This window comes from Corvus hawaiiensis, chromosome 26, assembly GCF_020740725.1.
Source record: "Corvus hawaiiensis isolate bCorHaw1 chromosome 26, bCorHaw1.pri.cur, whole genome shotgun sequence".
Lineage (NCBI taxonomy): Eukaryota > Metazoa > Chordata > Aves > Passeriformes > Corvidae > Corvus > Corvus hawaiiensis.
Window position 1 is genome coordinate 8,360,147 of NC_063238.1, and position 288,358 is coordinate 8,648,504.

General features: G+C 39.1%; 3 protein-coding genes and 3 long non-coding RNA genes across 10 annotated transcripts in view; 3 read left to right on the forward strand and 3 right to left on the reverse strand.

Annotated features, from left to right (window-relative positions):
* LOC125317405 overlaps window positions 1-2,121 on the forward strand; it is a 5,043-nt gene extending 2,922 nt beyond the window's left edge. The window contains exon 3 of the long non-coding RNA XR_007200060.1: window positions 1,118-2,121. This is a non-coding gene — a long non-coding RNA (uncharacterized LOC125317405). The remainder of the gene's footprint in view (window positions 1-1,117) is intronic.
* An 18,066-nt stretch (window positions 2,122-20,187) lies between these two features.
* On the reverse strand, window positions 20,188-35,149 carry GGH (gamma-glutamyl hydrolase). The gene is made up of 9 exons (XM_048286472.1): window positions 34,919-35,149; window positions 33,996-34,110; window positions 32,554-32,604; window positions 29,306-29,390; window positions 26,771-26,909; window positions 25,801-25,907; window positions 25,603-25,693; window positions 24,252-24,389; window positions 20,188-22,195 (listed from the first exon to the last, which is right to left on the reverse strand). Exons 1-9 carry the CDS (start codon window positions 35,046-35,048, stop codon window positions 22,074-22,076), a joined length of 978 nt encoding a protein of 325 aa, XP_048142429.1. The 5' UTR covers window positions 35,049-35,149; the 3' UTR covers window positions 20,188-22,073.
* A 1,763-nt stretch (window positions 35,150-36,912) lies between these two features.
* Window positions 36,913-58,426, reverse strand: TTPA (alpha tocopherol transfer protein). Of its 3 annotated transcripts, none has more exons than XM_048286476.1 (5): window positions 58,314-58,426; window positions 46,909-47,062; window positions 45,488-45,681; window positions 39,557-39,667; window positions 36,913-38,120 (listed from the first exon to the last, which is right to left on the reverse strand). In XM_048286476.1, the coding sequence occupies exons 1-5, from the start codon at window positions 58,344-58,346 to the stop codon at window positions 37,941-37,943; spliced, it is 672 nt and encodes a 223-aa protein (XP_048142433.1). In that variant the 5' UTR covers window positions 58,347-58,426; the 3' UTR covers window positions 36,913-37,940. The 3 variants fall into 3 exon arrangements, with proteins under 3 accessions (XP_048142433.1, XP_048142432.1, XP_048142431.1); XM_048286475.1 differs by lacking the exon at window positions 58,314-58,426 and adding an exon at window positions 55,014-55,277 and having other exon boundaries at window positions 36,913-38,064; XM_048286474.1 differs by lacking the exon at window positions 58,314-58,426 and adding an exon at window positions 55,014-55,277.
* A 20,053-nt stretch (window positions 58,427-78,479) lies between these two features.
* YTHDF3 (YTH N6-methyladenosine RNA binding protein 3) lies at window positions 78,480-101,926 on the forward strand. The gene is made up of 5 exons (XM_048286571.1): window positions 78,480-78,781; window positions 80,860-80,884; window positions 86,049-86,134; window positions 87,440-89,032; window positions 100,953-101,926. Exons 1-5 carry the CDS (start codon window positions 78,758-78,760, stop codon window positions 100,974-100,976), a joined length of 1,752 nt encoding a protein of 583 aa, XP_048142528.1. The 5' UTR covers window positions 78,480-78,757; the 3' UTR covers window positions 100,977-101,926.
* Window positions 101,927-114,425: 12,499 nt separating this feature from the next.
* Window positions 114,426-237,904, forward strand: LOC125317412. 3 transcript variants are annotated; one of them, XR_007200067.1, is made up of 6 exons: window positions 114,426-114,980; window positions 179,292-179,461; window positions 202,944-203,107; window positions 232,307-232,381; window positions 233,885-233,998; window positions 236,866-237,904. It is a non-coding gene; the product is annotated as an uncharacterized LOC125317412 (long non-coding RNA). The 3 variants fall into 3 exon arrangements; XR_007200069.1 differs by lacking the exon at window positions 114,426-114,980 and adding an exon at window positions 124,297-124,566; XR_007200068.1 differs by lacking the exon at window positions 232,307-232,381 and having other exon boundaries at window positions 114,428-114,980.
* Window positions 192,452-212,538, reverse strand: LOC125317413. Its single transcript, XR_007200070.1, has 3 exons — window positions 212,447-212,538; window positions 194,463-194,632; window positions 192,452-193,006 (listed from the first exon to the last, which is right to left on the reverse strand). It is a non-coding gene; the product is annotated as an uncharacterized LOC125317413 (long non-coding RNA).
* Window positions 237,905-288,358: the final 50,454 nt, after the last annotated feature.

The window sequence follows — 288,358 nt, forward strand, 5'->3', positions numbered from 1 at the left end:
CAAAGCGGACAATCTAGCTGTTCATCAACACATTGATGATATCCTTGTGGGAGGAGATGAAATAGAAGAAGTGAGAGATACCCAACAGAAAATAACCTCCCACTTAGAAAGCCTTGATTTGCAAATTCCCTCAGAAAAAACCCAAAACCCTTCACACGAAGTGAAATTTTTGGGAATTTGGGGGAAAGGAGGTATGACACGTATCCCACCTGATACCCTAACCTCTTTAGATCAGATTAAAATGCCTGAATCCAAAAAAGATCTCCAACATGCTTTAGGATTATTAGTGTTCTGGAGAAAACACATCCCAGATTTTCCATAATTGCCAGACCTCTTTATAACTTGTTAAGAAAAGGGACAAAATGGGAATGGAGTGCTTCTCAAGAAGAAGCACTGCAATTGTTGGTTTTTGAAGCAACAGCCTCCCCAAGCCCTGGGCCTTATTCATCCTACAGATGCTTTTCAGGTGGAATGGGGATTTGTCTCCTCAGGGTTGTCAGTACACATATGGCAGCGGGGTCCTGAGGGTCCAACGAAACCTGCTGGTTTTTACTCCCGTGGCTTTAAAGATGCTGAAAAAAGGTACACTACCTGGGAGAAAGGATTGTTTGCGGTTAGCTTGGCTCTCCTAGAAGTGGAGAAGATTGCACAACAACAACCAGAGAGTCATGTGAGAACACACAGATTCAGCAGGTGTGTCACTATGGTGGGGACTATAAATAGTGTAAGTCCAGCTCAGATGCTCATGTTTGTAATCAGATCACGTCAGGATTTTTTAACTGAGTGAAAATATGTCTTGCACTGTTGAATTATATTATACTAAAATGAATCTATAGTTGTGTGAGCTTCAGATATGTTTTACCAGATATGGGACTTCTCCCAAAAGTTTTTTGCTTTTCGTGGTATGCATAGCACAAAGCTACTGCTTTGTACCCAGCCATTCATTCTTGACTATATAGATGAGCCTTACAGCAGAGGAAATTAGTGATCACATGAGATTTATCTACTTGTTTATTAGTTACTAACCTGTCAGCTGGTATGAATTTACAGGTTACAAATTAGAAGATAAACAAAACAGGTTTTCATTTGTAAGTAATTCATATATCCTGCTTTTTAGGTCGAAGTAAGTAATGAACATGGACTCAAGACTTCTGCTGCTGTAGCTGAAGAAACAGATTTTAGAAGAAAAGACCAACCTTGTGACTCATCGTTCTGGAAGAAGCCCACCACATCCGTTCCTCACGGCATGTGGATTGTTCTTCCCACAGGCTCAGTGTCATTATCAGAGTTGTTATTTCGTAGATCCTTGTAGATGATATTGAATTTTTAAATAATTTACTTATATGGACACTTGTAAATTGTAAATTCTTTTCTTTTTTAATTTCAATATTTTTACAATGTTTAGTGTTGAGGCATGAAAAGAAAACAACCTGCGAAAACTAGAAGGAGGGTGAGTCTTTCTCAAAAAACCAGTATTTTTTGACTGAGAGGATCATACTGTGCCTGGACAAGATTGTGTCAGTAAACAGTAATTTTGACTCCAAAATATGCAGCAGGAGTCAAACCCTAGCAGTGTACAAGTGATCATTTCAATGTTGTATTTAGAATTCACAATGTCCACTCCTTGCATTGTTTGAACTGCTGAATGCAGTAGGGACTGATCTATGACTCTTCTTACCCAGATGTGCAAACACTAATGTACTCACCTAATTATTGCAATTCATATATGACTTCTCCTTTCCTAATCTCCTTTGCCCCAAGTCCATCACAAGTAGCTGTCTGTGATTTGAAGAGAAGTAGGAAAACTGCTCAATGGATGTCGGTCTCTAGGAACCTAGGGCTGTTTAGATGTCTGTGATTTGCACATTTTTAAACTCCTTTCCTCCCTTCTCCCAGGAAGAAGCCAAGCATGAATGTACAGTACAAGGCACCAACTGAAGCCTTAGAAGCCTCTGGGGACTAATTTTTCTCTTAATTTAAAAGTAAACAAGCAAAACTGAAAAATGTGTGTAAAAATTTGTAAAGTTATTTGTAAATACTTCTAGACAAAGAACATGTATGTAACTGTGGTATTTTGTTTTCTATTGTGTCACCACTAGCATAAAGTGATACACAAAGCTATTTTCTCTGGAGAGCTGGGAGTCTTTTTTAACAGAACACTTTGTTTCTTTCATCTTAGTTACCATATAAAGTGCTGTGTAGATTTGTATGCCCCAGAGAGTCACGTCTCTCCGCAGAGCCTATGTGCCTCAACATTGAGCAGAAACATCATGAGGGTTTTGAGGCTGCTTGTGGTTTCGCACTTTTCTTGCTTTATCATTTAATTGGTGGGACAGCCAGGAAGGCTGTTCCTTCTGGTATGTGTTTCTCTACCTCCACACCAGAGGCTGAACAGATGCCCATGAAGTTCCTCCACAGATACCCTAAGAAGTCTTCAGCTGATCTAAACAACATGTAGGTCCTAAATTTACAGTCTTCTCTTGTATCGTGTGTTTTCAAGTCTGAGCAGATGAGAGCTAGAAGAAATCTTGTCTTGATTCTTTCCCTCCTAAAATCTGTGCTATTTACCAATATGAACCTATTGGGGATGCTAATAAGTACAATGGAAGTAGAGTATATAGTTTTCAGGTGACAAGGGTCTTGTGGTACATGCACCTGCTTTCCAGCTGGTTAACTTAAAGACCTCACCAACTTTGGAGAAAACACAACCTGAACTTCAGTTAACCTTCCCTGAAACTGAGCGTGAAGTAAGTATTAAGACAAAGTCAACAAGAAGTGGCAACTGAAAAAAAACCCCCCTCTTTAGTGTTTCTGGGGCTGGATATACCTCAAATAAAAGCCTTCAGCTGAACCCAGTGCTGCTCTCAGGACCAGGTGGGAAGAACAGGAATGAGTGCTACACCCCCCTTGATGACAGTTCTGCACAGTTCTGGTAGGGGTTTGGAAGTGTGTGTTTGATTTTCTGCTGGACCATGTTTTACAAAATTGTCTGAATGTGTCTAAAACCTGTCTTTCCATAGGTTCTTCAGAACTGTGTACATGTCACAAAACTTCTGCAAAAGACGAACCTGAGTTCTCTTCCATTTGAAATATTGTTCACTTTTTAGCTGGGGAACACAAACCAGTATATCCCAGATGCACTTAAAATCTCAGAGTCATTACCAATACAGTGAGTGTGCCATCTGTCTCACTTAACGAACAGAACAATCCTGACTGAGAGGAATTTGTCTTCATTAGAACCAGCCAAAATGCAGACTGAAATGCCAAAGGAAACTGTCATTCTTTTCTAAACTGAGACACCCAAAATAGTATCAATCAACTTGTACATGTTGGGGTAAAAAAATCTTGAGAATAATAAATGCATTTGACTGTTAATTGCTGTGTCCTGCAATATAGTAGGACTTACTGGCAAACATTTTTGTAGGAAGCCTTGAGTAGCAGTTCTTTTATTCTGGCAAAACATACTCTCAGTAAGGTTCTAGGTGAGTCCCAGATCAGCCAGCTGCACAGGAAATAAATGTTGACTCTTGAAATAAACTTGGATAGTTTTCTTAAGCTTAACTGAACCATGCAATTTCAGGAAATAGCTAGGTTTGTACTGCAAAACAGAATTTGCTGACAATCTTAAACCTCAGAGATTATCAGTTGCTACAAACTGTTCTGGTGGCATTAATAAGTCATACTGTTACAATTTAGGCCAGCTGAAGATATGTCCTTCAAACTTTTAGACTTTTTTTGCCTGAGTTTCTTCTTAATTCCAGTTTTTTAGAGAAACAGATTTGCCATAGTACTTTAACAGACAGTAAAACTGGGGATGTGACCGCAGAAATATGGCACTACATGTTCACTAAGGACTGAGCCAGGTACCACCAGTTTCCTAAAAGACCAGCTGATGTCTTGAGGATCTGAAAACAAAAACTGTAGCAAGAAATTAACAGATTTTTGCCTGGTGCAGTGACATACAGTGACTATATATTACAATTTCTGTAATTATTGGTTGTACTCTTCCACATCCATAGAGATTTTTAACATAAAATTTGAAGTAAATTTTTTGAAATTCAGTTTTGATCTGAAGGTACTCTCTAAAATGAAAGAGTTTACAGCCTGGATTACTGTGGTTTTTTAGTGCTAAGATATGTCATTATTATAGTTAATATTCAACAGAGCTCTACCAGTTAAACCTATGGGAATTGATGCCTGATTTTATCCAATAACTGCTTGTTTTCAGTAGTGCAGAGGATGACATTGTCCAGAGAAGGGTAACAAAACTGGTGAAGTTTCTGGAGCACAAGTCTTATGAGGAGTAGCTGAGAGAGCTGTGGCTGTTTAGGCTGAAGAAAAGGAGTCTCAGGGATGACCTTATCACTCTCTACAACTCCCTGGAAGAAGCTTGTAGCCAAGTGGGGTTCAGTATCTTCTTCCAGGCAGCTGGTGATAGGATGAGAGGACAGTCTTAAACTGCATCAGGGGAGTTTAGGTTGGACATCAGGAACAATTTCTTCACAGAAAGGGAGATTAGACATTGGAATGGGCTGCCCAGGGAGGTGGTGCAGTCACCATCCCTGGAGGTGTTTAAGGAAAGACTGGACATGGAACTCAGTGCCATGGTCTAGTTGAGGTGGTGGTGTTCGGTCACAGGTTGGACTCAATGACCTCAGAGGTCTGTTCCGACATAATTGATTCTGTGACTCTTTGATTAAGAAGATGGTATTTACCATATATTATTAATTGGAGTTTGAAGCTAGGGGTATGGTTGCTGGTTAGCATGCAACAATACTAACTTTTCCTGTTTAAAACCTGAGAACACATAGTTGGGCCACTAAAAAGCCTGTAGTTTTGCACCAAAAAATGGCAGATTTTGGCCCAAACAACTTCAAGTGCAGGCTTTCTTCATTCACATGCAAGCCTATTCTTCATGTTTGGATCCTGAGTTTCACCTCATCCTCCAGCTGCCCACAGCTCAGGCGTTGCAACACCATTGTCTCCTCTGAGCACCACGTTGGCAGGTGCAGCCTTTGCTCAACACTGACTGCAGTGTGCTTCTCTGCACCCAGCTGCCTGCTGGTCTTTCACATGCGGATTATCGAGTTGAAAAAGCCAACCCAGCAATCTATCAAGGTCCTTTAACAGACTTTGACAGTGGAAAACAAAAACTGACATCCCAAACTAATTGGCTTGCCTCCTTCCAGTATCAGCCTCATCTAGTTTAATTATAGCAAATTACAACCTGGCAGGTCTTTTAGACAATAAAAAAATTTCATGTTGGGAGAATGTTCCTTCTGTGTAAGGCTTCAATGTCAGCAGGATGTTTTTCACAAATGAGTTCATCTCTTACCTGCTATTCTGGGCATTTTGACAGAAACCTGCTCCTAAGTGCCCAACACAGTGATGGGGTCATGTTGTGTCCTGCCAGGATAGCACTTTTCCAGCAGGGTGGCTGGGCTGCAGGTCATGTCAGGTGGGTTAGAGTTACATGAGGTGGAGGGTGCCCTTATCAATGCAGCCCTAAAGAAGTGGTCTCTCTCCTGACTCTGTACAGGGAACTGACTACCCCTGCAATTGTAACTGGGGATCAGCCTGAAAGATTCATTAGTTTGCAGAGGCTTCATGAGCAAACTAATACGTGTGTTATAGATAATCAGGGAACTCAGGTCTGTGAAAATGGGCCCAGAAAGAAGGTATTTCATATTAAGATTACTGCTGCAGTGTTTGCCCCTTAGAGCTGTGTCTGCATTACCTGCTGGTAGTGTGTTCCCAGCATGTCAACTCTGATCACCCAGCATTACCAGCAGCACTCTGCTTCACTGTAAGGGGACACAAGGCTGTTCAGGACCCTAAATAATTATTTAGCAGCTGAGGATGCAGACCTAGCCTGTACTGCTTGCTGTTTGACAACTACATATAAGTTGTGCTGTTTTCCCCAGACTGGCAAACCATCTTTATCTACTGATAAATGACTGTTTCTTGACATAATTTCCACTTCCTTCACAGAAGTCATAGTTTGAATGATTCTCTTTGATTTTAAACAGATTAAACATCTGGATTTAATTCCTGCTTCCACATGAGTACCTGCTCATCACTCACAGAACAGAGTCCTGGATGTGACAGCTTTGTGGAATAGCTGCCCTTGCATGGTCTGTTGCCTCTCAAAACCAGCAACAGACTCTGGAGGTAGTCTCACTAAGCAGCAGCCATGCATAAATAATACCAGGAATGCAAAAAAGATTCTCCTTGTTTTGCTTATTCCCCTAGGACCCAATATCACTTCTTCAAGTTTTCTGTCCCAGTTTCCTATTTATTTCACACCATCCAAATGCAACCATGCTTTCCAAACACTTCTGTAAGTCAGTGCCAAGCAGACTTGCTGAAGCTTGAATTTTAAGTTTGGCTGAATGTGATTCCAAGGGTAATCTAATTTCTCATTTTCCACAACATTGCGTACCTGCCCAATTAGTAGAGCATCATATACAAGGAGGGGTTACAGCATCCCCTAGCACGTGATGTATTTGGAATGAGAACTGTGCTACACACGAGCAAAGAAATCGGCTTCTCATGTTGGCCCCTACTATTCAATAAAATGTCACTGGTGTGTTCTTATGCTGCTTTATCTGCATAGCCAGAACTGGGGTGGCAAGCAGGTAGAGTCCCAAGTGCTGGGGTAAATGCAAGCCAACAGCTTGTTTAAACAACCTTGATCTCATATTTATAATCCACATTGCAATTTCTGGGTTTTTTTCTTGGCAAGTAAAGCTCCCTGGCTTATGAATTGCAGCCAGAACTTCAGGTGTGTGATATATATATTCACAGTCATGGTTTGGTTTCCAAAGGCTTTATAATTCAAATAAATCTGTTTTCCCTGAAGTTTAGAGGAGGATATGTCTGGACTGCTGCAGGAAGTTTTCCTACAAGCATTTAGAGGTTTGGAGAATAACACCAGTGGAAATCGTTGCCCACCCATGGAAGCACCCCCAGGACCCATCCTGGTGCCAGCACTGGCTGGCATCTCTGGAGGAGACCCGAGTTGTGACTGTCACAGCAGGTCTCACCCCTGGGCTCTGCACCCTGCAGCAGCCTGCTGGGGAATAGCCCTGGGAAACTTCACGGGACCTCTCCCCTGCTGTGCTCTGGGGCTGCATTTACCTGGATTTAAGCCTTGGTCCTGGGCTGTGGTGCTCACCTGTGCTGTACTGTGGTTGTGTCTGTGCCTGGCCAGGGCCCTCCCTGACCCCAACAAATGCAAAAAGCTGATCTCAAGAAATGAGTCCTGATGTGTTTTTGATGATGAAATATTATATTCATGCACTCTGATAAAAATCTTACCTAAACTAGGACTTCACCTAAGGTAAACTGTGTGCTTGGGGAACTATTAAACTCAGGTATGTAGGTAACAGATGTATAATATGTATCTGATTTAAAAGACACTTCTATTAATCTGCCTAGTTAGTAAGAAATTAGACTTGTGGCTAGTTTAACCTCATCAAACCTATTTCTCATCACAATAATCTGAAAGGAAAAATCAAGCCTGGACAGGCAAGCACTGAAAGGAGCCCTAAAAAATAGATTTGGGGAAATAAAGAAATCAGCCTTACAAAAGGCAGCACACTAAAAACAGAACTCTGTAGTGGAAAGCAAAATGAAAAAAAGGAAAAGAACAGTGATCTTTATTTTTAACATCACCATGTAGCAAAATGCTCAAAATGATTATTTACTAGAATGAAAGGCACCACAAAATACAAGCACACAAATATGTATCTGTGTCATTGCTTTTGCAACAGAGTAGGGTTTCTAAAAGCTCAACTTATTTTACAGCCTGTCTTTCACCATTGAAACCTAATATGCCAAGAAATACGATGTACAAAGGAATATTAAAAGGAAGGTTTGACGCTGTTCTGCTGAGCACGTTATGCCACCTCATGGTTAGTGGTGGAAATACCACCACACTCGGTGCTGTTTCAGAAATACAGCAGAGGAAAAAGAGTAGCACATCTCAGTTATTGGTACATATTGCTGAAATGTCAGAAGCCCCACTGGGATTAATCACTGCAGAGTGCTAATATCAAGTCTGTGAATTATGAATAAAGACTAAGCACTGCAAAACACATCTCCTTTTAACAGTTGAATTTGCTGCTTTACTGCAAATACATTGCTAGCATAACATATAATTCAATATTGACCTGGTAGTAGCCCATAAATGCCTTCTCCTGAGGAGTTTCTATGTTTAGCTTGTTTCAGAAGGTTGCCATTATCTGGAAGAACACACTGTTATCCACTCCAGGAAGTATCTCTTTGCCTCTTTAACAACATGACATAATGTTTAGTTACAACTGGATAACTAACATGAAATTACAGTCTTGGATGTATATAGCATACATTTAATTACTGGACTTGGATTTTACCGTGACCTAAAAGTGTTAAAGTAAAAAAAACCCAGAGTCTCAGAAGAACATGATTTTCACTTGAGTCAAGAGTTCACTAGCAAAGACTGGGTTATATTTTTCCATTAGAATAAATTACCCAAAGTAGAAATGGAAGCTGGCTGAATCTATGTGACCTGGAGTGCAGTCAGTCAGGTGATGGCCAGACTCTCAGCTACACTAAAGGTACTTTGGAGAAAATGTTTGTTAAAATCAATGGGTTAGACTCAGATGGCTCATGCATGAATAGAAATAGAGTAATATTATTTAAGCTTAGGCATTTTTTATAAAAAATATTAAAGTTTATCAGTCCAGTGGCCTGACACTAGCAAAGGAGCAGGAGAAAAGGAGCTGTCTTCCTGTCATGTGAGGTTTGTGATAATCAACCTTTAATTTGGGCACCTCAGTCCAACCCAAAGTCAGAGAAATGTGAAACAAATGTACTTCCAATTGCTGTGGTTTTACTGTCTTAATCTTTCAATGAAGCGTACTTGGCCTCAGAAAATTCAGAGTATGGTCAGCTTCTGAGCATCTGAGGAAATGTAGATAAAGTAAAAACATATTTAAAGAAAAATTTATGAATTAGACACACACACATGGTATCTTGAGAAGTGGAAATGAGGCATGAAGAAGTTAGGTCTTCAGAGTTTTTCTTATGACTTGGTTAACTCACAAACTAGATGACCTATCCAAGACACATGGGAAATGACTGCATAGTTTAAAATCCCTCTTCGAGAGAGAACCACAGTCTTTCATCATGGCAGGGGATAGAGAAACCTTACCTTGGTTATCTCTCAGAAAGAGATTTACAGGTTAACTTTTTGTAAAAGTGAAAGTCTGGCACTGTTTGCATTTTGAATATTCAGGTTCTTTTATTAATGTAATTGAAAAAAAGGTCTGTGCCCTGGTTTTTGATGCAAACTCCGAACTAATAAAATAGTTTCAATTTATATGTCTAGAAAGGCTATGGATGGATTCTATCCCTTTTGTCCAGGGAATGCACTTCTTGGAGCAGTAATCTGCAGCACAAAATTACTGATACATTTAGGGAGTATCCTCATTTCTCTATATTGCCAGAAAGTTCATATTTTTAAATGATGACTTACCATGCAAATAAATTAAAATTCCAGCCTCATCAGAAAAAATACCACTAATTTCCTGCTCAGGACCAATTGATAGTTATAGCAAAGCAAAATACTTTTATTTAAAAAAGTTTTTGCAGTAGTATTATTGTTTTTGTTCAAAAATATTGTAAGCTCTTGAACTTCCAATGAAGAAATATCTCATCACTCTGAAACTTCTTTCCAGAGGTTGCTTAAGGAAGGAAATCATGCACAAAGCAAATGCAACATTGGAGTCAAAATTTTTGGACAGTAAAGAAAGCTATAATTTTTCCCTTTTTCCCTTACTTCCAGCTCCTGGAGCTAATTTGGCCAGCCATGAATAATGTATTGCAGGACTGGCTCCATACCTTTTAAGATTCATTCTGTTCATCCAGTGTAACTATTATGACTCTCGATCTGCTCTGTGTGACATATAATTTTGTATAACATTAGGCAGCATGTTGGAAGTGAGGACTCCTTAATATAATACAATTTCTGCTTCCAAATTACATACAGATGACTTCCTGGAGCTGACTGGAATATATACTCCAAAAGCTATCTTCTGAAAGCACTCACATTCCCTATAAAGACATTTTAAATGGCTGATGAAAACTTGCTTGGGCCAATGCATCAGTAATTAATGGTATGTAGATATGTCTTTGTCCTTCTGGAGAAGAATGAAGATTCAACTTCCTCAATAGATGTGGCTATTTTAACACAGCTGTAACTCTGAAGTCCAAGCCTAACTGGAAAACCAAGAAGAAAATGCAGGCCTTTTCTCTTTGTGCTCTGGGACTTCTCTGAAACAGCAACTCTGCCTGCTGAGTGAGACCTCAACCTAATGGCCCTCATTGTATTGCAGCTGTGACACCATGGGACTTGCTCTGTCATATTTAATCACTTGGGATCACACTCCTCTGTGAAAACAGAATAATAATAGGTGTGTAGCACTTGCTCACAGAAACAGGATGTTACGTGAATTTTGCTTATTTCATTTAGTGGAGCTTCTGACTACAGGGTCTGGAAGCCATAGTAGTAGTTCCCAGGACACCTTCTAGATTGAATTCCATTGACTCCGGATGGTCATGTGGCTGCAAAGACAAAGGACCAAGGCTGTACCTCAGTCCAAAAGCAAACTTGTACTGTCATCAAACTCCTTCATTTTTCCCCTGTTCCCTCAAGTCTAGTCTGGAGAGGGGGGCCAGGGTCTGCCCACAGCTGCGGTTGGTAAAGTTGAGGGCACAGCAGCTGCTCAGGCTCTGCATCGCCCAGTGCCCTGGTGCTGGACAGGGCCTCAGCACAAACCCTTGCCCACCACTGCTGTGGCACTGTCACTGTCTCCTCAGCATGGTTTTCAGTCAGGCTGGCTCAGAGTCCTGGCAAGGCTGGCACAAGCCAGGGACAAGAATTTTGAAAGACGTAAAAGGGGAATATTCCATACTCAGAGAGAAGAAGCAATTTAGAAAAAATATGCCAGTCAAAGAAAGATTAATTCCATGGGCTGTGAGAGGAGCAAACACAACAGGATAGAAAGAGCTATGCAGGAAGCCACCAGAGAGGGTGGGATTCCTCCATTGCATTTAGGCTTCTGATGCCTATTTCCAGGCATGTTATGGGTGTGTGCAGGTTGACTGTGAAGCTGTCCACTTACATAAAAAGTACAAATACTTTTTAAAGTATGAGGATTATATACAACAGATTGTGCTGTTTTCTTCACACACAACTTTAATGGGTATTCTTTAGAGACAAATGAAGGGATTTTAGATATTAGGTGCTATACATGAACAGATTGCTGTAGGGCATGGCATTTTCTTTTTCATTTCCAGCTGCATAAACTAATTAAGCATAGCAGAGCTAAAAATAACACATCATTTACAGGACTGGGTTTTTACCTACATCTCTTTTTCCCTCAGGGGAAAAGTAAGAGATGTTAAAAAAAAAATCCCAACAAAAAACCAACCAACCAACCAAACAAACCTACCAAAACTAACTAACAAATAAACACAGCACCAAAACCCCAAACAAACAAAAAACACCATAAGCCATAAAACCATCCATGGAATAGATTGAAAGATTCAAGTAGAAAGATACTATTCTTCATTTTCTTCATTGTAGTTAAGAGTGCTTTCAAACACTTAAAACAGATTAAAAACACTCTAAGGAAATATGACACAGTCCTCAGACTCCCAGACTTTGCTTCCACTTCAGTACTTAGTCAAAAAGTGAGCAGTAGTACTCTGTGTGCCTCCTGCAGTTACATCTCATGACATCCCATTGCCCTCCTCAAAACTCAGTGCTATGTTGGCTTGCTGTTATTATTTTTGCAAAATCAAACAAAACCCAGAAGAATTTATTAAATGTTTTTACAAAGCAGACAAAAAGACTTTGCCAAAACCCCCACTGCAATAAAGAGGTGTACAAGAAAAATACAGTGCAAAAACTGACATGGCAAAACAGAATTTAAATTAGGGAGATCCTTAGTGTAGGGCTACTTCATGGTCATTTCCCCCCGTCCAGAAATTGCACCTGCTTGGTACCACTTGGGTTCACAATCTGAGGACTAGGAATATTTCCCAGATTTCTAGTAATCTCATAATCTTTTGGGTGGTTTGGCTCGTAGTGAGTATTAGCTTTGATCCAGCTGCAAACAAACAACCCTTGATTTGTTCAGTATGAATATACAGACTGTTGGTACAGTAAAGTCTGGTGCTACAAGGCACATCATGAATAATGCTACACAGCGTGTGCTTATTTGGGCAACCCTGCAGACAGCCATAGGAAGTTGCCTGCCTTTGAAACCAGCCCTAGTGACAGTACTAAAATTCAAAACCTGGACCCAGCAAGACGTTTGGATAATCTCCACAGCTGTTCTTTATACCTGTCAGCTTCTGTAACTCTCATCCACCTCTTCAGATGTATCTAGCTCACTCTGCTTCACATATCTGCACCAGGTCCTGGCTACTCCTGCAAGGTGAGTGGGAAGTCCTGGTGCAGCTGTAGGTAAAGAGAAGCCCAAGTCATAGAGGGTTTGATGTGAAAATTGGTTTTATACTTCACAAATGAGAAGTAACATGCTCCAATCTCACCTTCTTCCTTAGTGAAACAAAATCTTTGCTGCGTGGCACCAGTGATTTCTCCTCCATGAGCTAAGGGGGTTGACTGATGGAGGGGAGAAGGTGAGCACAGGTCAATGCCTCAGAGAAAGACATTTCTATGATGTGATGGGGCCTGGTATGGTGGAATTACATCTCACTTATCAGAGTGGTACGTCCTCACCACCACCTTTTCCCTCAGGGGGCTTGAAGAGGCCCACAGCATTGCTTCTACATAGCAGCTCACAGAGGTAAGGAATTCTCCTGGAATTTTACTGGTGGAAGGAGATTAGTAACACCAAAGGTCAATTTCACAATTTCAACAATTCCATCCCCATCCTCATCCACAAGGCTGGGATTTATATTTTTGAAACACTGACAGGCAGGCAGATGACTGAAAGCCACAGGTATGTGTTCAAATCAAAAATACAAGTCAAGTGGGAATTGACTGAAGTAACACAACATTAATGGACTGCAATTGCCATGTCTTGCTTCAGCTTCCATCCAGGAGCTAAGGGACAGTTTCTTTCATGGTGCTGATGTATTTCTTCTCATTTCCATATGTTTGCTGTGATACAGCAGCTATCCCAGCAAATCTCAGCTCGTTACTGTAGAAACGTACAACAGCTTTCAGCAGAAAGCATAGTAGGTAGGAAGGCAAACGGAGTCAGAGAGAGGATGGCAGCTCACTGCCAGCTGCATGGCAGGTCTGGATGAAGCTGACCGAGGCTGGGCTTCCTTCCACACCTCACTGGAACCATGCTTGTGCCCAGGAAGGCTTGTGGGCTTTCCTTGCCCTTGCAAGAGGGGAAGGGGCAGTGCTAAGGCATGGTTCAGCTTACTGTAGTTGTGATAGGGGCTGTGTAGCTGGGAACCAGCTGGGAACCAGCTGGGATGATCACCTGAATGAGTCCCTGCCTGGGCTGTCTGACAGCAGCAGACAGAGCTTCCTCCTCCATCTGAAACTCCCCACAGACAGTCATGCTCTCCTGCCCACCCTGGCACTGTTAGACCATGACATTCACCACACCATGATCTAGGTTCCAAGCTGCTCTGTAGTCCTGTGGCTGAACCAGGGCCCCATCTCCAGGTGGAAGCTTCCGCAGTGAGCTGAGGAAATAACCAGGATAAGTGTCCCAAACACACTGAGAAGGATGCAGCCTGGCTGCTGTCACTTGGCCAGTGTTATTTACCACACCAAAGCAGTCTGCAGCTTAGCTGTAATGATCAGAATAGAGCTGTTGGGGACAAAAGAGGAAAGATTGGGCCTTAATCAGAAATGTCTAGAAAGCATCAGCTTTTTCTACTGGAAGTTTTTGTTCTCAGATTTCCATAGTTAATGGCATCAAAATGCTCTGCAGATGCATAATATACCAAGGCTCAGAGAATCTGAGAACAGCAGATGGCTTATACACATCTGAGGAGCTTTTTAATAATAAACAAATAAATAAAGATTGGAGAGGAGTGTCAGGCATGCATCTTGTTAGATGTTTAATCAGGCAGCTGAGACATCCCAATTTTTAATTGCCTTTATTTTTTAGTGCTACTGTCTAATTTCAAATTGCACAAATGAAGCTCTTTAATTTTTCTTGTCTGGTTTGAAGTCTTGGTATCTAGATGATAATTTATCAGGAAGTTCTACAGGACACAGAGAACAAGATAACTACCAAAAATCCTTCTACTCATGAAAGTATGAGATAATTTTTCTTTTTAATTGCTTCTCGTACAATTAATCATCCATCTGTCTGTGTTATATTCTTCAACATTATGGCCATGAGTTAAAAAAACTTGCACTGAAGTCGTGGCCAGCTTAGCAGGAGATAAACTGCGCTAAATAAATAAAAATGATGTGTGGTAGTGATTTAGAGGCTGCAGCAAAGCTCATAAGAAAAATGTCAATCTAGACCTTCTTTTACCATATGGGGTCATCTGTCTTGTAACTGAGAACTAAGCAGGACAGTCAAGCTCTCTTCTGAAGACAGTTTTGGTTTTCGTTTGGTTTTTAACAGGATTTTTTTTTCTTCCCACGGTAAACCCTAACCCAAATGGCATTGTATAAACATGCTCCCACTCCTCAACCTGGGGACAACTGATCCCACGAGACATCTCCTTCCTGTCATCCAGAAACCAGATAGGTTGGGAATTCAAAATATACATAGGCTTTGTTAGCAATGCCACTGCATGGATGTGCATTTCGTTTCAGCGAGTGCCCAGGAGGTTTATCATGGTCACCACCGTCCTCCTTGGATATAATTTCTACATAGAAGGCATTTCATTGTGTTACATAGCTATTAATTTTATCTCTCATAAAGAATGAAATTAAGAACATTATTTGGCACCTTGTAACCTTCCTGAATGTCACTTTAAGTCCTTTTGAACAGCACAAATTCATGGCAAGGTTTGTGCATGTGTCTACACTCACTGGTGTGGCAGTGCAGGGTATGAGCCTCGGGCTTGCTCTGCTCTTGGGAAATCAAAACTCTCCTAATTTGTGTAAACATGAGTGAGACATGGCAGATTTGGTGTGTTTTGTGAAACCCTGACTTGTCAAACCTCACCTGGCACATGACATGTATTCTTGCCCCATGCAATTCAAGCAGCCAAGCCTCAGAGGGAGATATCACTGGGTTAAGCACCAAAGTCATAGTGTGACCATCACCATCTATGCTGAGACGTTGTAGGAATGGCTGCCAAAAGGGTAGTATATTATAAAATAGCCTGGACTCAGCAATAAAATGCTCAACTGAGAAATTTGGGAAAACAAAAGATGCCCATCAAGCCCTGTTGTTCGAACAGATGTTATTGTCTGGACTGGTATTGCCCCACTGATGTGATGCAATTCAACTACTCTTAAAATAAAATTAATGTATAAAGATACATATTTCATCTGTACCATAATTTTTCCCCACTCATTTTTAAGCATATCTTAAAAACTACAGTGTATTCTCACCTCAAGTTTTGCTTTTTGTTAAAACAGTTGGAGATTAGTCCAGATTAATTCCTTTCATGTGCCTGACTCCGCAGGTGTAGAAAACAAAGAGAAAACTGCTGACGGATTCTGAACAGATTTCTTAGGGAAACCTTGCAAATGCAGGTAAGGGAGGGCAAGGGTCTTGATAGTTAAGAATAAAAGGACATGAAAGACATTTATGTTATTACGGGCTGGGATGTCTTGAGCTTCAGCTACAGCTGACACACACCGGCCAGGGAGCTACTGGGCTTGCTCAAACATCTCGTGTGTTCATGGAGCCAGTTCTCTCACTTGCAAGCATCTGAAGCAGAACAGTAATTTGGGAAGACTATGGCAGCTGTTGCTGGAAGAAATAGTAATTGCTGCCTTGAAGTTCTGGTACAGTAATTAAACTCCCTAAGGAGCCACAAGGTAGCACAGTCTGCAAGAACCAAAGCAGGAAAACTACAGGGATGGGAAAAAACTCATCCTGAGTTTGATGAGAAACTTAAGCAAAGTTTAAGAGCCTAGGGATGAACACTGAACTAGCTTCTGTTCCTAGAAAGAGGAAAACTTTGTTGTGTTCAGCTTAGTGGCATAAAGAACATAAAAAACTGTTTTGGTGGTAACTCCAGAAACAAAAGAATTACTGGTATTTTTTGTTGAAGTGGTAGACTGAGATGTTCTTGCAAACATTAATAATCAGTACAAATACCTCAGATTAAAGCAAAGCAGATAATAGGTCCCTCAGGTTTCTCTCTTTTCCTCAGGAAGTCCAAGACATGGTTAGATCTGCTTTTAGATCCTGCAAATGGCCTCCATGGGTGGTACAACAGGTTAAATGCTAGCAATGAATTTAGAAGCCTATAAGGATGGAAAGGACTAACTCCATCCAGGATGAGAATGGGTTTGGCCAAAAACTTTGGAGTACTTCCATTCTGACATGGTCTCTTTGGAAAAATCTCAGAAATTGTCTGTACACTCCTCACTTCAGCTTATGTCTCCTCTATAACACTAACAACCTTATTATTAATTAAACCTAATAATATATTAACAATTAGTAATTAATACAATAATAATAGAGTAATTAGTCACAATAATATGTCCCATTGTCTTTTGAAAAAGCAGGTCCTTAGGAGTTATTAGTGCAAGAGCTGCTGAGTAAATCCTGGTCAAGTACAGGGATATGAAGTTCCAACTTCCACTTCTGCAGTTGTATTAAGGTCATTATAAGCAGTTTATATTGGTGCCTCAAGAAGTCACAGGGAGAAATTAATTTCCTAATGTGCTTCTAGCTAGAAAATTGCTATTTTAGTCTTTCTGGTCTTGCTGATATATTCTTCAGGAAAATTGCAAGAAACTACAGACAAATAACATCAGCTCTTGAACTTGTATACACAGAGTGAAAGAGATCATCAGGGGAAGCTTGGGAGCTGCAGAGTCACAAGCTGCTGTGATTCAAGCCCAGCTGGCAACAAAGATCCACACAGCCACTCACTCCTCCCACAGACGGGTGGTAGAGAGAATCAGAAGAATAAAAGTGAGAAAACTCATAGGTTGAGATAAAGACAACAGGTAAAGCAAAATCTGCACATGTTAGCAAAGCAACCCTAAGAACTCATTCACCCTTTCCCAGGAGCGGGCAGGTGTTCAGCCATCTCGGGAAAAGCCAGGCTCCATCGTGTCTAACAGCCACTTGGGAAGGCAAATGCCATCACTCCAAATGTCATCTCCTTCCTTCCTTCTTCCCCCACATCTATATGCTGAGAATGGTGCCATATGTCGTGGAATATCGCTGTGGTCAGTTGGGGTCACCTGTCTTGGCTGTGTCCCCTCCTGAGTCCTTGTGCACCCCCAGCCCTCATTGCTGGTGGGTGGGATGAGAAGCAAAAAGGCCTGGAGGTTGTGTGAGCCCTACTCTGCAGTGACTAAAACATCCCTGAATTACCAACCCTGTATCAGCACCAATCCAAACCACAGTCCCATCCAAACTATGTGAAAAGAATTAACTCTACCCCAGCCAAAACCAGCCCACAGTATTCAACCCAATGGTTTTGATGCTTAGTAGCAACAACTGCTAGAATTTACTCCTTTCAACCTTTTTGGTTTTCTGCTTTTTGCTTTTCAGTTTACTGAAAGCTCAATTGCAAGGGATGCTTGTTCACTAGATTTCTGAAAATCAGAGAATCTGAGGGTTTTTTTCTTAAGTCTGGAGCAAATGCTTTGTTCGAGTGCTCCTCCAAATAGTGACAGCTATTTTTAAATGGTCTAGACTTTTGTTGCAAGAAAGGGTTTTGGAAAATTTTTTGGTTATACAAGAACTGACAGAGAAGGCTGGCTCTTAAAACATACTGCTTACATTATGAAACAGATATAAACACAATGAGGAAGTGATGAAAGCTGGAACAGTATCCTTATCAACAGGTGGCCCTGGGCACTATTTGCCCTATAAATAAGCAGTGGATTAGAGAAGAGGCCTGCCCTGGGGAAAGACACAAGGCTAATAAGGGAAGGTAATCAATCACAGTATCTGTCAATCTGTCTTCCCTGTAAGTACTCAAAGCATAATAATTTGAAAAGGCATTTAGAAACCTTAATGGGACTTGGACCCTAGCCAATTCCCATAGCTTTTCTGGTAACACCATCACCAGATACATAAATGGGAACTTCTCAGAAGAAAAAAAAAAAACAAAAAACCCCTCACAACCCCAGATAAAATGTTATTTACTGTGATAAAAGTGACTGAAATCTTGTGTACACTTTCCCACCTCAAACTCAAACATTCCTGAGTGAGCACTGGCACGCAGACTTCAGCCACCTGATTACACACACGGCCATTTCTCTCTCAGGGCTCCTGACTCATAAGGGCAATGTGGGGATGACACACAACTGGGAAGTTATCCAAACCGTCCCCATACTTTCCTCACTGTTCCAACGAAAGAACCATCATGCTCCTAACAGGCCACCAATTTCTATAGAAATCTTCCCAGTACAGTCCAGCTTTCAATATTGTTTGGGTGAGCAGCATCCACAGCAATGAATAAGGTGGCACTGATGCTAAAGGGCAAAGGGTTAAAAATTAACCTAAAAACAAGCTATTCAGCATAGAAGTGCTTGAACAGTAATCTCTGCTTTGGATTCACTACTTTGCCAGGGAATTTTGTATAGCTTGTCAGCCCAAAAGCGGTGGGGAGTTTGGGCGAGTTGTTTTGTGATTGGCTTTTCCCCACAATGAACCTTGTGGGTTAAGCTCTTCCTCTTACTCTTTAACTCCGTATTTACAGCACTTACTCAGGATGTTTCTTCCCTGTAATTTCTTCTTTACCTGAAGGAATTCAAACTGGTCTTTCCTGCCTCCCAGGCAAAGGTTTTCTGAGATCAAGTTCTCGGTTCTTCCCATCTAAGCTGTCCATCCTGTTCTGCATGAGCTAGTTTCATATTTATAGAAAACGGAACCAAGACAGATTCTATAGCTAAAGGGGTGGAACAACCACCTGAAAAGACAGGTGTAATTCCAGCCACCTCCAGCTAATGCCTGAATGGTTTAAATATTCACTGGAAACAAGATTTAATCCCAGCTGAATTAATTGAATGCTCATAGACTCTCTCCTGCAGTCCTGCCAATATGCCCAGTTGTGCCAGTAAGATTCCAGCCCTATTGTCTCCTCCCTTCTTCTTCCCCCACATCCCAAATACCCTGGCACATAACTACATACCATGGTACAGTAAATATCTTACTCAACTTTAGGGACACCACCACACCCGATTACAAAATTGCAGAAAATACTGGTTCTCAGAGGCCATCTAGTGGGAAGAGCAGAATACTCCAAGAAGGAAACCATTTCAAACTTTTCCTTCTTAGTAATATAGTCTGCAAGATACACAGGGTTACCTTGCTGATCAGTGGATGTCCTTCCCACACAGCAACAAGAAAGCTGGTTAGGCTCATACACCAGACTCAGCAAGCTGTGAGTATGGTCACAGACTCTTCTCTCTTTAGCATTAATTCTGAAAACTGTAATAGGAGTTCTGTCTGTGCAATGAAAAACCATATTGTACAACACAGAGCAGAGAGGAAGCCTTCTTTAAAACACACTTTTAAACTTGCTGTTAGGTGACTGCTAGACAATTTTGGGTTCCTATAGTTTGCTTCTGGCTGGAGAACATGTGGAAGATACCAGGCATTATAAGGAATAGACAGAAGTTTCTTTGCTTACAGCTTTCAGAGTCCGGAGAGCCCTGTTAGTGCTGCAGCCCCTTCCCACTTTCATGGGGGTTTGGCTGCCCGTGCACAAGCGAGCTCTGACACTGCCCCTGGGGTGAGCCCTGCTCTGTGAGAAGGAGCTGTGGGCAACCTTCTTGAAAGCTCCTGCCCCTTGTCTCAGCAGCCACATTTAAGTGCATTTAAGCTCAGGCCCTGGGCATGGGTACCTGTGCTCTGGGCACATCCGTGCCAGATCATGGATCTCACTCATCCTAACCCTGACTTGCTGGCATGACCAAAGCAAACACACATTGTAACCTGTACAGTGCCTTCCTCATTTATGACTATCACAGATGGAAACAAGAAAACAAAGACTGTTGTCGGTGCTTCATCCTTGGTATCTAAAAGATGACAAAAATACAAATCTGCTTGAATGAAAGTTTATTTCATGTATCATAGAAAAATCATGCATATCATCAAGTAAGGCTTTACAACATAAAGGATATAAAGGAAAGATGCATACAAATTCATAATATATAAACTTCTCTCATCATATTACACACAATACTCTTTATAGTTACACATTTAGGAACTAATTACTACCATTGCAGACATTTCACTTGCAAGATTGATCTCTGGTTTAAGGCTAAAACTTGCCCACCTTACTTAAGCAAATTCTTAGAGCTATTCCAAAGAACTTAGCCTGAACAACAAGTAGAAGACTAGACTTGGTTTCTGAGTATCATAGCTGCTGTATTTACATGCAACACCCTCTTTTTACACTTGGTTTTATTCAGGAGTCAGTTAATAAAGTTACCTATATTAAAAAGAACCATTTACTAAGTGACAAATATGACAAATGTAAAAATACCACATGTTTAAGCTTGCAATTACCTGGAAGTGTTTTTCTGCTAGTCACAGTTAATATTTCCTCATAGTTTTTTCTAAGTGATGCATTTCACATTCTCTTATGCAGTTGCTTCATGATAAAGAACAAGAGAGTGTTTTACTTGAAAAACCTGAGAAACTTACCAGACTTATTCAGATATGGTACCTGAGAGTATGAGGTTCTACAAAACAGAGCTGAAGTTTATAAACCTGAATTCTTCATAAACTCCAAATCCTTATTAATGTCAACAAGAGTTTGGAAGCTATGCTAGAGAGGAGAATTATATCTGATTGTCTAATCTTAGTTTCTTTTTGGACAACACACAAAACCACTGAACAAAACTTTCACCATGTCTGAAGCAAAGCAGAGAAAAAAATGGTATCACTGTATTGCATGCAACTGCTATTATCACATTATGTCACCTTTAACAGGTTTCTCATATACATTCATCTGCTGTTTAAATTCTAGCTGCACTGAACTTTCAAACAAGACAGGAAGAAACTACCTTGTTTACTAAGTTAATGGGAAACTACCTCTTGGCTTCAAGTGAAAACTGTATCCAGCTACAGGAAAAGTCAGACACTTTAGAGAAAAAATTAGGTTTACATTCCTTTAAATACAAAGGAATGAGTGTCTGCATCTCATACCTGGCTGCTACTCTAGTTACTCCCAAACAAATTCTTGGAGGATATATAAAACTGAATTGAAAAGAACTGAAAGTGGAATCAGCACTGAACTATGCCCTTCAAACTTATTTTATGTGATATTTGCGATACTGACTTTACACTGCATCCTCATATTTATGAAGGCCTCACAAGGTATAAGGATTCCAAATAATGCTGAATGTACAAGAGAAACAGTTTCACAAACTGGATATAACATGCTTCTTAGGCAAAAATGTCTTTTTGCTATCATGCCTTACTATTTTGGTCAATTTTTGAAATGACAAAGGAATCCCTGTCAAGAAGTTGGCTGCATACACATTATCTATGACAAACCCAAGAGTCTCATTTGCTAAATTGTTTGAAAAGGACAGGATTTTACTACACAATGTATCTAAGTGTCTAATGCTATCATAGTCCACAGCATTTTACAAAGATCAAGTCTCATATTTTAAAATATATGAAAACTTTTCCTTGTACCAAAGGTGATTACTTCAAAGTTTATAAGCATAATCAAGTCGTCTGTCCTGGAAGAAAAATACATTTTTCTGTAGCTTGCCTTCAAGTGTGATCCAAGATGATTATTATGTTATTGAACATAAATTTATATATTAATGTTTCAATGGTGCAGAAGATACACAGAATAAATCATTGTAAAGGAAAACTGTTCCAGCTTTCTGTCACTGTATCAGCTTAATTACACAATGCTGGCAAATAATTCCATTTATAAATAACAACACTGCACCTTTGACAAGATACTCAATCAAAAAAATAGGTTTGCTGAAATGCAGAAAATGTTCCTGTATAAACTGGATTATAATTATAGATCAATTCTTTTGCTTCCTCATCTTCACTGGAGAAATGGTGCAGGCTCTTCCGGGCTGTAAAATATTGTAAAAGTAGAGATAATTTTAATGTCATCCTCCTCGACAGTATTTATCTTGGTAAAGTAAGTTATTTTATGTAGCACAACAAAATGGAATTACAGTAGCTTGTATGTGAAGAACTGGGAAGATGCATCTTCAGAAAGCTGGTTACAGCATATTTTATTACTGGAGAGGGAGAATTTAAAGCCAAGACTGTATGAAGTGGTTATCCATGAGATACTGGCAGTATCTACCAGAAATACCAGTACTTTTAACTCTGAAAGAAATGCATCAGAGTATCAGCCTACTGAAAGCTGCATGGACTGTGCTGGTGAGGACAATAAAATTGAATCCTCCTCTGGTTTATCATGTTGGCAACTCTACACACGTTAAAATTAACGATGGATGGATGGATACAAAAATGGTATTTCAGTGGAATGGCTTAATTACTAAGTGATCACACATGAGTATATTTTTACATGACTATATTTTTCATCTTGTGGTTTATTCTCAAAGTTAGGGAAGATATTCTGCCTTACATTAGCTAAAAATGTGAATTACTCATTGCAAAGTTATGATATGAAGTACTCAGTAGGAGCAGCTTATTCTTCAGTAACTCCCCAAAAGACTGGGGAGGCAGTGAAGAATAATTTAGGATTTTGTAGATGAGATTGGGGTAGACACCGCAGGCTGAAGAAAGTTTGCTCTACCGGAATTGTAGGTCTGTAGATGCCAAAGCTAGTGACACATCTGTGTGGCACTCTGCACAAGCTCCTTGTATGTGTACACACACACAGAACTCACATGCAATATGTCTCAACAGCATTCACATGCAGACTTGGCACTTGCTTTGTCCCACCTAACTTGGATAATGGCCTGAGCAAGCTTACTTCTGTTGGGAATACAGTCTGCAGACAGATACTAGAGAAAGTAGCAAACAAAGCCAGAAAACACACTGCGTTCTAGTATTAGACTACAAAATTAAAACCAGACTCATACTGTATTTTCTCCTATTTTCGCCTTAATTTTTGTCATAGTCCACCATTTAATAGATCACAGGGACACATTCCACTGGACTAGGCTGCTCAGAGGCCCAGTTCTGCGTGGCTGTAAGTTCCCTATCAAAAAGGTTTTGCTACATTTTCACAAAGAGGAATAGGACTACTTCATGCAAAAAAGCACCTTGAATTTGTATGAAATGCAACTTTTACTTCTACACTCTCACTGACCAGCACAAACTGCACTTCTTTACATCACTGTCTACTTTCTTCATTAAGTTGACTCTTTTGATTAGAGATCAAGTCTAGAGACCAACCTCAACTAGCTTAATCATTATGTTCTTCATAGGCCCCATCAAGGAAGCAAGACAATTTCATGAAATAGTCCAGCAGAAGGGTTTGGTAGGGATAAATAAAGGAATAAAGTCTGATTCCTTCAAATACTCCTCTATTCATGTCCTGCTTATTTATAGCAAATAGACCAGTAGTGTCATAAACTATCAAAATGTTATCCATTAGTTACTTCCAGATTCCTAGGGTATAAACAAAAAAAAAAATTAGCAGCTCTGTAAAATTCAAAAACTTCTTGTGCTGTCTATAGTATGCAACTGCAGGGCACGGTATTGCACCCCTCTGACACATCCATACTGCCCAAGCCATATTTATAACCCCCGGTGCATGCATTTTGCAAGCAAAATTGGGAACACATGGAATGACTGTAAGCCAGTTTGGAACTGAAGAAGCCCCAGCAATTATGAATGGAGTACTTTTTTTCTTTTATTGGCTTTGTGCAAGAGAGGCCAAAATGTTACAGGGATATTTTGAAATGGTAGAAAGTCACAGAACAATGCTTTAGAGCCAGCCTAGTGAAAACAGTTTGTGGAATGCTTCGCCTTTTGATGTTACTTTCACTAAGCCATCTATTTCTAGTATCCTTTGGTGTTTTATAAGCCTGTAAAGCTTCTCAGAAAGCACTATGAGGTACTGAACTTTGACAGCTGAAAACGTTTTCAAAGTTTTTCAAGTCATGCTTCACTCTAACCCCCAACATTTATAGATAACAAACTTTTTACCTTCATTAACGAAGAAATCAGCCATATAATATGCTGCTCTTACAGCAGATGGTGAATGTGGAATGCCTGGAGAATCCTTCCACTCAAAAGGATTTTTCTCTGGATGCCACTGCATGCCATAAATTGGATATTTGTATGCTACAACAAAACACAAGGCGTGTAAAGTTGTATGCCTTAAGAATTATGTGCTTAATCTTACTGCTACAAATATACCTCACTTATCAACAGTTTCACAAAAGCGTAAACAGTGAGTTGAAACACTGTTAAAGTCAGAGTGGAACTGAAGGAAAATAAATGGATATTGTAAAAGAAGGGTCTCATTACATGCAACAAAATATCAGTATATCATTTTCTTGATTATTCATTTCAGAATTAATGTATATACACACTAAAAAATAACGTTTCAAGTGCATCAGTCTCAAAGCTTCCTATCTGCTGCCAGCATCACTCAGCATTCACAGCCATACAGGATGCCAGTTCCATGGGAGAGATCCAAGTCTTAGTATCACCCTGAAGGACCCATCGATCCAGGGGCAGCTCCCATCTGCTCCAGCTAGGCCTGATACATTTTGAGGGAGTCAGTCCTTAGCTCTCTTCCAGGGAACATCGGCACAGCAGCTGATGACTGCTCTGTGATAAACCGCTTGCAGGCACGGGTGATGCCTGTCATTAGCCCAATCAGGTTTGCTGATCAAAGTGCTATTCTTCTCTTTTGGAGGACAGCCAGGATGCCACACAGAAGAATCCCATTGGTGACAGCTGGGCCTTACAGTAGGGCTGCTAGTGGTGCACTGATCAAGATAAAACACTCCCTGGAGAGCTAACTTGTTTCCTGAGCTGAGCAAGCCCAGTTTGAAACAGACAAAACAAGTCACGCAAAAGGCTTTTGGAGGAGGGCAATTACCAGCATTGCCGCTAAGGTAATGAGGGATATTGCTGTTCCCTCAGCAGCCTGGATTGTTCTTCCCATACAGCAAACACAGAAAGCACCAGCCTAAGCAGACAGCTGGGAAGCAAGGTTTGACAGAGGCACACTGCACTGCACAGGGATTCAACTACCGCAGCACAAGTGCTGTGCAGTTCACACCACAGCACTCAAATATGCCAGTGCTAAAGTGTAACAGCTTGTCTAGAAGGGAAACAGCAGGTGGGAGGAGTAATGAGGCTCACAGTACTCAAAGATAAAATACCCCTGCAAACAGAAATGCTCCTCACAGCCAGAGCACTGACAGGGCTGATGCTTACCCTGCTATTCTAACAACTTGCAATACAAATTCACATCAGTGCCACAACACCTCTAAAAAACTACCTTGTAACAGTCACAGTTTCCAAAGGAAATTAACTTCCTTACCTTCCATGGTAGATATAAATTCCACTTCATCATCAGTGTTAGTAGTCAGAACTCTATAGAAAGTACGAAGCTCTTCATTATTTGTGAAATTCTGTGATAAGAGAGGAGGAAGAGGGAAAAGGTGTTATTTGCTTATTTATTTCTAGTTTTAACTAAAAAAAAAAGTTTGTATGCAGAAAAAAAAAAAAGATCAAATACCTCCAAGGAGAGGCTCCACACATGAAAGTTTGATGTCAATGGCTCAGTAGCAAGCGCATGTAATACATCATCAGGGAAATTCCTGAACATTTTACTGTCTTTTGCAGCTATTAGAAAGAAAAAAAATTGTATTTTCCATTACCCAAGCCGGTCTCAGATGGATTTAAACTGACAGAAGACAATTAATAAAATGCTGCGCTAAAGTAAACTTTTTTGGCAGTAAATCTTTATTACTTTAGAATATCCTGCAAGAAATATCAGTGAATTAACTACAACAGATTTCCAATATGCTGTTACCACTGAGTACCAGTATTTTCCAGAGAGGATGCAGCTTTGCTACCTAAGTTCTCACTAAAATAAGCATCATTCTTTGACATTCATTTCAGTGGCCCTTCCACTCACAATGAGCACAAGTGACAGAATTTGTGAATGCTCCACAGTCTGCAGATGGATTACTCACAAAGGGTAAAAATATCAACAGAGGCCCCATTTTACCAGTGCTGCTGAGTGCCACAGCTCTACCTTAAGGGATCTCTCTGATTTCAATACTGTTCAAATGGGACAGTAATGGTACTATTCATCATTAGGAAAATGTGATTCGAAAAATTTAAGATCACCTGCTCTCCAAGTTTGAAAGGTTTTGAACCTCTGAATTTTATTCAACTGGGTCACAAAAAAGGACCCTAAGCAGACATTACTCTGTAGGTCTGAATTTTCAAATGAGTCAAAGAGCCACAACTGTGGTTTTTGCTGACTGCTCTTTGTTTCAAATGGCTTGTGCTCACTTCTCTGCTTTAGAAGTGACAGTTGCACTGACTTTACAAAAACAGTCAAGGCAATTTAATTACAAAGAATTTAGCAGAAGATAATAATCAGAAACCTCCCAAACATCCACCCCACAATATTTATCCTTAACAAAACCCAACACCTCTTAGCAAGACTCAGACACGAGATGTAATAAATTTTTCACCTGAGGTAAAGTTCAGAGGGAGTGAAAAACCATTTGTCTTGGTATGAACAAGTAAAACTTCACCACTTGTGAGATATGTAAGCTCTTCGTGTCCAAGACATGTTCCCCATATTGGGAAATAATCTCCTTTATCATTAGCCTACAAAATAAAAGCAACAACATAAGGGAACAGTAATAAAAATTTACAGAAAAGAGACTGACAAGAGCTTCCTACTCTTTTCACTTTCTCTTCTCTAGGTGAGAAGTATAACTACTACAGTGGTGTGAATTGCTACCACAGAAATTTTAACAGTTCAACTGCAGTTGAAATAAGCACAGACTCCCTTAGAGTTTCTCCTAGAATATGAAGACTAAACGATATATGTTTGTGTTGAAGCAGCAAACTGAGCCTAATGTGGATACTGATTTGACTGTTCTACAAGTAATGTTGAGAGCAGCCTAAACAGAAACCACAAAATGGCAACATTTCAATAAAAAAAAGCAATCATTAGAAGGGACACAGAAGAGTCTGTCACCATTTTGAGGGAAAGCCTACCTATTATAATTCATACTTTTCTATGAAGCACACTGATCACATAGCAAGGGACTTTTGCAATGTCTGTGCCCACAGAACTGTATTAAGAAAACATGAATCCTACTACTAGCACAGCTACGGTCTCACGTGACATACTTAAATGATTGTTTAACTAGCAGGTTTGGACCTGTGTTCCAAAAAGACAAAATGTGCATTTAAGCAACATTAAAAAGTGGCAGTCATTTTCAAAAGAATAAAAACTGGCAGGTCAGTGTGAAAACAATATAAAAAAAAAAGCAAAAAGGAGAAAAAGAAAGCAAAAAACCAAGAACCTAACTAGCTTCTTGTGACCTAATTAAGCATGGTGTATACAGGCATTGGAAATCTGCATTTTTAAGTGGTTTGTACCTGATCATAAGCACATGTAGGAGACTGGGATGTTTCAGAACTCCTGTTTTTGTGGAACCTGACTGGTTTTTTCCTAACTTGTTTCTAAACATTTTTAAGTTATGCAGACCACAACACACACACACCACCCCTGAAGAGCTGCTGCTCAAAGCCATTTTTGAGAAAGCTGACATGACAGGCTCAGAATAAAAATGTTCCCCTACTGCATTACTGACAGTATGGTAATAAAAGCCCACAGAACTACTTCTCCTCAGAGCGAAGCAAGGAAGATGTAAAGAAAGAAGGCTGATAGGGCTGCAGAGTCTTCATGACCACCCGTCATGTACAACGAGGCACGGGACTTACATGAAAGACACACAGTGGAGTTGCAAGTGAGGACTAAAACTACTGAAGGCAAAAAATAAACTACAGTTTAAAACCAATTGCAATTGAAACTAAGATTTTGTGCCCCTTCCCCCTTTTTTAAAATAAACTAGAGCCTGGAGGCTAAGCATGTATTAAACAACACTCAAGACATCACATTTTAAAAACTAATTTAAGAGCCGGAAAACAGTATTTAATTTAGATTTTTGCCTAGCTAGTAAAATTCTACTGACTTGAATGGGGATTAGCATTTCACACCCTCTATTCAAAATAAAGCAGAGACAGATCAAAGTAATTTCTCATTCTGAACATTTGCAAATGAAAAGGACCCTTCATATGGGTTAGAAAAAGATAAAATTCAGTCATTCTGTACTTGTAAAGATACTCTTGACTATTGTAGCTTACGTTACATGAGTAAAGCTAGCAATATTTTATAGCACTATTAAGATTTGAAAGATGAAACTCAAAACACAAAATTATCACAAACAGCAAGGAAAAGCCCTGCCTTGATGAACTGAATATTATTTTCTGTCCTTCACTCACTGGCTGTACACATATCAGCTAATAAACCTGTCTCTCTGATCATAAAGTGACATAGGCAATTCAGTTAATCATTGTGAAACGTCAACATAATTTCATAATCGTACAAGAAACCACAAGAAACCCTCGCCCTAGTACTGAATACCAAGACAGAGGCTGCAGTTAACACAGTGAGCAGTTCCAAAGAGACAAATGAAATTGTCCCACATAAAAGTGAGACGCTCTTTGCAAGACACACTGAAAATAAAGACAGACAAAAGCATAGAAACATTGGTGCCACAGGGACTGAAGAGTAAAGGGAGCTCTATTACTGAATTGCAGCAGCTGACTGGTCCTGTGAATGCCAATGCCTGCACTTTCCTTGCCTGCTGTTGGAAAGTCAGCAGCAAAGGTGGAAGAGCAATTCCTCACTGGCAAGTTCACATAGACCTATAAAGTCTCAGGTACAGCAAATAAACAATACTGTTCTCACCTGAAGAACTTTGGAGTTTAAGACCATAACACAACATATAACAGGAGTAGGTGTCACAAGCCTGAATCTTAAGCTATTAATGCAGAAGCTTTATGCAGAAGCAAGAAATAAGCTACCTATTTTCAGGCCTAGAGTTAACATACTGAATGACAGTGCAAAACTATGAAAAATATGAACCTGGTGATTTTGATTTCTGAACAGTGATAATAACAAGAACCAACTGCTCCTTAGTAATTACCTCCAAGGCCTTGTGGTAAAATATCTTAGCAACCCTTGAATACTCTGAAGTCCTAAGATCCACACCACCTCCTGGAAAAAGTACCCTGAAAGGCAACATCCAAGAATATGATTAGCAACAGTGATCAACTCAAAACTTGGACAACGTACACAGAGAAATGTCTGATAGCAGTTTTAAGGGTATGATTCAGGTCTAGGTTTTAGAAATCTACAGACTGGCATCCCATTATGGACAACACAGATCTAGTCAGGAAAGACACTGGAGATTCAAATAGGTTTTCAGGACCAGCCACCTGAGTGGTGGGTAGGTGGGACAGCCCTGTCGGCTCCACTGGCTGTACTGACTAGCATTCCATTAATTATGTGACTTTGGACAGCTAGAGCACATGCAGACAGTTTAGTTTAGGTGTTTCAGTCTTTAATTTAATCTTAGTGTTCTTCTACTGAAGAATGGTTACTCTATCACAAAGTATAGATCAAGCCTCACAAAACATATGGAAGAAGAAAGTGAACAGAAAATACATAAAACACTAAAACACACAGACTTCAGCTGGTATACAAAATGGTTGCAAGCCACGACTCTCTGAGTTCCTATCCTGCCTCTCAGCTGGCTCTCACTATCACTTTAAAATTCCAGCCCAAATCTCAATTCATCCTGCTCAGTTTCAGGAAAGTAGAATTGTGGCCCTGACACAGCGACCTTCTTATTGGAGACAACACAGATCAAAAAGTTCCTATCAAAAAAGGAGGAAAAGTACATTTGACCGTTACCTTTGGTCACACAGGATCCCAGAGAGCTAAGGAAGACAAAGCAATCTCGGGGACAATTTCACAGAAATAGTGCAAAAGCTTTTTCCCCCCCCAAAATACAAGCAGGAATGGCAATTCCCTGTGTGGCTCCACAAACCCAAACAAACACCACAGAAGAGAAAGATTCAGTACAGTCTAGCAGAGAACTTACATGGACACATGATGACACGTAAAATAATCAAGTACTATCAGAAACAGTAACATGAAATAAAGGAAGCCTCTTCTGGCTGTAACTGGAACAGTGCCTGCAGAACCAACAGAACTGGATGTGTGAGCATTCCCCAACTCACTGCTGCAGAACCTCAATTAGATTTACTCAAGTCACATCCATTAGGTGTTGATTTGTTACCGAAATAGGTGTAGGATTTCCTCTATATTTCTGTGCTCTGGAAATGGCAATCTGTATCAGTGAGATACTAAAAAGCAGTTAGAAACAACTAACATCCCACATGATCCCAAGCGTTTGCAGAGAAAATGTGTATTTAAACCCCTGTGACCAGGTTTTTTTTTTAAGTGAATAATGTACAGGATCATCTAAAAGCCATCAAGTATTTAGTGGAAAAGTAGTATTCACAAAAATACAAAAAACTTTACTTCCCAGTATCAACATTGAAAATTAATACAGCTAAAGGTATTTTCAAAAGAGGCCAGATTATTGATTTCTTCAGAGATCTAATTAGACAAATAAGGTGATCTTTACCTGGAAGTGGTAGAAAATTCACTTCACCTGTTCAAACCAAAACCTGGATGATACTAATTAGGAAAAATGATTGTCATTTTTGCTAAAGCAAAAAGGAAACAACCCATTAAGTAGCAATGATAATGGCTTGACATTGTCATAAGCAGATTGAAATGCAACTAGGTGTATTCCAGTATCTCTAACTGGTTAGAGCTGGTTAGATCATTTCCATTGGACATTTCAATGGCTACCTCAGGAGTACATTCACAAAATTATGTCTTTACTATAGCAAATTCCATTATTTTAAGGCGGCAGCATTTAATAGTAAGTAATTTCCAGCTTCGAAGAACAATATGAAAGATCAATGTATCTCTTTCTTATTCTGAATTTCCACAGAATAAAAGTCATGCCCTCCAGAGATCTTTTTTGTTATTTAAACACTTTGTTATTTAAACACAATTTTATTGTGGAAGCCAACAGGTGATGGTAGAGGGCCACAAGAGGAAAATCAGACCATCCTTACTCACCTACATAACACAAACTCAACTGACTTCTGACTGCAAGGACAGAAGGACAAAGGAAATGGATCTACTTTCCAAACACTCTTCTGGATTGACGTAGGTGGTGAGGTAGAAACAATGAGAGACCCCATTGGTGGAAGCCCTTCTGGCAACCAAAGAGAAGCTGGTAGCCATGAGAAAGGAATGAAATGATTCATTTTGTCTCCAGCAGCACACAGCAGAGAAAGCATCACTGTCTTATATTCACTTATAGCGCAAGACTGCAAAGACCCACGTCTTAGTGTCCAAGGGCATCTTGATGTACATAGGAGTACACTGCACTCCCCAGACAGCCAAAGGTCTAAATATTCAAGGTCTACACATGCAGATTAACATTCTAGTATATGCATAAGCTTAACAAATGTATTAATGGTTTAAGATGCTCATCTCATGACTACAAGTAGACCAATCACATGCTCTGGCCTCACACAAAATCAGCTGTGAAGTGTAGCATCAGCTGATTTTACTCTTCTAAAGTGCACTTCTAGCACACTGCAAAAAAACCACAAAAAGTTTTGACTTTTCTTAGTCCACAATAAAAACTGTTAGGCAAGATCACATCCCACATTTGAAATGTAGGAAGAACACGGGGATGGCAGTTGCTACAGATCCCCTGAAAAGCCAGGAAGTTTCTCTAACAAAGACCTAAGCCACAGATCACAACAGGCAAGACAGACCATTCAAGTAGCAAGAGAGAGAGCACACATGGAGAAAAGAGTAGAAGACACTGGAAATCAGAAACTTTCATAATAGAGGAGATATGGAAAGGACTGAAAGAGGGAAGAAAGGGTAGAAACAGGGGTGAAATACCAAGCAAGTGCTATTAAACATCAAAATGAACGTGACAGCTCAAATGAGGAAGACAGAAAAATTAACAAAGAAGAAGTAGAGTATTTCACTTGCAAAATTGCTCTTAAGTATAATGCCACTTCTCCCTGCCTGCAGACAAGCACAAGGGAATGCCAAGATGAGCCTTGGCACTGTTGCAGATTATCTGACGTGTTCCTCAAGGAAGGAAACGCAGAACACCAGTAGTGGATGAAACAATGCATTCTGTGTCTTAGAACGTATTTTCATGTCTTCAGTGCCCAGCGCAACGTCTCGAAAGAGCAGGAAGACAATGTCCATGGGAACACAGCAGAGCTCAAAACCAGAACTATCATGTCTTTCAACAGAAAGCTGAAAGTGATCAAAACTTACCCATTAATAGAGTGGAATATTTTATCATATTCTTCATCTGTAAGATTTAATCTGAAACACCAAAAAATAATTACAGAATACATACAAAATACATGTATTTAACCATAAAAATATAATCTCTACTGAACGGAAATGTCTGTCACAGAAAATATGCAGAAGGCTTGCTTTAAATAGAGTAAAATAGACACAAATCAAAAGAAACATTTCACTTGAAATAGCTCAATCCACAAGATTGAAAACAGGGCCCTGTCAGGTACAGCTCCTGATGAGGTACTCTGAGACCCTTCTGCAGACACTTGAAAAATTTACCATTTACATGAATGGCATGGTTATTATTTCCTGCAGACCGGAAACTCCGGTTTCCAACTGACTCCAAGAAGGGCAGAGCTGCCAACAGTGGGTCACACCCATGCACCCCCAGCCTCCTTGCCAGTGTGGCAGCACGAAAAGCAGAAAAGGTCTTGGCTCTGTTGTAAGCCCTGCTCAGCAATAACAAAAACATCTCTATATTATCAATCCTGTGTTCAGCACAAATCCAAAACACACCCCCACACCAGTTACTGTGAAGAAAATTAACTCTACCCCAGCCAAAACCAGCACAGATGGCTGCACTTCTGCAGAACTGATATGCTGGGTGTCAGTGTTCAGCTTTGCTGCAAGTAACTTAACTGCCAGAATTAGAAGCATCCATTCATTGGTGAAGCTTCTGGTCAACAAACATTCTGAAAGCTCCAGCAGCTACGTGAGGAATGCTGGCTTCTAATTCGGGCACTTAAGTAGTGCTCTTATTGGACTGTGTAGATACATCCTATTTTATTTTTCTGCAGCTGTATTAGTATTGTTTTTAAGTACTGAAATTTATAATTTTATCATCTGGTTTCAGTGGTCTTAAAACTTTATAGCTAAGCATTGGCACGAAGTACTGTCAGCTGTTACTTTGCTACTTTTTACCAAACAACCAAAATACAAGGAATTAGTGACCCATAGTTTGAACAGAACTGGACTTTGGTTTCTGAAAGGAGTACTGACAGCCTTCCTTGATTCCTTGAATTCCAGGGCTACAAAATGTGAAAAAAAAGATATAGCTATCTATGTATCTAGGTATCTATGCGTGTTTGTGGGGCACTACACAGTAGACAGAATATAGCTAACTTCAAAAACCATGCATGCAAACTATAGAAGGCAATTTTACTGGTAAAAGAAATTAGTACTTTTCAAAGAAAGACTATTTTTTAACATAAGAAGAAGCATTAAAAAGTACATGTTCCACTCTGCCTTTATTCTGATTTCTGAAACTCTCTGAAAATTGTGGCATTTTCAAATGGTTTTTGAGGAACAATAAAGACTCATAAAAGCAGTACAACTGCTTTCTGTGCCTCTAAAATGGCACAAACCTTACATAATGCAATTATTATCCATTCTTAAGGATATAAAAAATGTACCTTATTGGCACAGCTCGAGCACCGGCAGATTCCACAAACTTCACATATGAAGCTGCAATATAAGATCTTCCAAACCTCTGGTACTCATCAAAGTGACATTCCTGTGACAATATCCCTGAAGGGCCCAAGGAAGAAAATTAGCACTATACAAATGGCAAATGCTACACACTGAAAGAAAAATCACAAAATCACTTAATCAATTAGTTTGGAAAAGACCTCTGAGATCATCGAATCCAACCTATGACTGAACACAGGTCAACTAGACCATGAAACAAGTGCCACGTCCAGTCTTTCCTTAAACACCTCCAAGGACAGTGACTCCACCACTTCCCCTGGGAAGTCCATTACAGTATGTAATCACCCTTCCAATAAGGAAGTTCTTCCTATGTCTAACCTAAACCTCTCCTAGGTAGCTTAAGACTCTGTCCTCTTGTCCTATTGCTAGCTGCCAAGAAGAGAGCGACCCCAACCTGGCTACAACCTCCTTTCAAGCAATTGTAAAGAACAGTAAGGTCACCCCCGAGCCTTCCATTCTCCAGCCCAAACCACCCCAGGCTCCTCAGCTGCTCCTTCTAAGACTTGTGCTCTCATTAATTAATTAATTAATTAACCCCCCATTTCCCATATACCAGCTTGCAGCGATACATCTACTGCCTAGAAGAACCGCACGCACCGAGACAACGGGGCATCAATTACGGTGCTCCGTCACAAGGTACCACATAAACACACATTAGCTGACTAAGAGCCGGCTTCCCTGCTATGACTGCTCAGCACTGTGACTTCTCTCAAACCAGACTGATTTTTAGCGAAAGGACGTAGAGCGTAACGCTGCTTTCAACAGCTCTAGGCAAACCTACGCTCCGGGAGACGCTTCCGTCCCCCCGCCCGGCCAAGGCAGGGTGCGAGGCCCCGCGGCCCCTTACCGATGATGGGTCTGTCATTGCGCTCCGCCGCGAGGTCGCGCCGCGCCAGCGAGGCGGGGGAGCCGCAGCGCAGCAGCACCAGGAGGAGCGCGGCGGCCGCGATGGGACGGAGCCCTGCCAGGCGCCCCATGGCCACCGCCGGGCACAGCTACGGGCTCCCGGCTCGGTGCACGGCTCGGCACGGCGCGGAGCACGGCCCGGCTGCCGGCTCGGCTCGGCTCGGCACCCGGCCCTGCGCACGCAGCTCCAGACCCGCCCGCAGCGCAGCTCGCTGGGAAATGCAGTCCCGGCCCGCTGCCCCGCCCGCGGGCTGAGCCCGGCCCGAGCACACCCCCCGCTGCCGCCCGCGGCCTCGTCCTTCTCTGGGAGAGGGGTGCTGGTGTCGCCGAACGGTGACAGAAGAGGCTGGTTCAACCAGAAAGGGTTTATTAATTAAAACGGTATTAATACATTTAAAAAAGAGAGAAAAAAAATTAAAAAACATTGTGCATTACATCGTGCTTACAGTCAGTAGTAATCTATATTTGCACCGTTTAACAGGAACATTATTTTTTTTTAGAGGCACTCCCGATGTTTATAAAGAATAATGCACTTAGGGATCTGTGTTTTGTTGACTGCTGCTCGAAGCTGCAACACCACCACGCGCCATACCAATATCTCTACCATTCATTATGTAAATTATCTTGTGTCCGTATTTTTAGCAGCAGTTGCAATTAAGAGTTCCCACCTCTTATATAATATATAAACATTAAAAAATAATTAACAGTTCAGGAAAAAATAACTGCACTCTATGCTCTAACTGCTGTGTTATGCAAACATGCTACCACTTAATAACAGACCAGGGTATTTTTGAAGATATTTAGGACTTTATATTCATAGAGCTGGATGAGTCCAAATAAAGATTTAAAAAAAACCCAGCTACATATGCATGTGCATATACATATACATATGCAGTCAAATGAGGTTTCTGCTACATAAACCAGCAGTGATCAGAAATTGGTTTCATAGGAAAAGTTTAAATTTTCTTGTTCACTGAAATATGGTTCATTCCTTTGTGCAGTTTACATTCATGGATGAAAATTGAAGGGCTGTAATATTAAGACAATAGCTTCGGTTCTCCAGCTGGTAAATGACTTGGAACTTGAGTTACACACTTGAACAATTGCCAGATACCTGACTACTTAGTCTATTTTCTTATAAAGAAGAATTTGCAGTTCATTGAACTCCTCTATTTAAGGAGCTTTTGTATCACAAAATAGTTCAATCTGAGAAAAAGAAATATATATGAAATACATTTTCATAGAATCATATATCTGAAAAGGGTTTATTTAAATTTAAGCCCCATATCAAAAATATTCTGAAAGAGAAAAATGAAAAATGCACTTGAGGAAATTTGGGAATTGGAAGAAAAAAAATTAAGAGGTTTTTGTCAGTTTTGAAAGAATTTCTGGCATCGATCTTACCACAGCAGAAGAAACTACAACCAACAAGTACTCTAATGGGTCTTTCATAGATGTTCCTCTTGCTAATAAGGAATAGTTTCCAATGACTCTTGCAATAATGCCTTATTAATCATAATCTAAAGTAAGACATATCAAATATAATAAGATAGTTTAATTTCTCTCCCCTAAGCCTATATACCATCCCAATGTCCTAAAGATTACAAAATAACTGAAGTTGTCATTTCTAGCTAACTGCGATAAAAGCATTTGTTATGGATTTATTTATATGGAAATTCATATGGAATGCTTAAATTTATAGTGCTTATGCAAAAACAAAACAGAGTTAAGAACTGGGTAAATGAACTCTGGCAGTTGGTGTACTTACAAAGATTTTAGGAAAAAGCTGAGAAAAGTAAAATAATGGTCAAGATTACTAAATACAGGGGATTGCAGGATGATACTGCCACATACCAGTGTTCATATGTCAATAATGCCCCTTCAAAACAAAACAAAAACCTGTTTTCAGTAAGTATGGAGATTTTTTTTTTATTACCCCTATAGTAATGAAGAAGCAGTCTAAATGGAAATTAAAAGTAATTTCTTCCAGTGCTCAACAGCACATAGACTGACAAGTTGTCAATTACTGTTCTGAAAATAAAATGAAGATACCAAGCACCTCCTATGCTGAGGTCCAAAGTGACCTCCAAGCACCCTTAAACAACAGATATTTCTAAAGTTCAGATCCATAAAGGATAACCTACTTTACCCTCTGAAACAGATAATGCAAACAGCTGAAAGCTTTTGACCTCTCTAGTCCTCTACACTAGGGATTAAAGTTGATAATAATCTGAGTTTCTTATAGTTGTCCATAGACAGTATCACTTTGAAGAAAGAAAATAAGAATTTTCAAGGTTGTTTTGACTATCTTACCAGTTCCTCCCTCAGATTCACACTGTCCTTTGAATACGCACATAGTGTTTTCTCTATAAAACTTGAAGATTATTCTGTTAATTAGCACAAAACCAGAAGCTGCACAATCAGCACAGAGTAACACAAGTATCTCACTATTGCTGGCTAATTTTCAATTTGATGCAAACTAACAAAAGAGCATTTTTTCCTGAGAATCAATCCAAAAAGCAACCTCTTCACTCCTTGTAAATTAGCCTTGTAGTCTTATTTCTGCGACAAACTACTCTACCCTATTCACAGTCTGTTCTTTGTTTTGTATCCTATTGTCTTGACAAGCCAAAGATACAAGAGCTAAGTGTAAGGTTCTGGACTGCATTATTACAGACGAGTTATCTCCAAAGACTTAACAGAGTAGTATCAATCTGATATCCAATGCACTCTTCAGCTTTCTGACATACAAGGTACTCAATTACAACCAGTGCTACAGATATCTAAAATTCATTCATCTCTTCAGACATACACACTGATAGACTCCAGTTAGTGTAAAAGTGCACCCAGTGTAACATTCAGTGCCCTGCAAAGACATGCTGGTTTCATTCACAATGGAAGTTTTCACCTTAAACTTATTTCCAATTCCAGTGTTCAAGAATTGATAAAATACTGTATTAAGGTTATTCCCAGGCAACCAGAGAAATGCTCTGAAGATAATCTGCAGATGCCATTATGAAGTCAGTCCATTCCTTGGCCAGCTCTTCAATGGAGACTTCCTCCCCCCCATATTCCTGTGGGAGAATGCTGACGGGGAAGTGTTCAGTCAGACTCTGCAAGTAGTTATTTCCATGCATATACACCTAAACCAAAATATTAAAAGCATTTACTTGGGTATGAATGCTAAACTACTGAGTGAATACAGGCAGCAAAGCATCTCAGTGCAAGAGCTGGACCCACCAGCTTGGTTTAACTAAGTGTATTTGTTCATAACGAGTTCCTTAAAAGAAGGAACTACCTGGTGAGTTTCCCCTAGGTGCTCAAACTCAGTCCTGCTCAGTATCTGAAGGCTGGTGAAGGATGGACTACAACCTGAGAAGAGCATTTTATGTAGCTGTGAGCACAGGAGCCAAAACTAACTACACACTTGTTCCAGACTGGTTTAGCAACACTGATGAGAGCACACACTACGTCCAAACTGCTAAACTGAGCTAAACCATGGGAAGACTTGTGATTTGTTTAGTCATGATATCTTGTACTTGCCCTTCAGTCATTTCCAAGAACAGAGCTGTGTCTGGCTCCTGGCCATTACTATCTGGTCCTGCCACATGTATTTAAAAACAAGATTATATAGTATGTATGTAGGTTCAGACAGGTGTCAAGGAAGATACTCAACAGAATCTATGTATCAGTCCTTACCTTTCTGTTCTAACTGAAATTAGATCCTGGACTACTTCTTCACTTTAACCCTTGCAATACTGTAGGTTTGGTTCTTCTCCTCTTGCTTTATTGTAGCTATTTTGAAGTCTTGTTCATTACTTCCAGTCTGATACTTTTATAGGATCTACTGTCCTGGCGTGCAGTGGCTATTGCAAATGCCCAAGATTCATGTGCTGAGTAAAGGAGGCTTCAGAATGGGAATAACAATAGGCAGGGCTGCTTATTTTGTACCTTAGTTCTGCTGTTAACACTTCACTTTTGTGCCAGCTGAAAACTCCAATATTTTTCCTATGCTGCAATAAACCGTAGTCCTTGCCACGCATTTGCATCCAAATACAAATTTATTTGCAGATTTATAACAGGAAAACTATTTAAAACAACTAAGGAGCTGTTTGGAAAAAAACTTTGAAGTTAAGTCTGACCAATTTTTGATGCATAAATGCCTCTGGAGGTCTCTCAGGGCTAAATAGTTGTCTTCTACTAATTCTGCACAACTTGGAGCATAAAACACTATTTAGCGATCATTTTTCTCTGTCATTTATAGGCAGAGTACTGGAAAGCCCAGGATCTATTTCTTTCTAGTTCTGCAGAAGAATTGTTATGTGACCTCAAGCAAATTATTTAACCTCTTTGCGTCACAGTGTTTTTTATCTTTAGAGCAGTGATAACAACACCATTGCAATTGTCATGTTATTATTGACTGCAAATGCTTTACAGTTAGATTCTGGAGGTCTGTACGGCATTAACAAACAAAAATGGTTTATGCTCTTCATTACTCAGGAGTAACAGAGCCTAAGGAAGTGCTACAGATTGTCATATAAGGATTTTGTGGCAGAAAGAAATATTTGTGTGCACTCACCCGTTGCTTTATTTTTTCAGTGAGAAAAGGCTTAATTAGAGCGAAGACTGGGTGGAAGAATAAAGGCTCATTAATCAAGTGGATACCTCGAACTTTCAGTGGAAAGGAATCCTGTCAGCATACATGAAAAACAGAATAAGAAAAAGAAAATATTATTGAAACACTTCTATTAGTAAGGACAAGACTGTGAAAACTGTCTAGTCCATAGGTGAAAGTATTCCTTCTGACCTTCCCAATTCTTGCATTTTGTAGTGCTGTAGCAGTGTAAATTAAGAACAACATTTAGAAAAAGCATATCTTGTTCCTCCCATTAGAAAGAAAAATCTCACCTTTCTTAAATCTCAGTGTGAGGTGAGACTGAATATTAAAAACAAACAAACAGAAAAACAAAAAAGAAAAGTATCACCAAATTGCACATAATTTGTATTGTACACAAACCTTGTTCTCAGCCATTTTCTAAAGAACAATTTTTTCACAACAAATATTCTGCTACTAATTTACAAAAACCTATCTAGCTATGTGCTATTATTGGCAATAGTCTGAAGGATAATACGTAAATATATATAAATTATTGAAGATACTAACTTTAAGTTAAATACATTATATTTTTTATTTAGAGATAAGCCTTGAAATTATTAGGAATTTGACCAAGCCAGAAGTTCAGCTTTACAACAAGATTACTGTTTTAATAAAATTAAAATATCTGCCATACAGCCTTTATAACGCAAAATAACTTGGATTCTACTTGTGTTCATTTAAAAGTTCCAGATCTTTGAATTTTAAAAGAAAATATGGCAGTGATCAAAGCAAGCTTTATGCAATGGGGAAAGTAAAACTTCCATTCATATCCCACCTGATACTACCTTGGAAACAGATGTTTTCTGTTTATAAAAATGGTACTTCTCACAAACATATCTCCTCACTAGTTCAGTAGTTCTAAGGAAAAAAACCCCAAACCCAACACATTTCTTTAGTCCCACTCCTTTTAGATTTTAATGTATGATAAAGACCTTAAAATTGTCAGCTTGTATGTTTATTTAATGTTATTATGGGTTATCATATACTTAAATTCTACTATCATGATTTCACAAAACAATTTTCAGCATCTCCAGCCTGGCTAGGGAGAGGATTGTCCCACTCTGCTCTGCTCTGGGGTAGCCTCACCTTGAGTCCTGTGAGCATTTTTGGGCACCACAATATTAAAAAGACATTAAGCTATTAGAGAGCATTCAAAGGAGGGCCACGGGAATGGTGAAGAATCTGAAGGGCAAATCTTACGAGGAGTGGCTGAGGTCACTTGGTTTGTTCAGCCTGGAGGAGACTGAAGGGAGACCTCATTGAGGTCTTCAAGATCCTCAGAAGGGGAAGAAGAGGGGAAAGTACTGATCTCTTCACTCTCCTGACCAGGGACAGGACCCAAGGAAATGGCCTGACGTTGTGTCAGAGGAGGTTTAGGTTGGATATGAGAAAAAAGTTCTTCACCCAGAGGGTGTTTGGGCCCTGGAACAGGCTCCCCAGGTGTGTTGGGTTGACCCTGAGTTGATGGACAGTCTTTAAGACCAATTACGCTTCTCACAATTTACATATTTAAACCGCACCGAAAGGCGGGACTTCCCCTTTTTGGTCGGAGCTCGCCTGCTGGAAGGTGGGGGGGCTCTGAGCCTCCCGGCCCCGCTGGGCCGGGCCGGGGCCACTGCCCCTTTCCCCCTTTCCCATCGCTGCGGCACGGACCCTGGGTCACTGAGGGGGACTGTCCCAGAGCCGCAGGCAGCTAAAACCAGCCATGGACTGCTCACAGCTAAACCCATCCAGCGCGGCTTCTGGGGACAGGCGGGTCCCTCTCCTCTCCATGCGGAGCCGGCGGAGCCAGCGGGAGCCGGCAGAGCCTCCTGTCTGCAGCCAGCACACTCCGTGCTGAACTGAAGAGGACACCACGCAGCCAGCAGCACAGAGGGAGCGAGGCTTTCCCCACCGTAAAGCCCGAACAAGAACACTCTTCAACATGGCGGCTTCAGAGTCAGAGAGAAAGAGAAGTGAGTCACGTGGGACGGAGCTGAGCATGGCGACGGGAGAAAAGAGGGCGGTGCCGCGATTCTGGCGCGCAGCTTAAAAGAAACCTTCTTGCATGCCGTGGTAAGAAACTGTAATACCACAAACTGTTTGTCTCTTTAATCCATTTGAAGAACATGGGGGGGGGGTGGAGAATCAACGTGTGCCTATGAAGTTTGTGAAGAGTGCCTATGCCAGCCTATATAGAAGTAGTAAGAGGCTGTTAGAGACTTGTGGCGAAGAAAAGCCTCTGTGTGCAGGCCAAAATAACTTATCCTTAAAAAGATGAATAACCCCATGTGATGGCCCATGTTCTGTAGTGTGAAAGAACTGTGAAATTCTTCATGGGAGAGATGTTCTACACACAGCAGACTGTTTGTTTCCGGGCGGGTCTGCTATTGGTGGCAGTTTGGGAACCACGTGCAACTGAAGGAAAACCTTTTTTTCCTTAAGCATAAGAGAGAGACTTTTCAGGAACTGCAACACTGACTAACATCCCATGTTCTGTTATCCCTTGTGTGAGCTGGATAAAAGGAGAGAAGTGCTGGAAAGAGGGGGGGGGGGATTTACTTTAATTTTGTTTTGTTGTTTTCTCTTTACTTTTAATTCTGTTAGTAATAAAGCTCTTTCATTGTACTGCAACTGTTTAAGGTTTGTGCCTGCTTTGCTTTTCTCCTACTTCTTATCTCACAGAAGGAAAATAAGTAAATAATGAATATTTTGAATCAAAACCACTACATTTAATGAGTGTTTCCGCCCGGTTTCAAACTCAACCCGCTACATTAATGGTGGAGAATGCGGGCAGTTAATGAGCGCTGTGAGATGAAGACTAATTAGGAGAAAATAATAAGCAAAGCAAGTAGAAAGTTATAAAATTAAGTAGAATAATAGAAGAAATTTGCTTTGTAGTAGTGGTAAAAATTCTAGGGGTGGAGGTTTATGTAATTTGTTTTCTTTTAGCTCTGGTTTTGCTATTTTAAGTAACTTTTGGATATGTAAATTTTAAGAAGCGAGGGGTGGAATGTGTTGGGTTGACCCTGAGTTGATGGACAGTCTTTAAGACCAATTACGCTTCTCACAATTTACATATTTAAACCGCACCGAAAGGCGGGACTTCCCCTTTTTTGGTCGGAGCTCGCCTGCTGGAAGGTGGGGGGGCTCCGAGCCTCCTGGCTCCGCTGGGCCGGGCCGGGGCCACTGCCCTTTTCCCCCTTTCCCATCGCTGCGGCACGGACCCTGGGTCACTGAGGGGGACTGTCCCAGAGCCGCAGGCAGCTAAAACCAGCCATGGACTGCTCACAGCTAAACCCATCCAGCGCGGCTTCTGGGGACAGGCGGGTCCCTCTCCTCTCCATGCGGAGCCGGCGGAGCCAGCGGGAGCCGGCAGAGCCTCCTGTCTGCAGCCAGCACACTCCGTGCTGAACTGAAGAGGACACCACGCAGCCAGCAGCACAGAGGGAGCGAGGCTTTCCCCACCGTAAAGCCCGAACAAGAACACTCTTCAACATGGCGGCTTCAGAGTCAGAGAGAAAGAGAAGTGAGTCCCGTGGGACGGAGCTGAGCATGGCGACAGGAGAAAAGAGGGCGGTGCCGCGATTCTGGCGCGCAGCTTAAAAGAAACCTTCTTGCATGCCGTGGTAAGAAACTGTAATACCACAAACTGTTTGTCTCTTTAATCCATTTGAAGAACATGGGGGGGAGGTGGAGAATCAACGTGTGCCTATGAAGTTTGTGAAGAGTGCCTATGCCAGGCTATATAGAAGTAGTAAGAGGCTGTTAGAGACTTGTGGCGAAGAAAAGCCTCTGTGTGCAGGCCAAAATAACTTATCCTTAAAGAGATGAATAACCCCATGTGATGGCCCATGTTCTGTAGTGTGAAAGAACTGTGAAATTCTTCATGGGAGAGATGTTCTACACACAGCAGACTGTTTGTTTCCGGGCGGGTCTGCTATTGGTGGCAGTTTGGGAACCACGTGCAACTGAAGGAAAACCTTTTTTTCCTTAAGCATAAGAGAGAGACTTTTCAGGAACTGCAACACTGACTAACATCCCATGTTCTGTTATCCCTTGTGTGAGCTGGATAAAAGGAGAGAAGTGCTGGAAAGAGGGGGGGGGGGATTTACTTTAATTTTGTTTTGTTGTTTTCTCTTTACTTTTAATTCTGTTAGTAATAAAGCTCTTTCATTGTACTGCAACTGTTTAAGGTTTGTGCCTGCTTTGCTTTTCTCCTACTTCTTATCTCACAGAAGGAAAATAAGTAAATAATGAATATTTTGAATCAAAACCACTACATTTAATTAGTGTTTCCGCCCGGTTTCAAACTCAACCCGCTACACCAGGGAAGTGGTCACAGCACCAGCCTGACAGAGTTCAAGAAGCATTTGGACAGTGCTCTCAGGCACATGGTGTGACTCTTGGGGCGTCCTGCATAGGGCCAGAAGCTGGTCTCAATGATTCTGATGAGTCCCTTCCAACTTAACATATTCTATGATTCTATGGTTCTATGATATTGAACAACACTAATATAATCTCTGGGTATAGTTTACAAACCCAGTTAAAAGTGATGAAAGGAATCAGGGGGAAAAAAAAGAGTTAAAATTCTTTCTCTTCTTTGAAAAGAACACTGGAAACACACAATTTTTATTTTTTCATAGCTCAAAAAAACATTTAGAAGTTTGAAAAACACTGAAAATATCAGAAATAGGTCAAGATGGAAACATCATATTCAAAGAATTTCCTGCTTTGAGATTATGGATTGAAACCTTTAGATGTACTTGCAAATCCTATTCTGATTCCTTTCTGGTCTATTTCAAGGTTAAAAAAATTACCAGCAATTTGTTTACTACCTCAGAAATCAACTGAAACACTCTCAGTAGTCCTGTTTTCATGAGATCTGCCCCACGACTGCGTAACACGAAGACTTCTTATTCTAGATGTGCGAAGTTGGGAATACTTGATGGTTTCACTAAAGTTTTACAGTAGATACCAAGAAGAAAGAACATCTGAAGTTCTGATGATATTAATTCAATGACTAAGCTTTGATTGAATCTCAGATATAAACCTTACCAAATCAGAGCAAGAGATTATCTCCCTGGCTCATTTCCATATCACAGGCTAACAGTTTTATTATTACTGACTTTCAACCCAACTTCTGAAGGAAAATAGGATTATTGGACTACACGGTAGCTTGCCTGTCAATTCTCTGTCCCCTTTTTTCTTTAATTTTTTTCTCTCAAATTCAGTGGCAAAGTTCAACTGAATTTGGCAGAAAGGAATAAGCCTTAAAGATAGTAAAGTCCTGAGAAGTTTTGTGAAAAATAGGAGGTGAGATAGCAGTGATTTGCACAAAACAATGCTCAAGTTGGGGGAAAAAAACCAAGCAGAACATAAATGTTGTACATTCTGTTGTTAGCAGATGAAAGATCACATAAGCATCATCCATACTGGTAACAAGTTAGGAGTGTCTTGCTCTTAACTATTCATAGTGCATGCTACTTTTAATATTCTCTGAGCCGGGAATAAATGCTTTAAATATTGAGTTAATGCATAAAAGAATGGAAGAGAAGAGATGAAACAGGATAGCAAACACAGATCCTTCCAAAACTGGGCTTCATTTGCTCTTCCAGTCATGAAATTCTTGCGTTGGTGGAGTTCTTATAAAATACCAGAAGTTAGAGGGCATTTACTGCTATAGAAGAATAAACTTGAAATAAAATCAAGCACAACCTATGACTTGTAACGGATTTAGGATTTTGTTCTTCTAAGTTGCAGTCTGAGAATGTCTATGGAAGGAAAATTTACAAAATTTACTTATAGCTTGGAAGAGATGAAAAATTGGAAGTCATAGCAATGAAGCTGCATGAAGCACTATGTCATACTTACTGTGAGAACAGCAGCAATTTTCTTGGCCACAGCTGGACTGATTTGAAAAGCATGAGCAAATCTCCACCCTTGAAGGTCAAAGATGGCCTTGACTCCATTTCGCTGAGTCTCAATCTCCTTTACAATGAGTTCAGATGTGATGAGGCTTACACGAAACACATCATATGCTGTAAATAAACTGGGATCCCATTGTCCTGAAGAGAAGACAGATATCCCTGCATTACTATGAGAATACCCCATACACCTGCACTTTTGCTTCCTACGGCTTCTAATGTGCTTCTCAGGAACAAGAATTAACCAGCAATAACGAAATTCCTGAAACAATCTGTTTTGCTAATGCATAAGTTACTTTGTGTGCCTGCTCTCTCATTCATCTTTGATGATCTTTTAGTAGATGGTACCACATAATGTAGCATGTTCTACCTATAGCCATAGGCCCAGTACAACATTTTGACAGGAACAGCTTAATTCAGTAACAGTCATGCTAGCAGAAGCTGCAGATCATCAATCCAATCAATTATTATAACTTTTTTTCAGCACAGTAATTCTCTCACAGTTCAATGTATCTCACTTTTTTTTTTTTCTGAGGCCTGAGCAAAAAATTGCATGGGATGAGCCTTAACCTTAGATGAAAGCTTTAGAGGGCACAATTATCTACTAGACCAGCTGATAATAAGACAGTTCTTTGAAAGCTGGCAAAAATAATGTCTCTGTCCAAAACAAGCATAAAGAGATATGGTGTTCATTTAACTACATATTTTTTGAAAAGATTTTTGGGAGGTACGTCAAACATTTTCCAAGTAGTGTTAGCTAGGGCTCTTTGGCTACAAGTAAACAGTGAAAACCTGGTGAACTGCTCATCCAAGCCTAAACTGAACGTTGATACATGACTAGGTGTGCACCTTTTTATTGTGTTCTCCCTGCTCTGTGCTGCATCTGCATCAGTACCACAGTCTTAGCCCATAGCTTTGAAAATTTATACGAAATCAAATGATCGTTGGGACATTCAGAGCCAAAACCCAAATAATCTTACAAGTTTTAATCTTTAAGTTTCTTTTAATGCAACAAGAATTTCACTAAAAAGAAAATTATGTTCTTCATAAGGGATTGTACAGCTTTAGCCACACTAGTTTATAAGTAAAATTATGTAACTGTTACAGCTCAGTAAACTCACCTTTAAATTAATGTAAATGTATTTCTAGCAAGGAACATATTTTACCTTTCTAGTTAAGACATTCTGATATGATCTAATTTTATCAACCCCTGCAGTTGTACTCATAAAACATTTTTGTTTTGCTGCTGAAATTGTGATAATTAAAAAATAAATAAACCACAAAACAAAACAAAGCAAACAAACAAAACCCCAAAACTTCAGTGTCAGAATCAGGTGTGAAACACTTACAAGCAATTCTGTCACTCACCAATTCTGTATATTAGAACTTTGCTTCCGTGTGGGTCTCTTGATTTTAGGACTCCGTGATAGCCAGCTTGCAGAAGACCAAGAACAGAAGATGGTTGTAAATCTGCACTTATTTCTGGGCATTCAATTCTCCACTTCTGATAATTCTTCAATAACTGGAAAAAAAATTAACATGGATGTCAGGTAAGCATCAGCTATTGTAGGAACGACACAGTTAAAAATATGTTTTCCACATGTGGTCACAGTTAGGTTTAATTCATTAAATTAGCTATAATTTAATTGTATATTTTAACCAAATCACTCCTAGAAACAGAAGGTTGCTATACTGGATCAAGTAAGTGAGTAAATTGCCATGATGAATTTAGAACCCAGTCAAATCATTAATGGACTGCAGTTGCCATTTTGTGGCAAAAATGAAAACTGCATGTACAATAAGGCCGTAGTTTCTATGTAAAATGCATCTAAACCTCATTTTTGCCATTCAGGATACCTTTAGGATTGTTCATTTTGCTACTGCATCAGTCTCATTCAGGATTTTTTTAAATTTAGACGTGCAAAATTTTATGGAGGAACATTCTCCTTCACTCACACACCCTCTCCCTTCCTCCCTATTTTTTACACAGTCATAAATAATTCCAGTTTACTATTTGAAACAGGTTTGCTCATCAGCATATCCAAAACCATTTCTGAAGTCCCTTCTACCCCTCTGAAATGAGATAATATAACAAAGTAGTGGGTCCATTACACATTTGACAATTTCCCTCCCACAGAGTGGTAATAATGAGAACCTGTTTGGCTAAAACAGAGATCCTGTCTGTTGTCAGGGACATGGTCAACCTGATTCCTAAGGCTGGGAGGCAGCATCATAACCACTATTTCTAAGGCACAGGAAGAGCTGTGTGTTGAAAGGCGATGGATTAATGCTAAGGAAGAGGCAATTAAAGGTGTTCCTTTGTGAGGTAACATCTGTGTTGAGGAATTACAGGGAGCACTGTGAAAGGTCACCTTAGAGACAGATCGTGAAAAATTAAGTTGGTGATGCAGTAGTTCTAATTTCCAAGTCTAATTACTGTTTCTCCTTTAATATTAGTTAAGTGGTTGTGGGGGAAATGAGCTATGCCCTGCAACTAAAATTTATTTAAGACATTTTGCATAAGTAGGAAGCTCTGCAAGACTGTCTTCTAAAATGCTTCCTCTCAGCTCATCAATTAAATTTTGCCTCTGCTTTATCACCTCTGCTAAGTTCTCTAGCACTAAGTTTGGAAATCAGAGACGTAACTATTACAAATAATTCACATTTTGTTTTAATTTCCTCAGTGGCTATGACTTAGAGTTCTAACCCAAGACCTTCAAAAGAAGCTAAGAGAATCAGAATTTTTTAGAACTTTGTTTCACAAGAAATTGAAATGTAGCTTTAAATCTTAAAGGAAGCATGCACAGCCTAGCTTTTTAAATCATTTCTATATTTCAAAAACAGGGAAACCCAATCTGATCCTCAGCACAGTTTCACAAATTAAATGTGCCCACCACACTAAAAGCATCAACTGAAAGTCTTTTATTTCCTATAATTTGTATTAACAGAATTTTTTTTCTCCTTTATCAGTTACTCCATATTTCACAACAGAAATACTGAGGTTAAAAGAGCTGTCAGGTCCAACTAATAGAATATAACCTTAAAAATATTACTATGCAATTACTATACTATTATCTATGCAAGTATAATTTTCTTCAGCCTTTTCGTTGGAAGAATGATCAGAATGAACTTCAGTAAAATTGAATTCATCCCTTGGAAAATCAGAGCATCAGCTATGCTGATTCTTACCTACAGACTCTTAGAGGGAGACCTGAGACTCATCATCCTGTAGCTCACAGCATGCTCATGTCAGATAACTAGTCTTACCTCTTACCCTTCCCTCTACTTTGAAGCTTCTTGTATCATTTTACATATAACATACTTTTTCTTCAGCTTAATGCTTTTCTGCTCAGATTAAGGTCTTGAAGGATTTTGAAGGTCTCTCAAATCAATTGTCATGAGAAAACTATTTATAAAACATTACTGTTTATCAGCAGAATTTACATAAAAATACATGGTATACTGATCAGAAATTAGCTATATTTTTATGGAAGTAGAGCCTATAACTATGTATTTAGATCCAAAAAATAAAAAAGTTCATATACCATGCTAGAATCCCTCTTGATTTGGCAGTAAAAAAAGTGGATAAAAAGCCTCATCCACCACTATAGAAAGAAACATTTAACCATTAGGAGAATTTTATTAGCAGCCTTTCGACTGCATTAAATCAGTTCTAGCCTAGACTAATTTTAAAACTAACAAACAAACAAACAAGGTGAGGGAAAGAGGGAGGAAGTAGGGAAAGTAAGTTAATTTGTGGAACAGGAGTTCACTATAATTGCGAACATGGGCCTGTTGAAGTACTCTGATTATCTCACTCTGTCAGTACTTGACTATCTACAAAGGGCACTGTTTGAGCAATCCCAACTGCTTTGTGCCAGACAGCAATGTCAACATGTTTTTTCCTTGGTCTTTCCAAAACAGACTCTGAAACAGCAGCAGAATACAAAAACACCCTGAAAAGAGCTATGCAAACATCTGTAGCTTTGTAATTTCTCACTTTTCTTCTAAAATCTGTGGTGCTACAACTTAATGAATGTATATATTTTAAACACCTCTTTGAAGAATTCCCTACCAAAACTAAGATGAGAATAAAAATGACACATTCATTCAATAACCTAAATAATCTTGTCCAGTCCGTACAGTTACTTTCTCATTTTCATGATATTTACATTTTCCAAGTTGGAAACAACAAGGATTAAAGTTCTTGGACCTTGGAAGAAAGAGAGTGCTGTTTGCAGCTTGTGATACACTCAAGATCCTTACAGAAGGCATAGTTTAGCTACTAGTGATGCCTTTTCCTGGTCTTAAAATCAAGAGCCATACACGGTTAGAAGGGGAAAAGGGATTTTACCTTGGTATTTATTTTAAGGATCCTTAGGTGCACACGTTAAGGTCATATGCATCGAAATGCACCCTGCAAAATGCCCATCCCAAAAGATCTGGTATAACATTATAGGTTTTACTAATTAGCATATCTATCAAAGATTCCCCAGTGAGAGGCTCAAGTGAGGCCCCCTCCCCAAAAAACCTTCCCCTGGATGGTTCTATCTTAGTTAACAGAATGTGTTCTGGAGAGGACTTTGGGGCCTGGGGCACACTGATCCCCAGCTACGAAGCTTCTAAAATGTTTATTCTCTTAGCTTGACGAAAAAGTCCAAGAATGTAGGCAAAAAGCACTAGGAATACAGAAGTTGTAAAAAAGGTATAACAAGGGTATAAAAGAAAAGGCAAAAAATCTTCATGGCATCACTAGCACACCCATTAAGGAGTAAATATATGGTTGGAATACTTCTGACACTTTCCATGACATGAGCAAGTGGGGCATCTTTCAAACACATAACATGGCTAAACCTAAAACATACTTCCCTTGGCAAGAAAGTCACAAAGGGCTGAAGAGTTCGTAGATTTTGAAAACCTAATCTAATTACCTGCAATGATTTAGATCTGAAGTAAAGGTTAGCATTAGAGAATCTTCCACAGCATCTACAGCTAGTTTTGGCAGATATTCTGTAAATTTTAATTTATGTAGGCAATCCCTTTCTTATAGCTGCACATGGTCAAGTCTTACACAGCCACTTAAAAGAGTAATCCTTAAACATGTAAAAGAGTTCAAAAACTAGCAGTGGGTACTTACAGGTATTCTAGTTTCACACTGTTTAAGCACAGAAATTCATGGGAAATTTTTTTAAAGTATGATTTTTTTTTTTCCCAGCAAGGAAAAACATAAATGTATACAACAAACACATTGGATATAGGTGAAACAACTTAATATCAGGAAAAACAGACTCATTCATTACCCAGTATAAAAAACAGCTCACACACCTACAACACAAGAAAAACCCCTCAATGTATAATTATCTGTGATTACAAACTGAATAACCTACTTAGGATCTGCTCAGCATCTGAAAATAGATGCAAGATAACTTGATAAAGGGGAGAAATCTGGATGAAAAACTCCAGTGTCTGGAGTGAAGCATTAATTAAGAGGTTTTTTTTCCTGAAATCCGTTGGGGATAGTTCCAGATTTCTGAACATTACAGATTACAAAGTTACCAATTAAACCAAGATTCATGTCCTACAAACCAAAGTGAACTTAGTACTTTGCTTAGACACAAAAGAACTGGAAAACATTGTGCTTGTTAGAGAAACTAATGTGTTTGTATACATAAATGAATTATATTTTTCTTGATTAATAACTATTTTTTTATTAACATGGATGATAGGCAGAACGAGGCCTCTATTGTGTCAGCAGTTGTACCAATGCACACAATGCTTGGGAAAAAGTTTTCTACTGGCATTCTTTGCAGGAGAAGCCACAGCTCAAAATTCAGAATATAAACCTTTGTGCATATGTATTTTATACTTCTTTTTATATATGTGTATACAGATGTACCAGAATTTAAGCACACAGTATACACAGACAAAGAATTTTAAATATTTTATAGAGACACAGAACTTTCCCAATTCCACATGCATTACCTCTTTGTCACTGGAAAAAGACTGGCACGTGCTGGCTTAGCACAAAGGGAATCCTGGCTGACTGATTTATGTTTCCTCAAGAGTCAGCTCAGAGAGCTAATAAGGGCTCTTCCATCCTTTTCAAGGAATTCCTTAGTATTGATGGAAGAAAAGCAGCCAAGTAACTGATTTTAACTTAGCATTTATGTTTGAATGATGTGAAGATCCTCAGAGATAATGTCTGAGACTCAGCAGTGTGTTTGGCACTACAGAAAACAACCCACCTTGTTAGGTGGGTCATCCTAAGCAACTTACTTGCAGTACGACACACTAGGAAAACCTCATTTCTCTGTAAGTCGAATGCAGAGAAAAACCAAAGTCTGGCTATATATACCTTGGTATCAACCAGAACTCCTAAAAGGATCCTAGATATTTAGAGAGTTTTCAGTGCCACAGAAGGGATGCTTACAATAGTATGCTATGAAAACCCTTTGCATAGAGCTTCAATGTCAAACATTTTCATTCTGTCCCCCAGAGTATAATCTATTTCAGGTACAAAAAGTATTCCAAAGTCACTTAGAGTCAGTCCTATACAAGAGTTATGGGCTGTAAGGCACAATAAAACACACTAGCAAAAAACATTTACATCCAAAAGGAGATGCTAGTTCTCCAGATTTCACATATCACTAGTGAATCCAAGTGACAGTGCTTTTGATGATAACAGTGAAGTCAAACATACACACATAGCTGGTACATTCAAAAAGGGGCAGACACTGATCTCTTCTCTGTGGTGACCAGTGACAGAACAGGAGGGAATGGCCTGAAGTTGTGTCAAGGGAGGTTTAGGTTGGACATTAGAAAAAGGTTCTCCACCCTCAGGATGGCTGGGCAGTGGAATGGGCTCCCCAGAGAAGTGGTCACATCACCAGCATGACAGAGTTCAAGAGGCATTTGCACAATGCTCTCAGACACATGGTGTGACTCTTGAGGTGTCTGTGCAAGGCCAGGAGTTGGACTTTGATGATCTTTGAGGGTCCCTTCCAATTCAGCATATCCTGTGATTCTGTGAGAATAGTCTGTTCCTGAGCTTAACTGAATAATCATTGTCTTTAATAAATTAAGATATATTTATCTCCTCTTCAAGTCCTTCAATTCCAGCTACCTGTTTCAGTGCTGGATTTTCTTCTAGCATGAGAGATATCAGTGTATCAGTAGTTAAAAGCAAGTCTGGAACTGCCACTAGAAAAATGTAAAACATTGCTGTTATGAGTCACCATCAAAGATTTAGAAATTGAATGTCTTGAAACAATCTACCTGATTATTCTTTTCTGAAGCATTTCCAAATGTTGGTAACTGACATCAGATAAATCTCTGTCAATTATTAACCAGAAATTCATCAATGAAAAGGTCTGGTCAGTTGCCAGACTTGATTCATGTTTAAGGCTAAGCCCATACTAAGATGCTGGACAACTGTTGCTTACAAGCATTGACAGAGCCATGAACTTTGGTTATCCCTTAGCTGCTCTAGAAATACTATGCAGTAGTACACAGCAGCCCAGTGGGCTAAGAGTGTATCAGCCTGAACACCAAACCAAGAGGCAACCAGGGCAATCAAACCAGGACAGGACGGAAGAGCCACTGTCTGGACTGATGGCAGGAGGGCTCTGTCTAGGGTGAAGTACTAACATAACTTCTGCATGAAGTCACACTTGGGTTAGATGAATATACAATTTGTGACCACGACAGATTTTTGCACAATAATTCTCTTTGGCCTTTGATATACTGATTGCAATAAACATATTCCTTTGGAGGGGAAAAAAAAGGAAAAAAAAGAGAACTGCTTGTGTTATTCTTCCCATACTGTAAGAGAAGTATTCTAGAAAATGGTGTCAGCTAGTATGTAGAAGATTAAGTACAAGTGGCTACAGCACTTGGGGAACTGAAATTCTAGACAGAAACATTAAATACAGGTAGGTTTTGAACATCAGAATCTCTTAATTTGAAGAAAGGTTTGAAATTCAGAAACTTAGCAGTCTGTGGAGACCTAGAAAATCTAAAGAGGTTTTAAAAATACTTAACTTTTTCAAAGCAGGTCCACAGTCTAGAGGGCTGATTCTCAAGAGGAACATAGGCAATTTGCTCCTTCATAGACTTCCATCTCTAAACCTAGCCTAGATTCCACACTCGCAAAGATTAGTCCTACCTACAACACACCTCACAATTAACCACTACAAAGTGCAGAAACGTATGGGCCGAATTCAGGAGTGCCACTGTCTTGTCTACAGGATTGCCAGTAACCACCAATTGCAGTGCAATTAGGAGTGGATATTCAGGAGTCCATGTTGTCCTCATTAAGCCCTGCATTTTGGAACCAAGAAACACAGGAAAATAAAATGGCTTTTGTTGGGAAAGAAAAAAAAGGCATGGTCCTACAATTGTTAGTGCACAGCTTTGATACAAACAATCTCACAAACCTCAAGTAAAAGTAAGATCCATAAAACCCAAAGGAATCTGACTTGACTCCTTGGCTCTTCTGCTGAGGAGGAAAGGTTTAAAGCTATGATGCAAATCTCATGAGTGAAATGAAAAGAGCAAAAATACAATTTCTAAAGCTATTTATGATTAAGGGGCTAATTCAATTTCTCAGATTCTTATTTTAGCTACTACCTTGATCCTGCAATACATACGTCCCTTACGGTGACTAAACTTGAAAAATCTACAGTCCAGAGAAGTCAGAAACTAATAGGTGAGCTCTGTTGGGCAATGCTGTGTAATCAGCAAGAAATTCTATGGAAACACAGATTTCAGTTGGCACATGTGAATCAATGCTTCTGCCCTGGGAGGATTTGGAAATACTTTCTGTTCCAAAGGTTTAGTGGTTGTCAATCTTTCTTTTAAAAAAAAAAAAAACAAAAAAACCTGATAACGATCTGTGCCTTTGGATATTAAAAATATGCGTACTCTGTGGCAAAAAGGCATACAAAGAGCCAGGAAAGTAACACGACTTACCAAAGCCTGCAAGGAGTGCTGTAAATGACTAAACTGCAAGCAAAAAGAAGTTTTTACTCATAGTTTTAGACTACTTGTAAGTCTGTAGTGAAACTGCTACGGCTACTAGTAATCTGAGCCTGATAATCACAAGTGTGTCCTTTAAAAAATACTGTTTCTTAACCGGAGCTGTGAGCTTACCACATTTACTGTATAGGCGAGTGACTGTACCACGTTTATCACAGCCTTTATGTTACCACATCCGTATCTCACTGAGCCAGCCGCGACACCGCACATTGATTCGGTGCCACGCCGAAGACACGCGTGACAAGCAATTAGTTACACCCTGAAACTCCCGCTCGGCCTCGGCCGACCCAGGCAGCGCAGGGCACGGACCCACCCCACACCCCATCCCCGCAGCGAGAGCCCGAGCCCGGCTGCTCCCCGTCCCGGCCGGGGCTGGCTCACGGCCGCCGCGGGGGCTGCCCGGGCACCGGGACCTGCGGCCGCCGCCCTCTCCTCACCCTCCAGGCCAGGTCCAGGTGGAAGTCCCGGGCGCGCAGGAACCGCACCAGGAAGGCATCGGAGAGCGGCTGCGACCAGCGCTGGCCGGGCTCTGCCTCCGCCCGCCGCCGCAGCTCGGACACGGCGCTGCGCACCCGCGGAGAGTGGTCGGGGAGGTCATTGAGCTGCCCCGCGCCCGGCGGACCCTGCGACATCCCCGCAGCACGGCCGAGCTCAGCCCCGCCGCCTGCCCGCTCCCATTGAGAGCGGCGGCGCGGCGGGGCCCAGCCGGGCTGCCCCCGCCCCCGGCGGGGCTTAACCCCTGAGCACCCTCCCGGGCCCGAGGCAAGGGAGGAGGCAGGTGTGCTGCGTCCTGGGCCCGCCCGGCTGCGGCCGTGCCTCTTTTGGGGTTGCTTTTTCACTTTTATGGACTTGACCGGTTTTTAGGACTTTATGCTTAAAGCCCATCTCCTGTTCTTCGCTTCCAGCCCCAAAAGTGAGCTGTAACTGCTCCCTCTGGAGGGCGAGAGGCGGCCCCACCGGGCAGGGAGACCCCCGACACTGTACCCGCGGCGCCCACCGCCGGAGGGTCACCCCGGACCCCTGGGACGTGCTAAGGGTAGTGGCTTCCCCTTGGGGCGAAAATAATCCATCTTTAGATACTAAATCGCAAAAAGCTGCAACTTGATTGCAGCTTGAAAATGAAGTGCAAAGCGGGGATCACTGCTGGTGCAAAACTGCCTTGGAGCACCTCATCCTTAACACGGATACGCAGTAACGAAAATATATTCACTCTGCCAGGAGAAAGAGCAGTGAAATTGAATTCAGTCTTAGTCCAAGTTTGCTGCCCAGCAGTGAGTTCGATTATGAAAGGTAAAGAGTTCATTGCTGTTGTTAGTATTTTTAGTATAACCTTTTCCTTGGATTAGGTTTCCTTTGAGATCTCTCTGGGCTACTTAGGCTAAAAGCCTTATTTTATTTAATATACAATTGATAAGGCATACTTCGGCATAGTAAAAAGATTTACAAAACTTTGTTCCAGATTACTTTCCCCTTTTCTGGCTTTCTACAGTTAATACCTACTTCTTGATCAGCATTTTGGTTGTATCTAACCACATCTTGGATTCTTATACACTGCTTAAAGGTCTACAGGTATCCCCCTCAGCTTTACAAATCTAAAAAAAACATCTGCCGAGCTAAATGAAGATAGGTAAAGAGTGGGAAGCTGTTAATTTCTCTGTTTTCGTTTTACCTCTGTCTCACAAGTTCTTTTACTCAGAGTTCGGATTAAAATGCAGGAGATGCAGGGTATTTCTTCTAACTGATGTTTATTATTTCTTATCTATAGCACAGCTGCATGGAATGTGCCTCTAAGTTAACAAGGTGGAAAACGGCTGAGTGCTACAGTCCAAGGTCTTTTAAAGTCCAATCTATCAAATTATGGAATGCCAACTAATTTATTTTTACTTATAATCCAGTAACTGAACATTCATGTTCCACACTGTGGGTTTTTTGAACCGGTACCAAACCACCCAGATTTGTGAAGAAGAAGGAGGAAAGAAGAACTAATTCACACCCAAAATCCTCCATTTTGTTACATGCATATTATTATATCCCAGAAACCTAAATTTTCTACATCTCTACCTAATCCACCCAGTGATATAACTTTAATTACACAGCAACAATCTCAGTGTTATCCCATAATTTGGGAAGCTTTTCCCAAGGCCTCAGGTCAAATGCAGTGTGCTTTTGAAGATCACTGCCCATCAGCACTGAAAGACTGAAATTCTCTGAACTCAGGGTTCCAACATCTCCCCCTCCTGTTTGAAGCATGAACATTGCTTTAACTGCTTTGTTAAATCATTGTCGGATACACTGAAGTAGACAAGGTACAAGTACCATGATGACAATCAAAACATACATGCCAAATTTCAAAAGCTCTCTCCACAGTGGAGCAAGGCTGAACCAATCAAACAGATCATCCATCCGTGATCCTCTTTCAACTTTGAGTTTGATGAAACCTTCTTCTAATTGTTGAATGCTCTTGTGTATTGATACCAAATGGTCAGAAAGGTTCATGCAACACATTCCATCAAAGTCTTTGCATCCATGTCTGTGCACTAACAAGAGGAAATCTATTGCTGCTCTGTTTTGCAGAGCTGCATGTCTTACACTTTGAACATCTTTAACAAATTGCTCAATGCAAGAGAAATGGCATGAGAGTTCTTACTTAGCCAACAGCCTAATTGATCCAATTGTTTCAAGGCTGGTCCTACAGCAACTTGAGGTACAAAGAGAGCTGCAACAAACTTTCTTCCAAAATTCCAGGCTTTAAAATTATCATTACAATCAGGTGTGTATTGATCGACAAATCTTTTTCCTCTATGCTTATGTTCTTTTATCATTTTTACGTTAGGTGTTAGTAAAGTAAGTTTCCCAATGCTACATGGTCCACCTTTGGGGTATGATGGAATGGCAGGCCAAACTCTATCTCCACAAATTAAAAAATCTCCTTGTGGTAATTGTAAAGGGACATGGTTGGGTGCTGTGTGCAAGACTGAGGTGAGATTGCACCAAGATGTCGCATTATTATACAATGCATGATTTGGAGTGACATCTGTGATTTTGTTTTTATTTTGTTTTGACTCGGGAGAATCAAATCTTATGCAAAAATCCATTTTTACTGAGCTAAAGATTTCCAATTCTTGAGGCTTATAGGGTGTCTCAGGGAGAAATTTAGCCCAGAGACCCCATTCCTCTGTGGGATTCATGAGAAATTGTAAAAGATCTGAAGACACATTTTTTGGTACTGGCCAATTGTCTACTGGTAAACCAACCAAGCAGGTTGAAAATGGCTTTTCTGGACTTGAATAAGTCAAACAAATGGTATCCAAGCCTGAGGCTAAGGTCACCCAAACATTGGTTTTTAGGTTGACTCACGGGCAGGATCGCGTTACTTAAGGCAAACAGTGAAATAATAAGGCACAAGTATGATATCTGATTTAGTTTCATGCTTCTCTTTGGTTTCTTTTCTCAATCTCGTTCTGGGTCAAGCCAAGCGTGAGGCATGGAAGTTATTCCTTTTGCATTCGATTCCACAAATTTGGACCTCTTTGGATTCTCTCTAAAGTTTTCTCCAATTACTGTGGAGACAACAACCATTTCCTTCCTCATGACCTAATATAATTAAAATTTCAGTGGCCTTACACTTCATATGTAATTCTGAATCGTAACATGATCCACACCACGCACTTGTCAACAAGGTTTTATGATATCAACAATTCCCACAATATTATACTGGCACAAAACCCAAGGCTCACAGCTTCTGCATGTGGGGAAGAGATGTGTATCATCAGCTGCGGTCTTTCTGCAGTTCATGTCTGCGTACTTCCTTCTCTGCTTCTGGGGGTGTCTGGGTATTCCTGTGGCTTGTAGGGCTTCCCGTTCTTTGAAGGAATCCACTTTGGACCGGCACCTGTGGAGACACAAGCATACTCTTTGCCTCAGGTTATTAGTGGGAATGGGCCTTCAATTTTCCCTGTCTCTGGATTTCTGATTAAAACTGTAGGCTTTTCCTTTAACTTTGCTTGTGTGGTGTTGGAAAAATGTCTGATTATTTGCAGATTTGGTTCTGCAAAAGAGCTGTTTAAAAAATTTAAAATGTATAGCGCTTTATTCAAGCGCATTTGAGGCGTGGGTTTTTTTGCCAAAAAAAGATAATAAAGCAGAAACTTGAGAGACTGAATAGGGAATGCAAGCTTGCAGGGAGAAAGTATTGAAGGAAAGGATAAACACTGGGAAACAGCTGGGTGTGCAGTCAAGAGTATATAGATGTGGAAATGTGGGCAAGGAGGTGTGAGAAAGTGTGGACTTACCCTAGATCAAGAAAAAGCAAGCTGGAAGTACAGACAGAAACAGAGAGGACAGAATGTGGAGGGGACACTAACAACAGGTTTTTAAAAAACCACCCTTTTGTTTCTGGACAGATCTTCCATGGGAAAGATTTGCATGCAAATGTGTAATCCAACTATAGGTGGTAGGACAAGCAAAGGGATATCACAGAAAGTTCATACAGTAATTTTAAACACCACTTCATGATTTTTGAGCACTTATTTTTGCCATCTCAGAATTCTTCCAACTTAGTGCTTCATCTGTGAACACAAAAAGGGCAAAAAAATACAGATACTTTTCCTTAGACTGCTCAGATGAGCAACTCATAGCTTCTAACTAGCTTTTCTACAACATTTGTATTTTGGCTTCATATTTGAACAAAGTTACTTATACTAGCAGTTTTAGTGATTTCCATCAGGACTGAGTTACAAACATATCTGTAAATTTGAGATTTTTATTAAAAATTCTGTGAGTGAAACTGTATTTGTAAAACTAATGAGAGCTCCTTTCTCTGACAATGAAGATGTGATATCATCAAGACTTCCTTCAGAGGAGCCAACATGTTGTATACTTGAGCCTTCACCAGAGCAATTAAGACCTGTTGCAAGATGAAACTTGTAAATAAAGTTTGTGTTTTGTTTAATTACATCTGGAAAAGAGCCCAAGGGTCTGAAAGCTCTGTCTAAATAAGTTATGCCTGTTTCTAAACTTTGTCTTGTTTGTGTCCTTGGACCAGGATGATTACTCTTATAAAAAAGACTTGAAGTTGTGGCAACAGCTCTTTGATGTTTCCTTTTGGCATATTCCTGTGACAAACAGACTTTTAGCAGATAGCTGGAATTTGCAGTCCTTCAGGAGAATATTTATATCTGAGTAAAACCCACATAATACTTTAACAGGTCTGTGACAAGAGGTGTGGAGGCAACTATCTTAGATTGACTGTAACATACACGTGCACTTGTGCTTCTTTCTTTTACGAGACACTATAAAAACTGTAAGAGGTTTTTGAGTTTCAACCCTACAGTAGTAGCTGTATGTTTTTCCTGTGAATGATACAGATATATAGAAGGACTTTGTCATGCACATGTACTTAAGTTAACATTAATACACAATTTTCATTAAGATCAAGATTAAGAGTTTAACTCGCATAAATGCTGAACACTTAATTCCAGCCACTGATGATTGCAGGAGGTCAGCATCTCTATAAAAGTTCCAGTTAATTTGCTTAAACTCGTGCAGAGAAAGTCATCATGGAATGTTTAATTTTCAGGCCTTTGATGTTTTTACTAAGAATTCACATATTTAAAACATGTAAATGCAGACTCGTGAGTCAGGAAATCAAGACAGTTTTTGGGAGAGTTGATTGATGGTGCCAAACAGCTTACTCTTTTCCTCTTGCCTTTCTAGTCAAAGAAGTGCATACCAGCTAAAACAAAATAACCCTACTCTCCCAATAGAATACACGTATTTATTCTTCAAGATTATCACATGTTCCAGGGTGAACAGGCATTTGGTAAGAATTACAATAACATTTATTAACTAGAAAGACATGACATTGCATGCACATGAAAAAAAAATATTATCTATCACTCTGGTATTTATTATATATAGGTAAAAAATCCGAAATCCTCCCAGACCAACAGTCCTGCACAAGCAAACTCTTGTGCAAATGCAAACTTCCAATGAAATCCAGAGCAGACAGCCATATCAGTAGGACTCCAAGCTTGTCATAGGAATCTGTTCATGAAAAGTACTTTGTAACTGGAATATTATTGTTAAAGAAAAAATCTTTCAAGCTAAGCAAAATTGAATTGAGAGCTCATGACTGTATCTGAAGGGTGACCATTTTGTACAGCAAAAAGGAGTGTAAATCGTTGTCACCCTTCTCTGAATCCATTCTGTAGGAATACCTCAGTTTAGTAGTGCTGAAGATGTCAGCCTTTCACTGAAACCCTAAAGTGTAGCAGGTCTGGTTGCAGTGTATACTTTCTGATTTTTTGTCTGAATTTCTCCATGATCTCTCCTCCTGTTGTCTGTCTACTCACTGGTGCTGATAGCATTGCCTGAAACTATGTCAAACCTTTTTCTATCGTACTGGACCAAAAGCTTACAACATACTGTGTAGCAAGGTTGGTGACTCAGCAACTTAATAACGGCTTTTGAAAGCCATACTCTGTAATATAATTCAGCAATCTCAGCAGAGAGTTGATGTACTCTGTACATGGCACAGAACTTGTCTTTCATTTTACATCACAATAGACTATTTGCAAAACCATCTTGGTGTAAAAATAATTTTTTAAAAAGTGTAATATAAGCACAGCGCAAGCTTCTACTTAAATTAAACCTAGTTTACTCTGCTCTGTAAGACACTGCAGTCCTTGGTGTGTGACGAGATAATGAAAAACATTCATGGCCAGGAACTGGCAGGGTCACTCAAAGACTGACTGAGTGATGAAGACTTTGATCCTGCTGTCTTGCTGTAGCAAGAGTATGAATCATCTGCATCAAACTGCTTGCAGAAGAGATGCTTATTCACTGGCAGGTTTATGGACATCCTCTCAAAGTCTGAGCATGTTATGAAAGCAATAAGGACTCAGTAGACCCAGTCCTGCAACATGTCTGTGAGAATATGCATCACACTGTATATAAGGGGAGCAAAGACTCGTGTAGGTTCCTCAACTCTCATCTCTTCCTCCTACTCTGCTATCATCATTTTCCTTTCACATACTGGATTAAAAGCTGGTCTGTGCTGCCTCCAATTTGCATTGACTTAATACACAGAAAACTTCAAGATGAGCCATTGAAAACTTAATTTCATTTAATACCAGCTTCTCTGTTTGCAGTTGAAGGCCAGTCATCTCTACTGAATTTCCAAATGTACTTTTATTAACATGTAAAAGCATTGTCCACTGCCTTGATGGTGTAAAGCTTCACAGGCCTGGGCATCAATATTTTATTTACAAAAGAGACCAAGTGTGAGAAATCAAGTTACAGCCACAGTCTGTGGATAGATTTCCATTCTTCCTGACATGGTACCCATCCTCTTTGCTGATCACCTGGGATCAAGATGAGGTAAACTTGGGGAATTAGAAATACTATCCTGTGTGAACTAAAACTGGATTATAATGCATCTACAGCTGGTGGCGTATCATAGAGTCAGTCTAGACTGGAGAATTTTCTGCAGGGTAGACACCAATGTTAGCTCTTCAGTATGGCTGCTGTCACTGGGACATGTCAAAATTTTTTTCCCTTTGCAAGACAGCAAAAGTTGTGGAGGTCCAGAGAACAACTACTTTTAAATAAATTCTGTTGGTGTCATTTCAGAGGAAATGTGTGGTTTTCAAGAGAGCTTTTCCAGAAGCTGTGTTGAGAAGTGACTGTTCATTGCTGGCTATTGCAAGTTAGCAAGTGATGGGTTTTAGATGATGAAATCAATGTGGCCTAGTTTCCAGTGGACCAATGTTTTAAGTTCCCTCACCATCCTTGGCAGATGGTGGAGGCCTGCTACCTTCTCTGTGTGGGTTGTTCCTGGGGCTGAGGTAGGATCCTCTGCCTGACAGGGACAGTGGTGCTGTGCTGTGCTGGCTGTGACCAACACACGGCTTAACCCATGAGCCTGTGCAGATAGGAGAGAAGTGAGGACAGTGGAACTCGTGCTGCAGATCGCCTTTCTCCAAGCATTATACTTTGTAAGAACTTTATACCTTTGGGTCCTCACCTTTCTGTCTGTAGTCAACATTAGCTCTTGGGTTCAAAAGTTATGAGAGAGAGACAGGTCAGAGACTGACTGACAGACAGAGAGAGGGGCAGGCAATGTGATCACATTTCCTTGAGAATAAATGAAATAATATGCAAAACTGTAGATTGTATTTTGGTGGGTGGGATTTTCAAAGCCAGAGTGGTAAATTTATTTATGCACCTCAACTCAGATTAAAGGAGAATTAGGAACCTAAGTAACATTTAAAGTCTAACCTAAATGAATTTAATAGGATTTTCTGTATCAATTGATTAGCCTTAATCCCACTTGCTGTATTTAAAATTGTAGATGATAGGAGTTTTGGCACTGATTTTGAAGAGTCTAGCATTTCATAAAGCTTGCATAAAAGCAATGATGATGCCTGCACACCTTGAAAAATGTACAGTCACAACCGGTGTCCTAATTTACACCCTGGTAAAAATGTCACTGGGAAAACAAAGCTTTAGATTGCTGACAAACAGTCAACATTGAAACAATGTTGGTACAAGTTCTCACCATGATAAAAATAAATAAAATAAATATTGGATAAGAGATCTCCCATTTTCTATAGCCAGTTAAAACATACAGTGTGTCAGACAAGGCCACCAGTGAAATGTTGTGAAGGCATAATCAAGGCAGCCCTTCATTTGGTTTGCATTACTTCTACACACAGGGTGTGCGGCAAAGAGCCATATGTCGTGGTAGATAAGATGCACTGTCAGGACCTGTGAGCAAATTCTGGCTGATAACTATTTGGAGGAAGGATTGCAGATGAAAGTAAGCAGAGTGACTAGAAGTAGAGATGTGATACCTTTGTCTGCTGGGCACTGTAAAACTAGGACTGGTATGCCTCACTATCAAAATTAATTTTGCCTAGTCAGTCAGATGGAAAGCAGATTTCATCAGTGGGACCAATATTTCACTCTCAGTATTTTTTTTCATAGGAAAGTTGCTTTTTAAGAGAAAGACTAATTAGCTTTTAAATGCTATTTCTTTAAACTGAGAACAAGGACTTTTCTATATGTTTTTCAAATAACAAGTTATTTATAACGAATGTAAATAAATCTGTCCAGAGGACAACCATCCATTTACTGCATTCCAAGATTACAAAATTTGCTTTCATTTTATACTGTAAACCCCAAAACCTATGAGAGCATTCTGTGTCAAAATATTTGGATTTGAATTTAAAATGTCAGATGGATATTTAGATACTGTACTTGCAGTGACTAGACCGTCAACATTGGACATTTCAGGAAAAAAATCCAAACCAAATTGGCAGATCTCTGTGCAAGCAGATTGGTAATTCTCTGTGAGAGCTTTGAGTTTAAATGAGGAATATCTTCTGCAAAGAAATGATTCTGAGCAGTTTCATTGCAAAACCTAGATGAATGGCTTGATTTTCAAAAGTGCTTAAACTTACACAAAGTATCAAAGGAGAATAAAGGACTTCTCAAAATTATGTCTATCAAGAAGCTTATCTTTAGGAACATATAAAGAAGTTGGGCAGAGCCTAAGCAATAGTTTGACTCATTTAAATTCTAAGCATTAGGGTATTATTTGCCCATCTCCCTGACAGTAAAACCAAAGCTAATCAATAACCACATTGCATCATCATTTCTTGCTACATTCAGGGAAATCCTGTTTACTTAGATCCTTGTCTGCCAAGTGAAACAATATTTGAGTCCTTCATTGAGATATAAACTTTAATCCAGGTGGGGAATCACTGGGTATTAACTGACTCAGATGAATTAATAAATGAATTAGGTATTTTTATTCTTGATTTTCTTTACTGTTTCTTCAGTAAATTTAATTTAAAAATTTTAAAAATTTAAAATTAAATTTAATGCTTTCTATATCGTTGATATTAATCATATTCGTAATCTCTATAGCAGCTCCATTGAAGGAAGCATACATGAGCCATTTCTACCTTCTGTCAGTGTGAGCCATTTCTATCTTCTGTCAATATTCTCCTTTCTTTTAGTGCATGAAGGTAGCCAGAGGACAGACCTATCCCTAGGCAATGAAATAAGTCTTCCCTGTGATGTCCTTTCAGCTGTCCAGGCAGAAGAACCTGGTATCATATCAGTGAAATTCAATAAAAGGCATGAGCACAGAAGGACTTAAAAGGTAGTTCCGTGATGTGGCTAACCCACACAAAAGACATCTGTGATTCCAAAAAAAACATGCAAGATGAATAACATGCATTGGTGGTACCACTACTACGGTTGATGTTGCTCTATTCTCTTAGGTCCTGTGCAGATGCAGAACAAGTTGGTCCCTGGTCCTGAGCTGCCTACACCGACATATACTAAAGACACGAAAAGAATCAGACACAGGACAAGAAAACAGTGGAACCATACTGGCCACAATAAGAAGCCCAAATTATTGCATGTCTGCAGCCTAGTTCTAGAGAAGCCTAGAAATGGCCTAGATAAGAGCTTCAAGGAGGGGCTGAAAGCAGGATACTCCTTTTGAAGAGCTTTTCCCAACAGTGAGGCAGAAGCTGGCCTGCACCTATTTCCAACTCACTGTTAAAGAAAAGCTGGTGCCATAGGTTAAATGGCAACAGTAAAAAGTGCTTTAATTTGAGGATAAGCATCTTAGGTTTTGTGTGACAGAGAAATTGGAGTATACAGAAATACACAGAGAGCTAACACTTTCAGATGTATACAAAAAGCAATCTTTACACCAGCCATGTACGTGTGAGCAGGGCAAGACTGAATTTGAAAAACCAGAACAAGTTCTCAATAAATGAGACAACCATAATATGAATGAGAAATTCAATTTATAACTAGACCAAGAGAGGTCTATCCTAGACACATTATAGAGAGAAAATTATTAAAAAAAAGAAAAAGAAAAAAGAGGTGTGATCTAGAGATGAAGACACAAAGAAGCCTGATGTTCAGGTATAGCCAAAATGACAGGCAGAGAAATGACATCTGCCACAGCAGCAAGGAGGAGGCAGAGAAGGGTTAGGCTCTGAGGGTGAGGCTGTTGGCTAATCATCCATCAGAGGAAGCCTGGAAGCCATATGAGTATATTAGCTGCCAGATAAATGTTTTGGAAGCAAGAAGTGGATGCGACAACCCTAAAAAAAGCATGACCAATTGCATAGAAATAAATGGTATTTGATATATATCTGATGGCAATACAAGCACAAAACAGATCACATACTGCAGTCTATCTCAGAACTGTTATTAGTCCATCTCTGTCCTGTAGCAAAGCAGTAAGGTTTCTATTTCTAACAGTTATTTCCATCTCATATTAACCTATTTTCAGACTTAGTGGGTAAAAAGATTTGCTTCTAAACAAAAGTAATATGGTCTTAATGCATATCCCTGGCATGGCCTGTTACCAACATCCTTCTATCTGGACAAACAGTCATTAATTCCAGCTTTTTGTTTGCTTGTTTGTTTTCCTTACATATTCAATGTTTAATTCATTGCAAACACCTTGATTATTCATCCTCTTTAGTCATATTCATTCTGTGAGAGAGTCTGGTGAAAAAGTACAGAAACGATGCTTTTAGGACATCTTTACCTGCTATTTTCCTAGCTTTTAAAAAGCAAAGCAAAGCACTTTTTGCCCCCCTTTGTGAAGGCTGTGGCCTGGCTTTCGATCAAGGCATATTTCTGCAGTTCTGTCTTCAGACTGACTTCTTTGTAAACTTACCAATTTCTGTCTCACAGAACACCCCAAACAATGTTTCTAAAACACTGACACCACTCAGTTATGTGGATTTACACCAAAACTGAATGTGACCTGGTGTAAAACTAATAGCAGTTTCGGAACATGGCATGGGAAAAAAAATCCTTACTTAAGCTAAACATTTTTCCAGTTAGATTGCATTGGAAAATTTACAAACCAACTGAAGAAAGCATCATTTGTCTTACCTTAGCATTAAATACTAAAAATGCCATATAGTCTCATTTTCATCCTGAAACTTAATTAATTGCTTTTAGTTCTTTGTACAAGAAATTATGACTAAATCACTTGTTTAAAAAAGTGAAAATTTAGATAACATTATGTCAATGAAATAGAAATTAACTCTTTCCTGTTCCTAGCTGAGGTCTTACCAAAGTGATCTGTTTTCAGCTCTTGAGCCTGAATGCTCTCTCTTCAAATAACATTACAGCTCATAACAGTAAGTGCAACGTTAAAGCACAGATATCAGAGTATGCTCCTTCTGCATCTGGATTTGAAGATGGTCTGTCCTGAGACACAGGGAGTAGCTCCCTCCTTACTTTGAGGACTACCAGAATCAAGGGCTTCTTTCCTGGCTCTCTGCTGAGATCCACCTACAGTTCTGGTCCTAACTATGCAGCAGACTCACATTGCCACGAACAAAGATTTTATAAGCCTCTCACAAGAAAATGAAACAGAAGCGGTAAAATAAGAACTAGGTTGTTAAAACTCCCCACAAACTTAATGAATAAATAAGCTAAATAAAGAACTAAATCTACAATCTGATCTACCCAAATGTGACTTCTGGTTTAATAGAAAGACTTTGATTTTTGGCAGTTTGGCATATTGAAAATGGAAGGCACTCAGGTACAAAACTAAATCTGGTGTTAAACATTAACAGCAACAACAAACTGAAGAAAGAAAATAGTGTCTTTATAAAACTTGTATATCTATTTCAGATCTACAATAACAAAGAAAAAGAGAAGGAGGAAGCTTTTGAACAATCAACTTCATATTAATGAAGGGCTGCACTAACATTTTCTAATATGCATATTTCAGATTATGGATACCATCATTATTCCAAGATGCACTGCAGATAATTAAGCCTATTTTTTCAAGTCCTATAAATTACCTTTCCACAAAATGCTGAGTTTCTGATTAATTTCTTCTCTACAGCTTTCTGGTGACCCAAATCCTTCATTTTCTTTAAGATCAATATCCTTAGGCTGTTTCTTCATAGACTACATTTTAAACATGAAAAATACTTGACATGATGTAGACATATAAAGGTGAAAGGTTAGTTTCTCATGTACATCACCCGAGTTTGTACACCTTAATCTGCTTCCCACCCTTGTAGTGAAAAGGGCCTTTCCACTTTGGCCATGAGCAAAACAGACTTTTTGCTACACCTAAATGACAAATGAAATCTCACTGCAGTGCACTTACCAATAATTAGATCTGAATTCTCCAGGTTCACATGTGTACCCTTTAGAGACCTTAATAACAGCCTCACTAGAATCTCTTCCATTGGCAATTCACACATGCTTTTCCTTCATGTAGTAATTTTAAACACTTTTTGTATGAATAACAGAAGCTTGTCTAACTCTGAATTTGTCCTATGTCTCTTAAACTATTCCAGCTGCCGTTAATTTGATTTTCCTAATCGTCAATAGCTCTTAGTGCAGCACCTCCAATTCCTGCCCCACCCTCAGTCTTATCTTGACTTTCCCACTGGGCTCTCCCACTTCAGTTCTTCAACTCCCTCACCCCATACCTGAAGCCCTCCTAGACCTGCTCCAGCAATCAGATCCCTCTCATGGTCTAATTTGCCAGCCTACTCCTTGGGCAAGATTTGAACAGGCAGTGTGAGTGTCCTCAGCCACCTGCCTGAGGTGCATAGGCAAGGAAAAAAGATAGGCACAAGTTCAGTGTGCTTCCTCCCTCTCCTTGATCTATCCTCCCCTCACCATACAAGTTAAAAGAGTTTGTCCTCCTGGAGTCTGCAACAGACAGAGAAATGCCTTTTGAAAGGCACTTCCCTCAAAACCACATGCCAAGGGAAGCCGGGCTCACCAGAATTTCACCTTCAAGGCAGAAGGACAGGAAACTGGAATGGCCTGAAGGCTACAGTTGTCACAGCTTCTCCTGGAAGCTGGAGGGGCTCCAGAGTTCCCACTGGGGCACTGGACAGCAGTTTGACAGGATTAACACCCTCTTTAATAGAAAAGCAGTGTTAGGAACAAATAAGTATGTCCAGAAGCTTTTGTTGTCAGATTGAAAGGTAGGAGAATTATTGGGCAACTGATTGGTGCATAGCTGACCAGGAAGTCTGGGGTAGCTGTGTTTTTTCACAGCTCCAAAGAAGCTGGTTTACATTAAGACAAGTGATTGCACACCACATAGTTAAAGAATAACTTGAGAAAACAAGGGTTGGTCTCCACAAGGAAATTTGAATAGTGTCCATAATTCATACCTGCATAACTGGCCATAGGGGCCTTCCTGCCCTTTCCCCTGGCCATGTGCCATAACATCCCAACAGTCCTCCTGCATTCACTACTGGAAGTTAAACTTCTTTTGGCAGTGATAAAGCACTCAGACAATGCCAGAATTTGTCTTTATTTAATATATTTAAAGAACTACTCATCCAAATCACTTTGAATCTGAACATAAACTTTTTCTTCAAATGCCAAAAATACTAATGGAAAACAATCTATTCTGAAGGTGCCAAAGGTGAAGAACCACTGAATTTATAACGGATAACAGTATATCTCCATGATGGGGAATATCTAGTTTTACTTCTGAAACAGAAAACTCAACTCTGGAAAAGGAGGAGTCCAAGCATTTGGATAGCAATATTATTCCCGTTGCCAAGAATATTCCTGTTGGAGTGTTGACTAAGGAATTATACTTTAATATTTCTCAGTCACAGTGATTTCCAGTTGCCCCTGTATTTCAAGCACCACCTAGTGGATCTATTTAAAAGCTACCAAAACAAAAGCAAGCAGCAAAATATTTTTCCTTTTGAAATAGGAATGGCATCTGTCATTCTCCCCTCTTTAAAATTTGCCATTTGATTGGTTGTTAATTGCAAGTCACAACAGCTCTGAAGAACACTAAGTGAATACAGATGAAAAAGTACTGCTTAGTATGCACAAAATTTGGCTCTTACTTAGCCTCTGTGTCGGACATTCTCTTCCCAACTCATTATGCCCAGAACATTAAGATGGATATGTCCTTTAATTTTCAGAATATGCTGAGTAAAGAAAAATAAACTTCTTCTTCTTCTAAATGAAAACAGGTGAGAAAGACTGAGTAGTCATGATTTTAATACTGGAAAGTAACCAACCAAAGAAAGAAGGTATTTCTAATCTTGTTCACAGGACAGCCAAATGTGGCCATGTAATTATGTAAGCATATAATTTTAAAAATGTAGTATATTAAGCTTAGAGGCCTTGATAGAGATTGCTTGATAGGTGTCCTTCTGAGCAATTCCCTAAAATAAAAATAATATAACATTAATCAATACACAGTTTGTTAATATTTTTATTCTTTTTGTTGATTTAATTTAAGTATAGAGGGACAGTTACTTATTTTAAATTCTGTATTTGATCTGAGCAGTGCTTCTTTATGTATATAATTCAGGCATTACATATTACCTGTGAAGAGCATTTTTCAGCAAGACTTCAAAATTATTGTTGCAAGAAACTGAGATTTGATTGAAAATAATAAAATATTGGGATTTTTAAAGTGATGTGCGATCAGCCTAAAGTAAAATAAGTTTGCCATGACACAGGACTGGGACCAAACCTTGAGTGACTTGTCTAATTAGGAGGCTTAGTTCCAGACTTTGCAAATAAGATTAGGGACTAGAAAGGGCCATGACTAGCCAACTAAAATAGAAAGAATACTGTGAAGTGTCCCAATAAGAGAAAGGACTGTCATGCCAGAATCAGCGTGGGTGTTCACAAGATGCAGGTACTGATGTGAAAGATCAAAACCACTGCAAACAGAAATTAGTGAAATTACTGAAAGCAAAAACCACTGCTTAAAAAACCATAATCCTGAGCTCTCTTCCTTGGAGACATTTCTGAGCGGACTAGAATTGATGGTGTTGATCCAGCAGCTGATCAGACATTTGGGTACATAAGTTAATGAAAAGCTTTAAAAAAATGGACAGCTTCCAGCTATGTCTGGAATGAAATATAAAGGATTGTATATCTCTCTTTGATAAGGCTGTTAAAATAAAAATGGATTCAAAATAGTCAATGGATTATGGGTTCCATCATCTATGTCAGCTGAATTTTACATTTATTCATTCAATTAATCTATATTTAGAAAAAAAAGGGTCTTAGCTCTAACTTTTGTATATTAAAAGTATTTTTATACATTTTACACTGAACTCAGAGTCTAGATTTAACTTGCTATTTTACATGAAGGCATGACAGGAAATAAATCCATTCTTTTAAGTAACACAGAGCTACAAGTAAAGAACAGACATTTGTCATTAATAAGAAAATGTAGTTACTATTGGTTGACTGAATGAAAATGATGAATTGCGGTACTATGGTACTAAAGTATGGTACTACAGTATATTGGTACTATGTACCAATCAACACAATTTTACCTTTATTCTGAAATTACCTAAGTTGGTTTGGTCTGTATGTGGTACATCACAAGATATCTCTGCTCTAAAACAGAATTTAAGTTGCACTCTTCCTATATATACTAATAGGGGAATCACACTTTGGTACCTATTTGTTCATGGTATTCTTTTGTAAATATCTGGATATTAAAATATAAATAAAACATATTTATTTTGTGCCTAAATATATAAATTCCTTTATCCCAGGGATGCTGAGTGGCTGTGCTGGCAAAATAGGTGCAGGGCTTACATATTTCGAAGAAAACAAAAGTTCTTCCTTTTCCAGATTTGTATTATTTTAGAGTGGCGCAAATACAAAATAACAAATGTTCCAATTCATAGGTCTCCTTCTAGGAACATTAAGAGAACTCATCTTGCATAGACATACCTTTATAGACAGCAGGGTTTGGAGAGAGGGATTACTTTAAATCTCTCAGGACCTGTCAGAGCAAGCAAGCTTGGAGCTAGTGCTAGAGATAACCTTCCAGTTCCTCTTCTTCTGGTTAGCAGCTAACATCTACAGCACTATGCTGTTTGACTTTCAAATCTAACCACTAAGCAAACCACATAGCAAAAAGCATCTAGGAAAAAAAAATGCAAGCATCGCTGGTAGAAGGATTTTAGAAAGTTCTGTAAGGTTATAAAATTGATGAAAATTTCCCAAGTTTAGAAATCAGATTAATGGAATGGGATGTGGTATGGATGCTGGGAGCAGAGCCAAATCACTCACTTTACCAAAGACAAAAGTTGCGGGACTTCTTGAGCAAGAATCCTGTGAAAAAGACCCAAGTTTCTGCCATTTCTGGGGGGAAAAAAAAAAAAAAAAGTAAAAATTTTAGGGGAAAAAGTAAATAGGACCGTGCTGTGAAATGAAGAGCCAGGTAGTAAAAACATTTCATTTCATCTAATGAATAATCAAGAGTGCAGGAGTCAAAATACTTTACTCACATGAGGAATAGGACTTCAGAAAAGTTTACAGGTATTTTCCACTATGGCAAAGAGAAAAATCACCAATAAGGTGGTAGAATTGTGCACCCTTTCCATAATCTATTCAAGACTTTTTTTTCCAAAATAAGTGCCAAAGCAAATTTATGGAACAGGTGGCTGTCTCAGCAAATGCACACCATGTCTCTTTGATACAGTAAACTTTGTTTTAACTGCAAATATTAATCTTGAATCTAATGTCTGAGGTGGAAATCACACAGTTTGTCTTTGAAATAATTATGGAATTCAGTTCCTGACAATTTTTCTTAAATATCAGGAAAATTGTAAAGTTAAACTAAAATTAGAGAATAGCGCTCTGTGCATATTCTCAGGCAAGCAGGCTAGCATGTGAGGCTCCTAAAACACTAGCTTTGTGTATATTACCTACAGCTCATCAAAGCCAAATCTTGAGACAGGGGTGAAAACGTAAGCAGCTGTGCCAGAATTAAAATGTGACAGGCTAAATGGAACTAAGAAGCTTTTCTTACTACAGGGCACCTAAAAATACTTGAACAAACAGAGGGGTATCTGGCAGTATCTGTACAAAAGTTCCATGCTTTTTCTGATCTGGCATATGGAATATCTTGAGACAGGTGGGGACAGGCTATGGGCTGTTTGCTAATGGACTGGGAAAAGTGCAGTCCAAATAGTGCTATGATGCAGAGCAGAAGTAACCCAGCCATATAAATAAAAACTGTCTACTTGGAGTCTTCTGTAGCCCTCGGGCTGTAGTCAGGATGATGGCAGAGCCCAGCTTCAAGCAGGCAATAATGATGAGCAATTTGTACACCAAAAGATAGATTGCTCTATGTGATTAGGAGCAAAGGTAGCAAGAGACATTCATTTTACACAAAATATGGGTGAAAATTAAATTAAAAAATAGACTGATGGACAGGAAGGTTTCACAAAGAGGATATAAGAAATAAAAGGCATATATATTTAATTTTTAAGACTATCTTTCATAAGAACTAACAGAGAAGATCCATCAGTAACTAATCATTGCTGTAGACATGGCCTACTGTGATATGGCTACATGCTCCCTCAAGCCAAACATCTGGCATACACTGGTATCAACTTTACTTTTGTATACATTAGTATCTCTGTGGAGAAGAGCTTGCCAGTGTGAAAAGCTTCTGTCTTACCTCATGCTCCCAGATAATGGAGCCCACTAAAAATAACACACTGCATAACAAAGGAAATAAAATCAAAGTATCCAGGAGGTGAAATCATTGTTGGTTAAACACAGTAATTTCTATTTTAAAGACAGCATCCACTAATTTAGCTGCTTTACTTTGTCACAGTGCTAGTTTTGAGCTATTAAATTCTATTTAACTGTCCATCAATTATAATTTTTTTGTACTATTATTAACAGTCTATCATACAATTTTGCAGTCCTTTCATACAATGTTTTACTTCAAATTATTTCCTTAGTGCAAACTTGTATTTCCTCATTCCCAAAAAGTGCATCAACATTAACATACTGCATAACTTTATCACTCTTTTATGATCAGTGTATTTTCCAGAATGCCTGATGCATATTTTGAAATTTCCTGTTATGTAGATGCTACTGTACATTCAGAACTGTTCAAATCCTGTAAAAGAATGCTCGATGGAATCTGGGACCTGCCCTGGACTTCAGCATAGAAATTAATTTCTCACAGGGGGCAGAACATGTAGTTGTTTAATAACTACTGAGTAAAAGATATATGACAAAACCTTCATATATTCCTACATTTAATAGCTCAGAACTATTAAATCTCACACACAGAGAGGGGAATTTTTTATTTATCTGCAGCTGAGCTGTCTGTCACTCCTTTATACCCATGTTATGAGGACTTCCATTAATGCAATGATCCCTTCTGCCAGATGAAGTTGGGCATCCCAATCTCTCGACCCCAGCTAATGCCAAAAGGCAGCTGGAAGAGTGCTAATAACTGGGGCATTCTGGAAGGCATGTTTATCAGCAGTCACCAACACCTGAGCTTTGACTTTGTCTCATGAATCATTCACAGATTCTCTCAATCGCATCTAATAATAAAGGTATTGTTTAGTGGGGCTATCTGAAGGCTATATAGTCTAGCTTGCTGCTTGGAGATGGTCATCACCAAGACTAGATCATAATGCACTGATGTATTTTTTTATATTTTTTGAGACAGAAGGAACAGAAGAACACTAGTAGCATGTATTTTCTACTTATTGAACAAATATTTTCTTAATTCTTTTGAGCTACAGCTTGGCTACTCTGAGAAACAGAAGGCAGCAGGCTATTTACAGTTTGCCTGTTGTCTAGTATTAGTTTTTAACAATTTTGGGGCCACTTTCTGTGTGTAGCCAAGACTTGACAAAGCACCTGTTTTACAGTCCAGTGACAACCTTGGAGATGTATGAGAAAATCATGGTGGTTTTTTACATTTTAATTGTTAAGAAGAGAAACTTCACTGCACTTTCTCAGCACTTCAGAACTTGTGTATTAAATCTCAATCATTTTCAAAGAAATTGTTACCATAAAGTTTTCCTAACTTTTAAAAATACATATATTCTTCTGGTTTTGTCAAGTGAAGCGAAAGGGGAAAAGGTACCTCAAAAGGGTAAACACAGTCATCCTTCAAGTTTGCTTTTAAGTTGGCACAATAACTATGCTAAAAGTAGTAATGGGAAAATCCCAAAGGTTTCACTGAATGTAATAGGGAAGATTTTGATAAGACCCTACTGATTTCCACGTTAAACAAAAGAAAACTGTCCTGCTCCTTAGCACTGCTGCAGTCCAGAGCTACATTTCTACAATGGTCCCAAGCCATTTCCAGGGTCATGAGCACATGTCCATTTGATACGCATTTCAAAGAAGCACGAGGAAACAGCATCCTGATGAGAGTATTACTATTGGTTGGCATTCCCTGTCCAATTAAGTCAATTCAGAAAACTGCCAGCAGAGTGGCCTAGAAATGGCTCCATTGGCACCAACTCTGCAAGTCATGCACATGGATGACGCAGACCTTCAGTACGATAATCTGATGGCAAAGGGTGGTGGAATCAAACTATCATAGTTCAGATCACAATTAATATTCCTGAACATAACTACTGGACGATGGAAAATTAGAGGGGATAAAAAAGAGGCCTAAAAGCACTTTGAAAAATGAATCGTATGTATTTCCAAAGTCTCTAGAGCCACATAAGGCCGGAACTTGAACTATAATATTACAGAACTAATTGCCACAGAGCATTCCAGCAAGTCCTCAGAGGCTTGCATTATTCCCCATCAAAAAGGCTCATTTGAGCCTATGCTTGCAATGCAGACTGGAATCCTGCTGAACTTGCACTTTCTTTAAGGACAATTTTCACTCTACCACATTCCTAATGGTATAGATAAGGAGGAACAATGTAGAATCACTTGCAAGTGCAGATACCAACGTTATCAAAAACTGGAAATATTTGCAGTACATTGGATTTTTGTCATACAAATCACAGCAACCATTATAAAGTGAATAAAAAAAATCCTATTGCTTTTATTTATTCCCCTATTACACTGCATATTTAAATAAATAGATGTTAATAAGTCACTAGGAGCCAGCACTATCTCAAAGGCAATATAGTACTTCTATAAAAGAAGCACCATTTAAAACCCCAACTATTCAAAAACAACTCATAAAATAAATGGCTTTTGGTCAAAACCAATGAGTTGTTAAGTAATAAATTTGAGTTCTCCTTTCCTGACGTCCGTTTTCAAAGTTTTTGACTGCTCTCTCTCTCCAGATTTTTCTAATCAGGCGAGCCAAGACCATTTAAAACACTGGTGTTTTAATATCATTTTATGACTCAAAAAATAGAGGATTAAGCCACATCTCCTGGGTCACAGGATAAAATCTTGAGAACTGGCAAGTTGCTATGAACCAGATGGTTTAAAGGCTGTTGTTTCACTGAACCAGATTTTCTAATGGACTTCTGTGCCTGATTCTTATTGAGTGTTACTGATGTCAAATTTAAGGTCTCTAAGACTGCAACTGGAATTTTCAGTGCCATATTCAGCATGTAACTTGGTGGGGTGTACCCATAGCCAGTAGTCCCCATGACCTAAGAAATGCTTAGATCTTAGTTCTCTCATCACTGGGAAGAGATTACAATCCACATTTATCACGGCAGTATCATCACCATACCAAAATGCATTCCAAGGCTGAAGGTATTTCCCTGTAGCTAAATGAAATAAGGATAGAAGATGCCAGGAAAACAAACAAACAAAAAACCCCAACAAACCAAAGGCAGAAATGAATGCCTAAGCCTATCAGTAAGGAGACTGTCTAATGTGGGCACTCCTTCCAGAGCCTGTGCTCTGCTTGACTCACTTCTACTTTTCCTCTGCCTATTCAATCTTTTTGTATGTACGTTATAACACTTCAGTAAGAAGTGAAAATCCCCTCATGCCATAATTGCCTACGGATTAGGAAAACTGTAAAAGAGAGAAAGAAGTATGCTTTGAAAGACTGAATCGAAGGGTTCCACCTGCTTTTTAACTGTTTCGCTAGAGGCAGGAGTGCAGTCTTACTTCTGGATAGTGTTTTAAATGTCTTATCCAAAGTAAAATTTTCAGATCTACTAAATGTCAACTAGTTCATCCAGGTGTCATAAAAGATCAACTTGAATCTTGCCAGCTGCAATTTAAATCTATAATATTTTTTCCTTGTCCTTGATGTTTGAAATGCATAAAAATATTTGATTCCTTTCTTCATGTCCTAGCCTCATTCTTCTCCTTCTAACCCACTTCTAACCCAAGGCCACTTCTTTCAATCTTTTCTTTTAGAACCTATTTTCCACATCCAGCCCTACATCATCCTTGTTGCTTCCCTCTGTACCCTAAGGTGTTCCTTCATGGGTAGTGGTCAAAATTACAGACTACGCTGGAACACAGTAAATGAGCATTCTGCAAGACTTAGCTGCCCAAACTTCCAGTATAATGTTCACTTTCTGACAATTTTAAGAAATTATTTGCCACTATAAACTTACTCTTCATCCAGAACTGTTATTTCCCCAATATCACTTTGTGTCATTCTTAAAAAAAACCCAAAACAGAACAAGAACACTAATTTGAGAAGAAAGAACACAGGCACCAAGTTTTAGACAGGACTTGGACTCAGGGTCATGAAGGATGCACCTTCCCATTGCTCTGACAGTTATGTTTACACAATTGTATTGGATTTAAGGCATTTTCGCCTTCAAACTCTAAGCGGCATATTAACTACAATGCAGACTTTTCAGATTCAAGGTTATAAATACTTAATTCTCCCCTGTGGCATTGTTGAAGTCATCTTAGATTTTACTGATGTCTGCTACAGGAAGCCCCTATACAATTGCTGAACTTTTCCTATCAATTAAGGACGGTGTAATTCATTAACGATGGTGTTGAAAGCAGCCAGATAAAAAAACCTGCACTTGACAAAACATCGTTTGTTCTCACACCAAACTTGTACTATAGCACAGGTACTTGGGCAGGAGCAGAGCAGAGTGGGGATGAGCTTGCACGGTAAGGTTTTTGAGCAGGCTTTGTCAACCATGTACTCACCCGCCTGGAGTGTGCAGACAGCCTGGGCTCTGAGCTGCGGGCTCTGGCCCCAGGCACCACCCTGGACCCCGCTTACGATCTGCTGTGGAAGTACCAGCAGCAGGACCCCCCTGGAGTGCTGTGCCCAGTTCTGGGCTCCATAGTACAAGAGAGACATGGAGCTCCTGGAGCAAGCCCAGTGGAGAGCTACTGAGTTGGTTCAAGGGTCTGGAGCATCTCTTATGAGGAAAGGCTGAGGGGGCTGGGCCTGTTCAGCCTCGAGATGACTGAGAGGGGACCTCATTAACGTGTGTAAGTATCTCAGGGGAGGGTACCAAGAGGATGGATCCAGGCTCTTCGCGGCAATGCCAAGCAGCAGGACAAGAGGCAATGGACAGAAACTGATGAACAGAAGTTCTGCTGGAATATGAGGAAGAACTTTATTGTGTGGGTGACCATGCACGGGAACAGACTGCCCTCCCTAAAGATATTCCAGAACCGTCTGGATACAATCCTGTGCCATGGGCTGAGATGTCCCTGCTTGAGTAAGGAGTCTGGACCAGATGCCCCACTGTGGTCCCTTCCAACCTGACCCATTCAGTGATTCTGTGACCTAGGAGAGGACGGGCGACAGGAGCGGCCGCGGGAAGGCCGCCCGAGCGCTCCGCAGCCGCTCTGGGCAGCCAGCCTGGGTCATCTCACGGCCCCGCCGCCGGCTGCCCGCCGCTCTCACCACACTGCCCCGCCACAGCAGGTCCCGGCACATGCGCGGTGAAGCTGAGAGAATCACTTTCCATCGGCCCCTTCCCGGGCATTCCCGAGCCGCACGCGCACTGCCGGGCCGGCGGGAGCGACACCGGCTCCTTCCGCCCGCCGCCTCCCGCCGCGCGCACGCGCACTCGCGCCCGCCGCCGCAGGCCCCGCCCCCCGCGCCGCGCTGCTTGCCGCCCCACGTGACATGGAGGAGGCGGGGACGGGAAGGGAAAGGTCAGTGGCGACGCCGGCGGAGGGGGGAGCGGAAGGTCAGGGCGGCGCGGAGCGGAAGCGGGAGCCGGAGCCTCGTCCGCCATTGTGGGGAAGCGGAGCCCAGAGCAAGTGGGGGAAGCGGCGCTGCGTCCGGCCGGCCGGCTCCTTCCAGTGGGAACCCGATCGGCGGCGGCAGCGAGCCCAGGCGGCGGCGGCGACAATCAGGCGGCGGTGGGGAGGAGGCGGCGGAGGCGAGCGAGCGGCCCCGGCGTGCGGAATCACTCGAGGCCCAGGCGCAGCGGAGCGAGGGGATCGCGGCTCCCCGTGAAGAATGTCAGCCACCAGCGTCGACCAGGTACCGCGTGCGGGGCGGGGGGGCGGCCGCCCGCTCTCTCCCCTTCCCTCTTCCCGGCCCCGTCGTTACCCTCGGCGGGGGAGGGCGGCGGCAGGGCGGCCACCTGCACCTTCCCTCGCCGCCGGGGCGGCGCGGTTCGCGGCCTCCTCCTTCACTGCTTGCTTCCCTCCCCGCCGCCATGGGGAGCGGCTGTCCATTGGAGCCGGGATGGCGGGCCCCTTTCCCGGCCCGGCCGCCCCTATTTATAACCGCTGATCCGCGCCGGAGCCGCTCCGCCTCCCCGCTTGCCCGCAGGGCCCGCCGCCGCTCAGCCCCGAGCGCTGCCGGCCCGGCCCCCGCCCGCGGCCCCCTTTGTGTGTGACCTGCCCGGGAGCCGGCCCTTCCCGGCCAGGCCCCGCGGGCTCCCGGTTCTTCGCTCCGGGAGCGCCGTAGTGCCGGGCACCCCGCGGCGCCCAGCGCCGTCTCCTCCCTTGCGTACCCCAAACTCCCCCAGGCTCCTCGTTACCGCATCCTTTCTCTTCCTGCCTTTCGCTCTCCTCGCCCACCTTTTCTCCTTTCGGGCCTCTGGCTTCTTCTTTTTCCCCAGTCTCCGCTTATTACAGTAGTTCTCAGGTTTTCTCCTTGCGATGTGCAGTACTTTAACTTGGTCCTTCACGGAGCTTAGAAGTTGTTATTTTTTTACCTTTGCTAGGCCTCTGCTGGTCTTTCTCGCTGGCTGGAAGCTATTCTGTCTTGATCTCTGCTTCCTCCGTGGGCTTTTGCCACTCCCCAAAAGTTTTAGCCCTGCGGTCTCTTGCCTCCTTTTATTTTCTCTCCGTGCCTTTAATGTTTTGTTTCTTTTGTCTCTGTGCATGCTCTCCAGTTTCCTTTAAGCATTTATTTCTAGCTCAGTGATCTCTTAGCTTTTCATTGTTCTGTCTTTCATGAAGGCTGCTCCTTCCCAACTTTTTCTAGTTCCGTGTCTCTTGTTGGTCTTTGCATGCCTTTGTGTCTGGATTAGATTCATCCCAAAAGATGAGGTGGTTGGGGTTTTAAAGCTTCCAGAGATTTTTCCCGTTTTGGGAGAGGGCAGTGGCTAATCAGTGCACCTCTAGATGAAGCAGCAGTGAACAGTGTTATGGTAACTCTGAGACAAATGCACATGAAAGTAGCATGGAGGTGGTTACCTCCTAAACTTTCAAACCTCTGAATACTGAGCTCTTCAGGACTAAAAAGTATTAAGAGAGTGATGGAGCCTGGAGGCCCACTCCTGCTTAGTTGAAAGTATATGAGAAGGTGAATTAGATTTTCATGGACTAGCATTTGTTTTTCTAAGTTATTTTATCTTGCTATAGAGGAATTAAGGCTACTGTAACTTGTACTGTTACATTGATTCTTAGTGCATGGCAGATCGCAGTGTTTTGTAATGACTAATCCTAAAAAAAAAAAAAAAAAAAAAAAAAAAAAAAAAAAAAAAATCCTCCTTAAGGAATTATTTCCTTGTGTGAAAGCTTCATACGGACCGTATCATTTTCTCAATGTAATTGACTAGGTGAGGAATGCACAATTTGAAGTTCACCATATGATACCATTGTATATACCTTTGTATATCTAAAAAGCAAGGCATTGTATGTTATTCTCTGCTAAGTACCTGCCAGTCAATTTAAAAGATGACATATCATAATGAAATTTGGGTATTGGCAGTAATCTTAAACTACTAACTTTTTTTTTTAACTCTATGTGTTATTTTTGTTTATTGCTTATGTTTTTTCAGGCCCAGGGGCAATCAAAATTCAGTTTTTCAGCACCATTTAAGCTTCACATGCTGTTAAATCCTAGATGATTTCAATGGTTTTTAGTGAAATTCTATCAGGTTTTGTTTTTGTAGTATTTTATAATGTTACTTTAAGTAATGCTACAACATTTTTTATAATAGCATGGCTTTAAAATAAATATTTTAAATAAATATTTTAAAGTGATATTTAAGTTGAAAAGGGCAGAATTGGCAAATAAATAGAATTACACCGAAGTAAATATTCGAGGATTCTAACTGAACTTGTTTTGCTTCCCTCCCCTCTCCCCCACTTTCCTATATACAGAGACCTAAAGGACAGGGAAATAAAGGTAAGTTAATACCTCGTATTTCTGTATAAATCTGTAATACTGCTTTTATGGAGGATAATGTCTGACAGTCATAGCAAGAGGTTGTAGCCATAGGATGTCTTTTATTTCAGAGCAGGATGACAGGAAATTGTGTGCTACAGTGTTGTTTCCCAGCGTTTTTACTGTGGAACAGCAGTACATCAGTTTACAATGTTTTAATTTTGGAAAAGATTAATGTCAGAAGTCAGACAGTTAAATAGTTATTTCTTTTTAGCTGCCTTTGTGATATGCTTGTATAATCTCTTTTTAACAGTACACCTTGGGCCTTTCTGTGCAGTGAGTAGAATCATCAGGAAGAATCTTTTGAACAGCTTCCTTAGTTTGCTAGACAGCAACCATGTGACTAGTTACTCATATCTGTGAGCAGAAAACATCACCTTCCTTATTCTCAGAATTTATATGGTCTTGCTTCATTTTAGCACTAGTACAGAATCTTTTGTCAGTGTTTGTAGGCCTTCTGCTTTTCTGCTTTTTTCATGTTTCTGTCAACATCTTAGTTTTTAAATACCATACTCAGTGGGATTTCTTTCCCACAGAAACAAGGAACTACTAACTACTTAATATCCTTCTCTCTGAAATTCTTGGCAAGTCAGTTGTAAACAGCATTTCAGATTATATCTTGCAGTATTTTGTCTGGAATTTGTTTTCTTACTAATATTCTATTTGGAATTTCTTCCCGCCTGAACAGTACACTTGTGCCCATTTAATTCCTAGCTGCTCAGCAAGCTGAGCTGTAGAATAGCATGCACACAGCTACCTCTCTGTGTTAATATGCTTATTATACTTATGCAGATAAACATTTTACTTTTTGAGCTCAGGTACTCTTTGCCCCCTTTAGTTCATTATCTGAACTAATCTAATTGTTCTCTGTGAGCTGTCATTTAATGTTATCCACAGAGTACTTACTCTATTATTCTGTCTACGTGCAGATTATCTGCTTCTTGTTACATATATTGCTTGTGAGGTGGCACACGGTTCCCAGATCTCACTGAATTTGGCCTGTTCTTTTTAATTTCTCTACGTTCAGAGAAAAATGAACTTGTTTACCTCCTTAGATGTTCTTAGTTTGGTCATTCTTGAATACTTGTTCTCTCATAGTCTAATAGTCCTACCCTTTTTTTCCCCCCAAAGTGCACTTCTTAACTACTTCATGTTTTTGAAATAGTTTGTGGTTATACCTTCCATGTTACCCTTAAATGAAAAGTCAGACTCATTGTAGCAAGTAGTTTGTGGCTTCACAGTCTTTGAATTATCATTTCTCAGTTTTAGTGAAGTTAATGAGATGCATCTATTAGAGAATCACACAGGTAATTTTTGAACTATACTCTATATATGTGAATTGGACTGGAAGTATTAAGCATTTCTATTTGGGTGCTATGTTGCAGTGTGTAAAAGCGCACTACTAGTCAGCTTTACTTTGGTTTATTTATGTTAGCATATTTTTGTGTTCCATAATTTGTCACTGCTGTGAAATACTTGAATCAAAACACATCTCTGTTTGCTATGTAAGGAAGAGATTTTTGCATTTCTGAACTTGGATTTTTTTATGGAGTACATCCTTTTAAATAATAAATACTTGTGATGTATTCTCTTGGTGAGAGTATGACCTAAATGAAAACTATAGTGAAACAGAACAATTGATCTCAGTTCTGTTGTTTGGTGTAATGTCTGTTTAGTGAAACTAAGTTATGACTTAGCATTAGATTAAAGATCTAGGAGATTGTGCTACCATCTTCAGTGTAGCACAAGTAGTTGGCTTTGGGTTAGAGGCTGTTTCAAGAGGACAAATTAAGTCAGTGTCAGCAGTCCTTGCTGACCACATGTTAGCAGACAGTAATCTTTCAGTTGACATGATAGGTCTCAGCTTAGAGAAGCTTTGAGGGAAGATGTGATACTGAGTTAACAGACTAATCTGTAGTTGGCTCTGTGCATAAGAGTAGTAGTGTTAAAAGAGATGGCAGAAGCTGTCCACATATCTGGTAGAGCATGTGAGAGAATGGGTGAGCAGTAAAAAGGGTGTATACATATTTCATATTGAAATGAAAAATATTAGACCTGCAAATGATATTGCTAGGTAGCTGATTTTTATTGTCTAGCAAAATGCCTTGAATGCTTTATTCTAATTGATTATAAATTGGTGTACTGTGCTGTTTCCTTCAACCACAATTTGTGGGACTGAAGTTTTAGTATGTAGAACAGTACTATCTCTTGTGTCAGATATTCATGTTGGTATTTCAGAGACTTGAATGAGTAAATCATCCTGTTGTGAAAGTTTTCTTACTCTAGTTGTCAACTACTGTACAGTTGACATAAACCATCAGAACTGACATCAATCAAATTATGTCTTACAGGGGTGTGGAGAAACAAGGCATTCCTGGAACTCCTTTTTTTTCCCCCTCTTGTTTATTGTGCCAGTATATCAAATCTGTTGTAGGAAGGTGCTGACTTGTTTTTACACTTGTGTGTATAACAATTTTTTTGTTTTGTAGAAGGCTTAAATGTAATTATTAGGTTTAAAACAAGAAAGAAATGTTTCATGATTTTTAGTGTTTATTCTTCACATTAAGGTGTGATGACTTCTAATGAAAAAGTTATTCTTGTGCCTTTGGCCATCATTTTTTGTGAGTGGTTATTCTAAGCATAGTAGCACTTAAAAGAATATTAGCTTTAAATTCCTCTATTTGATGGGTTGCTTCTTCCCAATATCTAATTACATTGTGTGTTTTCACAGTGTTTGCAGAAACATGTGGTATTTTTAGCTTTGTATTGATACAGATATTTTTAGTATCTGTAGATTAGTCTCAATTAGTATTCTTCATCACTGCCCTGTTCAGTTGGAACACTTAACATGAGATTTTGGGAATGAGGCATTCATTTGCTGTTGTTAAGTGTCTGTGTGGGCTACATTATTCACTATTAACACATTATGTAAAGTTAGAATTAAAAGCTAAAGAAATATGCTTCCAGTGATGCTATTTCACTGGGAAATGTCTATATTTCACTAGGAAAAATGTCAGTGTAGAAATATTTTGTGTCATTGACTTAAGATCTCAGTACAGAATGAATAAGAGAGAAAATACATTTACAAGAATGTTTGTTAGTTGTAATGTCAGACCAAAAATAATTCCAACTTTAGTGACCTTTAAATACCTGTGGAACAATAAACACAGCAGATGCACGTTTTATGGAGATTAGCTGTCAGTATGAGGAGGTTAATTTTGATGGGATACTAGTCTTGACATAGAGCTGTTTATTCCTTTTATTGTGGTTGCATGCTTTTAAGAAACCTGTATGCTGCTGCCCATGTTTTTCATTATAATAGCATTGTGTTGGAGGATTGTGCTGTCTGTAGTATTTGGTTAAGCCTAAGCAGTGGACATGGCATAGACAAAATGTTTTGACGTTCATCCTGTGTGTAACTGGGCCAAATACAGAGAGGAATATAGTGTTCCAGCTCATTAATCTGTTACCATTGTGTGTAAATTCAGGATGATTCATGACCTTAACTGAAACTCTTCATTTATGGGGGAAAAGAGCCCCCAACACCTAATGTTTAATTTAAATGTGGTGTTTAATTAGAAATACTGTTCTATCCAGTTCTAAACTGCATTTTGCTCGGCATTGCTAGTCATATTTGACTGTAGCTAGTATAGAAATGCAGTGTGCCAGTTTGTAATAACTGAAGTGTCAGGTATTCTTTTAAAACTTCAAGAAGGTATTCAAAACACAAGTTGCTTTCTTCCCAGATAATTGCTTTGGAAAAAAACCCTTCTGTGTTAAATTACGAATTTTTACCTCTTTTTACTGCTATCTGAAGTTAATAAAGTTTTCCAGGATTTTGATTATTCCTTGTGATTATATCTATTCCTTTGTCATTTCTTTCAGCTAGTTTCATTCACTGAAGTCAGTTTTGTTTTAAGGATGTTGAAGTCAAATGTGAAAAAAAAATTCAAGCACCACTTGGCTTACGATGTGAATTTTGGGTGGCAACCCCCCTACCTGCAATGAAGCTGACTCTTAAACACAAATTTTGGCAAAGTTGAATGTTTAGTTATATGGTTGTGTATGCTTTTCAGAAGCTTTTGCTAAAAGGAGGAGACCACAGAGTTGGCTCCTAACTCAGTTTAAGTTTCAGAAAATCTGCTGTTTTGTTGTAACTTCTGCAGTCGTGGTTTTTCAGTGCACCTAACTGATCATCCTGAAACTCCCTCCCCTGCCCCGAACCTATATGAAAAGTAAAAAAAAAAAAAAAAAAGTTGCATTTGGATAACCAGTAATTTATTTTTTGAGAACAGATCTTCATCTTCAGGTTGTATAATTGCAAGTGCTGGTTTAAGTCCCTGTTCTGCTATGCACCATGGGAAACAGTGGAACTTAGCAGAAACTTGTGAAGTGTGGCTTTGTTTGATTAGTAGCCTGGGGGATGGTAGGATGCCCACACTTCAAGTAATTTGGGCAGCTGGAAAATTCCAGGTAGGTGTAATACCTTAGATGAAATGAAAGGTAATAGGAGACCAAGAAGAGCAGGTAGGAAGAGATTCCAGCATATAGTGGCATATGTGTTGGGAAAGGCTTGTAATCACCCTTTGGGACTTAAGCTTTTATTTCTGTCTTGCTTTGTCACCTCAGAACTTCAGAGATGTCACTAATGCAGTACAGTTATGTAGGAAATACAGGATTAAATAGCTGAATAGTGGTGTCCTTCATGGTTGTCTTGGTGGGTAACTGCCTTTCCTCCTGGCAGGAGAAAGCTGTATGTTGCAACTTTCCCTGAACCTATTGAATATGTCTATAGATCGGGTTGGTCTGCACATTTGCACTTGGTCTGGTACTTCCAGAAATGCTGGATTTACTGCCTATGCAAATAAGGTGTGCCTGTAGTTCGTCATCTGTCTGTAGATCTCAGGAAAGAATAGTCAGGAGTAGGCTGTTCTAGCTGCCATCTTTGCAGACCTCTCCTGAGATGTGATCCACATGATGAGTAGAATGAGCTATTTTGTTTAAATTGAAGTGGTGCTTAACAATAATATGTATTTCAATGTACAGATGATTAAGAAGTGCTACCTAGATTGAAAGTGCAGCATAGATTTTTCCAGAGAGTATTCTAATACAGATTTATTTTTAGTTTCAGTACAAAACGGTTCGATTCATCAAAAGGATGCAGTAAATGATGATGATTTTGAGCCATATCTAAGTAGTCAGACAAATCAGGTAAGTGAACATTGGTTACTACCTTGAAGTTAACTTTGATGTTCAGCTGACTTCCAGACTTAATTTTTGGATGTTTCTTAGAATTACTGACTTGCCTTAATATACATTGAAATATAATTTTATATCATATTTTGTTTCATCATGTGATATCTTAGGCAGATGAAGTATTCTTAAAAATTCTGGAGAAGGTTAAAAAGCATGCTTTGATGTCTCTTGCTCTTGTGCTTCTGCTCTAGCTTCAAAAAGATGCAGTTACAAGAAACTTGAGCTAAAAATCAAACTCCAAACCCAGAACACAAACCCCAAACCCTTACATTTAAAACAAAATCATTGTTTTGGATGCAGTCCAAATCAACAGTTTTACTGGCTCTGAGAATATATTAACTGCTTGGACATGATTTCCTTTAAAGGTGGTAGAAGTAGCTCACAGCTGATGGCATAATAGATGGAAGCTTAATATTACTGCAGCTTGGTACAGCTCTTCTGCCAGGAAGTTAATGACTTGACTTTCAGAGCTGTGAATTGCCTCTGTAGCTGAAAGTTAATACCAGTTATGTTAAGTTCATAAGTTGGAGTGGTCTTGAGCGAGAGTGCAAGTTATTGAAAGACCAAGAATTTTGCTTGCCTTCACTTTTTTTTTTTTCCAATAATACAACATTAACAAGGCATCATCTAGAGATTGATAAAGTGCAATTTTTTCTCCAAAACAACACCAGAAGCCATATGGGGGTAGTCCTTCAAATACCTCAAGAAGTAAATTCTGTGATTTCCCACGGGTCTATCTGGTGTAGTACTGATTCAATGCCCATTCTCATTAGCATGGATATGTTACCATTTTTTGTTGTTACTCCTGAAACAAACAGGTGTCCTTGCATCCATTTCACTGTAATATCTGTTGGGAGTCTTCAATTAGAAGTGAGAAATTTGACAAAACTAAGAATACCACAACTTTAAATCATAGTTGCAGTTATTTTTCTTTAGTTATGAAGGTGCAGCTATGACTTGTTTAGCGTAGCTTGTTATTTTCTTGATACTGTTGGCATGGAGGTATTTTAAACCTAGCTTAGTAGCTAAAAATGAGGATAATGTTCCAAAAAAATGGGGCCATTTAGTGCTTTGAGAAGGTCTCCTGAAGAAATGGCCGTATCTGACAGATACCTCACTCATTGTTCACGTTGTGTGGAATGGTGGAATTTAAAAATACATTCATATAATGCTTAAAAATGTTTTGGATTGTATTACAGGCTTTTTTTCCCTGAGCATAATTGTCAGTATTGCTGATTTTTAAATTTTATTTTCTTGCAGAGTAACAGCTATCCACCAATGTCAGACCCATATATGCCTAGCTATTATGCTCCATCCATTGGATTTCCATACTCTTTAGGTGAAGCAGCATGGTCAACTGCAGGTGACCCTCCAATGCCATATTTGACAACTTATGGACAGATGAGCAATGGTGAACACCATTACATACCTGATGGTGTATTTAGTCAACCTGGGGCATTAGGAAACACCCCTCCGTTTCTCGGGCAGCATGGATTTAATTTTTTTCCTGGGAATGCAGACTTCTCTACATGGGGGACAAGTGGATCTCAGGGACAATCAACGCAAAGCTCTGCTTACAGCAGCAGCTATGGCTATCCACCTAGTTCTCTTGGGAGAGCCATAGCAGATGGACAGGCTGGATTTGGCAGTGATACTCTGAGCAAGGTGCCTGGGATTAGCAGCATTGAGCAAGGCATGACTGGACTGAAAATTGGTGGAGATATGACGGCTGCTGTAACGAAAACTGTAGGTTCAGCTCTGAGCAGTACAGGTATGACAAGCATAGCAGCTAACAGCGTGCCCCCAGTTAGCAGTTCAGCACCTAAACCAACCTCATGGGCTGCAATTGCAAGGAAACCTGCTAAACCTCAGCCAAAACTCAAGCCTAAAGGTAATGTGGGCATTGGGGGCCCTGCTGTACCGCCGCCACCTATAAAACACAACATGAATATTGGAACTTGGGATGACAAAGGGTCAGTGGTAAAAGCACCCCCAGCTCAACCAGTACTGCCTCCTCAGACTATAATCCAGCAGCCTCAGCCATTAATTCAACCACCACCACTGGTGCAAAGCCAACTGCCTCAACAGCAGCCTCAGCCACAGCAACCACAACAGCAACAAGGACCTCAGCAGCAGGCCCAGCCTCACCAGTTGCAGCAGCAACAGCTGCAAAACCGCTGGGTAGCTCCTCGTAATAGGGGTGTGGGCTTCAGCCAGAACAATGGAGCTGGTAGTGAGAACTTTGGTTTAGGTGTTGTATCTGTCAGCTCCTCACCTTCTGGTGTGGAAGTGCACCCAGTGCTGGAGAAACTAAAGGCCATAAACAACTACAATCCCAAAGACTTCGATTGGAATCTGAAGAATGGACGTGTGTTTATAATCAAAAGTTATTCAGAGGACGATATTCATCGCTCCATTAAGTACTCTATCTGGTGTAGTACTGAGCATGGTAATAAGCGCTTGGATGCTGCTTACCGGTCCCTGAATGGAAAAGGCCCACTCTATTTACTCTTCAGTGTGAATGGCAGTGGACACTTTTGTGGAGTGGCTGAGATGAAGTCTGTTGTGGACTACAATGCATATGCTGGTGTCTGGTCTCAGGATAAGTGGAAGGGGAAGTTTGATGTCAAATGGATCTTTGTCAAAGACGTTCCCAATAACCAACTGCGACATATTCGCTTGGAAAACAATGACAACAAACCGGTTACCAATTCGAGGGACACTCAAGAGGTACCCCTAGAAAAAGCCAAGCAAGTGCTTAAAATAATTGCTACTTTCAAGCATACCACCTCAATCTTTGATGACTTTGCACATTATGAGAAGCGTCAAGAGGAGGAGGAAGCCATGCGTAGGGTAAGCAATCAGTGTCGTTACAGTAGCTCTCTTTTTTTTTTTCTGTTTTTGGAAAACTTGTTTTTCATTCATCTGGAATTTCTGTCTGCAAGTGTTGAATCAGAAAGTGGTACTTCTTACCCAAAGTATCTACTTGATATAACTCGCTCTTAATGAAAAAATGCAAGTTCTTGTAACTTGTTTGTTAGTTCAGTCATGTGTTTAATCACAAAACTAAGGTAGGCCTGAATAAGCAGAAATCTGACATGTTCTACTTCTTCAATGCAAATGAAAACTGAATTTAGTGTATTATTCATAACTGAAGTCTTCTTGCTTAGGTTTTTACAGTTTCTGATGTCATGAAAAGGACCAGAAATTTGAGAAGAAGCGTACTTTATTTAATCTAACATTTCAATTCAAATTCTGCTTTGATGAAATGTTAACAGCATGATTACTGTGAAAAGCAGGTTTTCTCCTTAATTCAATTTATTTTTTGTACAACCGTGAAACACAGAAGTGATACAGTGATGACTTGTATAGTGTTGAAATAATTTTTTGGACCTTTCTGATAGTGCATTTCCTAAAGGAAGTAATGTGTAGTTCATTTCTGCAAGGAAGAGTAAATGTGATAAATCTGTAGCGAAACTTGTAGTTTTGAAGGCGTTTCAGGAAACCGGACAAGGGAATAGCATTTAATTCAAGCAGTTTTATAGTACTTGTCTACTTTGTCTTGTGTACTGTCCCTAATCATAATGCTTGTGTTCACCATTGGCCACAATATTTACTCTTCCTGTATTTACTTTCTTTCCAGACTTGCCAATAACTGTAAATGTATGATTTGTCTCGTGGTTAGAAACATTTCAGGAGCTATTTTTACCAGTTAGATGATAAGCAACTATTCAAAAATGGGAGTTCCCATCAGGGTGGTTTGGTGCTAATAATCTCTGTCATGTCATACCACTCACTGAATAAAAACCCCCAAAAGTTTAGGGTTTATGCTAAGTAGGGGCCTTGAGACGTGTGAAGTTGAGAATTTGTTCACTTGAAGCCAACACATAAAGAGGCTGCGAAGCATATGAAACGCTTACTTCTCTTGGGTTTCTAGTACTGTCATGGTTTCACCCTGCTTGTACGTTCCTACATGATGTGTTGCATCTCTTGTAGAACAGTGTTGGGTATACCCCAAATCAATTTTGTAGTTCTATTGCATGACACTGCAATAAATTGTCATGTTGAAAGTTTTCTAGTGTTGGGAGACTAGATGAATATCCCAGTTGGGTGTGTAATGCCTTTTAGATTCTTTTGGTAAAAAGAAAAAGGATTATGCCCTAAATGAGTATTGTTACTTTCATGGTTTCTTGATGATGGGGTGACAGACTGCTTTCTTAATGAATATTCAATGTAAGGGGCAAGCTTTGACTTTTTCGGGCTTTGGCACAACTTCATCAAGTGCAGAATCACCATCTCCCATCAAGGGAGGTGATTGTCCCACTCTACCCTGTGCTAGTGAAGCCTCCTCTCGAGTCCTGTGTGCAGTTTTCAGTGCCACAATAGAAGAAAGACATAAAGCTGTTAGAGAGCATCCAGAAGGGCCACAGAGATGTTGAAGGGTCTGGAGGGGAAGCTATGTGCGGAGAAGCTGTGGACACTTGGTTTGTTCAGCCTGGAGGAGACTGAGGGGAGACCTCATTGTGGTCTTCAGCTTCCTCACAAGGGGAAGTGGAGAGGCAGGCAGTGATTTCTTCACTCTTGTGACCAGTGACAGGTTTTTGAGGGAATGGCCTGAAGCTGTATCAGGGAAGATGTAGATCAGAGATAAGAAAAGAGTGGGGTTGGGCACTGGAACAGGCTCCCCAGGGAAGTGGTCACAGCTCCAAGCCTGAGAGAGTTCAACAAGTATTTGGTCAGTACTCTCAGGCACATGGTGCGACTCCTGGGCTGTTCTGCACAGAACCAGGAGTTGGACTTCAGTGATCCTCATGGGCCCTTTCCAGATATTCTGATTCTGTGATTTGTTGTGATTTTGTAACGTTTCAGGAGGACTAAGATTATAATGTTTCTCTGTAGCCTTCATGCTTCAGTATTTTCCAAAATTTTAAAGTTTCAAGATATTTCACAAATAACTGGTTTGCTTCAAAAGTATTTCCTTTTTTGGAAAAACTTAACGAGAAAGTCATAAGTCAGACATGCGTAGCAACTCGGGAAGATTGTGTTTTATTTGTGGTTTTGTTCCCTCAGTAGTAGGTAAAAGGCACAAAATGTGATGAAGAGGAGGAATGTAGATTATTGGAAGTGTATGCTAAACTTAAAATTCAAAGTACTAAGTCCAGCACTTAGTATGTCTTGCGCTAGATAACAGTGCTGATGGGTATTTGAGCAATAAAGTAACACTGCTATTTGAATAATATCTTCAGAGAAACATACAGTATCTGTATGACTCAAGTACTGAACTCCGTGTCTCTTTGTAGGTACCTTTCCCAACACTGTTGAAAGAAAACATACTTGTCAAGATACTTGCATAGTGACCACTGGCTCTTTTACAGCATCGTATAAATTGGTTTTATGACCAATTGTGAAAAACTGCTTTAGAACTGTGTAGGTTAGTCATGAGGTTTTCTCTTTGTAGATGGATTTGAGGTATGCCTTAAGCAAATTAATGTGGACTTAAAATATAGGAAGTCCAAATTAAACTAATGACATCTACTGAGAGTTTAGCATTCTCCTATGATTGAATGTTGATTTTAAATCTCTGAGAGTTTTCTTTTATCACACAGTGTACAAGCAATCTGTCTTTAAATTGTAAACATACAATTGTTAACCCTTATGATTCAAGTTTGTAAATGTACAAATTAATATTGTAAGCTCTGGTTTATGGTTAATTGAGTAATTATTACCTAGTGGCAGCTAGGCTTTCATGGAGCCGTATTTAAATATATGCACCTTCTACTGCCAGTAGAACTGTGTGGATTAAATTCGTGCTCATTTTCTTTGGCAGGTGTGGCAATCACTTTGTTTCCAGTGTTTTGGTCATGAAAAATACACTTATTACTCTTAATAAAATATTAAATGCATCAGGCAGCAGTAGTCGCTTCCATGTTCTTTGAAATTCAGTTAATGTTTTGCTGTTGCATAGGTGGTTACAAACTTTCGTACAGCCAGCAATCTAAATATCATAAACAGCAAATGACATAGGGATTTAATTTACTTTATAACTGTTCATCATTACAGCTAACTTATCTTAAAATAATTGGTTGTAAAAGTTTAATCTTAACAACTCAAGGGGATCAATAATTCATTTCCAATATGGCCTAGCAGTATGTTATATTAAAATATGGCAGTATACTTCTAAAAGTGCAAGGAATAGTCTCTGATAAACGTGAAGCTTCAGTAACTTTGCCATTTCATAAAGGTTACTTAAAAATAATAATGAATAGTCTCTTAAAGCATAGATTTTAGCACTCTAGTGTCTACCACTGTTAGATGTAACCCTGGTGTGGGTAAGGTATCTCCAGCTGGGGTTGTGCAGTAATCATTCCCCTTCTCTTACATCTCAGGTTCCAGTCTCCAATTTAAACATACAAGTGCTGTGATGTTTTACCAAAGAATTAAAGAAATGAGTGATGCTTTTCATGAGTTCTGTCAGACATATATTGAAATAGTCTGGAATTCCATTTGTCCTTAGCTAACTGCTGCTTTGTGGTATAAATGTGCTGATTTGTATGCATATTATTTAAAAAGATGTTGTATTGTCTTTCAGCAGAAAGGTGTAAAATCTAAATGAAAGAAACAGAAATCTTAAAATATGCCTTTTAAGATTACATAATTACATTTTAGAAAATAAAAGGTACTGAAAATAAAGAAAAACATCTGTAATAATAGCTTTGCACCTGATCTTCAGTAAGTATATGGATGAAAATAAAATGTGACTGATTAAAAATGCAGTTGTTGACAGATTACAACTTCCTTGCCCTCAGATGGTGGTTTACTACCTGTTGTCCTAGGACTTCTTTTGGTGCTTTTTGGTGGAGAATTCTACTTTCGTAGCACACAATGGGGGAAAAAAGGTCACAGTTTCATGTAATTGTAGAGCACTTTAGATGGTTTGCTTAATGCAATACTCCAGAAAAGTAATTGATTTTTTTTCATGAGGTAAGATAGAAGAATTTAGTATATATTTGTGTTTATCTAATTTGCATTTGGAATTTTCTTACTTTTCAGGAAGCCTTTAAATGACAGATAATTAAATTTTAGCTTTCTCCTCTTGTATTATATATCTTGTAATAGGAATGCTGACATAGCTAGAACTTCTTGACTCTGAAAAGGAGTAATTTTCTTTCCCCTTCATTCTCATACCAATGTAACTTTTGTTTCTCTGATAATTGGGTCATTATCAGGCTGCAGTGTTAAGCAGTGTAACTTCTTTCCTTTCTAGGACATTGCTGACATTGTGCTTGATTTGATATTTCTTAAAAATATCTTGGAGGGAGAAAACATCATTAACAGTGAACTGTAGCTGCTGCTTCTTCCTCTTTACCTCCAACCATCAATTACTGTTACACTGTTAAAATCAGATATAGATACATTGACAGATTTTCAGTTAAGGAAAACAGGTAGTTGACAAAATTTTTTAATGCAGTTAAATGATATTTGTAGTAAACAACTTTTAAAAGTTTGTGTATTTACATCTAAAAGAGGTTCATGTAATAAACATGAAACGATCTAAAAGGTTATGTAATTAATATCTTCTGAGAAACATGTTCATATCCTGTGTGCTTTTGATGAAGTTTCGAGGCACATTATTTGCAATTTCCTTGAACTTCATATTTATCAACAGTGTCATCTTCATAATTGAAAGTGAGAAAGTAGAAACAGGAGACACTTTTTTCCCTCCCTTTATAGTCAGTCATGAGATGAATATGTACGCCTGGTCATGGGAGAAGATGATCATTTGGAGCTGGAATAATTTTGGACATACTGATCCAGAATTCCCTTTCCATGATGGTGTGCTTATTTGCCATGTTTTCATTTGCTTTTGCATCTTTAATCTTTGGAAAAACTTTAAAAATTACCTTCAAGCCCATATGTTACAGGCTCAGGGATTTCAAATGTGCCCATTTTCTGTGCATTTGGTAGAGTCAATTATTTCTGTTCCAAGGTACAGTTTAGAATTCATTAGAGGATAGGGATAGATGTTACATTGTGGTCTGTTAGAGTGACCATGTAAGAGTTTGAGCAGTGATGTCTGCATTTCTCTAGTGATGATGCAAGAGGGAAAGTGCAGTATTGGACTGTTGAATAAAAGAGGTGGACAGTAATTAAACTCACAGGCAGTCTTAGTTCATAGCAACACTTGTGTGGATCTTGTTGTTTGTTTGTTTGTTTGTTTGTTTGAAATCCTTAACCTGAAAATCAAGCCTATGAAGTCCTTTTTACAGAGTGGATTCAACTTCTCTTACTCTGGGAGTCGAAAGACCAATTTCTCCTGTAAAATAGGGACCCCTATTGGAAAAGCTAGGAATATCAACCAAATGGTTTACTTCTAGCATAAGAGACCAGTAATTTTTTGGGATCTAATACTTTAATGTTCCTAAATATCAAGGCAGCTACCTAAGACAAGACTTCAAACTTGATTTGAGCTGGATCTGTGACAGCTGTACCTTTTCTAAATGCTATGTCTTTTAAGTTGTGATTTTTAAAGCAAAAGAGTAATTCTAAGTCTCTTGTTCCAGAGCAAAAGCAGAATACTGAGTATACACAAATAGCTGTAAAAATTCATGAGGCACCCTTCTGCTTCCTGCTACATCTCCTCAGATTTCAGTGCTCTATTAAGAACAAATTATCTAGAACAGTGGTGCTTTTCCTGCAGTTTGCAGGGAAGAAATATGCCTGCATATTGCAAGGAAGTCCTAACTCATGTGACTCTTCACAGCCTTGCTTCATTGATTCATACTGCAGATGGGCTAGCTAGCAGAAACTCAGTGAAGATTTCTGGAAGTGGTTTGCTGGAAAAAATGGCACTTTAAAACATACAGATCTTGCATGTCTATTAAAGGTCTTCCTGTAGATTCAGTTAAACTAGGATTGTTTGTTTTACATTAAAACTGATTTGCTTAAACCTTCATATGCATCTAGCTGAAATGAAACGTTACAAAACTTTGCAGATGATAAAGTTTTTGAGCCCAGTTCTTTGGGAGTTTTTCAGAGGTTTGATAGTGTAGTTAATATTGATGAGTAATTATGGTTTTGTTCTGTACCCTTGGGATTATAGTTGGTTGTAAAAAGTAAATGTAAACTTCCATGTTCACTGCATTTTCATATAAATAGGAAACCAAGATAAAGTAAGTTCATTTTTCCTCATGGTAGATTGGAATTTGAGTTACACCTATTCAAAGAGTATGAGTGGTGAGGCTTAAAGAAAAACTGTCTGAGAAGTTCTTCCTCAGTGTAAGCCCTGCAGTGAGTGTTATTTCCCTTCCAAGGCTACTATAAATTCCTTAGCAGAACAAATAAATAACATGTTCTTGTTGCCCATGAGCATCTGAGAGAAAAAAACTAACCCAGGTGTCAGAGTTATCTTTCTGCTTCTTTTGCTGGGACAGAGGTCATCACTAAATGCAATTTCTACAGATTTGGTAAGAAGTTATCTCTTGTCAGGCTTCAAAAACCAGTGTTATACTCTGAGCATTGTTAACAAATAATAATGAGGATCTGGAGGCTTGCTTTTTTTTTGTTTGGTTCTTTTTTTTTGTTTGTGTTTTTTAGTTTGTTTTTGTTTGTTTTGGGTTTTTTGGTGGTTTTTTTTTGTTTTTTTTTCTTTTTAATGAACTTGCTGAAATGGCTGTCTTGTAGATAATTAAAGTCTGATATTTCAGTGTATAATGATGTACAGCACTGAAGCAAAGCACTTCTGCTTGTAGTTAGAATTGGCTGATCCATCATGGAAAGTATCCGCCTGGGAAAACAAGACTGGAAGGGCTTGTCTGGCTCATGGAGTTGAAGCTTGGTTTCTGCAGAGCCTTTGCTTGTTGTGTGTTACCATATGGTATCTTGAAGTAGTTGGGTTTCTTTCTCCACCTCTGCCTTCTGAATTGGTGTACCCTGTGGAGTTTCAGATGTGGATTAAGTTCTTACTGCCTTTATCATTACCATAATCAAATAATGTGGTATGTCCATGTTGTACTAACAGTGCATGTGTTTGCTCAAATTTAAATTTATTTACCTTTTTACTATAATTTGTTCACATTTTTTCCTGTAGTAGGAAAATGTACTTACTAGTATGTTTCAGTGACTGAAGTAAGTAAAATGCCATCAAAACTAGTAGGAAGAATAAATAAATTAGAAGTCTAGGTCTTCTGGCTTGTGCAGAGTTTCTTAATATTTATGTGCTTGAGAGCCTTATATACTGTCTGTTGTTCAACTGATCTGCAGCAGCAGAGTCTCAGATGAGTATTAATTCATAAAGCTTACTGGGAGAAGGAGCTACTCTGAAGGTGTAAAACCTTATTTGACTTTGTATGTTAACTTTGATTTTTAATTTGTGCCTTGTGGTTTTCATGTTGGGTTAAGAAATAGAAGAAAATTAGTGTTTAGGAAGGGGATGGCATCTGCACAGGAAAAATTTCTAGGTTCATGTAAGACTTCTAGAGACCCTTTTCATCTGTTCCTTCCCTCTGTTCTTCCCAGAATTCCCAGAAGTGCTTCTCAGAGAAATGTATTTAAATATATTTATCTGTTTCTAAGGTAGTTTCTGTGTTGAGGAGATGTCCCTCTTGGGAGTTCAAGAGTGAGAAGTTAAAAAGGACCAATATTTCACACAACTTTAAAGTTTCAGTAATCTAGTTTACATTAACAGCCAGTGATATAAATGGAGTAAACGATTTCTGGCATTTTTCAGTTTTCCAGTAATCTGTTTTTCATTGTGGTTCTTGAGCACTAAGGTCAATGCTTATGCTGTCCTAGCTGTAATGGTACACTGGGGCGAAATAAATTGCAGATTATGGCTGATGCCATTAGTAAATGAGATTTCATGAACTTTGCTGTGGCTTCTTTTCACCACCTCTACAGCTGCCTGCTCTGCCTCTGCCAGGTGTTTCTGCCCACGCAGCACAGTTGGCAGAGCAGATGAGTGCCCGCGCCTCACTTCACAGAATGCAGTCTGACATGTTAGCTTACATTGCAGATGAGCAGGGCTTTTAAGTTGAAGATTAAATCGCAGTTTGCAGTAAAGCAGCTTCTGAAGCTGTTGTGAGAATGCTGCCTCTTGGGAGAGGGGCGGAGCAGACAGCTCCAGGCATGAACGCTTTAAACATTGCAGTAAGATGCAGAGGTTTGGCAAAATTCTAGGTTTTTTTTTGTTTTTTTTTTTTGCAAGTATAGCTGATAATGCTGGAGGTGAGGATGTGTGGGAACTCTGCAATTGCCTGTGTAACCCTGGACAGCTTTCAAAATGGACTCCTTGAAATGCTTGCACTTGCAACTACTGTAAAAATCAGCCAAAGTTAATTCTTTCAGATCTGCCTTCCCTGGCCTTGAGCTTCAGTTTGTGGGACCTTGGAAAAAAAATACAGCCAAGGATTGTAGTAGCTTCTTGTTCTTGTTAAGGTGCTTTTGCATTTACATGTAGACTACTTAAAACAAGGCTTTTTCGTTTACCTTCTTTGTGGCAAAGGAATCCCAAAGTCAGGGTTGTGTGCATCTCAGTAGTTTCTTTCAAATCAGATCAGGAAATGTTTTTGTTGCTTTGAATTTTGAAATTTTGTTAGCACAGAGATTTCATTATATTTGAGGATAAATTACATTGCAGCTACTTCTCAGCATGGGATCATTCAATTAATGCTCTGAATTCAGGCAACTAAAATTTGGAAGTAAGTCTGCCTCGCAGTTCAGACCAAGTTAATTTCATAGTTTTGTTCATACTAGATTGATGCACATTTCTAAGGCCTAAGCAGGTTTTAGGTTCACCTTTACTTGGTTTGTGCATGGGGTTATTTGCATGTATGAAATCTGCTTAGCATATGGTCTGCAGCATATGGTCTGCTGCAGGTACCTTTAACCAACTAATATGTTCCCACATTGTCCTGGTTTGAATGATACTTAATTTCCATGTCCTGTTCATAAACTCCCCATAAAGCTGGGTAAACCTGACCATGGTGAGTTCTGAAGTGAAATTGACCTTTGGAAGAGAACTTAAATATACAGGAAAAAGTTTTCGTCCAAGAGCATTGCAAGAGATGTGACAAAAGTTTTGCTCCTCTGAATATAAGAAATGAAATTAATTGGGTAAGAGAGAAGTGGTTATGCTGGAAACTTCTACTCTGGTGGTAGAAACCTTCTGGAGGTAAAGTCTTCTGTTAGTTTGTCTATAACCACAAAAAAACCCCAGAAAACAAACCCAAACAAAAATCAAAACACCAAAAAACCAGAAGGAAATTACTTTGAGACAGTGGTCCAGGAGCATGATCCAGCTTGGAGTTGGGGAGGGATTTGGGATTTTTTTTGAGTGGAATACCACTGTGTGTTTTGAGTAAATCAGGTCTTCTTTCTCTCTGTTTTCTGTACAGAGTGTCAAATGTTGCTGATACCAGTATTTGAAGAATGTACTGTTCACTTGCATTGAAAAATGTCATGCTTATATATCTGCTTGAAGTATTTAAATATAAATTAAATAATATGTAGTAATTAAGTAATGTGTAATTCTGAGACTACAGGAAAGGTGTGCTGATGTTTTGAAGCCTTTTTTCTTGGTAGAATTTAAAGTGGATGTAAAATTTGCAACACCTTTATTTCATCAAGTGGAAGCAGGTAGTCAGGTCATCATTCCTTTTCTACTTTGAGTTTTTATGAACTTAAATACATTTTGAGTTGAGGGCTTCATGAAGCATAACGTTGGTCAGTTTATAGTACAGCAATTTGAAATGCCGAGAGTCTTTCTGGACAGCCTGAGTCAGTGCTTATGGATGTAATACTTACAAATGAACAGGACCTGATGATTTTTAGGTGTATACAGGTTGTATTTAAAATTGTTCAATATAAAATATCTATATTTTAATACTGCAGTTTCATAGGCTCCTACTTACTACCACAGGAGTGTTTTTGAGCACTTTGTGTAGTTCTTGCAGTTGAAGTCTGCTAATATTAGAGGAATAATCTGAGATGTGCCTGAGCAGGCTATTTTTGCATGCCTTACCCTCACAGTGAGGCATGAGGCCAGTCATCATCTGTTTTCAGCCAAGAGTGCATTGTTAAGATACCAGCTTGTATTAATGACTGATACTATCAATCTTACATATAAAAAGCAGTATCTTACTATGAAAATATTAATGATATATTTTTGGGCTCGGAAAAAAGTTTTTCTAGCAGAATAGCACAAGTATCATTCTCACTTTAAATATACTTAAGTTCCACTCTAGCAAATGTCCAGTCTTAGACACACAGTTGCTGGGACCATGAGCTGCTCATTGTGACCAAGACTGAGCTTTACTTTTTTGGCGTTTGTCTTGAAGCAACTTGGCGATCTGTCTTGGAAAGGACTAGATCACCAGTAATAACCAGTATAAGTGTTACATACCTTCTTCTTGCACTAGACTGTCTTTTTGGGAGACTCTATGTGGGTTCATATGCTAATTTGCAATTTTCTTAAATAGTTTCTAACATAGTAAAGTTTCAATGTGATATGGAGAGAGTGGTTTTGGAATCATTGTTCAAATGCCTCCTGGGTTATTTTGTTTTCCCTGCTATGTTACTGTTCCACTTTTGATATGCTGTATGATGCAATAATAATAAAAATCTGGAGTGGTATTTTTACACTTTTTTTATTCTTTTTTAATGGGGATGAGAACATGGCTCTCTTCCATGCAGGTATTAGTCTATTTCTATAATGTGCTCAGTTGTACATATAAAGAAATGTGTTATGGAAAATGCTATTGAAAGATGAGGTCTTAGTTTTTTACACTCAGACCACGGTGTCTTTTTACAGTCTAGAAGATGCATTATGAAGGCAAAAAGATACAGTTTGTTGATCAGTTTTTATGTTTTTGCTAGAGGTAGTCATAATGCCTAAGTGTATGTTTATCTTGAACAAAATAGAGAAAAGGGACGATGATGATTAAGCACTGAAAATGTAATTTATTCTGTTAGACTTGTACTACAGTGTACGAATTTGTTAGTCCCTGATAGTTACAGTGCCATTAGTATGTCAGCCCTGAATGCCAAATGTGGCATCTCACAGTGCTATGAGGGCTGTGTAGTTAATATGGTCGTCACTGCAACTCAGGCTCACATTGAAGTGAGGTTTCTTTGTAGCCATTCCTATTTCACTGACTTTCCATTTTGTTATTGAAAGTAATTTCTAAAAAAAGGTATGGATGGGGCTTCTTAAAAAAAATGCTTTTCTTGCCACTTGTGTGTTTGTATGGAGGATAAGGTATTGGGCCAACTAGTTACTTTACCTTTTGTTCTTAAGCACTTTGGAACATTTTATTGTATGGGGCTTTGAGGGAGATACCTGGCAATACCGTATTTTTCCAGGGATATAATGGATGGAGAGTAGAACATTTCTTGACAACTTAAGCAGAAGATTTATATATATAAGGCAAGTATATCTTGCCTTATTTGTGGGCCCACTGGTCTCCTTGCTCAGTTCACTTTGTGCAATATATTTTACTGTGAGTGAATTAAAAGTGACATTTTAAGTCCTTTTTTTGATAGCTTTTTTTGGAACATGTTTGCCTTTTAGTTTGACATATACTTCTGTGTTTCTCTTTAAGAAGTTGACTTAAAATGTATGATTTCATATTCCAGAAAATAATTGAAGCTTTTTTGAAAGCGTTTTGCCTGATTTAGCTAAATTGCAAGCAGTGAAAATGCTGTAATGGAAGGAAAGAGATAATGTTGATCTGTGTGTATTAACATGACTGTCCTTTTTTGTTTTTGTTTTTTTCAGGAGAGAAATAGAAACAAACAATAACTATATGGAGATGTCCTGCTAGAATACAACACTAATGATGTAGACTCTGGAAATGCCTAATATGTCTAAGAAGACGTTATTAAAGCTTTTTTCTGCTTAAGGTGACATCTTTGAACACTTTAACACGAAATTGACTCTTCTTGTAATGGTTCTCATCAGTGCATCTGCCCTTATACTCTCTCACCAAACACACTTGAGAACTGTACCTTCGTCAAGCACTTTCTGTCCTGAAGCTTTTACCAGTATCTGCTGTCTTTTGTATTTATGCATCCTAGCTAAGGCACAGGAGACCGAACGAATGCAAGGATTCATTAACTCTTTGAATTTGTTAAATACTAACATTTAACCATTAGAAGTGGTTCAATGATGTGAGATTCACATTGCTTCAACTTAATTTTTTCTTTGTTGTAGTTTTTTTAATTGTCAGTTTTTAGCTATTCAACAGATTAAAAAGCAAATCATGCCATATTTAGTCCTGGAGTAAAACTCAAGTCTAAATGTTCATGTGAAAATTATTGTAGTAATCTTTTAATATGGCAAAGCAACTTTAAGCTGCAGTTTAGCCAAATGAATTGTAACAGGAAATTATAATAGAATGACATTTCCCTTGTTTCAAACTGTTTGGTGTAAGACAATATTAATATGCAGCTTGGTGGACACCACCAGTTAATGCACATTTCTTTATTTTTTTTCTGTAACATGTATACTGAAAAAAGTGCATTTGTCTGAGGAACTGTTTGTTTGCTACCACTCAATGAATCTCAGTTTTGAGTAAATGTACCTCAGTCTAAATCAGACTTTTTATGACCTTTATAACTACATTTAAAATAATCTTTAATTCCTATTTCTGGGTGTTTGCAAGCCTGACAGATTGCTATCATGAAAGTGAAAATTTACTCCTCTAGGTGATTCACTAGCTAAATAAACATAATTCTTGTTTAGCAAGCATATACTCTGTTTCTCAAATTTTTTTGTTTCATTGTGCCAACGTTGAGATGTTTTTCCCCCTATTTGAAAATATTTTGAGAAAAATACTTTGGTCCATGGAGTTTACATGTTCATAACCATGTTAAGATGATTTTAGAACCATGCAACAAGAATTTTAGAACACATATTAAACGGGCCAGTTCTATACTAGTTTTTAAACTCTAAAGTATATCTTCTGTTTCAGTTCATATAGCAACACATTCTGTCTGCTGGAAGAGAATATTGAAAAACTGTTAAGAGGGTGTATTGACTGTACAAATTACTGAACAACCTGTACCAAACTCCAGGGATAGCTTTCTCTTTTTAGAACAGCAATGTAGAAGTCAGATATCTTATAGCTTAAAATAGCAGTAGCACATATTATTTGAACATGTTTCATGTCTTACTGTCCAACACAGATGTTTATATTGCGTTTCAAGTCCTTCATTTACAAATTTTGGCAGTCAAAGTTCTGGAGCTTAAGTAGCAAAGGTTTGTTTTGAATACAGACTATTTTGCTGACTTTTGCTTTCTCTCTTCTTAAGCCCTTTGCACTCTTTACAACCATGCAAACACTAGAGTTCAGTGCACACTTCTTGCTCATTATTTTAAATACTGTTTGAGACTGCAGAGTAGCAGAAATGAATCTTAATTTTTACTGCCAGTTTTCTGGAAGCTCAGAAGGGAAGCTACTTCTGTGTTTTGGAGTAAAGAAGCAATGTCACCTAAATGTTAGATGTGTAACAAATAGCAAGCAGGATAAGGGAGGGATAAGCAAAGTGCATATTGTAAGAGGAGATTAGGAGACAAAGGTTTCAAGCCTGATCCCTATGAAATTTGGCTTCAGCCCAAAAATTACTGCTTCCATGCACATCTGTTTCTTGCTGAAAGATTTTATAGCTATTTGTTTCCCTTTGTGGGCTGATTTATTCCAACTGTCACTGATCAGCTGAAGTGGCAAAGGTCAGTGTTGTGAGTCCAAAGAACATAGTTCTTCTGTGATAAGTCGAGGTATCAGCATGTTTCTGCTTCTTTATAACAAAAATACCTTACGAAAATGCCCTGAAGTTTCCAGTTACCAGAAAGCTGATGTTGGAGTCAAGCATTCAGGAATTGATTGCATGTGCAACTCTAGTTTGCTTTCACTGCAGTATTCATATTTTTGCAGGCTTTGTTAGTATTTCCTGCCTTACCTCATGCCTCTTTTATTCTAATAGCATGAGCATTGCTCTTATATTGGATCAGGTTTATATCAAGTGGGTTCATCACTCTGTTGCAGGCTTTGAAAACTGGGAAGATGAGACAGGATTGTGAGAGAAGGAGGTGATCACATTTAGAGAGCTGTGACAGTTCTTACACTGTTTCAAGATTGTTAGCAAATCTACAAATAGAAGAGTTTGATTGCTGATGGTGTTAGTCATGTTGCAACTGATTTGCTGACTGGTGAGAGTTTAGTATGTGCAGCTGAAATTAAAAGGAATTTTATGTGCATATGAAGTACTGTAAAAATAGTATATAACATTGTAAAATCAGCTGTGGAGTGCTGTATTAGTTAATGGACATGTGAAGCTTTTAGCCTTCAGCTTCCTTATGCACAAGTTCTTTTCCTCCAGAAAGAAAAGGAATGGTGCTTAATATCTCAAATAAATGTAGAAATGCCTTTTTTTTGGTCTGATTTTTCAATATGGTGAAGGTGTTACAATGGTTGCTTTCTAACTTGCTAATGGAGGAATCAGTGGAACCCCTTTTCTGTTCCTGGTGCCTCCTCCTTTGTGCCAGCCTTTGTTTTCCTGTGATCCAAACTGAGCCAGTTCAAGCCATTTTCTGCTGCTTTAATGGTTGGCCAGTTCTGTGTGATGTTAAGTGTTTGGAAGGGAGATGGTGGGAGGGAAAGGAAAGAGACCTGTTCTTTCAGAAGCAGGTACCCCCTGTTGAACAGGCTTAGCTGCGCTATATATATAGCACCTGAGGTTGGTGAGCCAGAGATGCAGCAGAATATTTAAAAGCGGGAAAGGCTTCCCAGGGGAAAAAAACCAAAACAAATTCTGCTTTCAGTGTAAGATTTTGGTAGTGTACAAGTGAGATACAATTTTATCACACATTTAGTGATACGAGGAGGAGGGAGGAAATGCTGAGTAGTGGCCATTTTGATTGCCTCTTCCAGTCTGAGGAGGCCTGAGAATTCTCATAGAAAGCTACTGTGGAAAAGCTTGTCCTACCAACACAAGTGGGACAAACTAAAATTGTAAGAGTTTTGCTCATCTTTGAATATCTTTGACTTTGTAACATCGGCATCTTTCACGTAGTTTTTTTGATACTTGACAGAAATAATTTCTGTCAGTTGAACGCACACATTGCTGGCTTAAGGAAAACATGGGCACTGCTTATTTTGATGGACTTGGATTGGGCAAAAGTCAATATTCACAACTAGACAAATCGCAATTCTTCATGTATTTTGTTATTCTGGGCTTAATTTATGAAGTACTTGCTTCTCTACATTCTCTGTTTTCTTCTTTTTGGGTACTCTAGCAGTTTCAGTGTTGACTGTCTGCAAAATCTAGATGCAAAAGCCCCTTGCCAAAATTATTCCAGGCAAATCTATGGCACCAAACAAAAGATAATGTTGAGGTCAAGTGCAAATAATACAATATTTAGGAGGAAGCATCTTAAATATTTTTGATTGTTTAGTCCAGGTTCTATTTTGAAGTTTTTTTCTATTTCATAGGAGAATTTGCATACTTGAAATATATTCACAGAATCACAGAATGGGTCGGGTTGGAAGGGACCACAGTGGGGTCATCTGGTCCAACCTCCCTGCTCAAGCAGGGTCATCCTAGAAAATTCCTAAAAAAATCAGTGCATTTTTCCTAGCTGCAACTGAGTTGAAGCAACAGTGTTTTAAATTCTGTAAGTAGCAGTTACCATAATTTTTCAAAATTTCTGGTGACTCTTTCACCAGAAGGATGTTTACAGACTTCATCTGATTGTAGTGCAGTGAAAATCCAGTGGAGACAGTCTTTGAATTTTCTCCAGCACTGTTTTTTAAATGAATAATTCTAGGCATTCAAATGCAAATCACCCTTTAGGAATAGATTTCCAGAGCCATTTGTACTAATTTTCCTACCATTTAGTTAAGGAAATACACAAAGATTTTCAGTGTCTTGTTTATCCTTTTGTTGTGTGAAGATCCATATAATTTAGTGATAAATTAAGAGATGTTAAGAGAGCGGTTTTTTTCCATCTAGGTGTAGCAAAACCTTGGTTTTGATTTTGTGGGGGTGTTTTTTGGTGTATTTTGTTCGTACCATTGCAGTTTGGTGACTTAGATGAGAATTCTCTAACAAGAGACCATTGGATCTTACTAAATATGTTTGAAAGTTTCCTCAGAAGCAACCTGTTCACATCCTTATTTGTTCTCTTTTCCACTTGACACATTCACTGTAGTTCAGCATGGGAAAGAATTTCTCTATGGGTCATAGGAATTCTAAGTAAATTACTTTGGCCTCATATACAAATACTAGTGTACAGCTGGCAGGCTTTCTGCAAAGCACCTGTTCTATACTGTCTGTTCTACTTTACATATTTTAATAAAGTGCATTTTAATATATGAATATGAACCTTTCAGTTCACAAATTTAAATTTGTATCCGTTCCAGGCTTTCAACAGTATTTCTCTTCTCATAATTATCATGAAGCATTCTTATTGATGATACTGTCAGTGTCCAGGGTTCTCTAAGCAAAATATTAATAATAAAATTTGCTGCTTATTAATATTAGGAGATGCATTATGTTTGTGTTATCTGTTCTTTTCTGACTTTGTCCTTCCTGCAAGTGAAAATGCAACAAGCAGGAGTCAATGACCAGTTGGATGTCTTCTCCAGTCAATTTTCCTACGTATTTCACAATAAACTTGTTCTGCCGCACTGCAGGCTGAGTGCAGATGGGTGGGTCTTCAAGTATCTTTCTCCAGACCTCTGTTCTTAGTTACACACTGAAGAGACAGTGAATTTCTTACTCCTGTCTAAGTAAGCATTCCTTTCCACTTCCCTACTACCTTTTCTGTGAAAACTCCACTGGGTATGTCTGTCAGCTGTTTCCTTTGGATGCTCATAAGGGAAGCCTGGCTTTGAATGCTGTTTTCAGAATCTATAAAATGTTCCTGATTTCACTTATTTCCTTCTGAAGAGAGAGGAAATCTTCTGACTGAGTTTAGCTTGTCTCAGTCTGTCTTGTTTGCCACAATGTAAATAGAGAAATACTGCTTTTATAACTGGATTAATTCAGTCTCCTATGTGGTGTATGCCATTTTTTAAAGTTAACTCTGCAGCATTTTCATTCAGAAGGTGGAAACAGACAGTATTTCATTGGAATTTAAGGATGCAGTAATTAAAATACAGAGGTCCACTTTTAAGCGTTCTTCTGAATTTTAGTGCTGGTGATAACCAAAGTGTTAACAGTGAGAGTTTATAAGCTGTTTGCGTATCCTGTGTGCATTTGCACTTGTCATCTTAATACTGAATTAACTTCCTTTGCCTGTAAAATTAGTTTGTAACTCTTGGGAAACTTAATTTTTTTTTTTTTTATTGTTGGTTTGAATTTCATCCACTCTGGGATACCATAACTTTTCATCTGCCTGCACAAGTTTACGTGTGTCTTGAGAATGAAGTGGGTGTTCATGTAAAATGAAACAAGATACTCTAGATCGATGACTGACTGTGTTTTAAGTTGAGATTATGGACTTCCAAATGCACAAGCTGTCTTGATTTGTGCCCTCATATGTGAAGCATTACACTTTCATCTTGCGCTCTGAATTTATGCATCCTTTCTTTCCTGTTCTGCAAACATCTGAAAGAACCTCAGATGTTAAAAAAAGAAATCCTCCCTTTATGCGGAGTCCAGGAATAAAAATTTCCAAACTAAGCATTTGAGCAAGCTAAATGGAGGTTTAGCTTTGATTTAAGCTATTACATTTCGGTAAAGGGGTGAGATTAAAGGTTGTGGATCATTCATTATCTACTGTAATTGTATATCTACTGTTTAAAAAAAAAGCTGAAATTTTATTTTGCAAGCATTAATATATGCAGCTGCTGTTCACTGTTACCCAAGAATCCTACTGGAGTTTGCATCAGTTTGGATTAGCAGCTATGTGAAATAGGGGATGAGAATACTGGGATCTCTTCTTCCAGAAATAAAGAGCTGTTAAATTGGTTAAAATTCAGATGTTTGTGATGTGTGACTGGAATACATTGGATGTTAAATCTATCCCTCTTATGCTAGTTACCTGGAAAACATGGCTACTAAATTCTTACCATAATTTTTTTTTTAACTTAAATTGGCTGCGAGTTTGTTTTCAGCTGCTTAACTGATTTGCAGCTCAGTTCTCATGAGATGCTTCATTGGGTCTTGTGAGTGTGGTGCTTCATCAGAAATGTGTAAAACTGTATTTAATTTCTTCAAGTTAATGTAATGTAATTGCTATTAACTTGATCTGTATTCCATTCGACTTCATATTTGATGATAATGCTTGGTCTTTCAGTTGTACTGATCTTCTAATTTGAAGAATACCACATGCAGAACAATTCAGAGAATTTTTTTAGCTACTGAAATTTATGCTTATTTTAAATGTTAATAAATAACTATCATTATCTGCTCTTTGGGTTGCTAGTGAGTATTGATGATTTTTTTGAAAACTGAAAGTCAAAGTTGGAGACAGGAATGCGTGTCTTGGGAAGTAGATGAAATGCTGGAATACTGAAGAGGACTCAGCTGTATGGGACAAAGGATGTTAAACAGCCAAGAGAGTGTTGTGAAGATGGGTCTTCATTCTTGTTTTCCATGTAGCTTTTCTCATACTGGAAGAATCTTTTGAAGAATTAAAACTAAATACATTTGCACGGTCCGGTTGAACTCCTGAATTGGTCTGCATGCAATGGGATTTTTGTTTTGTTTTTTTTCCCCTCATTTATCTCACATCTCTCTTCTGCTTTTTACTTCACATTATGATTTTGCTCTTGGTCTTAAATCAGTTTAAAGCCTTACCTTGCTTTCCAGTAAAAGGTTCCCTGTTTCATCCTTTCTTTCAGTAAGCAAGGCCATTGCTTCTGCACTAGACTTAGCCAGCTGATCCCATGGGTGGTGATACTTCTATTCGTACTTAATGCTGGTTAGCTGAAGAAGTTACTCAGTTACTAGTTTATTTCTGAGAATAATAGTTGGAGCGGGCTATAGCGATGAGTTGCATCATTTTTATTCTCATACTGATTAAATGACAAGACAATGAAATGCGAGCTTTACCTTAAAAAATACTGAGATTTTCCCACACACTTTGTGGCTTAACTCTCTTGCATGTTCTATTTAGTTTTCTCTGTGCCAAATCTGTCTTAATGGTGTTCAAGACTTTTTAGATGGACTGAAAAAGTTTGTTAAACACGGCTTTTCTGCAGCATTCCACCACGATGGAGTTTCTCACTTGGTGTCCATCTTTATATCTAAGAGTAAGGTTGCGACCGAGGAACTTAAATCTCGTTCAGTGAACCTGCCTGCTTTGTCTACAACAGAAAATTCTCTTGGAAGGACACCATGACTTTCTGCCTTCTTGTGATGTTTTTTTTCCATTCCTTGCAATTCAATTAATCATACCTATGGTATGTAAAAGAACAATGAGCTGTTGGTTCATTTGGTTGAAACAAGTGGGAGGGAAATCTTTCCAAAAAATGGAAAACAGGTGAATTGTATGGTATTTTCAACTATAGGAAGAAAGTACACCAACAAAACCTAAGGTAAAAGGAAATGGAGGAAGTGCTGTCCAGATGTGCAGTTTTACTACACATTTGTATGTAGGTTCAGTATGGAACTAAGTTTCTCTTAGGCTTTTCGGGTATATTTGGTGCTTGTTGGGGTCTTTTCATAATTGAAGGAGTTTCTGATCTTAAACCTACAGTTCTAATGATTGCTAAGAATAAAAATCTGAGGGTTTTTTTTTTCACTGGGGAGAAATTGAAATTTTACTTTATTTTTAAAGTTGGAAGGTACTTTTCCTTCCCTCCCTCTCCATCTTCAAATCCCTCAGAAAGACCTACCAGCAGTGCAGGAAAAAGTTTGTGTAATGCAAGCAAGTGAACAATTAACTGTGAGTTTGTGAGCTCAGGAGCAATCCACCAGCCCACAAAGAGGTGCGCAAAGAGAAGCATCTGGCTGAGGCACTGCTACCTGTGTGACCCTGGAAGATAACACAGCTCATTTTGCAAGGTAAGCCTGCTGTGAAAGGAGACTTGGAGCAGGCTACTCCTATGTCAGATCTCTGATCAAATAACTTGCTGGTTTTTTACAATTGTTTTCTCAAAAGTTAAGGTACCACTGAGGCACAGACACTAGAGACCCCAAGTGAGACCATCCCTGCTGCAGAGTATTTTCTTTTCCTGAGCAATGGGAGAAAAAAAACACCCTCTGAGTACAGATTGGCAATTAATGATTTGATGAAGCACTGAGATAATGGTGTGCTGGCCTGCCCAGAACAGAATAGCTGCATACTGTGCTGCGCTTTTAAGTCATTCAGTGTGATAAGATTTATTTAAATAAATTAGCTAATTTTTCTTAAATTTTGGCATGAAAATACTGCTAGAGAAAGAAGAATTGATATTCACTTGGCAGTCAAAAGATAATCTTGAATAAATAATCTTGAATATCTAATAATCTTGATATTTAAAATATTTCTGCAAACATTGGTGTGCACAAATTTCTCCTCTTTGTATTTTTTGAGAAAGATCCTCAACTAGAATGCACAAATGTAATACAGTAATTCCTATATTTATACTTAGTCAACCATCAGCAGGCATAAACTCATCTATATTTAACTGATAATATAATAATCCTATTACAATAAATCACATTTTCTACAGGAGAGTTGAAGGACATGCAAAGGATGAGATGCTTTAGACTTCACAAATGGATGTCACTGGACTTAAAAGCCTATAAATAAGACAGACTGAGGAAATGGGGATAGTTGAAAGAAGAGTGTGCTGACAGCAAATATTTTTTATTTGTGTGTGTGTGTAACGGGAAAAGGGTTAATTAGAAGTCAGTAGTGGTGGGATACATGGAAATCCTAGGGAAAGGACCATGAAGATAGAGAAGTATTAGGGACTGAAAAGGGTTTAATGAGGAGGTACAGGGTGAATCAATGATAGAGAATGCACAGAAATGGCTGCAAAGGGGTCTTGAAGTAAAATTGTTGATAATAATTAAGCATTTTTGAGTCTAGAGTTTGATCTGGGAGAAAACAATTGTAGTACAAGTCTTCCATCACACGAGTCAGAGGGAAGAGGTGGAAATACGGGGGCATGCTCCCAGGATGGCTGCAGTTCTCTGCTGGTTGCAACTTTCCGCACAAAGGTAAGAACTTGACCTCGAATCACTCCTGCCTGAGGAAGGAAGTCAAGGGGGAAACATCCAGGTTGGTAAGTAATTTACCCTCTAATCTGCTAGCAAAATTTAAAGAAGGATGAGCTCTGTGCAGCTTTTCAAAGAGAAGAACTGCTGAGTCTTAAGGGAGACTATGCCTCTGAGTATGAAATTTTTCAGGAGAGGTTTAAGATTAAGTTTTAGCCTTCCCCTGTCATCTGACTCACATCATGAATAATAAAAGACTCATTGTTGGCTGATTTGGATCCAGTTTTGTAGGTCTCCTGTATGGAATCTGTATGGAATGGTCTGATACTGCAGAGTTTTGGGGCCACGTTCATTTTCATCACAAAGCTTCACAGACTTATGATGAGCCCAAAGTCCTTGGCCAGTAATGTCACAATGACTAATATTCGATACAGATCAAATTAAAATCTTCTTGTAATGTTAACACAAAAAAGCACACCTGTATAGGAGTCTTCTACCTCAATAATTAAAGAAATGTACCAGAATATTGGAATGCAGAAAAGATGTATTAAATTGCACAGAGTACATTGTTTCCATGATTCTTTATAAATCAAATTACTTTAAACACTTCTTTGCTACTTAGTGTTCATAACATTGTGCTCAAAAAAGATTATAAAAATAGATACATGAAATATGTAAATAAAACTGAATTTCTTTCCTTTTTTTTTTTTTTTTCCTGAACTGGGATCCAGAAAGTATGAAAAGATATTTCAGTCCTAGGTTTTAACAAGTTCAAGAAGTTTGTTGCAAAAATATTTTAAAAACTTTAACTCAACAATTTTTGCATGTTTTTTTGCAATCAGTATGAATGGATATGACAGTTGGACCAAAAATCTGGCTAATCTGATATCCTGCCTCTGACCACAACCAATTGTGAGCACTTGAAGAGCAATGTGGGAGCAAGGAAAGCAGAAGCTACCTCCAGCATGCTCACCTAACCTCCAGTTTGCTGAGACTTTCTAAATCAAGACTCTTCCTGGATTTTTAGTTCATTGAATTGTTTCAGTTGCTTTATGGTTTGTGGATGACGTAAATAGCTCAACGCAACTTGAACAGACTCAGAAAACCTTTAAATGAAGGAAAATTCTGTAGCAAAACATAATTTTAAAAAAAATTGTTATATCTTCTGCAGTAGCAATATGATTCACTTGAGAGCAAAGAACAAAACAGTCCCTTGAGAATTCTCTCAAAAGGACAAAGTTAAGCATAGATTGTCTCTGTTAAAAAGAAACTTCAACCAAATATGAATAATTATCAAGATGATAAATGGAATGTTCTTCTACAGGCAAAATGGCATTTACTTTGCAAAGTTAAATCTAGGCTGCACTTGACAGAAATGTGGTTGGAAAGTTTCTGTTACTAGGTGTGTCTAGAAGGGCTATCCACAGACTTTTCACACTCGATTTTCCCTTGGAAAAATACCTCACAACTCTAGCAATATTACCTTTGGAGCATTTGGTCAAAGTTTCCATCTTTATATGCGTTTGGTATTACAGAGGAAGCATTCTAAAGCAACCTACAGGAGACTAAATATAGGCGTTAGATGGGGGCAGGTGCTGCACTCCCACTGAATCAAGTGCTTCTGTCCCTGTACAAAGACAAAATGTACTTGATGTAAGGTTTGTTACTGGTTTGGGTTTGTTCTTCCCTATAGATTTCTTCCCTTGTGTTCATGTTGGGGCCTCTGCGTATTGGTGTAGGAAAACCTACTCCCAGGTGAAAATTGGGTCCTCTGCTTTTAGCTGAAATGTTATTACTTGAGAAAATACTTTCTGCAATAAAGTAAAAGTGCTTAGGAATCCAGATTTTCCTTCCAGGAACTTCTGTTCCCAGAGCAGGGGTGAGATGCTGCTGGATATTACATCTTATATTCCACAGATTATAACCTGAGTATTCGGGTTTCTTTTTTCTTTTCTTCAGCTCAGGCTAGAGCCCTTTTGTAGGACATTGAATTTCAAGTGTACCATAATTTACACAGAGCTCAGGTTATTTTAATGCCAATATAGAGAGTTTATTGTTTGTGAAAGAGTGACAGCTAGGATGGAAAAAGTCCTTTTTATACATTGATTGTCACCTGTGCAAGCGCTCATCTAGTTGTCAGCTGAGTTAGGCACCTCTGCTGCCTGTGTGCCCACCTGTGCAGCAGAGTCCTGGGCCAGAGCTTCGCTACTTGAATTGCTCTCAATCAGACTTAACCAGCTCAGCAGCAGCCCTGGACTGCTGCAGATTTCTCTCTCACAGCTGGATCACATCCGGAGAGTTCAAAGAAGGATCAGTTCAAATCCACTGGGTGAGCAAAGAAAAGATACACCTGATATAGCAGGTGCATCTGCAATGGGGTGAAATGAGAAGATTTCCCTTAAATTCATGGATTCAGCACTACAGAAAAGGAGGGGACAGGGTTTTTGGTGCCTCAGAGTTTCTGTAGAACAGCAAACATCCTTTAATCTTCATGCCTTGGTTTCATGTCAGTAATGTGGGCTCTCCTTGATCTAGAAGGGGTTAGGAAATAAATTAACCATGCAAACACTGTTAAGTTTAACAAACTTCTTTTGTTTCAGGCTTTCTGACACTTAGTTGATCCCAAGTCAGGATAATTATTCCAGCTCTGTAGGCAGAGTCTGGACTAAATGCAAGAGGAGCTTTGGGAGGTTGTGTTCTCTCCTCTCTCTAAAAAAGCACAGAGAATGGGCTTGATCACTGCTCACTTTAACTAATTGTATTCCTCTTATACTCCCTTGCTTTCCAGCATCTAATATATAGAAGTGACAGGTTTAAGTGTGCCAAATGGTTTTTGTTTTTTGTTTTTTGTTTTTTGCTTTGTGATATCAGCAATTCTTGTATGAAAATTTCTCTTTCCAAGCCTGCCAGTCAGGAAAGTAATACAAGTAATGCCAGTAAACCAGGAAGTTTGTAGCATTTGGGCCCAACTCAAGGAAATGAAGATGCATCTTATTACGAACACGAGTGGAACATAATTTTGTCTGGATGGTGTGTAATACATAGATCACTCTTATAACTGTGTCTTTGACAACACAAAGTTCCTTAGGAGGAATCATTCTTTAATGTTTTTTGGACATTCTGCTAAGCTTTTTTCCCTGATACTTGTATATAGTATCTGCCTCTAAGAAGCTGATTAAGTAATTTGTACTTGCAATCTAGGTAAGACCGGTCTGACATTCAGTGGGTATGGACTTTTATAGCAAAGAACCATGATTGTAAGCTGAAGGCATTTCAGAGGTTTGAAATGTAGAGCTGTCTGAATATTATTTGGGCAGATTTCACTTGGAATATTTCAAAAGCCCTTTCAGATTTTCTTTTGTCAGATTAGGATGGTGTATCTCCAAGCTACATCTGGGATCTTAGAAGTATTATCTATATTTGGAGGGGTAGAATTTAATGTGTGAGCCTAGCCTAGCAAAATGAGAGCAAAGCCATTTCATGCTAAGAGGTTGTTAGTAATAAATTAGAGTGTTTGTACTTTACAAAAAATAAACTAGACTTCCTTCCTGTAGGTGAATTAACCTACCATCATAGTAAAAACGTGCTGGTAAAAGGTAAAAAGAGAAGAACAGTTGAAATCTAGAGGATGTTTTTGCACTGGCAAAAATATGAGAAGACTGGAAATGTGAGGGGTTTCAGCATGTTTCCTGGAGGAAGGTGATTGAGGTAGATGCAGTGGGTATAACCTGTAGGCAGAATTAGGCTGTAGGTGTTAATGATACCCTGGCAGTTTGAGGAGAGGCTGTCTCTCACCAGTTTAAATGCATCCTGTGTGAAAGGTGGACGCGCACGGTGTGGGATATGCAGCGATGTCAGCTTTCACCGCCACATGAGTGAGATGACTTTTAAGTGGGTACATCTATGGTTGGTGTAGACAGGGCACCACAAATGCACCAAGAACTCTGCTGTGGAGAACCAATAGAGAAGGGTTATGGCTGGTCCTGGGCGTGACAGAAGCTGCTTAATTTAGAACCATGAGAACATCCCTGTGTGCGAGGGATAAATATAGCTCCCAGCTTGGGAGGCATCGGGTTCGGAGCGGAAAGAAGACAGAGGCAATTGAGACAAATTCTGTGACTAGTATGGAAATATTTCTGCTGTCATTCCATTAACCTCAGGCACCAAATTACTTTCAGGGAGCACTGAGGGACTGTCACTTGGCAGTGTGTGTTTCTGCCAGGCAGCCACGGAGAGGGGAGCACTGCTGGGGGGGAGGTCCCTCCTCAGCTGCCTCCCCCCACACACTGTGCCTGGGAGGTGCTTCCACAGACTGGAAAGTGAAGTACTGAAGCATTTTGCTTTTCTCTTAAATTTACTCCTCTGTATTTCAACCGAGCACTGCAGATTTTTATCATCCTCCCTTTTTGTACATTTGTGAGAATAAATTATATCCTTCAGAGTTCTTTATTCTTTAAGTGTGGGAGGGCAGATCCTGTGGTCTGGTTCTGCCTCTTTTGTGTGACCTGTTGACTTTTGTGACTTGGAGTTAGGTCCCTGATGGAGTATTTGTTGCTAAGCTTCCTACCAGGATGCTGAGAGGCAGACAAGTCGTTGTCAGCTGTGTGGCCAGACACCCTGATATTGCTGCTTCGCTACTCACCTGTGCCAGGTAATGACCATTATCTGTCTCTTGGGCCTGGCAAAGAGCAATCCAGAATGCTTGCCAGAAGCAGTACAGCTCTCCAGCTTGGTTAATGGGTTGTAGAGTATTTTTTGTTTTAGGAGAAATGTATTCTGTTTCAAGGACTGTTCCCATAGCTTTGAAATATTTGTTACAGTTGTTTTGTTACAAATAAAGTTGTTTCATGCAAAGTGGTCTGGTGTTAGAGTCAAAATCCATACCTCTGCAGTCGAATCCAGATCTACCCAAAGCTGATTACAAAGATGATAAATCAGTCATGAACATTTTTTTTTTTTTTCATGATGCTACGTGTAGCTGCCATGCAGGCATGAAGAGATGTTACTATTCCAGACCTGATGAGCAGGCATTGAATTGCACTTTGAGAAATTTACTTTTGGATGAAGGTGTCTTTGACTCTTTAGAGCTGGCATGCTGTGTGAGGTGTGAAAATACAAGATAGTGAAAATACGAGATGTTCCTCAGACGACTGACTGAGGAAGGAAAAACTGTTTTTTTAAAAAAAATCACAAATATAATGAAACTTCTAAGACATGACAGCAGAGGGAGCCATTGAGATTTGGTTTATTTGGTTCTATTTTAAAGGGGAGGGAAAAAAGGGACTTCAAGTTACGGAGCACTTTTCCCCTTCACATTTAATTGAATTAGAATGTGGGGGGAGAGGGGGGAAATCCATGCTGGTTCAATACATTTTACACTAGTGCCACTTGTGGTATTGAGATGCTTCCAGATATTTGATTATTTTAGTGTTCTGGGCGCCTTCCTAAAGAAGTTCTGTGCAGCATGTGTCAAATGCATGAAGTCTCCACCAGAATGTGGCGTGTTGTTTTTTAAAATCTGTGCTCTGAATCCATGTTATTTTTAAGCTGTATTTATTACTGGCCTCATTTTTTATGTCTGCTGATATTTCTTTCTACTGTTTTGTGTTTATTTCAGTCTGTATACCCCCATATGTTTGCACAGTGCCTGAAGCTGTGTGGGCTTTGCAAGAACGTTAACAGAAGTTCCCAAAAGAAAGCTATGTGTGCACAAAATGTGTTTCCGTATTTTCAGAAATCTTGTTAACAGATAGGCTGGCGCAATTGGCTAAGAAGAAAAAAGAGTTTAAATTCTTGTTATTGACTCTCCCCCTTACCTGCTAGAAACCACAACAAAAAAAAATGATAGCTCACCGTGCTACACGGTGTCGCCACAAACACTGTGGCACGTGGTCCCTGAATCAAATGGTGCAGCACAAACTGTGGTGTGGGAGGAGAAAGTGGAGGGGGGAAGATGAAGTGAGCTGCCTACAGCAGATCGATGCCGGTTTAGATTTTACTCCAGGCATCATAGTTGCTGTAAAACAGAGCTAGGTGATAATGTTTGCATTAGCACCATTATTTGCCACACTTACTGCATTTATTTTGCATCAGGACTCTGCTATCATGCAATACCTGATACCTAATTTTGAACAGCAGCAGTAAGAGTTTCACACTACCCTTCATGAAGATTCCCAAGTAGTTACATCCTGAATGCCCATCAGTCTTTAGAAGTACCTATCCTTCTTCAGTTCACAGGTGTGGTGGGGTTTTTTGTGTTTTGGCATTTTTTTTTGTTTGTTTTTGTGGTTGGTTTTATTTTGGGTTTTTTTGGGGGGTTTTTTTGGTTTGTTTTTTGTGTTTTGGGGTGGGTTTTTTGTTTGTTTTTGTTGGTTTTTTTGGTTTTGTTTTTTTTGGTGAAAACATATAAGATCCAATGCTAATTTAATGTTTGAACACTCCTCATGTACTTGAGAAGAGATTTTATTTTCATTCTTATCTTAGTATCTCACCTTCACAATCGTTCTGGTATACTTCTAGAGCCGCTGAATCCTTGTTGACAAACACGGATATCAGAATGGTTCTTGGACCTCAACACACTTCTTTTTTTAACATTTGCCTATGTGGGCAGAGAGTATGCAGATTTGTCTTGTTATCAAAGGATGCTGAAGGTTTTCAGTTTTGGATATGAAGAGTAGAAATTGCTATGTCCTTTAAATGATGGCTCATAGCCATTTTTTCCCTGCACAAAATTCTGCATGAATCTGTCAGAGTTCAGTGCAGTTTATTTCTCTAATAGAGATAGATTTAACTGGAGGTTGTTAGTCATCTGTGGAAAGAGATTTAGCTGAAGACAAAAATGTGCTTGGAACCAAAGGCTATGTTCTCAGTTTAGCAAACCTAGACTCTTATAAATACAAACAAAAATGAGAGTCCTGAGACTAAATGCAAGTAGAAGTGAGACTTCATGGACATCCTAGAAGCCCTAACTGCAGCTAGACAGATTGATATTGTTTTCATGCTAGCATTGCTGCTTCTATACCACCTGTAGAACTAAATGTATCATGAGCAGGGACAGATTTGCTGACCCCATCACTTCTGTGTAATGGCCACCTCCTGGTATGTCAGTGCTGACACTAGTCCCAAAACACAGAAAACCTGATGGTAAACTAAGCTGTCAGAGGTTTTATAAATAATGTGAGCTCTTTGAAGTGCATTGTGTATTCAAATCTGCTGTTTGCAACTTCCAGGTCCATGGAAAGCCTTTGTGCAGTAGACAAGATGAAGTATGAGCTGCTGCACAGAGGTGGTGTGAAAAGAGGAGGGCTTTGAAGTCTTCTGCTTGCTGGTCTTAGAGAGTCCCTCTCTTAGAGTAACCTGTGCCTCTGTGGTGCTCTGATGTGTTGCATCTGCATCAGGGCAGCCAGGGTCCTGTTTATACCAGTTTCTGAGGTGCATTCAACCTCTTCCCTCTTCCCTTGATAAGGTTAGCTTCTCTGATGGCTGCTAATTGAGGTAAAAGATCTGCAGGAAGGGAAGAAATTAATACTTGCCATCAGAATTCCAATCAATTAATGAGATGTGTTTTGTTTGGTATGATCCTGCAATATTTCTGTACTCAGAAAAAATGATTGCTTTCTTTAGACAGAAATAATAAAAATTATTCTTGTTTTGATGGATCGATTAGTCCTTGGTCTAAACAGCAAAATGATGCTTCCAGGAAGAAATCTGTACATATAGATAGAGCTCTTAAAAGAAAACAGACAATTAAAAGCAAGATTCTTGGAATTTATAAAATCTTAGGTTACTATGAGTACGGCACTGACTTAAAAATAAAAGCACAGTCTTACTTTTTACCTGGATTTGGTTATTTCCTCTGAAATTGAAACATAAAAACATGGACTTGTTCTTGCTTTTGAATTTTTTAAAAAATTGAATTAATAATTAGTATCTTGAGATTAAGGCTTATCAAAATTTAGAGTAAAGAAGGATGAGTATTCTCTTCATTTTTTTAATTCAATAACTGCCACAGCAGTAACTTGATGGAATTTTGCATTGGACAGCAAGGAAGGAACAGTAAACTCCTGTCCTTTTAAAGACTGCTCCTTCTGAAATCTAATAGCAACAATTTCTCTGCTCTAGCAGATTTTCCACTGTTGTTCACTCAAACGGGTGTGCAAATTCTGGGGACATTAGTTTTTAGGTTAAAGAAATAGTAATTTTTTTTAACTGCACCCTAAGACCCTTTTGAATAAAAATTAAAATTTTACATTGTGTATAGTAATTACATTTTAAATCCTGTTATGCCAGCTAGTTCTTGAATTGAGATTATCAATGTTTTACTTAAATGTATAATGCCTGAATTTAAAGTATCATTTAAGAAGTGTATTTTATTTTTTCAGAAGGTCACTGAGACCTTTTATGAGTCATTACAGATATTCCTAATCTCCTTTATATTTTTATTTTGAAAATTTTCTAATGTTAATAAAATTACGTTTGCAAAACAAGAACTCTTTTTTTTTTCTTTAATCTTATATTGTATGTTTATGGCATGAGAGAGTGCTTTCAACTAAAACAACCTTCATGCCATCCTTATGGTTTGTTTTTCACTCTTGCTTCCACTCATTTATTCAAATTATCCATTTGTTGCTGGAAAGTTGGCCATGTTAGTGTCTTCCTAGAAAAATGATGGCCATTGTTCTTTGTTTATGAACGCTTACAGTTGATTTGAAACAGCTCCTGAGTTTAAAGTGCAGAAATCTACTAATCTGGGGTTATAGGAACTTGCAATTAATTTAAACATGGAAGTTAAAAAAGAAGTAAAAAAATGAGGAGAAAAGAAGGCTGAGGACTTTGGATTACTGTTTTTAACAATGTTTGGGTCAATATACAAGTTTCCAGTATGTGGGATATCAACCTCTCTTTAACTTCAGGAGTTTCTTTGCTATCATTCTTTCTTTTCTGCAATCTAATAATGACATTCTTAATTCCTAGACACAGCATCAAACGAAAGCTGGGGCACCCGGGCATATCTGTCCATTGTAATTACTTTCTTAAGTGTCTTTTGTTTTAGTGACGGGTTGATCTTCTGAAGTTCCAGCTGTCATGTAGTAATATACATGACAACATGGTATTATTAAATACCATAGCAACCTTCACCTTCCCAAATATACTTGTCCTTCCTTATTGCCATTCACATGTCTGGATAGTTCTCAGTTATGGATGCTGAAATGATGAAGTAGATGCGGAAACTCTGTCACCTCTTGCAAATGTAATGTCTGACCTTTATAGCTGTACTGTGCCTCTGGGGACCAGAAATAAACAACTCATCTTGTTGGCACTTCTATTCCTGTGGGAAGATGTACACTCATGAGATCATCAGGTTGAAGTCACTCTGTGAACTTTGACTACTTAACTGCTTATTAGGAAAGCATTAAAAAGAAACGACAAACCTAACAAACAACTGAGCAAGCTAGCTTGTGCCTGTGTTCGTTTGGAATAATATTGTTTGGTGTCATGCATGGAAGTACCAGCCCACTGCACAGTATGGTCCCTCATGGGAGCAGTCTCTGCTCTGTAAACTGTGGTCACTTATTGTGGATATTGAGCTGTGGCTGGCTGTTAACTGTTTGAGATAGATCTTCAAGCCTGAAATAGAATGTTCCTCTGATGGCTGGAGACCTGTGTTGCTCCTCAGGAAGGCTGAGATCTCCCCTGTGCCAGTGATATCAAAGGTTGCTGATGGCTGCAACTAATTTTTTATATTGTGCAACTTTAACGCTATTAAAGGAGGCTGATTGTTACTTCAGTGGCAGGTGAATGAAGTTTGGATCTGTTCACTCTCTCTGAGTCTAGTATTAGTTCCTTATTGAAATATTAGCTTGTTACCAAGTTTGTATTAATTTGATTCATTCTGGCTTCAAAGAATTATGATTGATTTTTTTTTTTTTTTTGCAACTGGATAATTTTATGACCATCTGTACATATAAAACAATGTGTAGGAATGAAGTTCTCAGTTAAATGGTTTTCCATTGGCCAAGCACAACATGATATTATTTACCTTCAGAAATTTATTTTCTTCCTCTGGTTAACTACAAACAGTAGGTCTAAACCAGTAACTACTGAGGAGTTTATCATGCATCTGATGTTAGTTATTACTGTTATGCTTGTAGTGAGAGATATCTCATATCATTTACTTGAAAAAGGATATGGATAATATACAGTTAGGATGGCTGCTTCCTAAATACTTTAACCAGGGACCTTTTACTAGTATAGTAAAACAATACTTTCCAAAAAGTGGGATAGAAGATCTCTAGTAAATTGTGTCACATTAGATATCAGGTTATGTGGTCCAATGGACAGAGTAGGAGTTGAAGTGTCATGAGATGCTGGTTTTACACTAGATTTGACATGGCATTATTACTTCACCATTTTAGGCCTTAGATTCTGAATGGGAGTAGCAATACCTCACAGTTTGGGGAGTGAGTTGATCCTTCTGAATGAAAAGTGTTAGAAATAAATAATCAACCAATAATCCACACTTGTCATGATGCTGATAAGGGTGTTAAAGAGTAATGTACTTAATCTAGAAAAGCCTTTTTAGTGTTTATTACACTTTTGAAACATAGAACGTAGTCTTGTTTTTCTATTAGGTATAGAGCTTAGGAGCCTGCGTGGGCAACAAATGAGACAGTACTCTCCATTACACCCACAATGTCTCCCAAAGTTATAAGAAGAAAAAGAAACTTCAGAAAGGAGAAGGAAAAAACATATTTTCACTCTTTCAAGTTTATAGTATTTGGAATATGGAAGAAAATGTCTGAGTTCCAAAGCATGTTATTTACCACACTCAAATTGGAGCTCAGGGGAACTTCAGAGGATGAACTGCTTAAAATATTATTCAACAGAAAGTGTAATAAAAAAATTAAAGATTAAAAGTTAGTCACAAATAATCAGAAAAACAAGGTTTTCCCCCAAAGCATATCTTTAAATATTAACTACACTAACTTTTGATCTTCACACTTAATTCAAATTCAGGATAGATTCCAGACCCAAACTGAAAGAAAATGCTGATATTTTTCCCCCCTCATTTGCAAGATCTCTGCTCAATGCCATATTGCTTGTTTACTTCTCTGTGATGCTCCATTTATCTAGTTATGTTCTATAACACATATGCTTTAATATTTTATCATGGGAGCTGGGCTCCTGGGCAAAGAGAAGGCTTCATCTCTTGAGATTGCCTAGATCATAGGCCAAAAAACTAAGCCATAGACGTGCTTTCCTCTGACTTGAATGTGAATGAATACTTCAGATTTCATTTTGGCATCAACTACCCACTCTACATGCTGCATGCTCTGTTTCCCTTGCTCACTCTCTGGCTGTCGATCTATCAGTGTTGATTTCAGCTCTTGGGTTTTCCCCTTCCCTCTTCACTTTCACTTCTCCAAAATCACTGGAAATCCCACCTGCTGTCATTTTATTTTCCAGTTCTCTGCTAGGCCATTTCCTGTCCTGCATCTCTCCCTTGTACTCCCTGCAAGCAACTCCCATTATCTCCCGATAATTTCTTCCTAGTTCCTAGCTGTGATAATACTGACTTTGACTACATCTCCTTTTTCCAAATCCAGACTAGTTTAGGCTTTTATTCTTCTGTTCCTTCTTTCCTTTTTTTTTTTTTTTTTTGGGCTTTTTTTCAGAGACTGGTGTTATTTCTATACTTCCAAACTTACTCTCTGTTGTCAGACCTTCTTCTTCCCAGTTACTCCCATCCCACGTGTGATATCTCTTCATGAATGGCCAACCATTAATTGAAGTTCCCAAAGGGTCTATATTTTTAATCTTTGCATTTATATAAATACAAAAGTTTTATTTTATGCATTCACATATATATATATATATATATATAAGGATAAATATAATGTATTAAAAGAAGACAAACTATCCTTTCTGTTATAAATTCACAGATCCACTTCCCATTTTTGTCTTCAAGGCAAGTCTGCTCTCCTACTTCCTTCAGACCTATAAAAGGCAGTATATTTTTGGGTATTGTCTTTGCCTCTCCTGCATCTTACAGCCAATTGCTGCAGATTTTTTCTGGTATTTCCAATCCAATTGTGCTGGTAACATTTTTTCTGATTTTCTGTGTCACGTATTATCTATTTTGGCTGGGAATTGCTGCCTTATTTTATTCAAATATGCAGGACACAGTTTTCAACTTTGTCAAGATTTTTTTCTTCCCCCAGGCCATTGCTAAGACTTTATCACTTCTTTAGCACATTGCACACAAACTTCGTTTCACAGCTTCTTCCCAGCCAACCCACAACTTCTTCCACTATGATGGTACCAACTTCTTCCTCTGAAGTAACCTAAGGTGCCAATTTCTTTCTGTCTTTTAATTTTCTTAAAAATACCATCACTCTCTTTTCATACTGCCATCTTATCTCTGTACCCTCCTTCAAAATCTGTATTTTCTCTCTGCCTTTTTACAATATTATTAGGTGATGTGAGCAGAAAGGCTGATGCTGACCAGAGGCAGGTAGCTCAACTCTTTGTCATCCCCCCACCATGACATGAGGTTCAGCTGGCTCTTATACTGCTGCCCAGTTTAAAGGAGTCATCCTTAAGTAGTGCCTGCTGCCCATGGCAAAGAATGAGGGCAGCTCGCTGCATTCTGTGATGTGAATCACACAGGCAGCTCAGAGAAACTTCTTGCTATCGCTGCCAGGATGATTCCTCCACTTGTGACTTCATGGTAACTTTTTCAGTTATCTTAGAAACTTTGTACATTCCTGTATTGTCCTGCTGCTAAAAGGAGTCCTGCTCCATAACCTAGTCTCCTAGATCTTGTCATAGCATGAATAGTACAGATGTGTCAATTTATAGATTAAAGTTTATAGGGTTGTAGTTTACAGATTAATGATTACAGAACAAAGATTTGATTGGTTTTTTGTTTGTTTCCTAAGGCACAATCTTGTTCTATTGAAAAATTCTGAAGACTCATTAAATCACAAAATCTACATTATTTCCTAAAAGAACATCACTGCCTTGGCAGTAAATTGCATGCTGTTATTGCTATTATTATTATTATTATTTTGTTCTATCTGCAGAGTTTAATTTTTAATTGAAAAATTTTAACCAGTTCTAGACCTGTGAAAGGTGCTCTGCTTTTTGGGCTGAGTTTTCAGAACTGAACATTTTTCCTTCTCATCAGTTAATCCTAAAGAAATTCACAGGAAAACTCACTGCTGGTGTTCCAATCTGTATTGATCAGCTGACCCACCCCACCCTTTGGCCAGGGAAAATGAAAAGATACTCACACTGTAAATTTTTTGTGTAAACTACATAGCACTTTGGCACTCAGAGGGGTGCCAGGAAGGTTTGTTGAGGTCTGTGCATGTATTGCTGTTGTGTGTCACTGAAGACTCCTCTGGATTTAATGGAAAACCTAAACTGACCAGCGAAAGGAAGAAAATGTTGTGGTGTATTGACTTTGCATTGTACTTTTCTTTTTGTTTCTTCTTTTGATTGCATAGATTAACTGTCCAAAAAAAAGTATTATCCAACGGGTCAGTGCTTTTTAAATGTCACCTGTAGATTCCCACCAGAGCCAGTGGAAGTTTTTACATTGTCTTTAACAAAGGAGCATTTCAGACTTGATTTTTCTTGTGGAAAGGTGAATCCTTTCAAAAAGGGAGCAATAATATTAATTAGTGCTGCTGATGCTGCCGGTGGAAGGGGATGTGCTTTCCAAGCTTGTGGTGTCTCCAGGTGAGCACATGTGCCTTGCTGCAGCCTTGGATCTTGCAAATACCTTACTTCCAGCCTCAACACTTCATAATTAAAAATACTACTAATGTTTCATTTCTCTTTTTTAGAATGGAATGTGTACCTTTCTGTTTGCCGGCAGATGGCAGTGGTGTAGGAGTGTTAAGCATGACCAGCAAAAAACCCAAGGGCTTTGCTACGGCTGTTTTCCGGCTGCTGTATACTCAGTCTCTTCCAGCTGCGAGGGGATTATGAGCCTTTTCTCCTTGGTCTGCATAAGTTGATTCATCTCATCAGCACTTTCTGATCAATTGATACATTTTTGAAAGCGTGTTTTTGGCAGTTGCTTTCTAGTGTGTGAAATGATACCATCTTGGGTATTGATGAAAATGGATGCTAATGAAATAAACAGAAGCACTTTTTACATGGCCCTTCCCTAGTGACACAGGAGCACTGAGCATCTTCAAGCCTTTTTTCCTCTTACAAATGGCCAGGTGAACATTTTCTGATTTGTATATTTGTCTTCTTAAAAATGTGTTTGCATCACAATGCAGGATTTGAAATCGACTTATTTTGGTAACTTTTAATTTCTAAGGAAGTGTTGCTCTGCATTTATCAGGAGTGGCTTTATTGGGGGGAGATATAATGAGCTGTTAACCCCTTGCTTGCATGAGTGGATATGGGTCTTGCTTCCATCTGCAGTCCTGGCTCCAGAGCCTCCTCCCACTCAGGTCAGGGCTGGAGGGGTGCCCGTTTCCACAGTGTGCTCTGCTGATGAGTCATGCCTTCCAATACACGGATGCAGAAGGTAAGTGTGTGTTTTGGTTTGACACTGAACCCCCTGCTCAACTGCTCTCTGAACCTGAATATACCTGCACTCTACAAGTTTACTGATTTTTGTATGTTAATTAAAAACAAATAACGTGCATTCAATGCAAGGCCAGAATTGTTTTCCTTTTGCAAGTGCCAGGCATCCCACTACCTTTTTTGTGCTTGAGCGTTTTCAGGATTCAGAATATTGAGTGTTTCTCTGCTTATGTCCCTGACAGCGGGATGATGCCTTAAGAGGCCTCCTAGAAACAGAGACTAGGCAGGAGTAAGGGAATAAAAGTAGGTATTTCTTTGAAAGGCCTTCAGAGGTACCCCCTGAGGAGCCAGAGGCTTTTGCCAAGATGGACCCCAAGATGGACGAGAGGTCACGAGTTCTTCACACTTTTATAGGTTTGGTTCATTTGCATATCAGAGTTAATTCTCCAATTAAAGCTTCAGTTTAATGATGTAATTCCCCTCAGCTTGCTCCCCTCCCAAAGGCTTTTGGTTTATACTTTTTGGGCCTAGGATGGTCTGAGTGTCCTTGAAGGGCAGGCTTTGTAATGTCTACCTAGCATGAGAGAGCAGAAGTTAACAGGCTACAAGAAACTTCAGAGTTACACACTAAGCAGTACAGAATTTGAAAAATATAAAAGTTAAAACCTAAGGCATCAGGGAGAGATGCAAGACTGACAGAATAGGGTGCCTTACAAATTTGGCTGTTGCTTCTGCTCTTCTCTTTATATCAGCTGAAGTCTGATATCATGGGGACTCTCTTTTATGTAACACTTTATTTCGTAAGTGCACCAAGTGTTTCTCAAAAACTCTTGAATTCAGCAGCTCAGCTTCACTACAGCCTGTCAGGAGCTAGCTGGCTTCCCAGTGGATGGAGGAAAGAGGCAGGTTGTCTCCAGTCATGACTGGAGTTTTAAGAAAATTGAAACAACTCCCAGAGGCTCTTTTGGTTTTGTTGTGCAAAGAAGTTTAAAACCACTTGTCTCTATACTTTGCATTTAGACTTTTGCTGCAAGCTTTTTGGTCAGATGACTAAATTTAGGTGATATAGATCTCTACCACAGCTAGGATTTTGAGTGAAGAAAATTAACTTGTGTAGCTATTCTTCATAGTTCTAGAATTAATTTGGAAAAAAACTCGTTCGAGAAAGAATTTGAGTGTCAAGTAGTTGTATAAATAATCGACTGAAGTTGGATGTTTTGCACAGAATTATCAGTCTGGAGAAAAGCATGAAAAAAGTGGAGAAACTGCTAACTGTAGATCAACAGTGTGCTAGTGCAGATTTCTCTGTAATAAATCCTAGCCTAACCCCATTATCTGACAGAATTGTAGTAAGTATATAAATATAATTTACTTTTAAGTGTAATTAAATATGAGACAAAATGATTCTAAGAGACTCCATATTAGCAATGACAGCCTTAATTTTATTGTATTTTAATGTATTTTCCTTATTCCCTGGGTTGGCTTTTCATAGCAATACAAATCATGGCCCTGCTATATGGCCACAAGATTTAAGCAAAGGGCAGCCCACAGAGGGGCTATTGAATCTCTGGTCCTACTGCTTACTGGCATCTGAAACTTAAGAAGCTGTGGTTACTTCCATTGTTTTTAAACTTCTATCATGTTTAGATAGGCAGTGCTAAGTACCAGCTGATATAAAAATTGCTTTGGTCTTAAATTCAGAATCTTTATTGAGAAAGGATTTTTCCATTACATTCTTTTTCATTTACCTGAGGAGCAAGAGGGACCAGAAAGCCTATTGTCAACTATCACTTATCAACTAAAGCCAAGTATGTAATTGCTTATGTATTGTGAATTTTATATAGATCACTGGCCTTTCTGGAATATGCAATAATTAGGATTTTCTACTTATTTTGGTGTTTCATGTAGGAAGCATGTGGAGGAATTCTGTCTTCCACTTGGTAGCCTGCAGGTCATTTTATGCTTCAAAATAATTGAAAATAGGTAGAAAAATGAGACGTCATCAAAGATTAAATTAGTTCTTAAAGGAAAAAAATTAGTTCTCAAATACACATCGTGATTTGGTGGTTGTTTGTAAGCACTGAGTACACTGGGGTTCTGGGATGGGGATACAGAATATTACTGCAATACAAATAAAGACTGCTCACATTTTAATGATTTAACATAGTGCTCACGGGGCCAGCGAGCTGCATCAGTCAATGCTTTCTGTAAATACCAAAAACTGTTCATGTGAATAATCAACATGCTTACGTAGTTCCAATATTGTTTGCTTTGTACAATACCTTTTAATTTTTGATGATGCTGCCATTTTGAGAGAGAATTTATGTAGTGTATTACAGAGGTGATATGTTGTACTTAAGGTGAAAATGGGCTCACTGTATCCAAGATGAAATAAGAATTTGAGCATCATTTCTCTACTCTCTATTAAAACCTATCAATGAATAAAAAAGGAGGTACATGTTTGCCCATGGAAGAATATATGTGTCTCACAAAAATGCAAACATCCTTAGTCCCCACTCCCATGAAGACAATAGGGGTGGAGGGGGGATAGGGATTGTACTTTTTCAATCTTGTTGGGTGAAAATGATATGCAAAGTTCAAATCCAAAGGAAAATAGTTAACAGGTGTAGAAAGTTAGGGTAGTAGAGGGAAGAGTAATAACCTGTGTGACTGGTTTTGTGCTTATTTCATCTCTGCCTGTCAGGAGCAGTGAGGTCTTACACTACCCAAGTCAGTGAAGGGGCTGGAGGGGGCTGGTGCTATGTGACTAGAGGAGCTGGGACAGGGAAGCAGGGAGAGGGAAAAATCTTGGCTGCTGTTAGAAGCATTAGCAAGCAGCCTGTCAAAAGCATGGTGAAAAGAAATGGGTAACATGGCAAATAAAGGCAGATGTGCCTGCAATGGTAGGCAACCTTTTCAGTGACAAGAAGTGCCCTCACACCAGCAGCACCGGGGTCACGCTCTCCGGGGTCCCACAGGGACAGGGCAACATACAGGCACCATCAGAAAGAGAGCCCCATTTCCTCTCTAGGTGTTGTGCAAACACACAGTATCTCAGATACCTGTTGAAATTTTGTTCTTGCAATGTAGTTACTGCTGCATGAGACATACTCATGATTTGTGAAGGAGAGGGAACTTAGACAGGTAATGTTGCTATATACTTTGTGTCCTCTTGATGGAAACCAGATTTTTATGAATCCAGTGATGTTTTGGAATGCAGTAAACTCTACTAGAATATGATTTTTATGGTTACCAGAAACGCCATAACATTTCAGGGTACTAGTTTCTGTGGATAGATTTATATGATTAAAAAAATCTTTGAGGAGAACAGATGTGAACAGTGGAACCAAATGAGAGCATGTATTTCTCACATCTGTCCCTTTAATTTTCTGCATTTTTGTGGCTCTGTCTGGAATTGTGGGATGCTATATCTGTCATATGCCAACAGATGGCACCATTATAAGTCCATTTTTAAAGATCGAAATAACCAACCTCTCAGCTGCTCCAAATTTAGTCAGAAAAAAAAAAGTAAAAAATTAATTGCATCTTTCTATGGATGTAAAATAATTTTGTGTGCTAGTTAAAAACACATCAAACTGCCCTAGAAAATCCTCACCAAACCCCCACAATCACAGGTACAGTTCCTTCTTTTTTAATAATTCTTCCAACACCTCCTGCATTTCTTTCTTTTGCATACTTTACATTAAATTTAATATTCACTGTTGTTTGACCTGGTTTTATTATGTTACCCTTTCATGAGTAGGTATGAAACAATGTTTGGTGATGTTTCCTAAGCCTTTTGAGATCCCAGAAGTAATAAAACTTTAAGATAGATAGACATCTCAGAAAGAGAGCCCCATGTAGATAGACACCTCAGGTGTTTTCTATTGGTTCCTTTAATATGTTTGTATAATACTTTATCAGAAGCAGCAACAGCAACACAGAAGTCACAGGGTGAAACCCCATTGTTTCACATTATACAGAAATCTGATGAGATGAGCCATTGATCCTGATAGCTTAAATATGACGCTTTGCAATAAATAATGCTGAATGGGATTCAGACCGAGCCGTCCCAGTTTCTGAATAAAGCGTTTGCTTGGCTGGCTGCAGCTCCCTCACTCGCATCACTGAGCCATGCATGCTGCATTGATGGGTTGGGAGGCTCATGGCAGCTCCTCCGGCCTGCTCAGCAATTCAGAGAGTGACGCCAGGGGGTAGCACAGCAGTGCTGGGTGATGAAATGAGGTGGAAAGTGAAGATATCTCAGGAGGAAGACCTTAAAGTGTTGTGGTAGAGGTGCAACCTAATTGGGCAAAATCCTTAGGGGATCACCATCTTGCTTGAAATCGTGTCTCCTTCAGACCTTATTGATTTTTTTTCTACATGTGTATAGTTTTAAAATGTATATTGTAGACCCAGCAGTTCTACTTTTTAGTGTATTATTCTAATTTAAAGTATCTTAATTGAAACAAAATATTTGTCAGGTATACATCCTTCTTCCGGTTTTTAAAAATACTGTTCCTTGAAATTAAATTTGTGAGCAATCAGTCTGTAGGGATAATCTGCAAAAAATCCAAGCTGTAGGCAGTCAGAAATAGGGGCAGTACCGAGAGCAGGGACAGGCTGTGGATAGGGGTAGGAGTGTTGCTGGTGGATTGGCTCCTTCAGGCTAAACTTTATGTATTAATACAGGTGGTGTTTCCTCATCTTCAGGTGGGTATGTACACAAGAAAGGTGTTTGTTTGAGGTGACATTTTTTACCAAGAGATTCTGAACACTTAAAGGTGAAAAATCCTTTACAAATATGGATGATTATTGCTATTATTGCACTTGTTATTATGATGCATATGTAAATGTCGGCACCTACTTAGAGTTCTACAGCACAATATCCTTGAACTGAAGAGTTCAAAGAATGTAATCCAGGCAGGACTCTTGATTTTTCCACAAAGCAAAGACTAATGACACCACTGTAATTTGGCTTTAGGCCAAAACCTGTTGCCTTTCATAATTAATTGGCTTGTTAGCTCATGGAGAAGAATGCATATAGGTTGTGCTAAATGGTGTCAAGTCATTCTTAGAAGGCGGCACACTGCACCTCAAGGGTCTGCTCTTGAACTTTTTCTTCATCACTATCAGGCAAGTCAGCAGAAGAAGTACTGTGTATTTTTGATGGTTAGGGCATCTGTGATAGCAACTGCTTTTCTTCCTGCTGAATCTTAAATCCAGTTTCCTTCAAATATGAACCACTGGCAGAGATACTGCCCGGACTGTGTAGCTGGCTTTGGAAATGTATTACACTTAGATATTAGCTATTTCACCCACTGTATCTCAGTAGGAGCTACGGGAAGCAGCTCTGTGGTGTGCCCCACACTGCCTCTGGGCTCTACATTTCTGCCACGTCCCACTTATGTCCTGAGATGGTGCATTCCTGTACTGCTCTCCTGTGGTCTAGTTCATACCCATTAGGCGACCAACAAAGTCACCCTGCTTCTCTTCAGCTGGATTACCCTGTAAAGTAAAGTTAATACCTGGAAGTGAGAAAGGATAGTGCCTCTGACTATGTGCTTGAGGACCAAGAAGAGGAGAGCACCCAGGTTCCCTGGCTTCATAAAATATGTCCTGCAAGTGCCCATTTCTGGGTGCTGGCTTATGTTTCTAGCATCTGGGGGAAAGTTGCTGTGTTTCACCAGAGAACTCTCTCATTCCATTGTGTATTTGATGAGCTGTATCTTGGATTTTGTTTGAAAGTGTCAGTTTAGAAGAGAGGCTGTGGGATCTATCTATGACTATCGAGCATCAACAGGGCAATTTCTGGGTGGCCTGAGGAAACAACCAGCCTCCTGAAAAACCCACAGGCTCTGCAGCTGCTCACAAAGGTGTTGACCTCAGCCTTGTGGAAGCAGTGGTTCAACTTCATAAAAAGCCTGTTTCTGATTTATTTCAGGAGCAGTGCATGATTATTTTAGTCTATGAGACCCCATGCAGTGTGGGATTTGGCCCTTTTAGAAAATATCTGGAGCTACTGCTCTGACATGGGACTGCCCCTGAGGAAACTTGCAATTTGTGAAGTATAAAGGACCAAAGAAAATTGATTTATCCTGGCAGGTGCCAAGAATGAGATCTGTTCTCTGTGGCACCCTTCAAAAGACTCACTGGGAGACTGTGAGGAAAGGTTACCTGTGAGGGAAAAAATTGTGGGTGAGCACTGAGCTTTGTGGCATTTAATTTAGAAATTGCAGTGCCTAGAAATCGACTCTGTTCTGCGTATTAGAAGATGTTTTACTACTGTATTTTGTCTGTTAGTTTTGGTGGCTTTCTGGGCTCAAATACTGTGTGCACTGGAAGACAGAGGGATGCGGACACGGCTCTTGCTGCTGTGACATGGTACTTGCATGTGGACCACGCTATGGAGAAGTTACTGGTAAATCTGTGATGAAACTGCACCTGAATGTCTGAGTTGTACCAAAGAGACTTCCAGAGGTTGTATATGGAACAACCCAAATCAATTAAGTAACCTTTCATCAAAGCCCTTTTACTTGTTAGATTTCTTAGTTGCTACTTTTTAGCCCTTCACCCATGACAGAAAGAAGGCATCTTATCTCAACCAGGTGTCTTGATAATATATGTATATAAATAATGCTGAAGTGCACCAATAGTCATGTGAAGAGACCTGTAAGCCATGATAGCAATGTCACCTCAACTTACAGGATACAGACTGTAGATTTATGCAAGTATTTAATAGTGGCTTGCCAAGAGAATCGGTACTCTTTTCAAAAGGAATCTTTCTTTGTGTCTTTTGATATTTAAAGAGCTATAATTACAATGGCAAAGCTTTGAATTCTTTTTTTTTTTGCCGTCCTCTTTTACACATTAATTTATGGACCAATCCAACATTACAGACAAGCTAATGAAAGAACCACACACTCCCTTTATAATTTTTTCTTCTTTTTACAGTTTCACTTGTGTGGATGAATGCAAAATAGTTAATGCTATAAATAAGTTTAATGATGTATCTCTTCTCTCAATTGCTGGTTGTTGATGCTGCAGTCCTGCATAATAGGAAAAGAAAAGAACTGAATTGAAGTCTTTGTCTCTTTCTTTCTCATGCTCCGAAAGGTTCTTCCAGCTACTAAACACAAGTATTGCTCTCTTAGTTCTATTCTATATATTTAAAGTTCTCAACATGATTACCTCATCACTTCCCTTCCACTCCCTATTTTGGTATTTTTAGCTTTGCGAAAATATCAAAATTACATAAGGCAATTTGCTTCAGCAAAATCAGCAAAATCTGGTAACCTCCTATGAAATGATGTCTTTTCAGCTGGTCAGGGTTAGTGGTGAACAGCAGCAGGTATAAAGAGGGAGGAAATTCCCTCTGAGAGACTTTTACTACTGTCTCATGCAGCATCCACATGCTGTCAGACATATTGTGGGGAAGCCTGGGACTAGCACTTTTCAGGACTGAGAGTGACATTCAGCCCTGAGCAGCAAAGACTGTGCTTCTTCAAGGTCAAGAGTTTAATAAAAATCTTGTTGGCACCTAAATTGGGGAATGCCTGGATTGTGTTTCAGACTTTTAAAATAGAGCTTCTTAGTCTATGTGCATTCCCCTGCTAACAGGACCACACAGCTTCCAGGTTTTTTCTTTGCTTAGACTGGAGCATAGAACAAGCCTATATTTGCCTTGAAACATGGAAAGTAGGACTTCTACAGTTCCTAAATGGTAATGTGGAAAGCTATAAATAACTCGCATAAAACTAAAGTTAGCATCAATAACTGTAATGGTGTTGATAGGACACGTGCTCTCTATTCAGGGAAAATAGTACTTTGATCAGACAGCCTACAAGGATAACAAAGCAGTTGATCTCATCCATCTCACATTTTTGCAGCAGATTTGGGCATGATCTACCTCTGATGGCCATCTTGAGAGCTGGGAGGTAATTCCCACATAAGGGACATCTGCCAAGTGAAAGGTCTAATTGTGCTCTTTTATCTAAACAGGCAACAATACCATAAAATATATTCCAGGATACCTTTGAAAGCAATGAGCTGTTTTCACAAAGGATTGCAAAAGATATGGATTGCCCAGGGACCTGCCTGTCTGTCTGCAATGCAGATGCAGTGGTGTGACAGTCTCTATCTTGAAAGGTTCAGGAAGAATACAAACTTTGGGATTGGGTCTGCAAGATACTGTGGAACCAGTGTGTAGCATCATGGCAAGTGCAACATAACATGGTTCTTCACCCTTACCTCAAGGACCTGGGCTGACAGAAATGAGCTGTGTCCCTTTAGACAGGCATCCCATCTGGTTCTCTTGAGGTGCAAGTAGATAGTTTGTGCTAATCTCAAGAGAGATTTCAAAATCTTAGGGTGCCTTGGTTAGATAAAAAGTATTTAAAAGGGACCAGTGAGTGAAACTTAAAACTACTATCCTTGAAGTGGTCCAGGTGGATCCTGGAGACTATTCCATATTGTTACCCACTCTCCCTCTTTCCTTTGTTCCATTGCTAATTAATTCTCTTTTTGTAGTGTAGGATAGCTCCTATGGCAAGGGTGGAGGATGCCTCAACCCCTGTTGACTTGGAGAGCAATGCTCTGAATTTAACACATAAACCTGCAGAGTGAATGCAACTTAGCATCACTGAGCAGTTTCACAAAATAGGGCTTGTTTTCTTTCCTGTTTTCTCATACTACAGTGTTTTAGAAATAGAGAAGAGCTGTGCTCTGTAAGGAAAGAAGGGAGATGCCTCGTCCCCAACGTGGGTTCTGGACTGTTGATTGTGGGTGAAGCATGGTACTAAAGACCATGCAATGGGCAGAGTTGATGTAGTGGAATGCCCTTCATGGTCTTTGAGTATGTGTATATTTGGTTCAGGATTCATGAACTAGACAGCTAAATACTGTCTGCCTTTTTTTTGGGCCTGCCTTGAAAGGATGAAGCATGAAACAGAAAAATAAGAAGCCTGTCAAAAAAAGCTGGTTGGATCTTGGAAAAATGCCAAAAGAAAACTCAGATTTCTTGACCTTCTTTGTATGTTGTTCAGACCCAAGATACTGGAGGTTCTTGGCCAAAAACATCAAACTGTGCTATTTGAATCCTTCTGACATTGATGAAACTCTAGCAGAAAAGACTTAGAAGCACTGCAAAATGGCCAAGAAGGAAGACCCAGGGAACTACAGGCCAAACCTTGCCTTGGTCCCCAGGAAGGTGATAGTGCCACTAATCCTGGAAACCATTTCCAGGAACATTAAATATCACAAAATCATCAGAAGTAGTCAGTGGAGCTGACTTCCAACTTGATCAACTTGATAAACTTCTGTGATGAAGCCACCAGTCTGATGAAGGGAGGGCAGTGCATATTGTCTACCTGGACTTCAGCGAGGCCTTTGACACCGTCTCCTGTAAGCTCCTCATAGAGAAGCTGCTGCTGTATGGCCTGGATGAGTGGATAGTGAAGTGGATTGAAAACTGGCTTAACATCCAGGCCCAGTGGGGGTGGTCAGAGGTGCAGCACCTAGCTGGTGGCCAGAGACTAGTGGTGATGCCCAGGTATCAATACTGGGTCCAGTCCTGTTTAACATTTTCTTTTATTGTCTGGATAGTGAGGCAGAGTGCACCCTCAGTAAATTTGCTGATGACACCAAACTGGCTGATAGGCCATCCAGAGGGGCCTTGACAGGCTGGAGAAATGGGCCAACCGGAGCTGTGTGAACTCCTGTAAGGGGAAGTTCAAACTCCTGCATATTGGGAAGAACAGCCTCACGCATTGGTACATGCTGGAGGCCACCCAGCTGGAAAGCAGCTTGGCATGGTCTTGGTGGGCACCAGGCTGAACATGAGTCAGGAATGCACCCTTGCTGCAGAGAAAACAAATGATATCCTGGGCTGCTTAGGCCAAGCAATGCCAGCAGCTGAAAGGAGGTGATCCCACCCTCCGCTCAGTGCTGGTGATCTGGAAGGCCGGGCCCACATCTGGGCTCCCCCAGTACAAGAGAGCCATGAACATACCAGAGAGAGCTAACAAAGGACCACAAGGATGGTGAAGAGAGAGGAGCAACTCTCATATGAGGAAAGGCTGAGAGACTGATGGCTGCTCAGCCTGGAGAAGAAGAGGCTCAGGGGGATCTCGTCTGAAGTGGAAGTGCAAAGAGAAAGAGCTGCTCAGTGCCAGGACCAGAGGCAATGGGCCCAAAGTGAAATGTGGGACGTTCCCTCTGATCAGTAGGAAATACTTTTTCATTGTGAGGGTGATGAAGCCCTGACATAGGTTGCTGAGAGGGGTTCTGGATTCCTCATTTGTGGAAATATTCAAAAGTTGTCTGGACATAAGCCTGAGCAATGTGCCTGGGTGGCCCTGTTCAAGCACAGGAGTTGGACCAAATGCCCCCGGAAATCCCTTCCAACTTCAGCTGTGCTTTAATTCTGTGAAATCTCAAATGAACTTCTGAACAAAAATTTATTGAACAGCCTCCTACTTTGGGAAAAAGGGGACTATATTTAAACTGTTCTCATGAGATGTATTTTTTCTTGTAGTATTTCCCCAGGTATTTTATGGTCTGATGTTGATAATTATAATAGTGATACTTAACTCTTTGTCTAAGTCCAAAATGTTTTGAAATTAGTGAAAATATTTAAACAACTCTTTCTTGTGAAAAGCAACTTCTGGTTTATTTGTCTGAGACTCTTCATACAAAATAGAAACTAGGGAAAGTTTTAATCTGCATAACTGTTATGTTAAATTGTACATTAATTTTTACATAGTGTTCAAACTACTCCTGCTGCAGCCAAGGAACAATGGGAGAGCAGGTAATTAAACACCTGCAGATTTTCATAGATTTTAATGGAAAAGTGTGTAGTCTGGCAGATAATGTGTCTCTTAAGTTGCGTAAGTAGACTATTTGAAGTACTGTTAAAGCAGCACTTTTATTGACATTTTGAACACTTTTTCCATCAATGCCATTACAGATTAATTATTTTCAATTTTCTTAAGTGCCAAAAACCCCACATTAATCTACTTCAGCTCATGTGATAGAAAAAGAAAGCTCTGAAACATCTACAACCCTATAACAGTATGTCATGATAATTATTAAATATTTAATCTTACCTTTATCCTCATTTAGATCAGGTATCTGTTAATTTTTCATTAGTGGGTGAGAATTTTTAATCAAAAATGTGAAAACTGGTAGCCCATATGTGTTCTGCTAAACAAATGTTTCATGAATCATATTCAATAAAAACTTTCCCTGGTTTCTTATGATTTTCTTTTTGGAATGTCATCTTTTTTTGTGGTGGAAAATGATGTAAATTTGAGAGCACTTTCTGAAGTGAAAAGCACGGTAGTTTGGAAATTTTTTGTAGCATTTTTTTTTAAGCAGCTTTAATAATTAGCCTTAAAGTCTGAAATCTTCTACATATTGAAAGGAACTAAGTGCCACAGTTCTATTGAAATTCAATTATATTCAGGAGCCTAGTCCTTCTATAATCACTTTAACATATCAGTCAAAATTAAATTGATCAGTTGCAATAGCTGGTATGATAATTTAGGAGAATTTACTACCAGTAAATGCTATTTCAGGAACTGTCATCAAGTTTCAAAGAAAAAAAAAGAACAATATTCAGTAACTGAAGAAAATCTAGGATATATGAAAATGTGTTCATTTAGCTCAGGTCTTGTCTTATATCAGAGCTGAATTTTTTGAAAGTTTTGTCCTGAATGGCATTCAATTTGTGGTATTTAAGACTTCTTATTAAACTTTCCTTGTTTTCTTTCTGCATAGCAGTGACAAACCAAGTGGGTTGTAAGGCAAAGCTCCCTGTGCTGGAGAGTAGAATAATGCTGTTAAAATTCATGTATTTAGTGGCTGAGCTGGAATGAACCGCTGTGCAGTGAAACTAGAAATATCTGCCCACATTTAAAGCCCCAGCCAATCTAAGGCAATGCTTTGAAGACAGATGTACTTACTGTGAAGCAACAAGTCTTCCTACTCCCCCTTGCTTATGCTTCTGCACTTCTATGCTCATGTTGAGGTCAGTTCAGAGGTTTTTGAATGTTTCCAGGCTGATGCAAGTGCAGAAGCATTGAAATTGCAGTGAATGATGAATGATGCAGTGAACTTCTCCCAGCTGGCTGGACAGACTCTCTGTCTTCAGAAAATGTCCTGAGGATGGGAAAATTTGGGCCTTTTGCTGGTTCAAGCCAGATGTGAACAATTTCTTTGTGTCTCATAACTGCCTGTGTGACAAACTTTCCACACCTCTTCTGCATCCCTCTCTGCATCCATCCAAATCTTAAGGAAACTTGAGCTTGGCTATGGTTTTGAATGCTAGCCTTGTACCCCCACCTCTAATTTTAACATGACCAGCTTGTGGCAAACTGTGGCATAGCTGTCATCTTTGTGAGCCTGGAGTGGACACACTCTGGGTTAAAGCTATGCAAATCCTACATGCTGCTTCTTGTGCTCTGCAGGGTCTGCAAAGAGCTGGGCAAACTTCCCAGCTCCAGGCTCCAGGATGGCATGTCATGCTAGAAATAAAGGTGAGATAGCCTGTGCCTGCTTGAGGGCTTAGAAACTCAAGTGAGGAGATTTGAGCAGAACAAAATGCCTTTTTTTTTTTTTTTTGTCAAGAGAAATGACAGAAATTGGAAAGTGAATCAACAACCTGTCTGTGCTGGTACTCTTTTCTCTCCCTCACTTGTGCTATGCCACTGGAGCCTGAGCCTGGCAGCATGGGCTTGTCTGGGTAGCAACTCACAAACCGGTGTCAGCTGGTGGCTTCAGCAGGCCCTGGGACCCAGCAGCCTCTCCCACGTCAATAGGTACTCGATCTGTGCAGGAAGCATATGGCACCACTCCCCTCCCGCTCCCCAGTCCATCCTGCCAGCGCTCAGCCCTGTCTGGAGTGGTGAGGACTCACCTCTGCTGCTCAGCTTTCTACATTTCATACCAAGCTCTGTGCATTTCGGTTATTTTGTTGCTGTTTCAACAGCAGAGCGCGGAGAAAGAGTTAAATAATTTGGGCAGCGCGTGTGTGACCGTGGAATTACGAAAAGCCCTGGCTCCTCCAACTCGGCAGCAGCCGACAGGGGATTCGGGTGGTGTGGGGCTGCAGATGGCACCGCGTTATTACAGCCGCAGGATTGACGAACGTTTGCTGCGGAAATCTCTTGCCCTTGCCACGGAGACTGACCTTGAAATGCTGCAGAATTCCTGGGGTGGATTTCTGTGTGCCTGTACCAAAAGCCTGTGTTGGTTGGAGGTGTTTGCTTGCTCTGTCATGTAGCTGTATGGATGGCACTGTGAAAGAGACTGTTGCAGACTACCTGAGAGCTGCCTGTATTGCTGAGTTGTCTGAGGGAATATATTTGATTGCATGAATCCATTTCTAGCTGCAACTGCTAATGTGATATCTTTGCCTTGATACGTTTAAAGCTTGCTTTTATGCCTCTCAATATCTGTTCCTTATCCTTCTGAAAGGTATCCTGTTTGTGAAGGTGGGCAAAGAAGGAGAGACAGTGAGGGTGTTTGTTTCTGCCCACCAAAATGATCCCTTATCCTGCTGTTTCTCTGCTTATACCCGTTTCTGTATGGCTTTTTTATGTAGCATAAAAAGTAAAATTTAAAAAAAAAAACAAACCAGAACCTCCCAAACCCCCCACCAAACCCCAAACCAGCAAACATATAAAAAAGGAAAAAAAATTGCCACATTAGATTTATCACTGGCAACAGATTGTAACAAAGTCGTACAAAATAGTATGTCTATATTTCTTGGTGATTTATGATGCAGTCCTGTACAAACAACCTGAAGCAACTTACAGAGGTAAGGCAAGGAGAACATTTCTGAGCCAACTTAGAAAACTGACTGATAAGACTTCATAGAAAGTAAGTCTCAGGAAAATGTTTCTCAAGAGAGACAGCAGACCTTTAAAGAAGTTACTCTGAGGCTACAATTGAAAGTAGGAGGAGACTAGAGAGTAAAAAAACAGGTATGGCCAACTCCTGAGTACTTAGATGACCTTGAGCAGAAAACAGACTTGTGCAGATTCAGAAAACAGATCAAGTTGCTAAACATAAGTATAAAAAAATAAAATTTGCCTGTAAGGAAAAATTTAAAAGGACAAGATCAATAAATCAAGATGCATACTACATAGACTGTAAAGGATAACAGGAAGTTATGTTATTAGTAAGAAGACAGTCAAGGAAAAAATTGTCACTGTTCAAAACAGAGAGAAAGCTATCAAATGTGATGAAGTCTGAAATTCTGGGGTTCCTTGTTTTAGTTCTCACCAAAAAAAGATATTGCTGAGATTAATATAGTTTAAAAAAAACAATGATAAACCAGAAGTATTTCACAGACTTAAAGAAAGTACAGGTTAGAGAGTATTCAGAAGACTGATTCATTCAATTCAAAAATATCTAACATTTATCCAAAGCTCCTTAGAAGGCAAGATGAAGCAAATTCCAAAAAGTGAAAGGTTACCTTTGAAACCTCATGAATAGTACTTGGGGTTTTAGAAGTCTGGAAAAGGACAAATAAGATTTCTGTTTTCAAAAGGCATGAAGAAGGAGCTTGTAGAATAGAAACTAATGTAATTTCAATTTCTAGTTAAATAAAAAAGCAAGCAAACAAACAGAAATGATAATATAGCTATTTGCAAGGTATTAATGAGATGCAATGGAATCACCATGGAGAGTTGTTGGAAACAATGTGCATCAAATCAGTCTGATATCTTGCTACTAAAGCAACAGATATTCTGGGGAGAGAGGGAACCACAGATATTCTAACTTTCAGGATTCATGCTTCTGATGTTGACTTGCATGATGTTTGAAAGTTGCAGATTCACATTCTGGACAAAACTACTATATTGCAGGTGTAAGCACTGAAAAATCGTGCTGACAGTGTTTGTTTTCAAGATAGAACATTGTGTTTTGCATTGCTTTGGGGGCTTGTTTTGTTCTTGTCTTGAGTTTTAACTTGCTGAATGTTTTAATTTGTTGCGTGGTTAATGGAATGAAAAGTTTGTTTATTAAATCTATAGATGACATCAAGGTGGAAAGACCTATAAATGCCCTGGAGGAGAGAATTAGAATTAGAAATGAGCTAAGGGAAAAAGTAAGATACAATTCAATTCTACAAATTCTACTTTTAGGCATGTATAATCAGCTGCATAAATACAAGGGGAAGAACAAGCTCATCTATAGAAAAGGGATCCACAGGTTATAGTGGATGCAAATTGCATGAGTCAAGCTGCTGTTGCGAAAAAATGCAAATGTGCTGGGATGTATAAATCTTGTCTGCTAGATGTGGTCTTGCAGGATGAAAAGTCTATTTTTAATTTTGGTCACTGTGTTTGGAAAAGGTGTTGTCTGACAAGATAGAGTTCAAAGGAGAGGAGAGAAAATGTTCTATAAAAAAGGCCTATACTGAGGTTAAAAAAAAATGCTCTCCAGGGAGTAATTTGGGTTTCATTTGTGTCTTCAAATAAAATAATAATAATAATAATAATAATAGTAGTAGTAGCAGTAGTAGTAGTAGTAGTAGTAGTAGTAGTAAAGCTGCTTGAGTGGGGTTAGTGTTCCAATTGGCTTTTCCTGTATAGGTAAAGCAAAAAGCAATGATTTTAAATTACTACAAGGGATGCTTCAATTAGGACTCAAGAAAAACTAGAAAGAAGAGCAAAGCCTGGGCAGCAGCTTTCTTGAAAATCTGTAAGAACTTGTAAAAAGCCTGTAAGAGATTGGAAAACCATCTGTCTGAAACAGTGCAGGAGTATTAGTCTAAGGGATGAACCAGACGAAGTCTGGAGGCCTCTTCCAGGATTTTCTTTTGCAGTTTTTATATTTACTGCTTAAAAGATGAAGTGTTTTGAGACAAATGAGAGTTTTAGGGGCAGGTCTTCCCTCCCACAATGTAGTGCTATATCCAGAGTTTTTCCAGGAACCATCTTACAGTCATCTTATTTGGTTAGACTCCAAGGAATGGGCTCAGTTTCTTCTCATTAATGAAAACTAACAATTTCAATAAATTCCCTTTATCTTGGGTTTTTATTGAGCAGGATATATTACAATGGGCCTAAACTTAGGCTAATAGCAGTAACAAAAACCTTTCACACTGGGTCTTGGGTGCTGATAAGATTTATAGGTTTCTACCTTTTTTTCTTCCTATAAAACAGGACTGAAGTTCCTCTCCCCTTACTATGAGGCAGATATTGATTGTTGCCTATTATATGTGTAGTATATTATAGCAGGAGTCAACAAATATCAGAGCTTCTTGTCTCAACAGTAGGAATCTGGGGCAGGGAGGCAATGAGCTGTACTTGAGTTCCACACCAGACATTTGGGTGATGCTTACAAGTAGGGGAATTTCACTCATATGTCTCACATGTTTTCATGAATGGTTTGGATTTGTATTTTTATTTTTATTAAAACTGTTTAGCATCTATCATTGTTGCTGTGCTATCTTTAAGTGCTTTGTTGTAGAATGAGCCCATTAATATGTTTCTGTTTACAGCCAAACAGTTCAGCTGTAAGATTTTGTAAAGACATTGTGGGTTAGATGTTTCTTTGCCTTTTAGATATAAATAATAGATTATTTCTTTGAGAAGTACATTGCTTCTAATTTATTAGAAAATAATTCAGTAATTGAAAGGGCCCTTTGAATGTTATGTTGACAGGTTTGAGAAAACCAGAGTAGACTTCAGGTGAAGTAAATAAAGGCACACATATCTTGTATAATGATTACCATTATTATTCATATTAATAATACCACTACTCCCAGGAAATAGTATAAGAAAGACTTTTTTTTGCCACAGTCTGATGCAACTCCTTTCTACAACCTTTTTCATATCTGGAAGAAATATCATACAGAACAGCAGCTACACACCTTAAATTAAGAGTCCAGTGAATGTGGTTATGTTGAGGAGTTCTGAGAGACAGAGGTACTAATTTGTAGAAAGATAATTAAAGAGAGTCTACATGCTGCATGCTGTATCACAGCCCAGGCTCTCCCTTCTCTTCTACATTGCTGCTTTTCTGACAGAAGGCTCCTAATTTGGGATTTTAGATGCCTGTAAGAATAGGTGTCTCACCTGGGTGATATATAAGTATATTCCCTTCAGAATAGCGAAGGATAATGTTAACTGCTATTTTTAGGGATGATCATACTAAAAGTCAGTATCCTGCCTTCAATCCATTCCTAGTGCTGGGTTCAGCTTGGGTAGAATTAATTGTCTTCACAGTAGCTGCTATGAGGCTGTGTTTTGGATTTGTGCTGAATACAGGATTGATAATATAGAGATGGTTTTGTTATTCTGCTTTTCGTGCTGCCATGCTGGTGAGGGGACTGGGAGTGCCTGGGAGGGTGGGAGGAGACACAGCTGGGACAGGTGACCCCAGCTGACCAAAGGGATATTCCAGACCATGTGACATCATGCTCAGTAGATAAAGTGGGGGGAAGAAGGAGGGACATTTGGAGCGGTGATGTTTGTCTACCCAAGTCACTGTTAAATGTTATGGAGATTTGCTAAGATGGCTGAACACCTGCCTGCCCATGGGAAGCAGTGAATTCATTGCTTGTTTTGCTTTGTTTGTATGTGCAGCTTTTGCTTTCCCTATTAAACTGCCTATATCTCAACCCATGAGTTTTCCAGTTTTTATACTTCCAATTCTTTCTCTGATCCTGCTGGTTGTGGGAGTGAGTGAGTGGCTGGGTGGGGCTTGGTTGCTGGCTGGGGTGAAACCATGATACCTATCTAGATAGGGATTTTTTTTCAGCAGACCAAAATTTTGGGCTGGCGATGTTAAATAAGCTCTGCTTTCATTTTTGCAAGTATTTAGTAAGCATTTGGTTTGTGCATTTGCTCTCTCCTGTCCTTGTCTGCATTCGATCCCTTTAGAGATTGGAAAGGAAAGGTGGGATGAGAATAATTGTTTTGTTTCTGATTTTGCAAAGTGCCAAGCATGCTGCAGCACTACTGGGATGGTCACTAGAAGCGTCCCTGTAGGCAGTGTTCAGAAATCAAACTATTGTTGGTTTCTCAGCACCAGTAGAATGTTTTGATGCCTTTTCCTGGTCTTAAAATCAAGAGTCAAACACGGTTTTACAATCTAAAACAAAAAACGGTATTTTAAGGGAAGCTGTCATGGTAAAAAGGCACTGTCATTTCCATTCTTCTGGGAAGAGAGGAATATCTGTAGTAAAATTGCAGGAACTAGAATCTTATTTTCTTTCAGGATTTTTTGTTGCATGAATCTCTCTTCATTATTTATATAATGTGATTTAATGTTTTATATCCATATAGGCAGTTTGGTCCTGGTCTCGCAAAGTTGTGTCTTTTATATCTTTCATGACTTTCTTGAAACAATAGGATCTCAGCATTACTGATACAAGGACGTTTGTTTAGCAGCAGAACATTGCCTAGCTCCTGAAAATCATGGTATTGATTCAAAGTGGAAAAGGAATGTGTCTGCATTGAGTAGATTTAGTAGTCTGGGACTGCATTCTGTGACCTGTTTTCCTACACAGAATTTAGATAGAATATTCTACTTTAGCATTTTAAAATAGCTGACTTTTTGCATTTGGTTAATATAACTCAATACTAGAGAGTGGGAACTGAAATGTCAGGAGGACTGAAGCTAAGCAGTGTATATCAGTCTTCCTTCCCCCATGTATTGTCATAAAAAATATTATTTTATTCACATTTGGATTTTTTCCCATTTTTTTCATTATACTGTTATCAGGACATGAACGATAATTCAGCTTTTGAAATTTAATATAAAATCTAGCATCCTGGTAAAACAGCTGCTGAATCTAGTAATTTTCCATTTGGCTTTGTACAAACCTTGCTTGCTGCTGTTGTTTTGTTGGTGGCAGTTTTTTTCTGTTCATTTTCCTCAGGCTTTCTAATGTTTTGAATGGCTGTTACTGAAGCTCTTTTGTGCTTGATCAATTCAAGGCTACTACTCTTTCAGGGATCTGATTATTGACAGTTCTTTCTTGTTGGGCTATCAGGTAACTTGACACCAGCTGTATGGTGGGACTGTCCCAAGGCATCGTTTTAGGATACAAATCTCTAGTGACACTTCAGTGATTCAAAGGAGAGAGAGGATTAATCTGGCTGCAGTCTGGCCTGAGATTTTGCAATTACTGCAGACCTGCCTTAGGTAAAACATACAGGCTATGTCACTGCAGTGCTAACACATTCCAATCCTTTCTACAGAAAATGAATTTCTTTTGTAGTTCTAGATTTTATTTTCCATATTAAGTATTGTTCTTTTACATCTTTTGGGATAATTGTTAATGTTCTCAGTGCACCACAAATTAACAGGACTTCTGTTTTAATATTGCTTTATTGCCATTAAGGAACTGCAGTAAACAGCCAGACTGTCTCATACTGGCATGGTTTGTTAGGAGACAACTCTTTGTAGTAAATCCCAATCCTGTTAAGCACTGATTAACTTGTATGGAATCTGTCCTTGTCCATGTAGTGCTTTTTATATTAATACCTTGAGGCCTCGTCTGAGATGGCACCTAGATTTGAACTAACCAACGTGTGGACTGGTGGCGAGGGAGGGTCCTGGCCTCGGTGAGTGCCCAGGCTGGAGGGGCCACACCAGCAGTGGGAATGGCAGCAGAGGGAGACTGGACACCCCCACAGCACCTCTCTGACAGAGACGGGGCAGACCCCATCTCCTATGCCTTACCCCAAACTGTACTCTCTTCCCTGCTTTAGTGCAGTAGTTTTCCAAACAGCAGCAGGAATGTAAGTGAGGAGCCAGGTGTCTCAATGGCTGTGTAGAGCTCCTATGTGTTTGCAACATGTTCACTTCTGCCAAACTAGGAGTTAAAATTAATTATGCAGACAATTTCTAAAGATCTCATGTTATAGTCAACCTTATTAATACTAATTCAACTCTCCTGTATGCCTCTTAGATACTTCCCACAGTCCTGGAAGCCCCATTTTTGTTCTTAGATTTTTCCCTTGAAAAATTCATTAATTGGAGCTATTCTTTACCAGATCTTAGATCTTGGAGGGGTTAAATACTATTCAAAATTGGAGTAGAGTCAAAGTTATCGATATCTACATCCAAGCATGAGAACTGTAGCATGCTAATTTTGTTACTCCTGGTCATTATTTTGTCTGGTAATGAATACAGACTTTCAAGGGCAAAGAGGTAAAATTGGGTCATGAAACACAGAGAGAAGAACTGCATGAAAGGAGGAAAAACAATCACAAAAAAAAGAAATCAAAAGGCAAGGGGTGAAAACTACCCTCAGTATATGTGGAAACAGTATCAAAATCTGTGATAAAATAGAGCTGACAGAAATGTGATTTTCTTTTTTCCAGGTGGCCATGTGAATTTTTCTATACAGCTTTGTCATGTGTTTTATCTGGTACCACCAGACTTCTTAACACTCTCAGTTCACTTGTGAGACTAAATAGTTCCTTCACTAGACAATGCTGCACTTTTTGTAAGAATCACATCATTCTCATTAATTTTAATGAGCATTTAATGCATCTCAAGTGTGTTATTTTTACATCCTGAAATTTGTGACTGTTGAGGGGTTAGAAGCATGAATTTTTATTATTATTTGACCTGCACTGCACCGTAGAACTGTCTGTTCCTGGCTAAGTGATGGAGCAGCCCTGAGTATGGAGTATCTTTATTCCTTCTGAGTGAAGAATGAAAGGTCTGGCATATCTGTGCCTTAACACAGATTAATGAAACATACAATTTTAAGTCAGTCACAAGGCTTTTAAAGTGGTGTCTTCTGTGGTTTAACTAAGCACTAGAAATTCACAGGGAAACAAAGAAACTCAAGTTGTCAGAGGAGTATCATTGTCCTGTCAAAGCATCCAGTCCCATTTACGTTGTCTTTCTATTATGTAATATTTGCCTGAGTTTAGTTATTTTTATTTACTTACATTTCAGAAAAACAGGCATCTTTCTCTTATCTCATTCAAAGAAGTCTACTAATGATGTCAGTCTTTTTCCAGGTAGCTGACCACTTAATCAGAGAAAACCACTTCCCTAAATTAGACAGCTGGAGTTTGTACCTGTATATTAGGTTCTATTGACTTGATTAAATTCTATTTTTATATGTTTTCATTGGCAGAACTTTCTGCAAATAGAATAAAGAATTTTTAATTTGCCTCTTGCTTGATCCAAACACGCTGTTCTCCCCTTGCATTCCCCATACTTCCTCTTCTTGATCAAATTCTAGTTGCTCAGATTAGGAGTAGTGACAAGCCTGCCAAAATCTAAATCCAATCAGCAATGCAGATTTTAAAAGTAGGGACTAATATTCAGTGGTGGTCATGGAATCTTCCCCTATTGCCATTTACAGTTGAGAACTGAGGCTGATTAATTACTACTACAGGGTAATTTAATAGTGTTTTAATAACAGTGACTTACATCTCAGGGAGGAGTTCAGAGATCCAGGAGGACATCCATTTTCTGTGAAATACTGTCCCATTTAAGGAAATTAAACAGTAATCTGCAGTTTAATTGTAACAACATAAAGGAATAAAGACGAAGTAGTATTTGAGTATGAAACAATCAATTGGTTTGTGGGGTTGTTTTTCATCTTGTGACTGTTCTAATTAAATTGTCCAACACTCTTGTTGCACATGTCCTTGCTTTTCTGGCGTTCTTCACTAGCCTGAGTACTTTGCACATTCAAGGTTTGTCAGACAGGTGAAAAAGAAAGTTTCTCTAATGGTTTTTTGCCACTGGGATCCTACCCCATCAGTACTGACTATGAAGGACCTTTGTAATAAAAGCCCAACACTGCAGCTTATGACTGTACTACCCAGTGAGGTCAGAGTTCACTAATGCATGTGTCGAGTCTTGCATCGAGACAGTACTTTTTGAATAGTTCTAAAGCAGTGAAAAGTAAGGATTTCTTTCATATGAGAATTTTTATTTTTCACTAATGGTAGCTCATTGCTGGCATTTTGGTTTTCTCAAGGTGGTAATGTTTCCCAGCTACTATACTCTGTATAGCTCTGTAGCTGCCAAGGACCAAGGTTGGGTTTAAAGAGTTGTTTGTATAAAATCAGTAGGCACAGGTGATTTTGAGAATATGTTTTTCAGGTAATTGGAAAGTATGGATTTGCTCCTCTAACATTTTCTTGTGAATGTTCTGATAAACAATATACCCTTGTTTTCAAGGCTGATGCTCAGATGCAAATGAGTACAGCAAGAGAATTCTCCCTGTACTGAATGCAGCAGTCACAGCCAAAGATTCTAAACAATCAATTGGCTGAATTACAGTTGCAGAAAACATTTGTTGAATAGTTTCAATTAAGGAGCAGTCTTGTGAGAATCAAAGTTGCTCGGCATTTGAGCAGTGGCCATATTAGTTCAGCTAGGTCCAAGCGATTACACTCAAGTCCAGTGTTTTTCCATACATCTGAAATTTTATGTCTCTCCTGACCCTAATTGTGATGTGGTTTGTGGGGCTGAAGGAAGTTTTTAGGGCTCATGTGAGCTCTGTTGCTGTAGGGTGAGAAGAATATCATCTCCACGGCACAGTGAGAAGCTGTAGTATCCATGTTGCTGTGCTGCAGCGAACATGGCTTTGCACCTTGTAAAGAAGTGACCTGTGCTTACTGTGGCAGGACTGCTACTGGGAGAGGAGTCCAGATGTGATCCCACCAGCAGGTCCTCCCCCAGTGCTGGTGGTGGGAGTGTGGGGACAGAGGGTGGAAAGGAGAGGCGGACTTCCAGTACCTTCTCTTCCTGGCATGGAGGAGCATAAATTATCTGCAAATTCTACTACAAAACCTGTACTGTGAATTCAAACTGTGATTATAGTCACAAGACAGAGGTTGGTCAATGGGTCTTTCTAGCCTAATATTCTGTCTCTAGCAATCAGTGAGGGCAGATGCTTAGGGAAGTGCATAGGAACATAAATAGTGATCCTTCCCCTGCTAAACCCTCTCAACATTCAGTGATTTAGGGATTATCCAGTTCAGCACTCTACTCAGCAAAAGCATAAAACATCTAGGAAGATCCCATATTTTGGACATCTGTACAGTCTTTCTGGAAACAGAGAGATTAATTTTGTTCCATCAGAGGTCAGTTCAGGCAAAGCATTAAAGTTTTTCATGTTCAGGAGTGAGAGGACTTGACTGGGCAATAAATAACTCATTGCTGCTTGATATTTGCAATACAGCAAGGTGTAAGTACTTCAGGAGAGAGAAGTCTGCTATTTTGGGCTTTATGTACACAGCTAATAGAGAAATCTGTCCCTCTTTCTGGCCTGACGTGTTTTAACACTCACAGTGCTTATCAACAACAGATCAATCTCCGGTCAATCGCAGCAGAAGATGCAGAAAATCAGGGTATGATCATTCAAATAAGGACCCATCATAAAACTGCCTTCTCTAGTGAAATAGCAGGAGAAAGATGAAGGGGAGAGATACTTCTATCATTTGTGACAGTCATAGCTATTTGCAAGTGCTTTAATGTTGTGTGCTATAGCTTCAAACATAGAGTGAAAGCTTGGTGCAAAGCACGCTTTCAGCCGTCATTCTGTAAGATGCAATTGATATCAGATGTTGTAAGAGACATGTGGATATGTAGTTTCTGCTCTTTTGTTCTGTTTGCGTGCACATGTGTGGGAAGCTAAGTATTTTTCAGGCTTAGGGAGAAATGGCTGCATTGCAGTCAATGAGAGTTAAATCCCAGCTTTATTGAAATCAGTGGTTAAATCCAGCATATAGGAAGTTGGGTTTAAAAAAAAAAAAACAGAGCAGAAATCCAATTTGAGATTTCTTATTACTAACCTTGTGCAAATATAATTCTTCTATATGAATTATCTTCATATCATGTCAAAAGCGTGAGAGTATTGGAATAGTTTTCCCCCAGAGCTCTGTCAGAGTTTTTCCATCAGCTGAATTTTATCATTGTCACTGATATATTTTTCATCCAGGATTTTTCTTCACCAGAGTCTGATAATTATGCTGACTGGTTTGGCAACTATTTCCATGGGGAACTAGTCGAAGAGCACCGTTATTCTCACTTGCAACTGCAGCATATTTTGAACCTGTAAAGGAAATGTTGGTGCATTAAACTAATACTTCTGTGTAGGGGCTAAGAGGGGGAATCTGGACCCAGAATTTATCTTTTTGTAGGGTATTTGGAGTTCAGATTCATGATTAAATTGGAACAGTGCTTTGGGGCTTGGGATGCATATTGGAAATGACCTTGTAACATCCTGCCTTGCTAAGCTAGGTAATGTTAAAGCAATATGGACTTGAAGGAGGAGCGGCAGACACTTCACTGCCTGGGATTGGAGTCATCGAGTGTTTGTAGCTTTGACTCCTGGAGGTAAGATCCTGCCATCCTGACTGACCTTCTGGTAACATTGTGCATTTCGGGAAGCAGGATGGTGAACATTATTGGGAGCTAACACTGCTGTGCTTGAGGAAATTAAGAGATTATTTCTGTGTGAAGTTTTCCTTGAAGTTTCTCCGCCTTCTGAGGCTACTGCCCTTACCATCCCTACTTAGTGGTTTTGTGTATTTTGAGCTCTTTTATGACTCTGCTTGTTTTCTCAGGCATCTTATTTTTTGATGAGTATTAAAGACTGCTAATAGCCAAGTATTAAGGACCACTAATTGTTAGAGGCAGGTATTATGATAAAGCAATAGGAAAATTAATTGCAAGAGAACATGAAGTAATTCAGTTAAGAACAACAGCCTTAGAGTAGGTGAGCACTAAAATGTTAGTGGTTGTGTAGTGATTCATCTGCCTACTTTTAACAGCTGCCATTTAAATTGAATTTAAATACTGTAAACAAAAGTCTTTTTGTGGTGTGCTTGAAACTGTAATACAGCTGCAAAGTTCCAGAGGAAAATGCTGCATTGCAGCTCTCCTGTTTCACAGCAAATCTCTGCTGGCATGTAACATGCAGAGGAGGAGCTTCAACACAAGCAGGCTCTTTTCAGCTTCATTATGCAGATAAGTCGTCTCTATCATCCACATTATAAAAACATCTTTAACTTCCTTTGGGGATGGAGGAGAAAGAGAGTAAAGAAGGAATGGGGGAAAAAATAAGAGGTCAGACAGCTTACACACTGATTTCCCCCGGTATTGCTGTTTCAGTGTTTTTCAAAGTGCACTGGGTTTGCCTTTGTACAGATCCAGCTGATTTTGACATCCACATTGTTTAATTTCTACTACGGCTTATCACTGGGATTTAATATTAGACATTGTGGCAGTGCTTTGGATGAGTCTGAAAGGAGTATTCTGGGATGCTTTAGCCAACAGGCAGCCCTTCCTTCTGAACACTGTGATTGATGTCTGGTTGCTGACACCAGGGAAAGTGAAGACCTTCCAAATAACCTTGAAAGAGAGCTGGCCAGCAGCCTCCACATGCCTTTAAATATGGGGGAAGGGGGTGTGTGTGTGTGTGCATAAAAAAAGGAGGAGGGATTTAGGAGTCCCATATTTACAGCATTCATATTTAATAACTTGCCTCCTAAAGAAAACTCCCTAGTTGTCTGTAGTTTCTCACAACTATTTAAGGCAAGAGGGAAAAACAAGTGGTCCAGATAGTGCTGAGAGGAGTGCTGATAGACTTTGAGGAGAGCAGTCCTTGAATGGTCTCAGAGAACACATTTACATAAATGGGATGATTTAGTGCTGTGTCATATCAGGTGAAAAATGGATTTGGAGAAGGGTTTTGCAATCCTCTCAGCAGGACTCTTCAAAATTTCAGAGGAGAAAACATCAGCATCCTGCAGGCCAAGAAGGAAAGTGGGAACTCCCAAGCTCCCATCCTACTCAACAGAGACTAAGCAGATTATCCCTTCCAGAAAGAACAGATTGAAAATGAAAACAGGAGAGCTACCATAAGGCTTTTCACCATTGACACACTACAGGTTAATAGAGAATATTCTGTTGCCTTCCAGAAAGCTCAAGATATCTTAAAAAGATACACAGAAATCTGCCTCCATGGATATCAGCAAAGAAGGGACTGAAAAATTGAACCCTTTCTTTTTGGAGAGGGGAGTAAATGAAATGGGAATGGAAAGTTAAAAAAAAAAAAATCAGCAGCAACAACAGCAACACAACAAACCTACAAAAAACCACTATCACCAAACCAAAGTGCAAAACCAGTAATATGTTACCACTATTTCACACCTATATTTTCAACCCTGGTCTATGTTTTCCCTTCTCCCAGGATAATTTCTCTAATTTGAGTAGAATTAGGAAGGCAAGGTATCCTGAAACAGCTGTTTTTCTTGCAGAAAGGAAAAAAATCAGCAGAAAACAGTTTTTAAAGGTAGGAGAAGCAGTTTGCACACAGAGCTTTTGTTCTTGCCTGTTTTACAATCCATGCCTTTTGCTGGCCCATGAAGTTCAGCCCTTGCATTTGAAGCCTAATGCTGAATCCATTACAGTGCTCTGGTGAGCCTGCAATGAATTCTAGTCATTCCTAAGAGGATGCTCATGGCTCAGTTAACAAGGTTGAAGTTGCCTGGCCCCGGGCTACATCTCCTATTTTGGGGTGGAAATACTTTGGTTGAAAGGTTGAAAACACTTCTTCTTTTCCCTTCTCCTGTCTCTTAACTTTTCATCAGGGATGCATCATTTTTGCTACAGTATTAAAATATTTACAGAATTGTTGGAAAACAGAGGCACCGTTCAGACAAAATATTCATAAACTTCCCCCATAGATTATGCATCCAAAACTGCTTCTAACAGTGCATTAATTAATTAAAGTACCTGTCCTATTGTTTTTTAAAGTATTTGTCATTGATGGAGTGCATCTGCTGTTGAAACAGTACCTCTGAAAAAAACCAAGAGTACAATTATACAATATAATACTGGTTTTAAATTAAAAATACGGAAAGAAACTGTACTTCAGCCTCTTGAGAGTCAGTCTGAGTGCTATAATTTGGATACAGATCTTGAATTTAGCATGTAGAAATAGCATTTCTCATCCTTGATCAAGGAACCCACTCCTTGTTCAGATAAAAACAAAACTATTTGTTGGAATAGGACAAGAATTGCAAAAAATATCAGTATGTTGAATACTTTCATGCGGAAAATCTGGTCTGGCAAACACTTCGTGTTTGGTAATTGAATGCAGGAAGCAGCAAATACAGTTAATGGCTTACTAGTGTTCAGGAAAGCTGCATGGAAAAAAAGGTGTGTGTTGTTCCCAGAGGTGATGAATGTCTTTTGCTTGAGTGATTTCTTTGCTGTAAATGTAAGTGCAGGTCAGATCAAACTATGTGTAAGTTTGTGATAAGCTTGTTGAATTCTCTTGACAAAAAAACCCCAGAGAGAAATAAAAAACATTTTGAAAAAATTTTCACCTTTTTCAATAGTTTTCCACTTCCCAAGAAAAACTTGTCCATTTTGGCATCATCTGAAACAACTTCTTTTTACTTTTTAAATTTAGCCAGGAAGCCAATTGTCAGCTTTTCCATGTTCCTTTAATTGATCCCCATCTGGTAGTATATGATCTTTTCCAGGAAAGAAGACTGAAAACATTGTAAAGCTTCCAGTCTTCATTTTGCAGCAGAGGTCACTTGTTACTTGAGACTTGATTGTTTTCCCACTTGAAAGCATTAGATTCCTTAATTATCAATAGTTAGAACAAAATTATTCTCATTAACTTTAATGTGAATTTTAAATATAATAAGGTTTAAAAAATAGATCTCTTTAAGACATCTTTAACTGTTCAGCTTCTCTGTTGAGCAAAGTTACTTCTTGCCAAGCAAATAGCTCTTCAGAATTTTCCTTATGGTCAGACAAATCCAGTTCCTGGTGATTACTTTCCTCATGTTTTGCAAAGTCTCTCTGTTGTCTATTACTGAAGGCAGAAGATAGGACAGAAGGGTGGTACAACTGGGAGTAACATCAGAGCTTAAAAGAAAACTGATCTTCAAGAAGGATTTTGTACCTTGAAGCATTATTTTGTGAGGAAGTGTGGGTCTTTAAGTGTCACAACTTTAAGCTGTGGAAATGACAGAAGCAAAACTTAGAAGAAATAGATATGATGGCTGGACTGAATGCTTTTGTAAGCTGTTATAGAAAAAGAAAAAGCCAAGATGATCTCACTTGGTGAATGGATGTGACAGACAAATAATGTCAGTTTGACGTGCTTTTTAGAAGACCTAGATTGGGAAATCTCAACTTACTAAATTCTGTTCTGATAAAAAAAACCTCTCAGCTGGTTATCCTCACTTGCTATGCAAAGGTTAAGAAAACTAGGTATTGTATCTTCCAGTGAATTGACAACTTGCCTTAAATTTTTTTTTTTTGGTTGGGTTTTTTTTTTTTTCACATTCATGTTTGTATTTAAACATACAAAAACTGCATTTTCTTATGTCCTATAGTCTGTTCCATATTGCAGTTTTTATTGTCTATTATCTAATTACCACCAATTCTGGAGTCTTTGATCAAGTGAACAGTTGTTAGAGGCCCTGAACCTGCAGCTTGGCTTCTTCTAGCCACAGATATCATTTGAAAAACACCAATTTGAAGGAGTTTCAAACGTACTCAATCTTCACCAGAAGCTCCTCATATGGAAGACAATGGCAGAATTCACAAGAAAAGTTGTCTGTGAGACCAACCCAAATTAAGTGGTCTCTAAAAATCTGCCTTCCTGAAGTCCAATCTCCATAATAATACGGCTAGAAAACAAGAGCACAGGGGAGATCTGATAGATCACTCACTGAAAGTTCAGGAGGCTTAGAAGTCTACTTGTTATCCATCTTTGAGAAATAAAGTTAATTTAACTTAGTAGAAACCTATTCATGGAGTGAGAAAAAGAAAAAGGAAAGAATTACCAACCTGTCATATTCTGTTGCAGAAACGTGATCACAGTGGTGTTCGCACAACAGAACTACAAAATGCTTTGGGTTGGAAGGGACCTTAAAGTTCATCCATTTCCAACCCCTCTGTTGGAAAGGCAGGGACACCTTCCATTAGACCAGGTTTCTCAAAGCCCCATCCAAACTGCCATTGAGTACTGCCAGGTTTGGGGCATCCACAACTTTTTCTAGACAACCTGTTCTAGTGCCTCACCACCCCCACAGTAAATAATATCTTCCTAACATCTAATCTAAACTTACTCTCTTTCAATTTGAAGCCATTCCCCCTGGTCCTGTCACTTCAGTTCCTGTTGAAGCTTGCCTCTTAGGCTTCCCTGTAGGCCCCCTTCAGATACTGGAAGGTTGCTGTGAGGGCTCCAAACAACACTCCCTTCTCCAGGTAGAACAGCTCCAACTTTCTCAGCCTGACAATGAAACTGTTCACTCTTCATATTTATAGTGCACAAGTGCAAAATACTTAAAATATATTCTAAAAGTAACATATGAATAATGTAGTCAAGTTACATTTGAAAACATATTTCTTTTTGCATCATGCAGCGTATTGTCGTCTTTGAAAGTAGCTTCTCACTCAGATAAACTTATTAGGGATAGAGTTTCTCTTCAGTATTAGGTAAATAAAAATATTGGCCAAGGAACTGAGAATGATATACTAGTGTTTTCATTAGTATAGCTAGCTTTGTGCTGGTCACTGTGGAATATTAAATATTTGAAATCAATAGAGTGGCTGTATATATACAGTATGCTTGAAAACTAATTACTAATACCTGACTTCTCTGCATGTCTACATTCACTTCAGCAAATAATACTGGGTTTAATGATGATAAACATGTAGTACGAACTGGCTGGCTTAATTAAAACTGTTGGGTTGGAAAAGCTTAATGCTGTGTGAGGTTTTAAGTCAGGCTTATAGCAGGTTCCATGACAGTTTATGTCTGGTCATTATAAAGCCCCAAAAACATATGCCACCCCTCAAAGCAAAGCAAGGGGTAAGCCAACCTTTCAAGGACCCACACAACCATCTGTGAGGACAAAACCTCCTGCAGCCACAGACGAAAGCAGGGACTGCAGGGGGCTGGGATCAGACCAGGACAAGAGCCGCTGAGCCCCAAGGATCTGGGGAGGTGGCAAACTCTAGCTCCTGCTGCTGCCTCCCAGGAGGGCTGGTCTTTCCCTGGGCCAGCATATGCCCTAATGCCCTAGGTAATTTAGGAAGGGTTCTACATGGAGAAGTCGTGTTGCTACTTCCTGTGAGGATGACATAAGTTGAAGAATGGAAAAAATTCATTTTGTCCTGCCCTGCTGAGGAGCTTTGGGCCAGTCCTGATTCGCCCTTGTCCTCCTGTCTGTTCCCTGTTGTCACAGCATAAGGGTGCTTCACAAGAGCTAATAAATTTTCCCTTCCAGAAAGATATTTTTAGGGAGCTGAGGCACACCAGGACATTCTGAAATGGAGCACAGTGGAATTTCACTGGTTTCAAACTCAGATATGTTCAAGCAGGTTTAGAGCCACTGTTACAAGTCCTGACCTTGACCTAACGCACTTGCAAAAACTGTGCCACCAAACCTTGAGCTCTTTAAATATACAGAGATATGGACAAAATCACACTGCTGAAGTATCTGTTGTCAAACCAATGCATAGCCAGTATTCATGCTGTGTTTTTTGTCAAGTATGACAGTTTTAGCTAGGGAAAAAGAATGTTTTCTAGCTGATTTTTACAGTTACATTTCCAAAATGAAATATTTCAATGTTTCCCTAAAAAGTCTCTCTAATTTTTAATGTGAAAAGGAATTTCAGTTTAGTTTTTACAGACCTATGTAGCAGAAGCTCACTGAGACGTTTCACTAACACATTAAATGAAGTGTACTGAACTTAACAATGGTTGTTATTTTGGGTACCTTACATAATGGGAAAAAAGCCCATGCAAAGAACAACCAATTGTTTCCTTTTTGTAGATTAAGTAATGTTTTTCCATGTTATATTTTTTAACTATTATTTTCACAGGGTATTTCACACTAACATAAGCCTTTATTAAATTACACAGTTCAGTCATTTTCTCTTGCATTAGATCAGACACATTTCCTCTAAGTTTTGATATGAAGTACTTCTGTAGTTGATCTGTGTAGTCTTTCATTCTGCCAGATTATAATGTACAAAAAAAATGGACTTCAACCAGATTCTTTCAGGCTATGTTCTTAGAAGTTATGTCTACTGACTCTCAATATCACTGTAAATTCAAAATTAAAATAAATTAAAAAAAGAAAAACCAGAAATGAGTAGCTGTGTCATGCTGCGAAAAAATGTTTACTTACATTAGATAAAAAATGTATTTAAAAGAATTCTCTGAAACAATAGTGGAAGAACGGGGAAGTATGTGGTATTTGGGAAGAGGGGAATGCTGGCAAAATGAGGTATCACAGGCCTGGATGGTGTCCAAAGGCTTTTGTGATTAAGTCCTACAGAGGATACATGTACTGATCTTTTCTGAGTGGCTCCAAACCAAGGATCTGATTTGAGGGCTTTAACTCTCTTTCTGGCATTATCCTTTTGACAGGGACTCAAGGTATGATGCCATTTCTGCAAACGTGCCCTCAGCTTGCAATATCCCAAAGCCAATGTGGTAATTTCCTTCCACAGGAAGGCAGCACTGCTGATATGTGGTATTGACCAAAATTTCTGCCGTCATTTGCTTCACTCTTATAAAGCACTTAGGAATTAAGCAAGAATTTTAGAGTTTTGAGTAAACCACAACCACCTCTCTCCTTATCCTGCTCTCCTTTTACAATGGAATGTAAAATGTCAGTTCATCGTTTCAGTCCCATCCAAACGTAACCAGAAGATCAATTATTTGGTTTCTACTTAGGAAAACAAGGAGTTTGGCCTTAAGGACAGCTTTTGTTCAAAGTCGCTTGAATTTGAATAGCTGCTCACCTGCACTTGTGAAAGATTTTTCACTGCTAACTATCTCCTAAGAAAGTATTCTCTGGACACATTCATTTTGTTTCAGATCTACCTGAAGGCTATGCAGCTTTAAAATACTTTGCAGAAAACAAAATGAAGGTTTTGCTTTTATATAAGACAGATACAGCTATACTAAAACTAAACAGTCACAGAAAAAAGCCAGTGGATTCATCCATATGGAACCTTTTTGGCAACTTCTTTGTCCTGGATCTCTGCAGAGGTATCCAGCTCAAACCACATGTACTATTGCTTAACAACTTAAGAAAAAACCCTAAGATCCTCCTTTGACAGAGATTTTCAAGGAAAAATATAAGCATCGGAATAAAACAAGGTCTCTCACATCTCCTTCCTTCCTCGACAATCACTGCAGTCTTTAAACAAAAGATTACTGTAAAATGCGGTGTTTCATGGCGCTGTTCCCCACAGCCACAAGAGGGGGTTTGAAGAACACGATCTGCTTCCCGCTTCCAGACTAAACCTTCCCTCCAGCACATGGTATGTTAGAAGTATCATGAAACCAGTGATTTCCTGAAATGACTGAAATTTTCAGTCATTTTGCGTAATGACTCCTTCAGTCACTCATTTGGGAAAATGACTAAAAGTTTCATGCGTTCTGCGAAGTGACTGACGTGCTGCATATTCCACCAGACTATTTGGCTGTTTGTTTCACCCAGTAACAGGCATATTGTGAAAAGGACTGTTATTGGATAAGGATCCTTTGCTTTTTTTTGCTTTGACTGCTGGAGATGACACTGGATTTTGAAAGTAGCTGCAGAAAAGAACTTTACAAAAAGTATGAGAAGTGTCCAAAGTGCTTGATACTAAAGGGAAAAGATAGTACAGTTATTGCTGAGATCAAAAAGGCAAGCCAAGATCCCAAACTCAATTCAAGACTTGAACACTACTTGCTTGTAAAGTAAGTTTTAAAGAAGAGACTTTTTTTTTTTTTTTTTTTTCTGTTCTCATCATAATTTGTCTCTTCTTTGGTTATGGAATTGCTGGTTAGTTCTTTTTTGTTTCCTCTACTGCCCATAGGTGTGAAATTCTATGGCTGGTGACAAGAAGCAGCTAGTCAAAAAACATTGGACTAAAGAAGCATTTTCCATATACTATGTGAACATTGAAGAGAGGTATGATATTGCCAGAAAAGCAAGAATTGTTACATGCTCTTGTCATAAAGCATTTATCATCTGAATACGCAAACATCAAAAGACAGACTGCTGAGTTCTTGAGATTTTTCTATTTGGTGTGCCAAAATCCTTGACTAGTGGCCTTGCTATAAAACTGATCATTTGAGCAATGAATACTCATCATGAGGCCAAGCTGACTTTATTGGTCTGCAAGCTTCATCTCAAGGCAATTTGAACGATATAACAGTGTACCAAGACCACCTTCTTAGGTTTTGTGTTCTCTGAGACCTTACCTCAGAGGGAAACAGAAACAGCCTTTCAGTTTTTCAGTATTTTTCTCCTATTTGGCAACTCTTGGTTGGGTCTTGGTAACCCTACTTGGTTGGGTTGCAGAGTGATAAAGGAACTCAAATTGCTGCTGAAGTCATCCAAGAAATGAAGCCTCTGTGGCCTCTGTTTGGCTTGGTATGGGAAAGTAAGATATTCACAAATCCAGGGGTCTCTCAAAGGGGGTATTAAGCAAATGCTCTAAGCATGGATGGCAGACAATAATTCATGGGACTGGACTGTGGGGACTCACTTTGCCCAGTTTTCAAAAGCACCGCCCATCAATCTGGAATAGATTTCTCACTGTATGCAGCTTGGTTTGGTACCAATCCCAAATGTGGGCACAGCTCGTCAGTCACCTCCACAAACAGCAGAATCTGCAATCAGTGTTCAGTGCTCTTTCTGATGACTCTGGTGCACCCACATCCCCAGCAGACACAGTGCTCCCCATGCCTGATACAGTGCTAGGCAGTCAAATGGCAAGCACTGCTAAACTAAGCTCAAGGTCAGACTTGTTCCTGTAGAGCAAGCTCTCTCAGAAAGGATTCATCCAGATCCACCGAATCCTCCACCCATCAATACTCAAAAGCTAACTGGTCCTTTTAAGGCACCTTGCCAACCACTTCCTGCACAGTCCCACCCCATGTGCTGTCCCCTGCCCTTGTCAGCTGTCCTGGCCACCAGGAAGGAGCCTGGGCAGTGCTGGTTTTGCGGGCATGGCTCTTGGTAAAGCACCATCTCCAGAGGGAGGAAAACACTGAAAAACAATATGGAGGTAATACTGATGTTACAGCTACCTTAGTTATGAAGACAAGTTCAGTTCTGGCATGCGAGACTGGAAGATTTCAGAAATAAATGTAGAAGTCCATATGGCTTTAGAAGTAAATAAATTATAAAAAGCTCATGCGTTGTCTTTATAACTTAATTCATGTCATAAGGTATCAGGCATTTCACATGGTGCCTCCTTACTTGTTTCCCAAACTTCATTAAAGGTGTGAAATTTTCTCTTATTTCACAGAATAACTGAATGAAACAGCCATTTTGTGAAATAGCTGAAAATTTTAATTATTTCCTGAAATGACTGCTTTCAAAATATGACCGTAACATATACAACCCTGGAATCACCCATTACATTTTCAGTAACATATACTTCCCAAGAAGGCACATGGAACAGAAATATTGCCCATAGCTTCATTTTATGCTGTACTGAGAGGGGAGAAAAGGAAGAGGCATGTGTTTTAAACCCATTAAGACATTTTGTGCTGCATGAAGTGAAAATTGTTCTCTAATGATACAATATAACGTATCCTAAATTGGATTATAATATACACCCCCTTTTACAGTATCTAGTTAACTATAAGTTGCCTTTCTGGAAGGCACTCGATGATTTCACTGCAGTTACATAGTTTAGAACAAAATAAATCATCCAAGTTGAAGAGTTTTTTCATGCAGCCCTGTGTCTTTTGAAAGAATGGCTTTGATGCATTTTGTTTTTGCAGTGCACTCTATCATAGGATTGTAAGTAACAGCTCCTTCACCTCTAATGTTTCCCCCACACTCCTACCTTGTTGTTTTCTTGAAGTGTCTCATGGGTCAGTGTGAGTCTCATAGCTGCAACCTATTCAACCTTTTTGTTAACATCCCTGCTCCTTGCCTTTTACCTTCAGTCTGCATATTTTTAGTTCTTTCGCTTTTGTATTAAATAACTATTCTGCAATTAAGAATACTGCTAGCCCCATTTTTTCCTGTTTTTCTTGCTCCTCTTTAGGAAACTTAATTGCTGCCTTTTAAACTTCCAGGTTAGAGCAGCAGGGCACAGAAGTGCAGTTCATCAAAGCCATTGTATTGATGCTGATGCCTAAGTTGCCTGACATGGGATACCACAGACTAGTAAAAGTTCATTATTTCATTTGTATTTGACACATGACCTTGAAAAATGTAAATAACTATGGCAATTTGAGAGTTTGCTCTGTCATTTAATATGCACGGTCCTCTTTCTCCTCTTTTCCTGTTTCTTTTCACCATAAATTTTCTATCCCCAAGGAAAAGAAATCAGATACATGTTATCTGAATGTAATTACAACTGAAAAGTGATACCCCAAAATCTTATGTTATGGAAATCTTATAAGCCAAGAGAAGATGTCTGTGAAAAAAGCACTCAAGTTCTGTTAGGAAAAAAAAAACCCACACAACAAGAAAAACTCCACACTAAACTAGGATTTTCGAAAATGCCTAAGGATGTTGAACACCCTAACTCTTGGCTGTCCACCTGGAGAAGTTCTCAGAGCATCTGACCCAGAGTTATTGTGGATTTCCATCACTTTATACACAGATCTCTTGCAGGTGCCTGTCTGTGAAGCACTGAAGATGTACCCAAAATAATTAGTCACTTCTGAAAATTTTGGCCTTAGGCAAATGCTTCAAAAACAACTCTTCTGTCTCCATCAATATTTGCTGAGTGGATCTGTGTTCAGAAGGGTGTTAGCAGGAAGAAAACATGGTATGTGGCTTTGCATGGATATTTGAATTAAAGTGTTTGGTGGCCTTTTGAAGCTCTTTAGGAGTCATTGTATGAGAAAGCAGTTGCAGTGATAACAGCTACCAGGCAATAGGAGCAATAAACAGATTGTGAGCCGCTCATTGGCTGCACAATGCTTCCATGAGCCATTTGCAGATTAATGTTTATTGACAAGTAAATCTGCAAAGCTTTGAATCTTTCAGTGAATTATTTTCAAACAAAAGAAGCAGCTAAATATGTCCAACTATTTGGAAGAAATTTAACACTGTTAGTAGCTTAGTTGAGCATAAATTTCAAGTATGAGAACGTATGACTGCCTTACACTGGTTTCATTCTGAATTTGCTGTCTTGCTGAGGATCTGTCAGGAGAGCATAATGTTTTTGCTAAGTGCATCTGAAAAGTAAGTCAGCTTGTTCAAAAAACCGTGGGAAGGAGAGTTGTAGATGAAAAATCGTTTTGTACATTCAACATGATGAGTCATAAAATACCTTTAAATACCATAAACCACAAAATATTTTCAAAAAAGCATACGGCATGTGAACCCAGAGCTCCTTCCTTTTCCAGACAGAAGAATGAGCAATGAGATATAGAAAAGGTACAGAATAATTCACAGACTGTTTTGATGGAGGCTTGTCCTTGATGTAAAATGGACATTAGAAGAAAAAGCAGCAACACTTCGTTCACCACACCTTGTAATACATGAACTCTGCCATGAAGGAGCCGTAGCCCTGGGGTGTGCCTTACTGATTTCCTGTTACCGTTGTGGATACAAAAATGCTGTTAGCAAGAAATTTTCCGGCTTCTTTCTAAGCCCGTGAGATACTTCTCTCTCTCACAAAGATATTAGCAGAGTTCTGTAAACTATGAACACCTGCATCCTTGTAGAACTATGTTTATGGTACAGTAGAAAAATATTTTGACAATGGATGTTTTAGGATTTTAGCCAATCACCCCGGGGGGGGGGGCTGATCCTTTGTCCAATTAGACTATAAAGAAAAAAGTCTATAAAAGAGTCTGTAAAATAATTAAATAAAATCAATCTTGCTGCACAGTTCCTGCCTGCTGGATCTCTCTCCTCCCAACGGCTCCAGGAGACAGTAATATACCATGCTCTCCTGTCACCTCTGAATCTCCTTTTCCAGGCTGAATTGGACCCGATATCACACCAGTTAATGCACACATTCACAGGCTTTTCTCTTTTTTACAGATTTTTATGATCTTAACACTGTAACAGTTGCTTCTGCATTATATACATCCTTGGAAAATACTTCATTTCAACCAACGGCCGTAAGGGACATCATGAAAAGAACATGCCAGATTAGGGATAAATTTTAAAGAATGGTAGCCAAGAATAAAGTCATTATTGTTGACCGAATCCAAGCAATCTTGACATCTTACATATGACCTTGTCATAAGGAACAGGGCTGAGGAAGTATGTGTAAGTGTATGTATCATTGAGGGATTTAATTCTGCCAAACTCTTAATTTTTGAATGGGCTCAGAGAGGTCAGTGAACTATCCTTTAATTTCATTAGCCTGGCACTTTGAACACTGGATAAAGTCAGTTTATTTATTGCTTACATTTACACCATTATTATCTTCAGATACTGGGATATTCTCCTCTGTGAACGTAATGCACTTTTCATTATGATTTGCCATTTCATGCTGGTCATTACTTCTCTGCCTAAGCTTGGGCTGCAGTGCAACCTATTACCCATAACAGGAGCTCCTGGTTTCACCTGGAGCTTGTGGCATTTTCACATGATGGTGAAGAAATTTTTAAACTTAGGCAGCTTATATCTGAAGTGATAGTTAACGCTATTTGTTACTAGGGTCCTCTTGGTTCTGTTTTTGTTTGGTTTGGTTTTATTTTTATTTGTTTGTTTTTTTCCCCAAAAGCCCTAAACAATTGCTGTAGTGTGGAATTATATGTATATAATTTACATTTATTATTTTTAACACAGCAAGATCAGAAGTTATATGTTGCATTTTTTTTGCTGCTGCTGTAGAAACATCTACATAAACATGGGAAATATCCTGAAGGCATTATTAAGATCCAGTCAGAAAAAGGTGTTTTTTTCTCTGGGAAATTCTGTTTCATCAGGAAAAAAGATATCTTGGTCAGCAGGCCTATATTTGTGTAATGTGATCTAACATCTCATGGAGAAAATAGGATTTTTTCCCTCACAAAAATAATCAAAACTTGACAATTTGACTGATCCCAGAACATTTTTATTCGGTGGTCCTCAGGTTTGTGAGTACTTTTTACAAACTGTGATCACCCTACAAAATAGTATGTGTCTTTTCATGGTGGGTTTTTTTTTTTCTCCTCTCTCTTGGTTTTGTTTTTTACTTTTAATAAAGATTCCTTAATTTTGTGTTTCAGATTGCCTTTATTTCACTCTCTGTGTACCTCCTATAAGCATTAGTACAACAACTGTGTCAGTGAATCACAGATCTATGTGTGTTCTCCATGCCTCAGTTATCCCTGTTTTGTAAGTGTCTTCCCGAAGTTTTTGCTCCTGCTCACACTCACACAGGTACATCCCTTCCTACTCCTGTCACTGTGGGAAATATCAGGATGATTTCCATTTTGACTATTTGATTTTGGGCTGAGCTTGCCTACAGATTCCTCTAGTCCAATCTTATAACCATATGGTAAAGGTCGCTTCTGCAGAACATCTTCACGATGCATCTTGTCCATCACAAAAGGGTACAATCTGTACTCTCCTCCAGACCTTTACATGGTAATTACTGCAAAACCTTTTCTCTTCAGCACTGGCAGCTGCCAGCTTGGCCCTCCTATGTCCTTTTAGTGTCCTGCTGCACAGGTAAAGAAGAATACCTCAAGAAGAATACCTCAAGGTCTAGGAGGAACCCTCATGCATATACACCTTTGCAGAGAGGTAGTATGCTTTCTGAAAATTCAGTTAAAGCGAAAAAAAGCCCTGAATCAAAATGGAGGCCCCACTGTTTCTGGAACATAATGCTTTGTTGTGGTTAAACATATCAAGTACAGTCAGCTGAGAAGCTGATTTTCACAGGGCAATGGAGACAGAACAACATGTTCACTCTCACCCAACAACAAGCTGAAATGTGCTGTGAAAAAGAGCCCGAGACAGCCTTCCTGCCCAAGAACCTTTCCATTGCAGAGGGAACAATTTAACTCTCTTTCTTAGAAGACTCTCTGCTCCTCTGTCAGAGAGAAGAGTGGAGCAGATACTCTGTGAACACAAGGTCACTGATTGTGCCTGTCTGGACTGGGGGAAGGAAGCCCTGAAACTTCTCTTACCATCCATGGGAATCAGCACATAGGTGCTGGAGGGCTCTGTGGGGAGCACAGCTCTCTTACCTTGCCTCCATGGCACAATCAATGACTGTACACTTAAACACCTTTAGGCATTTACATTTTCAGAGCCTTGGATGATGATTTATTATATTTACATGCGAGGCAAAGTAAAAAACAACGCAAAAAAGGTAAGGAGTGGGGGAGGGCTGTTGTCTGCCCAGTGTGTTTTCATAAAAGCTGCCCTCTCTCTTGCTTACAGACTGAAATAACCCTTGCAGCTACTGCGTTGTGGATGTGTTTAGGCTTAGGTCGTAGAGCATGCATGACACCCTGGGGCCTGAATCTGCCTGTGTGCTCCTCAGTACTGAGGCTTGTAATCTTGCCCCTTAGGTACAGATGATGTTAAACCAAGCATGATTGTTAAAAACGAGTGTCTCTTCTCCACCCAAACCCACCATGGGGGTAGGTTAGGCTGCAGTTGTGCTGAGTCCTGCACCAGCACAGCAAAGGCCTGGAAACCTCTAGAGATGACGAGGGCAGCAATGCTTAGCTGGGGACAAAAATTAGAAATGTCCTACAGCAGATCTGTCACAACAGAGAGTTTCTAGTCTGTTTGCTTTCCAGCTTCACAGTCCCTTCCCCTCCAGCTGTTTGTTCCTTCCCTCTTGGTCCCTTGCTGTAGCCAAGGAGGGCTGTGTGCTGTCAGCTGCCTGCTCCCCTAGAACTCTAGTGGCAGTGTTCTTCTGCAGAAGCTCTGTGCAAAATTACTCACCTCCAGAGAATCTGCTTACTGTAAACTATGTTACACAGGCAGAGTAATCTAAATGATTTTAGAGATGTCCACTGTAGTTCTGGATTTTAAAGTCATGGCAGCAGTTTGAGAGATGAATAATTCCCTTTCTCCTTGGAGTACAGGTTCAGCTGTGTGCCATTTAGCATGTATCTATACTGCTTAAGCTGACCGGGCTCCCCAGGAAAGTGGTCACAGCACCAGCCTGACAGAGTTCAAGAAGTTTTGGACAATACTCTTGGGCACATGGTGTGACTCTTGGGGATGGTCCTGTGCAGGGCCAGGAGTTGGACTGCATGATCCTTGAGGGTCCCTTCCAACTCAGCATTGTGATTTTGTGGCTTCTGAGACCAGAATAGTTTAGTTCCCATATTATTTGCATGAAAGTTGTATGTTCAAGATAAGCTGCAGAGCTCTCCACAGTGAGATACTTCACTGCTGTCAGCACCTCACTGTGCCTCTTACTCCTCATTTACGTAATTTTGAGTGATAACATTGGTGCATTGCTGCATAAAACAACAGCTGACGTATATTTGGTGCTTGGACCCTCCCTCTATTTCTGTGTAAATACATAGAACATAACCTGACTGCACTGTAACAGGGGCTGGAATAGGCTAGAAACTAGCTTATGAAAGTCAGCACTCAAGTCCTCCAAGACACCTGCTCTGAACAAAGACTAGTGGTGTATCCTTAGAGCGTGAGACAAGAATTGAGCTCATTTAACAGCTTTGAATTCCATCACAATCCTTCTTTGTGGGAAAGACAAAATATATCTGTTTCATTACATGAGTTGAATTTGTAATTTGTAATTCTATACTTCTGCTTTTCTCCAACTGTAGAGGCAGATAATGCATTGATTTCAGATGACAGAGCTAATAAATGTAGTTTGTTGGAATCATATCTATTTATTTCTTTATTTAGGCAGTTTAGACTAACTTAAATTACTGTTTACTTCTTTTCTCCTCTGTTGACAAGTAGCAGGATGACAAGAGCTTGTGTTCAGGCTATTCATAGTAGAATACTTTCATATCTGTTATGTTTTTCTTCTCCTTCTCATGGCATAAGGGTAGCATGAACAAATGCCAGTGATCCATTATTTGTTTTTTAATAGTAAATCCAGTCCAGCGCTTGTAGATGGGAATTTTACAGGAGTAACTGTCTAGTTCACAGCAGTTTGTCATTGAGCTGAAATCATGCACAGCTTTCTCAGATGTTGTGGTCAGTTTTTGAGCTGGGGAGCTCTTGGATGTGCCTTCATGATAATCTAGAACATAATTTAATTTAGTTTTTGACATACATTTAAAATTTTAAAAAAATATTTAGATATTGGTGTTTATGTTCTTGCTTCCTCCTACCACATTTACAGAAATGATTTATGGTGGCAGCTATTTAAGGTGCAATCTCCTGGTTCCTGTTAGCCTTGGAAAAACAGCAGGAGTTTTATGGCATATCTTCAGACTCCTACCTGAGGAAATGCTGTGTAACCAGTGTCCTCAGTCTATGTTATATTCCTTGTCTCTTTCCAGTCTATAAAAAAGTAACGTTTGAAATGCAATGCAGCTAGCTATCTGTAACTCATAAACTTGATAAAACATGTAATTCATCTTGAAGTATCCTAAGCTGTGACATAAAAAAGAAAATCTCAGGCTAGGAGTGCCCTGGCATGTGATTTGTCTGCTTACCTCGGCTGTTCAATGCACTGGAGTTTCTCTGGGTAAAGCTGCTGTCATGGCTCTCTGTTAAGGTAAAATGTCAGGCAGTCCCCCCAGCTTCTCCCTCCTGAATTTGATAAGAATGTCTTTTTAGTCCTCTTTTGTTCATCTGTTTAGGGGATAATCATTGGAATCCGTGTGATAGCCCATGACAAGCAGCTGTTGGCAATTTCACTTTCTGTATTTGTGCAAGTCCTCTGGGGCTCTGGTGAGGGAAAATTTTGAAGCCAGAAAGAATTACCCTGTGTGAGTTTGGTTTGCAGTGCATTTTTTATATATATATATCTTTTTACAAGGTCTTTATTCTTAGAGAAGTGGAGAGAAGAGTGGGAAAATTGCCTATATTTTGGGATAATGTATAGGGTTTTTTTACTACTGTTTCATGAAAAGCACACAAGTCTTCACATGCTTGGAATAAAACCAAAAGTCTCCATTTCTGTTTGAACAAGAATAACACTCTCTTTTATTAACACCTATGGTATCTGAGGCACTGGTCTTCAAATGCTTTGCCTCACAACTAAAAGATACATATCACAAACTTGTATCAAATACAATTTCTCAAGTTGGTTTCTTTAAGGAGAAGAGTAGTTGAAGAGAAGAAAAACAGCTGACGGAAGAAAGTGTTATGGGAAGGGAAATGCAAATTACAGGTAACTGAAAAAAATTGTTAACCCAATCCATGTCCTGATTAAAAGTTGCTGTTGGGTTTGGTTTTGTTTCTTTTTTTCTTTTTCTTAAGGATGATCTGTAATGGAAGCATATGCCTTTAAATTCTGCCCTCACTTGAATCTTTCCTGTCTTGGTAAAAAAAGAATTCCTAGAACTTATAAACACAAAAAAAAAATTTCTTCCCAAATCCCTCAGAAGTTCAATAAGCTCAGCCCTTGATTCACAGGGGATATTTTCCAGGCCTAATCATATTTATAGCACAGGTACAGGGATGAAGCTGAGGCTGTAAGTTGACTCTATCTGGCTAAAGGAAAAAAAAATACTCTGTAATCTTTTTGTTTTTTTCTTTTCCCCCACAAATGGTGGCATCTCTAATGTAATCTACCCTGAATAGTATATGCATTTTGACTGATGAATGGAGATATGTAACCATTTTTAATACTCTGTAGGAATGGCCAATTACCAAGCATGAAAGCATCAGGCAAAGACCTGCAACAGATCTTTGGCTCTTCTCTGGCACTGTGGGCTCATACTGCTGAAGAGCACAAACAGAGAACATTAGGATGAAGGAAATAACTCAATTTACTTGTTAGGAATGAAATTACAAAGACAGTTCAGGAGTTGAAAGCTGTATTCTTTGAGAAAGATGAATGAATGTCTTGTAGTACTTTTGTAGGAGGAGACAAAATACCTGAAAAAATAGACAGGGAAGGCAGTGCTTTATAAGGTTTTCTGGACAGCTTCTTACACCTTATGCTTCCTAAAACATTGGTGGTTTGGTTTTTTTTTACATTACATTTTAAAAACAGTGCAAGAATTGAAGCTTAGATCAGCTTTTTTAGACATGAGGGTAGTATAATTAATTTTCTAACTGGCCCTCTGCTGTAACCTGGTGAGTGTTTGTATTTATTTTTTTGCTTATGGAAGGAAATGGGTTTAAATAGAAACCATATGGCAGTTGTACTCTTATAAGATAGTAAATGATTATTTATTTAAGATTTGTGAGAGAAGTAAGGTCTATTATTAGAACAAGTCAAAAAAACAGACAAAATTTTATGCCCTAAAACCCTTTTTCAGGTCTGAAAGAGATGTAGTTATCTTCAAAGCTAAATACACATGAAGAAGGGTTATTTTGAGTTTAATTTGGTTGTTAATCAGTTGGAGCATATTAAAATAATATCAGTAGCTTACAGTTCTTCCTGTGAAATTTCTGAACGCTATTTCTCATGAAACTACGAAATCTCAAATAGGAAACACATAAAGTGCAAAGAATTTCTGTATTGTTGTCAGGAAAGATACATCTGATTTATTTAATCCTATTTGTCTACTTTGATCAGGATTAGGGGATCTTGGCCATCTAATCTTAATTCCTTCCAGAGACACACCACAAATGCCGAACACAAAAATGTATATGAGTGATCTGTCGAACTATCAACGTATGAATGGAATTAGACCAGTAAAGAAAAGCACTGGCTGGGCATTACCCTCCAAAAGCTAAGAGGTGGAGGAAGATAAACCAGTGCTGAAGGCTCTGAGACTACTTGTGATTCTCCCGCGTAGAAAGTGAAAATCTTGAGGCTTGCACAGTCTGTTAGAGACTAGGAGGAGTCTGTCATCAAGTGTAACCTGAGGACTTGTGACTCAGCAGAAGGACCTGCTCTACTGGTCTTTACTAACTCATTGTTTTAGCATTTGAATCTAATACATGCCTTCTCACAGCATTTGTATGACGTCAATATAGTCCCCATTTTACGGACAAAGGAATAAGAACCAAGACGATTCCCTTCCCTCAGGCAAAACATTCCACTTTGTGATATCTGAAAATGAAGAAGCAGCAAAATATCTGTCTTTATGTTTTCGTGATTCAGTATACAACTTTCCACACATGTGCTGTGAATACACATGCTGGATTTTGCTTGAATGCTGGAACGTGTTCCCTCTCTACAGTAGATGCTCCCTGATCTCTTTTTTTATCCATAGGCTCCAGGCTCTCAGCAACATGTAAGAAAGGGAACATGCCATTTTCCTGCTTCTGCTACCTTTTGGCATGTATGATCTGTACCAAAGAAATTATCATTCCAAAGGCTCGTCTTGAATGTTGCTAATGTAGCAAGTCATTATTATGCTTATTAAACAGCCAAAATCTTGTAAATTCAAAATTTACAGAGTTCTTAAAAAGTCCTAAATGACTTCTGGCTTGAAGGAAACACACTGTTGCTGTAGCTCCACTGCTCATGTAATCTGTACTTGAAAACCTCTTTTCCCCCTATAAGACAGACACATAATTCAACATTTCTAGAGTGTGAAGATTTAGTTTTATGAGGCAACAAAGAGGCAGTTTATTTTGTGGCTTCTTATTATCAAAGCTTTATAAATAACTAGAGGTATCTAAAATTCTCTATCCTCAGGTTTCACAAAGGAACTCCAACACTCCCTGCCAAAACCAAACTAAATCAGGTTTTCCATTGAGATCTGTGACCTTGGTAGTTGTCCCTTATATCTGAGGAATGGGAATGGATGTATTTTAGAAGCAGCAATATTGCATTAGGCATTTTGTTATCATCCACTGAGTATGTCTTCCCTTTGTTTTACAGTCATGTGTCCTTACAATCCACAAAGCAAATAGACATCTGAAGGTGTCTTTAGTACAACTCAATTTATCTGAATAGAATGGTTGAAAAGGAATATGTTTGTGTATGGGGCAAAAAGCAGACTGACTCTTACCTCTCTGTGGAAAAATAAACTAAACTCAATTAACTGGAGATAACCGTAAAACACTAAGAAAAACTTACACTAATCGAGTTTATTATTGTCTATATAAATTTAAGAGGAGAGAAGTGACCCTCTCTTTAAGTCTGATTTGCCAAATTTCTGATCAGATCAATATGTACAGTAATTCTGCAAAGCACATCAATATAATTAGCAAACATAAAATGTAAACAATATGTTGAATAGTGAATGAGCATCAGTAAATACTATTTTAAAGACTGAAAAATAAAACCAATATTGTATTTGGGATTAGCACTTTGAGCAATGGAGCCACAGAAGAAAATTGGTAGACTTTGATGAAATTGGGGAGGTTTATTGTGATTTCATTGGACCAATGATTCGGCAAGCAGGATCTATGCATCATGGCAAGAAAAAAGTACTCTGTAAAAAACTTGTTTTGATTTGAGACATTTTCAGAGGGCTATTTTAATTTAATTAATGAAAAATCATAGGTTAATTGCCTTCTGCTTTAATGTGAGGGTATTATGCATGCAAGCATATTTTATTTATATCTTGACTGTTTGATGTACACAATCAATTCAAAAAGGGATAATGAAGAAGTGTTCCACCCTGTGTAGAATAGTAATTAGAGACTCTAGTGCAGGTTTTTTTTTTAATTGTTCAGTTCTGTAAACATGTTTGACATAATGCTGAGAAAAGCATTTGTCAAATTTTGCTATTCTTCTCTCTTGTTCTTCTTCTTCCAATCCCTTCTACCCCCATCCTTTTTCCCTTGTAGTCAAAATGCCTTGTATGGCATTAACCCTCACTGCCTCAGCAACAGTCTGACTTCATAGGACAACTGTAGGTCAGTCAACACGGCACTGAAGAAAAGCTGCCCTTTGAAGAGCTGTTGTAATGAGGAGTATGTATATCGATAATAGCAATGTTAAAATCTGTGGGCTTTGGAAGAGTCTGTGAAAGATGCTGAGCTATAATAAGGTGCTGTATCTTATAACAGCAACTGGGATGAATTGGGCAGAGCAGTCACTGGGGCAACAGGAATACCAGACCTTCTGAGCTGAGGCCATGCAAACTCTCTGTAGGATACTGCTAACAGCATGCTTGTCTTGCTGAAGGTAAAATGGGTGTTGACAAGAAAAATCCAGTCACCCGATCTTGAGAATTATGAGCCCCCACTAAAGGTTTTATTTTTCCTGACATATTTTTACAAGACAGAAGGTAGAGACAAAGCAATTAAATGAGGACAAAGAAAACACCCTCCACGCCTCCAGTTCTCTTGAACCATGTAGGGAAAAGGGGAGCTGTTGAATTCATTGTTCCCAGAGCATGTTGGAAAGTGGGAGGCAGCAGGACAAAAGAGTACTTGAGCTCCTGTGGGCATGTGCATATGTACACTCACCCTTCTCTTGGTAGTCGGGAATTGTGAGATCAGAAAATAGTGCCTGATCTCAGCAACTCTTCAGGAGTCTTCTTCTGAAAGTGTGCAGTGGAAGGATTACTTCCAATACCAAAGCTGTAGCACATCTGGATACATGGACTGTACTCAAACCTGCACTCAGCGAGGTGAGTCTGCAACTCAAATCCTGTGTTCAGTTTTGGTCCCCTCACTACAAGACAGACATTGAGGTGCTGGAACGTGTCCAGAGAAAGGAAATGGAGGTGGTGAAGGGTCTGGAGGACAAGCGTGATGAGGAGCAGCTGAGGGAGCTGAGATTGCTGAGCCAGCAAAAAAAGAGTCTCAGGGGGCACCTTATCTCTTTCTACAACTACCTGGAAGGAGGTTGCAGCCAGGTGGGGGTCAGTCTCTTCTTGCAGGTAACAATGACAGGACAAGAGTAAATGGCCCCAGATTGGGCCAGGGGAAGTTTAGATTTGATATTAGAAAAAATTTCTTTACTGAATGTGGGGCCAGGCATTGGAACAGGCTTCACAAGGAAGCGGTGGAATCACTGTCACTGGAAGTGTTCAGAAGTGTGTGGATATGGCACCGGGGAATATGGTTTAGAGGTGAACATGGTAGGTTTGGGTTAATAATTGGATTTCATGATCTTAGAGGCTTTTTCCCAACCTTAATGATTCTATGGTTCTATGATATTTAGATCTATGGAGAAATGAGGATTCCTAGAAATAGTTGTCTTCACTTGGAGCCTTCTCTTCCTTCCTGACAACCCCACTGTTTGAAGGCTGAATTAATTGATGTTGCCTTTCAGAATGTTTATCATGAAACAGAGGTCTTTGTTGGTTTTGTGGTGTGTTGTGTAATACTATGATGGCAAAGAGATTTCCATGGTTCTGATTCTCTAGTTGTATCTATACACATTCATGTAGACACAGTCTCTCCTCTATTATCTTCTAGTAAAGGGAATATAAATAATCTTAGATTGTATCTGTTCCACTCTTCAGTAGACCCTCACCAGTGGCAGCAGGCTGTCAAAGTACCTTTTATGTAGAGGACATGGATGTCAAGATCACAGGCGACTTGCAAACTGCTGTTCTTTTTCCCAACAGAAAATATAAGTATTGTTTGATTTTTTCATTTTGTTTCAACACAGCATAATCAATTCCTCATACGTGATGAGCTTCTTTTAAGTACTCAGATCCCAGAGGACGATCTCCTAGTTTCATTTGGCTTTTTTGGAATAATCTTAGTCCTCACAATAAGATAATAAAGTCTTGTTAATTCATACTTATTAGGCTACTGTATTTGAAAGACTTTAGATGCCATAAATAAAGGCTTATCTTGGATTTCTATCTTACCTTTATAAGGAAATATCTAAAGCTTTTTGCAGAACTGAAGTTTGAAAAAATCCCTTGAACTAGTGTAATTCAAAGGCAAGACCACTCTTTTGTCCTGTGGATAAACAAAATAAGACCTCTTAAAAAAGCATTAATGGTGAGAAACCCTTCTATAAATCTATCAATATTAAATCACCAGCAATGGGTATTTGGAAAGGAAATTTAGATGGAGCATGATCATCTGCTATTTTCTGACTGTAGTTCAATGACACTTTCCAGACAAAAGCAAAGAACTATGACTATGTGACTAAAACAACACATGAATCAGAAAGAGTTCATGAGGACTAGGGCTCATGCGTTCCTTGAGATGAAAAGAACCAAGAGTTCATCTGAATACAGAGATAATAAAGATGCTGATCAGAATTTCTCTGTGTTTCTAGCCCAGCAATTAGAACCATGGGTTTCCTTAAAACTGCTGTCAGGTAAATTAAAGAAGACTGCATATACATTAAACAATTATTTCAGTATCCTACATTTGAGTTTCTTGAATTTCTGACTGTGTACAATTTACATGATTCCTGCAATTGATCCCTATTGACCTGTATTCTAATGATGTGAGTATGAATTTCTCAGCCATGTCCTCCCACGCCTAGTAATTTCTTTTAATAACATAGGTAAGCTCCTAAAATTTTAATTATCCATTTTGCCATTGGTAAAATTTTCAAGAGTTCAAGTGAGACCTATTAGTGGACATGAAGAGAGATCACCGTTCACCAGGAAAAGGCCACCCCCAAAGGATCTGAGTTATTACCTACTTGGATATAAAATAATCTAACCTAAAATTAGACAAAATGATTTCTCTATCCAATTCAATAACTTCTAGCTGAAATATGGTATATATTTTTGGACGATTTGCTATCTTGGTTTAAATAAATGGCAAAGAAGCCAGTGCAAACCCAGGTAACTGGTCTCAATTGTTGTTTTCCTTTATTTTAAAATGATCTTAGATGTTATTTCAATACTGCATGGATTCAGCAGAAGTGACCAAGCTCAACCTCTTCCTGTATTTTCATCTCCTTAGATAAATAATTTTACTAGATCTGAAATCTACATCATCTTTGAGTAATTATATGATCATATTTCCTTCTGAATAGTACACGCTAAAGAGAGTATCTTTAGTTTTTCACAGTGATCAAGGTTTTCTAGATACTGAAACAATTCTTGGAGCTCTCCTTTTACATTCTTACATATGATAAATTTAGAAGCCATTACCAGTTACAGGATTTTGCTAATTATGTGACTGTGGTATAAACCACTCTCAAACTGATGTTCCCTTGATCCCTCAGTCAAGGGCCATATCCTCTCCTGCAATGAAGCACTGTGTTTGTTGTCCTGACCCCAAAGTCCTGTCCTTAACTGCTTTTCTTCCTTATAAATACCATCTTCTTAGATTCTTAGATTTAGTTTGGTTAAAACGCATACTGCTAAAATAAGCCAGTTTTCTTTTTGAAACTGATCTGTCCTTTTTAACTACTCCACAGATTTTTATATGACTGGCAAAATCTACCTCCAAGATTTTCCTCTTAACTGTTGAATATAGCACTGGACTAAGAGAAGATTACTGCCTGGAAATATCCCCAGAAGATGACACTTCCATTTTTAAAAATTTGTAGATTTACCACTTTTTAATCCATTTAATCTGTTCTAGATGATGCTCAGAAAAAAATTCAGAAAATAAAGTGTTTAACTGAAGCTCAGATGGAGAGCTGCTAATTTCATCAGAAGGAAGCAAGACTGAGTCAGAAGGGTTTTAGAAGCTAATGTATATCTATCCATAGAGAAATCTTGGCCAGACAAATTTGAAATTTCATCAAAAAATGATACAAACTTTGTCTAAAAGCACCTCTTTTTTACATCATTCACAGCATATAACTTCTTTTCACATAAAGTTTATTAAATGCTTTTGTTGTTTATGCATAATTACTGAAAATATTATCATATTGATGCAGTGTTATGCTTCATCTAGTAATATAGTATGAACTTAAATGATAAACTTCAACCCCAATAACACGGAGTGTTTGATTTTGGTAATTAGCAATTTTGTTAATAAGAAAAGGGAAAACAGAGATAGAGTGAAAACACCCAAATCCAGCAACAAAACTGAAAAACATTGCTCTGAAGTGGGTTAGTTGTTGTTTCTGTAGGAGAAAAGAGAAGTGTCAGGAACAAGTCTAGGAAAACTTTAAAACGCTGCTTTCTGGGGACAGTCTAGCAAGAGGAGGGCTGAAAAAGTCCCTGAGCTTGCTGGGCTGTGCTTAGAGGCACGTGGATTGATGGGGTTGCGAACCCCTCTGAGAGGTAGGTGTTGCGAGCTGTCCCAGCTCTGGTAATTAGATAGGTTCAGCGGTCTTTATGAGTGGCTTACGTTTACTGATTAATGTTCCACTTGTGCACAGATGTGATTTAGCTTTCTGCTGAATAAACACAACGTGGGGATGGAAAGGTGATAACTGCCATACTCAGCAAAAAAGAAGGAGCCTATAAATATGCCAGTGGGTCAATAGAAGTGATTTCATTCTGCCTTCACAAGACTGCTGATGAAGTCTGACAGGGAGCTCTACTTCATTAATGCATCACAATGGTGAAGAAAGCCTGAAGGGCAAAAAGAGCCACCTGCAGCAGATTGGAGCCTGGGCTGCAGCTGTCAGAAAACAGCCAGGGAGAAATGAAAAGGGCTGCAACAAGGAAATAAAGAGGATATCATAGGCAGATAGGGTGTGTTTTCACTCCTGCCTGAAACAGCTGATAGGGGAGGCACAGTGCTCAGGGCACTGACTGCAGATGAAGCTGTGCCGCTGATCAGAAAGAATTCATGGAGGAAGCGCTGGCAGTGTGAAAGATGTTTTGGTTAAGGCACTGAACAGAAAGCTCCAAGTCTAAGGATAGGTAAATGCTGAAAAACCTAATGGTTTATTAAAAAATAAGAGCATCTACTGAAGAAAAAATGCTCATGATACAAGAAGAAAAAAATAATACACTTGGGAGAAAGCACTGGGAAAGTATCAGATAGTCAGTATATAGTTGAGAAGTGCTGTTATGTGGTCTATTTCTGAAGGTCTTTCCATGAGCTTCTGCTCATGGCTGGTGTCTCTACTGGCTCCCCAGCTTCTGAAACTGCAGTTCCTGCCTGTCTGAAAGGAGTATGTTACTGAATAAAAAAATCAGTGCAAAGGGTGAAAAAAAGGAGAAAAGAGAAGGCTGTGATTTCCCTCTACTAAAAATAAGCTCCCCAAAAGCCATCCATGGACTTGGTTGAAATTGCACAGTGGTGATCTGTCTCAGCACATAACAAAGCAAGGAACTGAGAATAGTCCCCGTGGTCACTGGGAGCCATTGAACTTCTTCAAACTAGATCTGTAGGTCAGCAACCACAGGGAAGCCCATGAAAAGGTTCCTTTACTTTGTGGGGTACTGGGTGGGAAGTGTAGAAATGAACAAATAAGGACAAAAGTTCAGCCAGGCCCTAGGCAGAAGCACCTGATCCAACCCTCTGAACTTTTGGTCTCACTCATTCACATCTGCCCTGGTGTTTTCACATTGTCGCAAAGTCTGATCATTGCAAAGCCCCAGAGACAGCCCAAAACAGTCTGACGCTCCTGAGACCAGCACTAAACCCAGTGTTGACTCTGTCCCCATACCCATTTCCCATTCCTTGCATCTGGATCCTGTCTTTAACCACTGGCCTTACCTGGATCACAAGAGAGTCACCTATACTCTGCTTGTTAGGTGTCTGCTTTATTTTATTGAATTTTTTATTTATTTCCCTTTGTGTTCTTATCCTGTGTGCACAGTGGCAGGAAGGAGGTACAGGCAGATTGCTTACTGATCCTTTTGAATGTTTTCAGAAAATCCAGAGATTTCTTGTTCTCCTTTTACCCTGCTGGGCTGTCTTTCTCCATCACTATGGTTTCTATACAGATAATTATTACTTACAGACAGAAGTAAATTACTTACTTTCACTAACTGAAAAGATCTGAACTTTCCACAATGTGTTTAAAATTATTTTTCCATCTCCAACACTTGTAACCAGACAGAGGCAAAAGCTGAATCTATCACCTGTGGTACTTCCAATTTTGCACAGAAAAATGCCACTCTTGTTACACTAGATTTTAAATGAGATGGTCTGCCACAAAGCTGACTTCCTGAGGTGAAAGAGAAAATCCTTAATATAAAGATATTATACTAGAGAGGAGGCCATTGAATATATTTTTGTACAAACCACAGCTTGGGAGATTAAAATTAGAGGCACTTAGAAAAATGCTTATAATCCTCAGAGGGCAGAGATCAGTACTATATAGTTCTGAATCCTCCCCAGCTGACTGTTCCTCATTCGGCTATTCAGTGACTAATGACATATTCAGATGACACAGCTTGAGCTGCAAACACTTATGAGGATGGTGCAGTCAAGAAAATGAACTTAGAAAAGCTAAAAACAGAAAAAGAGCAGTCACCAGGCATCAGGATCTGCCATTTCTTTTGTGGGAGGGAGGAATTAGCTGTCTTTGCAGGGACATCACTCCCTGATTTGCTAACGGGTTAGGGCTTTGTAAGTGAGAGAGCTGAAACCTCTACCTGAGCATGGATTGTTAGGTCTCACCTGTAAATGAGTCCACCCAAGGTCATGGTGGGGGGAAGTTTCCAATGGGCTCATGCCTCACAGAGCAATTCACAGAGACTCCAGCAATGTCACTGCCTTTTCTTAAGCCTCCTGGGCTTAGGAGAAGGACTGGGTCATATCCTTGCCCTCTCTTTCCTTTGAGATCTCACAAGGTCATGGTGGCCCAGGCATGTGGCAACATCCACACACATGGAATGGATATGACAGGGAGAGCCAGTAATACAATGGGTGCCCATTCTCTGGTGTGACTCTTGTGTGGCAAACTACATGGGAGTGGTTCTATCATGAGCTCTCTCTGTTCCTCCGTATTAGTCCAAGTGGTTTCCCTTAAAGTCCCTCTTGAGGAACGTCTCTCTCGATGGAGCTTCCTGGGGCTGGGATGAGTACAGAAATCCTTGGCAGGGTAAATCAGCATAGTTAAGATTCATATGGACATTAATGGAGTTCATCTGTCTGGCACCTTCAGTCATCTTTAGCAGTCTTCAAAATAAACAATTTGGACCACAAAACAAATAGATCAAAAAGCAGCAAGCTCAGTTAAGTTACAGAAACCATCGATGAGCAAATAATGTCACAAGTCTGGCATCTGACTTAAGCAGTTGCTCTACAAAGGCTGCTGTCATGGAGATGCAATTGATCAGTCATTCTGCTCTCAGCTTATACCCAGAAAACAACCCAAACACCAGATCCTATCAGCTGCCAAAGCAACTGGGCTTTCCAGTGGAGCAAACACCTTGTTGTGCAGTGCAAGAAGCAGCATTCCTGTTCCTGTGCTCTGAGAATGATACATTACTTCAGCTTATAGCTTTGTGTGAACGTTGTGCGTGCCTGTGTTTAAAGAGCTGCATATTGCTGACCTTCAGGGGCTGCATCTGCTCAGGTCTCTCTCCCATCAAAGCACGAGAATTCTACAGCCTTGCCTGCAATAGACATATGATAGACATATTGCATTCAGAAACTGATGTCTCAAAGTACAGACTGCATTCCTTGACATAATTTGGCCCCCTGTGAGAAGTGATAAACCCCAAGACACTGTTCTGGAGCCTCAATGCAGTGTATCTGCATTCCCAGCTGGATTTCAGCTCATGGGTCCCAGGGGCACCAAGTCAATACTCTGAAGTAGGAGCATTAGAGCTAAGTGCCACATTGGCTGCTGCTGCAAAGCCTCATATAAATATTACACCTCAGTCTGCAAGGCACAAAATGTTTGGTTTCTGAGTCTATTAATATATAATGACGATATGGTATAATTAATATAGTTTTGATTTTCCTATAAATCCACATTGCTAATAAGAATGCAAAGTTATTACTCAAAACCCATTTGCAACAAATGGCCATTTGCAACAAATGGCCATTTTCACTGATTAAAAATGGAGTTTGTGTTTTAAGTGATATTTATGGTTTTACTGAAATTAATAACTATTAGATTATTGAGCTACAAGATAATTAAGAAAAGTGGTTTTGCTTAAACACACTTCAGAAGCTTCCTCAGGGAGATGTCCTTTGTTTGTTTTTTGGTTTTATTTTTAACATCTAGAATTCCTGCATCCACTTGCAGACTGAAAAATGAAAGATTTTTTGTTTTCATTGAAAAAAATCTGAACGTTCCAGATGATTATTCCTCTTGAGGTGTGTTGAGGTTATGAAGTAATAACCTCTGTATTGTGAATTCTTTTGTAATCTGAAACATCAATGCAAAGGTATTTTCATTCACTCACTAAAGAATGAAAAGTTGATGTATCCATAGAAAATGAAGCTAAATACCTTGGCCAAATTTTGCACATGAATATTAATGTTAACCCACTCTCTGTTTATTTAGAACTGTCTTAAGATTTTTAATTTTAGACTTCACAAGTATATATGTAAATTAGTACATGACAAAGCTGCATGCAATTTGAATGCATTCTTCATATTGCTGTACTTGTAGAGAACTTGGTTCAGTTGCTTATACCTGATTTGTTAAAATTTTTTTAAATTGCTTAATTAAAGCTATTTTGGTTTTAAACCTGCAGGGGAAATTCTTCTTTGACTTGGACATGCACAAGGTTTTTTCAAACTTCAGAGCAGTGGGAGAAGCTGTGCCAGATTGATCAAGCACCAATTTTGATCATTAAAGCCCTCAAAGTTCATTTTGTGATTGGTGTGGCAAATTATAGGAACATTGGAATACCATTCACTGAAGGTATGTCCTTCTCATTATTCTACCCCAGTTTGTGACAGCTTTGAATCCAGAGCTATGGGCATTGACGTTGATGTTTTGGTTTTTTGTCCTGTGTGCAACAGCTGTGCAGTATCCGAAACTTACAGAACCTTCCCTGTAAGACAATGTTGTTATATTGTTTACATGAGATTTTCATAAAGAACTGGTAGGTGATAGAACTTTGGTCATGAATTCCCGGAAAATCTGAAGTCTCCCAATACGCCTCAGCTGGGGAGGATTAAGAGAGTGCCAGGAAAGAAGTTTGTTTTTCCAGTATATTTCAGTGGGAGGGAAGAGTGTCCCAATGAAGAACCCTGAGAGTGCATGAAGAAGTCTCGCAGGTGCATGTTTTAGCTGAAGTGCTTGTCATGGGGGTCCCATGATATTTAAAGTCCAGCTGCCAGGCTTTCAGGTCAGGAAATTTCTCCTTCATACCCATGGGATCAGTGGCTACTCAGTGGTAGGACCAGTGGGTTTGCGTCCAGGGTTAGTCTCTTGAATCTGCCTCTTTACTTGATATTGAGGCAATGAAGCATCTGCTCTGAACAAAGTTAATAAATGTGTCAGGGAGAAGTTGAGGGCATCTCAAGTGAAACTGTTATTTATTTATCTTATTTTAGAATACAGTCAATAGATATCATCACGTTTTCCTCATTAAGTGCTTCCTCATTTACAAGCTATCGGTTTCCTATCCAATCTTGGAGCCAAACAGTATCAAATACCAAATGATCTTGAAGTTTACAATTAGGTAGAGTGAAAATGCTGGAAATGGGAAGACCCTCAATAATTCCATGGCATCAGAAAATTAAATTTCTGCAATAACAAATTACGATATAATGAGGTCACATTAGAGGAATAAGAGGCCCAGATGCCTCAATGATTTAATCTGTCTCTTCCTGTAGGCCTGCACCTTATTTTAATGAATATTTTGATAGATAACATATTTGGTTCAAAATAGGTCTTTAAAGACAGTTGTGAGGGTATTATATTTTAAAGATGCTATGATAGAAATTCATTTCATTAACTGCCTGATAAGAAAGAATCACTCTACAAATGTACTGATATCAGCCTTACTATTATGACCCATCTGCTCTTATTGAGTGAAGTGACAGTAATATATCTTTATTGGCCTCTTCCTTGAATGCTGTAGAGGCTCATTTTCTTTGTCTAATGAAAAGCCAAGTGACACTAATGAAACAGGTACTGCATATGCCTGAACACCAGCAGAGAAAACAGAACATCAAGTGAAGAGCCCTGTAAAGAAAATAATCAGGTGTAAATATATAAATGAGTCCAAAAAAAAAACAAAAAAGGGAGAAAAATAACAGTCATATCAAGAATGCTGATTTATTTATTTATTTATTTTCTGTTAATCAAATATGGGGTTTAGTCTAACAGCAAGGACTATAAGAAACTCTGAAACAGAGATTTGTTGCCCTTTTGATGCGAGTTATTTTTCAGTTGGAGAAAAATAGATCTTGTTCACAGTTTATTTATTTATATCACAGCTCAGATGCCTTTCCCTAGCTACTGTGATATTACCCAAGGGTCAAACATAAGTAGATTTGTTCTGAGTGCTCTCAGGTGGGGTGAAATAGCCCATCTCATTTTTGCCTGATTTCTTCAGTCCTGATGTATTGAAACAGTGCTCATCACTCTGATATTCAGTTTGTTGCTGTGTGATTATCATGCCATTCCCAAAGTCCACATTTTATCCCATGGTGCACTTTAGCTACAGACTTTCAAACACATTTGCTTTTAACAAAAATGGTAATGATGCAGCAGACATGCAGATACACCAAGTTTAGGTAGTTCATAAAAAATAGAGAATTTTGCATATCTTCTGAAGGGACATGCATTTCAGATCTGTATCTGCTGAGACATCTGCTGAGCTTCTGTTGCCATGCATATGAACGTGTCATTTCTCACAAGAAAATGCAAAAGTGGCCAAGGGCACCCAAAAATGAGACTTGTTTTAAGAGCAAATTTTGTTGTAGGCTATTGAAGGCTTTGAAAATAAGTTCTGACTTGACTTCAGGGGGAAGCAAATAGAGCAGAGCAGATGAATAATATTAGCTGGAGCCCTTTTCTTCTTCGGAATACATTGTCTGAACTATACAATGGTTCAAACCCTTGTGTTTGTGACTAGCATTTCTTCAGATATGAAAGACCTAACAATGGTACCATGAAAAAAGAATATCATAGTCTCCTACAAAACTATGCATGCCCAGGGCATGTTTTCTGTAGCTGACATTTGAGAATCTAAAAAAAAAAATCTTCTCTCATTGTTTCCTTAACCCGGGTAATCTTTGAATTTTATTAACTGCCAAAAAAATTAGAGTTTTCTAAATTATTTAGATCTTTTTCCTCTATCTAGATTCACATAGCCTAGATCAGTTCCTTATCAATGTAATGGGGGTTGATATCACTGGCTCTTAACTGCCCATGTAGAAATTTCAGAAATTTACAAGTATATAAATATCTCTAAACAAAATACAAAATCTTACCTGGAAAGACTGGTGAAGCTTGACAGACAGGAAATACCCAGTTAAAGTACCCTACTGTCTTGTATCTGCCAACTGTGTACATGCACTGCAATAGAGACTTTAATCAACATGACCCACAACAGTTTTTGTTCATTCTTTTATGAGTGGTCCCATATGTCATTTAATACTTAATATCCAAAAGGTGCACTGAGCACAAATGCATTCCTTTTTCCCGGTCTTTAATCTGATTCAGACATCTGTGTCCTCTTTGTAGGTATTAATGACTTCATTTATATACCACATCCATTTATATACCACATCCATTTATATACACGTCATAGGATGGTGTCTCAGGTTTACGAATTGGGAACAAAGTCACTGACACGAAAGCCAAAATTGCCCTATATCAGTTCCTTTTTAGAGGCTAGTTCTCAAGAATAGAGCCTAGTTTTTTCTGTGCATTCTGCTGCCTTTTATGTGTTCAGAGCACAGTTCATATCAAACTTTTGCAATTATGAGTTCAATACTCCAGCTGTTTCAGACTGGGCACTCAGAAAATGAAACAGTAGTGATCACAGAGATAGAGTTTGCACAAATGCTATGATCAGTATCACACAGAAAAACTACGATTTAGACAGAGAAAAAAAATCAGAGATCAGGATGATAGTACAGGGACTTAATCACGAAAATTGCTTCTCTTCTGGAAATTTTCATCCTGTTTCATGTAGTATATCCCGTTCTCAGAAACCAGCCAGAGATAGGAGTCCTTCACATAACTGTCCACTTCACTTTGATTCATCCTTAGGACATGATCTGTCCAGTAAATTGCACACGGCAGTACTGCAGATGAACACGATACACTGTATTTGTCATATAAAGTCATGCAACTAAATACACTCTGATAACGTATATGTGCCTGTGCATGCTGTAGATTATGTGTTCATATGGTTTGAGGCATTGCATAATTCTGAGTTCTTCACCTTGTAAACTTCCCAGCAGTGCAGTTGTTTTCTTTTTTCATCTTCTTAATAACAGTTTTCCAAGTTAAAAAAAAAAAAAAGTTCTCTAATGAAATCACTTTATTCCTTTCCCTCTCTCAGAATCAGCAAAAACTTTAGGTAGAAAAATGCAGTTGTTTTCATACATTGAGCTATCAGTGTCTTTTAGTAGCCCTAGATCATGAATATAAATGTTTACCTAGTTTGTTCCTCTTCCATCTTCCTCATTTATGCTGGATAGACCACTTAATCTGATTCAGAGTCCACTAGCAAGCTCCTAAATGGGCCAGCTGGCAGAATTAAATGCAAAATATAGTTGAAATAAAGGGCACAGTAGGAGGAATGTCCTTAAGAAGCTGATTTTAGAAGTTGCTTCTGACAAGGAAGTCGCACCCACTTTGATCCTTTCAGCACCTTCAACAGGCACATGATTCTGCAATTTGTTGTGGCAGCAGAAAAATGACATAGTATGTCAAAGACTGCAAGCCTAATTCTGTCATTACTAGCTTACAAAAGCTAATAAAAAATTCAGTATCTGAACACTAATGGCAACACTGAAAACAAGTTTACGATCACAGCCTTGTCTCCCTGTACTGCTACTGCCTCAAATTATTTTCCTATTCATTGAGATGGAGGTTGCAGCTGAGGACAGGCTTGTAGTGTAGTGGGCATTGCTGCTTAGCACGTGAACTTCTTGGACCCTCAAACTGAAAGAAAAAAAAAGAGGTAATTTTTCTTAACTTGCCACTCTGCTATTTTATTACCTCTTTGACATTGAACCCAGTGTGTACATGCTTAATGTCTCAGAAATTCTTCTCAATCAACATTGTTTCTGGTAGCAATTCTTCCTTCTATTTCATCATATTCCATATCAGATACTTAATTTACTTTGAACATCTTGTCTTTGATGCTTGTGAAGCTTGTCATTCATATGTTAATGATGTAAAATGAAGTTGACAGAATTACATCCGTGCTTGGATATATTCCTCAGTGTGCTGTTTATTTGCCCTGGTATCATGTTCATGTTTAGTTAGTGAATTTGCCTTATCTGGTTACCTGTTTGGTACCTGATCGTCCATTCTTGCCTTTGTGTTGTCTTGAAGGAAGAATTTTTCTCTCTTTGCACCCTTTTGATGACATTTAATCCGTTCTGGAGCTCCCAATATGTGTGGTCACTGTTCTCTCTGCTTTCTGCTTCCTTGCTCGAGTACACAGAAGAGACTGATCTGATCTGATCTGTACAACAACTCATCTGCATTTTGGTGCATGCATGACTTAATCTTCAGACTTTTGCACAGAAAGTGTGAAGACATTCCACCAGCTTGAACTTCAGGCAGAATATATCCATCCGTTTGAACCACCTGGAACTGTACTTCTTGAGGAAGAAGAGATATCCTTTAATTTGATTTCTGAGCATTAACTTTTTAACTATATTTTTCAGAAGAGGAATAGAGAGCAACAATATGAACAGCCAAAATAATCAGTATCAGCCCAGTAAAGTGTGACAGCCCCTCTCTGTGATCTCTCACTGCTTTATGGGAATAGAAGCACACATTCATCCAGTGCACATATTGTATATTAACTGAGGAGATATTTTTTGAACAAAACCAGCATTCCCAGTGTGCGTTTGCAACTCATTATGTCTAGGAATGAAGCCACATACCCTGTTAGAGCTGCATCTGCTACAAAATGCAACAGCTTGTCAGCTTTCTGGTTGCTGTGTGTACTTCAGACTGGTGCTCTTCTGTCTGTGTTGGACTCATCTTAGACTCTCAGCCTTGTCAAATCCTCTCTGGGATGAAACAGAGCTGCATAGGAATTTTCTCTTTCTGTCCCTCCAGCTGGGAATTTCAAGGAATTTATATTGGACTGAGTAAGAAAAGCAAGATTCCCTAAAAACCTTCCTGATTTAGAAGGAAAATGAGATCATTAGTGCACAAAGGAGAATTTACTTCACAGAACCCTGGCTGTGCTGCAGTGTGGCTCCCTTCCAGCAGAAATCAAGGAGAAGGATGCAGGAGCCCTCCCTAACCCAAGCCAGTGCCAGGATACGCACACAGAACTGAGATCCTAGAGAAGCTCCTGGGTCTGTCAGTTTCGGTGTGACCATGGTAAAGCTCCAGTCCCCGTGACATTTCCTCCCAAAAGACAAAAATTGCCCACTGACCCCCACACTAATGACCCAGAGGATCACACTATCAATTAGGTCAGATAGCACCTCTGGGGACTTTCTAATCCAGCCCCCTGCCTGAAGCAGGGTCAGCTAGATCAGATTTTGGATAACTCCAAGGATGAAGACTTCACAACTTACCTGGGCAACCTGTGCTACTTTTTGACCACTCTTGTAGCAAAGAACAACTTTACTTTCTATATTTAAATTTGTGCTTGTTGCCTCTTATCTTTTCACTGGCTATCACTGAGAAGAGCCTGGCTTTGTCTTATTTACTCCTTTCACTCACCATAATTGAAACATTTTGGATTGCTTCTCCCCTGCTGTATTACCTCTCTGGAAGATACTGAGTTGGTTATTCTCCCATGAGGACCAGGGCTTGCAAATGTGAAACACTTTTCTCAAGAAGACTCACATAATACTTCTTACTGATCTTGGTTCTGTCACAAACAGCCATGACAAGGTTGCTCATGTTGTTTTGCCTTCTAATTTAGATCCATAAGGTCTCAGCTAGCTCCTCACCCATCCTAAGGCAGAGTTTCATGGATCCCTGTTCCTCTGTCATGTACAAAACAACTCCACTCTTCACCATCCTGGCACGTCCTTCCCAAAGAGCCACTGCATTGTTCCAGTCATGAGCTGTCTCACCACATCTCTCCATGATTCCAGTGAGATCTGTATAACCCTGCAAATCCTACACCTGCAGACAGACCTCTTAATCTTCCTGTTTGCTCCCCATCCTGCATATGTTAGTGTACAGGCACTTCAGAGGGGCACTCAGTCATGCCAATTTCCTCCAAAATGCTAAGAGAATTTCCTCTGTATCCTGTAGGTACTTCCTTCCCTGTGTGCCATGTACTTGGGGTGGACTCCCTTCTGCCCTGTTTTGATGATTAAAAGTCTCCACTTTCCACATCTCTCTGCACTCTTTGCTTATCAAACCAGGGGACAATGACATAATGACCTTCATCTCTCCAAGTTTAAAGCTCTTCTCACCAGATTGACCAGCTTGTTTGCAAAGACTCCCTACCTGGTCAGGTGTCCTGTCTTTTCCTGTCAGTTCTTGATCTTCAAAGAAAATACCAGGGTCCTAGAATTCAAATCCCTATTTTCAACCCCAGCTATGCAAACATTTGTTAATGCACAGAATTGTGGAATCCATCTAATCTTCCCTGAGTTCCCCTTCTCTAGCAGGTCCAAGGAGACACCAATGGATGTCCACGTCCTTGACCCTCATTCCAGAGCCCCATAATCACTCTTGGCATGATTCTGGCAGTGCTATAGGTGCCCATGTAGAAGAGCAGTGGGACTTCTAGCATGAGGGCTAGATAAGCCTCCACAGTGTCCCACATCCAAGCCCCAGTGTGTCAAAACTCCCTGGACATGAGGTCTTGTCAGCAAAGGTAGCTCTGTGGCCCATTGCTTCCCCACTACCCTCAGTGCTGCCGTGGGATGCCATGCATCACCAGCTTTGGTCATACCATCGAGGTAGGGTTGGGGCTTTGTGACAACTCAAATAAGATCCAGGAGACCTCTTTCCTCACCTCTGATGCCACACAGATGTTCACCAGTGCCCAACACCTGTGGGCAGGTAGCTCATCTCCCTGGTCTCAGCCTCTGAAGAGCCCCAGGCATCCCTGCAGCTTAGATTTGAGAACCAGATCTTACCCTAAGGAGCTCAAGATGAGCCTAGAAGATTAAAGTTTGGGTCTTCATACATCCTTACACTGTCACAGACCCCAGCCATCTCTTCTATACACACTTACTGCAGAGGAAGTAATTTAAACAAAGCCTCTTAAGATCTCCACACAGATAAGGAGGGTTTTCTGTCCCTCACATGAAGAGCTTGAACAATTGGAAATACATAATCTATCTAAAAAGGCAATTTTTTTTTAATCTTTAGGGAATTTCTCTATCAGCTATTTCAACTCCTGATATATAAAGCTGCAGATAATACTGTGGATCACTGGTGTTTTCTGACAGATGTGTGGTTTTAGCCAGTCATGTTTATTAAAATGCCTAAATGTCTTGATTATCCTAATTGAAATACAACACCAAAATAAACTTTTCAAAATATTTCCACAGTGCAGGGTGTTATATAAAACCGTCAAAAAGTGAGTGGGCATTGTACTGATTTTTGCAGGAAGGCAAGTACAAGTATTTCTTTTGAAGCTGATAGAATACAGAAGGATCAGAGATATGATTTCATTCTCCTCTGCAAACCTCCTTCCAGATTCCTAAGTCTCTCACAAAGCAGATGTCATTTTGAAGATTCAAAATAGAACACAACTAAAAAAAATCAGCATTCTTAAAAAATTCTGTTATGCTTTATTCCCATTTTCTAGTAGAAAGCATGTGTCTTGAATGTTAATTACATATTATTTTAGGAAGGCAAAGGACTTCACGAGGCAGATATGAAACAAGCTGCACAAAAGCACCATGGGACAACCTCTTTGGTTCCAGTGGCTGGTGCTTTTCTGTAATCTCTTCATATTACTGCAGCTGTTATTTAGCCACCAGAAGCATAAATGACACACAAGAAGCCTTAGGAATAAGGCTCAGTTTAACAAAATTCTATATTTAGTCTTTTGGGTAAAACTGCCAGTATAAGCATTAGGAGCACTGAGATCCTCAGTTTCTGAACCTCTGATTTTTCAGGATGAAGGCAAAGAAAGGCAAAGAAACCCAGTCTGCTCATCAAAGAGGTTCCTCTCACCTATTTTATAGACAGCTTCCACTGAAAATCTTTTCCGCTGACTTCATAAGGCTTTGATAGGAGCCTTCAATTGAAAATGCAGAGGAATAACTGGATGACTTCCCAAGAGTTGCTCTAGAGCAGTGGATGGTTCTCTGGGGTCTCTTTTTTTTTAAAGCACCACATTTGTGTAATTGCTCTGGAAAACATGACATGATAGCCAAATTTCACTCAGAGACCATACTAATCCCTTGATACTACAGACTGACTTAACATCTCTGCGCCTAAAATTAAGAACAGAACTGCCTATCCTCTCTGGTTTTAGGCCCTCTTCTATGAATTGTTAAAGAAGCAAGAAGTACATATGTTCTTCTCAAAGCTGATACTGGTCTGATGATATCTCTGAGGTGGTTGGAGTTGCGAAGGGGAAATATCCTTCCAGCTGCAAAAATCAATTCACAAGAAAGTGCTGGGGCCTCTTGAGGTTAGATGATATTTAGGTAAGCTCACTGAGCTGTGTTTTCCTGCAGTAGTGACAGCAGAGTTGCACTGAGGCAGAGCTGCCTCTTGGTTTCCTGCACACTTCTAGACACACTGAAGAAGAGCAAAAATTAGGACCTCTGAGAACACGAGAGTTGGCTGCTATTTCAATGCTGGCATTTTAAAGCAATACTCTACATACCTGCAGCCATTGGTGCCATTTTATAAAAGACATCATTTAACACTAGATTTATCCCAGACTCACAGACGTTCCAAGAGTTCACTTACTGCTAAAAATTCTCTTGGTAAAGAGAAACTGCAGTTAGTACAGCTCTAGATCTCATCAGTGAAATAGGCTTCACTGAATTTCTTTCAATACATACCAAGTATGCACAGGGGAAAGAGATGCACAGATCCCTGACCTGTGGAGCACAGTTTCTTTAACTTTATATCTCAGCCACAGCCCTGACAAGCTTAACTAGCTCTCCCCGCTTACCATGAATGTAACTGGAATCCAAACTGATCATTCCCAAGGGCTGTTGTCCACAGGACGCTACTCAGGTTAAGCAGCTTGCAACTTAATTTGATCTTCAAAGGCCTTATGTTTCTCAGAGTCAGTAAGAGAAAGATACATCACCAGGTAAACTAAACACTGAATTCTTTACAAATTCCTGTTGAATCCTGTGATAATGTCTAGTAGCTATGGAATAGGTGGTACATGTTTTAGGTCCTTATTCTTAGAGTTGGTCTTTTTTCTTTGCGAAACAAAATGTGTAGGCTGAAAAGGCATATATGTAGAATTGTTTCAGCACAGAGGAGTGACATGGGAGACACAAGAAAATGCTCTCAAGCCATCTATGGGTGTATTGCAGAGTGTGGTGTGGACTCTTTATTTGGTTTAGTGAGGGAGCAAACCAAGAATATATTGAAACTTCTGTCATTATGTGGCTGCATGGTAACATATCAGGAATATAAATAATGTTGGTTTGGAAGATGTTCCTAAAGACAGTATGGTGGCTTACATTACCAAAACTAACCTTTTTGATTTTGTAACTGGTGTCAAATACATCCCAAAATACGTTTTATTACCGATGGTAGAAAATTTTCACATGGTACTTCTTTGCTGGTTGACCCCACATAGGCTCCTGTCAAAAAATTATAATCCTTGGAGTCAATTCCCTGGAGAGTCCCCAAAGCATTTCCTGAATAATAATGATGCAATAGTTTCCTACCCTATTGATGACTGTCCCAGAGCACCTCAGAACAAATGCTCCCATTCCCTGAAAGCTGCTCAAGTACCAGGATGCTGCTATAAATGGTTGAAATGTGATGCAGTTTCCCCTTCAACTTCCTCCAGATCAGCCTAATGGGGATTAAGAGCCATTAAAGGCTCTTTGCAGCATATGCAGTTGCTATTGATCAGTTGTTTTAGCCAATGATCTGATTACAACCATCTTCTTTTTACAGTGCTTTACTGGCAGAAAGGAACATTCAAACATAGTATAAAAGGTGAATGAAGGTACCAGACTTTCCTGTGTGTGCTAAGAATTTGTTTACTTGCTAAAAAGAAATATTGCCATTGTTTTTTCCCATGAGCAAAAGTTTCTACCTGCAATCCAAGAAGCCAGTTTGAAGCAAATTCATATATATGTGTAGATCTTAGGGGGTTTGTCTTGCCAGAGCATGGTGCAGTACATTTTGCATTTGCTGCTGAATGGAGGCAGAGCTTGAACAAGATGACTTTGGTAAGTGCTTTCCTGCCTTTCACTGCTGCAAAGTTTGGGAAAACTTCTGAGAAATGGGTCCTGCTCCCTTGGACCGACAAGGTTGAAATCTGCTTTTGCCTGTGGCAAGTCAGACTTCGAACCCCATGGCTCTTTAAACAGACACGTGTTACCCTCTTGGACCACTTCTTAAAAGAATCCAGAGGTAACTCTTTGCTATGCAGAACCCACCTGTGGGTAAACATTTGGACCCTGAAAGCTGGTGCTGATTGAGTCCCTGGGAAGGGTAGTCTGGGGAGCAGTAGGCCAACTTTCTGACTCTTCTGGGACTGAGCCTTCCACGTCTTTGGAGGCTGTGAAGGCTGTGGAGCACGCACAGAGGCAGATCTGAAATAGTCAAAGTCAAATCTACAGGCCTCCCATGAGGGAAGGTGAAGCTGAGCAGAGCCTGTCAGGAAAGCCATTATTTAGTGTCAGCACTCAGTCTCACCCAAATTCTGGTTTTGGTGCCTCTGTCCTTGTAACGGTTTGAGCAATCATCCTCTGAATGATTTCTCTGTCAAGGTGATGAGGGAAGGAAGGGCACTGAATTGAGAAGTCTGAGACAAAAGAAATTCCTGAAAACTCTTAAGATCCTTTGTGGTCCCAGCATTTATTTTTCAGTATCAGATGGCTCTTGGGAAAGAGGTCAGGCTTCATTTGCTTGATTGTGACAGTCTTTTATGAAACACTGGCTCTCTTGTTCAAAGCAATAGAACTGCTGATAACTCACTATTTCAGCACGCAAATTGGCATTAGGTTTGAGAGACTAGATTTAGCAGCTCGTGCAGATGATTTGGGATGGTACAGAGTTACTTTGCTCTTTGTGACTGGACAGGAAACACAACACAGCCATTCATGTCTTCCTCAGGACATAAATAATACTTTACTAACAAAGTCACAAATTTGTTCAGCTATGGTGTGTCACTAATTAGATGGGTCCTGGTAGTCTCTTGGGAGAAGGTCCAGAGTAGGAAGATGCATAAACACCATCAATAAAGTATCAGTACTTATGAAAGTACAGTACAAGTAGGTGTCCAGGACAGAAATGAGATACCTGCCTGACAATGAAAGGATATGTTAGTGACTGAAACAAGTGGGAGAGAGGTATCTTCCTCTTTGACCACTGCAATAATTTGGTCTTTATTACTAGAAAGGGCAGGGTGTGTTTTGTATTTCTCTTAATTTCATGACAAAAGAAACTCATCCCAGCACAACCTGTGACTCCCTAAAGGACTGCAGAGTTGTCCATGTGGAGAGGACAGTGACCTGCTTCAGAAACACGAGCATGAGCAGAAAATGATGCTTACCCACCTTTGGAAGTCCCATCATTTATTGTCAACTAAATGACTCCTTGTAGCATTTTAATGTTCTTAGAAAGGAAAAAAAACTCAGGGCACAAGCTATCTAGTTCCATGGTACCCTGGTGGAGGAGGTTACAGGTGTCTTCTGAGCCATGATGGTTTGAACATATTTGTTTCCTGTACGTACAGCATAGATATTCATAGAGCATTTTATTGGGCCTTATTTGATTCTTGAGTGTTTTTCTCTTTGTGATAGTTTCCAGCTGTATACTTTAGTTGTAATAGAGACCACCAGTTTTGATTTATTAATAGATCACAATGTCCTAAAACCTTTATTCCAGCAGGCATGTTTCCTATGAAATGTCCACAGAACTCAGTAGATCAGTGTTACAATCCAGTTTAAACCCAGAAAAGCAAAGAAAGCTAAGTCTCTGTGTGTAAACTGGAAAGAACTTAAAAAGTTCAAAATATTCCCAAAAGTGAGATTAAAACCAAATGAGGTTAGATGTTGGTGCCAAAAATTGATGTATTTTATTTAATAGTAAAAGAGGCAAAGAGAAGGGAAGAGAGAAAAAAGAAATAAGAAATGAAAAAGAAGTGTGCGTGGGGGGTTGGGGGGACAGGGAGAGGTGACAGGGGTTAGGTGGAACCATATCACCCATCCGAGGGTCCCAATGATGTCTCGTTGCTCCCCTCCATCTGCTCTGCTGGTGGTGAGGGTCCCCCATCGCTGCTGTGGCCACGCTGCCACACGGCGCCACACGCCAGAGAGTGCAGAATCCCGTGGATTAATGCACACTTTGGGCCAGGTGGGAACGCCCACGTGTCTCCCCTTGCAGGGGCCAGATTGACACTGTCCCCTGCAACACTGAGGGTCTGTTGCATCATCTCTGGTGCTCTGGGGCAGGGTCTGGGCACCCCTTTGAGGGGGGCCCCTGTGATGGGCCATGTCACCCCCTTCTGCTGTGGATAAGCTTCTCCCCCCCGGTGAGGAGCCCTCAGCTGGGCTCCTCTGCACAGTGGAGGATGGGCAGTCTCTGCACCTCTGACCACAGGCTTTTCCAGGACACCCAAAGCCTCTCCTCCCCCCACCCTTTGGTGCAGGGGGTCTGTGTGAGCCTGGCAGCTGATAGCCCTGGGGCTGTAGTCTCCCCCTTGGAGGTGTTAATCGTGTGCTTTGTGAATGTCCCCAGCCCTGAGTTGTTACTTTATCTTATCTTCATCAGTGAGTGGTGTAAGGCCTCAGTCAGGGTCCAGTAGCCTTCTCTGCAGCTTTTGTAAAAAAGTCCTTAACGAAAATGTTTGTCATAAACTGTAATATTTCAGTCTCTAACAATCAGGTTGTTGATTTTCTTCCCAGAGCAGGAGAATTCCATGAAGGCTTGCACTCCTGCAGGTATTCCTGCATCACACAGAGTTCCCAACACAAAGAGCAGGGAGCATCAGTGTCCTTGTGGACTGCTACTGGGCTAGAGCCGTAGCTCCTCAAGAGAAGCAATTTGTTACCCTTGACCTCAGCACAGCAATGAGCCAAGGATTGTCAGAAACTCCTGCTGTCTGAGATGCTGCTGGCACAAAAATCTTCCTCCACCTTGATGCATGGTGAAAAGGTACAGCTGGAGGGGGATGTCCTGAGGATGAGAAGAGGCAGAACACACATGACTATGCTGAGAGAAAATGCGGAGCACTGTTGCAAACACAAGTGTTTGGAAAGGGAGCATACTGTTGTAGACCTCTGTGTGGGAAGGAAACCAATCACCGTGGGCTATCAAGGGGACATGTGATGAGACACAGGAAGAGCGAAGGGGGGATGTGATGTTTCCTCTAGGGCTTTCAGTATAGCTTGAGGGAAACAGGACAGTTGCACTGATAGGATATATAAAAAAAGCCTCCAGTAAGTTCGTCCTCCAGGGCAAATATCTATCACTAGCACAAAGAATTCATGAATTGTAAGACAGAGCTCCTTTCTAGTCAATTGCTTCTACCCACCTAATTGCTGGGGCTCCTTCCTACTTTTTCCTCTTCACATCCTTGAATTCAGGCGCTCCTACAGCATCTGGTTATTTTGTATTTAAATCTGAACCTTATATATGAGGACCATAATAAGCAAATGGGTCTGCCAAGCTGACTTGCCTCACTTGGTGTACTTAGGTCTTGTGCATGGCCGTGTTCCCTCCAGCAACATAGACTGAGAAACTGGGTGCATCAGGAACACTGCCAATAGCTACTTGCTATAAAAAGCTAATAGTCCTTCATGAATCAGGACAGGAATAACAGGAACACAGCCTAAACTCTGGACTGCTTGCACTACCGTTTCATGAAACTGTGCCCTGACACCAGGATGGTGAGACCATTTTTTTCTCAATGCAGTCATTGTTCACCACAGTGAACGTCAGAATTTTTCATTGTCAATCAGTCATTTTACCTCTGACCTTGGAAATCCGCAATGCTGCCTACCGTTTTGAAAGCGAAAATCATGATTTTGGTGGCAGTTATTTTGCTAATCTTTTAATAGTGCCTGGCAGGATCCCAGTGCTGTTTTATTGTCTTTTCTTAGAATTCTTGGCTCAGAATGGATTGTAATTTTCATGATTTTATATGGAAATACAGTGTAAGTCCAAGCTGTCTGCCATTTCCTCAGAGAGGCAACTTCTAGCTCACTACCTTCTTCATTTATTTCATTGCAACTCTGTACTCAGATTGTGGTCAAATTATTTTTGTCAGAGGTGATAAAAAATGTGTATTTCTTCATATATGGCTTTGTTTTTTTTCTTTTTACATATTGCAACCCTGCAATTCCTCTCTTAACTTTATGCAAGCAAGTTCCCAGTCCTGGAGCCTCTTGAGCCATCAACAAATTTTGGTTGTTAAGTCTGTCAGCTTTTAGAAAGTTGGAGTACAAATACTTGAGTTTACCCTAGGTGAAGCATCTGTGGCAGTTATGTCTCATTTAATGCTTAATGGTCCAATTGCTTGGTAGACCCATTCATAATTCATCAGGCATCTGATTAAATGTAGTTTAGTCTGATTCATGTGATAGTGTTTGCAGCTAATTTAAAGGCAGAACATCATACTTGCACAACTCACCAGGATGTGCCATGGATGTAGAATGAACTCTCTCCTGATAAAAATATGAACCCTTTTATATGGTTCCATATTCCAAACATTGCAAATTCCTTGTTTTCTGGGATAGCAGATATTTCTGTTCACATTGATAATTGTATCTTCTTTTCCCTCCTTTTTTCTTTCTTCGAAAACTGCAAGAAAGGGTTATAATGTAAATCTTCATTCACATCTATTTCATATGTGGTGAACTACACAATATACAAAATACAACAGAGTTACATGCTATTAGTATTCCTCATTTGTTTTCCATTAGTATTCCTCATTTTGTTTTGGACATTATTGAGCAACCTGGTCTAGTGTGAGGAGTCTCTGCCTGTAGCAGATCTTTAATATCCCTTCTAACCCAAACTGTTCAATGATTCTATGATAATTTCCCTGACTTTGTAGAAAGCTGATTGTAGCTTTTAGAAAATGTTAAGTGACTGCAGAGCAGTGCAGTTTTACCATTTAATGATGATCTCTCTTTCTTTAATATCATAACACAGGAAGAACATTATCCAGTATATATATCTTTTGAAAAGTTATACAAAATAGGGTAACTGACAAAACATTGGAGTGAAAAAGCAACCAGTCTCAGCTTAAAAAAAAAAAAAAGAAGAGCAGTGCTGGCAATTAATAGTATGAACATTTAATTGCCAGCTATCATATTAAATGAAAATGTAATAGTTTTATATAGCCTCACAAGGAGAATAGCCCATAAGTAATTGCATTCATAAGGAAATAGTTCTTATAGGTAACTGTGGTGACCTTTTCATGAAAGGTTAAATGTTGGACGTGTTGAGGGAACTCACTGTATGTTAATATGGAGCCATCAAATCTGGTCTTTCGTAAAGTCTGAATTTTGTTCTTGAAACAGGAAATCAACCTTGTTTTGTTTTGTTTGAAAATTGTACTGTATTTTTCATTTATGAGTACAGAATACTATTTCTGAGAATTCCCAAGTAGATTTGCTAATTAGACTTAAAGAACCCTTTTAAAATTCCCTTTAAGGAAAGACATATCAAATCTTTTTTTGTTGTCCTGAGGGATCTTGATAACACAGACTCCTCAAATTCTCCACAGAAATAAAAGCCACTAGAATATTATGCATATACTCCATTTGAAGATTTCCTTTGGAGCAATGATATTTCTACATTTGTAAATCATTTTTGCCTACCATAAGGTTAGCACATAAAATATTCAGAAAAGCTAGCAAGAAATTACTGTCTTTCAAGCCACTGCCATGTCCCATTGTTCATAGGCATATGACCAGAGTTTGAACTAAGAAGAAGTGAGTGTCTCCACCAGCCTTAGCCTAACAAATTCTGCTCAGGTGTAATTTGGCTTCATTCTCGTTGTATGTGCTAGAGACGAGCAGTCACACTTGATAAGGCTGCCATCAGTGGATTCTAAAACATACTGTTTTACAATTATTATTAGAGATCATACCAGTCTATTAAAACTCAGATGATGAAGGTAGGCTTCCATATTACTCTGTCTTGAGCTAAAGCCAAGAATTTTTTAGGCTAGAGATTAAGAAAATAATGAGAGGGAATGGATGGAGGTAGGTAAGGGCTGGAGGCAGGGAAGGAGAGAGATGGAAAGACAAAGAACAGTGCACAATCCATATATTGATGGTACTGCAGCACAAATGCTTCAGTCATCCTTAGTGGTTCGACATGCACATTTACTGAGGAAATTAATGAATGGAGTCCTGTGCTAGCTGAGAAAGTAGGTCTCTTGGGGAGGAGCACTAGCTGGTTAGACTTATCCCATGATAAAGAGATGGGACAAGTGGGACTCAGTATTTCCACTGCTCCTTGAATGCCAGTAGCTGTAGCTGTATACCAGGCTGGGTAAAAGAAGAAAAATGCTTGGCTGTCATTTTTACAATTTCAAAGCAGAACGCAGTTTCGTGTGTGTTCTGCGTTCCTTTCAGGAGCTCTTTGAGAATAGTTGTAAAACAACTGTTTGATCATGCAGCTGCTAATGGAAAATGAATTCCAGATAGCTACATAACAAAAGAAGTTTGATTCAATGGTAACAAGGCTTATTTAATTTTACATCAGAATCCTCTGTGGGTGGCTTGGGAAGAGGACATTCTCCAGTGAGAGAGCAGAAAAGGTAGCACATGACATTGGCATCCAGCTCGGTAAAGGAGCACCACAATAAATTTGGAAAAGCAATCAACAATCTGAAATGTGCTTGTACAACATATTTTACTTTTTCTAATAAAATACAGTCTTGCTTGGACTCACTTCTCGGATAGTTTGTCTCCTAATGACAGTTTTTACCTTCCACTTTTTCTACAAAAGTATTAATCTTTTGTTCATGCAGCTTCTTTCTCAGCCTCCCAGCCAGTGCCTCTGGAAGGATAGCTTCATGCTGCTGCATTTACTTCTTTGTGTGGAAAGAAAGTGATTTGCTTTTTGTATGCTATTTATAGAGAGCTTCTCCACAGAGATGGCATCCCCTCCCCCCGATGGCTCTGAGCATCCTCGTACTGCAGCTACCCGCCACCTGATGTCCTATTTTCTCATTGGCTCGAGCTGTTCCCAAACCTTGTGACTCCTGTGAGCTAACGCCCAGCTGTACCAGCTCTGAGTCTCCTGCAGTGAGACATAATCTTCACTTTCACTTCTATAATTTGTCCTTAATATGGCAAAGCATCCGAACAAGTGCTTGCATTCATTCCCAGAGCCCCCTGTCCTAGGTGAAGCCCACAGGTCACCGTGGAAATAGATTTATTCCTTGGCTTGCTGAGGTGGTAAGCAGTTCTATTACGAGATCTTCATAACTTGCTGGAGGACTGTAATTCATATCATCGCACCTGAGACAGAGATTTTATATTCAGATGACCTTTTATTTCCTGAAATTGTAAATGCTGTTTCACCCTACATCTGTTGTTCGACTAAAAGTCAGGCGACCGATTAACTTTCTCTATGGGATTTCCCTGTGATTATAAAGCCAGGTGACTGTGACAAGGTCACCAGGAAAAGCAGTCTTGTGATTTCAAGCTTGACAGAAACCTGGCAGGAAATGCAGATGAGAGAAATGTCACACTTAGGCAACGATAACCTTAAATATCAGAGACTGAACTCAGAAATGGTTTTTTTTTCAGACCATCAGAAGGGTTCATGAAATATGTGTTTGTTCATTCCTCCAGGAGACCCTCTCTGTTCTTACATCTCAGTGTGTTATGATAAATAATGCATTGCCTTCCCAATAGCCTTGATAAAACTGCTTCCTTAACCATATGAGGAGTACATTTCAAAAAGAGAACAAGCAGAGCACAGAGATGGAAATTAACCCCAGGACCACCAGCCTCCATTAGCAATAATGGTGTCTGACAATTTCGGGGTTAAATGAGAAGTAGGTGCCTTTTTACTGAGTTCTGCTCTTTGTTCTTGCTTTAGTGTGTGTCATTGTGGAGACTGTCATGTAAGGTTAATGACAGCCTCTCATTACCCTTGTCAAATATGTAATAATGTGGCCCAACAACAGGGCTGAATGGCTCCTGCTTGTCAGACCCCTATGTTTTGCCTAGCAGATGGTCACTGTGTTTGGAGAGGCCCTCAGATCCATCAGTGCTATCCTGAACACGTGTGTGAGGGAGGCATTTTTCCCTGATGGGGCAGTTCATGGATGGAATACTAATTGGGCACAGCAAGACAACCAAGGATTTATTTATTTTTGTTCCTGATAAAAATATGTTGTGTTCCAGGGAGGGAAAGGGGAAGGAGAGAGAGGCAAACCCCCATTTCTGTCGCTGCCAGCCCCTCTTTCATTGTCTGACTCTTTACATTGGCAAAATTGCTGCATGTTATGCCTTATGCTAAAAACATGGGCTCTTCAGCTACAGCATAAATGGGCATGGAAATTCAGGCTTTGGTCAACTTTTGATTCTGTATCTTGAAAGTCCGACTCCTATTCTGCTACCTCTTAAAAAGGAGTGGTTGCTTATTCACTACAAGCTTTGGAGAGGCATCATGTTAACATATCCCCTTGATATTGCCTCCCTAGTTATTAGGATTAAATATTTATATTGTGGTAGCTGACCCTCCTGTGTTAGGTAGTATGCAAACAGAAAATATCTGTTCCTTCTCAGGGGAACATAAGCCTCTTTAGCATGAGGCTGGTGATGTGGAAGGCAGTGGTTTGCATTTTTAGATGTATCAGTAGTCTGCTCTGAAAGTTGGTCTCCTCAGCCTCTGACCATGCACCCACATCTATTAAACATAGAGCCCTTTGCAGAAGGAACTTACTCTCCTCAGAGTCTTGGGCTGGGGCTGCCCCAGACAGGTACAGAGTTTTATGGGGTTTTGGTTTTCTTAAAATTATTACTTCCCTTTCTTTAGAAAATATTTTAATTTTTTTTCTTCTTCTTCCTTTTTTTTTTTTTTTTTTTGTGTGTGTGTGTAAAGATAGTGCAAAGTGATTAATATCATCTTTCCCCATCTGGGGAACCTTGCACTAATGGAACTCAATTGTTCTTTGTTGAAAATGCCTAATATGAGCAGACTGCACAGCCATAAAATAATGCTTGATCTGATGTGGTTACATATAATTCGTCTACATCAAGGAGTGGGATTGATGTGACTAAAATTAGAGTAGTTATAATGGTGCAAATGTTCTTAATGTAGACAATACCTCAGTCTGCAGAACAAGAAAAATTTGTTCTAAAAAGAATAATCAACTCTATTTGTTTCAGAGGGCTGTTAACTCTGAAACTTAAATATAGCACTGTAGAAATCAACATGGTTAACTACTTCACTACTAAGCCATATAATGGAGATAATCCCTATCACAAAGAGCTTTTTTATTTTCCTAAGAAGTAGATTCAAAAAGCAGAGTACAAAACTAACGGTGGGAAATTGCACTGGTTGCTTTATGTTATTTTGTATTACAATTATTAAAACCCTCCACCAAGTTGTTGTCACTACCATCAAAGTGGTCCACACTTCAGCAGCCAGGCCAGCTCGTTGCAGAGTTCATATAATCAAGTCTGTTCCAGACCAAGAAAGACAATTAAAAGTAAAAAAAAAAAATTGTCTAGTGTTTCCCAATCAAAAGACATGGAAATCTCATATGTGAAATGCTAAGCACTTAAGAAATGTAAAGAAAACAAGGTAGAAAATCTACCTCAAGAATGCCCAGGGGTCTTTCAGGAGGTTTAGACTTTCACTCTGTCATCCTTTTCAAATCTCATTGATACTAATTTTTTTTTTGCAATAAAGTGATTAATTTTCCATCTATAAATGATTCTGGTAAAGTTAAGATCCAAAAGCGGAGGCCTAAAGTGGTAAAGCACATACAGCTTAGTCACCTCATCCTTTGGGGCTGTGAGTGTGCATCTGAGAGAGTGAGAAGGACTTTTTCCACTGCCAACCTGACAGCAGGCTTTAAAAAAAAATTCCGCAGTCAGCAGACTTTAGTACTTTTTTTAAAAGACATTTGCTGTGAATATTACTCAAGCTGGCATAGTTCCCTTTCCTCTCTACCACCTTTCTGTTACTGAAACAGCAAAGAAATGGGACAATTGTGGTTATTAGGTAATTCAGGAGATACCTGCTTCTTGATACTGATGGCTTTCCTCACAGAAAGGAGCCTAAGAATAGAAGATAAGAAATCATGTGAAGTTACTAGGGCTTCCTGAGGGAAGACAAATGAGGAATAGAAAGGCTGCAGCATATGAGTCAGCTTTCTACCATGCCCACACACATGATGATGCCCTGTGCCCTAAGGGAATGGGGCACCAGAAAAAACAATTGTTCCCATGTAGTACGTCCACCTTCTTAGGTAAACCAGGGAAATAAAAAAGTGTAGGCCAAGCCTGCTAATTAGTATATGTAAAGGTGGTAAAGGAGCAAAATTATGTAAATCAAGAGGGCAATTAAAGCCAGGGACATTCTCAGCAAGTATCTCTGAAACTAGCAGATACGTAATGAAGTCAGCAGCCACCTCTGCTGATTTTGTCAGATGGCAGTTTCTGAGGCAAAACAAGGCAAAATGAGCATGGAATCTAAAACTCTCCTCTTTTTTGTAAACCCCTTTCTAATGCACATTGCAGATTACGATTGTAATTTTTTTTTGTCTCAGCAGTCACTTCGCTGATGCAGAGGAGTTCATGACTTTACAAATGCTGAGAAATAGACAGGACTCATGTGAAACCCATGTTTACAAATGAAAGATCCCTGAATTATAAGTAAGAACACAAGCCTGGCAACACACAAATTTTTTGGCTGACCAGGAGGAGTGGTGAACCCAGAAGTATGTCAACAAAAGCCTGGGAGAGCAGTGTGATTTTTCTTCTATTATGTATTAGTGTGAACTGGAGTGCTACAGCATTGCTTTCTCCAGAGAACGGGAGAATATGATAAGAAGGCAGAAACGATGCAGGAGTGGCAAAAATAAAAGTGTAGAGGAAAGAAGTGTACTTCCTAAGCTCCCAGGCTGAAAGATGGGGTTGGAAGCAGTGTCAGTAACAGCCCTTCTGGCACAGAATTAGAGTGGCACCAAAATGTAACTCCAGAAATGAAGAACAGTCTAACTTCAGCATTGAGATTCACAGCTGGTCACTCCAAGGCAATTAAAATGAATTGGCTGAATTTGTTGATTTGAAGGAAGCAGGAGGGAAAGTTCTCCTTTTTAGGAATTCAGGTAAGGTTTACCTCTGCCTGGGAAAAGTGGGGGACTGATTTGACTGATAGAATATATTATAGCTTACTGTTTCAGGGGTATTGATATGCTGGAGCAGACTACATAACCTGGAGCTGCACAGATTATTTTTTTCCTAAACTGCCTGTCTTCTGAATATGACATGAGAAAGGCATCAAGTTTTTGAGTGTCAATAAGCTAGACTATATATTTATGGGTAGTGAGCAAAATATGTTTTGAAGTGTTAGCTCCCTGCACCCTTATAAAGCCCGATGATGAAAACTTTTCCCAGACAGTTAAAGCTTAAACTTTGAAAAATAAAATGTTTCCTCTGCTTCTTAACTGTCATTTAATTATGATGGTGAAAAGCAAAGTAATTTGTAAAGGCGCAGAGCACTTTTTTTCAGAGGAACTGGCAAATTTAAGACTCTACCATGCAGCAGCACAGGAAAAAGAGCAAAGCAATCTTCTCTATTGGGAATGGCCATGATTTAATTGGCTCCTACTGATCCCTTATTAATTAAAAAATATTGTAGGCTCTTTGAAGTCTGCATTGCTTCCTGTCTGAAAACATGCTTGTCAATCTTGCCCCCTCTCTGCATTATCATACAGTGAGTCTACGGATTTTAAGAATGCAGTGAGGAGTCTTTGTGTTTCTTCCTTCCTGTGTTTATCCCAGGACTGAAAGGGCAGCTAGGAGTTAGAAGTAGTGCTGCCCAGCTTGCACATGACTTTTCCAACAGCACCATAGAGCTGAAGGCTCCCCCAGTGCCTGTTCCTGAGTATCAAACTCAAGTTTTGTGTATGTAGCTTCAATTGGGATGATTTCATCCACCAGAACTTAACAAGCAAAAAAAAAAAAAAAAAAAAAAAAAAAGCCTTCTGCAGTTCCTGATGAGACCCAATTAAAAACAAAATTCAAATGCACAGCTCTATTTCCTTGTGTGACCTTCATGTCAGGCTACTGCAAATGGTCATGGTCCCTGGGAAAAATGACAGACTGAGGAAAGTGACTGAACAAAAGAGACACATCTGTCTACTCTTGGTAGGAAGAAGGCACAAAGCTCCTCCCCTGCTGATGGTCCTAATGGTGCACCACAGTTTCTCTCAAAGCAAGGCAGAAGCAGCATAAACAAGGCTGACTTTCCCTGAACTACTTCCTAAGTCAGGATGCCATCTCCTCTGGGAGGAGCTCTGATATGGCTATGTGCCAACAAAACCATTTGGCTCACACAGTGACGTTGGTACCTCAGTACCTGCATAATGATGGTAGGGTTGTTTTGTTTGCGTTTGGGTTTTTTAATGCTCTTAATATTCTTCTGAGTTTTCACAAAATCTCTCCTATCATTCCTTTTTCTGGAAAATATGGATAAGTGAGATATATATCTGTACAGACAGTTTTTATTTTAATTCCCCTGCTACTGGTAAATTTGATTAGGAGAAAAGAAATGTTGAACAAATGTTTTAAAAATCTGGCAGCTGATTAAATCACACTTTCTCCCTATCTTCTTGGCATATGAGGTTGACTTGGGCATAATTTTAAATCTTCTAGTTTTGATTATGATATTTCAAATGGCATTAGGCTTGCTTTGATGTTCCTTCTGAGTACAGGACAAAAGCCCAGGAATTAAATGATTGCTCGCCTTGCAGCATCATAATAAAATAGCTTCAGACTCTGACCAAAAGGTAACAAATGGATCTTTCCCAGAAATGCTCATGTTTCTTCATTGAGTCATCATTTATTCTCCCAGGAAAAAAAAGTAAAAGTGCTCAAAGCCTCAAACTAATTTTTTTTTTTTTTAACAGGGCTGGGAGTGGTGTCTGAGGTCTGCTCCCCTTATCAGTTTCTGGCACTGTTTTAAGTGACTATTTTGAGATACATGGGAAGGCTTTGTTTTCAGAAGTTGGAATGGTACCCTTTTTCATACGGTTGTACCTGTATTCTGGACTCCTGGAGGAACAAACTGCAGGTATGTAAACCATTAATGGTCCAACTTTCCCCACTAAAAATTTTACCATCACAGGGATTTCCTTGGTCTGGTAGAAGATAGCTGCTGTGTGAAGTCATGATATTCATCGGGCCAGATATATTTGAGAACAAAATGAAATTAAGAGGGTTTACTAAGCTGTTGCCCATCTGCTGAGCTTGGCCCATTCCAGTTGTGAGATAATATGATTTAGCATTAACCTCTTTCAATTAACTTTAAATTGAAAGTTCAATTAAGTTGCATCACTTTACACCTGGGATGGGCTAACTGTACACTCACGGCCATCTACCAGTGACTACAGTAGCTCAGCCTGCAAACAAGAGGCTGACAAACTCCTCAAACATGGGAACTCAGGTACCCTAGGTTGCTCTCATAAATGACCTTGAAGACACTGTTTCTTTAATGAAGAAGTCACAGTGTCCTGTTTGGAGCCAGGGATAAGGACAAGGCATAAGGGTGAGGTGTTGTCAGCTGTTGCTGCTGCTGAGCTTCCAGGGAGCACCTTTCTGAGCTAGCTGTAGGATTACTGAAGCCTGGATAAACTAGTCCCTGACCATTTCAATAGCAGCTCTGGAGATTATCAGAGCCTGGCTAAATTTATCTGAGAGGAGAGATGCAAAATCTGGTCAGATGCGTGAGCAAAACTAAGCTTTTCACAGCCCCTTATGGAGAACCCCAGAGAATCCATATTATTTGTGACTGTTCTAATCAGGCTTCTTTAGAGGCTGTAAAAGTGTAACAGTTCAGCTCTCTGGTTTTCTCCACATTAAGATAAACTTACGTGTAAACTTTCATGCCCGTGGCTCATTGATTGCAAGTTGATGAAACCAAATGAATATAATCTGTAAATGACAGTAAAAATCTCAGCAAGAAATTTTATCTTTAGTAAGATATTTTTTCCCCCTTTAAATACATTTCTGTGTCATTTTGAAAGGCTCTAGTTATTGATTCATACTTTGACTGGAAGAAATTGCTGTGGATAAGATGAAGAATAGAACAAAACTGAAGAAGGAATATAAGAAAATTAGAGGAGAAAAGTGAGTGAGACAATTTAGGAAATCAGGATGCTTAAAGGAAGAATTTTAAGAGAAAAGCAAATAACATGTCTTTACTAGCTGCCAAATATGAATTTAATCCAGCAAAAATATTCTTGTTAGAAACAAAGAAATATGTATTTTAGTTTGTTTATTTCCTGTTCACCACTACAGTACGCTTTGAATATGACTGCAGTCCTGCCTAATGTGAAGTACACAGTGATAAAATCTCTTGGAAGTGATTCAAACCCTTGAGAATACAATTGACAATGCTAGAGTTCAGCACTTTAAAGTAACAGAAATCCAAAGAACCTGAACCTTGCGAAACCAGATTATAGTTCCTATAAGCTTGTCCAGAGAAAGAGATTTCATTTTGAATCGCAAATTAAAGCTGTTCTAAGATATATTGTATGTAAACATAGGCTTGTGTTTCAGCTGGTGTAAATACAGTAAGCCTTGTGAATTGGTGCTGTTGGTGATGGTCTCTGCAGTACCTGGAGATGGAGAGCCCACGGAAATGCCTTAACAAGCGCCATCCAGGGGAGGGCAGTGAGGCACAGAAGCGCTGGTGTGCACATTGCTGTGTGCTGTGCTGCAGTTTGCTGGCTGCTTGCTTGATAACTGGCAGGGAATTCAGTCCAAAATTGACAAGATTCATGTCTTCTGCAATGCTTGGACAGCAGGGTCCTGTCCGTTCCTTTCCCCTGCCAAGCAGCCTGGCACAGAGAGCAGAGTGCAGATGGAGCGGCACAGCTCACCTGGGTGCTCCAGACAGTTTTATCTGCAGTCTTACTGAACTCTATTTGTCTTTTTGCTGGTATTTTCCCAAACTAAAAGCTGGAACTTAAAGCACTGCAGCCTTTACTTAAGTCTCTTTGACAGCATAAAGCGAAAGAGGATAAATATCACTTTGCAAGTGACAATTGAATTTTATAAGAACGTGATGTAACTAGTCACATAGTAATAGCTTTAATTTATCACAATGCTGTCTTAAGAAAAAGAACACAATTTATGTACCAAAAACAGTCTAAGCAGTTTGAAACATTATACCTTTCTAGACATTCTTTATATTGTGTGGATCTCCTTTTTTACTGTTTCACATTTCTTCCATATCTGGCCCTGTACGTGGCCATGAAATTAGGGACTAGTACCAAAGAGAGTAGCAAAGTTAGAGACAGAAAGATGTTGGCACTGGATAACTTAATGAATTGGCAATGGGACTTGGAGCCTTTCAGTCTGTCTGAACCTTGCTGATGGGAACTGCACAAATGGCTAATGGGGATAAATGGTTTGTGCTCCTCATGAAGAAGTGGAAAAACTGCAGAATGCTGGAATATGTGGTGTTTTCTGAGGAAGAGCTGGAAGCAGGAAAAAAGGACAGGTTTGTGGAAATAAAGGAAAAGGTGGTTAGAATGAGATCATCAGTGATGATACAAAGAAACCATTGCTGTCCCTGCTAGGTTTTCTTTGTCTCATCTTCAGTGGACAAAAGATTATTCAAAATAAAAATGTTGATATAAATGTCAAATTTCTTTTGATCAGTGCAATTATTCTCAGCTCTGGGTGTGTTAATGGTTAAATATGAATAGTTTCCATGGACAATTAGAAGGTGAGAGTGTTTACAGCCACTTGTCAAAATATTTTGTGACCCATAAAATCCTATGGAGTATTTTTTTTAAATAAGGAATACAGACTGCTACACTTTCCAAACTTCAAGGTAACTTCAGTTTGTATTTGCTGTAGGCTCTCATTCAGGGCTATCTGTTGTGATCACATTTCATTTGTCCTTTTTCTGAATGTTTTACTTGTTGATAATTTGAATTTTAGGCTTCATGACATTCATACTGTAGCCATGATAGGTAAATAATTTAGAACCTGTAATTATCTATATTGTGACTTATTTTAGTGTTTTGGAGACATGCACCTTTCAGAGACTAAAGCAGAAAAAAAATGACATTGCTTTGCAACATATATTGATCACAAGTATGTAATAACATCTCTGACTCTGAGGGCATCGCTGCTTGCAGTCAAAACCACAGCTTGCTTTTATCCTTATCCAAACAGGCTATTAAGCTGGCAGGTGAATTGGTCTTCTTCTGCCCTTCTTTTTCCTTCTCGGTGACTCAGTGCAGTATATTAACCTCATGAACATGTTAAAACAATGTTGATTTCAATCTAAACCAGTAAAAGCAGCATGGAAAAATTTCCAGCTTGGTATCTTTTCACCCGGGCTGACCAGAAGATTCCCCAAAGTTTGGGGAGACTGGAAATGAAAATTACCTGTCCTGAGAGAAAAAATAGTCATCATTCCTGGTGCAGACACTGCATCTAGAGCCTAAAGTCAGCTCTACTTCCCCTGTGCCAGTTTCTAAGAGAAATAAAAATCATGCAGTAGAGCACAAATGTGCCCTGAAATTCTAAGGACAATGTGCACTGACCTTTAAGCAACATGCACACCGTGGAAGAATCTACCTACCAACAGGCAATTATAAACTGCCCGGGACTTCGGTTGTGGTTTCCTGCCTGCCCCTTTCCTCTCTTGGAAGCAGCCATATTCTACAGCATGACTCTTACAGGGAACACTGTAGGGAGGTGCAGAGGGGCTGAGCTGAACTGCTGCTGCTGTGGTGCCACAAATAAGAAATCTGCTGCTCAGTTGCTGCCTCTGCCCAGTGCTTTGTCACTGCAGTAAATTGTTCACTGAAGCTCTGACTCCTCCTGGATTTTGTTGACACTAATGTATCTAATCCTTCTGAGGCTGGTTATACCCCTGTTCGGGAGAAGAAAAGTTACCAGCATGCCCATTCCAGAGGGTTGTGTGCAGAAGAGAAGGGCAACGGAGCAGCACTGTAACCTCTTGAGAGCAAATGGAGTGATGGCAGGGGTCAGGGCTTCCTCGGAAGGAGGATTGGGCAGGCTGTCCTGTGAGGACCTTTCTGCACATATCTGGGGGTGGTTAGTGATGTGTCTTGCCAGCCAGTCCCCGTCCTTGTCCAGTTCTCAGAACCCTGCTGGCAATGTCTGAGTGCAAGGGTCATGTCTGCTGAAGCGTGTGAGCATCCCTTTACTCAGAGAGAGGTGAGATCTGAGCACACATCACATCCAGGTGACTTGATTTAACCTTTATTTGTTCCACAACACTTTGCAAGGAGAGGCAACACCTTTCCTTCATTTTATCCTGGGATGAGTACAACCTTGCAATGTGTGCTTCCGGTTGCCTTTCTTTTCCAGAGGTTAAAAATAAGGTCATCAGTTATATACACAGTCAAACAATTTCAGAATAATTTTGGTATCTTCCTCTGTAAGGTTGTATCCCGTAATTATTTTTTAAAATTATTTTTCCTGTGCATTACAAATCTGAGATTACATGCAGTGTTTACATTAATTTACTTTTATTCCTGTTATTTTTTCCCTGTAAGACTGGATATGAAATTATATTCCCTTTAATGTCATTGTTATTGCATTTCTTTAGTGGTCACATCCACAATGTATCCATTCAAATTTGTTACCTGTGCCACTCTGGGCAAAAAAGAAGGGAGGAGATTTAACAAGGACAGCTATAATTTTCCTAACAGGGTGGAAATCAGACAATTGGAAGCGTTTTCTCAGCAGACACTGACAAGACACCAGAATACTCTCTCCTCAGGTGAACGCAGCAATCACATCCCTCGCTAGCACTACAGCATGTCAGTGCACTGGAAGATGGCGAGATGGAGGCTGCCAGCCTCCTCTGTTTATAGCATCAAGAGCTTCGGGGTGTGAGGCAAGCTGTTTTTAACACAGTGGCATTTTCTTCTGTTTAATTGTGGAGTGACATAATTTTTAGAAAGTCATTACTTCTTCATAAAAAAATTAGGCATCTTTGCCTAGTTAAAAAATAGGTGTTTGTGAATTAAAAAAAAACTAAAATCACTTCTCCAAGACCTTAGACATTTTAAAGGCCATTATGTTGTCTGGCAAATGTAGAAAGGAAAATCAATATATAACATCAAAGACAGAGAGGAAAAATTCAATGAGACACATCGGTTCAGCTCCTGTTCTCTTTCCCTTTTTGGTCACATCCCTTGTGCTGCCAAGCAGAGTAGAGGAGATTCCATGCCCATGAAAATGCAAAGAAACTTGCTTAGACTGAGAGAGTGCTTGCAAGGCCTGATAAGCAAAGTAGTAGACTGGTTTGTTATAGCAGGTTGGCTTACAGTTCACAAGGACATTTTTCCTCTTCTACCTTTCCCCTCGTACTTTCTCATGTAATTCTTACAGAGATATGCAAGTACTCAGGCAGAAGGATAGCAGGGCTTTGTCTTTCCAAAACAGGATTTAAATAATTCCTGCTGAGTCACACAGTTATACAGAGATGCCTGTTACACAGAATATATAAGAATGTTCATAAATTATTAAGGAAGAAGGGCAGAAAATGTCCAGTGAAGAACTTCTCATGTTTTGACAGTGTCACCTTTTCTGGCGGACCCTATGATTTTCCAGAACTAGTTAATCTTTGTGTCACACAGAAAGGTGATTGGAAGACATTGCAAATGCAACAACCCAAACTTAATTTGAAAGAAAGCATTATTTGTGCACATTTTAGTATATCGAGCATCCACAGCTTATTTTAATTCTTGCTGCTCAATAGAATTCATACACAAAAAATAAAAAAAGTAAAAAAAATAGAAGAAGCTCTGCACCTTTTAAACAATTAGATGTTTGTACATAATTTGTACATTTAGAAGTGTTCATAAAATATTTTTACATTTTTTCCCTTCTTACCCACAGAAAGCAGATAAAAAGCAACCGACATGGAGAAAACAAGTGAGAGAACATGGTTTGACCTTAAGGGTAGAGTAAAGGTTCCCACAGATGCATAAGTGACATGAAGATGGATGAGTTTGCTGCTGGTTTAATATTTCCTGTGCAGCCCTAGCGCAGGTATAGGACAGACCTCCATGTATCAGATCCACTTCATGGACAGCTGAAAAAACTGATGTTGGCTTTCAGAAAGATTCTGGACTCAGTGAGAACATGGCTAGACCATGTGGGACTGGCAGAAGGAGCCAGAGGCCATGTGGGCTGCCAAACAATTGGAAGCACCAGACTTTGTTGTCTGTTTTCAGGAGCTGCATCCGCTACAGCCTTCCCTTGTGATCTTGACCTCAGACTACATCTGAGTTTTGAGACCCAAAAAGGCTCCAAGATTTTTAGCTTGTGTGCTGGATATGGTCATGCCTCATCTTCATATCTGTGTTAGACCTTGGTGTGCACCAACCTCCTTCCATTCGAGCTCTGGGTGGAAACCTGTTCTCCTACCAGGTCCCATTTCCAAAAACTGGAGGACAGGTGTAGCCATGTTGTGGACTCACAGACCACTTTGGTGGCAACCTCAATCAGCTTTTTTGCTTTGGTTCTTAATATGCGAAACAGAAATGATAATTTTCAACTTTCCATAGGCCAATGCCTGCCTTAATGATTAAGCAGCAAATGCAACCATTTCATACTTAAAAAGCACTAATCTTAATAATTCTATGCAAATACATAAAGAGGTAAGGGGGTCATGAAATCCCACTACGTTGAAGCCAAGACATGGACAGTTACCTCAGCAAAACCCCAGTCATATATTACAGTCTATCTTCCTCCAAAATCTCTTCCTCCCTCCAGCCTGCCCCAAGAAGGGGTCCATGAAGCCAATAGCTCCTTAAGTACTTGGATCCGTGTGACTACAAGCAGTAGTTTTGTCATGAACTGAACTGTGATATCTGGACTGTGAGATAAAAATTATGGGCCAAATCATAAGGACTTACCAAAGTTTGTTTTCAACATTGGCTGTCTGAACTGAGAAAAACCCCTCTGAAGTCCCTAGCAGTCCTCCTCTGTAAAGACTGCCTGGTTTTAGCTCCTTGCACTTCTTTGCAGAAATAACTTCCATTCCTGATAGACTCTTTTGTCTATTAATGAAAAAAAGTAATGCATTTTTAGGTTGCTGAGGTGATTCAGCCTTAGGTCCCTTAATTATAATGTACCTAAGGCCTTAATTAATTTGTAGGACTGTACAGAAGAGGATGTCCCAAAAACCTTCTGAGAGTTGACTCAGAATCCTGTACTTATCAAAGTGGAAATATTGAATCAGGTCCAGGTGTAATATATCTGCATCCTTTCCAGAAAATGAAATGTTTTTAAGGAGAACAAAGTGCTCTTAGGTGTGTTCCAGGTTTATGTGGTGATGTTGTGCTCAAATTTCAAAATTACCACTTACATAGGGCAGCTGCAATAAGAAGAAAAATGAAATTTCATACTTGGGGAATAACACAGAGCTTTTATCTCAGAGTCTTTTGCTAATGCTGTCTAAGTCTAAAAGCATCTGCCATTGACTTCAGCTGGAACATGATGGCATGGGCTCCCTACTGCAAAGAAACTTCGGTAGCTATCTGGGGTTTTACCAATAGAGGGCTCTATTGGTTTGATTTAAGTCACAAAGAAGGGGGAGCTAGACTTTTTTTTGGAGAGGGGGGTAAGGTTGCTATAGTAAATCCTATAACCTGTACAGAAGTGAAGTCAGCTGAAGTGCATTGAAAGAAATGCCTAAAGGGACATCGTTTAAGTGTTACTCTATCTGTTTTGTTGTTGGTTTGGTTTGGTATTTTGCAATACTGATGCTGGCTGACTTGCTTATCTGCTTTCGGAAAGGCATAGTCCAGAGCGCTGTGAGGTATTTTAGGAATAGGGCAATATTAGCAGTGTGATAATTTTAAATGACCTGCAATATTTAAAGCCTACCAAAAATAAAATTATATGGCCGCAACTCCTTTACCAAATATTTTTTAGTCATATTTGCTCTTACAATGTATATTTTAAGCATAACACAAAAAGATTAGATGTGCATGTTAAAGAAAAAATGAAAATCTATGTTAATAAACATTAAAGTGACTTAAGGGAAAATATTTGCTTTCCTAGCTAGTTAGGGTTTTGTATTATATCCCACTTAAGATTGAACATATTACTGGTTCAGCTGTAGCAGGCCATACAATAAAGCGAAAAATAACCTAGAGTCTTTCTGGGGTGTTTAACTGCTATCCAGTGCCTGACCTCTCTCACTAAACAAGGTCTTGGTGCCCTGACTCACCTCTTCACTGCCACAATAGGCCTTCCCATTCCACTTTTTAATTACGGTTCTCTGTTTCCCAGTGACTGAAAAGATGCTGGTCTCACAGCATATCCTGCTTTCAGAGGTTAGAGGGACTGCAGTGTATATGTTCTATAACGCACAGCAGATGAAATTCACTGCTATTTTAATGTGGACAGCACTGGAATGAAAAAATGAAAACAGCACTAACAAACAGGCTTGTAGAAGCATGATGGCAAGCATACACATCTGCATATAAATATTATATATGCATATCTTCTTAATGGGAGTCTGTGATTGTTAGGTGTGCTTGCCTAAACACGAACTCTACAGCTAGCCAAGCAAAAAACCCTCTCTACACAAATGTGTGTTTACATACATACATAAGAAAAATATATATCCAGTGTATAATTTCAATGTGTATGAATGTAGTGCATTGAAGTTCATTTTATTGGGCAAGCATAGTTTAAATTCCATTTTTATGCAATGGTGCAGTGACAAGCTTCCTATAAAATAAATATGGGCCACAAATGAAAATACTTTAGCTTGCTGGTCTTACATTTTTTTCCTAGTAATGAATACAGACTTCAGCTTGCAAAAATATAAAATGATCCTGCTTTCAGTATAAATGTCTCTCAAAAAATCAATTCCAATTTCATCTTTGTTTTAGTAAAAAAAAAAATGAAAGAACAAAAAGATCAGGACTATAAATAATGACTACCTGTGGTTTTCATAAATAAATATCTCCAAAGGGGTGGAAAGCTGTAGAAATGCATGGATATTTTATTTTCTCTTCCCTCATGAATTTGTTGTGTTGCAGGAATGTGTATAAATAGATGTCTAGATATGGTGCACATTCAGATTCAGCCATTTTCTCCAAATAAAAACATATGTTTCCCTCTTGATGTTGCTTTTTGTCCTTTGGAATGCATTAACACTTTAATAATGGAAAGTCTGCCGTAATGTATGGTCTACCTATGATGCTTTTTAAAAAATCTCATAAATATGAATCTATAGGTGCAAGAAAGCTGTATATGCTCATGCCCACATCATAAATCATCCATCCTTTGTTTAAAAAAAAAAGAGGTGGAGGAGGAGGAGGGAGTGAGGGTTTTCTCACTGGAACCATTTCATCTTATCTAGGGAGAGTTAAGAAATACTGCTGTTGACACTTACCTAGATATTTTCACAACGTCATGTCCCATTCACTGTTCCTCAATTAGAAGGATGTTTTCCTTCTCTTTAATTTTCAGGAAGGGAGAATCTTGTTCTGCTTTCTAGCCTTGTAAGAGAGAAATGATTGCATTTCCCCACCTCCAGGTTACAACTTTAACTCATAATCCCCCCATCCCAAGGAAACAAGTAGATAACATGATATGTACAATGTGAACTGATTTGGGATACTTTCAGTTTAGTGTCTCCAGTCAGGAGAAATGAATACAGCTCAATTGTTTCAATACATACATATGTGTTTTTATTCTGGGGTCCATGCTATGTTTGCTTAGAGAAAGACAAATGTACTAACCAACCGTGCATATGCACTAATGAACATAGTGGAAACTACATTATTGCATTAACTGCATCTCATGGAGGTAACATTATCTAAAAGGAAGAAAAAGAAAAACAGCTTAGAAGCCAATAGCTTAGCTGTTGGTGCTTATCTTGAGTATCTGGCTTTTAATAATACCACACTGGAAATACTGGTGTGCTACAGCATTTTATTCTTCTCTTTCTTCGGGGCAGATTGGTAGAGCCAGCATTTTAGTCCTGAAAAAATATTCATATGAAATGGATTGCTAGATTTAAATGTACTACCCAGTACTGATGACTAATATACTGTTATTCTGTCCCTCCCTCACCCCTCTATAATCAACAAAGCATGCACAACAGTGGAGTGTTTCACAGTAATTTTGGTGATGTTTTGCCTTGCTTGATTGGAAAGTATTTCTGAGGAGGATAAATAAGCTCGCCACCAAACTCTCCCCTCTATTTGCCTTGCTGATGTTGTTCATTGCAAGATGTGAAACAAGGAATGCAGTAGATTGGGATGCTTCAATGAGAAAAAAAATTTGCAGCTCACTAGCTTCACCTCCCATCTGTATTATTAGCACCGTATAGATTTAATAATTAGGTGATTGAAGGCATTTTGATGATGGAGAGGTCTCTATGATCTGCAAAAGAAAGCATCTGTTTTCCTCATGTACCAATTAATTATTTATACATCAGAAAATACAGAAGGCTACCTTGAGGATGAGCAGGTTGGGTGTTTGTGTAAAAACAGCGAGGCCTGGCCCGGACATTATGTCATTCTGACCTTCAAAGTCTCTAAAACAATTATTTTTCAGACATGCAGTTAACAAACAGTACCCTCTTCTGTCTTCACTTCCACCTCACTGTTTGCCCTCCTGTCCTCGCAGAGGGCCTGTCAGCTTAAACATCACCTTTCATTTTCCATTTCCTGTCTATGTGTTTTATTAGCACCTTTTTCTATTTTACAGTCCACGCTGATTCGACATCAGCTTCATCCCTCATAAGCTCTACTGTTGAGACTAGGCAGAGTTATGCATTGTGGGAAATATGCAAAATCACCCAAACCTTTTTTTTTTCATGATTGTCAAGCATGGATTCATTTTGGGAAATATGTATTTCCAGAGGCTAGGACTTACTAAAGTTTGCAAATCAAAGAAAAGCAGATCCTTGGATCTCACAAAATGTGTTGCTTTGTATTATGACAATGGTGTTCACATGCCTGACATCCTCATAATAATATTAAGCCCTTTTTTTTCTAGCATTATGTACTTTATACATTTGTATAAATGTCACAGCTTGTAATCACTTCCTTTGTCATCGACGATTAATCTAAAAAAATCGAATAATTCACTGCCCCTTGCCATTTACATATCGCCTGCTACCATCTGTTCTTCTCAGCAGCAGTAAATGATGGGTAATTAACTCAGTGCCTTTGTCTTTCCCTTGCTGAATGTCTGACACATATAGATTTTCCTCTGTGTGTGTGTGCGCGTCTGTGCGTGTGTGTCTGCGTGCGTGCGCGCGCGCGTGTATGTGTGTAGGAAAAGGAGAGGGGGATAGGAACAACAGAGAGAAAAAAAAAGCAAAATATGCTGTAAGCCTGACCTGAGGAAAAAAAAAGTCAGTACAAAAACATTTGCAAAGGAGAAAGCAGGACAGAGATGTTGGGGCTGCAAAGGGACTCTGTCACATGGCCTTTTACTTGCTTAATGTCAAAAGAAAGTGGGACTCGGCTGTGGACAATGGCAGCCCAGCACATGCAAGTACCCTTTTCTAAAGCTGTAAGGTCAAGGTCAAGATGCAGCAGCGAGAAAAAGCTTCATATGCTCCTCTTGTCAGCCTGGGTGCAAAGGAGGAAGATGAAAATGAGGCCAAATGGAGGGAATACACAATGCCATTTGGCTCCTGGACTGGAAGCCAGAAGGTTCACAATGTGTCATATTGAAACTATGATATAGTGGCTCTGCATATTGCATCCTTAGACAAGTGAGCATGAGGCAATATGCAGTGTAAAATTTAAAAAAGGACAGCAATATTCAAAGAGCTTTTTGCCCTTCCTGCTAAACCCTGCAAGCCACCCTGCCTGCAGCTGTGGAAGGGCCGGAAAAGAAAGCATTCCCTTGGCGTCATAGGAAATATGACATGATAGCTTAAGCAGCATCTTCTGGTATGTCCCTTTGATATTGTTTATAAGGAAAGGAAGAAAAAAACCTGAAAATGGTTCAAAATACTTTTTTAGTGAAGGTTTTTAAGATGGAAAAAGCATAACAATGTGTCTCGACTACTGTTAAATGCCTGTTAATTTACATGTATTTTCTATAATTTATTTGTCCTTAGGTAGTATCTAGAAGCCTCCTTCAGGGTTGAGGGCCACATTGTGTTAGGCACTGTAAAAGCATGTAATATGACATAGTATTGTCCCTCACAACATCCTTAGGGGCTGGCCAATGCTGAGTGTGATGTGCAGTGTTTCATTAAAAGAATAAAAAAACAAAAACGGAAATAAGAAAAGAAGTTAGTTATTTTTTAATGGGATCCTGTTAATCTCAAGGGAGTTACATTGCCTAGATGGAGCTTCATGCCAACTCAGTTATTCTGCTTATGTTATCTCTGTGCCACACGTTACTGTGTGTGAAGCTTTGGATTTTTGAACATGGGAGAAACAACAATTGGAGATAATTTCCCTATGATTCAAGACTTGCTCTTCCCAAAGTGCCCCAAAACACTCTCTCCCAGGGCTTTTTCTAAAGCCTTTTCAATCAAGGCCATTACATAGGTAACATCTCTTGCTGATTTTACACAAACTTTTTTGAATGGTTGTACATCTCTCCAGTTTCCTTCTATTTCAAATAACCATATAACCTTACTGAAATCTGAGTCCCATGTTACTGCATACTCCTCAAATGAAATTCCCTGCATGTGCAATAACCTTGGACAGTGACTCACTCTTGTTCAGATATCTTAGTTCATTTATATTTAACCTGAATGAAAGATAATGATTTGATCCATCAGCTTCAAAGTTGAGTAGTGCCAACTGATGTGATGGAATATGAATCGTAGTAGTTGTGGGAAGTCCAGGCAATACCTACATTGCAACCTACTGTAGCCCAGCTACAGTTCCTTTCATGAAATTTTCCCTGACCTAATAAAAAAATATTCATTTACATCTGACACTAGTCACTTCCAGATTCTCTGAGGGAAGCAGTGTTACTGCTATTAATGCCTCTCATTAGATTTCCTTTCAGGCTGGGAGGAAAAAGTATTTCTTGTTGCTACAAACTACTGATAATTTCTAATATTTTTTCTCCTGGGTTTTCTCTAGATAAACTAGGGGATGTTCAGGTTAGGAGACTGAATGTTGTTAATACAGAACCACAAGGATTTTGCGAATCACCTCAAAGGGTCTAGAGAAATGGAAATAAGGGCAACAAAAGTAAAAGAAAACTAACAAGGTTCTACCTCACTAGATTAGGTATGAAGATTATAATTTGACTAGAATTATCCTATTGGTATAATTGGGATAAGACATTTTGGCTTGTATATAGTGCATGGTAAGCATGACTTGTACTCGTAAATTTCCAAACAGAAGAGGTCAATGAATATTAATAATTAGTATTTCTATTTTATATTGACATGGTGTCTAGCAGCCTTGATTGCTGCCCAGGAAACTAGAGAGGAAAACAACAAAAATTTTGACCTTGATCCAAAATCTTTAATGGCTAAGAGGCAACAGGGGCCATAGATTGTCAAAAAGTGGTGTGAGGGAGAGGAACATGGGGACTGAAGATAATCAAAGACAGTTGTGGCACACTAGGCAATTGTATCAGTCAGCACAGCCCTTCTCTCTGCTACTTTTTATGTATGGCAATAAAAGAGTGCTTAAAGGAGGGAAATGATGAGAATTTTCTGTTTGTGTGGAGCACATTCCAAGTGAGCTAAAAAGATGGACAATCCGTGAAGAGAGAAAGCATGAAAATCTTCGAAAAATTATTAATTTGGTGCTGAAGACCACATCAAGTGTTGATTGGCAGGAAGTGTATCCACTTTCATTGAATGAAAAACGACAGGGTGGCCAGGGCACAGACTGTGAAAGACTTGAAAGGGAATAGAAGAAAGCCATAAATGATGCCATAGAGAAAGGGAAACCGGTGCAGGGATGAGGAAAAAAAAATAGAAAGAAAAGAAAGAAGGATACATCATCTCTGTTACTGGAGATCGACTAGCACAAAAGAATAAAGTGAGAGATGAGGATGACTTAAAGAATAGGAAACTTTTGGCTGTAAAGTTAAAAGTTGAGTGATGTCCACTAGGAAGTGTAATAATCTGTAGCATGTGGTGGAAGGATACTTAGCTAGACTTAGACAAACAAGAAAAAACATGATGGAGGCAATAACCTTGTATCATCTGGAAGATGCACTGGATGGCTGAGATCTTTTCCACCTCTCTGCTATTTGTACAACCTCTGTACTTTAAGGCAGTGTATTTGTACTGTGAAAGTGTGGAAGTACACACTGACTTGTCAAGAGACCATGTATCATAGAGAAATACTTCAAAAATCTTTGCATATGAGAGGAATTTCCAAAATGTTTGTGTGTGTGTATATACACATACATATATATTTCTTTATACACTCATATATGTATCATTGAATTCCTCTGTTGAGTAAGAAGTAGATGTTTCCACTGTATTCAGGGTTCCTTTGCAATATTAGTGTGAAACTTGAGAATAAATTTAAAATCCAACATTTTTACATATGCTATGTCATTAAAAAGACAATGATTGTAAAAAAACTTAACTGAAAACCGTATTTACTAGTATGTATATTTACAACTGTGTATTTATCAGATTTAAATCTTTGTTTTAAAGCTTCTATCAGGTGAAAGCATAGAGTATGTTTGCATTTTAAAATAAATGATATATAGAACTAATGAAGACAACATTTCTTCTTTCATTTTTACTACAGATCCTTTATCTGCAGTGCAGATTTCTAATGCATAGCTTGTATTCCATTAGCAACAGAAATCTGCTTTTTAGCTCATAGACGACAGTTCTGACTACAGTCTTGTGATATATTCAGATTTTTGGAGGGCTTATTTCCTGAGGGTGTACAACCATTGTTGGTTTAAGTACACTGTGTACATATGGAAAACTGAATGGATGGCTGAGCACAGGGACTTGGACATTCTTGATATTTCCTGAGTTAGGCAGAGTGTGGCTTCATTGAGCTGATATCTGATTTTTGTTCAGCACTAAAACAGAAGCTTTTTTACTTCTATCACTCACACTGTGCTGTGTCACCACACTGGGAAGTCCCTCTGTAATGGCTTTCTAAAGCTGGTATATTCATAGTGATGTAACATTCAATGAATTGCTATTCAAGTGTATTTGCGAACACCATATTTTTGCTGAAAGATGGGGAAAATATATTGTATTAAAGCAGATAATAATTAAAGCTTCTGAAGTTAGGAAATTAATTAGAGGAAGAAAGCAATCATTTCCTTGAAGGGAACAATATTTTACACTACAAAATAGGTCACTAAGGAAGATTTTTGATGACCTTTCCAATTGAAAGAAAGAGTTGATGATCAAGACCAATGGGCACAAGACTTACTAGTCCAGGTGTCCCCTAGGTTCTTTGTACATCAGTTGATAGCTTAGTCTTAGTGTTCACAGGTTGGACCAATACACAAATGTTTGAGGTAATTTTACTCAAGCATTATATTGCCCCAGCCAAAAAAATTTCTTGGTTAACAGAATTGTGAGGGGACCTTCATAGTGTACTAAGCCTGCTTTCTGTGTACTACGGAGAGATGTTTTCATTAATGTTTATTAAGATCTCTAATTAAAAAACAATTGCAAGGTACACTCAGTAAAAAAGGATAAAAATCAAGTGTTAATAGTGAAAGAATGAGAAGAGCACTGATGTCTTGCCACCATTTGATAAAAACAAAGCATTTTAATTGATATGTTCATTCACTCTTATGGTGCTCTTTGACATTTCAAACATAAGTATTTGAACCTCAAGCATTAAATGGACCTGGCCTACTGTTTTGTATTGATCCACCTCATTGCAAATCAGTGGTGATGTTCTTTACTCCCTCTCTGTAAAATGAAAAGAAATAAAATCAAGGTGTCCTAAACTTGTTGATTCAAAGCTGTTTCATCTATCAGTATAGAAAAATTGTATCAGTATAGAAGAATAGGTTAACAGTCTTTTTCATAGTCTTTCTTCTCCAAACTGAATTGAAATGGCCTGGCTTAAAGTAACCTGGATCTCAGTCATAAAAGCAATATGCTGCCAGAGTGGCAAATCCAGAATTTATCACTCATGTATATTTCATCTGCACTTGTCGTTATTATTCTTTACTGCTCAGCTATAAGAACCCATGGCATTGTCAGGATATCTGAGAACTCTTTGGCCAGCAAATTTGTGGCAAGGTAAATTCAGGATTTAGGAGCCAAATTTTTGATACCCTCTAATGTAAAAAAAAGTGTGGCTTCTGAAGGAAAGAAATGTTACCATTTTTCCCCCCGTCCTTTTTGCTGCATAGTTTGAGCTTTACGTTTACTCTTTCCCCTTTGATTCCTGGCAAAAATGGAGAAGATATGTTTTCTTAGTCTGAAGAGAAGCTTCTAAAATTGTGAAGTTGTTTAGGTTGTTCTGCATGTATGGAGAGATACTGAGATATCATGATGCAGCCTATCCAGGATCTGAAGACCCATGAGAGATTGCTTACCTGATCTTTTCTGCTTGGGTAGGATAGTGAGTTCATAAATAGTCTCAGTCCTTATCTAATTCAGGATTGTCATTTATATCCTCATTTGACTTTACAATCCTACTGTTCTGTTTGAGATATTGCTTAAACTTTAATCTCAGGAGGAAAAAAGAGAAATTGTAGCATTCCACTATCAGTTATTTCTGAAAGACCTGTAGGTTGCCACAATCTCGAGATTGAACATCTTGAAGCATTTATGGAGAAACATTACCCAAAAATAATTTAAGTACAAAACTGGATCTAGATGGGCACAATGACAAGTCTGATCGAAACACTAATCCTTGTAAGATAAAAACTAAGACATAAGAATTAAGCCTTGCCTAAGATTGCTTATTTCTACCTATTGTTTTCCTGGTACAGTAATGTTTAAAAATATTTTTAGTTGTGTATGTAGTGTGTTTAATATGCAATCAGGACTAAGTCTGGAATTAGAGTAGTGTACTAGCAAATGACAAAGCTCTTCTGAAAGTCAAAATAATCGGAAAGAACAGAGAAAAAAATCAGAGCACACTGCAGTAAAAGTTGGACCCCAGTCAGTGCCAGACTGCCAACTGTTAATAAATTATGTCTTTGGTCTGTCATATTTGAGATGTTGAACTAAAATGTCAGTAAGAGTGTTCATACGCTCCTATTTGATGCTGAAGACTCATTACTAAAGACAGGTTGTCTATTCAAAAATTACTTGCCTTCTTGTCTTACTTCATGCTTAACCAAATGGACATATGTCTTTCAACACTGTTGTCTTGGACCATTCACATCAATAAGTCAGGATCTCTATAAACTTGTGGTGTGTCTGTGGATATGTTATTTGTAGAGAACATGGTTAAGAATTGTGGGAAGTAACTGGAAGAACTGATGAAACTTATTTCAACACCTATTGAAAGAATATTTTGGCTTTCATAACCCACATGTAACTGCATTATTAAGCTCTTTGATAGTCTCATGAGAATTCAAAGATGTATCTACTGATTTAAACAGAGTGGCAAATATGTAGACGAAAATCACAAAATAATTTTTCTGCTTGTTGATGCAGAGAAAATCTTTGCTTCTAAAATCTTAACTGAACACATTGTTAAGAATTTTTTGTCAGGCAGACAGTGTGGCAATAGAAAAGACAGAGATTATTATCAGTATATTTTTCAGCATCATAAAGCAATAGGAAAATAGTCAAGAATGGAATCACTGTCTTTCCATACAGTTGGCGAGAGGACTACAAGAAAACATTAGTCAGAAATTACTGAGCCATAAAGTCAACCTGAAAGCTGAATAGGAATTGAACTAGGAGTTCTAAAAATTTCCAGATGTCTCATCATGGTTCGAGTCACAGAACATAGTGGTATTCCTAATGCTTCTGTTTCAAGTTACAATTTTCAAGGTCTCAGCTTTCTGCTTCTCCATATAAGATTATTGTTGTATATATGCCCTGGGGAACTTAAGGATATTAATGAGTGTAAGTTTTAGGTTATTCCCTGCATAGAGTCTTGTACTAAGTCTTTCAGGAAGCTTGAGCTGGCTATCTGTTGAGTACTGATAACTCTTGTCCTATACAACAAAAATTTTTTCTTTCCCTCTGTGCCCTTCAGCAGCAGTTTGGACCACCAGCATTCAGTTTTAGGAATTACCCCTCTTCCTGATAAATCTCACATCATAACACCTGAAGAGACCAGTCTATCTGCAAGGGATAAAGTTAGATGCTGAAGAAAAAAAAGAACATTTTAAAAGAACAAAAGAACTAGCAAAAATGTTTTAATACAGCTTTATAAACCAATGAGACAAGAATCACATCATTACTGTATACCTGCAATAATGGCTGGCCTAAGAAGAAAATGCTTTGGGCTTGAAGGTGTGGTTTGAAAGTTTCAGAAGTTGTACCTCGTGATTCAGAAAACCATTCTACAGGAAAATGAAATCTGGAAAATATTCCCCTAGTACTATAGAACTAGTGGAATGCCTTATCTCTAGCCCAAAGGGAGAAAAATTGTTGTATCCACTGACTTGCAGGAGCCAATACCATGGCACTCGTGCATCATAATCCATGGTATAATGTGCTTTGTCCAGCACTGGCTGAATATAAGGCACTGACTACCCTCTGTGTTTCTGTATCATGATCCATTTTACTTGAATAGGTTGATCAGCCCTTATTTCTCAGTTTGAAAGATCTTGACAATAGAGGTTTTTTTTAATCAGTCAGTAACATTCTTTCCTAAAGTGGCTTATGGTAAAATTGCTTTTAGGACTATGAGGAGGGGTTGTTACTGGTGGAACCCAGACCTAGATTCTGTGGCTGCCACGGAAACAGAAAGTGGGTATCTGGGCCTTGTTTTCAAGTTTGGAACCAGTATTCTTTGAAAGAAATATTGACTTTCAAATGACTTTTATCACTTGTGGTTTTCAACATTTTTATTTGAAAAATTTGCAATTACCTCATGTGTTAGACTTGTACCTGAAATACCAGTTAAACCATACACACATGTCAAGAAATAGCTTTTTGCTTGTTCTTAAATATGGGAAGACGTTTAGCTTTGAGTAAGGCATTAAAAAAACTTCTTTGGAACAGAATTAAAAGGAATCCATGTTTTCAGGGCAAGTACTGTCAAATTAATAAATTCTGTCAATACTCAGTATGCCTCTTAGACTTGCTTCAGGAACTAGATTATATGTGTCCTTGCAATTTATAGTTGATACTATCCATAAGCCTACAGTGTTACATCGCAAGGTACACCTTGGGTCTCCTATAATTCTGACACCTTTGAGTTGTCCAACAATACTCAAATCTTAATAGTGAAGAAAAAGAATTGTGTGACAATGTCTGATGTAAAATAGAGCATGTTTTATGCTGCAGCCACGTCCTTAAAAATTTATCATATACTGTCCCACCAGGAGATGCCTGATTACTGGGACAATAGCTTCATTTGTAAGCATCTCCTTTGGCAGACCAGGAAAGGACAGCCAACTAACTGACAGCAGCATAGCATTTAAGTCATGGCTCTGGTGCAGAATTGAATATAGAAGAGAAGGAATGACTAGCTATTGAACTGCAGTGGAAAAATGATTTGTGCTGCCTGCTGTTATATAAAGCCTACTATGCACAATAAGAGCTGTTTCATTCCCCTGGATTTTAAGTTTACAACTCACCACAATGTTGGTAGAACATAATGTACTGACAAGTTTATTCTTTCTTATGGCTTGGGCAATTATTTGGCATTGATTTTCTTAAAGATTTGTCTTAAAGTTTTGTCAGCTTTTTGTTGGCAAACTTTGCAGAAGAGTTTGAGCGAGTCAGTAAGATTTGAGAATACAGATGAGATCAGTACTTGCCTCATGCTTTCCTTTTACGAGACAGAAATAACAAAAATGGAGTTTTCAACCCTCCTCTCCAGACACACACGGACAGAGGGAGGGATAGACCTGTATCTGATTTGCTTGATTTGATCTTGTTCCCTGATAAAAATCTCACACTCCTTAACCTTTCCATCTACTCTGCTTATAATAACCAAAATACTCTGAATTGGCTCCACATGATGGGACTGCTTTCTCATTTGCATTTTTTAAGCAGTGTCTCTGCTCTGACACAGAGCCAGTTGACCGGTTATGCTGAAGTGATATAACAGCATTATGTTGTGCTGAATTAAACAACAGAGCCTAATTATCTGTGATTTAGCTGAGTACATTATGAGGTACTTTCAACCATGTAGAAAAAGTGTAAAGTGCCACTGTACAGATTTGGTAGCAGTTTCCAGGTTTTTTGTCTAGGTGAGAGTGACATAACATGCAAAACTGTGAGGAATCTTAAACTCTTGCCTGCGCACTGCTTTATTTTGTGATGGCTGTAATTGGAGCCATTTCCTGGTTATCCTGTTCTCAGTCGTGAGCAGTTCAGGAAGTGCTATTCATGATATTATGTAAATCAAGAAGACACTTTACTAAATTGGCATTAGTAGAAAATAAAGATCACCCCCTTAAATTCTGGTAATGTTATTTTTACCAGATAGTCTTATTCATATGCAAGTAGGAAGAATATTTCCATGGCCTTTAATAATGATTTAAAAAGTATTTCTAAGAAGTCAAAAGTACTCTAAGTGAGCATTTTTGTCTTCTCTTAGATATGTATTGCCATCTTTATAAGTTCATCTTTAAAACTAGGGTGTCTAAATTTAAACACATGACACATAAAGCTATGTTTAATGTAGTATTTAAAGTTGGCAGAGATACAGACACCTGAGTTTTCGGTATCGCATCTGAAAATTGCTCCTTCTATCTATAGATACAATACCTCCTGAGGATGTTAATGGAGCTGTACCTGGGCATATCAAGAGAACCACACTGCCCTTCTTTATTGTGCTCCAATCTTGGCTTCTCAGGTGAATTCAGAAAGCCATAGGTTCAACTTGCTTTTTGTAATGAGCCTAGTGGGCAAAGTTATGTGGTTTGAACTCACAGGGGGCATTCCTGACAGGGTTCAAACCTCTCACAGTGTCTTTAATAAGACCTTTCTTTGAAGTCAATTGGAAAACTGAACAGACCACATGAAAGGTGGGCTTTATAGTTCAAGTATATATATGTTACACCAAACAGAGGCCCTGTGAGAAGAAGAGAGAAGTTGAAGGGATGCACCTTCTCTCCTGGGGAGAGAGTTTCAAACACTTGCTCATGAAAATAGTCCATTCGTGTAATGACACCTCAGTGCATAACAATTGCTCACATGAATATGACTGCAGGAATGACCCAGTTTTTTATTTTAAGGCAATTGTCATAGGGTATTTGGGGCTGTGTCATAGTAAAGGTCCTTTGAGCCAGGTCAGCCTCTGAGTTGATGTGTGGTATAGGTGAATGCCCTGTAGAAAGATCCATTTGCAAGTCAGCTCTTTGGAAATTCCCAGTAGGATGGCCAAGTGAGATGGCACTAGTAGCTCACAAACCAGCTTGGCAGTAAGGGGTCCCAGTTTGGCCACAACCTCTCTGTGGATCATCTTGCACAGATATGTCAGCCTCCTTCTGTGCTTTTGGCATGATCTTAGAAACTTTGTTATTGTGTGGTCCTGTGGTCATATGCAATTAATACACTGAGAACCTGGAGACAAAGAGAATGATCAGCATTAAACATCCTGATCCATTAAGAGTTGGACTCAGGACCAGTTTTAAGCACAGAGCAGCCCAACAGACAGCCAGATGACTTCCTTCAAGTTGATGAGTTAGGGCCAAACCTCAGAGCTCAGATGACTTGACCTCCCTCTGTGGCTTTTGCCAAAGTCAGATACAAGAGGCTTGTGCCCTATTTACATGACATAGAAAGAGCAAAGAGTATGGAAGTTCTTTCAGAATTCAGTAACAGAACCAGGAGATGGTGACAGGTAATTGTGCCTCTTTCCCAAAGCATTTTCCCTTGTGAAAACTTCTGTGGATTTTTCCTTGCTTCTCCACCTCTCTATGTATATGAGACTCCTCCAGGAGGTGGTGAAGAGAAGGTACATCCTTAGAGGGATGCAGAACATTTTCAGAGTTTTCAGAGCATAAAAATGTACTCAAATCCCACAGCTTCTCTGTGCAAAACAGTTGTGCAATTCTCTTGGTATATTTGGAAAGCCTGTCTGTCTGCTTTCAGCAATAGACTCATAGCTTTCCAGTGCAGATTTCCTCTTTAACTAGACTAATTTATAGTCTTATCTCAGTGTTTCCAAAAAAGACCAATTTCTGGTTGAAAAGCACGATTCAAAGATCAGACTGAACACTCATTTATCATTAATAAATTTAGATTAGGAAGGAAAAAAATTATTCTAGTGGTCTTCCAAATAGTACACCCCAGGCAACAAATGTAAATTGCTTGAAGACAGATTTTAGAAAGTTTATGAAACTGCATGACTATATAGTCATGCAGACAAATGCAAAACAAGAACAAATATGAACAAAATCCCAAGGGCATAATTTACCTGGGTCCCAGATGACACTTCACTGACATTTGTGAATGACTAGAAAATTATCAAGAGCAAGATGGACTTGCTTTCATTTTCATATTATCCATATATTTTGTATAATGTTTTGTGTTGAGAATCTATATGATATAGAGCCTGATTTGTTCTTGTTCCCCTTTGTCTGCTAAAAAGATACATCTAAAAGTCAATCCAGATGCAAGTATGGAACCAAGACTTTTTTTTTTTTCTTCCAGTGATTTTTTTCATTCTGACCTTTTACTTACTAGCAATTTGGGCGATGGCTTCTTCAGGGCATTGTAGATCTTCCAGACATCATAGATCTGCTGATCTTTTTTCCTGGCACTATTCAAATTGCCATAGATTCTTTGCTCACCCCTCTGTGCACAATCCCACTGAACTAAGCCATATTTGTCTTATTACCTTGTCTTCTCCCAGGGTAAATCCAAGTTTATGAGGAACCCACTGTTCTCTTCACACTGCCAAGACATGACCTTGCTGTTTATAGCTGATCCAGTTTTGGTGAAGTTGCTTCATATCAAAACTGAGGCAGCAGCAGCTACTTATGAAATCTAGAAAATGTCTTAATTGGATGGATACTATTGTTAACACAGATACAGGATAATTTTCAAATTTTTGTTTTTGAATTATTAAAGAGGGTATGCCAGGAAAAATCCCAATTACAATAATTTCAGCTATATGCCTCAACCCACTCCTTTATCCAATATGAAGTGACTGCAGTGACTATCTGGGCCAGTGATGGCAGCTCACTTGCTCTGGAGGTTTATCTGGCACTCTGCTGCTTCGCTGAAGCACAGTCATCTTAAGAACTGGATAAAGTTCAGCTGCACAGTTTAAAGGGCACATGTACTATTGACTTCCCCTTTGAGACAACAAAAACAAACAAGAAAATAAATTTTTTAGTGACTTATCTGCTGTTTAAATAATAACTGTCTTCTATGAAAGACATAAATAAATGTACATTTGTGTGTATTGTGTCTGAATACACTTTTGTGCCAGTTGTTGAATGCTTTGGTCCTTTCCAGATGGTGGGTAATGGGCAATATCTCACATGTCTGTTAAAGTAATCCTGGACTTCTGGTGAAAAATCAGCAGAGAAAACACTACAGAAAAGAGATGGGTTGTATTTCATCCAATTCATGGTTTTTCTACAAGGTAGTAAACTCTTGTGTCTGCCAATCACTTTTTCCTGTCTAAATACGCTGCATAGTACAAGCATGGTGTCTTACTTAAAAAGAGACTAAAAGTAGGCAGTCAGCACCAGTATTCTGATACTCTGTCTTGCTGCAGATGTTCTTCTAATGCGTGATTGCACAGGCACAACACATTCGTTGGGGTTTACACTGCTCTGCTGCCTCAGCTGCATAGCACTGGTGTGTGCTTGGTCCCTGACCTGGCTCGGGTGGCTCAGGTGCTGCTGGGGGAAGGAAGGAGTCTGGTGGCTGCCTGCCCTTCCTGCCTGGGTTCAGGATCTGTTCTGCCTCTCCCATTCATGGTTTGAAGGCAGAAGAGAGCAGGCAGAGTATGGCACTGTGAGAGCCTGGGAAAGGGAGGCAGGCTCCTGAAAGGCCTCATCTGTGTTGTCTGTCTTCAGGATGGAAAGAGAGGATAGTTAGTCTCTCTCTGAGCAGAGGGGCAGTCCCATATCCAACCCAGTGAAAACTACATTTCCTGCTGTAGGCACTTGCAGACCCTGCTGGCCCAACAGCTCTGGCAGTGTAGAGGTGTCATGGGTTAGCAAGCATAGTCTCGGAAGTGATGTTCCTGCAAAGGAGCGCTTACAGCTTCCTCTATGACCTAACAGAACCTATCAGCTGGCCAGTTTGAATATGGACAATTCTTTGAGCCACTTAAAATTGTGACCGCCTCTGTGATCCACACTTAAGAATAGTAAACCCTGAGGCAGACTCTCTCTCTCTCGTTTCTGGTGCAGGGACAGGTGGCTGCGGGCCCCATGTGGGGGCCAGTGGGCCCAGCCCAGGCCCTGCTCGGGCCAGGCCGGGCCGGGCCATGGCCATCCTGGAGCCGATGGGCCCTGTTCCACCTGCGGAACCACCCCCACAGCCCTGCTGCGGGCAGCCGGAGCGGCTCGGCTCCCCTCCCTCTCCACTGCAATAAGCCACATTCCAGCTGCAAAGCCTAGGTGAGATTAACCCTTTTATTGCTGTGAAGAGCTGAAAACCTGAGGGAAGCGAAAGAGGAGATGCTTAAAGCTGAAATTCTGTTGTGAAGCTATGATATGTCAGAGTACCCATTGTAATTTCATGAAGATATGGGGGTGGAGTGTTCAACTCGTGCTTGTTAGCAAAGGCACCTGCGCTGAGATAGGCAGATGCTGATGCAGCTGTAATTTCATGAGAAGTTTGAACAGGGAGAGATGGACCAGATGAGGACTTTTGCTCCAAATGAGAAAGGAGAAACCTCAGTTCCTAGAGATGCTCCCAGAGATAGTCCTAAAGACGAAGATGAGGAAGACCCTTTGCTCCCAGGGAAGGAGAAGGGCCTCTGTTCTTAGAGATGAAATGCTCCCAGAGATGGGTGAAGAGAACTTTTGTTTCTGAACAGCTCAACCTTAAAATTGTACCCCAAAAACCTTCAAGAGTGGACCCTTGAAAGCAGTTGTGGGAAAAGCTGCAAGTCGGGGGAAGGGACTCACACGCAGGCAGAGAGACTCCTCTTCCTGAATGGACTGAACAATATTTGGAAGTGGGCGGCTGTCTCGTTGTGATAATGTTTTCATAGCATGAGCAAGAAGAGACTTCTCTTTCTAAATGGGCTGAACAAGGTTATTATGGAAGTGGTAAACAGACTGAACATCTCAAGGGTTGTCTTTTTACATTGTCAGTGGGAGAAGGGAGGAAGGTGGGGGGAGGAGGAGAGTTCTGAAGGTGTGGTATTTTCTTTTTTTCTTCTTTTAGGTCTGTTAATAAACTTCTTTATATTCTTTCAAGTTTGGTGCCTGCTTTGCGTTTCCCCTAATTCTTATCTCACAGAAGATAAACAGTAATGAGTATCTTGGACCAAACCACTACAAGGGGTTACCATTACATGCACATCCTGGCTGTGTCTTCAGATGACATTTTGCAGAATCATAGAACGGTTTGTATTGGAAGTAACCTCAAAGTTTATCTAGCTCTGAACTGCTACCATGGGCAGGGACACTTTCTACTAGACCAGGTTTCTCAAAGCCCCATCCAACCTGGCTTTGAACACTAACAGGGATGGGACATCCACAACTTCTCTGGGAAACCTCTTCCAATGTCTCACCACCCTCATACGGAAGAATTTCTTCCTAATACATAACCCAAATCCATCCTCTTTCAGTTTAAAGTCTTTGCCCTTTGCCCTCTCACTACATGTCTTGCAAACAGTCCCTCCCCAGCTCTCTTACAGCCTCCTTTGGTACTGGAAGGCTGCTATAAGGTCTCCCCAGAGCCTTCTCTTCTCCAGGCTGAGACCCCAACTCTCTGAGCCCTCCCTCATAGGTGAAGAGCCCTCCCTCATAGGTGAAGTGCTCCAGACATCTGGTCATCTTTGGGGCCTTCCTCTAGACTCATTCCAACATCCTTCTTACGTTGGAGGTTCCCCACGGAGCTGGATACAGCTCTCCAGGTGGGGTGTCACCAAAGCAGAGTAGAGGAGGAGAATCACCTCCCTAGAAACCCTCAAAATGAATCATGCACCCCAAATTTACTACAATGCAAGTGTGCCAGGGCACTCTGGGCACTGTGGTCTCCCTGGGGAGAAGTGGGGGGCTCCCTGGCAAGCCCTGACAACCCATCCCATATCATTCCAAGCAGAAGCAGGTCAGCTGGAAGACATCAGGGAAGCCCAGCCCTGGGCATCTCCCTGGGGATGGGCTGAGGCTGGGACAGGGTGGTTGGTCTGTGGATGGGGGTATGGATCAGGCCCAGTGGGGATAATCAGGGTCAGACATGCTCGTGATGTGTAGGCACAGACCTGGGGATGAGGAAGGTGCTGACAAGCTGAGGCACCCACGGATGTGCCCCCATGTTGCAGGTCAGGGATATGTGTGGAAAATTAGGCTGAACAAAACTGCCTTGGGGTGCAGGGCAGAGATTTTTGGGAGTTTTCATAGCTGCAGTTTTGACACTGAACTCTTGTTGCAGGGGGTTGACTGGCTGCCAAGGGCCCTGACAACAATTCTGTCCTGCTTCAGGAAGCAAATGTGGCACTCAAAGCTCTGAGACCTCCAGATATCCTGTGCCTTCATCATGGGTGGGAAACAAAAGTAGGTGGAGAATAAAGATCCACCTATGTTAAATACCATGTTCTTTGGTATGACCATCTCCCATTCCTTTAATTCCTCTATTTCTATGTAAACTGTTCTTGAAAATGAGGATAAATAGATAAAATAATTTTCTTTTGTTTGCAATGACATACCTGTAATATGTGTCATTGCAATGTTAGGAACGACAGTGTAACAGCTATAGTAATATCAGATAAAGTAATACAAGAGTAAACATACATATTTTTAAGAAAAAAGATCATTATAGATTAAAAAAAAAAAAAATTCAAGTTATTTCTCATTTCCTTCAAACCACTATGACCCCTTTATTGTTCACACTGAATTTTAGCCCATTATAGATTTACTATGATTATCCTTTGTGGCTGTGCTGCATTCATCTAAGCTATTAATTTTATTCTTTGTAGGCAAGATGAAAACAGAGCTTTCATGTCCTTCTGGCATTCTTAAACTCAATCATATTTAAGATGCATAATTCTGTTGTTTTAGGAACTTGGCATTCCACTGTTCTTCACATTCTGAACTACCACTGTCAAAGTCTGTGCATGAAACGATAGGAAATCTTTAAAAAGTAGCTAAGGTTCTAAAACATAAACAAAAGTGAGAAATGTGGAATTTCACAGCAAAGAAAACATATAAAAATCAAAACCAGAAGGACGTTCATGTAAATTATCCTAAACCTTACTCCTTACATATAATCATTTTGTCATCACTTTATCTTTGTAACAATGAAATTGTGGCATTACCAAGAATAAAATAAAAATGAATAATCCTATATACTTTTAGTTTTGAGTCAGAAAAGTTATTTATATTTTATCCGTATTTATATGTTTTTTTCTTTGACACTTTTTTTTCCCTTTTAACAAACAAAAAATCTCTATCTCTGCTCTCATGTAGGACAATAACCTGAAATTAATAATTTATTCCGAAAATCAGATAGCAAAGTCTTTATAAGCAAACTGCTATTTCCTTAAAGTAACTTTTTGCATATATTTATTAAACTAAATTAGTTCTGGATTTTTTGTTCTGTGATGTCATGGTGAGCACTTGACATCTGTCATTCACTGTTTATCTATTGGTGTTCAGCTCCATCCTGCAATACTCTTTCTTTGCCTTGGGTGAGCATAGGAAACCATTCCAACCCAAATATTTCCCTGAGCAAATTTAAAAATTAAGTGAACATATAGACTCCCCTATGCAGTGCTGAAATTAAATTTCTGTGAGCAGCTGTAGCAGGAAGGACCTTAAGTGCTTTATCAAGCCTTGTCAATGCAGCCCACTGTACAAGAAGCAAATGTTCAGAAGGTGTGAAGGATGGACAGAGAAAACCAAGCCAGTCCGCCTATAAATATTCCTGTGTAATGTCTGCATGTTCAGTTGAGCTCTGCTTTATCACACATGTTCAGTGGAGAAGCTGGGATATTAAATGTCATCATTTCTGCAAGCCAGGCTTTGCCTGAGAAAAGAAAACATCAAAGATACTGAACAAGCCCTCCTCAGTTTTTTGTTTAAAACATTCTTTAATTAAATACATTTTTGGAGAAAAAACCCCTTACATCCCTGAATTGAATGGCTGAGCACTATTAGGAATGTCCTTGCAAATGCCAAATTCTTTAAAAGTGCTCACTATCTCAGTCAGAGGAAATCCTAGCAGTGCAGGTTGTTTGCTGGGCTCAGTGGGCTATAATTCCTCCAGAGTTTGCTTAGTCAGTGCCCTAAATATTGGCAACGACTTTTGTATTTGTGCTTAAAGTCAGATTGTAGTCATAGCTCTTTTAAAATTTCAGCCCCAGATCCTTTCATGCGGCAAATCATCTACTGAAGGCAGAGGGGACAGGGTGTCCTGAGCTGGGGGCACAGTTCCCTGACAGACTGCTCTGACTCCAGGGAATATGGGGAGCAGGAACAGTCCTCTTGACTTTGATGTTTTGGATGTGGTTGGTCGTGTTTACATCTATTGAACCAAATAATTTCTTGTGGTGCAGCTAATCAAATTATTGGTGATCAGCAATTGGGCTGCATGAGGTGAACTGAGGACACGCTTTGTCCTGACCCATTTAAAGGAGTGTCAACATTGCAGTACAAGATTGATTTATTAAAGCAGAGGAAAAATACAGTCTCTTTAAAATTAAAACTGGCATGTCTGTTTCTAAATTCTGAGCAACAGTACAGCAAGCTGCAAAGAGATGGTAGGGCTGTTGCTGCAGGATATGTAAGCCTCAATAAAAAGAACACATCTGTAATTTCACAGAGTAGCTGAGATTGTTCAGCCTATAAGCTGTATTTTTGAGAGGCAATTTAAACTGCCTGTAAATAAAAGAGTCAAGCAATAACTGTTATCTCCCTAGAAAAAATATATGCTTAAGCAAATAGTGAAGATGCACTTCAATCTGGTATTTTTTGCACAAGCCTTAATAATGAAATATTTGTCCTTTCCTATAGAAGTGGTAGAATGCATTATTTTTCATACACATCCCTATCCCTGCCTGTTCTTGTTTTTACTTATTTTTCTTAGGTAATGAAAACCCCTCAATACAAAGACATTAAAGGCTGACATAGAAGCTTTCTTGATGACACAGATGTTAATGTCGTAAGTTCAGCAGCTTGCCTTACCTATTATTAAGTCATATATAGAAACCGAGGGAGATACTTGTCTGTCTGTCCAAATTATCAATACAGAAAATTAACTATTTTACACTTTTTAAAATGCCTTTTTTAATTCCTACATGCTTACTGTGATCCTTTTCTCTCCATATCAGCATTCCATTATTTATTTCCTCCCTGGGAGGATGATAATACTAATTCATAAAATGAATTAAAAACCAAAAAATGCTGTGATATGCTAAACTGCCAAGTAAAAGAGCTGCAGTATGCAACAACCAAGAAGAAATTTTGAGAAACATGCTATAACTCCCTTAGAAACAATACAGTGCTTGGTTTTATATTCAGGAACTGGTATAACAGTCTACTTTGCAGTGGTGGTTTTTTTTAACAATGTCTGAGCAGCTTAAAGACAAGCCTACCGAAAAAGAAATATGTAGACTAAAAAAAATTTCATACCCATCACTAGCAATAACTATAAATAAACTTCAACATATACACATCCTTATGCTGGATTTTTCTGTACTTAGTTTAAAAAAATATTCACTATGTAGGGAGCTGAGTTTTGAAATGCCTTTCAAACTAAATTTGGGGATTTGAATTGTACAAATTTATCTCACTCTTTACATTTCACAAAATAGCTTTTTTTTTTTTTGGCCCTGAGAACTCTCTGCTAAATTTTGCCACATTTTGACAGTTAGACAGCATTGCAGGGGGAATGCTGTGGGGTCCCTTCTTGGGAACACAGAGTTCTCTACATTTCAGTTGTAGCAGGAATATTTTCAGTCTATGTTACATGAGGCTCATTGTAGAATTCTGCACTAACACTTCCCTCCAGGATCTGAAGAGTGTTACAGCTCACTGCAGATCCTATTCATTTGGTGGGGTTTGTCACCAGCTCAGTTGAAGCAAAAAGAAAGGACAGTTATATTCTGAATCTTCTTGGCTGTTTTCTTGTTCTTAGTCTTCTCCCCACAAGAAGAAAACGTTGTCCTTGTCAAATGATAAATGAGGCACAATTGGTGACTTGTATGTTTGTCAACATAAGCAAGATCAAATGATTGCTCAGCAGGAAGAAGCCACAGGAAATCCAATGATTTTTGACTAATTAGGAAAATAATAATAATGTCTGCCTAATAATTACCTTGTACTGGGTTGTGGCCTTTTATCAGGCAGCTGCAGACTACTGCTTTGAAGGGAACCAATGGGTTTCTTTGAAACTGGTGTCACAGACTTGGAGGATTTGTGACAAATCTTCTGAGACTTATTGCTCCTTTGTGTAGTTGCTATAATTGGGAAGAAAAATTAGCCTGTTTCTAAATGTTTAAAGAGGAAAGTACTTTGTCTCCAGATTTTATTTGGAAATATTTTTAAACTAGTTGAGGTGTGTACGCACATTAAGTGTATGCAATAATTTCCACAAGAATGAATGAATCTTTAGGTCAGTTAAAACCTACAAAAATGATTTATCTATGTTGTTTTCATATCATAGGAGCAATAATAAGAAGACAGAGACGTATCTGCAATACAGTTCTACCAGAAAAATAAAAATCAGGAAAACATTGGGAATGAAGTGAGAAAGAAGGCCAACAGTTTGGAGCTTGTGGTTTGTATTCTGGTTTCCCCTCACACAGATTTTCAGAGTTCTGCTGGAGAAACTGGCTGCTCATGGCTTGGAAGGATACAAATTTCCCTGGGTAAAGAGTGGCTGGATGTCTCGGCCAAGAGAGTGATTACATGTAGCTACATCCAGCTGGCAGACAAGTGTTCCCCAGGGATCAGTCTTGGGCCTAGTTCTATTTAATATCTTTATCAATGATTGGGACAATGGGATTGAGTGCACCCTCAATCAGTTTGCAGATGACACCAAGGTGGGCAGGAGTGTTGATCTGCTGGAGGGCAGGAAGGCTCTGCAGAGGCATCTGGACAGGCTGGAGTGATGGGCCAAGGCCAATTGTATGAGGTTCAGCAAGCAAACAAGTGCCGGGCCCTGAACTTGGGTCACAACAACCCCAGGCAGAACCACAAGTTTGGACAAGAGTGACTGGAAAGCTCCCAGTGGAAAAGGCCCTGGGGGTGCTGGCTGACTGGTGAGTCAGCGTGTACCCAGGGGACCAAGAAGGCCAAGGGCATTCTGACTTGGATCAAGAATAGAGTGGCCAGCAGGACCAGGGCAGTGATTGTCTCCCTGTACTTGGCAGTGCTGAGGCTGCACCTCAAATCCTGTGTTCAGTTTTGGGCCCCTCACTACCGAGAAAGACATTGGGGGTGCTGGAGCATGTCCAGAGAAGGGCAACAGAGCTGGCGAAGGAATTGGAGCACAAATCTCACAAGGAGCAGCTGATGGAGTTGTGATTATTTAGGCTGGAGAAAAGAAGGCTCAGGGAGACTTACCTTCTCTACAACTACCTGATGGGAGGTTGTGGCCAGGTGGGGGTAGGCCTCTTCTCCTGAGTAGGAAGAAATACCAAGAGGAAATGGTTGCACCAGGGAGGGATAGGTTGGATATGAGAAACTTTTCTTCACTGAAAGAGTTGCAAATTGCAACAGGCTTCCCAGGAAAGTGACAGTGTTTAAATCCCTGGAGGTATTTAAAACACGTGTAGATGTGGCACTTAGGGACATGGTTTAGTGGTGGACTTGGCAGCATTAAGTTAGCAGTTGCACTTGATGATCTTGAACATCTTTTCCAAACTAAATGATTCTATAATTCTGATTTGCATATATTTGCCTGCAGGATTAATCATGACTTAATTGCTAAACTTGACAATTCTTCCAGAGCTGCAAACACCAGACAGACTATGCTTTGGGAAATATGGGCCACATACTTCCTCTCATTAACTGATTCATTGGCAAAGCAACAAGGACACTGATACAACACCCTGTGATTTCCACACCACTGATGGTCTGCTTACCCTTGCCACTGTCAGCATGGCACATTGAATTCAGCAAATGGCAGGCACTGTCTTGGTGCACCACGGATTGAATCTGGTTCCCTTTGAAAAACATGTGTATCACACAATCGGTGGAAATTAGCTTTAATCTGGCAATGTTAAGTCAAGAGAGTCCAACGACTGAGTTGACTGTGGCATGGTACAGGTCAGACCTAAGTATGATTAGCAGAAGCCTGTGGAGCCAAGACCAAAATGCCTGGCTAAATTACTGCCACCAGTTTCATTCTCAATGGACAAAAGCTTCACTGCCTAAAACCCGGATACTGACTCCTTTCTCTAGGCTTTTAAATAAAATTGCCTGATTTGAGAAGTGTTGAATAGCTACAGCTCCTACTGAGGTCATTTGGCCTCAATAAAGAAATTAAAGCTCAGAAATCTGTAAGCTGATGCTAACCGACCTGTATGCTGGAGCCAGAATTCATGGACAGTTGCTATGCCAAGACTGACTATAGCCATAGGTATCTGTCTCTCAGTGTCAGGAGCACTAAAACTCTTTCCATTAGTTAAATACAGCCCTAGGGGTGAATAATGGAAAGGTGTTGTCACAGATACTGAGCAGAAGTAGACAGGTCAGTACATTTCAGCAGTAATGCCACCTACTAGGTGAGTTCAGCAAAGGATGCCATTGTGACGTCTAAGCTAAAGGGTCCTCATTTTATTTCTTCCATTTTATTTATCATTAATTGGCCAAATTCAGGTCTTCCACTAAAGAGGGGGGACAAAGCTTGTCTTGGAAGCTTTGAAAGTAGTTTCCCAGCTCTGAGGAGATACAACCTCGTGGCATTGTCTTGCATGGCATTGCTTTTTGGATGACATTCACTGTTTATTGTGCCAAAGGAGGGTTGTGATGTGTTTTTCAACCTAGAAATGAAACAACATGCACTTTCTAGATAATATTAAAATAGGAGGTAATATAAAAGTGGATCTTTATTGGAGCTCCAGGGGCAGTTATGGAAGAATGTCCACAAAAGCCCACCCCCACAGGGGTGAATACAGTTTTATAAATTTGGCAAATTATCATACTTTAACAATACAAAAAGCACCAATTAGGAGGCCAACTAGTAATGCAATTCCCCCCCAGGTCAAGCCCCTTCTCTGGAGCCCTCCTCTAGGTACTAGCTGTACTTTGTTTATGAAAATGTGTCTCAAAGAGTTGTTCTCAACCTTGATAGCCAGGGAAAACCAAGATAGGATAGGGGCCCTGGAATTTGTTTTGTCTTTCTGCTTAGGGAAAGGGCATAGAAAATTACTGGGAAAACCAGCCACTAATACAATAGGCTACAAATATATGTGTAAAGAATACAGAGAATAAATCAGAAAAAAAGGCAAAACCCAAAATGGCATCGGTTGGGTATGCAGAGGGACAAGCTGTATGTATATGTTTCAATATTTAGCTCATATCATTAGTGTTGCAATTTTGGGAAGAGAGCTCCTTCAGCTGAAGTGTTTGGATTATTCTGGGTCAAGAGAAAATCACAATAATGTTTACTACCTAATTGTCTGCTCTCTCTCTTTGCAGAGCAAAGGTTCGTCACTGACTTGAGGGATGCCATGGCACAACGAGTCACATTCATTTCTATCCTGCAAGGGCATTCTGTCTTCAGGTTGTGAGGAGGGCATGGTCATTCGGGTGTCTTAAGTGGAGGCAATGGGCATCACAGTGTCCTTTATCATGCAGTGCTAGACATGGTCATCTCAGATGGCCGCAAGGTAATAGGTGATGGAAGCAAACTACCTCAGAGCATAAAATCCAGTCAGCAGTCCCACAGAGAGCTCCCAAAATGTGACAGAAGTAGTTGAAATGAGAATCAGTTCTCCTCCAATCTCATCTCCTCTTATCCCATCTCAATATTCAGGCAATAGGAGCATTGCATACTGTGCTGTCCTGGGCTCTCCTTCCGTCCCTGACAACCTCTTTTCCTAGAAGTTTGCTGGGTAGGAATCATTAAAGTTCAAGGGGAAAGGCAGTGTCAAATCCCACTACTATGCCAGCCTGAGCAGCTTCTGAATTATCCAGGTGTCTGTAGAGGTCTTTTCCATGAAAGCAAGATTTGGTTCATGAGTCATTGTCCATATCTCAGCAATAACTTTAGCAACCAAGTTTCCTTCCTCCTACAGTCACAAAGAGGAGTTTACAGGTAGATGAAAGGCAGATAGGGTGATACTTCCAATGTGGTGCCTCTTTCACTGCAAATTCACAGTAAAATTCTTCACCTATGGAGACCAGGGAGGGCCTGCAGGTCTGTGCAGAGCATGCAGAAAGAAGTCAGAGAGTGCCTGGTGAACTGACACTTCACACCAGTTTCTCATTTTTATCAGATGAGTTGAATCCTGCCAAACCATGAAGCACACCTCTGCAGAGAGGTGCCTGAGGAAGCACTGCATCTCAGAGAGAGAACACCTTAGTAAAAGAGATATGCTGGACATTTTCTACTCATTCATTGTTAGATTAAAAAGGACCCTGAAAAGTGTATCTTACTGAATTGTATTGCACTTGTGGATGGATGCCAGACTATTTCTCAGTTAGACTGAGAAAATGTGCTGTGTTTATATAAGAAATGAATAGAAGAAATAAAAAAATGTTATATATAAAGATTCTGCTGGGCCTCGAGTTCTTTTTCCTTCCTTGTATTTATTTAATACACAAGTTACAAATATATGATTGATGTCCTGCAAATGAGCTATGACTTCGCATTACTTATTTATTTTATTTAAAATTTTTATTAAGTTGAATAACCCTACTGAGGTCACAGTCTTGTTCCAGAGTAGACCTGAATGAAACAGAAGTGAAAATTTCACATGAATTTCCATAAATTCTGATACATGCAAACACCAGCATTAAATTTTAACAATTGTGTATCCACAGGCTTTTAAAATGCTGCTAGCATTTCCTTTAAAATAATTAGGCCATGTTGCATAAATTACAGTTCTGCATCACTGTTACATATTTTTCTTCTGTCGAAGATAATTTCAATCCTCCCTGGTATATGATTTCCTTTTTAAACTGCATTTGCTTCTTTCTGATCCAGATGTGCAACCAGGTATTCAGGTACAACATGTAAAATCAGAGACTGTGCAGCAATAGGCATGTATTGATTTCTTAAGACTCTTCATCTCACGTGTTTGATGGGTTTAGGATTTTATAAGACACTTGATATGCACCTACTGTGGCTGCAACATCTTCCTTTTGGAGCCCTGCTCTCTTCTTAACTCCTACCCTTATTGCTTAAGCACTCACCCTGTTACTATACATAAAATTGGGCCTTCAACTGTCAAAGATGGAGATAGGTATTTCTTTTACCAGTGCAACTATTCAAGTCTGTAAAACTAAGCACATGAATAAGGACTGAAGCTGTAAGTAATCACCTTTTCAAGACAGAGAGTTGTTATCCATTGTATTTGCACAGTAAATAGCCTATCTGTTCTTTGTTGTTGGATATAATGCAATAATGTGAACACATTGCGTCAGAATTACAGCCTGAATTACTAATTTAAACTCTCATTAAAGAAGGGAAGGTTCGCATTTTCAGATTTGAACAATAAGCATGAAGGTTCTAAATCAATATTTAACATCATCTGATTTTTTCTACCTTTGCCTTAAACAAACTGAAAATTTGACTGGTTTGGGTTTTTTTGGTTTTTTTTTTTGTTTTTTTTTTTTTGGTTTTTTTTGGGTTTTTTTGGTTTTTTTTTTTGCAAGTAACAGTGCAGAAAACATTTGGTCAGTATATTTCACTGGGCTGCTTCCATACAGTAGCTTTTACTATTGTTCTGCAACTTTGGCAGATCATGGAAACTTGTTTCAAAATGTTCTTAAAAAGGCCTGCGTTGTTTTTGAAAATGTCTTTCATTTTTTCCCAGGTGCTCGTGGCAGACAGCACGGGGTTTAGGCAAGCCTGAAAACTGCACACTCTTCAAGAAAAAAGTGTATGAGTGAGCTTTCTGCTCTACATTTCACTGTCCATATTTGGAGGTGCTGCATTGGTTTTGACAGCATTGACACTGGTCTGTCTCAGACAACTCTGGTTCATTGCCTTGCATATTCACAGACAAAACCCACATGGATCCTTATATTCAATAAAATATTGATAGGGGTTTTTTTCTGCTTTCAAAAGGCAGTAAAAAAATGGTGGCACAAAAGAATTCCCCAGTCAAACATATTCTGTGCTTAAAATGCATTACTAAAAACCTCAGAAACCAAATGATCACATGATGTTTTAGTTCAAGAGGGATGTCCACAAGTGTTTAATAAAAAGGCAAGATTACAGAATTTGGCTCACAGTCATGAGGAAAAAATTAAAATCAATACTACATGATCTAATGCAAACCAAAATCACTATCATTAAGGGAAATAGGCTTCTTTAAAATGTGAAAAATAATTTCTGGAAGACCAGTCAAGGCAAAAAGCCACTACACATGGTTAATACTAGCTTTTTGGGTTACAGATTTTTTCTGTTGCCTGGAAAGCTAATCGTTTAATAGAAGCATTGGTTTCATTTTTACAATGGAAAATTTGTTGAAAAAATTAAGTTTTTATTAGCATTTAGAAGTAAAGCCCATATTGTATTTTATGAGCTTGAATGGTTTGTAACATTGTTTCTGATGTATTATTTCATTATTGTTTACATACTTTGATTAGCACAAGTAAAACTTTACAGTCTTGCAGTGTGTGTCTCTCTTCAGGCTGGTTGGCCAAGTGCAGACACCAGTTTAGCTCTACCTTTAGCTCTACCTTTCCATCTCTCCAAAGCTGTAGCTTGATCTGAATGGAGCTATGTGGGGTAGTGTCATAGGTTAGCAAGCATAGTCCCGGAAGGGATGTCCTTGCTAAAGGGTGCTTACAGCTTCCTCTGGGACCTAATAGAGCCTATCAGCTGGCCAGTTTGAATATGGGCAATTCTTTAAGCCACTTAAAGTTGTGACCGCCTCTGTGATACACACTTAAGAATAGACAAACTCCCCCCCCAAGCTCTCTCTCGTTTCCGGTGCTGGGACAGGTGGCTGCGGGCCCCGTGTGGGGCCCGGGCCACGGCCATCCTGGAGCCGATGGACCTGTTCCATCCTTGGAACCCCCCTCCCACTGCTTTGCCGTGGGCAGCCAGAGTGGCTTGGCTCTCCCCCCTCTCCACTGCAATAAGCAACACTCAGCATTCCAGCTGCAAAGCTGCAAGGCCGAGGTGAGATTAACCCTTTTAGTGCTGTGAAGAGCTGAAAACCTGAGGGAAGAGAGAGAGGAGATGCTTGAAGCTGAAATTCTGTTGTGAAGCTATGATATATCAGAGTATCCCATTGTAATTTCATGAAGATATGGGGGGTGGAGTGTTCAACTCGTAAGCAAAAGCACCTGCGCTGAGATAGGCAGATGCTGACGCAGCTGTAATTTCATGGGAAGTTTGGACAAGGAGAGATGGACCAGATGAGGACTTTTGCTCCAAATGGGTGTTAGGGTTTTAGTTTAGTCTTAGTTTTTTCCTGTTAAAGGAATTTTCTCCCATATGCATGTTGCTAGGGGACAAATAGCTGTACTTAAGAAAGACAAAAAGGGGAGTGGGGCGGGCCTGGCTACTCCTTTGTCTACACCTGGGTGTGGGTTCAGTTCGCTCTGAGCGTCCGGAGAGAGAAGCTGCAGAGAAAGGAGCTGCTGCTTCTTTCTTTTTGGCCGTTCTTTCTTCCTGCTGGAAACAACGCCAGGACCCCAAAAGCCGCTTTCCCTGCCCTGCTGGAGACCGAGCTGTGGCTGCCCTGCCCCGCTGCTGCTTCGAGCTTTCGCTACGCTGTAGCCCTGCTCGCCCTGCCTGCCTGGGCCTCCGTGGGTTTTTCCCATCTGGATACATCTCGTCTGCCACCCGGGATTTGCGTTCGTCCCTGCCGCTCCAGCCTGCCGTTCTAGCCTGCCGTTCCAGCCTGCCGTTCCAGCCTGCTGTTCCAGCCTGCCCTTCCAGCCTGCTGTTCCTGAGAGCCCGGGATCGGCTGCCCAGCGGTTTGTGAAGCCTTTGTTCCATCCCTTCCTGGGATCCCAGGGCACCAGAGCCGCGGGTTTCCCGAGCTCGCTCCGGAGCGCCCCCTGCAGCCGCGGGGGAACCATCGCACCTGCCCTGCTCACCGGGAGCCGCCAGCGCCCCTGCCGGCTGCGAGCGGAACTGCACCCGAGGGGAAAGGACCCGACAGCCGAGAAGGCTGGCACTGGGTTTGTGATTGCTGTTACTGCCATAGTTGTTGTTTTGTTTGACTGGTTATATACATATATATATAGAGAGAGTAAAGAACAGTTATTCCTATTTCCCACATCTTTGCCTAAAGGCCCTTGATTTCAAAATATAATAACTTGGAGGGAAAAGGGGTTATATCTGCCACTTCAAGGGGGGCCTCTGCCTTCCTTAGCAGACACCTGTCTTTCAAAACCGAGACAATGGGAAAGGAGAAACCTCAGTTCCTAGAGATGCTCCCAGAGAGAGTCCTAAAGATGAAGATGAGGAAGACCCTTTGCTCCCAGGGAAGGAGAAGGGGCCTCTGTTTTTTGTTTCTGAACGGCTCAACCTTAAAACTGTACCCCAAAAACTTCAAGAGTGGACCCTTGAAAGCAGTTGTGGGAAAAGCTGCAAGTCGGGGGAAGGGACTCACACGCAGGCAGAGAGACTCCTCTTCCTAAATGGACTGAACGATATTTGGAAGTGGGCGGCTGTCTCGTTGTGATAATGTTTTCATAGCACGAGCAAGAAGAGACTTCTCTTTCTAAATGGGCTGAACAAGGTTATTATGGAAGTGGTAAACAGACTGAACATCTCAAGGGCTGTCTTTTTACATTGTCAGTGGGAGAAGGGAGGAAGGTGGGGAGAGGAGGAGAGTTCTGAAGGTGTGGTATAATTTTTTTTCCTTCTTTTTGGTCTGTTAATAAACTTCTTTATATTCTTTCAAGTTTGGTGCCTGCTTTGCATTTCTCCTAATTCTTATCTCACAGAAGATAAACAGTAATGAGTATTTTGGGCCAAACCACTACCCTAAATTGGTGTTTTTGCCTGGTTACAAACCCCACCCGCGACAGGTAAAAATCCCCAACAGCCTTTATTTTTCTGGCTTACAAGATAAAAAGATCTTATACTTTTTCTGTCTCCAGAAACACCCTTGAAGTCTCCCAATACTTTGAATATTGCATGCTCCCTCAAACATGTTCTTGTGCATTGCCTTTGGAAAAGTTCCTCCTAGTAGGACCCTGCCAGGGCCATGATGCCCCTGTGCCCTCCTCTGCTCCTCCAAAAAGAGCCTTTGGTTTGCTGATGTCATCATTCTTCTACAACTGGATCCTGTCTGTGACTTACGACCTATGGGCTGCTTGACTGAAATTTGTGCCAGTGTTTAAAAGTAAAGCCATATGCTCCCCATCATTATTTAAATGGATGCAAGCAGTGTAAGGAAGAAGAGATTGTAAGTCCACAGAAAGGCACATGATGCCTCTATAAATCAATGAGAGTCTGTGACACACTCCCAAAACTGTTACTTCTTGCTACCTTCTCTGTAATAATATGTTTCCTTTAATATTGGAAATATGGATATCAGCATACTTGTACCTGATTCAAAATATTAAACATAAGCAGTGGACAAATTCCAGCAGCAAGATTCATGTGGTGCTTTAGAACACCATTAATTAAATCTCACACCATCTCAGGAAGTAGGTGCCAGTATTTTCATTTAGCACATGGGAAACAGCCAGAAAAAGGTGACTGGCTCTCCACTGCACAAGTCAAAAAACAGCACTGGTATTTGAGCTTTTCTATTAATGTCAACTTGCTAGACTTTCTGCTCTCTTAAAAGGACAGCCTTTGATTGCCTACTCCTTCATTTGATTCTAAACATTGCTTCTGTACAGGCTCCAAAACCTCTGATGAGAGGTTGCATAATACCAGCTATATGTCTCCACATAGAGGCAAATTCAGTTTTGCAGATGTAAATCTGGAGTAACTTTCCTGATAGTAATACCTTTGTGGCAACTCACCAAGGTAGAAATAAGATCTGTGTGCAAGACAGTTTATTAGCATAAAATGTCAGAAGTGGACACTGGTCATTGAGATACAATTTTTTCAAATGCATTCTTCTTTGTAGTTTGCAAAGGACACAAATGCCAGTTCACACTGACACAGTTTTTACCCAAAGCAAAGGCAGTCTTTTCAAGGACAATGGCTTCAGTTCTCTTCTCAGTGTATAAAGGCATAACCAGACATTTCCTATTATGAGTAAAAGGAATTATGCAGAATGAATATCCTATGCACTAACATTAAAATTTCTAACCGATGAGAAGAACGATGGGTGTGCTTCTATTTGTAACACAAAATGATCAGAACAAAAGTCAAAGCTGTAATGCATTCACTTACTTAAAAATGTGTATTGTTATACAAGGCAATTAAAGAGTTTCAGACTATTCTCTATGTGATCTGCCTTTCAGATGAGACCTAAAATTGAAGCATTTGATTATGAAAGCTCAAGTGGCAGTTATCATTAGAGGTGTTAACCCTAATATGCTCTCCAAATTCTAAATGAGTTGATCATATTATCTCTTCCTAAATTCTCCATGGCTTTTATGTGATAAGATATTCTTCTTTTCCCTTCCTAAAAACTGTTCTAAAAGTATTACTCACACCATATGGCTACCTTGCATATCCATTTTGGTAGCAAGTGAAGTGAGTAACCTTTTTATACAGCCTATAAATTATTTTAAGAAAATAGACCATTTGATACGCATAACATGTTCTTCCCATCCTAAGGCATCACTACCTTGACAGAGAATTCATTAAATAAGAAATCACTTTTATCTACTTATTGATAGGGATAAGGCCTTAGCTTTTGCTTGGGAGGAGATTTCAGCATTTCCATTATTATTATTATTAGTAGTAGTATTTATTTTTTTATATAATAATTAAAATATGAATGTAGTTATCAGAACTAACTCAGATAACAAAGTTAAGTTGCTAGGCTCTGAAGATAGACACCTAAAAGCTTAATCAAAAAATTCTAAAATATTTTTTCTAGACGGTCTCTTATTGAGGGAAGGGCCCCCTTCAGGTGTACCACAAGCTCACCACACTCCCTTCAGGTTTCACAAAACTGAGCTGCATTGGACTCTTCAAAACTAGACAAATTATGTTGTTTTGAGGGATAGACAAGGACTCTTGGCACTCTTGGCAATTTAAAAGTTTTGTGATGGTGTAGTAATTATGTACCAATATTCTTTTCCAGCTTTCTATTAAGCATTATTTATACTCACTGAAATGGCATAGCATGTGAGGTGGGACCTGTTTCTGCCTATTTGCACTGTATCTAGCATAGCCAAGCAAAATCAATATTTATAAGATGGGTAAAAAGGTTAAAATAATAGCAGAAGCAATACCTTTTTAGCCTCATTAGCTAATATTAGCTTCAAAGGTTCAAGAAGTAACAAATAAATACATCTGCAAAACATAGGTTTTAATTTGCTTGTGATTTAAAAATGAACATCGCTTGAGTTCCTGTATATTCTGTGATGCATGCAAACATAATCATTGATTTAATTCTCATTAGTGGCAGAAAGAGAAATGACTGTGTCCTGTTACAAAGGTACAGAATTTAGTGATGACTACTGGCATTTATAAAACTGCTGTTTTGCTAAATTCCATGTTGATTTTTCCCTTTGAAATCTCAACAGTATTTTTATATATAAAGTGCATTTGAAATAGCTTCACTACTGAAAACCTGACTGTGAGAAAAAGCACACAGTAAACCAAAAAGAATAGAGAAGTACAATTTTAATAAAATTTGTAATTTTGTAAATTTAAATTTATTCCCAGGAGCACGCATGTGTGCTGTAAATATACCACAGTCGTATCAAAGCAACACTTCTTTTGAACTGAAGAATGCAAATTCCGTTTACCTTAGTTTCATATCATTTGCTGGTTTTAATCCTAATAATATTTTCAAAGGAAACCTAGGTGTGCTCTGCCCTTGTTTTCTACCTGGAAACTGGGTCTTGCTAACGATTCCAAACTTCCTAGCTGTCAATATTTTTACAAGGTCTAAAATGTATTTTCAAGTTTATTAATAAGTTAGCCTGAAAAAATAATCTTCTGTGAAGAGAGCTAACTTTTGATCATTTGTGACTGATGATATTTTTCAACAGCTGGTGCCATGTTGTGCCTTCCAATAATACACACAAGTAGTTCTGTTTTTAGCCCAGGGGAGATGTATTTGGGTACCTTAGTGCTGAACTTGGCTAGTAGTTCAACAAGCTTTCTCAGTGAGCAACTGAAGTACTTAAAAACTCATTCAGGGTCCAGATCTGCTCCTTCTGGTGTGAGTCAGATCATTTTAATTATTGCTGGCTGGAGCAGGGTCAAGCCCACGTTACATGCAGAATTGAGTTCCTCCCCATGAGTCAGCTTGTCTGCCTAGATTATATTTATTGCCACCTTGGTACTTTCCCTTACAGGTGCTTAACTAATCCTTATATCTATCATTCCTTTCTCTCATAGATCTATTGATTTTCAATTTCATCATTTTGCAGTACAAGGGATAAAGATCACTTGTGGGTCACTCCAAATTACTTTTACCTTTTTTTTTTTTGGTTAGGTTTTGTTTTAGTTTTTCTTCTTTGTAATAGGTTATATAAGATGTTTATACCGTGGAAAAATTGAGTCCACAGTTGGTAATTTTTAAACTTTCCACATTAGGAAAAATTTTACGATTATTTATGCCTTGGTCTGTGAATATATGCAAAATGTGGTCTATCAAGAAGGATCTCTTGAAAGGTAAGTTATGTGGCACATGACTGCAAGACATGAAGGTCATGGAAGAGTTAAGGAGTAGTTAGTAAAAGATCCTTAAATATGAGGGTTCAGGGAAAATTACTCTGAGCATTCACATATGTCTACTAAATCATAAGATTAACTCTTAGCTCCCATCTCCAGGATGAAGAGAATAACTTTCTTCTTTTCAGGGTAGTTATAAGTTCCCATCTTTTGGCTTTGCTGATGGAATAAGTCCCCTGGGGTTTTGCATTCTGACAGGAAATATGCCTTTTGTAAGCCCCAACACCCTTTATGCACTCCTACATTATTTGTGTGTAGTTCTGTTCATACACTTTTGCAGCAGTGTCAGTAACTATAAAGAAATACCTAGTCAACCTCTTGACTATTATTTGCTCCATTCCCTTTATCACATGGTATAATTTAAAAAAGCTAGTCTGGGGTTTAACTCACTGCATTTTGCCATTCTAAAAGTTAACTTAGCTAATTGCCCAGCTTCCCTTTATTGTCAGAGTACAAAAAAAAATCTCCTAATCATGGTCCATCAGCTGTCTCTAACTGCTACTTTGGGGTGGGGTGATTCATCCTTCTGAAATGCTTCCTACTGCACATTGACTATAGAAGAAGAATAGGTGATTAACTCTTTGATGGCCAAGATGGCCAATGGCAAAAGAGATAAAGGCATTGTGGTTTTTTTCCATGACCCATGGTCTAGTAGAAATAGGCTTTGAATTAAGCTTAGCTTCAACTTTTTATCTCAGGTAAATTCCTGAAACATTTATATGGCAGGTAAACAGGCAGTAGGAATCAAAAGCTTTGGATTTTTTATAGAAGTCATTAAGTGGATAAAACTTTTCAGGCATTGCTTTAGAAAGATTACCTCTCAGACAATCTCTCATACTACTGTCAACAGAGAAAACAAGTTAAAAGCTTGAGTTAAATGGTTTGTATATAACACATTGTCCTTTTGAATAACTGAGCTTGAATCCATTTGAATCAACAATACTATCTGTCATAAGGAAGTACAGTTTTCAATATCAAAGCATCTTGAATAAAAGCCATTACTCTTTTTTAAATAAAAAGTGATTTCATTTATGCTCTTAGCAGCAGAAGTCCTACTGTTAACTTTACATTTCCTTAACATGCCTTTTTTGTGGATACATCTTTGCAACACTCTACTGCAGCAACTGTAGCTGCAGCATCCCTTACTAGATGATTTAGTAAGACTAGAGGGGAGAGAGCCCTGGACATTGCATACATTTGCAGTTTTGCCCCATGTGCAAACATCTTTTAGGCGTCAGTTCAAGACATGCCACAACTTTGTGGTTCTGTTGTTGGGATATTTTGCTTTCATTTGCCTTATTTTACATGTATCAATTCAACAGGGAAAAGTCTGAGAAGGAAAAAAAAGAGGTTCTGTCAATTCCACTAAATGCAAATGAAATATTGCTGTTAAATCAGAAGTAACTGCTGCTACTGTGTGACTGTGACTGTATGCCTTTGTCTCCCTATGTGTTTTGGTCTGCAGCCATTAATAGCTTGGACTCCATGAAGCAGTAGCAAAGGGGAGTGTGTCAGAGCAGCAGGCCAAAATTAAATTACAGCAACCTCGCGCTTTGCATTAAAATCTCCACTAAGCAATGGAGGCTTGTAGTCGTCCGGATTTTCCTTAAAGACAATGGCCCTCCATGCAACTGGCTACACTCAGTTAATTCGTGCTGTCAGCTTCCTTTATTGGCTGTGGGGAATGCAGTATTGATTCTTGAACTCAAAAGCAGCACAAAGAGCCACTAGTGCATGGTCAAAATGCAGCAATAAAGAGCTGGCAGCTTGAGAAAAGCAGCCATTCCATTGCACAAACAAGGTCAATTAGAGGACAGTGCAGCATAATATAAATAGCATTAGCAGCCCTCTTCAACCATGATGAGACCATGCTGGGAAGATGACAATAAATAAAATAGGGTTTAATGCAGAGTAAACACAAGAGCATTTAATGTAATTTATTTTAAAACATTGCATCCCTTTAAAAGTACCATCAATTAAAAAATACTTATCTTCAAAGATTATTCTTTTCAGGTAAATCCCTGTATAAATTAATTATGTACGTATGTAGCATTGAAAGGGAATGTATTGTTTAATAAATGGTTAATTCTTAAATAACTGCTCTGTGATATTATGTCTGTCTGTGTAATCTCTTACTTTTTATTAATACAAATCTTTCAGTGTCATTTGAGTGTAAAAATAGGACAAAATCATAACTGCATTTTTAGTTTAGAAGTTAAAAATCTTGCAAAGCATCCTTATGTCCCTCTTTAAGATCTTGCAATTCTTATCTTTTTTATGAGAGGCTTTTTCTTACTATTTTGCCAGCTCAGGATTAATTACAAATGAAATATGCATCATTCTGCTAACACATAGAATACTCTAAGTGAATTAGGCTCTTAAAATAGCTAATGGGCCTCAGACAGGCAGCTGAGAAGCCTCGATTGTATAAGGAAGCTGAAAAAGTTTCAAAACTATTTAATTGTTTCGACAGCAATAGAAGCATTTGTTTCAAAGTCCTGTTAAATAATGAATGTGCTAAAAGCCAACAAAAGAGGTAGGTTTACATCTCTGGTTTGTTTGTGTAGTCTTACAAATTTTTTTGGCAGTACAAGTACCTTTCCTCACTGTCTTGATTTTTTGAAGTATTCCCATCAACTTTGAGTGTACTTACATAACTGGAAGTAATTTGGCTAACACCTGTGGGGAAGGTTGAGCATGAAGTCCTTATCATTGTTTGCGTCAAATCGTACCTAACATGTAGAACTGTATCTTGTACCTGCACAGTGCAACAACTATGTCATTCTACACGTAGTATGCTTAAAAACTTTTAGAAGGGATAGAAGTAGCAAGGTTTTCACAGAATAATCACGGAATAAGCTAGGTTGGAAAAGACCTTTGAGATCATCGAGTTGTTTTTCCTTGAAAAACAAATGGGTCTTCCAAATTGTTCTACAAGAAATTCCTTCCTATATTGTCAATGGAATAAGCAGGAGCTCCTTGCCTCAGGGAGCAAAAGAAATGTCCTCTGGACTGACTGCCAGTATGGGAACTTCTTTTTCAGCTATTAAGTAGAACAATGAGTAGAATGCTACTTTTATTTCTAAGAGCTTGAAATATCAATAAACCTTGAAGGTAGTGAGGAAAGGAGTAAAAATTAGCTTCCTAAAATTCCCACTGTCTAGGAAGCACAGGGTAAAGGGTTCCAAGTCTTGTCATATATATCCTAGACTGATATGTCAGTTTCTTGGGAAGTGCAGCCGTCCTTAATTAAATTTTTTGAAGTTGCTGACATTTTGCAGACAAGGTAAGCCAGAGGATAAAGAAAATGAAAACAAGACAAACGCCAATAAAATGAAAGAAGTATGTATGAATCTTTTATCTCAAATACGAATTTTTTGTCATAAAGAAATCCTTATTAGCTGAAATTTTTTCTGTCCTTCATTCTAGAGCCAAACATTATCGACTGAAGTTCATTATTAGGTATATAAATGCGTCCAGCAACTTGTGACCAATTAGATCTTAGGTCTTTTCTCCTTAGTTAAGGAAAGCATATTTTTACTTCTTCTTCTCCTCTTTTCCCTTCAAGTATGTAAGCAAGTGGACTTGTTTGGCATCCGCTTCTTTTCTGGAAGACAAGGCTGACTAATAGTGCAACTGTATTCATAGCTTTTAGTAAGAGTTTTTGGAGAGTGACTGGCTGAAAAGTTTTTTGCATCTTTTAGAAGACAGCTTTAAGAGATATCAATGTGTTCTGGGAGAAAATCAGATAACTTATCTGTATATTTCCTATGCCAAAGCAGAATAATAGTTGTAGCAAGATTTGTAGGAAGTGGTAGCATTTTTAGTTTGGTTTTGCATTATAGATACTTTTTATTGATTTCTCTTCATGTTACTCAAGGCTTATGGAGACCTGATGAGGCTGACAGCTGGTCTGGGGGCCTCACAGAATCAGACCGGAATTTGGTCAGAATTTACCTGTGAGAATTTTACAGTGGAAATTTTGCAGCTTCAGTGAAATCCACAGAGAAGGCCAAGAAGATAATCAATGAGAGAAGATGTTCTGGACACAAGGAGTGGATGTTCTTGTTAATGGGATATTGAGAGCGTACAAGGAAGAACTTTTGGATAATATGTAGGAACTATACCTTTGCTTGTATAGCTGATTGTTTTATAGTCTGAATGGTCATTGTTTGTTAGACAGCCTTGTCATTGTTTGCTAAGCAGCCAATCTTAATAGGCCACAGCAATTGTGAAGAGGTGTAAGAATAGCAGTAGAGAAAATAAAAACTTCTATGACTTTGGATTACAACAAGTGTGTGCTGTTATGTCTGTCTCAACAAAGCCACATCGACCAAATAAATCTTCCTTAGGGCACTTCAGTAATTTTATAAAGATATTTCTTCTTTGGTTTTGACTTTGAAAATGCAAAATATTTTATCACAAGTGCAGAGGGAAGCAGAGTGGTTCTATGAGCTCCTTGGTATTTAGGAGAAGCATGTGGGAAAATGTGTCTTGCTTCCTCATATGTGGTAATGATGTCTTAGTGATGGCAAAATATTTCTTTCATCCTTCATTGCCTTTTGCTCATAATTTTTATCCCCATGTCCCATAAAAATCTATAAATATATCATGGACTGTAATTACCTCTGAAGCATGCACTAGGTGACTTCTAACTTCTGATGTGATGCTTCTAGAGGTTTACTTTTAACTCATTGTAAGGGACATAGCCACATTGATAAGTCACTCGTGTTCAGAAACCTCAATTCACAAAAATTAAAATAATAATGCCATTAATGTTTTCAAACACTTTCTTTTCTTCCCGACACCACTAAGCATCAATTCCCTTTGGGAATGAACTTCCTTCCTTCTTCTTTTGGCGATGTGAGAAATATTCTCTGAAAAGCAGCAGGTGTTCCACTGCTCATTCTGTATAAATACCATGTTAGCTCATTCTGGAGAAAGATATGTACTTTATTTACTTTACTTTTATTTTCAAAATAGGCCTCAGTCATAGGTTTTAAAATTCTAAAAAGTTTGCCTTCTCTAAATAGGGTGTGTTGGGGCCCTCCCCCTGCCATGTAGTCCTGGGAGAGAGGCCTTGGGGGGGAGGCACAGGGTTTCCCTAGCCCCTGGTCAACCTCGTTCCCCATTGGTTGGTTTGTGTTCCCCTGCACGGGCAAGGACCCTTGGGTCCTGTGATTGTAGCAGCTCCTCGGCAGATCCTCAGCCATGCGGCTGGAGAAATAAACATCTCTCTGAAACATCTCTCAAGAATTGGTCCGTATATAGTTATTTTCCACGGGCCTCGTTGTTTGATACGCGTGTTGCAGTATCCGCGCTGTAACAAATGGTAGAGAAATGCTGGCAAGACACCGATCCCTAAGGACAGAAAATTCGTGAGTAAAAACCACTCTAGATCTCTCTCTTCCCGCCTTGGTTTGGATATTCTCTCTAAATTATGGAGGAACCGTGGAAAGACTCTTGGCTCTCCGTGCCGCATATGAACATTTATCTTAAACTTGAAAAGTTTCTTGAACAACGATTTGTAAATTTTAGCTTAATTCAAGCTCAAAAGGAATTGAAACACTTCCTGGCATGGTTGTTTAAGAACTTTTTCTATGTTTCTTGGGATGTGACTCTTACCAAAGACTTTTGGAAGACCGTTTGGACACAGTTAATTTTTGAGTCAAAATATATGCCGATGGGAGAATATTTTCGTGAATATTATTTAATTACCGAGACTGTTGAGCAATGTCAGCTCTGTCTTGGCAAAGGGAAGCCTGCTTCAGGGACCGTGCGAACCAGGCCACGTGGACTGAGCGCTCTGCGAGCAACAGCGAGGCAGTTCCCACACGCGGGCGGAGCAGCGCAAGCTGCAGTGTAGGCAGCGGAGCAAGGTGCGGCGGGAGCGGCGCGACCCGGCGGTGCCTGCCAGGCCCCGCACAGCGTGTGGTGGAGCAAGCCCCGTGAACGCCCGACCGAGAGGGGTTGCGCACGGGTGGCGGCTGGCGGCGGTGGCAGTGGAGCGGAGCTGCGCCCAGCCGAAACACGTGCTGGAGCAGGGCACGGGGGGGTCATCGCTCGGGGGTCTGGCTGAGACGTGGGCGCGGCCCCAAGCAGCAGCAGCGCAGCTGAGAGCAGAGGTGGCAGCGCGCAGGGAGCTGAGCGGCCCCGAATGTGACCCCGGGAAGAGCGCGCAGGCACGAGCAGCCCCAACGGTCCCAGCAGCCCTGGCAATTCCAACACGTGAGCGAGTGAAACAAAAGAGAAAGCAAAAACGCAGCGAGACAGAAAACAGCAACCATTCGGAAAAAGGAAAAAATCACCGTAGCTAAGGTTTTAGGAATAGTAAAATGGTATAATGTTAAACAAAATTATAGTTTTATAACAAGATGTGACAACCAGCAAGTCATATTTATTCATAGAACTGCTATCAAAAAGAATAACCCTGAAAAATGCATCCCAAGCTTGGGAGCTGGAGAGGTGGTGGAGTTCAAAATTGCGCAAGGTAGAAAAGGGTTACAAGCAGCAGAGGTCACTGGGCCTGATGGTATTTCTGTAAGAGGCAGTATATATGCTAAAAATCGCAGTCATGTTAGACAATATCTCTATTATAAGCCCCCCCTACAGTCTCCCTTTCCTAATCCCACCTTTCCCTTTTACCCTATATCCTATTACCCCCAGTGTATTCCCAATCCGTTTTTTCACCCATGGTTTCCCTCACAAAACCATGCCTTTGCCAATTGTTTCCCCAAAAATCCCTTTCCAATGCCGAGTGGGGGATGAAGAGGGGTAGGGAAGAAATTAACTAGTGTTGTTTAGAGTTCCAACAAGTACAAATGGAAGAAACCCTCTCCTGCCTCAGTTTCCCCACAAAGCATGCTCGGAGAGTCCTGTCTCCCTTCTGTCAGCCTTAAGATGTTCCAGAGAATCTGTTTGGACATTTAAAGACTCAGGAGGGTGGCTTGTTTTGTTTTGAAACTGTCCTTGTTATCTCATGTTTATCCAGTTTTCAATGTTAAGTTTTAAATCTCTTTTTGTTAAAAATAAACGGGTGAAATGTTGGGGCCGTCCCCCTGCCATGTAGCCCTGGGAGGGGGGCCCTGAGGGGACACACGGGGTTTCCCTGCCCTTGCTCAGCCTCGTTCCCATTGGTTGTTTTGTGTTCCCCTGCGCGGGCAGGGACCCTCGGGTCCCGTGATTACCTCAGTTCCTCGGCAGAGCTCCGGCCATGCGGCTGGAGAAATAAACATCTCTCTGAAACATCTATCAAGAATTGGTCCATATATATTTCTTTTCCACAGGCCTCGTTGTTTGATATGCGTGTTGCAGTATCCACACTGTAACAAGGGTGGGTAGTCACAGAGAGAGAAATGCAGAGATTGAAAGTGGAGACTTCTGACTACAAAGTTTGCACCTCACAAGCAGATGAATGTAAAGGAGAGAGGGATGCTGAATAGTCCAAGAGCCAGGATACAATCTGGAGAAAGGCAAGTGTTAAGGTAATGTGTTCCTCAGAAATTCAGAAAGCTGCAGGTTTGGATTGCAGCTCAAACAAGGAAAGTTTTTTCCAGGTCCCAAAATGGAAACAAATGATTTGACAACATACTCCAGAGGAGACAGGAAGAGGAAAACAGACTGAATATAAAGATGACAGATCTGTGCTCATTCTTCATTCGTGAAAACTGCTGGGGAGTAGAGAAGGAGTGTGGTTCTAGGTCCTGGTCTTTCTACAGCCTCACTGTGAGGAGATCAAGAAGCAAGAATATAAACAGTTCTCATTCTTCTGGGCCATAGAAGAGAAGTAAAAGGCCATATAGGGCCTCTTCATCCACACATGTAAAGAAAATAAAAATGGGAAGCAGTCTTTGCAAAACATTAGTTCCATATCCTAGTAAAAGAGACTGGTCTTTGAAATACATGCAAGAGAACACCCACATGGAGTAGATTATATTTTTTATGAAAAGGAAGTAATGGTTGAGACTGTGAAGGTTTTAGATGTTAGGAATTGAGAAGATAGCAAGCCAACACTCGTAACTGTGTATTTAGCAAAGCAGAAGATATCCCAACTCTAAAGAAAACCACCATAGTGTAAAAGGGTTTATAAGCACATTTAAAACGGGTAATTTTCAGAAAATATTTTATCACAAACCAACAAGCTGTACAAGATGCACGAATGGGAGAGCTTTATGCTTGCCTCAAAGATCTTGTTTGTGGATTTTGTGTTCAAGAACAGGGAAATACTTGACACTTTATAAACTAAAGTCCTTTCTGCTTTAGTAGCCTATTCACCCTTAAGGGGCAGAAGAATAGAGTATTCTGAAATTAGTAGTACATAATCCGCTTGTTATACTATGTGAAGCATGGACAGAGAACACTTCAGTGTCTCCCGAAAATGAGTTTGAAGGGTCCATGTTCTTCACTATTTAAAAACATTTTGCATCTATTTTTTTGCTCAAGTATCCTTGTTAGATTCCAAATGGTGCTTTTGTAAACTATCTCTTAATGGTTCTTTTCTTCCTGTGGGCTCTTCCTAAAATCTTTCTGTCTCAACAGCCCTTTTATTTTTGTTTGTTTGAGTGTCTGTTTGGGTTTTTTCAGCCACTTGTAAATACACAACTAGATATAAAAAAAGTCTCCAGTAGGTAAAACCATTTCATTAATGATAGAAATAAATCTAGTGAGAAAATATGCCAATAAGATGATGAACAAAGAAATTTCTTTTTAATTTGTACACCGTTTCAGAAATTTACAATACAGTTAGCTCAATAAGACACAAATAAAAATCTTGTATAATATGTTGATTCCTCTTAAAAAATAGATGAAAAGAGGGAAATATTTACCTTTGGGGTTTTTTACATGCTTGTTCAGAACTGATGGTACAAACAGAATGACAGCTCATTCCAAGTGACCGATCTTGGTACTCTCTTGTGTTTAAATCATGTGTTCGGAAAAAAAGTCCTAGAAGCCTTAGCATCTCTCAGTACCCCTTCAGTGTCCTCTAAATAGCTTCTCTTTCCCTCCTTTCCCCGCCAAGAGCAATGGCTTCATTTCTACCCCTGTCTGGAAATACTAAAATAAAAAAAAGTGGTTTAGGAAGGAAAAAGAAAAAGAAACCACCACAATATTCTATTTTACTGAAATACCTCATATAATAGTCAGTATTTTAGATACCAGACTAGCATGTACAGAGAGATTTTTGGATCCATAACACTTTCCCACCTCTTCAGAAAAAAATTTGAAGACCAATTTCCCTGACACCTTATCAGTTGCTGAAATTCCCAGGATTCTTTTCAAGCTGCATTGTTGCTGTTCAGAAGTAAATCTAAATATTTAAAATCACAACGTCTGGGAATCAGGATGTTATCAAGTCAATAATTTTCCATGGTTTATATTTCCTGGCAGATAGTGCACTCCACTGTGAGACAGCATAGACTTCATGAGATTATCCTTGAATATATAAGCAATCAGGTAATGCATACAGTTTATCGAAAGCTGGTCAAACAACAGGGTATTAAAGAGGAGTATATGTTATAGTTTAATATAATGACATGCCTCAATAGTTGCTGGACGGGAAGTGAAAGAAGCAGTGCTGTTAAACCCCAAAGCATCCCATTATTGGACAATAATATGTAAGTGGAATGCATTATTATGATTATAAATAGGTCATTTCTAAAGGAAACACACTCGATGCAGACGGGAATAACAAATCATGTGTAAAAAGAAATGACCTTTAAGGGAACAAAGAACAGTAAATAGAAGAGACTGCATGAGGCTTCTCTCTTCTGAGAGAAGGAACAGCCCTTGTTTGTCAGGGTGGTGCTGGAGAAGTTACATGTCTCCTGCCTGCTAGTTTGACTGCATCCACTTGGCTGCAATTTGCAGTGCATGCAGAATGTCCATGGAATGTGAAGGTTAGGAAGGGCATATGAAAGGACTGAATATCCAATTATTGCCTCTAGCTGTTTATCACTGCTGAGTCTAAAAAGAGAATGGACGGGATTTAAAGCAATGTAAGAGAATCCAAGGCACCCTCAAACCCATTAGCCGAGATAATAAACATGATTCATAAATAGGGCTGTGCACATCATCTTTCAGAGAGAGGTTTAAGCAGTTGTTTTGGGGATATTCAGACTCAGGAAGCAAAAGAAAGATGATTTTACTCCACCAAAATAGCTGGAATTATGAACTGGTAGTGTATGTTAGGATATAAACTGAAAGTTATTTTATTTTTCCCTGACATTCTCAATCCAAAGTCATATTCTGTTACAGCGGGGATTCTGTAACATGATGTATCAAACCAGGAGTCCCATGGAAAAGAAATATATATGGACTGATTCTTGGTAGATGTTTCAGAGAGATGTTTATTTCTCCAGCTGCATGGCCAGGATCTGCCGAGGAACTCCTCTAGTCCCGGGACCGAGGGTCCTTGCCCATGCAGGGAAACACAAACCAACCAATAGGAACGAGGCTGACCAGGGGCAGGGAAACCCCGTCTCTGTCGCCTCAGGGCCCCTCTCCCAGGGCTACATGGCAGGGGGAGGAGACCCCGACAATATTCTCACTTAGTGATACATGTTGGGAATGGTAGCTACCAATATCACCAAAAATGAAGATCTAAAGACCTTCTCCATTCAACAGGAAATTGCAACATTCTGTATAGAAATGTTTCTAAACAAACAGAAAGCCATTAAACCCCAAGAAGGATTTGGTAGGAAATGTAGGATGAGAATGCAGAATAAGAGTGAATTTATGAAGATTTATCATTTGCTTTCAGATTAGTCTTTCATTTAACATTCAGTGAGTCAGTGTATGAATGCTGCCTGAAAAACTGAATTTAAACAAGAATTTGGTCTTAATGCAGAAATTAGTACCGTAACCAGCCACAAAATGAATGTTGACTGATCACTCCGCCACTGAATACATCTTCCAAAAGGGCTTATCTGCATATGTTTTATCTCAAAAGTTGCACAAAAGACATCCTTCTCGAAATAGGGCCAGTCTGAAATCAGCACATCAAAAATTCAGTGACATGTAGCCACTCTGAATTCTAGGCTTGGAACTGCAATTACAGTGCCAGTAAAGAGACCAGAAAGCTTTTGGCAAGAGCTTTCCAGTTTTGGCTCATATGCAAAATCTATAAAACATTCTTTGAGTTGAAATGTTTAGAGAAAATGTCACATTTTTCTACAGTGGATTTTTTTAAAAAAAATTATATTCTTTTTGTATGAAATCACATGTGTAATAATGCATTTATTCAACTATATATATTCTCATCTGAAGTGATCCAAAGGGTTCAGCTTTCATTTTTTCCTAATACTCCTCCCCACAGAAAATAGCATGTTGTAATTATGGTATTAATTCAATACATTCCATTTTTATTTTAAATTTCAAATCATTATTTGAAAAAAATCATTAAAGAATATTGAACTCAGGAAAGCCTGGGTTTATTGCCCTGGAAGCTGATATTCTCTAGAAAGAAAGCAGCCTTTGAGTCAGCAATGGCAGACCAAAGATTCATCACAGCTGTGAACATCCTTTAACCTCATTGTGAACATTTCTGGTTTATATCCACCTTAATCCGTCAGGTTGTGACCAAGAAAAAGGATGCCAATATTATTAATTGTTTCTGAACTGACAACATTATTGCAGTTGAAGAGGCCTGTTTATGTGAGCCACTAAGTAGTGCGTGAAACAGGGTATGAGTTATCTTCAGCCTTGGAATTTCCACATCAGTTTTGATTATCTCCATAAATGCAGTCCACAGTTAAATGCTCTGGTAGCTTTATTTTTCTTTCTGCTTCTGTTATATAGCTTTTCTATATTCTTGTTTCTTGGACTGAAAGCAACAGCAGTTGGAAGTTTTCTTGTATAAGAAACCCTTGACTCTCTCTGTGGAAATTAATTACAAAGGGTTCTTAATACTATAAAAACAGAATGAAGAGACATATGTACAAGGACTATACTGCTAAATATTCAAGCTCTCATATCCATTCATAACAACTAATGCCACAGAGAAAGACGTTGCAGTTTCAGACCTAGAATTTCCTGTAGCAAAGATGTTGACAGATGGATTTGTAAGCCTGAAACACATGAAAGCAGTGAATAAAAATCAAACGTGTAGAGGAGGTATAATGTGAATTCATTGCCTCTACACAAGAGATCATTCAATAGGGTTAAAATTAAATATTTTTTCACCATATGAATACTGTGAAACCCACTGCCACTAGATGTTACAAAGATCAAGAATTCAGAAAAATTAAGAAAGGAATCAAACTTTTTAAGTAGAGCAGTCCAGTCCAGTGCCAGACTAATTAGCTATAAGCATGTGATACAATGAGTGTTAAACTTTACACTTTGAGATAAAAGCAGTCTTGATTCTGTTATTAATTAGGAAGAGATTTAGGGTATGAGGCAGATTACTTTTATGAGCTTGCTGCAGGATTTCTAAAACTCCCTCTGGAGTACTAAGTGCTTCCAAATCATATACTATAACAGGGGGACCTTATTCTGACCCAGGATAGCAAGTCACATGTTTTTATCTACCTAAGTAAACTTTTTGTTTAAAAAAAGAAGTCCATAATATTACTGTATTTGGCCTTTAAGTTTAAATGAAATGTAGGAATTCTTATTAAGAATGGCCCAGATGCAGAAAATAGAATAATTTGATTTTTAGGAAGTTCCAATTTTATAATCTCAAAGTAAAAAAATATTTACCTACAGATATATTCATTAATTTATCAATGTTTTCAAGCAAAAATCCCATTTATTCATGAAAAAATTAAACCAACCCCAAACACGCAATTGCTGACTTTTCTATTATTCCTTTGATTTTAACTCTATGAATCTTGTAAGCAGGTCGTTAAGATAATGGCACTAATCATACTCATCTGAATATGTGTTGTCCTCTTTGATGTGCCTAGCAATATGCTGCTCTGTATGAAATTAAATAGTAGCACTAACTCCCACAATAAGAAGAAAAAAGTGAGTGTATGAGAAATATTTCCTTAATAGCTATAACTGTTTGTGAAAGCTAAAATTTCCCCAGTAAGTTATAAAAAGGTCACAGCTCCCCTCATTTATTTAATACCATGGATACAGCCATACAGTCAGGAGTTTGCCTGCAGTCAAAGCTAATTATTACCACTATATTACATAATTTTTCCTATATGGTATGTAGATGGGTAAATGCATTGTAAACAACCATCAAGCTCCAGGATGATCATAGCATGAGTGAGGAAATGAGCAGCTACCTTTCAGATCTCATTTTCAGAAGCTGCTGTAAATTAAGATCAGGAGAAATAATGCTTCTGAATCTTTGAACTCAGCTATTACACTTTTGTTGTCTTTACTAATTTCAAAAGTAAACCTGACTCATCGTTCCTATTACAGAGGTATCATTACATGATCGAAGGTTAATGACTTCATAGGCGTATTTCAGGGTCTCAGGACTCATACAAGTTCTCCTTAATGACAGGATTCAGAATCTGTCCATGGGCCCACCAAACAGCACTTCCAACGGAGAGCAAAGCCCTCTGACAACCAACAAACAAGTATTCATTTATTTTGATCTGTAGCCATTATTTTTATATCTTCACAATAGTGCTTTAGAAAGACTTTTTCAGTTATAACATAGAAATATTTTTTCTTCAAAAAACTGAGTGCCATGGCTGTATTTAGCAATTCACATTAATAGTTGCTTACTTCAAGCACTTAAACCATTATTTCTTATTGATTTCTGTAGTATTTCTCACATGCTTTAGGTTAAGCTCCAGCTTAAGTGCTTTTATAGATAAGAAAAAAACTGCTCAGTGTCCTGCATGACTGAAGAGTAAATTTTAGGCAAGGAAAGAGCTTGGTAATCTTTCCTCTCTAGACTTCAAAATATGTTTTGTTAGGGAATGACTGTGGTTTCTTGTACAATTTCAAAGTATGCAGTATTATTTCCTTTTTTGTTGTTGTTGTTGTGGAAATGTTCCGGCCCTATTTCTTTTATCATATTCTTTTACTAATATTTCATTAGAAATTACTTTGTGTGCTGCTGAAACCTTTCTATCACATGGTGAAACGTTTCTATCACATGGTCCTTCTGCATGCCCACATAGTTCAAAAAGATACTTTCAGATTTTGCTTTAAAATAGAATTCGAGTAATTTAAGAGAGTTTCATTTCCCTGAATTGCATCCTTCATCCATAATAAATAGTATAGTGTAACTCCAAAAGTAAATCTGATAATTATTTTACAATGCAAAATTTGGTATTTTGCAAAATTTTACATTTGTGCCAGCCTATCATTGTTTTTTTCCCAAGTGGCAGTAAAATAATTCAAAATCTTGGCTTTTCATATAAATTGAAATAATTCTTTTTTCATTGCCTTGTTTTAGGAACAGAGGTTGCAATTAAGAGAATTAATGATTGTTCTATCAAGCTGTCATGCTCATATAGGCTATTGACATCCTTAGGTAACTTCTAAATGGAGAAGGATAATGCAGGAGAGTTTCCTTCCGAATTTGAGTATGGTGACTTTATTAATTGCCACACTGTTGTTTGAAGGAATCTGAAAGAACATCTGAAAATTTCTCCCTGGTAGTTAAAGTGGCCCTTAGGACTTATGATTAGAGAACTATTCTCAACTGGTAGTGTGAATGCCATGATTATCCAAAGTAGTCAAAAAAGTGGAGGATCTCCAAAGTGGTATCCTATGCAGAAAACAACAGATGGTCCAAATTACTGAACTATTCTCTTCTTCCATAATTGTCCTAGTCTCTGAAATACACCACCTAAAATCATATTGCCCCATCCATGGAAACATTCAAGGTGAGGTTGGATGGGCTTCTGAGCAACCTTATCTCGTTAAAGATGTCCCATGGGGGCTGGACTGCACAGTTCTTAAAGATTCCTTCTGAACCAAACTATTCCATGATATAGATGTATAGATATTCTATGATATAGACTGATTGCATACTGAGAGCCAGATTGGTCAATGCATTTTATCCCTTTATTCTGCCTGCTGCCTTTATTGGCTCAGTGTAGTTGGGAAATGCCTTCTGGCTCTGCTGCATTCCGTTATTGTAGGCCTACGAATGTCCAAAATCACCCTAGGAAAATTTTAGGAAACTTACATATTTTGCTTATCTATTGCTTGTTTTTTCCTTTCATCCTTTATAGCTTCTGCAAAGTTAGAAATTTTGGGCAGGAAAATTTCAACAAATAGGCTTCTTGCTTGGAAGGATGTGTAGTATTAATATTGCACTTCAGTCCTTTGAAATGTTTTCTAAAAGCAATGGCTATTTCAATCAAAGTTATTTTACTTCAGACACACAAAATTAGATTATTACAAGTCCTTTATACAAATCTCTTTACTGCAGGTCTTTTTTAGAGCGCTGTTATAAGTGTGTTCCTGTGAGTGTAAGAAATCCCATTAGTTTTCCAAGCTTTTCCTCTAAAATAGTACTTTCTTCTGGATCTACATTTTAATGTTAGTTCCTTGCTGGCACATTGATAATAACTTTTCCATCTGATTATATGGCAATAATATCCATAGTTTTTACTTATTAGCTAGATTTAGCAGTAGATCAGAAATATTTCAGTCAAGATCTTCTGTGGAAGCTAAAAGATTCATTACATATTTGTCATTCTAAAGTTTAGTTTTGATAATATATTAATGTACATATTTTAATGTACTCTAAAATTGTGTACTTTTTTGTAAAGCCCTTCCTCCTAATTTCACAGAATTCTATACCTCATATCAGTGGATCTTCTGTTAATGCTAGTTTAACGGTAATCTGTAATCAATGCATTATTGCTGGTACAAATTATTGGAAATATGGGGGGGGGGTTACATTTTTATTTGAGTCTTTATTGTTATATTAAATATGTAATAAGTTTTGAACAAATGGAGTACCCAACAAAAAGATTATATTAATGTGTAGGCAAGGCTGAGTATTTTGAGATTTTTTTTTGAGATTGATTGAGACTGAGAAAAAAAACCAAATTGAGATTGCAGCATATGAGAATAAAAAAAAATCAGTATTTTAAAGAGGAAAATATTTACTATCTTTATCTCTAAATCTGGCATTATACATTTAAGAAATTGAAGGACATGGTTATTCTTAGAAGAAAATCAGATTTTTTGAGGTTATGAACAAGTAACATAAAAGTACAAGTGAGAACTTCCAGTAGCTCCTGCTGGAACCACTGGTACTGATTTTATTCCATCCAATCTGATGGTGGAACATCTGTTCCACATTTCCCCTTTCCATTTCCTCCTATCTTGCCCCAGTCACTACTGCAGATGTGGTGATAATGTTCTAAACATTGCCCATTATATGGGGCAAACTCTTTACTCTGCCTTATGGTAGTGTTGGGAGAGTAAACAGTAACAGAAATATATTTCACAAAGACAAAAAAAGTTTCTATGTTAGATCACTTTAGATGACAAATTCTAAAAGGTTTAAATATGTTTTTATGCTTGTGACATTCTATTGGTGCACAATATCACTGGAATGCAGTGAAAACCAAGAGTACACTTGAAAATCATAGCAGTACTGAGGATATTGACTTAAGTGTGGAAACTGTAATGGAAATGTGATTTTGCATGTTGTTTGTCAATATAAGTACACTTTGTACTTTCTTCACTTACTGTATTTAAAATTGTTATCAAGTTAATAAAAAATTTCCAGTTACCAAGAGGTTTATAGCTTAACTGCCTGGATGAAAACAGGTAAGAATTGGCAACCATTGGTAACTATCCAAGGTCCCAAGCGTGGTAGAAAATGCCCCCTCTGCCAAGTCTTTAAAAGGTTACGTGCTGTGTAACTATGTACTGTGTCCATGCACGTGTTCCTTATGCCTGTATATCTGAAGTTCAAATAGAAAAATACCTACAGAAATATAAAGTTACTGCACTTTGCCCACATTGACGTGAGCTTGATAAAGGCTGGTGTTCCTGTGCTATTTGTGTTTTTAAAAGCCTATGCACATAAATATATAGTGGATTAATAAAATAATATTTAGGATTTGAGCCTTAACAATGATTTCATTGTATCCTGTAGATACAAAAAGTAAAAACAACCAATGTCTACAATGCAGCTATGAGGTAGAATCAATGCTTCACTGCTATTTGCCTGTAATTGGCTTTGAGCATCACAATGCAAGTGTAATTGGGTCTGTAGTTGTATTCTTCAAGGATTCTGTGCTATTTCTACTTGAACCCATTTTTGATATGGTTCAGCTCAGCAGTGCCAGCTACCTCTTGTTATGCAGTTGAAAAACTGTGGCCATTAAAAATAGGATATGGTGTGATTTTGTTTTGCAGCACTGCATGGAAAATCAGTTGCTGTTCACAACAGCTCTGTGGTTGGTTGATTTAAAGCAGGAGGGCGACTTCAAATTGACAAGCAGACAGTTCATGAAAAAGGATATTGTATCTTTAAGGCTATCTGACTGATTGTGTTTAACTGCGCTACTCAGCAGGCAGTAATTAGGCAGTAGCTTTGCTGAGAAACTTAAAGCAGAGGCTGTGTTGCCTGTGCTCTTAATTTAAAAAAAATAAAAATAAAAGAAAGAAAAAAAAAATGAATTTGAACAAATGGGATTTTACTGGTTTTTAGCCAGTATGGGAGCAAACAGAAAGCAGACCCCTAGAGGCTCCTAAGTTATCTTCCCATGCAGATAGTCTCTAGGGAGCTGTGGTGCTTGAGAAAGGAGGCAATGAGAACCGTTATAGAAGCACATGACACTATTGCTGAAGATCAGAGTGGTATTGGAATAAAGAGAAGCTGCTGATACAAAATGACATGACTGCTGCATCTTCTGGACCAGTTCACAATTTTGATTGGAATGTAGCTCGAACGTATCATGAATGTGATTAATAAATAAAAGTACATAATAATGATGATGGCTGAACTGGTGCTTCCCCAGACTGCTGCAGAGCAGGAGAGAGTGGGAATCTAAGATAAAAGCTAGTAAACGAAATATGTAGTTAATGCTAGTGCCTAAGGACAGTTTGATTTGAAAATGCTATTGTAGTTTTGTGGAGTGGACACTGCAGTGCACAGTTGCAAACACTAAATGCAGGAATGGATTGTCAACCTTCTCCTCTTGAGTGTTACAGTAAAGTAACAAATTGTGGAGGCGAGTAAGAGAAAGTTATGATTTTGTCACAAATAACGTAGGAATTTCATGGAAGCACTCTTTGCTGTCACACCTCTGTTTTCTATTGTGGCTATTTTGATGGTTATGCCTGGATATACAATCCTTTATGAGCAATTGGCTTTCAGAAGATGGAGGGTTCTATTGCCATTGATATATACTGCAACCTCTTTAATTATATTTTTAAAAATGTAGTTCATTTGTTTATGTGATGGCATTATGCTGCTGGAAAATGAAGTTATCCATTAAGAACATAAATTAAGCCTGTATTTTGATTTGGCATCAGGTAGTAGATATTGTAAAAGGGTCACATTTTAAGTGTGATGAGTTCTATTTTTACTGCAGAGTCTCAGTTTCTTTACGAGGTCCAGCAAAAGTCTTTTGAAGACCATGGCTCTGATTCTGACTAGAACTGCTCTCTATAGTTCTGACATTGGTTCTGATAACTTCGAGTGATTAAAGTCAGTCTTCTTCAACAAACTCTCTGGTTTGACAAATCTTTTTTATTTTATCTTCTTTGTTCACATGTTAACAAAAAAGTAAATTAGCATGTAAGTTGGCAAGAATGCTGCACTTGGCAACATGCATTTTCACAAGACCATTGTCCTGAGGTTTGTAGTTTTTTAAAAAGGTTCGATCTGAGTAAATTAAGAAAGCTTATCAGAATTCTCTGACTGAATGTTAATAAGAGCCAGAACAGCTTTCCAATTACAGCTCGGCTTGCAACAGCAAGAGGGATTCAATGCCACTGCCTAAAATTCACCCATCTTTATTTTCTGTTTTCAAGGTCAATCCATTTTGTGTACTTCATAGATGCTCTTTGAAACTGGGATATCAAGAACATCAGGGATTAAATTTCCAAAGTATTTTTTTCTAAGTGACAATGAATCTAACTCACTGTCAGTTAATGCCAGGTGTTTTTTCCCCTAGTATTAAGTTCTTCAAAACTGTAGCTGTATAGGACACTATTCACAGGGGCTTAACATAGGGAGGAAAATGATTACTTTAAGTCAAGTAAAATGAGTAATTCATTATATCATATTTTTTAATTCTGGTGTTAAGCATAAAAACAGTGGTTTGTTTTTTAGCAAAAGGTTTTTGTAGAATTTCAGATAGCATATAATACAAAACAATAACTGCATACCTAATGTGAAAAGCCTACAGGCAAAAAAGGTCCTGCTTGGTGCTTTTAGCTTTTTCTGGGGTGTTTCAATATCCACATTTCAAGGCAATGCCTATGAATGTCCATCCTCCCTTGGAATCTTCTGGGGCCAATGAAGAGTCTGTCTTTTAATCTGATTGTAAGATATTCCCCCAGCTCTTTACCACAAATTTGAAAATCAATTTTTATATCTTGCTAAAACTATGGACCTCTCATTTATTTCTATGGTTATTCTACCGAGAACAAACAGCTCAAAGCGAAGAGCCTTTCTGTGTTTTTGTTACAACTCTCCTCTCTCTCCCATCTATTTTGCGCGTGCACCTGGACACAGATGCATACAGTGTACATATACATGTATATACATGTTTGCATGTACATACATCTCTACATATGCAGTATTTATATAGGTAAGAATACAGCAGCTGGAATTTGTAGAAATGGTTATGTGACATGCATGTTTTTCTAAAGTCATCAGAGACTCATAGAATGGTTACATGCCTTTTCTGACCTGGATGGTTTTTGGCTTTGTCTTGAAGATTTTTGAGTGGCGTGTGTCATCTACTATTATTTGTTTAAATTTGTCACCTGGTAAACCCTCTGTTTTTTGAGATGGGAAACCACACTGATGGAAATTTGGTTTTGCACAAGTTGTTTCACAGTCGCCAAATCAGTTCAGCTTTAACAATGCCCTTATATGGGCTGATTTTTATGATATATTCCAGGCTGAAATAATTGTGTACCTGGATATCTGCTTCTGCCTTTTCCAGCACCTTTTTGAGGACAGCTCCGGGGCACTCAGTGGGGGGCAGGGCAGGATCCTACAAAGGCGTCCACACGTTCCTCTTGTGGGAAAGGACAGACTTTATCAGTGAATTTCAAAGCTGTTTAATTAAGCATTCCTCCTTTCTAAGAATAATAGCCTTTAATGGCCTATATTTCCTACAGCAGCAAACATATAATCTCTGTAAGGTAACAAAAATATCTGCTAGTCATAATGCAAACCCTGCAAGGGCATTTTAACCAGTTTTTAAATTAAAATAGCAAACTGCTGATTAATCATAATGATCAGTCAACTCCAAACTAGATTAAGAAACTTGAATACTCTGAGAATAATATATGGGTACCAATTTCAAAGTGTGGTACAAATATAGCCATTTGGGCTTAATGTATATTTCTCAAAATGTAGGAGAATGAATTGAATTCATTTTATGGTGTTCATGGCTTTTAAAAATGATTTTAGTGAATTACTATAGAAACTGTATCTTATTCTTTTAATTAATCATTTATTTAAATAAATGTTTTCATCCAAGATACTGAAGAACATTATAAACATGCTCAGGCAAAAGGTAATAGGTTTGGAGTTTAATTGTAATGTTCTGTTAAGCTTTTTAATGGAAAACCTGATGACCCAATTATACAGCAAAAGTGGAAAATCAGAACACAGTATCTGGATTTGAATATAAAAATGCTGAGATGCATAATACATAGGAGTTTGATATCTATTCTACTTCTTGTCAAGAAGGTATAAAATTATCAAGAATTAACAGAGAGCAGAAATCAGATGCTGGAAAAGAGCTAGGAATTCTGGAGAGGAATATAAATTATCGTTTAACTTGGAATAGTATCCTGCCTTTCCATGCAATGCAGAATCAGTATTTTCTTTGATTTTCCTGAACTGACATCCCATTCTTTCTGTACTATCACTACTCATAGTGGCATTAGCAAGATCTTCCCAGGGTTAATTCTTCCCACTATTGAAAGTCAGCCACAGAATTAGGTAGTTTAAGAAGAGATTTTCCAAGATACCTGTAGCTCAGTCAGAAGCTAAGCTTTTTTTTTTTACCTTGAAAATCTTCCCTTTCCATCTAAGCTGTGGTTCCCAAACTGAGGTCCTAACAGGCTATTGATGAGGCTGGGAAGAATAAAAAAGTGGTCCAAAGAACCACAGTATTTTAATAGTTATTTAAAAAGTAAAGCTAATAATGTGCCAGCCTTCACTTGAACCTACAATAGTTCCAAAAATCTAGTAAGACAAAAAGTTTGAGGATGACTGCAAAGTTCAGTTATTTTGTCTTCTAAAAGAATTTAAAAAACAAGTAAAATCTTCTATATTCAGTGTGTCACAGAAAACACAGAAAAATAGTATTTCATTCAGTAAGTGGTACTTTTGGTCCCTAATGTTGAAAGAAAATTTAATGAAAATGGGACTTCGAAGATGTAATTATTCATGAAAAATGAAGTTGTTATGCAAAGTACTTAAGAAAAGTACCTCAGGTGCTTATTACCTGAGGTAAATATGCAGACATGTGAGACCACGGAATTATCAACTTAATGCTTCAAAAGAGATGACTTTGAAGGTATCTGACCTGCTACCAAACTGTACCAAACAGGAGGCTGGGGCACAGATCTTTATTAGCCTGCGGGTGTTTACTTTTTAGCTATCCAAGCCTTACTTTTCTCAGTGCCTCTACCCATAGAAATGTTAGCCACTAAGTAAAAGTGAATGCCAAGCATACCACAACTACAGCTAGCCTCTGGAGTGCCAATTGGTTGCTTTATTTTACTTGAATAGTGTACCAAAATCTGTATCATATTTGCTATACTATCAGCACAAACCCCATTAATTTATATCTAGCCTCACATGATCTTCATTTCTTGCAAATTTCATGGGGCTATGATAGACCATGGACATGCCAATATTGATTTCATCTTCATTATTGTCTACATCATCAAGTGCAGATGCTCAAAAATTCATTAGCTCAACAATTCAGGTTGTGGCAGGATTCTTGAGGAACTAATGCTGTGGCAGCAGCTGACTGTTGGATTTCCCCTGGGAGAAGCTGACAGAGTCAACTTGTGACCTTCAAATCTATAACTATTCTTAAAAGCCAAGCAGTTCTTCTGGTGGTTCAGAAATTAAGTGTCTTTTACATATCTTTTTGTATGCAAGTTATGTAAAAAAAGGTATCTGGAGAATTGGTTGCTCTAGATTTGGTTCTCATAATTCAAAGAGGACTAGCTGCAAATGTGGAGACTGAAGGCAAAGTGACAGTGGCAAAGCAGTGAAAGAGTTCAAGATCTTTACGGAAAGGAGACACATGACCCTGTAATATAAAAGTAATGCATTTCAAACAGGGAGCCCTTAATAGTTTCAGAGAAAGATAAGGAGTACAGATAAACAAAGTAAATAAATTCTCTACGGAAATAAATTCCTATTTAAAAATTAATATTAATTACTCCAATACAGAGGAACAATGGGAACTACACTAAGAGACCAATCTCGTAAAATCATCAGCTCTTTAGTAAAAGTCTAAAATAAAGAATCTAGAAAGTATGAAGTAGTTCAAATGACTACAGATGAATATGAAAAAATAGCAGAAGGTATTGAGACAAAATTGGAAGTGCCAAGACACAAACCAAGTAACTTTGACAGGATGCATTAAAGGTGAAAAAAAAATCAAGTTATAGTAGAAGCAAGACAAGGAAAATTAAGACCATTACTTGGTAGACATTGAAACTAGTATACATAACTCATTTCTGCTTATACCTACACTATAAATTCTGTGAGCAGTCAGGAAGTTAGTACTACCAACACCAAGGAAAGTTGTGAAATTTCAGGTTAAGACTACCATTTAGAAAAATACAAAGGTAACACAGACATTTTCAAATGCCTGGGCTTAATGAAATTCCTACTATACATGTACATGTACTAAAGCAACACTGGAGTATTTTCAGAGGTGATATTTCAGAAGAATTGAGAAGAGCATCCGCAAAGACTATGACAACAAGGTAAAAAGCGAGTCAAGAAACTGTACACTAACCAGCTCTACTTCACTTTTCTGTGAGAGATGGTCTCAGATAATGAAACAAATTATTTATAGGCACCTCGAAGTATATAAAAAGGTGTACAGTCAGCATGGTTCAAAGACAAACCATGTCACACCTGTTCAGCTGTGATACAGTACTAGGTGGGGTACTGCATACAAGAGAAACAGTAGACATTACTGGTCTTAAATAAATGCTGTCTCACACAAGTATCTCATAAGGAAGCTAGATGAAACTCTTTGACTCCAGATATGTGCAAAACGGATCTAAAAATTATATTGAGTACTTACTAGTTTGATACTACTCCACATTTTCATTATTAATCTGGAAGATGCATAATATAGCGTTTTGCTTATTAAATTTACAGGGAACACTACTGTGGGAGTGGCTGCAAGCATGCCAGAGGATGGAATTAGAACTTAAATTGATCTGAAGAAATCAGCTGGAAAAAAATGGACCCAATTCAGTAAGCAGAAATACATGTATCTGCTCTTAGATGTGATGAACTGAAAAGGAAATTGGAAACAATAGACTAGGTTTCAGATGTGTAGAAAAAAGCTGGGAGACATAATGGGTCACAAATTGAGTACGAGTCACCAGTGTCATGACACAGTGAAAAAAGCAAATACTGTGAGAGTGTATATAGTGGCAAAATAAAGAGAGTTAAGTGGAAAACATAGTCAATAATTAATCAGCTGAATAAGAGCATTCATTTTTAATAAATATTTAGAAGGATGCATAGAAGTATCATGCTGCATTCTGTATATCTAATAATTTGCTAAATATGAAATTCAAAGCACCTTAGGTAATAAACTTCAAATAGTACAATGTGTCAAATAAGCACAGCATCATGCTGGTTTATTTCTAATTCTGCTTGGCGCTGAAAAATTTTCCTGAAAATTGTTCAATCCTCTCAGTTGTTACTGACTTAGCATTTGGCATCTTAAAACTAATTTTTTTTTTACCTCATACACAGTAGGGCCATACAATGCTGTCTCTCGGCCTTTGGCTACCAGCACAGAATGGAGCTCTCTTTTTGCTCTTTATTGGTTCATAAGGCCAAAGTAAGAAAAATAAAATTAAGTAGATAGACTATCTTATGCTGAGAAAAAAGATCAGTAGACCTGCTTATCAAGTTTTGAAATATGTGCTTGCTTTTTACTTTGAGAATGTAAATCTAATAAAATCAATGTTCCATGCAAAATTTTGACAATTTTTTTTTTTTAAAGGTAGACAATTTTCATTAAACTAAATGTTTTAGTGGAATAACTAGAACAAAAATCCCTTAACCAGGCCAATTTTCATGCTTGAAGACAAGTAAGTACTCAAGTGCCCTGTTGAACAGGAAGACCATTACTGCGAGAAGAGCAGTAAAATCTTAAACTGAACTTTATGAATGGAGTCCTGGCGAAGAATGCTAAATTAGCAAATGTAAATACAATGTCACATGACTTTAAAGAATATTGTTGGGTTCTGTGACTGGCTCTGTCACAGATTTACATGACAATATACACGTCACTTAATCTCCTTTAGTTTCCCCCATCTGTACAATAACATCAGCTCTGGGGCAGTGTTGTGAGACTTAGTTAATTGCACAGAACTTATTTAAAGATCCTTCAGTGAAAAGTTGTATTGATACTTTCAGAAACATAACCTTTTTTAAGCTAACGGTTCTCTTTTCTCTCCCCGTAGAAATGACACAAGCCAAAGAAGCAATTCTTTTTTGACTGGCACTTGCTACACAAGTAAATTTTGAAGCAGCCTAAAGAATTTTCACAAGCCAGATACTCTAGGTCCTGGGGAGGGAGTAAGAGAAAGAAAGGAAGGAAAGAGAGAAAGACCTTTTCCCTTTTGGTCTTCCTGGGGTCGCAGATTTTGGTAAAGCAAATGTACATGCACATAGAAGGGAAGGTTGTCCAGATGTGAGCTTCCCGCTTTCACTGACTTTAACTGCTGACTCAGTGGAGCAGACCTAATGATACTGGTCAAATGTCCTACCTCCAGTAGGGGTGAAGAGTTTCCATGGTTGCAGAGCAAACAGGAAGGAATCAAATGGGGGAGGGCAAGGGGATGGGTACAGAAGAAATTAATCCACGTAAGAAGCAATATTAATCCAAGTGGCACTCCTGTAGAGTGTTTTGCCAAAACAACAAAGACCGAATCTTCCAACAAAAATTATTTTAAATATTTTGCTTGAGCCTCTTTATTAATTATGCTGCCATTCTGCCTGCTGCTATAATTAATAGTTTTACAATTCCTTCATTCTAAAATGCTCTCTTAGCTCCTGGCTGAGGACAGATGAATGCTGATGACAAGGGGAATAGAAATGAAGAACTGACATTAATGAAGATTCAAAATGCATGCATGAATGGCAGAGCTTTATCTGTACAACCACAAGAAAATGAGAAGGGTCTAGTAGAGCAAACATCCCAATCTAAACCATCTTACCTGTTTGTACCAAATATTATAAAATGCATGTATGTATGAATATACAAAAAAGAGCAAGTGGACACAGTTGTGAGAATACAGTAAGATACCATGGTGACAGGAGACTTTATAAAAACCCAAACAGATAGCAAAGGGCTCCTGAATGTAATGAGCCGCACGGCTGATTAGGCAGAGACCACACTGTGCGAGAATGAGGCCTAAAGCAAAGAACAGCCTGAAAGAAAGCCATGAGAGAGAGAGAGAGGGAGAGGGAGAGAGTGGGGGGGAGAGAGGGAGACGGACTTGGAAGAATGAGATAAGTAGACTTAGAGCTAGAAACAAAGGCAGAAAGAGATCTGTAGGGCTTGTAGGAGAAGGAGTTTGGTATGCGGCAGACAATAGAGGGCTTAGAAAGGAGCAGTTAGCCTTGGGCCCTCAAAGAGCGCCAAGAGCTTAAGGAAAAACAGACTTAAACAAGGAAATGTGCGTGTGGTAAAGGCATGGAGGAGCAAGAAGAGGGGCAGCAGGGCAGCTGCAGGTGATCACTACAAAAGAGGGCAACGTGTATTGGAGAGGCAGCATGAATCTATGGGCACAGTTTAGAGCTACCAAAGGCTTGTGCTATGGATATGCAGTTCCTGTCTTTGGTCTGCTTGCAAAGGAGTACAAGAATTTCTATCTTCCTCTTAAAAGAAGAGCCAGTATTTTTGGCTATTCATCTTCCTCTCCAGTGCCTGTCCCTTAGTCTTAGGTTCACAGTAGCTGTTTCTTCTTCAATGCTGGGTTTTGAATCTCATTTGGATGTTTGACATGAAGCTAGGGTGAGAATGATCATAATTCTTATTAACTGTACAAATGCATTATATGTCTTTAGTTTTAAAGGCTCAGAGGTGAAATCCAATCTGGAGTGCAAGGGTTGTATGACAAATATGTCGGCGATGGAATCACGGACCCAGACTGGCAGGGAATCTCGATTGTTTATTCTAAGGAATGAGCTGGTTTTATACACTTTTGTAAGGCACAGTATTTCCTTATACGGCGTGACCTATCCCGTGTTGCCACATCAGCAACACACTTTCTCAATGTCCTTTTATGGGATGATCACTCACCATTCACTGAGGGCACCCTGAGCCAGGGGAAAGCCCGGAGGTCTAGCTGCACCCTCACCAACAGCGACTCTAAGGGTACAAAGAGTGAGCTCCTCACCCGAGGGAGCTAGTCCCAAAATAAGCTGTATGGGCATGCAGGTGGAGGCAAAGAAGAACAAGGGACTCTCCGTATGGGTTCCATGAGCAGGTTTATTCCAGGTGAAAGATCAGGGACGAAGAGCGAGTTTAAACAGAGGGGCTGGGGATTTTATACTCCAGGAAATCGGGGTGGAGAAAGGGGAGCTAGCCAATAGGGAAGGGGGAGAGGGGAGGAGTCAACAGGGGATTAACCAATGGGGGACACTTGTAGGAAGGGTAAGAGAGAACAACCAATGGGGCATCGAATAACACAGAACTTTCCAGAACTAATACATAATCAACTAAGGGGTTAAATGTTTATGAACTTATACATAAAACTAGGAGGGGAGAACGGTAGCCAATCAACTTGCAACAGGCAAATCAAAGAAACGAATGATAGTGGGGTCTCGCGCTCACCAAGGAGATTGTCTTTAAACATCGGTGCCTGACCACCAGACTTTGGATTCTGTTTTTCCCTCTGGGGTCATTGTGGCTACAGCCACTTGCACTGCAACAGTTCACTGTCCGTCAGCTCCTGGCAGGCTCCTCTCTGTAGGGCTCTGCCGTGTGACACCTCCTCCCCCCAGGGTTTGGTGGAGACAAGCCTCTCTGTGCCACCATGTGCTCCTTTGTGCTGCCATGTCCCTCTGCAGGCAGGTTTTACAGCTCACAACCTAATTCTCTCTCATAATTCCCCATACAAATATGTCTCCCTCATTACATGCCTGGCAACTGTCAGTGGGTCAATAACACCCAACAGCTCTAAAACTGAAAATTTGCTTCAACACATGAGTGTAAGCTCACTTAAGCAGACTGCCTCACCCTGCTACACATATAGAGACAGGTGAGACATTTGAGCATCCTGAACCCTCCTTTCCCTTTAGCTGTCCTCAGACCATGGCTCCTTGCTTGTAACAGAAGCAGGTGAATTGGTTCAGAAGTACACATCTTTTTGTCGTGTACTGCACAAAACCAGGATGATTTTAGCCTCATGCAAAGACCACTCCACACAGAGGTCTCCACATACACAATCAAATATGCCACAAAATGAACTACAGCCCTTATCACTGCAACTTGAGTCAATTGCCAATCACAGTGAAATGTAAGACTCATGGATAAATAGCCTGTCTTTATTTCGTTACTTTAATAACAGTGAAAAGTTGGAATTTAATTTTGTTCCCTTTTCCTTGAGTTTCATTATTAAAATTCAGCGGTTCATTGATTTTCACACTTTTATCCAGACACAAGTGTTGGTGCAAGCACTGTACTTCACAGGACAAATGCCCTGGGTAATTATAAGTAAAAAAAATCACACACTTTCCATGAAAAGTCTTAATATAAACTTATATAAATACTGGCATTTATATAATGAGGATGTTTAGTAAAATCTCAGTGTTCATGGGTTTAAAAATCCCACTTACAGTCCATGTAGTTAGCAGTTGAATTTTTTTTGTTTTGTATTGCCATAATATAAATTTGAAGAGGAACTCAGAGTTACCCAAAACCTGGCAGAATTAAGGAATTTGTTGACAAAGACATTGAAGCTGCAGTTAGGTATTCAGCCAAGCTGTAGGGTCTATAGTAGGAAAACTTTCTTGTTCCAAGACTCCAGGTCAAGACAACAGCTGCCCATAGAGAAATAAAAATGACTAATGATTTAACCCGACATATCAGAAGATTTAGAGAAGGTGAAATTTAAACATTAATTTCATATCCAAGTGTCTTTTTTTGGGAGAGGACTTCACTCTTTAGCTGAACTTTTTCCTCCTTTGATTATGAAATCCTTTCAAATAATAAATGGTGTAAAATAATAGCTGAGTTGAATCCATGTAGCTAAGGAAAAAATAATTGTTTGAACTTTGAACATTAGCTTCTCTAAATAAATTTTTGAATAACAACCCAGACAAAAATAAAAATAAAATAAAATAAAATAAAATAAAATAAAATAAAATAAAATTGCAAACAACCAAACAAAAAACCCCCCACAGGTCTGTATCCTCTTCAGAGTTCTATTCAATGCAGCTGATAAGGGAAGAGAGGGAAAGTCATGCCATGGTCTTTATGACATGACATCACAGCAGACAAGGTTCCTGCCCTGAGAAGTTTGTAGTACAAAACCAACTCAACGAGCTACTGAAGCTAAAGACTTGAAGTGATGGGAGTATGCTTATACTAATATTCCTGCAGTTGGTAAAGCACTTTGTTCAAAACAGCATACATATTCATAAGCAAAAATCTTTGCAAAAGCAATTTCAGATAAGTAGCTTTAGCTAGCCTCACCTAACTTCTAAAAGCAGCTTCAAACTTTGTGTCTGTAAACTCAACACCTTTGAAAAAGAGTAAATATGCTGTCAAGAGGTTCTGTGTAATTCTCAGTGGCTGTGATAATCTAACATTTATGACTAATCTATCCAATTTGTTTCTACCCTTGATTTTTCCCCTTACTTTGTTCTTGTACATAAATATGTACCAATTTTATGATGTTTCTCTTTAATTATGTAGGAAATATTTTGAAATCACAAAAGTCTCATAAAACACAAGTTGTTACATAGATTCTAGACATTTTCTTTTATTTTGTGATGGCACAAAAATGCTATTTAAAGCAGCAATGGTATGAGTTGTCTCTTTGGTGCCAGAGATGTACTGGCTATAAGGTATTCTTCGTTTGTGTAAACATGAGACAACCTTTTTATTTCTTAGAAGAGACTGATATTTAGATGGAACAGAAATAACTAGGTACAGGGTTTTTTCAATGCCTTATGAAATAATATTTAGACTTATCTTAAAAAAGTTATATATCAGGTAGCAAATATAGTCTTGTAGCACTAGACTGTGTGTATGATAAATGCTGAATGACATTTTCTTGAATAATGAATTACCTAATAGCTAATAATTAATTAGATCATTCATTAATTGATTGACTGATTGATTAATTTATTTATTCGAGTTAATTTTAATGGACTCATTTCCAGCACACTAAATGTCTGAAAATGAAGGCCGGTGGGACTTGACTGTGTGTCCAGGGCAATAATGTGGTGCCCCATTTTCACAAAGGCAGTGTCACTGAGAACGACACGTGAGGTCCAATTTCACCTGCAAGATGGAAGTGATCCTTAAATTCTGAATATTTCTTTGAAGGACTGTTATTCACCTTAAAGCAGATGGAAAAGGAATGATCAAGTCAGCTTACAAATACAGGACAGCTGGGGGGTGTGAGTGGCTCAAACCATCATCCATGTTCACTGCCCATATCAGCACACTTCTGGACACACTTCTGGACACACTGCTGGACACACTGTTAGGCTGCTGTAACCTGGAGTGTGTGACAATTATACAGCATAGCCATGAGCAACTGAGTTGAAAAGATAGATATTGTGCAAGGTCTTCAGCTTGTGTAAATTGGCAAAGCTCCATTGAACTTAGCTGAGGATCTGGCCCTGTGTGTCGTCATATTATTTGGAAATGCTAAATTGCGTAAATATTCATATTCTCTGCTGTCTGATTTTTATTTTAATCTAGCTGAACATATTATACCTTATAAATTACATATTAATACACCAATTAGTGGATTTTTTTAAGTATCTGATTAAATTTTCTCTTTATCTGCTTAGCTTGTTTTGCTGCAAATCTAGTTTCTCCATGGCAATAGTAAAATAAGAGTTGTACAGAAGGGTCCTTGAAAATATAGTATAAATCTGAGACCTTTATATAGAATGACACTCTGTTCACTTTCTTTGATGCTAGTTCTTACATATAAATGCAAATGTACATCTCATTCATTGTTGTATGTAATGTGATTTAGCTCTAATTGACTGGAAGTTGTGGAAGTCTGATTTAGAACTGAATATGTAGATTACAGCTAATTACACAATGTGAGTCTTTTAAAACATGGGAATATATTTAAAATTCTCAGCTTTTTCCCCTAGCTCAGAATAAAAAGTACATAACTTTGAGCTAAAAAGTGCTGTGCCATGACCATTGCACAATGACATGAATATGCAGTGATACTGTTTCTCTGCTTGCTTTCTTTCTTTTTCATTTTTTTTTTTTTTTAACTATACCCCATAAAGCCAGCTCCAGATAGCAAAACTGAAGTATTAGCTGAAATCTCATATGAGCTGCATTGTGGCCATTTCTCTGAGAAGACAGAAACTTGCAAGGTAAAATTTCAGCTAAAGAAGCAAAAGTATGAATGTTTCCCCTTCTCTTTTATTATTGACTTTATGAATTAATCCTAGTTTACTAGTTTCAATTGGCGTCGACATATTTTTGAATACTATTAGCATAGCAATCAGGCCTGTTCTCAGGTTATTGAATGGTGTGTTGATTTCAGAAATAAATAGATATGCAGTGTGAAGGGTGAGCTGTCACTTTGGGAGAGCTTTGCTGATCTAAACTAAAAGCCACTTCTAGTTGAAAACTGTAATAGAAGGAGGGTTAGAGAAACAGTGAAACCACTCAGTCCCTTTCAGGTTTCATGGGGCTATGATAGAAGATACAGAATGAGGAGGAAAATGGGTAGATTATATGTCGAAGTAAGCAATAGCATTAACTTAGACTAGAATAACCATATCAAAATAGAATGTTTTCATTACTTTCACTATAACTCATTTTCTCCTGGATTATTCTTCCTTTATGGAAGTCACCTGAGGAAATCTTGGCTTCCTGTGATTTCCCACTGAACTCAGTTGTAATTCCAGCATTGAAACCAAGCCTCCACTCAGTTATCCAGTGGCATGTTAGGCCAGTTTTAGACTGAAGACCACTGAGAAGAGTACAAATATTCCCATTTAGTTTAACAGACTTTTTATAGATTTCTAATGACAAAACATTACAGTGTTTTTTACAGTCTATTAATGACACTTGTGTCTTCCAAGGGAATCTTATATTCCCACTAAGGGGCATTTGCAGAGCATGACTACAACATCTCATATCCAGGACTGTGTGGCAAACAGCCAAGTTGCTTCCTCTGTTTTCCTAGCTGGACTTTTTTTTCAAACAAATGAGAAAGTTCAGTGAAACCATTAAAGAAAGTTAAGATTTCAGATTAAAATAGTTTATATTTTATCCTATTAAAACAGCTACCCTCTATCCAGTGCCGTGTTCCTTCTTTTTTTCCATTCCTGACCTGTAAGGGTTAACAATTGAGGCCTGTCTATAGCTCATTTCTATAGTAACAGCAAGACTGAGACTTTTTTATGGGCACCTAATAATTAGAAAGTGCTAGAAGGTATAACAATATAATGAATCAAAACTGATAGACTTGTGGGTTTCCATAGAAACATGTATAATTATGATAATCGGTCCCTGGCGTACCCTCAGAATCGTATACATTCAGTTAAATGCAATAAACATTAGGCACTATTTAGTGAGCTGTGATGCAGATTAACAGTGTGAGATACAGGGAGGCTATGAATAAAATTGCTGTACAGTTTATCTCAAACTAATTTCCCAGATTGCTTTAATAGATGTGCTATGTGGATGTGAAGAATTGAAAGTGTATTTTTGTTAGTGGTAAAGCTAACAAAGATAATATTTCATAAAGTGGCTGACTGTTAATTTTGATGCAGCTCAAAATGTACTGTGGCACGTTATTGCATGGGAGATCACTAAATCCACTGAGAAAATGACATGGTGGGGTTCAACTGAATTATTTATTTTTTGGATATGATATGGGGATATTTGGGTTTCCTGTGCTCCCCTTGGCTTGCTGGCTTATTTCTTTCTTTGCTTGACTCACATTTTAGAAATATGTTTGCTAGTTCTTCTGGTCTAATTCTAACTCTATCTTTTCCAAAGCAAACAAATTTCTAGTGACTTTATATACAGCTGCTCAACATTTGTATTCTTAGCTTCCTACGGAATGTTGTTGATTTTTTTTTTTGGTTATTTGATTTATGAGTAAAAAGGGAATTATAATTCTGTGTTAGCCATTTTAGGCCCATTTAGAACTGCTTGTAGCTGTGCATTGGTTATAAAAACACTTAGATGCCAGCACTCCAAGGAAAAGCTATTTATAGAGACCTACAGGTATATTATATTTGAGAGAGAGCACTGAGGGTGATGTTAGACCATGCACTGTGGGTTAGGAGACTCACCTGAGCATTCCTGTGTATGCCAGACAAACTGTGCAGAAGCATTTAACTGTATTTAAATGTTTCCTAATTCTCTTTGAAGGCTCAAGTTTTACTTGAAGGATGAATTTGGCTTGATGTAGTCCCTTTGTAGAAGACAAGAAATGAGTACTTTGTTTAAAAACATTTATTTCAGAATGCGAGAAAATGGTTTGTGATACAGCTGTTGAATATTAAGAACCCAGATATTCAATTATCAGACATCATTACTTTAGGATTGCTCTTGGTGCCCATATAAATGTGTATTTACCTTAAATGCACTTTGTTCCCTATGAAATTACAGGGAAAACTGTTTATCTCAAAAAATCCCTCTGCTTTCAAAATGAATCAGTTTGGCCTCCTGTGTTTGTGGTTTTTTCACTGTTAATCTTGCTTGTGACTCAGTTACAATAGTGGTTATATGTTATCTGTTGATTCAGTCCTGAAGACTTCAGTTCCCAGGAATCCCATGTGGTCACCAAGGATTCTGGGGCAGCTTACAAGCTATTAAGTTCAAAACTCTTGTTTTGAAAATGAGCCTGCCTCTGTTAGTCTTCAGGTTGTTGTCTTTGCTAAAGAGAAGAGCCTTTTTTCAAAATGGTTTCCACATCTGGTTTCCCCTTTGCTTTACAGCTTTGCTGGTACTAAAATGCCAGAAGCTGACAGGGGTTCAGAAAGCTATTAGACAAATTCATGGAAGAAAATCTATCAAAGGCAACTAAACATAGAGATAACACCTCTGGGTCAGGATGTCCCTGAGCTGTGGATTTCTGGTGGCTGAAAGCATATACCCAGGGAGCATCGCTGCGTGTCTTGCTCTTACATTCCTCCCTAGGCATTTGCTATTGGCCACTGTTAAACACAAGATACCTGGGTTAGATAAACCCTTCATATAACCCAGAACAGCCATTGTTACATTCTCATGTAAAAAGACTTGACTGCTAACACTGATGCAATAAAACATTTTCAAAAGCTTTCTAGAAAATATGATACCCAAGATGCACTGTAAAATCATTTTTGTTTCTTCTTTTTTTCCTTTTTTATTTTTCTTTTTAGGAAGAGTAACATGATTTATTGCTGACATTCTGTCATTTTGAAGCTGGAAAATCAGCTTTTTCCTTCCTCCTGCTGCCTGTGTGGATGGCCACTGGCTGGGAGAAATGTTCTGGAAACTGAAATGTTGAAGTACCGGGGGATATTTCAGTTATCTCAGTCTACTTCCTTTGCTTTCTTCATGCCATGATGAGTGCTGCTACTCTTTTAATGTGTTCAGTAAAATAAGAGGTAAATTAAGGCCTTGCACATTTAGTTCAACCTGTTTTTCAGACAGGTGGTGTAGAGTATCAAATATTTTATAAACTGGGCAGAGCTTTAATGCTCACTAACCTACCTGTGTCCAAGACTTCCCAAATTCAGAAAGGAGCACCAGTGCCTTGGCACAGCAGCCCAGGTGGGTAGGAACACTCTTCAAGCACTGTTCTTATTCTCCAGGACAGACCCCTTGATTCCCTGCCACTGGGGCCTTTGAGGATATACATTGCAGCCTCCAGCATTCCTCATGCATTGCCATTGTAGTAAGGAGCTCAGGCAACTTAATGCTGCTGGCTTGGGTAGGGGCTGGATACTTTTGACTCACCTGGAAGAATAACAGGCTCTGCCAGTGCTCCAAGAGTATCAGGTGTCAAATCCTGATCACATGTGCCACTGCAGATATGGAAGGGAAATGAAGCAGGCAGGAAGCAACAAAGTCCTACACGTTTAGCACAGCTGAGGGCAGCTGCTCCCATTGCCATCCTTTAACAAACCCATTTTTACAAAGCTGCATCTCTGTTTTCATGTCTGTAGTTTTGTATCTGTCCCGTGAAATAGCCCATGCTAATGATGGCTGTTGAACTCTTACAGCCTGTGTGCTTCTCAGGGCCTGCCCAGAGACCTTGTGTGCTTCTAGAGACCTGTGCAGAAAGGGCTTTTTGTCTGTGGGGAGGGTTACAGCTGCTACTGAAGCCTAAATAATAAATAAGTCATCTTCATCATAATATTATCCCATGCAGCTTGCTGATCTTGCAGAGCTGCAGCCGTGGTTGAACACACAATCAAAAGGAGTTTTTTTAGAATTTGGTCCATCAGAGCCTGCCAATGGGTGGAGGATCCTGTTTAATGATTAAGTCTGCTCTAGTAACTGGCCTCCAGCTGGCAGACACAGCAATAACCCCTTCAGTTGTGTTTCTGCTTGTTCTGTGATAACGTAAAACAAAGGTCTCCTCTAGGGGGAAGTTTTCTGTTGCTTTCTGAATTAAATTTATTTTAGACTCCTTGTACACATTGGTTCTTGACTTTCACCTCCTGCCTGTTGCTAGATTTCTTTGTGCTGGCAAGCATCATGTTCCCCTGTGATTTCTTTTGTCATGGCACAGTGAACTCTTTCTCACAGGCTCACTCAGACTGTTCATAGCCATATTTTCATCTTGCTTCTTTGTGAGTCAGAATTCCCTACAGCTCCACTTCTTGTTCTTCTTTCCCATCATGCTGACATTGATTACCTCTGCATGTGCATGCATTTCTAACCAGTATCTGTTTATCACATATGTATAGCTACTGACTAAAATTTTCATAATTTGGTAAATACAAAAAATTGGTTTTTCTCTGCTAAGTAAAAAAACATCCAACTCATTATTTAAACTAAGAGAACTTGAATCTCAGGCAAATCAGGATGCGAATACATTATATTTAAATTTTTTTTGTTAAATATATTTATCAGTTCATATTATTTTATTTATTATTTGCCCATGTTGACAAATAGTTTCAGACACCCACAAATCTTTGAGCTGCTAAAATTTTCCTATCTAGCAAATTATGCATTTTCTTTCTCCTAAAATAATAAAGACTTTTTCAACAGTAAGTTATTTTCACATAGATTTCACATTAAAGATTTGTAGGAGATGTTCTGAAATTTATTTTTACTACATTTTGCTAAACTGGAGATAGTTCAGGAACTTTAGTTTCTACCAGATTCAGGTTTTCTGGAAGTGCTTGGGATTGTGATTGCATATGACTGACCACATTGTCTCACTGCTTGAAAAATAAATCTTTAATTAATACGACTGCCTAAGCTTAAAATTCCTTTTCTTGTGTTGGGCAATCTTAAACTGTTTTCTCTTTTATTATAGCATAAGTTCCCTCTTTACACTAAGAAAGGCTATCATGCTGGCTGTGTAATTTTTGTATGTGGAAGAGATAAAAGACATATACCCTAAAAAAAAAGACATATACCCTAAAAGACAAATACCCTATTCTTCCTGATTTAACTAAAACATTCAGGAAAAATGGGTTTAGGAGTGATGTGTCCTACTTCAAGAAAGGGTCTTGCCTTCATCCCGTAGCGTATGAAATGGCCCACGCTTAGGCATTTGTGTGCACTTCTTCCTTCTTTATTTTCTTGTTTATCCCATCCATCTTCAGAAGGGAGAGCTCATAAATAATCTGATTCTAGCCCAGGAATTTAAAAAGCTTTCTTGCTTTTATGTTTAACTCTCTGAGCTCAGGTGGGGAAGACCTGTACAAACCTGAAGCTTTGGGAGGCACGTTGTGGGTGGACATTCTTGTGAATCCCACGAAACAAGGTGGCAATGAACAAACCCTTCTCTAAATCGCCTGCTTGAAAATCTCAAGAGATACCCATAGACTGGGAGATAGGTTTTTGTCTGATCAGAGGGCAGGCCATTCTGGATTCAAAATATTTTGAATAATAACCTGTAATGGGTGACATGCAGGAAATATTACAGAAGGAAGTGTGGGATGCACAAGAATAGTGTCGGTGGGCTTTTGGCAAGAACTGTAAGAATATACAAACTGATTATGAGGAAAGCAAATGGCCTTACAGAGAGTCATGAGACTCTGAATATGTGAAACTGGAATGCCTAACCCAGGCACACATCCAGCTCTCAAAATAAGTGAAATTGCCCTGTTATGTCCCCATTAAACACAGGAATTGAATATTCTTGTATGAGTGTACAAACTCCTGGATACATGGACACATGCAGAAGCTATCAGTCTTCTGTCCAGTCCCACTGTTTGTAACTTTCGTATTACTAAGACAAAATAGCATAGTGAAAGAGACTGTCTTGCCTGACACTTTAAAAAATATTTGGAAAATTTTTAAGAAAACAAGTCCATCAAATGTTTTTAAACATATAATTTACTTTGTCTTTCAGTCTCACAAATTATTTTCACCACATTGCAAAAATTTCTTGCACCACAACAAAGAAGAGACATTTTCATTCATGAAAGCCTCAAATTTATTAATTTTAAATTATATTGTTTAAATACAAGTCATTTTAATGATAGTTTTTAAAAATAGACATGAACCTTTCATAGTTTACTCCAGAAGTTATACTTATTGTATTCTAGGAAATATGTACAGGAAGAAACATGAATAAAATTGCCAAGGCAAATTTAGGTTTTGTGCTAAATAAAACCATATAGTTGAACTGTAATTATTATAATAGTATAGTAAATATAGAGATAATAACTTTTAGCTATTATTCAATATGATTACTATAGTCTTATTATTATTAGGACTGATTTACTATAGTTTTAATAAACTAAGAATAATTACAGTGGTTTCACTATAGTAACTATAGTTCAGTTGCAATTTTATGCTGAGATCTGGAGTTTTATTACTCAGTAATACTTCTTGAGAGGAAAATATAAAGAGAACAACCATTAAAAATAAAAAATGTGGTTTAAAATAATTTTTACTATTTATTGTATTGTAGAGTTATATAGAGCAAGAAAAAATAATAAAATATAATTTTATTTCCAATAAAAATGAAATAAATCTCTTGCTTTCTTTTTCTTTTGAAAATGGATGAATAAAGATCTCTTCCCTGCTTAAAAGTTAATTGAGTTCACCTTAACATCCTCTTACAGATACTAAATTCCCAACATTTTATAAAGAAAATATGTAGTATATAATTTATTCTTCCTCTTTTTCCATAAACAGAGATCACTAGCTCAAATGAAAGCTTCTTAGGAAAGTAGATTGTCTTCCTACTCATTTGCAAAATGCTGTGTATATTTGTAGCTCCCTCTAAGTAACTTACCATCCAAAGGTATGTTCACCCTCCCCCTGGGTCTTTGCCTTGTAGTGCCCTTCCAAGGGTGGTACTAAATAATGCCACATGGAGTTTTCCTCGTGTCGTTCCACAAACACGGCGACATAAATGGATAGCACTGCTATTGTTACAGAGCTTGGTCCTTTGTCCTCACGTTAGCCTGCCCCTCAGCTGGTGCTACAGACAGGCATTTTCCCAGTAACAGTGAGAAGGGCCCATCGTATCTTTGAATGTTTACCTTTAGATCAGAGGTTACACGGGATCAGATCTAGACGAAGAACCCCTCTGCACCTTGAACACACACTGTCAGAATTCCAAATGTGGGTCCCTGTTTGCTAGACCTGTGTTCCAAAATGCACATTTACCCAGGGATCAGCAACACAGGTAGGGAGTTTACACTAGGCTCAATATACAATTAAGATGGGCTAGTTGAAAACTAGCCTGCTCTAGTGCTAAGTTGCTGCATAGCATTATTCCTCTGAATTTCCTCCACTTCCCTGGCTTTATCTCTAAAGACAGCCCAGCTCTCAACCTCACAAGTAGCTATTTGTCCCTTTATAAATTATTAAAGGAAAACTCTGGTACTAAAACAAATAATCTCATAATAAAGGGCTAGAATTTTATATTAAGAGTTTATATGAATTCAATATTCCAATCCTAGCTATGCATAAGAAAGAGACAATTGAAATTTAAATGAGTGCTACAAAAAGCTATCAGGACATCTACCTAGAGCTTGGCATCACTTATCATGCTCACTGTTGCAATTTTCACCTTTCTGCTATGTAATCACTGACACTTTCCTCACAATCACATGTCAACAATTCATTAACATGATCATTAGCAAAAAGACAGAGAGGAGAGGCCTGCAACCACTGGTTATTTTATGACCACACGATGTTACCAAGCACTAGGCAATAATTACAAGCATCAACAATGGCCACATTCTTGTATTTCTGTATTAGAATGCACACAGCTCAAACTATGGAAGCAATTTCAGCTGCAGAATATTTTGCTCAGTGTAGTGGTTGGCAACCTGTCCATTCAGTGCAAACACCCCCAAAACTGACACCCCTTCCATGTGAATGGGTGTGTGGGCAAGTGAGCATTTGTGTGTCACCCACTCACTGGTTTCTTCTAACACAAAGTAAAATGTGGAAAAATGCTAAGGCTCTTGTCTTTTTGAGAACCTCACCAGACTTCAATAAAGCCTTTATGTTTTTGGCAGGGAAGGTGTGCTTCTGTAGTGGTTACCCCATGTCCAGGGGACACATTTTACAGATACTTTCATGTATAAATGCATTCAACCTAGAAAGGAATTTTCCTAGAAATGAGTGCTTACCTTAGGAACAGAACTGACCCCAGCATACAATTTTTGTTTTCCTGAGCAGTGGGTGATAGCATTACACAGCTGGGCAACGGTCCTTTTATGTAACAAATGGAGTTTCACCTAGGTTAAGTGAGTTGTCTTGGCTACCTCAATAGCTAAAAGAAAAAGCAGCTATCTCCAAAGTATGATTCATCTTACTGCTCTTGGAAGCAAATCTTAGGATGCACAGACTAATGTGAAGTGGAATTGATCCAGGCCAAGGAGGGTAAGATAAAGGAAATCAAATCAGCACCAAATAAATTAAAGAAATTAAACCAATTACAAATACTAAGGTAATAATGAAGCTTTTAAATGATTCATTTCTTTTCCCCAGATATTTTGCATCTGCACGTATAGTTCATACAAAGACACTGTTGAACCTATCATCTATCTGTAGATCTTGGCTGGAGTGCTCTGAGACCTTCTGAAAGAGAATTAAAACAGTTAAATACTTCTTTGAATTCTTGACTAGGACACATATACTATATACTCCTGTATTTAACTTTTAATTCAGCATACAGAACACCACAATCTGAAGTATCTTCACTGTTCTTGCAACTCAACTAAGAAGAGACATCAACTAATGTTAAACCTTAAATCATCTCTTTGTGTTTCAAATCATGTCAACAGTGTTTCAGAGAAGGAGAAAATAATGACATTTATCAAGAAAATTCTTCAAAGCTGCCATTCCATATCACTTCAGCCAAAGAGCAGCTGCAAGGTCCAGGAATCCGTCTGAAAACCAGAATGGTCATACACACAACAAAAGAGAAATTTAAATGAAAGGGGAGAGGAAGAGATGAATAAAGGCAAAGAAAAATGCTGGAGTAGGCAGGAGATTATAGGGATTTTTTAATTGTCCCTTTTACCTCCTCTGCTCAACCAGATCAGACTGATAGAGAAGATTTAACATTAGAATTATGAAATTCAAGTATTAACTCTATTTGAAAGTTTGAAATTAATATCTTCTTGAGGTTTACATATCTCTGTTTAATAAAGAACAAAGTTTGAGCATACAATATCTGTCTGGAAAAGGAGAACCTGAATTGGTCTTTTGGGAAATGACATCATTCACTTCACTGATTGTTATGCCAATTCTGTTTCAAAGTACTAAATCCCTGAGTACTCAGAGACCAGCATAAAACTATTAAATTGAAATAACTCTTACTTTAGAACCTTTTAAGTTCAGCTAGTTTATTTATTCTGGATTTAACACAGAGGTATTTGTTCACACTAAGTTTATGGAAATATTGTGTTCTTGCTAAATAGAAGGCAATGATTATTTAAATTTTTCTCAACCTTCTACAGTTGCACAAATAGACTTTAGTAATTTAATTTCTCTTTTCTAAAGAGACAGCCTATTTTGGAATGTGAGCTGGATTTCATTTTGATTATCTATTTCTACAGCCATACAAGTGCATGATCAAGCTGAAATCCTACTTGCCAACATATTTAGTTCAAATTGTGAAGTTAGTTTAAATGTGGCCATTCTACATAAAGATAATGCATGCAATTGCAAAGTCAAGTTTGGCTCATAGGTTCATTTTTATTCATGAACACATGCAGGAAAGAAAAAAACAAAACAACACATGGTTCAAGAAGAATTTGTAGCACCAACAAAATGCTTTCACCTTACATATATTCTGTATAAATCAGATTTTAATACAATTTAAATTCTTAATATATTTTTCAAGGTATGCCTGCACCTTTCCTGATGAAATCAAACAAAAGAGTTATTTCTTTCTTTGTAGCTGAATAACTTTTATTCACTAATAAATGCACCTTCTGATAATTGAATTTTCTTGCTAAATTTGTGTGAGCATTCCAACATTAACAACAAAGAGGTGGTATAAGGAAAAGAGAAAGGCATAAGAGTGAAAACTAAAGGGAGAAAGTGCCAGGAAAAGAATTTGGAAATATTTGTCAGAGTAAAAGCATCTTTTTTATTGATTCCTACTGCATCCAGGGACACAGAACTGGAAAAATGTTCACTGTTCAAAAAAAAAAAAAAAATTCAAAAAAGGAAATATCTACATTCATAAACAGTTTCTTCTTTGACTATGAGGAAGTTATAAATTCTTGAATGTGAGCTAACTGATTATATCAGAAAGAATAAAACCAAAGATGAAAGCTGTGAGATCGTAACTCTGACATGTAAGGATGGAAGAAATAATTAGGATGCCCTTAGGAATAAAAATAGTCAGAAGAAATTAAAGCAGGATCTGAAGCAGAATTCAGAGAAAAGGAAATAAATCCAGGGCTGTTATAGATCCTTACTACATTATTTGGAGGCAACCATTAAGTTTCACTGGAGATCTATGTGAGGGAAAGGTGTTATTTTTCAAACAAATTTAAGTAATTCTTAATTAACACACTAAGCACACCCCACCCCCCCCAAAAAACCCCAAGCCCTCTACCCAAAACATCCAGTAAGGCAGTAAGTAACGCAGAAGACAGAACCTAAAAATCTGATATAAAATAAATTTGTATGAAATAGTTATACAGTAGAGAAAAATTATGAGGGAAAGCTTGTAAAAAAAGAGGTCTTAATTAGTTTTGGTTTTAAATAAGGAAGGTAATTTTTAAAGAAGGAAGGTGTACTCCACATAAAGTCTAGAATATTTTATATTAAGTAGTAACACAGACAGAGGAAGAGAGATGGTATGGCCTGTGAATGATGGGATCATACACTGCACTGGCTTGAGCAAACACAGTGATGCATTCATAGGAGAGAGCTCAGAGCCAAGACCCAGTTTCTAAGCCCCAGCTCCAGAGGTAACACAGAGACATGGTCCTAGAAAAGTTGCCTCCCA

Excerpts from the sequence above, each read along its gene's own strand:
- GGH (XM_048286472.1), bottom strand. The coding sequence starts at position 35,048 with ATGGGGCGCCTGGCAGGGCTCCGTCCCATCGCGGCCGCCGCGCTCCTC. Across the intron at positions 34,111-34,918 it reads CAATGACAGACCCATCATCG|GGATATTGTCACAGGAATGT; the intron begins GTAAGGGGCCGC and ends TGGGCCCTTCAG. Across the intron at positions 24,390-25,602 it reads ATTTATATCTACCATGGAAG|CATACAAATATCCAATTTAT; the intron begins GTAAGGAAGTTA and ends GTTTTGTTGTAG.
- TTPA (XM_048286474.1), bottom strand. The coding sequence starts at position 55,208 with ATGTCGCAGGGTCCGCCGGGCGCGGGGCAGCTCAATGACCTCCCCGAC. Across the intron at positions 47,063-55,013 it reads ACCTGGACCTGGCCTGGAGG|TTATTGAAGAATTATCAGAA; the intron begins GTGAGGAGAGGG and ends TTTTTTTTCCAG. Across the intron at positions 38,121-39,556 it reads CTGAAAAAATAAAGCAACGG|GTGTATATGCATGGAAATAA; the intron begins GTGAGTGCACAC and ends ATTTTGGTTTAG.
- YTHDF3 (XM_048286571.1), top strand. The coding sequence starts at position 78,758 with ATGTCAGCCACCAGCGTCGACCAG. Across the intron at positions 80,885-86,048 it reads TAAAGGACAGGGAAATAAAG|TTTCAGTACAAAACGGTTCG; the intron begins GTAAGTTAATAC and ends ATTTATTTTTAG. Across the intron at positions 86,135-87,439 it reads TAAGTAGTCAGACAAATCAG|AGTAACAGCTATCCACCAAT; the intron begins GTAAGTGAACAT and ends ATTTTCTTGCAG.